General features: G+C 38.1%; 9 protein-coding genes across 16 annotated transcripts; 6 read left to right on the forward strand and 3 right to left on the reverse strand.

Annotated features, from left to right (window-relative positions):
* Positions 1-7,050: 7,050 nt before the first annotated feature.
* Positions 7,051-34,069, forward strand: radil2b (Ras association and DIL domains 2b). The gene is made up of 17 exons (XM_053512354.1): positions 7,051-7,341; positions 8,844-9,161; positions 11,796-12,028; positions 12,994-13,328; positions 15,502-16,218; positions 16,298-16,335; positions 16,684-16,856; positions 16,961-17,073; positions 22,537-22,756; positions 23,064-23,236; positions 28,221-28,365; positions 28,482-28,654; positions 30,881-31,238; positions 31,396-31,493; positions 32,782-32,921; positions 33,009-33,756; positions 33,879-34,069. The coding sequence occupies exons 1-16, from the start codon at positions 7,208-7,210 to the stop codon at positions 33,100-33,102; spliced, it is 3,462 nt and encodes a 1,153-aa protein (XP_053368329.1). The 5' UTR covers positions 7,051-7,207; the 3' UTR covers positions 33,103-33,756; positions 33,879-34,069.
* A 7,580-nt stretch (positions 34,070-41,649) lies between these two features.
* Positions 41,650-57,258, forward strand: LOC128541520 (sulfotransferase 2B1-like). The gene is made up of 6 exons (XM_053511983.1): positions 41,650-41,909; positions 42,383-42,594; positions 54,284-54,410; positions 54,680-54,774; positions 54,883-55,063; positions 55,219-57,258. Exons 1-6 carry the CDS (start codon positions 41,771-41,773, stop codon positions 55,326-55,328), a joined length of 864 nt encoding a protein of 287 aa, XP_053367958.1. The 5' UTR covers positions 41,650-41,770; the 3' UTR covers positions 55,329-57,258.
* A 1,279-nt stretch (positions 57,259-58,537) lies between these two features.
* On the forward strand, positions 58,538-100,983 carry wu:fj29h11 (uncharacterized). Of its 4 annotated transcripts, none has more exons than XM_053511684.1 (47): positions 58,551-58,654; positions 63,854-63,989; positions 66,094-66,372; positions 66,555-67,094; positions 67,336-67,775; positions 67,859-67,987; positions 68,717-68,914; positions 69,047-69,187; positions 69,276-69,536; positions 70,400-70,583; positions 70,907-71,073; positions 71,167-71,295; positions 71,958-72,133; positions 72,783-72,946; positions 73,649-73,873; positions 75,846-75,952; positions 76,240-76,431; positions 77,684-77,789; positions 77,877-78,114; positions 78,862-79,009; positions 80,646-80,823; positions 82,015-82,192; positions 82,514-82,640; positions 82,733-82,852; positions 83,412-83,550; positions 83,982-84,094; positions 84,380-84,530; positions 84,871-85,119; positions 85,225-85,413; positions 86,024-86,202; positions 87,011-87,197; positions 89,486-89,625; positions 91,700-91,884; positions 94,367-94,632; positions 94,765-94,978; positions 95,115-95,292; positions 95,398-95,527; positions 95,634-95,714; positions 95,829-96,014; positions 96,119-96,387; positions 96,549-96,694; positions 96,773-96,857; positions 97,789-97,897; positions 98,399-98,548; positions 98,771-99,001; positions 99,729-99,894; positions 99,992-100,983. In XM_053511684.1, exons 3-47 carry the CDS (start codon positions 66,102-66,104, stop codon positions 100,563-100,565), a joined length of 8,736 nt encoding a protein of 2,911 aa, XP_053367659.1. In that variant the 5' UTR covers positions 58,551-58,654; positions 63,854-63,989; positions 66,094-66,101; the 3' UTR covers positions 100,566-100,983. The 4 variants fall into 4 exon arrangements, with proteins under 4 accessions (XP_053367662.1, XP_053367659.1, XP_053367661.1 ...); XM_053511686.1 differs by having other exon boundaries at positions 95,401-95,527; XM_053511685.1 differs by lacking the exon at positions 58,551-58,654 and having other exon boundaries at positions 63,839-63,989.
* A 217-nt stretch (positions 100,984-101,200) lies between these two features.
* Positions 101,201-114,721, forward strand: bsk146 (brain specific kinase 146). The gene is made up of 4 exons (XM_053511690.1): positions 101,201-102,224; positions 109,889-110,114; positions 110,216-110,418; positions 111,530-114,721. Exons 2-4 carry the CDS (start codon positions 109,943-109,945, stop codon positions 112,334-112,336), a joined length of 1,182 nt encoding a protein of 393 aa, XP_053367665.1. The 5' UTR covers positions 101,201-102,224; positions 109,889-109,942; the 3' UTR covers positions 112,337-114,721.
* Positions 114,722-115,182: 461 nt separating this feature from the next.
* si:dkey-94l16.4 (transcription factor 20) lies at positions 115,183-128,150 on the reverse strand. Its single transcript, XM_053511689.1, has 6 exons — positions 127,966-128,150; positions 122,349-124,891; positions 119,410-119,503; positions 118,883-118,932; positions 117,136-117,208; positions 115,183-117,017 (listed from the first exon to the last, which is right to left on the reverse strand). The coding sequence occupies exons 2-5, from the start codon at positions 124,884-124,886 to the stop codon at positions 117,161-117,163; spliced, it is 2,730 nt and encodes a 909-aa protein (XP_053367664.1). The 5' UTR covers positions 124,887-124,891; positions 127,966-128,150; the 3' UTR covers positions 115,183-117,017; positions 117,136-117,160.
* Positions 128,151-130,551: 2,401 nt separating this feature from the next.
* Positions 130,552-173,505, reverse strand: mprip (myosin phosphatase Rho interacting protein). 4 transcript variants are annotated; one of them, XM_053510938.1, is made up of 25 exons: positions 172,598-173,505; positions 162,426-162,503; positions 162,230-162,295; positions 155,435-155,586; positions 155,250-155,334; positions 154,971-155,145; positions 153,858-154,203; positions 151,562-151,691; positions 150,002-150,109; positions 148,463-148,519; positions 146,618-146,686; positions 146,358-146,447; positions 145,873-145,982; positions 144,853-145,399; positions 143,841-143,978; positions 139,186-141,696; positions 137,125-137,272; positions 136,903-137,020; positions 136,307-136,466; positions 136,054-136,161; positions 135,515-135,601; positions 135,260-135,422; positions 135,016-135,101; positions 133,352-133,372; positions 130,552-131,496 (listed from the first exon to the last, which is right to left on the reverse strand). In XM_053510938.1, exons 1-24 carry the CDS (start codon positions 172,718-172,720, stop codon positions 133,358-133,360), a joined length of 5,670 nt encoding a protein of 1,889 aa, XP_053366913.1. In that variant the 5' UTR covers positions 172,721-173,505; the 3' UTR covers positions 130,552-131,496; positions 133,352-133,357. The 4 variants fall into 4 exon arrangements, with proteins under 4 accessions (XP_053366913.1, XP_053366912.1, XP_053366911.1 ...); XM_053510937.1 differs by lacking the exon at positions 133,352-133,372 and having other exon boundaries at positions 154,971-155,142; XM_053510936.1 differs by lacking the exon at positions 133,352-133,372 and having other exon boundaries at positions 172,598-173,504.
* A 1,539-nt stretch (positions 173,506-175,044) lies between these two features.
* On the forward strand, positions 175,045-183,481 carry dhrs7cb (dehydrogenase/reductase (SDR family) member 7Cb). Its single transcript, XM_053511980.1, has 7 exons — positions 175,045-175,174; positions 176,398-176,551; positions 179,991-180,103; positions 181,125-181,335; positions 181,422-181,514; positions 181,707-181,868; positions 182,978-183,481. Exons 2-7 carry the CDS (start codon positions 176,398-176,400, stop codon positions 183,187-183,189), a joined length of 945 nt encoding a protein of 314 aa, XP_053367955.1. The 5' UTR covers positions 175,045-175,174; the 3' UTR covers positions 183,190-183,481.
* Positions 183,482-210,117: 26,636 nt separating this feature from the next.
* hs3st3l (heparan sulfate (glucosamine) 3-O-sulfotransferase 3-like) lies at positions 210,118-220,329 on the forward strand. Of its 2 annotated transcripts, XR_008365642.1 has the most exons (3): positions 210,118-210,812; positions 217,534-218,217; positions 220,248-220,329. XR_008365642.1 is itself a non-coding variant. In XM_053512155.1 (2 exons), exons 1-2 carry the CDS (start codon positions 210,364-210,366, stop codon positions 218,150-218,152), a joined length of 1,068 nt encoding a protein of 355 aa, XP_053368130.1. In that variant the 5' UTR covers positions 210,118-210,363; the 3' UTR covers positions 218,153-218,989. The 2 variants fall into 2 exon arrangements, 1 of the variants encoding a protein (XP_053368130.1); XM_053512155.1 differs by lacking the exon at positions 220,248-220,329 and having other exon boundaries at positions 217,534-218,989.
* A 4,500-nt stretch (positions 220,330-224,829) lies between these two features.
* gsg1l2b (gsg1-like 2b) lies at positions 224,830-238,906 on the reverse strand. The gene is made up of 5 exons (XM_053511882.1): positions 238,430-238,906; positions 235,120-235,167; positions 233,197-233,349; positions 225,465-225,576; positions 224,830-225,381 (listed from the first exon to the last, which is right to left on the reverse strand). Exons 1-5 carry the CDS (start codon positions 238,728-238,730, stop codon positions 225,102-225,104), a joined length of 894 nt encoding a protein of 297 aa, XP_053367857.1. The 5' UTR covers positions 238,731-238,906; the 3' UTR covers positions 224,830-225,101.
* Between the last annotated feature and the right edge of the window lie 49,452 nt (positions 238,907-288,358).

Below are 288,358 nucleotides of genomic sequence, written 5' to 3' on the forward strand. Positions count from 1 at the left end.
TTACAATAAATGTATTTAATCGTTGAAAATCCTGAATGTTTAAAAGGATTTTAAAAAATTGAAACATTTTGACATTTTGTATAACATAATAAATGTTATATATATATATATATATATTTAGTATGATTAAATATTATATTCCTATTAAATAAGGCTTCGTAAAGATTAATAAAATATATTGCCATTATTGAAATATTGGCACATTAAATGCATTTTTCACACATTAATTTTGATCTGATCTCACTGAACTAAAATGATAATTACATATGTACAGTATGATTTTTTTATTCAGTATGTATTTATGCGATTGTTTTTATATGCAACATTTACATTTTTATATTATTAATTCAATAAGGAAATTTTATGTAAGTTTTTCAAATCAAAAGATGTTAAAACGTTGATTAATTTAAACATTTTGCATTACATGACAAACCCCTGCAAAATAAATGTGTACGAAAAAAGAAATATATATATATAATAGGCTATCTTTTATATTAATGGCCTCAATTGCTGTCACGTGACTATGACTCATCATTCTAGTAATATAATATTAGTTCATAATAAACATTCTTGTTGTTCTATAATAAACATTTATGTTGTTATATAATATTTGATAGTGATATGTAGGGGGCATTTGAGTTGACTTTTATTTTACTTGAATACAACATGACAAGGGATTGTTAACGTTTTATATGAATGAGAAAGCAGAAAGAGAAAGGAGTGCAAGCAAACAGTAAGAGATTCCTCAAGGAAGTGACAAAGTGGCACTAAACATTTTCATTTAACGTATCAAATCAAAGAAAGAAAATAGGCCAGCGATATAAAACGTGATAATGTATTTCGTAATCACTTAACATTAATTTTAAATTCTGGCCTCCCAGGAACTCCTTTAATGTCCTAACATGTGAAAGTGGAGTCATGTCAGGACTGTTCTGGGACGTGGCAATAACTCCCAGACGAGTTCCTGTAATGTGTTGCTGGTGGATACATTACATTTAGGCATTTAGCAGACACTCTTATCCAGAGCGACTTACATTTTTTTTTTTATCTTATTACACATCTGAGCAGTTGAGGGTTAAGGGCCGCGCTCAAGGGCCCAACAGTGGCAACTTGGTGGTTGTGGGGTTTGAACCTGGGATCTTCGGCACCATAGTCCAATGCCTTAACCACTGAGCTACCCCTGGATACTTGTGTGTACAATTCCCACACACAGATGTGTATCTTCAGCACTTCAGTTACATGTTATCAATCGATTTTCAAGGAATAGGCATTCTACCTGCAGTGGGCTCTGAGCCTTTCTCGGCTGGGATTATCATTCACAGACGTACGGCCTTCTTTAAAAAAAAAGTTTGCACTGTTCAGATATTTTACTTATTGGCTATGAATCTTATCACTGTAACATGCTTGAAGTCTTCTGTAATTTTCAATCAGTTTTATCACAAGTGCTGGTTTGAACACCCCAGCACCACACACATACACCCACGCACAGATCCTCACTTGCACAAACTTCCTCATCTTTGTAAACACATAAGCATACACTTACAAGCTAAACTAAAATGATAGTTTTACTATGAACTTTGGTCATACAGTAGATTCGTTTCAGGAATAAGCCAGGTGTCAAAAATAGCATATTGCAATACTTCAAATATTGTAGTATTCACAGCACAATATCCAGATTTAATATTTAAAATTAATAGAATAGTTTGGAAAAAATTAGTGTATACATTTATTTCAATGTTTAGATAAAAAAAATTGGTTTATATTCTATTCTACATTAATATCATACACAGGGACTTGGTGACCACTCTAGATAAACAACTAATGAACAGTTAATTATTTACAGGGTAAAGTTCCTACGTTGAAGGCTGCATTATTGTGGAAACTTTAAAAAATTTTCTATTATAATTTTTTAAATATGCATTAATAAAAGTATATATACATTGGAATAAATTTCATTTTTTGTTCTTTGTGCAGTAGCTTAGTGGTTAGCACTGCCCCTTGCACCTCCAGGGTCTAGGTTCGATTCTCTCCTCGGGTCTGTGTGGATGAAGTTTGCATGCTCTCAAGCATCTCAATCAATTTCTTACTGTAGAAATTAAATGTTTCTACCCATAATGTCTTATGTTACTGTTAAAGTATTCATACTAATAATACAATAAACATATTATTACTATTCAGTAACTACAATAAGCTGTTCAACTAACTACAGTGAAACTGTAAAAAACAGAAAAATAATGTAAAACTGATCGTTGATCCAGACTTACATTTCTTATTCTAATCACTCCTAACCAAACTGTATAGTAGTTACTTAATGATTTCCTTAATGCATGCATATGAATATACAATTGATATGCTTGTAGGACCTTTTATAATAGTTTTTAAAATAAGAGGTCCTGGGACTGAGATGTCAAGTGATAACCCGAGAACATGAAACAAGAAGCGCAGAAGCAAATCTCTAAACAAATCAAAACAGCACTGCTGCCCTCTCCTGGGCCTTCAAGAGAGTGGACTAGATGTTTGAGCCTGTTGAAGAAAATCCTATTACTGTACATGCTGCATACACACCTACAGGAAATGCATCAATTTCCTTACAGTCTTCAAAGATAAACACACACCTCTCTTCATTTTTTCAATCTAAATTCTTGAACATGTCTGAGAGAAGAGTACTTGCTAATTCTTCAGTAAGCACTTTATCCTGGTCAGAGTCACCATGGATTCATAAACTATCCTGGGAACAGCGGGTCAAAGCAGGGTTACATCCTGGCAGGACATCATGGACACATATGAAGCTGCATAACTGTGCTGACCAGTTGGCTTTGCTTTCCTCTGTGAACATGCTCTGTCATCTGTTATTGCATTATCTCTAATCCAATTGGTATGGGAAAACGTTTTGCACAAGGCTCTCATCTCGCTGTAACATGAAAAATAGTCATAGCAAGTTGACTATGTTTGAGTACAGTAATTATGAATTTTTACATCAGTACAAAAGTTCTTTTGTTTAAACGAACGAACCTACTTTTAAAGAACTCATCTATGTTTATAATTAACTTATCTTTGGTAATGTTCAAATTTTATTTTGTATTGAATTACTAAATTGTATTTTTTAACTTTTTGATTTACATTTTGTTTTATTTATTAACACTTCATTACAGTGCCATTATGCTTGAAATGCACAGCTGTGTTGTAATCTGGAACTTTGAGTCCTGGCTGCTGTTTTCATTTCATCTATACTGGATTTAATCATATAAATATTAGGATATAAAATGTTTTTATAAAATTATAACTGAGAAGAAAAAAATAGCTTGTTTTTTTATGAGTTATTAGTGAAATCTGACCCATAACCCTCAACCTTAAGTATGTTCAAAATATTAACTGATATCAAATGCCACTATATTGCTGCTAGTAAAGTCTTACAGTGATGTCAACACAACTGCTAACATGTCTGTAAATAACATGTACATTGTCTGAATGTTGTCACTACAGCTTGAGAGATACAAATTCTGTGTGTGTGTGTGTGTGTGTGTGTGTGTGTGTGTGTGTGTGTGTGTGTGTGTGTGTGTGTATACTTGGCCAATAACTCTGAGTTTTCTTTGTGTAGTGCTGTAATACGCCACAGATCTTTAAACTGTATGTCTTCCCTCAATGAATTAAGACCTGGCAGTAAGATTCCCTCTTCATGTTCTGGCCTCTGGGAAAATTTCTTGATGCACAATGGAAGAAAAGCGTTCAGAAAGAAATTAATACAAAACAGTTGTGTGTGGCTATAAAAAAATTAGTAAGACTAATCAGAAAAAGGCTTTGTTTTGTAAGGGAGCATAAAGTTTGGAATTTGGAGCAATGGAAAAATGTTATGTGATCTGACCCTGATCCAAGGCAATGGACATGTCAGGATAAGACTTTATGTGCATGAAGTGATGCACCCATAATGCATAAAGGCTTATGAAGGCTAAATGTACTGAATGACAATGCTATCACATCCATCAAGTCTTTCTTCTCTGGAAGGTGGCAGTAGAGTTTCTGACAAGTCTGTTTAGCAAGATTTTGGAGAGTAAGAGGATCCCAGAGAAATGGAGGGGAAGTATATTAGTGCCGATCTTTAAGAACAAGGGAGATGTGCAGAGCTGTGGCAACTACAGAGAAATAAAGCTAATGAGGCATACAATGTAACCCTGGGAAAGAGTAGTGGAAGCTAGGTTAAGGGCAGAGGTGAGCATTTCTAAGCAGCAATATGGTTTCATGACTAGAAAGAGTACATCAGATGCAGTATTTGCTTTGAGGATGCTGGTGGAGAAGTACAGAGAAGGTAATAAAGAGTTGCATTGTGTCTTTGTAGATTTAGAGAAGGCATATGACAGGGTGCTGAGAGGAAGCTGTGGTGTTGTATGAGGAAGTCTGGAGTGGCAGAGAAGTATGTTAGAGTGGTGCAGGACATGTATGAGAGCGCTAAGACAGTGGTAAGATGTGCTGTAGGTGTGACATAAGTGTTCAAGGTGGAGATGGGTCTGCATCAAGGATCGGCTCTGAGCCCCTTCTTGTTTGCTTTGGTGATGGACAGGATGACAGATAAGGTTTGATACTGTAGAATTTTCCATGGACTATGATGTTTGCAGATGACATTGTTCTTTGTAGTGAGAGCAGGGAACAGGTGGAATAAAATCTAGAGATTTTCTAGGTCTAGGTGGAGGTACACTCTGGAAAGCAGAGAAATGAAGGTTAGTCGCAGCAAGACAGAATACATGTGTGTGAATGAGAGGGACCCAAGAGGAACGGTGAGGATACAGGAAGCAGAGGTAAAAAAAAAAAGGTGCAGGACTTTAAGTACTTAGGGTCAACGGTCCAGAGCAACAGAGAGTGTGGAAAGGAGGTGAAGAGGCAGGTACGGGCAGGTTGGAATGGGTGGAGAAAAGTGTCAGGTGTGTTGTGCGATAAAGAGTATCAGAGAGAATAAAAGGAAGTGGTGGTGAGTCCAGCGATGCTCTATGGCTTAGAGACAGTGGCACTGAAGAAAAGACAGGAGGCAAAGTTGAAGGTAGCAGGGCTAAAGAGGTTAAGGTTCTCCTTGCGAGTGACAACCCATGTTAGGTGTTTTGGAAATAAAGTCAGAGAGGCCAGATTGAGGTGGTTTGGGCATGTTCTAAGGAGAGATTGTGAGCATATTGGTAGAAGGATGCTGAGGTTGGAACTGCGAGGCAGGAGGTCTAGAGGAAGACCAAAGAGGAGATTTATGGATGCAGTTAAAGAGTATATAAAGTTAGTTGATGTAAGAGAAGAGGATGAAGAAGATAGGGTTAGATGGAGGTACAGTAGATGATTCGCTGTGGGACCCCTGAAAGGGAACAGCCAAAAGACAAAGAAGAAGAAGAAGAACATTCACCAAAAATGCACCGTCATATGTCAGCTTCTGTTTTGCCTTGCAAGTGTTTTTGCGTCACTGATCACCTGACAGAAAGAAGTGATGTGATTGCCTTTTAGGCTACATGCCGTTTTATGTCATGGTTTGCATAAAATGTAGAAGTTCAATGCCTCTAAAAGAAGGATGTCTACTCCCTCACTCACTCACTACGGGCAATATGGGAACACCAATTAGCCTAACCTGCATGTCCTTGGACTTTTTGAGGAAACCCGAGTACCTGAAGGAAACCCACCAATCACAGGGAGAACATGCAAACTCCATGCACACAGACCTCAAGGCAGGAATCAAACCTGGGACCAGGAAGTGCAAGGTGACAGTGCTAACCACTAAGAAGAGGATGTCTAGTGATGTTGTTTTTTTTAATTAAATGTTTTGCTATAGACAATTGTATCCCTGTTCATTTAACTATTTTTAAAAAAAATACGTCTATACATTCCAGAAGGAGTCACACTTTATCAAAAGTGGCCCAAAAATATTTATGGCAGAAGCCTTGAGCACGGATTAACAAACCAAATCCAACGCAATCCAAGTTTCTCAATAAATATAGTGAGCCCTGGAAGGTAACACCAGTAATAAAAAATAATTAATAATAAATCTCAGTCAGTTCTTTCTTACCTCAGTGAAAAAAAAGAAAAGACAATTGTGGCCCCTGTTGCTGCACATCTGACTGTGTACAGCAGAGGGCGTAGTTAAAGATCAGAGTTTGCACAGTCCTCTGGATTGAAAAAAGAAAGGAAAGAATACATTAAAAGCACATTTATCAAGATAAGTCTTTGTTCAATATCACAAAACTGAGTAAAAAAAATGTATGCAAAAATAATGCAACACTTGTAAATCTCACAAAAAAACCACCCTTTACAAGATGGGCCAGATTAAGAATTATATAACTGCTGGACCATTTCGTTAAATTGTGTTAAGAAGTAGATAAACTTTGTTTTTGTTTGTTTGTTTTTTTCTTTGTAAATCACATTATGTCCATGTTTATGCCCCAGTGGCCATTAAAATGATGACTGAAAGCCAAAAACTAATAACTAAAAAAGTTTTTCTAACAGGTCTTATTCAATTATTTATGAATTGAATGACTAAGGCAAGAGTTGAACCCATTTCTGCACCTTTACGTCAGTCAGATGAAGAGGCACGAAGGTAACCATGGACCCTCCCCTTGGCTTCATCGTTCCATTCATCTGGGACACGTTGCCAGATTGCGTCCTTTACCCTCATTTGTAGGGCCTCTGTAGAACACACTAGATTGCAAAATTATACATATGTTTAGGAAATAACCCTTACTTGGAATAAGCTTTTCGAGTTTGTAGAAGAAGCTGGTTCAGGTTAGTAATTTTGGGAGATTTTTTGGGGGGTTTTTCCTTGAGATAGAGACAGAAAATATCAACACAATCTGGCAACCCCGCTGATAACTCCAACCAGCGCAGAGCTTTAAAAGACGCGGGGAAGTCAGAGGCAGAGGTAGAAACATTGTATCTTCTTCAAACACGTTGCTCGCTCTCTTTTGTAACATTAGAATTTTTGTTCAACAGTTCTTTATTTTCAAACGTTTGCACTTTGATAATTATACCAGCGTTAATATTTCACAAAGCTATTATTATTATTATTTTTATTATTAATATTAATAATAATAATAATAATAATAATAATAATAATAAAACGTTTTGATCTTTTTAAGTGAACCTATTCGCTTTGTCTCGTCATGCTCATTGGAGGATCAGTGCTCCAGAGTTCCTGTCTTTCTGTCTGAAGAATGGTTTGGATGCGCCGCCGACTTTAGAGATTTTTCCTATGACGATGACGTGGAGTGAGCGGACCTTAAGGAGAACAGGCACCGCACCTCCGTCACCTGCAGCAGCACCGCTCAGCGCAGCCAAAAGGAGCCTGTCCAAGCTCAGCCGCAAACACAGCAATGGATCTCTCCAGTAAGTGTGTGAGACAGTGAAAGCTCTCCTCTCTTGTACTCTGAACTAAATAACTCTCTGTCCTTGTAGAAAGAGAATGATTGTCATTTTGGATCAAGCATAGATAACCCATTTATTAGAGTGTTCTGTTATAGTCAGCCATGTCTGCACTCCCAGACAGCCAAAGATACCAGGCTGTAGTTTTCCTCGGGTCAGACCATCAATAGTAGATTTCCTGTACGCCTACAGTACCTGTTGTACTTAAATTTCACCTGGAAATGTGAATAGTAAATTGTGGCATGTATAGTATAGTAAGGGACCAGAAGGAGCACTGGGACATTACATGCACCTTAAAAGACACATGGCAACAACTTGTACCACCTCATCGACCAGGAAAAGTGTGACTGAGTCAAATTTAGTAGTACTGTACCTATAGGAGTTGACACATAGAGACTTTACATTTTGCTATGACATATTGGTGACCCCGACATGGGTGGCCTTCTAAATATCAACCGTTCCCAAATGGCCCATAGTGTGTGAATGAGCGTGTGAGTATGTGTATGTGCATGCGTATGCCCTGTGATGGATTGGCACCTCATCTACTGTTGGGTGTACCCCGCCTTGTGCCCTCCATGGGATAGGCTCCAGATCTCCCCACGACCCTGTGTACAGGATAAAGCGATTTATGTGATGAGTGAGAGTAAGTGATTGAATTATACAAAAATAAACTGAATAATTTTGTAACTATTTTTATTTGATTGCTGGTGATTATACCAGTTGAGACAAAGAAAATGAAACAAGCAAGAAGAAGTAAAAAAACTTTGCAGGATGACCTACAGTACATATACAGTACTACTATGTACATATAATGTATGTTTATGCAATGTATGAGTTACACAAAATACAGTTATTTAACTTTCTTTTTATCTTATATAAAAATGTATAAGTACTTTAACAGTGTTTAATATATATATCTGATGCACTTAAAAAATTAACATTATACAATTTATAGTCGTAGTAAAACGATGTAATGGATTTGTAAAATGATCATAAAGATTATAACAGACTTTATTGACTTTGAGGTCAGTACTCACTTAAACTCATCATGATTTTAGGAACTAAATGCTGAACTAAACATTTGTCAGGCTTTTATAACGTAAAGCATTCATTATCCAGTATGTGTGGCACTTAGCTGGAACGCTCTTGAATAGACTAACTTTTCACAGGAAGTATTATTTTTTATATTTTTCAAGAGTGACCTGCAGTTTATATACATAGCTGGTGTACTTCCCTGTGCTGAAAGGGGACTGTTGTTCCTCTGCATGAGCAAGGTACAGGATTTGCATATGTTCTTGGAAGTTGAAGTTCCAGCCTTACTTTACATCAGAGTTTCCTTGATTCTGTCTATTTAAAAAAAGAACATAGTGGAATGTTTTACAGTAGGGTCAGAGTGTTCATTGTTTCTAGTCGATGTGGTTTTGAACACTGTAGTTATTCCAACCCCGTCTTACTGTTTTACTCAGATCCAGCTCATCGGGTGGCACTGCAAAGTCTGTGGAGGGCGTGGGCTTCAGGCAACCAGCCAAGAGCAAAATCCGTCGGCATCAGCACCGCCTTTCCTCTGTATTCAGCCGTGGCGTGCTCTCGGCTCGTGGGGACATAGCTTCCTCTGGAGCAGTACCTTCAGTAACCGACGATCCCTCAGAACTGTCCAGTGACATAACCGTACCGGGAATCCTGAAGATTTTTGGCAACGAGATCTGCGAAGGTGCCAACTATAAGAGTGTCCTGGCTACAACTCATTCCAGTGCCAAAGAGCTGGTGAAAGAAGCACTCGAGCGGTGAGGGCACCAGAGCTTCCTGTGCTTATTTGGGTGGAATCATCATTGTTCTGTTTATTACTCACTTGTGTCAGTTAAAATTTTACACACACACACACACAAGCTCTCTGCTCTGACCCTGCACTTTCCCCATTAAAGGTATTAAGAGATTTCCCAGCATGGTAATAGACTTGGTAATAGTGTTTATTGAAATAATAATAATAATAATAATAATAATAATAATTTTTTAAAATGCACACATAGAGGCTTTATTTATCGAAAATCGCAGCGTGCTAATGTGCATGAGCAGTTTGATCGTGTGCACAATTAGGGGATGTGTTATGGGTAATTTAAAAAGGAATACTGCATGATTGACATACTGTAATATGCAGGTACTGTAGTAGGGGAATGATGTAACTTGTGTGTGAGATTTTTGTTCGTGATTCAGATCTCATTTAAGTCCTGAAGGAAGATTTAGAAAATTAGAAAAACTTAATAATTAGACATTTTAATAAGAAAATTACAGTTCTAACCCAGTCCATTATAAAGCATGAAAATGTACAGTAGACCTACTTGGGACCTACAAACCATTTTTCAGTTTTTTATTCAAATTTGTTCAAAACCCTTAAAACTCAAGCAGCACAATTATATACTATATGTATTATATATGACGATTATAATTATCTTGAAGTGCTTATATAAGTGCCTTGCCGGTGTGTGTTATTTTTATAGCGTGTCAGTTTTACCCCTGCCAGAACACGGGAATGACATTTCAAAAAAGTAGCGCTCTCAAAATTAGCATATTTTTATTAGTAGTAGTAGTATTATTTGGTCACAGAAACAACCAAAAACAACCAGAAAAACACGTGATCAGGTACATCGCTGCCATTTATTTGTCGACTGTATGCTCAGTCATGTTTGTTAAAGTAAAATAAAATCCAGTTCATTATATTGCCTACAGGTTGTGCTGAAAAAAAAAGATATATATTACTCTATACTGCACAATCCCAAACCCCTATATAAAAAAAAACAGCAAAACCAAAAATGGCTAAAATGCTCATGCTTATTAGCAGTTATAATAAGCCATAATTTTGAGAAATATCCTGTTTACTTTGTGAAGGGCCCTTTTTCTAAGCTTATCATTACCATGTAGTAAATGGGTTCATTTTGTGTTCTAAATGACTCCAGTAGTGTTATACCTGACTTGTGGCCATATACTAATGCACTCTCTGATCCTCTACAGAAGGAAAATTAGTGTTCTGCAAGTTTGGATTGAAATGTGTGAAAGACAAACCCACATAACAGACACCTGCTCATTTGAAAGAGCAGTTCCTCTCTAAACCCTGTTAATACATAATTAACATTATGAACATTAACACCTTTAATTAGATTTTTCTACACAGAAGCCTTTAATTAGGCCATAATATCACATAATAAATCATTAATAGGCCCAGTAATAGTTGTGGTTAAACCTTTTTGATAATCGCTTCAGGAACGAGTCCCAGGCCTGCCACTGTTTAGCCTTTGAGAAAAACCATGAACCTTTAATTGCTCATCCAAGCTAGGACTAGATCCTGGTTTCTGTGTACAGGAAGGCAGATCTACCAGCTGAATAAGTTCAGTTATGGGTGCTGGAAAAATCTCTTTTTTCACGGCCTTTTGTCCTGGAAAACTGTGACATTAAACCCTGAGTGTGACGTCATATCAAAACATTCCTGACTCGATCTCGGTCCTCTTTCTCTCAAAAACCTATGTGATAACCATTTTTTGTGTCATTGGATAAAAAGCAGAGATGTGCTAGGCGAGGACAGGGAAAAAAAAGAAGAAGGCACTAAATATACTGTACATTCTGTACGATCAGCCATAATGCTTACACATTAACAATGATGATCAACTTTTGATTATTAACAGCAAACTTGTGGCAGGATCACGAACACTCAAGGATCTACCAATGCCTAGGTGGTTTTAATGTTATGGCTGAGTAGTGTATGTTACATGCTATAAGGCTATGAAGTGTCTGGGTGGGAATAACAAGAATGTCAAATTTAGAGCTGTTAAACTGTGGGTTTATAGCTTAATACTGTTGGACGATGTAAAAGGAAAAGAAAGAAAAGAAGAATAAAACAGCCATTGTGCACATGGGCAGATGTCTGTTTGAGTTAAGTTGAATGTCTGGATGCCAAATGTCCCATTTGTGTTAGAGATGGGGGGAAATCTGAGCAGCAACGAATTCCTTCAATGCAATGCAAACCATGAATGCTAACCACTAGGATGCTGACTCGGGTTTTTAGAAAGTGGGTTTCTTTCGCTTTTTTGCCATTCCACAGCTAGACTCACTGTGCGTATTATATGCGTATGTACTTGAGATCGTGTCTCTACTACTACTATACATATAAAATCAGCAACCAGGCAGAAGCAGGGCAGCATTCTGTACAAAGAGTGAATGTGCGTCTTCCATTATAGCTCAGAAGGTCTGCAGCTCTGCTGTGACGTATCAGTGCACCACCATGTTCTCCCTGTTATATTCATCCACATGCTTATCATTATGTAAAAAAGTCCACTATCAAGTTCTCCACCCTTTTATTTCATCTCCTTGACACCTTGTGCACAAATCATATTTACAGTATGTCTGTGTCTTTTATTGTGTTTTCATAGCTACTCTCTGAACAAGGCGGATGCTGATTCCTATGTGCTTTGCGATGTTATCGGTTGCATCAGAGAACAAGAATGGAGGAGCGAGTGTGTGCGTGTAGTGGGAGATAACGAGCGGCCGCTGCTCCTGCAGTCGCTCTGGAAGCCCAGGGAAGGATACGCTCGGCGCTTCGAAATCCAGAGCAGAGCAAGCGTAGAAGAGAAGATCTCCAGAGACAAGGACACAGTGACTGCAGGTACAGCACGGCTATGTGTCTATGTACAGTAAGACCTCTGTAATATATACAGTAGTAATAGATTTTAAGCCTCTGTTAGAGCATCTTTTATGAAAGACACTTTCATAATATATCATATTATAGGGATGCAATGTGTTGGCTAGTTCACGCATGAAAATGAATTCTTTTGCTCGCCCTTTTACAATTTTAGTTCTGGAATCAGCTGACTTCATTTTATTGCCAAATCACATTGCTGAGCCTAGACCGGTGGAGAGGAAGAACGCATCACTTCATGCACCTCCTGTCTTACCCTGACACGCCCATTGCTATGGAATAGGGTCAATCCGAACAGATCAGACAACATGACCTTTTTCCATTACTCCAAAGTCCAAATGCCTTCTTGCAAATTGAAACTTTAGTTTGATTAGTGCTTTTCTTATGGCTGCACAGCTGTTTAGTCCCAATCCTTACTTTCGCTATGAAACAGAGTGTAGCTGTGATTTCTACTGTTTATTGTTTGTTTTTTTTCATCAACCGTTAAAGTGATCTCTGAACATGGGCAATATTTTTTCTAACAGCCACATTTCCTTAAAGTTGGACAGTTTTAACCCAATTCCAGTCGTTAGAATGTACGAGATTTGAATAGACGTTTACATGAAACGGTGTGGATCAAGTAAGTTGTGCATTCTGGTAGGGGATAAAACCACTGGCATATGGAAATGTTAAAAAATCATGATTTCCTAATACAAATCTGTGTTTACTTAATCACTTATTTATCCCTTCAGCCCTGCCTTGGTTCAGTATCCAGTATTACTTTAATCAGTGTAATATCTCTAAGGACTGTATTAACCTTTATTACTATTTGCGAGGTTACAAATCCATGGTAGGGTTTCTATTAAACACAAATTTAGATACCTAGCCACAAATCACTCATGAATGCTTCAGCATATTCTATGTCATTTTTAAACGTTTTCCTTCCCCCCTAGGGCTTAACGCTCAGGCTCGTAAACTACAGAAGACGCGCTCACGGGGGAGGTCTGTGGTGCTCGGCGAGAGTGGGCGGGGCATCGCCGCAGACATCGGGTCGAGTCTGTGCAGGAGTCTCAGCGAAGCAGATCTCAGGCCCTCCTCACCTGAGCCCCAGCAGAGCCTTAAGAGCCGATCGGGCGGGGACGACTGCGAGGTCTACAAAGAGCCTCCCTGTGCGGCTGGCAGAAGAGAAGAGACGGAGAGCGGCGATGACAACTGCACACAGTATTCCATTCATCCGCCCGTGCACTTCCCTTACTTCCTGCTACTGCAGGGCTTCAGTTACAGACAGGTAGTACAAATCTGCCCCACCTCTACTACGCCCCCTCCCCTCACTTGCTTTTCCTCGCTTCTCTTCCCTCCTCCTTCATCCAACATAAGTCCTACTGTTTTTTTGTGGGGGGGACAGATGGGGGATTCCTGATATGGAGATATTCTATTCCCGCAGGCAGTGCTATACCATTCGCCCGCCTGGTTCCTGTTTGATCATGCCTAAAACATGATTCTCCCACTTCTCTGTCTTTTCAGTGCCTTTTGCTCTTGTATTTATTAACCAGACATGTGTATCGGCTCACACCTATCTACAGTATTTTACTCTCTTGCTTTTGGTCCGTGTGACGCCGGCATGCAATGGAACACGTTTTATTCCATGACCCCTCGATCTCACTGGAAAAGAACACAAAGAGATCCTGAGTGCCAGGCAGAAGGGAAAATCTTCTAAAAAAAAAACTAAACAAAACAAAACAGCTGTATGTGCACAAACCGACTGCGTGTAAAAACACGAGGCAGGAAGCAGTGTGCAGAAAGTTGGGTGTCCAGAGGGTGAACACGTTTCCTGGCAGATTAATTTTGTCTGTTGAGTGATTAGCACACCACAACATTTTTACAAAGGATGATGTTCAGTAAGGAAGTGAAGCAACGGTGGATTTTAAATCTGTGTGCCTGTTTAAAAAGGTTTCCCAGGGAATAAGAATAGGATTTAGTGTTTTACTTATTCATTGTAGCTTAACTGTTATACCGCTAGCTTTTGACATGAAGAATTTTCCTGTATGGAGACTTTTATTTTATTATTATTATTATTATTGCATTTCAATCTTTAAAAGAAGTAACTTTCAATTGTTTAATATACGATGGTTTACTTTAAAGCATGCTGCGTTGTGCAACCTAGGTGCGGTTTATTCCTTTATTTATTTTCCGATCATTAAATATTAACCAAACCCAGGTAACACACAGAACAATAAATGAACTGTTTACTATAACTGGCTTATTCACAATCGGTGTCAGACAAACCAAACCGCCAAGGCAGACTCGAGACAGACTTGTTCAGGGATCTGCTTACATACTTTCACGTCTGATTCTTCACCGCCGTCTGCAACAGTGCCCCTCCTAATCAGTGTCTCATCCGCGTGCACGAGAGAGCCGTTACCGCCCGAAACATTGTACTGGGCTGCACATGTGACATGTCCCAGTTAACACATCTGCGTGATACATAAAGAGCAGTGGGAAAATGAAAAACATCATTCTTCGGTTATAGGTTATAGGCTCTATAAAAATGATGAAATAATTGTGGCAGGGGTTTTCTTTTGATTTGTTTGTGTGTATGATTTATTTGTGTGTTTGACTCTGAAGAAGAAGATGGATAACAGATGTGAAGCTTCCAGCCTGGATCAGTTTTTCTACTGACCAATGAAACATTTATATCATATTAATTTTATCGTCATGAAAAACATGATTTCAGTTGCGGTCACGCTCCCTGTTTCTGAGCCACAACAGCAGGAATACATGTACATCTGGATGGCGTATTATTACATATATTTAAATACTAATATGGTTATAAGGAATGGAAATTTGCTATGCAATTACTATGCATTGTTGAAACATGTTAGGCCATTTTATTGATTTTATTTACAATCATTAATTTCAGCTTAGGCGGCACTGTGGCTTAGTGGTTAGCACTGTCGACCTTGCACCTCCAGGGTTTGATTCCCAGCAAGGTTTAATTCCTGTTTCTGTGTGACTGGAGTTTGCATGTTCTCTCCGTTCCTATTGAGTTTCCTCCGGGTTCTCCTGTTTCCTCCCACAGTGCAAAGAAATGCAGATTAGGCTAATTGGCGTTCCCAAATTGCCTGTAGTGTGTGTGCACTGCGATGGATTGGCACCCCGTCCAGTATGTACTGTACCCCTGCCTTATGCCCTAAATCTTCAGGGATCGGCTCCAGGCCCCCTGTGACTCAGTATACAAAGATGGAGTGGTATAGACCATCAGTGAGTGAGAGTGGGTAATTTCAGCAATAATTATTAAACCTTATCATCACTTTTTTAATAACTGAATTGCTATAAAGGGAAAAGAAGCATCTGGTTCATCATGTTCCTTGTAATTCATATTAAATGATACTTAAATCTAATTTAAATTGTTTTGCATCAATGTTGCTCAGAACTAATGTTCCATCTGTTCTTATTTTCAGGACTTCATCATCTATTCTCTAAACAGCAGCTTCACCATTTTTGGCTGTAATTCTGAGCAATCTGATGAAATAAACAAACAGCCAGCGGTAAGTGTGACTCTTTGGGCTCCTGATATCCAATCCCAGCACTGCTGCATTCAGAGACTCCAGGTCACGACTTTTGACCCTCAGCAAAATGACAGGAAAGGACCAGGAGTCACGATCCTGAAGCCCTTCCAAGGAGCTTTGGTTAAGAAAAACGGAGCTGTTATTAACCAGGAGGTGGAGCTTCATTCTGGAGATGTCATAGGCCTGGGCGAGAATTATCTCTTCATGTTTAAGGATCCCCAAACTGAAATTTTGGAAAACGCTCCCAGTGTAGCTCTTCCATGGCTGCACGACCCACCAGAATCTCATCCTCCCATGTCGTTTCCTGTGCATCAGACATGTGTGTCGTCGACATCAGAGGGCTCGGGAACACCATGTGCTGCACAAATCACCCTGCCCTGCTTGAGGGACACAAACGGACGAGAGCTCGTCCTCTTTTATGACGTAGATCATGAAACATTGGTCCTCGAGGAGATGTTAACAAAAGCAGACCATTATGAAGACCTACCCAAGCTCACTCCAGCTTTCCTGCTGTGTTTATGTCTTCAGCAATCAGCCACGCATTTTCCTATGACTGACCTGCGACGACTTCTTCTGCATATAGCCAATGAGGTTCAAATAGCTGTATTGGTAAGATTTTGATCTTAATAGAGAGTCAATAATATGTCATTCTTTTGTGATCCTGACTATTGTTTTCATTTTTATACAGGAAAGAGCGAAGGAGCTTGCAGCTATTCAATCACAAATGTAGGTATCATCTTTAGAATCGAACTATGAGGAGCTAACATGCCACATCTAGACTACACATCAGAACCATTAATGGCTCCATTTGTTTTAGCTGTATGATGGATGCATTTCCATTTGAGTCAGAGTTGAAGTGCTTAACTGTACACATTAGGCAACAGTGTTTGAGATACATATGCCACACCTCCTCCGAATCTAAAAAGTCATCACAGTAGCTTTGCAAACTGTTTTAACCAGCAATGGTTGGAAAAGAAAACAGGGTGCAACCTCTGGAAGTAGAACATAGTGTACAACATCTAACACATTTTACTGGACCATTATGGACCACAAAGCTGTATATTAACTTCACAGGGAAGCCGTTGACGCAGTGGAGCCACAGCCGGAGAACCTCCTCAGAAGCCTACAACCGCTTGTTCTGTGGATGGCCAACTCCATCGAGCTCCTCCATTTCGTCCATCAAGAAGTGCCCTGCTTGTTGCATGGGATTTCACAAATGGAGGAGGAAGAGGAGGAAGATTGCATGGGTAAATCTTTTACAGAAGAGAACAATCCTTCAATATGAGGGTGATGATGATGATATCCTTCAGTGTTGACCAATAATCTCCCTGTCCGTCTATGTTCCTGAAAGCCGTGTTGGAGTTGCGCTTGTCTACTGTGCGGCCTGCCAGCGAGGAGGCCATGACGGTCCTGGAGGAGGTCATTATGTTCACCTTCCAGCAGTGCGTCTATTACCTCACTAAGGTCAGTGTGCTCCTGCTCCGGTGTGAACTGCCTGTTTAATAACCCCAGCCACTTTAGCTTCTGTGCATAATAGCTGCTTGTTTTATCACACAGGACCTGCTGTTTCTGTAGGCACTGAAACTGTGTAGGACAAATAAGCCTACTCAACTTTAGCACAACATGCCGTGTGGGTTTGTTTTGTATCGCTCTGGCTGGAATGAATGAGAAATTATCACGGAGGCGAAAATCAATTTGGAGAGCAGTGACGTTATAGCAGTAGCATTGTTTATTAGATAAATGTGGAGCATTCATATGGCACTAAGTACTTCATTATTTAGAGATTTTGACTGCTAACAGGTGGCTAATTTAACAAACCACAATGTTTTTTTATTTAAAAAAAAAAGAAATTATTCAGATCTTACAAATATTTGGAAGATTTGGAATATTTGTAATAATTGCTTCTACCAGCCAAATTATGGATATTGCTTTTATCCACCCGTTATCTTATCCTGTGTAGGGTTCTGGGAGGTCTAGAGCCCAGTGTACTTAGGTCACAAGGTATTGTAAACCCTGAATGGGGTGTCCATCTGTAGCAGGGCATGACCACACACCTATTCTCACATACATACCCAATTATCTTACTCACTCATTGTCTATACCGCTTCATCCTGTATCCAGTGTTGCAGAGGACCTGGAGCCTATCCCAGGAGACTTAGAGGTACACACTGGAGGGTCTGCCACATCATCGCAGTGCACACACATACACGCTCAATCAGACACTATGGGCAATTTAGGAATGCCAATTAGAAAAATATGCATGGAGGAAACCCACCAAGCACGAGAAGGAACATGCAAGCTCCATACACATAGACCCAAGGCGGGAATCGAACCCAGACCCTGGAGGTGCAAGGCAACAGTAATAACCACTAAGCCACGGTCCCACCCCCACTCTTTATTCTAGGAAATTTAGAAAGGTCAATCGACATAGCTCTCGTGTGTTTGGATTGTTTGAGGAAGCTGACGGAAACCAACCAATCGTATGCAAAAACATGCAAAAGTAAATGGATAATCTGTTATCATATTACTAAAAAGCCAACACTCTATGGATCTAAATTCCTTATTGCTAAACATTTCCTTTATGCTCTCAGCTGAAAACCAAACACAGATCCTCAAAAGGTCCAGCATTTTGTTCATGTGGGAAGACAAGATCCTTGTAAAGTCAGTATCAGTGTCCGCTGTAATATTGTGCTTATAAGATGAGACGGAATGAAGGAGACGCTGCACAAACATTTCCTGAACAGGAAATAAATCACACATATCCAGAAACTGAGATGCGTGTCCCATTAGGCATTTTTGTCAGTGTCAGTGTTTATAGTGGACAGACTCAGCCGGAGATAGATCTACTGACTGCACATTAAGTTATAATTAGCTTTTATCTCATGATCTGTTTCCTTCTTTATTAGAACTGTAGGGAGATTTGTAACAAAATGTTCCGTATGCTGAGTGATTTGCATGCATCACTAGACCTCGCTGTAGGCATACTTATTAAATTAATATAGAAAGTGTCCCTGACAAAGTAAAAAAAAAGCTTGCTTTTTAATTACTTCAGGATTTCCACTTGAACTGTTCCTTGTGGTCAGTGGAACATGGGCAATCCTCCAGCTTCCCCTCAGCCTTGAAGCATTAGAAAACCTTTTCCTAATGTTCATTCCGTCTCCTGTTTATATTAAATACGGTTACCAAAATCTGACCTATCGAAGCATAAAACAAGTAGGAAATCTAGTTTAACAGAATAACACACTAAGCAGCACAGAAGCGTCTCAAAGCTCACATTCTGAGAAACGCTTTAAAGGGACCGTTTTTCACGTTTGTCTTAAATCAAAATTGAGGTTCATGTACTGTAAGTACATTATAGTAGGTTTTGTTTTTTATAAGATTTCCTGTTTCGCACACTAACCGTGAAGTTTGTCACCTGCGACGTGAGTAGAATGGGAATAATCAGGGCCACAACCCTTGTTCTGTGTAAAAATGCATTCCAGTGCGTCTAGCTGAGACTCATATGAAGCTTCTGCAGTCCAATGGGCTAAACTGTATTGGTGTGCTTTACAGTTACTGTATATTTAGGACGAATTTACCTGTTTCCCACAGAAATAGCAAAAGAAGAAGCAAAACCTGAACTATCCCTTTAAATAATAATTAAAAAAAATAATCTATCAAATGTAATCTGGGGATAAATAGGGATGTTTAAAGGTGCATATCCTTGCTAAAGCAGTTCAATCGGATTTTCCTTCCTTGTCTCCTGATCATTCAGATCAAATTTGCCGTAACCTGCAGTTGGGAACTGCTCCACGTTCTGTTTTGGAAAATTCCTTGTGAGCCATCCCGTCTCTGGGAAAATCTGAATTCATCATTGGTTTCTGGTACATTTCAGTTCTCCTCTGGTCTTGAAAATGATTTGCCATGAGAAGTTTTCCATAGGCGTTGGCTGATTGGAGGGATTTTAGGGTCTGGAGTCTATTGAAGCCTTGGTCTGAGAACTTCATGGAAGATTTGTGATTTAGAACGTTGCATTCATCAGAGAATTCCTTCTACTAAATTCTGAAGTTGGCTGAGCATCAAGCAACAAATGCCCTGCATAATTAATATCACTTGACCATTTCATCTGTCCAAATAACCCAATTTATCCTTTGCTTGTTGCAGGAAGGTTGTAGCCGGATGCAATGTGTGACAAACTGATCATTCTAATCCATCCATATTCCCCTTACATTATCTAATTTATTTTCATCTTTTTTTATTCTATAAAGCTGATAAAGCTCTGTATTAATAAAATTGACTTGTATTGAATTGAAAAAGAAAATAATGTACCTGCTGCATTCAGGAAATACCAGCAACACAAATTTTCATCTAGTCTCTATAACGCCATGGGGAATAGTTAATATTTTTAATAGAAAAATGGAACAAAATACAAACCTGACTATTATGAAAGACAACAGATGGTTTATAGTTTGAATAACATTTGCTGCTCTCTGTTTAATTTGTAGGTCTGCTACGCCTTTCTATCTAGCAGAAAAGGAAGCAGCTGCTGGTTGGCTTAGAAAAATAAAAGCGTGGTGTGTTTGTGGGTTTGCAATTCCCACAGGCAAGGACATACTCATGTGGTGCTTCAGGGAACATAATAAGTAGTATGGTTTAGAAAAACAAAAACATATCATGCATATTACTGTGTGTTTAGAAATATTAAATATACATATGCCTATTGTAGTAAATGGAAGATCATTTTCTTTTTATAATGACACATCTGGAAATAAGGATCCATTGAGGTTTTTATTTTTTTTTTTACTCTTCTGTTAGTTGTTTCTGCGTTTTTGTATTTTGGAGATAAACCATCTCTACATAATCTTTAACGAGGTTGCCAATGCAGCCAGCGATCGCCGAGTGTGTGTCCATGCTCGAGTGATCCAGCTATTTAGGCATGTATATTGCATATATGATGGGTTAAAAGCACTGCCAAGCACAGACTGGATACGACTGTTCATGGATGGAACAAAGGCAGCGTTGTCATGTCTGGGCACAGAGAGAATAAGGGCATGTTGAACTCGAGAAAGTGGGGGCAGCACACTGGCCTGAGTGGAAATCTTTTTTTTTTCTTTTTTTTTTAATAAGGACTTTCTTTCTTAGCTGCTTCTGCTATAAATCCTCCAAAAAATGCCCCCCCCCAAAAAAAAAATTGCTTCTTTAGAGGTTTCCCCTTCAGCAGCCTTGTAGTAGACAATGACAAATAAATGACACGTCAAAAGCCATGTAAGCATGTAAGACATATACCACAATAGGTCCCTGGTGGAATAGTGGCCAGAATGTGGTGCTCTCACCTGTCATGGTCTCGGTTAGATGTGCGGTCAAAGACTAACCAGACCTAAGTTGCACAAGCCAGTGAACCCTCTAGTGCTGGTCCTACGCCCAGATAAACTGGAGAAGGCTGCATCAGAAAGGGCATCCAGTTTAAAAAACCTGATCCACATAAATTAGATCCAGACCCGTTGATCCGCTGTTGCCACCACCAAAAAAAAGAGGGGGGCGCCACTCCCATCGTCTATATCGTCTTTATCCTGTATAGAGGATCACAAGGACCTGGATCCTATCCCAGGAGACCTGGACAGGGTGTCATTGCATCACACACACATACACACTGACATGCTCATTCCCAGACTACAGGCAGTTTGAGAATGCCAATTCACCCAACCTGCATGTCTTTGAATTGTGCCAGGAAATCCACCAAGCACAGGGAGAACATGCAAAATACTGTGGAAATGTGGATGTAATTTCTCCACATTGAAAGCAGCGTTCAAAGAGAACAGGAATGGGTGAAGGAGCAAGGAGCTCATTATTATTCCATGTAAACAGGTAATCATCCCAAAATGAATGTTTTACTGTATGTTAGTACAGTACATTTGTAATATAAAACACACGACAACCATATGTCTACATTTTGACGTGTGTCCCGATGAAGGGAAGAACAAGATAGACAAAAGGGAAGGATGTCGGATGAAAGAGCATTGTTTTGTGGTGTGTTAGAGGTGGCCTGGATAACTTGCTCATACAGAAAGGGTCACTAACCAGAACAAGCTTATCGCACGTTCTTATAATGCTTTAGCTCATGCATGGAAGATCTCCTTATCAACTTGGAGCAAAAAGGAAGTCTTTGTCTCATGTTCTGCAGATTTGCTCCTTTGGTGTATTGATAAGGATTAGACATGGTGCACTTTGCTTTGTGCAATGGCATTTCCTTTGTTCCGTTCTGTTCTTATTGCCTCAGGTGATTATGGATGACTTTGAAATAGTACAACTAAAACATTTCAGTTTTTATTGATATAAATAGTATATTACATCGTAATGCATATGTATTTGATTTCATAATTGGCTGCAATTACAGATCTAGGTGTTCTGGGATATACTAGGGGCAGTCATAAAACTGTTATATTGGTAAGAAAAAATGTGTAATGAATACAAACGTTGGTCATGAGCTTAGTCCTTCTCTACATATCCTCCACCTAAGACGACACACTTCTCCAAATAACGAATGGGCAGGCGGAGACCGTCTTTGAAGAAGCCCTCTTTTTGGGTCTTGAGGAAAAGTTCCAACTTAGTTTCTTTGCATGATTGAAGAGGAAGAAATCATTAGATATTAGGGCAGCATTGTCACTGTATACGGCAACAATGGTCATTGCTAAATCAATCAAAATCCAGAAATGTGTAAGAAAATATGTATAAATCAAAATGAACAGATTGCCACCATTATCACTTATTACTCATTATATCCCAGACATAAGGATCACCTATGTTTAATCATATTCATGGTTTTCTGGCAGGAAGGAGAAAAATATTTGAGCATCTATACCGATGACTTTTCATTAAAATCTTAAACACCTTTTCTTATAAGGACTTCATTTGAAGTTAGCTTGTCCCATGTTATCCTTCCCTATACAGCTCCTGTACCCGGTCCTCCCAGGCCTGTTAGACAGCAATCCTTTCTCAGAGTCTGGGCAATTGCAGATCCCAAATAAAGTTGCCAGTGTGTTGGACATCTTCACAATGACCCTGGATCTTATCAAGGACTTCCAAGTACACCCTGAGATTTCTAAACAGCTCTTCACTTACCTCTTCTTCTTTGTCAATGCCTTCCTCTTCAACCAGCTCATGGAGAGAGGTAAACGTCTCTTAGTGGTGCTTTTGGTTTTTCTCTTTCTGAAATGTGATGTGATGTACTTATTGTGGCCACTAAGGACACACCATCTTTCCATTTGGGACCAATACCAAATTTCGCATGCTTAGAGCTGTCATGTCCTGAGTATTATCTGCCACATAATACTCTTCACAGCCAATGTTTGGTTAATCTTTTTGTTAAATAATTTTCTTTATTTCTATAAGTCTTTATTTCAAACGGTTCCAATTAATTACAAGTATAAACACCAAGCTGGTTTTGTAACACTTGTTTTCATGTTGTTTATATAAAGGATCAGGGGGAAGCTTTTACCACTGGTCCTGTGGGGTTCAGATCCGTGCAAATTTGGATGTGCTGATAGACTGGGCATACACAGCGGGCATCGGAGAACTGGCACAGAACCACCTCCTCCAACTCTCCTCCGCTGTCAATTTGCTAGCCACCACTCGTGAACATCTCCTGCAGGTCAGACATGCTTTCTTTTTCCCTATAGTGTGTGAAGGTAATTTGGGAAGGAAAAGAGACCTCACTGTCTTAATATGAGGACATCAATTTTCCCCCCACTACATTGTGTTAATATCCATGGTAGATCATCATATGAGGATTGTTGGGTTTTTCCTTTCGCCAAAACTCTTCCTGTTTAAAGACAATGATTAAGATCAGTAGGTATCAGGAGCTCATAAACAGAAGCCATGAGGATAAATTACAGTAGATTTTGGTCTGTAGGGGTTACATTTTTCTCATGTAATAATATGCAGTACAATAGTGCCAGAAAACTGGCTGATCAAATGAAACATTTTCAAAATGAATACACAACTTGGGAGGTGAAAAAAACTATGCAAATTAATCTAAATATGTATTAATAGGCATATAGTAGCACCTTTATGGCTATTAAACCATGTTTTCTAAATCTTTGGGATGAGTTACCTGTGAAACTAAATGTACAGTATAAGCAAAATTTATTGCTCATAATGATATATATCAATAAACCAATGAGTGTCACATTGTAGGCTTTTGCATCAGTTCTGTAAATAAAGTAAATGTTTTTAGTGGTAAATATGACCTACTGTAATTATATCCGCAGTGAAAGTAGTTTTAAAGCCTTTCCCATACTATGTAGCCTAAAGGCAAGACGAATAACCATGAAGGTGGTGCACAGTCCCGCAAATCGTTTAATTTCCATATATATATATATTTTTTTTACCTATTCCATTTTTAGAATATCAGCTAAATTTTCTAGGGAAAAAAAATCAGTTCCAGGGTTGAATCTGAGTGTACAATGGAAAGCTAGTGCATTATGTAGGATGTAGAATCACTTATTCAACACAAAGTTGTGCCGTTGATCAGGGATTTAAAATAAATTTAAGTTTGGAACGACCTCAATGGAGACAAAGTGATGTTAAAGCTGGCAGAATGGTACCAGATGTGTTTTCCTGCTGAAAGTGCTTCCGCGACTGGTTTTGAATAGGTCCCACCATTTCTTAGAGTTCGAGGTGGACATGCATCTAGACTGTTTCCTGTCCTGGCCCCTGGGTGGTGGAATGAACTTCCTCTAGATATCCGTACAGCCGAGTGACTGGCAATCTCAAAGCAACAACTAAAGACCTGTTTCCTAAGTATTTGGGTTAACGTGCCCCAGTATTTATCTGCTGTACACAGGTAAAATGTAAATTCCAAGATCTTATTCAGCTTTTATATTTAGCAGTTATTTCATTTATATTTATAATAATGATGGATTTTTTTATAAGCCACAATGCCAAAGCATCGCAGTAAAACCCAAAGTACAAACTGGGAGCATGTTGCAGTTTGCCCATGCATGCATGTGCGTGCAGAGACGCTGAAGTTTAGAATGCATGTACCTTAAAATATATCAAGAAGTATTAAGCATGACCCCATGATGGGACTAAAGTAAGTTTTGATTAATAGTAATTATTATCTTATTTCAATGTAAATATATTTGACTCCAGTTGATGGACATCAGATTTTTTTTTTGGAGTGAGAGAAGTAACACTACTTGGTGCTAAACATGCTAGCTAGCTGATCTAACTGACTTACAGGTCTGGTAAATGTAGTGGATCAGATTCCATTTCAGTTGAGGAAGTAGAACTTTGTAAGTTGAGGTCACGGTCGGCTGACTGACCACTTTGCCAAAATGACTTTTAGATTAAATATATTTACACTTACCGCCCACTTTAATAGGAACACCTGAACACGCGCACAGTCATGCAGTTATCCAATCACCAATCATGTGGCAGCAGCACAATGAATAAAATCATGCAGATATTATACATGTCAAGAGCTTCAGGAAATGTTCATATCAAACATCAAAATGGGAAAAATGGTTGATCTCTATAATTTTAACCAAGTGTTTACAATTTGCTGAAAAATGTAATTTTACAGCAGTTTCAGCAGCATCATTATGGCAAATTCTAATAACAGTCAGCCAAGAAAAGGAAGGCATGATTTTTATACATGCAACAGACATGCAAGCAAAACAAAAAAAAACATATTTATTATTTGCGTGTGGGGAGGACCGTGCTCCAGTAGAGCTTTACGGTATGTCTAGCATCGTCCCTGTTGGCCTACTTTTGTCCATGCTTCTACTTGAAACCTGGTGAACATCAGGAAATATCCGACGCATATACTGTAATGCAAGTGTTATCTGTCTATGGCACTATAAAAGTACAGTCTTCTTATTATTTAAATAAATAATTTTTTTAAAGTGAAATTTTGTAAGTAACTACAATTTTTTTGCAAGTTTAATAGGAATTAGAGAGTAGTAATGGATACTTCCATTCAGTTCTTTTATAACCTCTTGTACATGCTGATGATCATAACTTGAAACACTTCTCACCATCTCTGGCTAAAATGTAAGAAATACAAGGACGACTTTTAGAGTGCACGACCATCCCATAGTGTCGTCACCCGGTTACAAATTCCTATTGACCGTCTTTCAGCGTTATCCATATAGACATCGAGAATTAGTGTAGTCTTCAGAAATAATTAACAGGCAGCATTAACCATTAAAGGATTAAGACTGGTGAACACAAAGGGTCATTCAGTCGGACAGATAAAGATGACATGGTGGATAAGCTTTGCCTTCATGTATCAAGTGTGTTTTTTTTTTTTTTTTTTTATTCTGTAGCATGGTTCATTGTATGCGTGTGAATGTCACCATTCATGCATTACATTTTACATGCTCAAAATTGTGTGGCTTCCATGAATGAGAAAAATGGTCAAACTCTTAAAAACTGAAACGATCTGAGACATTCAATTATACTGAATTCATGATACAAAAGCAGCAGATTATTCTCATCCATTAAATTCGACTCCTAAAGTACACGTTTCCATTACTGGTATATCTTACAATGAATTAATGTAGGTGGTCTGAATGGGTTCAGATTAAGTCAAAATCCAAGGACTTCAACAAAGCCACTTTCAGGCCCGCAATAGTCTTAATCCTCAACAGATAACTTAGTACATGTAGCAGGAATGAATTCTGCCTTAGCTGGAAAATGTTTGGGTAAAGGCGTCATGTCCATTAATATGTACAGCAAAATAACTAAACACTTAGAGTTAAATCTGGACGTTGGTCATGTCAACTGGACGTCTTTCTTGTTAGGTCAAGCTACTGTACAGTAAGTAGCTTCTTCATGCTGGGGGTGTTGGTAGGATTACAGAAATGTGTCTCCTTCAGTATCGAGGACCCTTCCCTGCCTGCCTGAATGGGCTCATTAGGTGAACAGTGAAGACGGTAAGAGTAGAAGAGGGGGATATTAGAGAGTAGGGAAGGGAGAGAGTCGTTAGAAAGAGCCAGCTATAGAGATTAGAGAAAGGCATTAAGATGTAACAATCAGAAAACGAGAGAGTCCTTAAGTCCTTAAGTCGCTTTCCTGTAAAGAGGCCTTGATTCTCCTGGGGATGGATCAAAGAGCAGCAGGAAACATAGGAGACATGTTGTGCCTACGACCTACAGTACATCTCTGTTTAGAGACAGATTTTTGGACTTTCATCTAATCAACAACTTCCTTCACACCTCTCTCAACCCTTCTATTCTGTCTGTCCATTATTGTCTTCAAATATGTGTCTTTTGTCCTTCAGATGAAGGTACGCCACTGCTCTTCTCATTCATGCACATTTACACGTATTTCTGTTTCATTTTTGCTCGTTGCACATAAACACATTCATGCATGCTTGCACACTCCCAGGACATTTCTGTTTAATTCCCATTTTATCTCCACACGAAAGTTTTCTATATATTTCTATATTTGTGTTGAAAAACAAAATTCCTGTATTTGTAGAGCTAGGTTATTCTTTATGTTATATTTTGTATATGTCAAGATCATATCAGCTAGATTTTATTATATTTTATATTTTGTTTTATCTTCTATAGATATACAGTATTTTCCCTAGCTTAAGTTTTTTCTATACTTAATTTCATATTTTATTTCATATTTATTTCCTATTAATAATCTTTTACTTTTAAGGTCACAGGCGGTCGTGTAAGCATTTCACTGCATATCGTACTGTGTATGATTGTGTATGTGACAAAGAAAATTTCAATTTGAATTTGATTCCGTCATACCCATGTTTTTATATTGTTCTTCACATTTCTTGGTTTTAACGATGGGGTTCTGTAACCATTACATAATCAATTATCAGTTTAAGTAAACAATTCAATGATCAATTAATATTCGGTTTAACCACACAGTACAATGCTTCTTGCACTCGTTGTGTTTCCTGAGATCACCTTTTACTATAATTACCCCGTGATTACATTACACATCTGTGCATCAACAAGGATTACTCTCATAAAAATCTATTACTGAATATATTACTGATACAAACATGACATCATGTTTTCTAAAACCAAAGGACAGCCACATATGGGAGCAGCTTTTTTATACACTGTGCACCATTTTACACAATCATGTTGTGAGTATGTGCAGTTACCAGCCATTCATGCATTAGTGTTGCTTGGATTTTATGTGTGTTTGTGCAACACAGCGTTTGCTCGGGTGCACTGAAAAATAAAAAAAGCTTGGAATGCACAGGAAATCGATCCATAATCGTTTCATATATACTTACTTTATGGAGAATAACAGGAATAGGATTACTTCTACAGTATTCTGTTTTTGTCTGAAGCAATAACTTTACTCTTTGAGGCATACGTTTTGGGTCGTTTGGCTTAAACAGAACTGTGCAGTTTATAGTGCTTTTTTTTTTTGCATTTGTTTATAGTTAACTTTTTTTTCAGACTCCAAAATTACCTTTGCTCTCATCTGAAACACATCAGCTCCATCCCTTCACTTTTAAAATCAACTCACAATGCAGATCTAATTTCAGCAGCGAGGGTGGGTCAGTTCTCTTACAGGCAGCAGAGGGTTCAAAGAATTCCAAAGAACTGTTCCTAATTTGCCTAAGTAAATCCATGTGTTCCTCTCTGCAGGCATCATGGAGTTCTTTGAGGACAGAGTTTTCCTCACTTAGCCCTGCTCAGCTTCACCACCTGCTGAGGGAGTACAACCCACGCCGGCCCTGCCCCTCCGCATGGACGCCCTGCAGCGCCGACGCTGACGCAGCGTGCCGGACTGGTGAGACTGTGACATTGATATATGACCAGGAGATCGCTCTGCAGCGGCAGATCTCAGATTCCTTATCAGATTTGAAACTGCAGCAAATACAAAATAGCCCTTTTTCTGTCCTCCAGCTGATATTCTGGAAAGCTTTGATGACCACCCGCCTCTCGTCCTTCCCATCGATGGCTTTCATCTCAACTTAAAAAAGCCCGTTAGTGATAAAAGCCTCATTAAAACGCTGGTGCAGTTTCAGACAGTCGTCAAGACGCTTAATGTTGGAGCATCGGCTGCAAAATGTGCTCAGGTAAGCAGGAGCATTTAATCATGATTACAGTGCACTCATTATCACGTTCAAAAAGATCCTTCCAGGCCCACACTCTAAGCAGCTTGCAGAGGCAATCTTTAAACTAAAATATTCCTGTACTTTTTATGAAGGCAGTAAGATTTTTTCTATAAAAGCAGTTTAAAATTTAGTTTGGATTTGAATAATATTTTACATATTTAAAACATTATTATACAGTATATCATATTTAAGCATGCATTTATTACATGAGAGGGAGTGCTGTTATACTCGATATCAGAAGGGCTGTGATGCGGTAATTCAATTCAATTCAGTTTTATTTGTATAGAGCTTTTAACAATTGACATTGTGTCAAAGCAGCTTTACACAATCAAGAGAATTATTTAAGTTTAAGTTACGAGGGTGCAGCTGCGCTGATATTAAGTACAACAGCATGACCTTGAGCAGGATATTGCTTTTATACCACAGTTCTACAAAGGCCATTTATTATTAACAGACAGTGATTTGTTTGTTTATTTAATCAGTTATTTGGCTCCACCAACACGTATTCTTCCACAGCTGGAGGAACAAGAATTAACGATTAACGATTATTAGAACCAGGAGTATCATGCTTTTTCTTCTTCTTTTTTCTTTAAATGGTGTGCAATTTCATGCAATTTCATCTAAAATTCTGACAAATTTGACAAATAAAGCAAAGAACATTAAAACTTCAACACTAATGTTAAACACTTTAATTAATTAATTAATTAATTAATTAATTAATTAAATTACTGGTGCTAAAAACTTTACAAATATAAATGAAATTAGCTGAAATTAGTTATTCACAAGGCGGTTTAGTTGTTACCACTGTCGCCTTGCACCTCCAGGGTCTGGGTTCGATTCCTGGCCAGGGTCGATTTCCACCTCTGTGAGTTTGCATGTTGCACAGGGTGCTTGGTGGGTTTCCTCCCACAGTCCAAAGACCTGCAGATTAGGCTAATTGGTGTTCCCAAAATTGCCCGTAGTGTGTGAATGAGTGTGTGAGTGTATGTGTGTGTGCCTTGCGATGGATTGGCACCCTGGGTGTACCCTGCCTCGTGCCCATGGAATAGGCTCCAGCCCCTCCCCCTGACCCTAAATACAGGATATAGTGGTATAGACGAGGATTGAGTGAGTGAGTGGGTGAGTTATTTACACCGCACACTGTGGATAACAGGACAGCAGTGATGTATCAGCTCATATAATCTCTGCTTGGCTTCTATAGTGGCGCTAGTGAGCGCTCTACTAACCAATAGTACACGGTGCTCTCCAGTTAAAATGAACCAAATACCCTAAAAAGACAGGGGTGTCTGTGTGGACCATTCACATTTTAAATGAGAATATAATTATATATATAAAAAGCACCTTTGGCTCCAAATTTTTTTTCTCTAAGGCTAATTATAACGCCTAACCCCGAGAAAAGAATTTAACAGTTTGTAAAGTTAAAGAGATGTGATGCCTCTGATTAGAATGTCTGTTAACAGAAGTGATACATATAGTTAAACATCCCAGTGCTGTTATACTCAATATCAGCACCCACGGAATGTCTCTTATTCAATCAAATTGCTCAATCAAAACTAACTGTGTATAATAATAAATAAATAATATGAGTAATTAAAGGATTTTTTTTTATCATTGTGATTGGATAATTGTGTTGGATATTGTCTATTTTATTCTTTTGTTCTTTAAGAGGGCGCCAGTCATATGTTTTTTAATTATTAGTCTAGTCATTTTTATTGTAGCAAATAGTAATTGTATAGATATCACCTGTTCATTAATAAATTATTAATACATTATTATCTGAAAATGATTATCACACTTTTTGAACTAAAGCTGTTTTGCCACAGTGAAGAAATGAGTTCACTTTAATTCTGAAATAAGCGAAAATTTTAAAGCGTGCTGTGAACATCTTGAACAGATGTTGCAGTTGTGCTGCATGAGTGTTTTTAAGTGTTTTAACAAGGCAAGAAACTGACATCCAATAAACAAAATAATGAAAATACTGTGCAGCAATGTTCACTTTTTAAACTAATTACCTGTTTATTTTAATAAACATTTTATTTGCGACAGTGACCATTGTTAAAAGCGCTATATATGTGAATAAAATTGAAAAACAGAATTCTTCAATACTGTGTGTGATATAATAGAGAGAACTGATTACCAAAACAGACATAATAACATGTTTTTAAATATGTGTCACCTGTTGTGTAGCATGAATCTGCCGTACCCCTAGAAGCCAAACGCACCAAAATGGAAGTCCTTCCAAAAGCCCACTTGGAGCAAGGAAACACACCACTGATGCTGCCTAAGAGCTCAAATTCTTCCACCAGTTCTTCAACATCAGGTGACGAGGGCATGTGTGCGGTTCTGCTGACCCAAAAGATAAAGTCTCTGGATCTCCAGGACAACGAAGCGAACGACAACAACAGTACTAAGCACTCAGTACTGGAAACCTCGTGCTTGCTCACCCCACCCAACACCCCACTGAGCTCAGAGCAGACCGAGTCTGAGACCAAATTCCAAGAGATGGAGCCCAACCATCACAGTGATACAGCCATGCAGGAGGAGGGTGAGCGACAAAATATCCATTCAGGATGAACTATGTTGTAGATTAAACAGAATCCATTAATGTGACAGATCTAGTATTATATAGTAGCATATTAATAAAATGTAATAATACAGTAATAATAATAATTGAATGATGTTTAAATTGGTCGAATCTGTAGGTGGATGTGGAAGGCATGAAGTCAGTGATGATGAAGTGTTTGTGGTGGAGCTGCTGAAGGGCCCTGAAGGACTTGGACTGTCGCTAGTAAATGGCGTGGTGAGAACCAGACTAGATCGTTTTAAAAGAAACATCTTTATCTGTTTAAAATTTGGCTAAAATGAAATGTACAAGATTTCCCACGTTCTTTAAATGTTGTCGAACAGCCAAGACATGACTTACTTGGAATTTACTTCTTTATTTTGCACTGATGCTGCAAGGACAGTGGTAAATAATCAACTTCTTCAAAATTCCCTGGCACGTTTAAACAAATAATGTCTTGGCCCATACACTACATTCACATTAATGGATTTAATTTATTAAGTTCCTTTACGTCACCTTTTTTTTTTCTTGCACAGAGTAGTCCAGGGCTTCTATTTGAATTATGGAATTGCTTTAGGAAAAACAAACAATCTGTCTGTGACATTTTGAACATGAATCTGTTATGATATGAACCATTTTACTTTGATTTTATTGCCTTATGGCTTGTAAAATTTTTACACCGACCAGTACATTTTGCCAATACAGACATTTGTCAAACTTTTTGTAAGGCTCTTTCTCTCTTTTCTCTTTCTCTCCCTTACACACACACACACACACACACACACACACACAAAACCAAAAAGTTAACTTCCAAATCATTTGTTATGTAAAGTGTGCCCCCATGTGGTGGTCAAATGATGTACATAAAATCTGAAAACATGTAGAACATTACATAATACAAAATAAATTCTCACAAACACTATATAAAAAAATGTATTCAAATATAAAATAATATGAATAAAAATAAAATAATGAATAAAAAAAGCACTGAATTACAACTAATGAGATAGTTATAGTACTTTAATTCTGAAAATGAGCCAAAATTTTAAAGCGTGCTGTGAACATCTTGAACAGATGTTCCAGTTGTGCTGCATGAGTGTTTTTAAGTGTTTTAACAAGGCAAGAAACAAACATCCAATAAACAAAAATAATGAAAATACTGTGCAGCAATGTTTAGCCACCCCACAGCAATTACTGATCCATGTGATTTTAATAAATACTACGTTTACAGACTTTGGCCACCTATTCAGATCAACTTACATTTTTATCTCACTATACATCTAAGCAGTTGAGGGTTAAGGGCCTTGCTCAAGGGCCCATCGGTGGCAACTTAGTGAATGTGGGGTTTGAACCTGGGACCTTCTGACGTGTAGTTCAATGCCGTAACCACTGAGCTACCCCTATATCCCTGTTACCGTAATGTATATAGCAGTATAGCAGAACAGTATATTGCATTCTGTTTATGATAAGGAACTCTAAGAAGGTCTAAATCTGTGAAATAATATGAAATTTGTTGTGTTATCAGGAAACGCCTATGAAGATGAACGGGATTTATATCAAATCTGTGATCCCAGGGTCTCCTGCAGCTCTGAGTCAGAGATTGAGGCCAGGGGATCGACTCCTGGCAGTGAATGGCCATGGATTGATTGGCTTGGACTATCACACGTGAGTGGACTTAACTTATACAAAGACACGAATCGAGTTAAGAATACCAGAATGGAAATAATAAAATTGCTACTTTTTTACATTTAGTGGCAGAGAGCTCATTCAGAAGGCTGGAGACCAGGCTCAGTTGCTAGTCGCCCGAAATGAAAGAAGCAATGAAGACGCAGTGCCAAGACGCTGACCGTGCCAACCCGTCTCTTTCTGACACACAAGTGCACTTTGAAGCCATTCTGGGAAAATGCCAAGATTTAAGTCTCCTGATTTTTTTTTTTTGTGTGTGTGTGATTTTAAACATAGTTTAAGTTCATTACACTGTTATGATGCTTTATGGAACCATGAGTTAATATTATTTTTACATCCTTTTTTGTAATCTGTTTTAACCATAATTGTAGCAAAAATTATTATTAATTATTAATGTGCCTAAATAATAATGATAATAAAACAATATATTTTATTTGTATTCATTCTGAAAGGTCAATACAGCAAACTGGTTTGAAACAATTTGAACATGATACCTTTTAGAGGTTGTATAAGAGATCTCAATGTGGAGATTCGCTTTTTTTTCTGATTCGGACTAAATGTGCACAGTATTAGAGGGGTGATTTAGAGCGAGCATAGGAAGGAAAAGAAGACAGACAAAGAAAAGCTGGAAATAAAGAAACTGAAAGAGGGAGTGTGTTGGAGAGTGGCTGTGCTTGGGAGAGTGTTCTTGAATGTTATTCACTCACTTGTCTTAAAGCACAAAGTGAATACTGTTCAGTAGTGTCTACTGAGCTCTTCATGAGGCCATCACAAAGGGTTTATATGGCATGACAAGGATATTCAGTAACATGGGGTGCTTGTAAACTTTGGGTGCTTGTAAACTAGGCTTTGGATAATGTTACAAAAAGCAATCATTATATAATGATTTATGAAACTGTTGGAAAGGTTTATTTTACCATGTGAATTGTCTTACAGGAGCTTTTTCCATTTATCATTCACGTCACCAGACATCACCAGTGTAGGAATTTACTCTTCCTTTACACTTATAAATCCTGAAGTTTGTCATCCAGGACTCTCAGTAAATTATTCCTAATGATTAACCTAGCATTACTTTATAAGAGCAAAAAGTGGAAACACCAAGAATTCCTTCTAAGGTAGACGCCCAGAAATGTGAATTTGTGCTTCCATTTCCAACATTAAAAATATTTCATCCTTTTTCTTTAAGGTTAAGCATAGTACTGTACTTTATTTCAGAGTTGGTAGACTCAATAAAAAATATTATTGTTACTGAAGTCATTAAATTATAGCAAAAGTAAAGAAATTTTATTGTACTTATTTCTGCAAGATGAAGAGTGAGTATTAACTGTATTATAGTTCAGTACATTTTGCCAATTTATGGTTGTCTTAAGGTGTACAGTATAATTAATAAGAAAGCATAATTAATATTTATGTAAGATCCTAAAGCTTTTGGCTTAGAAATTGTACAAAGGTTTTCAGACACTTTGTGGCTCATGAGTTGAGGATATTAGACAGCACCCAGGTTTGTCTATGCAGCCTACAATTAGCCAAACACCTACAAATATATATTTGCAGAGAATATGCCCTTTTTTGGCACTAAAATTACCTCTGCCGCCGATGCCCATTTTCCTTGGAAAGCAATTCATTCACAGGACATACAGTACAGCTATATGTATTTTAACAGGGAGGCTAAATGGGAAATGTTCGTAACAGTTAAAACTGCTGGCAGACTGAAATAAATGATTAATCTATAAACATATTTAAGTTTATTTAATATTTAAGGGGAGAATTTCAATAAAATTCTGTAAAATATGCAAGCTGAACAGAAATAAATGATGGTAAATAAGGGTAAAAATTTGTATGTTTAGACACATACATTAAAAACATTACAAACTTTACAAAATTTTGAAAACAAAAAAAACAAAAACAAAACAACAAAACCCAAAACAAAATAACAAATTCAAAACCAAATTAACAAACCCGAAAACAATATAACAAAACCCAAAACTAATTTGCTATTTTGTTTTGAGTTTTGTTGTTTTGTTTTTGTTTTTGTTATTTTGTTTTGGGTTTTGTTGTTTTGTTTTCGATTTTGTTGTTTCGTTTTTGTCATTTTGTTTTCGGATTTGTTAATTTGGTTTTGAATTTGTTATTTTGTTTTGGGTTTTGTTTTTTTGTTTCAGATTTGTTAATTTGTTTTGCACATCAGGGCCACCGTAGGTATACGTACATAGCAGAGCTTGCAAACTGTGTTTTCTTTGTCAACAACACGAACGTTGTCAACATAACTCACTGGAAATCCAAAATACTTCCACACCGGCGACTTCAGTGAATGAGGAGGGGGTTTAAGTTCTGTCGACGGGTCTCCTGCGTCTGCAGTTGCCATGCTATCTTTTGGCTGTTGTAACTGTTAGGTTGACTCGCAGCACTTCAACAAGCATGTTTTTTTTTTTTCGCTTGGCAAGCCAAGCTGACGTGACATGGGGCCGTGGCAGCATCGACGATTCCATTTTTTGATTCGATAATCGAGATTGAGCATGAATTTCGATCAATTTTGATTTTAAATCGAAATCGTGACACCCTTACTATGAATAGCGGTTTAGTCTGGGAAACTGGGTCGAGCATTATAAGTTAAACTACTGTCATTTGTGTGGGCATTTTGTGTTTAGTTCTTTTAGTTTATATTTTGATTTAAGTTCTGTTGACTTGGGCTCTCTTATTGGCAATGTTTCTGTATACTGTATGTTCTGTGTGTCTGTGTTTGTGGAGCTGATGCAGTCATGTCTTGTGTGGTGTGAGTATTGTGGTTATGTCCCCCTTTTTCTTGTGTGTTTAGCTAGAGCCAGGTAAGTAGCTAGGTGTGTGTTTGGCTAGGAGTATGTTTAGCTAAAATCTATGTTAAGCTAACTAGCATGCTTCTAGCCATAGCCCCTTTGTATCTCTAGCTGTGCTGTTTCCTGTCTCCCTAGTGTTCCAGTGAGTCTAGCCTTTAAATGTCCCCTAACCCAGCCTTTGAGTGTCCCCTAACCTAGCCTTTGAGTGTCCCCTAACCTAGCCTTTGAGTGTCCCCTAACCCAGCCTTTGAGTGTCCCCTAACCCAGCCTTTGAGTGTCCCCTAACCTAGCCTTTGAATGTCCCCTAGCCTAGCCTTTGAGTGTCCCCTAGCCTAGCCTTTGAGTGTCCCCTAACCTAGCCTTTGAGTGTCCCCTAACCTAGCCTTTGAGTGTCCCCTAACCTAGCCTTTGAATGTCCCCTAGCCTAGCCTTTGAGTGTCCCCTAGCCTAGCCTTTGAGTGTCCCCTAACCTAGCCTTTGAGTGTCCCCTAACCCAGCCTTTGAGTGTCCCCTAGCCTAGCCTTTGAGTGTCCCCTAACCCAGCCTTTGAGTGTCCCCTAGCGTAGCCACTGGGTATCCTACGTCTGTGTTTCTGTGCCCCGATTCCCTAGTGTGTGTTGAGCTATTAGGTAAGTGTAGCTTAGTGCATGTTGGGCTAACTACTCTCTAGTCCCGTCTCTCTCTTTGTCCCTAGTCTCTACGTGTCGCCCCTAGTCTCGTCGGGCGTCTTGTCCTGTTGTGTCTAGTTTCAGCTCCACGTGAGGTTTGTGTGTCCTGTTAGGTGTTAGTCGTCCTTCTGCCTGTGTCTCGCCACAGGACGTGTGTTAGTCGTTTGTATACCTGTGTCTCGCCACAGGACGTGTTAGGCACCCTTTAGCCTGTGTTTCACTACCAATCTCAAACCTAGTGTAACGGGTATTAGTGCCTGGTAATGTCCCTTTGTCTGTGTCCTGCCAGATAGTCCATGTTTAACCCCATTCTGTTAAGTATTGTTTGAGTTTGTTTGTTCCTTTGTTGGTTTTATGTATTTATTATTTCTGTTTCAACTCTTATTAAAAGACTCTTTTTGTTAAAATACCCCTCTGCCGTTATGCCTGCTTTCTCCGCCCACGGCGATCTACATCCGCCGATAAACCCCAATCGTGACAAAAATCAGTAGCAGGCATAGTTACACATCATACTGCTACTGTACTTCTGTGCTTTATATATATATATATATATATATATATATATATATATATATATATATATATATATATATATGAAATCCATTGCAGTGTTAGTTATCATAAAGCACAGTAGTAGCAGTATTTTATATATATATTTGTTTATATATATATATATATTTATATATATATATATATATATATATATATATATATATATATATATATATGACAGATTTAGGATTAAGCAGCTATATTACTTTTATATAAAAATCTTTTGGTCATATTCAAAAGGAAACAGGTTGCACTATAAAACATCTACAGTATGCATTCACTTAAAGTGTATTTTTCTTGTGCAAAATAAGGAAAACTGATGAAAGTTCCAGGTCATTTTGTGACCTTGTTGGAAGCTTTCGGCATAAAAAAGGTATCTGGCAGTTAGGACTGGTGAACAAGAATTAACTATTTTTCTTGGCTAGGGGGAAGCAAAACGTTGCACAAACAGCTTGCATGTTACCCTACATTGTTTTCACTGAGGCTGAACAGTGATTATCTTTCAGTTATCTGAACTTACAGAGCAAGTTAAACTGGTAGTGATTTGTTTTTGTTTTTGTATGTGTGTGTGAGTGTGTAAAAATGTACTTTGTTATAACATGAAAAAAGCATAATAACTATGATTTTAATCTAGTAAAATAATGGGTAACTTTCCTAATCACGGCCCAATCAACATTATTTTTTAGTACACAAACTATTTATAATTTCTAAGCTCTTTTAACAACTACAGTATTGTGCTATTCCACTTTTGAGAATGGGTAACAGCTCTAAGGTATGTCGACCATAAAAATGCAGTGAAGCATGAAACTGGAATGGACTGGTCAGGACTGAACCATGCTCACACTCTCACAGTCTGTTTCTCAAGTCCTTCTAGACAAAAGGTTGGCAGCTGAGACGAGAATGTGGAATGTAGCTTTAGGCATACGCTTTGCAATGTTGAAAATGCTCATGTGCCATAACTTACGCCAGTGGTTCTCAAACATTTTTCTCAACTGTCATTCCCTACTTAGGGCGGTGGGCGAATTTTTAAACCCCACTTGTGAACAAAATGATAACGAAAAAGGCCAAGTTTACTATTTATTGAACTATTAATTTCTGAACCAATAAGATCAAATAACACCAAGTTCAAAACAGATGAAATACATGTGCAAATGTTATAACAGGCTTACTTCGTCACTTATCTAGAGCTTGTCTTTCAAAGAAGTCGAGTGGCATATTAACGTGACTGGGGTGTGTTGTCGATAAGTGTCTTCCTACTTTGTTGGGTCTTATGCTGTCTGCTGCCAGCGGTTTAAGACACAAAACACACATGGGTCTCTCCTCTGCCCCACCATCCCCACCATGAATCCAAGCGCAACATTGTTATGCTCTAAAAATGCCCCAGCCCACCCGCCACGGATCGCCCCCCCACACACAAATAATCTTTTTCAAATAATATATTAGAACATTAATTCATAGGTTTGTGGTTTACAAATTACAAATTATAACAAACGAATTTAATTATAAAATAAGCAATATAAAAATTATGTTGTATAGGGGAAAAATATATAAATTATATATTTTTTTCATATACAACATGTATATTTTATATATCTTATTTTATAATTAAAATTGTGTCCTGTAATTTTTCACCACAAACAATATTTATTTAGTGTAATTTGTGATAAATAATTTGTTATTTGTACATTTACAAACCCCTGCAAATTAAATGTGCCATAAAAAAATCATTTTGGGGGATTTGTATTAATCGTCTCGACGGCTGTCACGTGCCTAGGGTTAATTATTATAGTAATAATATATTTGATAATAATAATAAACCTTTGAATGCATGTCCTAATATAATATTTGATAGAGATTATGTAGGGGGGGCAATCTGTGGCAGGGGGGCATTTTAGCGCATAACATTAATCTGGTTTTCAGCTGGCCTGTATCATTGGGTTATAATTGGCCTCTGAGTCCTTGGTAGGCACAACATAAATGCCAGGACTGGGTTCCATAGCTGGAAGAGCAAAGGCACTCCCCATGTGTCTTTGCAACCCACTTCTATTGTGGTAAGATGAATGAGTCCTATTTCAAGCCAAACGTATTAGGATACAGTCTTATGGTTTTCCTTCAAGTTATGTTCTGATTAAAATAATTTTGTATTTAATTACGTCCACAATAGAAATACATTGTGTTAACCTGACTAAAACCTTACTGCCTGTAGGTCAGTCAAATTTAAATTTTCAAATTTTATTTGTCACATAAACAGTCATACACAGTACGATATGCAGTGAAACGCTTACACGACTGCCAGTGACCTTAAAAGTAAAAGCTTTTTTTATAAGAAATAAATATAAATAAAAAAAGAAATACAATAGAAAATAAAATTTAGCTAGGTAAAGTAAAGTAAAAATATCTTTGTACAAATAAAAACATTCTGTGCAATAGAAAAATATAGAAAATATGGAAGTTTTTGTGTAAATAAAGAAAAAATGACTGGGGGGGGTTGCAAATATGCATGAAAGTGACTTATTATTAAAGTGACTTGTGAAGTGTGCATGAATGTGTCCATAAGTTTCCATGAGTGTCCAGGATGAGTGCGAGAGCCGATGTTGTGATTGTAGATGTTTTAGAAAATGGTATTAGTCCTGTGTGGTGTTGTGGTTGATAGACCTTATAGCCTGCGGGAAGAAGCTCCTCCTCAGTCTTTGTGTTGGCCTTCAGGGAGCGGAATCGCTTTTCAGACCGCAACAGAGAGAAGAGTCCATTGCTGGGGTGGCTGAGGTCCTTCACGATCATCCTGGCCCTGGTCCAGCACCGCTTGCTGTAGATTGAGTGCAGGTCAGGGAGCTCGAAGCGGATGATGCGCTCAGCTGATCGCACCACCCTCTTACGGGCTTGTCTGTTCTGTCAGGATGCTCTCTAAGGTGCAGGAGTAGAAGTTCCTGAGCACCTTGGAGGGGAGTCTGAAGTCTCTCAAGCGTCTGAGGTGGTACCAGGTGTTGCATGACAGGTCCTGCGTGATGTGAACATCGAGGTATCTGAAGCTGTACACTCTCTCCACTCGGCTCCTGTTAATGAGGTAGTAATGGTGGAGCTGGTAGTTCCTCTCCTGCTTTGTACTTTGTACCAGACCCCCGTCATCAACCAGGTTGCAAATGAGTTACAATTTTCATGAAGATGCAAAGAAGCAAAGCTACTCCCTGCACTATAGTGCTGTCCCAATGAACTGCAATTTGATTAGAATACATCTGAAATGTTTTTCATAATGAATGGACCAAAAACAATTTGAGCAAGTGAGGTTTAGCTATTAATACTTTAAAAATATATATATTTCTTTTCAGCACATTTATGGGTAATAACTTATCTGGGCAATGAAAAGGTTATTCTAAACAGAGCTGCACACAGCATGGAGATGTCTTTCAAAAGACACAGGTCAAACAGGTCACAACTGCATTGATTTCCTACCATTCATCAATCCATTCACCACACCACTTATCCCTTCCAGAGAATAAGGGGATCCCATGGAACTCAGTTATAATTATTAAATGAGTAACACCAATTACGGATTTAAAAGCTTCACATAAAATCACATAAAAATTATGACATTTCTAAACCAATGATGTATGTCAAATGGAAGAGATCCATCTGACATATTGTATCTTTTGCATTCATCCAGTGCTCTTTATCTAGTAACCTCTGACGCAGAAACAACCGATTGCATACTGTAGTTTGGGGTGCCTGATATTTATTTTGTACTATTAATTAGAATCAGTTATTGTTTTATGATTTTTGTGTTTCGCTCATTTGATACAATATTGATGTTATAGTAAATCAGATTTATTTCATGAAAAAGTCTTTAGATGAAAAGTATATGGTCCCACTTTGATGTATGATCAAAGTGACAAGACATTTCCTTGAACTCAGCCTTTAAAAAAAGAAAAACAATGAAATGGCAAAGATTTTTGTGAATTACATAAAAAGTTGTTATTCTTTGGAAAACATTAACACAATTCATTTACAAATTACTTTTTTGTATTTAGTTTTATATGAGTTATTAAAGCTCTGCAGATACTGCATGATCTTGTTTTTTTTTTGATGTGTTCATGTGATGTTGTCATTTCTTTTAAATTTTCATTCTAAATGGAAATATTTTTAGCAGTTTACAAAAAAATGAAACGAAACTGTTCATCTTACCAACACGTGCACCTGTACGACAAGGAAACATAAGAAACTTATAATTATTTTGCTGTTGTCTCTTATTTTTTCAGAGCTGTATGGCATATCATATCATATTATATATATTATAATATTTACTTACTTTTATATTGATTATTAATATAAATAAATTTTGAATGTTATAAAAATCATATTATGTAAATTATGTTCTCAGTATACTATATATTTTATATATAGACACACTATTAATTTTACAACATATCATTATATTGACCTATTTATTTACTTATAATGTATATTCACAATATATACAGTACATTTATTTTTGTAAATAATTTACTTTATATTACATTATATATTTTTTGTTTCACATAAATATATATTACATAACATAACACACTATACAGTTTATGTTTATTATAAACTGGAGTGAGATTACTCTTTGAATAGATTGAAAGGGGAAAGAATCGACTCTTTCGGAAATGAATCAAACGATGTGACTCGGAAAAGAGTCGGAAATTAGGAGCTCCAGGCGGTTTGACGAGCAGCACAGTGAAGCTCAAAGGTCTTCAGGACACGGAGTAGCAGAAGCCGCCAACCTCTCCGGCTTGAATTCACTCAGCGCGGTATTGCAATGACGGAAGCAGATTTATATGATGAGTATAAAGGGGTTTATGTGCCCAAACACTTGCACCCCGCAGACAGTCTGAAGTATTATGAGGAGTTTACATTTCGAGAAGACGACGCCCTTATCGTCACATATCCCAAATCCGGTAGGATCATTTTACACAATTTACTATTCACACATGACTCAGGATTTAGACGTAAAGGTGCTGTGGAAAATGTGCTTTAATTCAATTGCTTAATATATGCAGAGTATAATTGAACATAGCAAAAGCTAACCTAATTTAAATGTAGACTCAGAAAAATCTCAGATACACAGGAATGCAGAAACGAGGTTGAGAACTTGAGGAATGCAGTTTGAGTAAGGGTCAGACCCAGGCTTAGACCTTAGACTGCCCTCTACTGACCAATAGTGTGACTACACTTGAAGGGTTAAATAAAACAGAACCTGCTGACTTGCACTTGAACATCGAACATTACTGGTGTCTGTACAACACTGTGGTTTTTGCCAGTTGTACAGTGCAGTGATAGTCACACAGTTACTCTCACTGGGTTATAGTTGGTCTCAATTATATTAATAATATAATTAAATTATTGTTTTTTTTGTTGTTGTTTTCTGTAGGCACAACATGGATGCAGGAGATTGTACCTCTGATATTCAGTGAGGGAGATCTCTCACCAGTGCACACTATACCAAACTGGGACCGAGTTCCATGGCTGGAAGAGCACCGTGCTAAAATCCTCAATCTGGAGCAAAGGCCCTCTCCACGCGTCTTTGCAACCCACTTCCATCATTACATGATGAACGACTCCTATTTCAACGTCAAGCCCAAAGTATAAGGATTTATTTTTTCAATCATATTCTGCTTGAAATAATTAGGTAGCATGTAGGTACCTGGGATCTAAGCAAGTTCATTCAAAATGGTCATACTGTATTCTGAAGTTTAGTCCCTAATTTTGTTTCATTTAGAAATTCTGATAACAAGCAACTCAAGGTCATGGGAACTTTTTTTTTCCACAATATCACTATTTACTTCGTACTTACTTAACCATTTCTTTTTCAACACCTAGGGATTATAAGGTTTAATGTGACTGTTTTATTTTATTATACAAATTTAATCTGTCCAGGAGGCAAGTTAAAAACTTTTGCAAAATGCATTTTCCCTAGAAAATAATGTAAATGCAAATAATCAGTTTTAGCCACCCCAATTTTTTTAACACTATAATCATGTTTGCATATGAAAACAATAAAAATATCAAATAAATGTAAATTAATTAAAAAATGAAATAAATATAAAGTAATCCTTACTTAACCTTATTTTTTTGATTCCTAATGGCATCGGCTGCTTTAAAAACTTTTTCTTCTTGCTACTATTTTTGCTTTTTACACAAAATGCAAAAGATTACATAATTTTTTGATTATGTTGCTCGTATGCCGAAAATGCTACTGTACAGCCATAAAGGGTACTACTGTACTGTATATGCGTTGAACATTTAGCAAAATCTCTTTTTTAAAGTAAAAAAAATACAAATAGATGGGCTATAACTGTTATACTTATTATATAAACACTAAGTTAAACCGAGTAATCTGATTGAACAAGAGGCATTCCACGAGTCATGATATTGAGCATAACAACACTGAGACGATTATCTACTGTATAACTGTTTGTCGCCAGAATGCTTAAAAGTAGGTGGTAAGGAAGCACTTTTAGCAAGAATACTCGTTTTAGTAATTGCTTCTAAGTCATCCTGTATGAAGGTCTAAACATGACATAATTATAAATAAATAAATGTGTGAATAAATAAGTAAATATAGAAATAAATAAATACAAAAATACAATATAGCCTGGAAAATTGCTAAATGTATTCCTACTTCTGTTTATTAACATATTTCAAGATTTATTTATTTCTGAATTTCCACATTTCTTTCATTATTTATTTTTGTGTTGTCACATTTCTTTATTTATCTATTTAAGATTATCCACTTTTTTTTTTTTTACATATACAGTACAGTATTTATTTCTGCATTTCCACATTTCTACATGTATTTATTTGTCGCTGTATAGGTCCCAGCCTTAGTCGAAACCGCAATTGGGCCGCAGAGACAGAATGCAGACAGAAGCAATCGATCTATTCAGCATGATGCTTCTTAGTTATCTCAGCATCAAGCTGAACTAAATCGTCCATTAATCTTTCGACACGATATAAAACGTAGTTATTTGCTGCGAGATTTTCAATTTCACCTGTTATGCGCTAAAATGCCCCGCTGCCACGGATTGGCCCCCCACATAATCTCTAGGAAATATTATAATTGTAGCGTTTTAACGTTATAATGACAATAAAAAGCTGCCGGCATTCTCCACCATAATACTGTGTATAGGTAGAGTTTTAACATAATAATGACCATGAATAGTTTACGGCATTCTTCATCATTAATACGTAGGGTTTACATAATCAAGACAACGAATGACGGTTGCATTGTCCACCAATAAATATAGACATTTTAATGTGAACACAATGCCAACGCATCCGTCATCATTAACAAGTAATTTTTAGCTCTGGGTCAGAGTTGTATCGAATCTTTAACGATTTGGTTTAATTTGATTAATTGAATCAAAATTTATAACGTACACTATATTGACTACCCGTCCAGCGTTTAGCACAATTTAGTGTATCTTACCAGTTCTGGTTATCACATGGCCAACGGCTATAACACAAAATCTAGTATTTAGCAATTTATGAGCAAGGTAACACGATCTGGGCAAATGTTTAGACTTTAAAATACATGACCAAGACAACAGTACTTTATAAAGAAACGAGAATTTATTTGACTAATCTACGATACATGAAACTACACTACTTTAACGCACGCGCACACACACACACACACACAAACAATTTGGCAAGTGAAAATGAATGAAGTTATTCTAGTACTGGTTACTAGATCAACGAAAGTCACAAGAGCAGAGTCTTGGGTTCAATCTTACGGTTTAGTTATGAAACGAGCACCAACTTCAGCAAGGTATGCAGCATTGTTTGTTTACTTGCGTTACGTTTCGTTCTCATCCTTTGGTTCACCTCCAACGAAGGGAATCACGGCGTTGCTGGTTGGTTGGTGCGCTGTTGTAGAGATGACGTCAGTCAGGAAAGCCCTTCGGTGAGGCGTTGGTTGCCTGGTTACCGATGGCTGCGCTCTGGAACTTCTCCTGAGGTCTCCTTCGTTGCGGGACTTTGGAGTTCTGGCACGAAGTCTCGTTGAGAGTTCTTGAAGAGCGGATGACGCCAGCAGCAGCGGCGCAGCGCCCGCAAGGGCGGAAGCCCGAGCTGCTTGGAAGATGTTGTAGGTTGCAGTTGTGATGATATCTTCTCTTCTTCTCTTTCTTACTGTGGACTTCCTGAGGGTTTTTGTCCCTTGGGGGTCAGTCCGTCCCACAGGTGATTCCTCCAATCGGATGTGATTGCAGGGCTTAGCCACGCCTCACGTGGTTCCTCCTTCTGTGCATAAATTAGCCAGGTGTTTCGGCTGTCACGTGTGACCCATCCGGTTGGAGTTTTTAATACTTTATAAGAAGTAATTTTGCATGAGCTCTGTTCAAGCTACCAATTACCCATGTTTATCAACATTCTTGAAATAAAGCCAGCTTGAGATTGACACCAAACATTACATATCTTACCCACTCATTCCTTCCTTTATCTAATAAAAAGGTTTGTAAATGCTGATTACACCTTTAAAGTTATGCAGATTAATCAAACATATACACAGGAATAAAAGGAACTGAGTAAATATATGTAAATACGTTTTGCCCTACTGGCACACTTTAAAGATGTTTAAAATAGTGTCCATGCCGTATGCCTTTGTTCATGGAAAGGCATGTCTTCCAGAGGTCAAGAGACTGTCCAGGTGTGATGAGGCCTCTTCCTCCCCAGCTTGGGGTGGAGCTGTAAAGCTGTCTTCTTTGTTTACCGGATCGCCGATTTACACCCTCAGTTTTGGGGTCTACTTCAAAGCATCTGGCCTTGTGGAGTTTCTTAGTTTTACAGACGTCCCCCTTAAGATAGCAAACCAGATAAGGTTATCAGGATGGTGCCATGCATGCTGGAAGAGGGTGTTCAGGAATGTGATCCATTGACTGTTCTCTCTATGGGAGCCCTGTTATTCGCTACATATCCCCCTTTTTGCTCGGTGAAGTTCCATTCGTGAACATCAGCGGGCACTGGAAGTAGAAAAATAGAGAGAGAGAACAGGCACACACAAGACACAAACAACACCTCCATAACCAACTGAATCATGGTGCATAACCTAGTTACCTCGTATGGTCTGGTTACGAACACTTAAAACGACATGGGGTGCTTTTGGCTAGGCTTTATCCCAAATTGGGTTGTTTCGATTGGCTGACAACAATTTACTTTCACTTTGGGTGGAAAGAGTCAACCTAATTTTTGGGAGCTGTACTCAAGCTTGGTTAAGATAATTCCCTGATCAAAGAAAGAGAAAACGCAGGGGGAAAAAAAATAGACAAACACAAAGAGAAAGGGCCACAAGGACACAAATAGATTGAGGAAACTAAACTAGTGTCGCATGTGTGGAGCAACTCCTCTCTACCAGAGGTTGGGCCTAGCAGTGCAGACAGAGGAGGGTGATTAGGTGTTTGTTTACAAAAGTGAATAAAATATCTGTATGTACCTTCCTAGAAGGACCAAAGTATGTTACTGTGGTGAAAGGTATACGACAGTTGATCTGTGTCAGTGGTCTGTTCTTCCCCCCTTTTCAGTTTGGAACAACTCTTTAATCATCCTTCTCATCAGTTCTTAAAAGTCTTGACATTGGTGATGTCTTCAGCTCATTTGTGGCTTGGGCTTGAGCTGGATTAGCTTAGACTTTTGACTAGTTTCTTTGTCGAATCATTGTTCTGATTTAAGGTCAGCAAATTCTTTGATGAGAGCTTCCCGGAGCAGATGGTAGTCAGTCTTTGGGTGAGCTGCAAACTTTAGGTAGCTGCACACTTTGGTAGCTGCACCCTTTAGGGCTGGATGTTGTTTGAAGCCAGAGTTTACCTTGGTCAGTGATGTGGAGTCTCTTTCCTAGATGGAGATCACTTTTCATACATAAATATGGAAATCCTGGCTGCCTGGCCGATGTGGCATAAATTTATCAAGGTGCCTGGCGAGTGGTCAAGGTCTGCGCCGTGCGATGCTCTGTGGCTGGAGGGAGCAGGTTCCCGGTGTTCTGCCATGAGGTAGGGTTCTTTGGAGGGAGCTGGGGGATGCGTCGCCCCGCCCGTCACTTCTTCCACTACGTATCGGTCCAAGAACAGGGGACCTGGTCCTGCTCAACAGGGGTAAGATGCGTGCACGCCGTTACCTTGACGGATCGTGGCACCATTCACAGGCGGGCTTGAGTTCCTCAGTGGCGCTGTAGGACTCTTCTTTGCTATGGTCCAGCTGTCGCATGAGGTAGCTGATCTCGTTCCTTGCTTGTCCAGGTGAGTTTTGAGGGCTTTAATTCTGCCATTTTTCTCCCTGGGGTCAGACGTGGCCTTTCCTAGTAGCTTTTCTGCATACTGCAGCCTGTCGGGGAGATCAGCGTGGTTTGCCTTGCCTTGTTCACTTTCATGTGTTGTAGTTGCCAGAATTTCTTGCAGCACGGTGATTTCCACTTTGTCCTGCTCTACCTCGTCACCCCCTTTCCGTCGCTCCTGAGCTTCCAGTTCCAGTTGCTTGATGCGTTGTTGCACACGCCAGCTCCTGCTGTAGATAGGCGGCGTGCCTGTTGCTCAGCTTGAGGGCGACGATGAGTGTGTGACGTAAGGAGCCGGTGATGTTGGACAGTTCATTCGGACTTAGCACTGACTCGGGTCTTGTCTCATACGGCTCGTTAAGTTGTCGTCTAGCTGGTCTGGCGTCTGGTACTTCAGTGTTTCGGCAGCCTTAGTTAGGAAGCTGTCGGTTGCAACACTTGGCCATGTCTTCAGATCTTTTCAGCGACTGACAGGTCTGTGGTGCGAGACATGTTTTGCTGGGGTTCTAGAACCACGACTGACACAGATGTGAGAGAAAGAAACAAAATAGAAAAAACAACAAACACAGCAAACAGATGTGTAAGTTTGGGCTACTGCCGAGTGTGGTTCTCTGTGACTGTGGTCCTCTGGTGGGCGTGCTACTAACTGGGAGTTTCTGTGGGAAGAGCTAGTGAACACACAGTTAGCATGGCTAGAGAACCGATGCAGAAAAGAACAACAACACAGAGCAAGGGATAGAGTAGTAATGGTAATTTTCTACTTTGCTATAAGAGGAGGTTCCTTTTTTTTGTATGGAAAGGTTAGAGCTAATGTTAAGCTGAGGAAAAACAAAGCGCCTTTCTGTGGCAGAATAGGTTTAATGCCAAATTTTGTTTTTCCCTCCCCCTTTTGTTTTTATTAAGTTTGATTTGGAAGGGTGCTCCTAAGTAAAAGGGGTTTCAAGGTGGGGATTTCTCAGTATGTGATTGTTATTTAAGATTTTCTCTAGGCGAAAGAAACAATAACAATGACAGTATTGGTTAACTCAGCATTAGGGTTGACAACCATACACAGATTGAAACACTTTTAAACACGTCTTCAAAATTTTATGGACGGTTTCCTAGTTGACCTGCTTTAACCTTGGCGAGGTAGGATCCCAGCACGAAAAGGGAAGGTACGGTGAGAGTCGGGAGCTTTTAAACTTAAGAATTCACGCTTCAACAATATGTAACGTTTCTACCATTCTCTGCTTTTGTGACTTTCACAGGTACAATCCTAGAATAGCAGTAGTAGTCAAACCAGGAGAAAAACTGAGTTAAAGAGAAAAAGAAAGTGTGGGGTTTCCTACTAATGTGAGGACACTTAACAGGGTTGACCAAGTTAGTTAAAACTGGGTGACAAAAGCCCTGGTGGATAATGCGAGAACTTTCAAATTTGAATTTCAAATTATGAATTATAGCTAATTATTGAGCATTAATTAGCACTAGAATTGGTAGGAGCAATTTGTTATTAACTCCATTGATCATCTATCATTAAATTAGAGACACGACTTCTAATTTATTACTTAATTTTAAAAAATTTCAAACTAATAATGATAGTCGATGATGAATTTTAAAAGATGTTTATCATCAAAATCATATAAGTAGTTACAGTTACAGTGTACGATGAACACCGAATCTGTAATAATTTATGAAATTGAATTTAAGTTTTAGATTAAAACAATTAGACAATGATCAACATTTCATGATGTCATCAAAATCAATGAAAGTAATTTTGCTTAATCCATTACGTATAGGTAAAGTAATAAAGAGGGGGTCAGAAGAGAAAAAGGAAAAAGACCCACTGGTGTGAATTAAAGTTGGGTGTAACGAGGTTAGGTCACTAACAACTTTCGAACAGTGCATTCACAACTGAAAGATGCTATGTGCTAACCGCTAGCCTTAAATGCTACTAGCACAGATGCTACATGCACACAGGCTACCTGGTAAACGCGCTAGGTTTGCTAACTGATGTAGCTCATGCTAGACTTTGTTTACAACTGGTATTAGATAGCGCGGGCGGAATGCGTTACGTCGCTATGGTTACGTACACTTAAACGAGCGTGCTAGTTCAACAGTTATGGGTGATCAGTGACAATGGCAGCGCATTTAACAATGAACAACCCGAACAACACTAGTTAGCTCTTTATAGCTGCACGACCTCGACTCCACTCGTTAGAGTGGGGCACACAACTTAGTTGTTACTACATTTAAGACAACAATGTTGCTGAGATCTCGGCGTATCTCAGCCCTTTGTCAGACAAACATACCGACATTAAACACAAAAACAAACGTGGCTTTTAACCGCACATTTTACTTGAGTGAATTTGCAAGTGGAACATCGCACAGGCAGATTCACCATTGAGACAAATTAGCTGCACAAAGGTGTGTGTGGCAGGGTTTCTTCGCTGCATACACACTAAGAATTACAAACAGGGTTTCTTCGCTGTTTGTTACACACTAATTTGACTTTAGGGTTTGCGCAAATTAGCTGCACAAAGATGCGTGGCAGGGTTTCTTCGCTGCCTACACACTTACAAATAAAAACAGGGTTTCTTCGCTGTTTTTATGATAATATAAGGCCTTTAAAAGATGATAAGAGGAGCATCGCTCAAATCAATCTTTATCGCGGTGAAGGAAGATTTCTTCGTTCCAACAGGCGATTTTGATAATATTAAAATGTAAAGAGATTTCTTCGTCTTTACAGTACAAGTTTAATATTATAAGCTGCAGTTTAATTTAACATATAGCTGAGCTTGAAAATAAAACAAGCATTTTAGCGCTCGCTATGAAGGCCTTTAAAAGATGATAGAAGGAACATCGCTCAAATCAATCTTTATCGCGGTGAAGGAAGATTTCTTCGTTCCAACAGGCGATTTTGATAATATTAAAATGTAAAGAGATTTCTTCGTCTTTACAGTACAAGTTTAATATTATAAGCTGCAGTTTAATTTAACATATAGCTAAGCTTGAAAATGGAACAAGCATCTCGCGCTCGCTATGAAGGCCTTTAAAAGATGATAGGAGGAACATCGCTCCAGTCAATCTCTATCGCGGTGAAGGAAGATTTCTTCGTTCCAACAGGCGATTTTGATAATATTAAAATGTAAAGAGATTTCTTCGTCTTTACAGTACAAGTTTAATATTATAAGCTGCAGTTTACTTTAAAAATATAGCTGAGCTTGAAAATGGAACAAGCATCTCGCGCTCGCTATGAAGGCCTTTTAAAAGATGATAGGAGGAACATCGCTCCAATCAATCTTTATCGCGGTGAAGGAAGATTTCTTCGTTCCAACAGGCGATCTTTATAGTATTAAAATGTAAAGAGATTTCTTCGTCTTTACAAGTTTACTTTAACCATTAACCATGACTAAATGTCGGACAAATAGTGGCTGTTAAAGTACAATACTAAAGGTGGTTTTGAACCATCCAATCACGAAAGTAAGTTCGTGTTGCATTTCATTCATTCACTCAGTGGTGTGCCGCGAGACAAGGACGTATACAGTATCGCAACAATCTGTTTCTCCACCTCTAATCTATTTCTGGACAATAGAAGAGATACAGTGAACGGTCTTGGTTTTATGAATTTTTAAGCCAAACAATGCCCGCTTTTATTCTCCACCATTATATATGTAGCGTTTTAACGTTATAATGACAATAAAAAGCTGCCGGCATTCTCCACCATAATACTGTGTATAGGTAGAGTTTTAACATAATAATGACCATGAATAGTTTACGGCATTCTTCATCATTAATACGTAGGGTTTACATAATCAAGACAACGAATGACGGTTGCATTGTCCACCAATAAATATAGACATTTTAATGTGAACACAATGCCAACGCATCCGTCATCATTAACAAGTAATTTTTAGCTCTGGGTCAGAGTTGTATCGAATCTTTAACGATTTGGTTTAATTTGATTAATTGAATCAAAATTTATAACGTACACTATATTGACTACCCGTCCAGCGTTTAGCACAATTTAGTGTATCTTACCAGTTCTGGTTATCACATGGCCAACGGCTATAACACAAAATCTAGTATTTAGCAATTTATGAGCAAGGTAACACGATCTGGGCAAATGTTTAGACTTTAAAATACATGACCAAGACAACAGTACTTTATAAAGAAACGAGAATTTATTTGACTAATCTACGATACATGAAACTACACTACTTTAACGCACGCGCACACACACACACACACACAAACAATTTGGCAAGTGAAAATGAATGAAGTTATTCTAGTACTGGTTACTAGATCAACGAAAGTCACAAGAGCAGAGTCTTGGGTTCAATCTTACGGTTTAGTTATGAAACGAGCACCAACTTCAGCAAGGTATGCAGCATTGTTTGTTTACTTGCGTTACGTTTCGTTCTCATCCTTTGGTTCACCTCCAACGAAGGGAATCACGGCGTTGCTGGTTGGTTGGTGCGCTGTTGTAGAGATGACGTCAGTCAGGAAAGCCCTTCGGTGAGGCGTTGGTTGCCTGGTTACCGATGGCTGCGCTCTGGAACTTCTCCTGAGGTCTCCTTCGTTGCGGGACTTTGGAGTTCTGGCACGAAGTCTCGTTGAGAGTTCTTGAAGAGCGGATGACGCCAGCAGCAGCGGCGCAGCGCCCGCAAGGGCGGAAGCCCGAGCTGCTTGGAAGATGTTGTAGGTTGCAGTTGTGATGATATCTTCTCTTCTTCTCTTTCTTACTGTGGACTTCCTGAGGGTTTTTGTCCCTTGGGGGTCAGTCCGTCCCACAGGTGATTCCTCCAATCGGATGTGATTGCAGGGCTTAGCCACGCCTCACGTGGTTCCTCCTTCTGTGCATAAATTAGCCAGGTGTTTCGGCTGTCACGTGTGACCCATCCGGTTGGAGTTTTTAATACTTTATAAGAAGTAATTTTGCATGAGCTCTGTTCAAGCTACCAATTACCCATGTTTATCAACATTCTTGAAATAAAGCCAGCTTGAGATTAACACCAAACATTACATATCTTACCCACTCATTCCTTCCTTTATCTAATAAAAAGGTTTGTAAATGCTGATTACACCTTTAAAGTTATGCAGATTAATCAAACATATACACAGGAATAAAAGGAACTGAGTAAATATATGTAAATACGTTTTGCCCTACTGGCACACTTTAAAGATGTTTAAAATAGTGTCCATGCCGTATGCCTTTGTTCATGGAAAGGCATGTCTTCCAGAGGTCAAGAGACTGTCCAGGTGTGATGAGGCCTCTTCCTCCCCAGCTTGGGGTGGAGCTGTAAAGCTGTCTTCTTTGTTTACCGGATCGCCGATTTACACCCTCAGTTTTGGGGTCTACTTCAAAGCATCTGGCCTTGTGGAGTTTCTTAGTTTTACAGACGTCCCCCTTAAGATAGCAAACCAGATAAGGTTATCAGGATGGTGCCATGCATGCTGGAAGAGGGTGTTCAGGAATGTGATCCATTGACTGTTCTCTCTATGGGAGCCCTGTTATTCGCTACATAATAGAACATAAATTCATAGGTTTATTATTATCGCATATGATATTAATATTGTATTTAACCCTAGGCACGTGACAGCCGCCGAGACCATTAATGCAAACTCTTATATAATGTTTATTTTATCCGTGGCAGGGGGGCATTTTAGCGCATAACACACCGGCTAATTATCTTAACTTCTTAGCAGCAACTTATACGCCACTGTTGCCAGACAGCAGTCATTACAAGCCAAGGCATTACTAGTTGAGTCGAAACAATCTCACTTCATTTAACCAATCACGGTTTCGACTCTGCCTGGGACCGCCTACCTTATCAGCATACCGTGCCAGCCAATCCGTGGCAGCGGGGCATTTTAGCGCATAACAGGTGAAATTGAAAATCTCGCAGCAAATAACTACGTTTTATATCGTGTTGAAAGATTAATGGACGATTTAGTTCAGCTTGATGCTGAGATAACTAAGAAGCATCATGCTGATTAGATCGATTGCTTCTGTCTGCATTCTGTCTCTGCGGCCCAATTGCGGTTTCGACTAAGGCTGGGACCTATACAGCGACAAATAAATACATGTAGAAATGTGGAAATGCAGAAAATCTAAAATAGATAAATTAAGAAATGTGACAACACAAAAATAAATAAATGAAGAAATGTGGAAATTCTGAAATAAATACATTTTGAAATATGTTTATAAACAAAAGTAGGAATACATGTAGCAATTTTCCAGGGTGTATTGTATTTATTTATTTATTTATGTATGTATTTATTTATTTATTCACATATTTATTTATTTATAATTATGTCATGTTTAGTCCTCCAGAGTCCTGAATTGTCTCTGAAGCTAAAAATCTAGCAAGCTTTTAATACAAGAATGAATCCCCAAACTCAAATATGGATTGTACAACCTACATACAGTAGCATACTAGCTTTTCATTTAATTCTATTTGGGATTCAGCCCCAGAAACCTGGAAGTTAGATGATATTCTGAAGTGGAATAAGTTGAAATAAAATGTATGTAATAATTTAATAAATCTTATACATTTTGCAGGACTGTTAACCATATTCATGTCTTATTCTCCTCACCTTTTGGTTATAGTCGTGATTAGCTAGTTCCAGCATTTCGAAGGATATGTATTGACAGAGCGAAATAACTGACTAAATAAACAAACTTATCATAATCTGTAAATAATAAACAGTGTTTGTAGAACTGTTGTATAACAGCAATATCACACTCAAGGTTGTGCCGTTGTCCTTGATATCAGCTTGGCTGAAATCCAGCCATGCTGATATTTAGTATAACGTCAATCCCTCTTATGTGATATTGCTTAAATAAATCCTTAGTTTAAATCTTATACTTCCATGGCCCATGGAATGCACTAACTGAGACACAGTCTACCTTTCATTTGGTAACAATTTTTTAGCAGACACATTGGTTAATTTATAACATGTAACAAATTTATATTGGTCAATAAGAAACTGCCAAAAAACAGCACCTCTGTAATTATGTTTCAGGTCATTTATGTAATGCGAAATCCTAAGGACATCTTTACATCCTCCTTCCACTACTATGGAATGGCTTCTTATCTGGTCAATCCCGGCACCGCTGATGAATTTCTGGAAAAGTTTCTGAATGGAAAAAGTAAAAACCTTACATATGTATATATATATATATATATATATATATATATATATATATATATATATATATAAATAATTTTTTTATTATTATTATTATTATTATTATTATTATTAAGAAGCCTTAATGTTATTGCAGTCTATTTGTATTACTGTATATGTAAAAACCCAGCTACAATTGTTTTCATTTCCTATGTATTCCCTATTACTTTTTTGTCATAAAACTACATTTCTCTACCTGTGTTCTTCTCACATTTTTACTGTGATTTACAGTAATGTTTGGCTCTTGGTTTGAGCATGTAAAGGGCTGGCTCAAGGCAAAAGACCAAGAAAACATTTTTTACATTTCATATGAGGAGATGATACAAGTAAGCATTTTAACACTATTTTAACAATTATTTATTTTTTATAATAAGACCTTGTTCATGCATGTTGATTGTTACACAATGAACACTAATCATAAATTAACACTGCAGGATTTAAAAGGCTGTGTCACGAAATTCTCCCAGTTTCTGGGAAAGCCTCTGAGTCCAGAAGTGATTGATAAAATAGCCGAGAATTGTTTGTTCAAGAACATGAAGCAGAACAAGATGTCCAATTATTCCCTGGTTCCAGAAGAGTTCATGGATCAAAAGAAATCTGAGTTTCTCAGGAAAGGTAAGTCCTAACACACTTTGTATTTCACTGGGTAAGAATATCTCTTTATTGACTGAATGTGGGTGTAAATCTCAAATACAGCCTCTTTGTGGAGACTTTAAGCTTGTGGAACAATATGTCCAGTCATTGCGTGATTGTTTTGTCTGTTTCTTTAGGAATAGCTGGTGACTGGAGGAACCTTTTTACTGAGGCCCAGACTGAGAAATTTAATACAGTTTACAAAGAGAAAATGAAAGATGTTGTGTACAAATTTGCATGGGATTGACAGACTCACCATTACAAAGAATTTAGGTAAAAATTATTTTGCTTAATATTATTAAATGTTTATGATAACTCAGTAAAACTAATCACAAATTATGGTTAAGGACAGAGTCACTATTACTACTTTTTATGAGAAGACTTTTGTCCATTTGTGTTAGTGAAAATAACTACTTCTCTTCATATCTATTCATTACACATTTATGTAATTTATATGTTGATTAAACATTTTACTACAAATAAAGAAATCAAGCATATCCTTTTATTTATAGCGTAACATTCTACGCTATACCGGTGAGGCCACTCACGCCATTAGTTTAATAGGGAAAATATAGCAACATTATACTTATATAGTAGTTTGGCTTATTAACTTGGACATAAATAATTTACCTTGTTTATGTGACTTAATGACCATATTAATTTATGGCCATGACGTATTATTATTAAGTCAGTAAGGTATGTCAGTAAACATGATTTTTTTTTTCCCCTAATCATTTGTTTTAGATAAAACCTATAAATTAGACATTTTCTTAAATAAATTAAATCAATATAAAGTCTAAAAACATACTCACATACCAGTCATTCTTGAGAACTGGGACAAAACATGTCCAGCACATAATATTGTGGTATTCTGTAAAATTCTGAAATAATTCATATTTTGAGTATGATCAATTTTATAAGCTGAATTAACTTAGCAAAAAAAAGGTTTTTCTATTCTAATTAAATTTTATTTGATAAAGTGTCCGCACTAGACCTGAGACTGTCTTTTTCCAGAAAAAGGGTTCACATTTTAAATGGCTAAAAGACTAAAATATATATTTTTAAAAATTAAATTTTTTTATTTGTTAAATTTGTGTCCTGAGTTTCTCTTAAGACCATCAGACATTTCTAAAAAATAAATAAAGTCTTTTGGTCAAACGAAACTACAAAGACCCCATTATGACTTTCTGTTTGTTCTATAACCTATTCTGTAGGTATTACCTGTTCTATAACTTATGACGTTCTTGTATGTTTGTTCTTTTTTTTTTTTTTTTTTTACATTTTAAAGATTACTGCTTTGGTCACAACCATAAAATGTCAACAAAGTTAAATTAAGTAAAATTTATAAATTTCAAACACATTAAATATGTATCTAGCAAATTTTGGAAAAACAAACTGGCTCCCAGATACTGTACATAATCAAAAGTTAGCTAGCATGATGTGGAATTGTGGACGTCCGTCAGGAAATTCATCTGACGGTGGTGACTTATTGTGTGACAGTGTTGACAAATACATGAAAATTATGTTTTTTTTTTCACTAAATAAAAATCCTTTTACATTTTCTTAAGCAATGGCAAGACAGCAGTTGTCAGTGAAAGAGCGAAAGAGAAGGAATAAGGAGAAGAGAAGAGAATACTAAAGAAAGAAAAGAGCAAGATTTATAGAGACCCTGAACAGAGGGATGAGGAGGGAAAAGTGGAGGGAAAGATGGAATAACAGGATAAAATAAGGAAAAATACAAAACACAAGTGATCTAAATAGAAGAAAAAAGAGGCATAAAAGAAGGGCTTGGAAATATTCTCAGAGAAAGTTAAGAGAGAACAGAAAAAGGAAGGGCTGCACCAACTCAACACTCCTTACAACACACTACAACTCAACACATTACAACCGCCATTAAAGTTATATTGTGTTAGCCTTTTTTAATTTTAAATAATTATTTTGATTTTTATTGTGACCTGTTTCTCTAGTTAAGACACATTTTCATTCCGTTTTTTTTTCCTGTTCGATGTAAATACGTATACACAACAGGTATACAAGTTGACTGTCTCTTCTTGTCTAAAGCTTTTGATTGTACTGTTGGCACTGGGTTAACATGCATATGACAATACAAATAACCAACTAAAAGTGTTAAATGCTGCATAAATATTTATAATAAAATTTTATAGTTGTGTAACACCTTTGATCTCCTATGACTTACTAGCCCGAGGCTCTGTCTGCATGCAGATCCTGACGCCTGCGTGCTACTATTACTTATGAATGGAGTGTAAGGTCAACTCGCTGCCGCTCCTCACGCTGCCCCAGCCCTCACTTCAGTCTGTCGTACGTACTGTCGATGTAGAGCCTCTGCAGTCTGATCTGGGGTTTTAGTAGCTGTGAGCCCGCCATGACGTGCCCATTTATGCTTCAGAAGACGTGCCTACTGTTACATTCAGTTAGGAACTCCTGTGACATGATCCCAGTATGACAAAAATGCGAATAATGAAAGCCACACAATGAAACATGACACACCCATTGCATGACATTTGCATGTGTAAGCACCACCCGCTGAACAAACAAACTGAATTTCTGTTTTATATATAGATGTCAGCACCGTCAGATGTGTGTCACCACCCTTAAGTGTTTTGTCACCTCCGCCAGGTAGGATTTTTTGGTGGTTATGTGTTTATTTTATTTTTTGTAAATTGTTCCCACAATAGTGTACTTTTAATAAAATATTACATTTCTTAACATTAACAGATATTTTAGCAATACAGTATGTTTACTTTAGATCACTACTTTGCTGTTTTTGGGTAAAAAAGCAAGGATGTTTTTTTTCATTATAACTTTACAAGAAGCCATGTTTTATCCTAATTAAATACTATTAAAATGTGCTGCATTGATTTCTTAAATAATGACATGTCGGTTACAAAAACACCTCCTGGTTACAAAAAATCCTGTAATGCACTGAAAAGGTTGTTTTTTTTGTACAAAAATGTTACAACTGGGATGTAGTTTCATAAAACGGTTTTAAAAGCCATATAAATTGATATTAAATTTTTAGAAATAATATTAAAAATAAGTTCTCCATGTAAAACATGTTTTGTCCCAGTTTTCAGGATTGACTGATAAATAGCTTCCTTGCGCGTCTGCGCCAATACTCTAGGGGGCAGCAGTGAGTCTTCGGTCTGAGACGTGTTCTTCTTTCTTCTCCTGCAGGATAAACAAAAATAAATACAAACGATGTGCGCGAGCACAGTTTATTTAAACCGTTTTAACGGAATTAACGGAAGAAGTTTAACGCCTAGTGTCTGTCTGTGCGTAAGGGAGTTAACGTTAAACGGATGTTTGTTTATTTATTTACTCGAATACCCACAGACCAACTCCCCGAGTATGAGGTCTTCGTAGCACTTGTATCACACACACACACACACACTTGAACTGAACTGAACTGAACTGAACAGTGAGGACTTGGCAAAAGTGTGAGAGAGAGAGAGAGAGAGCTGAGCTGCAGTTCACACTCACACTGGTCAGAAGCATTAGGATACAGACGCTCTTCACATGGACCTGTGACTTCTTACCATGCAACAACACCAGGTAGACTAAAGTCCAGATCCTCCGTCGTCCTGACCAGGGCAGTCATTGTACAACATATCCACTCTATCTCATTCATTTATTTTTATAAGGAAACACTTTGTCCTGGTCAGAGTGTCTGTGAATCTGGAGTCTTTCCCAAATACTAGGTGTGAAGCAGGAATACCCCATGAACACGCACACTCATTCAAACCTTGTGCAATTTACTGTAGTATACAAATCCACCACATGCTTTATTATTGGGTTGTGTAAAGAGTTCACCCACTGGAAAACATGCTACAATCGCACTGGCATTAACCCAAATTCAGGATCAAACCTGGGATCCTGGATCATGCAAAATGTACTGTACCTCCCGCCTCGGGTCTGTGTGTGTGTTTGTGGAGTTTGCATGTTCTCTCCGTGCTTGGGTTTCCTTTCACAGCCCAAGGACATGCAAATTAGACTAATTGGCATTCCTAAATTGCCAGTAGTGTGTGTGAATGAGCATGTGACTTTGTGTTCCCTGTGATGGATTGGCACACTGTATCCCTCCTTGTGCCCTAAGTTTCATTGGATAGGCCTCCTCATGACCCTGTATACAGAATAAAGTGGTATAAACAATTAGTAAGGGAGTAATTACACATAATCAGGGTGTGACAGGGGTTCCTTAGGCTTGTACCTATTGAACAATGACCAAAGGCCAGCCTGTTTGGTACGATCTCACAGAAAAGTCAATGCATCATAAATCACAAAAAAAAAAAAAAATGCTGGTCATTATAGAAAGGCACCAGAACACGTAATGTTTTGTGTTGTAATCTTAGGGCTGATGCAGCACAGTGGCTTAGTGGTTAGCACTGTCGTTTTGCACCTCTAGGTTTCAGGTTTGATTCCCGCCTCGGCATCTGAGTCCATGGGGTTTGCATATTCTCCCCAGGCTAGGTGGGTTTCCTCAGAGATTTCCTCTCACAGCCCAAAAACATGCAAATTAGATAAATTGGCATTCCCAAAATTGCATGTAGTGTGTTAATGTAAGTGTGTGTCTGTGTGTGTGCCCTGTGATTGATTGGCACCTCGTCCAGGGTGTACTCGCGCCTCGCGCCCCAAGATTTCTGGGATACTGTAGGCTCCAGGCCTCCCGTGACCCTGAACACAGGATAAAGCGGTATAGACGATGAGTGAGTGAGTGTTATGGCTGATTTACCACCCCTGGCCTCCACTTCCAAATTCAAAAATATAATTAATATACTTTATAAATTAAAACTTTACACTGGATAAAAAACTAAGACAAAGTAGATTTTTTTGTCCTCCATGAGTACTGATTCATAACTCATCGTGAGGTACTGATTACTGCATGTTAGACGTCCATGTTGTTGTACTTAATTGCGGCTGTTGATTAGACTAATTGCACGAAGAACTGCACTTTTATTGTCTATTATCTCTTTTTCTTAGGCCAGGATTATAAGAGTATTAATAGAGTAATCATTTACATTAGGGCTAGTTAAGAAAATTTAATCAGCATCAATCTGTTAAAGATCACTGTTGTTTTTCAGTAATACCTGCCTAAAGGGAATTTAAGGCTTTACTGTTCAAAAGAAGAAGTCACTATTTTCAGTTTCTTTGTTTAAATATAGTTTAGTGGTTCTTCGGCTGAGAAACAACTGTTTAATAACAGCAAATAAGCAAGAGCTCAAAGATATTTTAAAATATTATAGTTTTAATTGTTGTATCTCATAGAGCAACAACACCTAACTTATGAATGAGGGTTCTTCCCGTTCTCAAGCATGTCTTGTTTTTACTTGACATTCATTTTTTAATGAAGAAATCTAATGATAGGTAGGTACAACTTTATTATCATTGCATAGTCCGTGCAAATATTGGCATTGTACAGATTGGGCATAATGCTAACATTTTTCATGAGTGGCGTGTCTTTTCGTATGCAAGTGTCCTAAAATCCTTTCTAGACAGGGTCATTTTGCAAGCTAATTAAAAATGTCCAAAATATGGAAATCAACACACAGTGCAAATCTCCCTAAACTTTTGGAATCTAATCTTTATCCCTTACCTTTAAACCCTGCTATATCTAAACATTTTAGTAAAATAGAGCTATACAAATGTAATTAATAAAGAATTAAATAATTGTACAAAATGTAAAAGAATTGCAAAAATAGAGATCTATCTATGATCTTAGCAGGAATAATAAAAGATTAAAAGCAATCACAAATACATAGACATAGAACCATGTTCTTAACCTTATTCTTGGAGAATCACATCCATGTGTACAGTATTTTAATGTTTTTCATGCTGTTTCACATCCACTTCAATTTAGAAAAACTTGTTAATTAGATGATTAGTTAAATCAACTGTGACTCTTGGAGATAAGAAAGTATTAGCATGTGCAGGACAGGGTTATGTTTTTTGAGAACACATGACACAGTAAAACATTTTACTGGTGCATTAATTAAAGTCAGGCTGTTGGATGTTGTATTGGATGTTCGGTTTGTTGCGTGTTATGATTAATAACTAATAACCGAATAAATACAGTCTAGTTTTACCTAGTGCTGGGGGGATTTTCTCCTTAATTAAAATCATTTTTATAAAAAAGATTTTTAAAGTGTTTTAATAAAAATTATGCATCTATGTTTACAAAGGTTTTGAGCCACCCCTTCCTCTTTCTTCATATTAACTGTGTGAAACTGTGTTAATATAATTATGTGGCCCATCCATTTTCGTACTATGTGTGGGGGAAAAACTTTAGCATTAAGTATAATCATCTGTCAGGTACAAGAACAGAAATGAATAAAACAAATAAAAGAAAGTCAGCGGCATGGTGGTGTGGTTAGCGCTGTATATATATACAGCTTTCTTTAAACGTCTTAAAAAAAAACACCAGGATAAACAGGCAGCATGTCCCTGAGGACATAAATATTTATATATTACATTAGAGATAAGGATGGGTAAACCTTGGGTGCCCATGGTCTTGTCACCAGTTTACTGATATACAATTGATAATGTTAATGTGTTAATGTTATATGGTGTTATTGTTATGGCTGATGGGTGCATAATTTTCCTTTGGGATTAGTAAAGTACTCTCTCTTGCTCTTTCTCTATCTATCTATCTATCTATCTATCTATCTATCTATCTATCTATCTATCTATCTATCTATCCATCCATCCATCCATCCATCCATCCATCCATCCTTCCTCTTCAATTGTTTGTCCAACCAAAGTTACATACTGTATAACCAGTGTTTTCTTTTTATTGCAATGTATTTCAAGGTATTGCAGGATTAAGATAAGGAATTTACATTCCTATTTACTTTCTCGAGCAAGATAGGTTTTCTGAATTGTGAAAATATAGTTATTGTAGTATGTAGTAACTGTAGCAATTTTCTACAGATATTGCTTATTTTTTATAAGAACCATTGTTTCTACTTAGGTATAGATTTGTTTTTGTGTCTTTATGTGCACTCAAAGTTAAAAAGGACAGATTGTGATGGTTTGGACATGTGCAGAGAAGTGAAGAGGGGTCTATCAGGTGGGAGAAGGTTAGATGGAGTTGCGAGGCAGGAGGAGAGGAGGAAGTTCCAAGAGGAGGTGTATGAATGTGGTGAGGGAGGTGGTAGACAGAGTTAGATGGAGACTAATGGTCTGCTGTGGTGACCTCTAACATCAGCAGCCGAAAGAAGAAGAAGATGTGCATTCAGGAAATTATGGCCACTTTGCTACTTTTTACAAGTTTGTCGGTTTACAAGTTAAATCCATAATAAATTAAAATTACCTTTTTGACTCCATTCTACAGCATAACATGTTGATCTGTGAATTTAAAACCTTAAAATCTTACTTTTTAAATGATCTTCCTTTTCACTTTTAAATAAAAATGTTTTTACGTAAAATACAATTCAATTCTAATGGTGCAGTGTTTTGATTATATTAAAGAACATATTTATTTTTCTGTTTCAATTCATATTATTGATGTGCAAAGATATGACTGTGTGATGTCTACCAATTATTCATAATCAGCAATAACTATGATTTTATCTTTCATGGCAGAATAGTAGTGCATTAAGGCATGGGTTCTGAACATCCTTTAACATTTAGTGAGGCATCACCTTAAGTATCAATTTATTTATATCCAATGATCACAAACACAAACCAAATGATTTACAGATGTATGGTAATCATTTAAAATATTTTGGGGCATTTATGGAAAGATTTTTGATTCCTGCACTTTTCACCATTAGACTAGATTGACATTTTTATAATGTAATTTATGTATAATAAGTAATTAAGCCTTGTTTTTTAACCAGTTCTGAATTCTGTTCATTAATAAATCTACTGCCAATAGGTAGAAGAATTCAATAATAAATACAGTAGCTTTAAATGGTGGTTGTGATTTCTGCTACTGCAAAAATAAATAAATTAAAGCTCAAGCTTTCATTTTAACAAAACAGAAAATGTGCCTTCTTAAAACAAAGTCCAATTCCCTACAATATGAAACTCAAATGGACCAAATCGAGATTATATTTATAGTTTTAAGGAAAAATGCCACACTGTCAACATTACACATAGAACCTTTTATTACATTATTAAAACATAGGACGAATATGAAAAAAAGAATCATAATTTTGTCTAAAAGAGGCATTCACTGAAAGTCTGTAAATAGAGAGAGAGAAGCAAGCAAGAGGCCAAGGGTGAATCCAAGCTGTAATGTTACAAAATGTGGAAAAGTTCAAGGGGTGTAAATACTTATGGAAAGCACTGTATCAGTTGGTTATATAACTAGAAGAAACCACTGACGACATTGAAACACTAAAAAGCAGTGACAGAATGGTGCATACTAAGTTTGAGGAGTGTTTATTAGGACCTTGGAGTGTCTGCGTAATCCAGTTCTGTGAAGGCTAAGTCACGTGACTTCCTCGGCAGCACAGAGAGCAATTAGATCAGCTGAGAGCAAGAACAGGAAAGTGAAACTTACTGTACAGCTCCTGCTTCTTTTCTACATTTTCTGTTCATCGTGGCTGCTAACAACTCTGATATTGCTCAGATCTGATCTTTTGAATAAAATACAGCAGAATCTGACATAAAAAAATTCTTTTTTTCCTTTTTGGATTGTGGATTGTAGGGTTTTGTTTTGCATTCTCCCTCCCTGTTTCTCTGAAAATGAAAGTTAAAGCCTATCTATGATTGGATGCTACTTTAGGTTTCCTTTTTTATAATCCACAGGAAACTTCTGATTGGCTGTCAGCATGCATGACAGTGTATTTGCATGATGAGGAAGGCAGAGCACTATAAAAACAGAACAGGCATATTTATCCTCAGTTGCTAGGCTTCGACTCATTGGAGTGACTTTCCTCCTGTGGTAAGTCTGATGGTATTCTATTTTATAGTTCTTCATCCTTTTGGATTGATTACTTTGTATTTTTTACCCGTAACTAAATGTACTTTTATATTGGTGATTATTTGCAGTTTCATTATTGTTTTTGAGACATGATATCTCCACTATTGTTCAAAAATGAATTTTAAGCAAGGAAATGATTACACAAAACCATTAAATTAGAAGGTGTGTCTAAATTTGTGAATTATGCTGTATATAGGAAGAATGTTGGTTGATACCTTCCTTATAGGAAGCCTGTTTTCATTTATGGACCTAACTCATTGTGCTTTAATCTCTATAATAGATAAATAAGTCTTTAATTAATGTGATTAATAGAAAAGAACAGTTTTATATGACACCTTGGTCTGCGAGCATTTTGCAAGACAAGCAAAATAAATTTAAATCAATTTTAAGTTGATAAATAAGCAAGGTCTTCATATATGAGTACTGTAGTACGTATGCGCTTTGTCCGCCGAGCAGGACATGGTCACAACTGAGCCAATGGTTCTTCTTTCGCTAGCGCAGTGGGATTATGCGTAATCTTCTCCCATGCTCGTTTTCAGTGTGCATGCATCACTTGTAAAGCATAAAACATTTTTTATTATTTTGTGTCCAAGTGTACAGTAGTAACTGTTTGTTAGTAACTGTACTGCAACGATGGGAAGAAAAACAAGTTAAAAGGCTGTGGCAGTGCGTGAGATGAATCTGTTTAATAAGATTGCAGGTCCTGCAAAGTCCTAGTCACAGGTCCTGCGAAATCCTCAAAACGAGTCAAAAGCAAGTGTCATTAAAGAGGTTCTTGGTGTCAGAAAGCAGTGATTCCATTAGTGTGTGTGTGTGTGTGCGAGTGTGCCCGTGTGTGTGTTTGTGTGTGAAACCCTGTGTATGTATATATAAATAACAGCTAGTAGCTTTAGACTACTTTAACTTTAGACTAAAAACTGCGACAAAAAAGGTTCTAGTCGAAATCGTTTTTCAAGTGAGTTTTTCAAGTCAGCCCTCAGTTTTTCCTATTTACCTTAAGGACTATAAAGCGTACCCATGAAATACTTTTGCCCCGGCATAGTGTAATGTAAATCCAAGTAGGATATGAGTCATCGCAAACTTTCATCTTCCACAATACACAGTGGCTGATGATCAAGGCATATGAATTCGATTATTTCGTTTGATATTTCATTATGCTTCTTACTGTCCTTGCAGTTGGGTTTCTGTTTTTAAAACGTCTCTGTCACAGACAGCTGAGTGAGTGGCGCTTAAGCTATGGAACTCTCCCGTGTTCTGTTCAAAGCGCTAACCAACTTTGAAAACTGCTTATATTCCTTTAAGCTTCAAGTGTCTAATGAGGTTTGTGGTATTAAAATGCTTTGGGTGCTTCCCACCTCATGGAATTTGCTTGTTACACAGGTTGCAGATTGCTAATATATTGTCTCTTCACACACCACATAGAATTGCCAAACTGGTGAATCCATTTTAGCAGCACGCAAAAAAATTGTCTCGCAGGTTTTGTGTAATCTGATCTGCTTTTCTAGATCGGACATTATAGAGAACGCCGATCAAACTTCACAAAGCAATTATCGACTGATTATGATGTGTGACCGATCAATCGGAGCACCCCAAATATATACATATATGTTTATAAGTAGATTTGTTCATTTCCATCCTGAGGCATCGCCGTTGTAATTAAGTAGCTTATAAATGAGTGATAATATAATATAATATAATATAATATAATATAATATAATATGTGAGATTGAAAAGTGTCTTTATATCCTGTTTGGGAAATGCAAACCAGGGCCAACTTTGAGTGTCAAGTCAGTGACCTTGCAACTTTATGCTCCATGAAGTTTTTGATAAGGTTGATGCCTGGATGGTTATAACAAGTCACACGATCTGCACACTTGACCCAGCCCCCTCTTTAGACTTTCCTACTAAAATTACGTCAACCTAATTACTGCTGCTCTCCAAAAACTGACAAATGTTTTCTATGTGTACACTTCCATATGAAGCCCTGAACCCTTCTATATTTCCCTGAATCCGGTAAGTTATAGTTCTGTAGTTTCTGCTGCTTATTAATGCTATTCATTTGCAGATAAAAAAATGGGTAAACTCGGTAAGAAAGTCATACGGCTCGTAGAAGGTCACCCTGAAGGAATCCCGGTGTCGAAGCTGGCTGTGTTCTACAATCAAAAGTATCATCATAACTTGACTGTGTCAGATGTTGGCTTCTCAAGCATTGCAGATTTCATTGCTTCTCTGACTGAGCATCTGGTGGTAAAGAATGGGACAGTTTTCCACAGGAAGCACATACAAGGACCTCAGACTCAGACCTCTGGAGAGGAAGTGGAAGTAGCTAAAAGCTACCCAGAAGGTACTTTCTTTCAATCAGTTTTACCCAGACAGCATTAATGTAATTCAAACATTTCTACTTCTCCCTTCTTATGCCCAGTGTTCCTAGATAGGCTCTTTATATACTTGTTCTTTAGTTCATATGTGACCTAAACATGGCATTTTTTTAGTTTTTCCTGCTGTTTTATGTTTTTCAAAATTTAGACAAAGACAAAATATCACAGGAAGTTGTGGAATTGGTTCAGGAGCACCCAGAAGGCATCCCTCTCAAGAAGTTAGCTGTTTTCTACAGTTTTCGCTACAAGCGAAACCTGATTGTTGCAAACCTAGGTTTTGCTTCAGTCGCCAGTTTTGTTGATTCTCTGTCAAAGGATTTGCTGGTGGAAAACGAGAGCATTTTTCACAAGATGCACAGGGTTACTCGTGAACCACCAGCAGCACCACTAAATGAAACCCCTCCTGCAATGATGACCAGCACTGCAACATCCGTTGGTGCTGTGGCAATGCGAAAGGAAGGTGAGATGACGCAAGAAGAGCTGCTTGAGAAGGTTAAAGAGGTTATCAAAGTCTTCCCAGCTTCTGCAACATCCATTGAACAGCTGATGAATGGCTACTTCCTACATTTTGGGTCTATATTGCCTCTGAGGCAGTATATGTCGCTCTATGACAAGCAGACCAACACACAACAGACAACACTTGGCCAAGCACAAGTTACCGCAGAACAGAAGACAGTATCCCCTGCAAGTACGTAATATCCGCATAATTCTGTTTTAAAATGAAACAATGCACAGTGGCTTTATTGCAAATGTGATTGAAATTGCATGCTTCTAATTGACATTACTAAAGTTAATTTACTTTTTTTTTTCTTTTTTATTTAATCCGTATACAGTGGAATTGATTAGTGTGATCTTATTGCAGGACCATGGTGAAAATGTTAAAAATTACTTTGAACTTATATTCTTTACATGTTTCTTTGCTGTTTCAGCATCAGTAAAGGTGCTCGCTACACCTGCCGGAAGCCCTCAGCATGTTCCAGTGAGACACAGGGTGACTGAAAATGAGTTGCGTTCCAAGAGTGGCTCTCCTGTCTGGCAGCTCAGTGCTACTTCACCTGCTGCAGATTCCAATCTCAGCTCATTGATGGACTTCCCACCTCTCAGTACCAGACCTTCCAGAGCTGAAGAGAGAAGAATAAGAGATGGCCAGGAAGGAAGCAGCCTGGTGTTCCGTGAAGCCCACCATGCTCAACTGAGGGAGGTGCATGGCGCTAACGTTCGTGCCACAGAGGCGTTGGTGGTGGCAAGCGAGAAGAAAGAATCTGTGGATAGGTACAAGAAAAGACCGAGTTTAGATGATCTGAACAGCCTCGTTGAAGACGCCATCCGAGACATCTCCACAGAGGGGGAACACGTTACAGTGGAGAGGGTTTGTGTCTTCATAAATCTGGTTTGGAATCATGTTTTTCATTTGTGACAGGGTGTTTTTTTAATAGTGTTTTTGTTTTCTAGGTAATAGGCAAGGTGTGCATGCTTATGCAAGTGCCGTCTTTGAGTGCACTGGGAATCAGATCTTATTGGCAGCTGCCTGCTTTAAAGGAGCTTGAGCGCACCGTTAAAGAGCTCAATCTCTTCATTCAGGTGAGAAGCATAAATAATCTACCTGCAGTGTGTGTTTAGGTCTTTTACACATTAGAGTTTCTTTTATAACAGTACAGGCATGGTGGGACTCCATGGCAAAATGACAGGCCTTTTTTTTATAATTTTTTTTTTAATCTGTTAAATAAATTTCAATAAATGCAATTAGTTTTTGGTGAACAGTGAACGGATCAGTTTGCAATTAAATAAATTGAATGTGAGCGGTGTTAACATGCAGGGCGACGAACGTGGCTGGCAAAGACTTCGTTTATTTGGTTTCTTATATTGCTAGTACAGACGTTACATACATTGATAGCAGCTCCCTGATGCACGCAAATCATATAAAATAATATATATGATACAGATTGATTTTTTTTTAAGCAAGTGTTAAAGAGAGAGCTAATCATATAATATAATATGATATAATAGAATATAATTTAAAGCACGTTTTTCATTTAACATTTTCTGTATAACATTATTATATATTTTTATTTAATTATTTTCTTACTGTTTCCAGATATTTACACTAGCTCTATATACTATTTTCACCTTCTTCATATAGATTAAACCCTTAGTCTTTACCAAAAACCTTGGATATGGATAGCAAACATGGAACAATTCCCATAGGTTTCTAAGAAAAAACTGAATGATAATGTATGTTGGTATTATTTAGTTCTACTAATTGTGGCTTGTTGTGTTTGACCTTATTGTATTTTATCCACACACTGGCAGTCGATAGAGGCGATCTGTTCCATGTGCACCCTCTATGAGCTGGGTCAAGCTTTTGCCAGCATCAAGAACAAGAAGCGATTTGAGGAGCTCCACCTGGGCCCTCTTTGTAAAATCCCACTTATTCATCGGCTCTTTAAAATAGACAGCATCACCAAAGATGATGATATACGCCAGATCGAGACAGTGGATCTTCTCCGGGTCAGAACCTTTATCATATGCATTATATTTGTTTTCATTTATGTGTATATGTGCATACTGCCAGTCTGGAGCAAAAAAAAAAAAAAAGACAATCACATTTGATAATTTTTTTTTTGCTTAATCTTTCTGTAGAACCTTCGTAACTTCAGAAGAAAGCAAAACAAGTCTAAGGTAGACCTCGCCGAGTTTATGCAGTACCTCGCAGACCAGTACAGCTGTGATTCGCCGTATGCACTTGGAATCCGGATCCAGAGTGTTGGGCTGCCCATCTCGGTAAAGCGTTGAGGCAGTGCACAATTAGCACTTAAAATTCCAAATTCTGTGTCCAGTGTCAACATCCTTCATCCTGTTTGTCTTTCAGACATTGTCCAAGGCATACGGGTGTGAGAGTGGTTGCATGGAGAGAGCCAGAGAGACCATTCAGAAGGAGATCGAGGAGGAGGTGGAAAACAGGCTGTGGAAGATTAAAAAGAGTTTACTAGAGCCCGCCCAGGGCATGCCGCTTTACTCTTCCTCTGGCAGCCTGGAGCTCAGGAAGAAATATGCCGGCATGACTGCCGCTGAGGCCGTCCTCGAGATCTTCACCAACTCTTCAGGCGTCTTTAATCCAAGGATGACCAAGGTGAACAGGTTTAGGTTTAGACACACACCCTGTTTTTTTAATCTGTAGTTAATTTTAATATTGACTAAAATGTTATTTCAATGAAGATTTTTCTTTTCTCGATTTTAAGTCAGGGGAACCGCATATGGCGTGTGTTCCTCCACCAGGTCACTCTGAAACATACCCTGATTTCTTAAAGCTCTACAAATGGCAAATTGGTGTGATGTTCCAGTGTCTTCCTGTGGTGTGCTTTATAATGTTTTAATTGCTCTATTTATAAGGACCTGTTTGACCTTTGAATAGTTTTGGCTGATATGAAATGTTTCTGGTCAATACAATAATAAATGAATACAATTATAAATGAGATTTTCAGTTGCCATGGCAAGAAAAACAGTATAGTTGAGGTCAGTATTACAGTGTCACATTGATAATAATTTGATAAGAATGATCCATCACCCAAACAATGTCTTGCCAGTGTCTTTTTGCTACTGATGGCTGAGTTAGATATGAACGACAAATGGCTTGCTGTCTATAATTATATACACTGTGTTGCATAAGGTTTCAGCCCTCTTGAACATAATTGTGCCATATTTGTTCCATTTTAATAATGGATTTAATGGTGTTCTCCAGGATATTTTTATAACCAAATTACAGTTAGACTTTGGCTTGGACTTGGTTTAATATGTCATTGTTTGCTGTCATGCTGTTTGTTTGGGCACGTTGTTGCACCATCACTTTAATATTATAGGGTATTAAAATTCCAGGCTGCAAAAATACAAAGTTTGCAAAGTTCAAGGGAGTGAATATTTATTATATTACAAGGTAGGAATATATGTCAGTTATATCCGAGCAATGAGTGCAATAATCTGTGTGTGCATTTGCAGCGAGTTCAGGACTTCCTCATGTGCGTATCGGGAGACAGGCTGGCTCGGACCTTGTTTCACCTGGCTATATGCGGCGGCTCGCTGGCCATCCCAAACGACCTAGCTCCAAAAGAGAAATCCCAAAAACAAGCCTCGGAACTTAAAGCATTTGGGAAGAAATCTACTGAGATGCCCCCCACTGAAGGTAGCTATCTTTAATTTTAGTTAAGGAAAAGATTTCTATCACTTAGTCATAATCAGTATATAACTTTGTCTCATAATCAGTATATAACTTTGTCTCATAATCAGTATATAACTTTGTCTCATAATCAGTATATAACTTTGTATTTTATTTTAATTCATTATTAAATACATTTTACATTTACATTTAGAAATTTAGCAGATGCTCTTATCCAGAGCGATTTACAAAAGTGCTTTGAAGTTTCCATTATTGGATAGATGTGATATACATATGCATCTAACTTTTAACTAAACAACTAACTTTGCTTTGGAAATATGTTAATGCAGATGCTGTGAAGCAATACTTCAAAGACTGTGTTTCCAGCGTCATGGGCACGGTGACTCTGCCATATCTCGGCCGGCTGGAGAAAAAAATGGCTGACCATTTTAAGTTCAAGGAGTTTGGCCAGCTACATCAGGGCTCCTTCCTTGAATTCCTGGTCAAAAATATGCAGGTCAGTCCAGAGCATTGCTTAAGATACCTGTTAGAGAAACAAGAGGCACTGTGATGTCCGGTAATTATTAACCCAATCTGTGTCTGTGTGCAGATTCTGCAGGACGCTGCAGGAGGCGCTGTGGCTATTGGCAACCACGATACTCAAGCTTCTGGTTTCAGACCCAACAAGCAAGATGTGTACGAGTTTATTAAGCAATGTGGAGAAATAGATCCTTCACGGGTAAGTCCTCGGCTCACGTCTGGTTATGTACTGATTATGCACTACTCAGTACTACAGTAAGTGATGGATTTCCTGTTGACTTTGCATTTGATATCAATACTATGTTGTTTAACACAATATAACTTCATATTCATCCTAATTATTATTAGTAAGAGAATAAAAATAGAACTTAGCAAAAAATTGGAAAATAAATTCATGTAAATATAAGTGTAGAAATCTGAGAAAAATTCTATATTATGAAAAAAGCCCATATTTTAAATTCTTATTTGAATCTGTATTAAAGCTGCCTTAAGTCAATATTCTTTGCTAAAACATTATAGAAATAGAATAAAATACTTGATCCAAGTTCAGAAAGTTTCATACTGTTTCTTTAAGTAAAAAATCCTAATTATTTATACCCCATGCATCCAGCATCATCAGGCTATTATATATTGTTAATTTTTACTGACCACAGTATGACTGAAGAATGAATCGAAATAATCCTCCTCATAGAAAATTAAAGTCAGAGAAAACATGTTTTTGACTGTAAATAAAAGCTTTTGTTTGCCAGTAAATGCACCTTGATCTAATCTTTTTTCAGATATAAAAGTATATATTATGTTTTAAGTTTTGTTTGGTTTAACCTACAGTTGTTAATTCTGTATCATTGTTTTTTTGAGCAGCTGCCATTTATTGAGGCTGCACTCAGGAGTCACTACAGGGTTCAGGACAGTCGAGAGCTGGGCTACGGAAAACTTCACACGCTGGCAGACTTTGCCAAACGCCAGAAGGAGCTGTGTGACGGGGCCTCTTCCAGTGTCATACGCTATGAATGCCCTCTTATCCCTAAAGAGCCAGAGTGAGACTCCATTTTCTCTCTCTATGTTTTTTCTCATGTTCTCTCTCTCTGTCTTTCGCTCTCTTTTGGCCTATCTGAATGGCTAAAAATGACTAAAAAGTGAATTTTGCACAATAAGTGTCTTTTAATATAATTTCAGTAATGCTGTTTTTCTTCATTCATGTATTCTGTAAATTATAGAGACGTAATCAGCTTATTTACATGTAAAGATTTTTATAAAACTTATTAAAAAAAGAAAGCTCAAGCTTCCAATAATGCAGCTCAGCCACTGCAGTGCATTAGATACAAAAGGAGCACACAAACTTTTCCGCATGTTATATAGTTTCATTACTTTTGACTTTATTTCATGGATTGTTTTATTTCTCCTAAGTAATTGATTGCATACTTATAAGTTATGAATAAGAAATTAAAGTTTTACTCTTTTTTGTAATTTTTTCATTTTAAATTTGTGCATGTAATCGATGTGTAATCTGTATATCAAATTGCAGTAACTTAGACCAAAACAGTCAGAACGTCAGGATCGGCCAAACGTCATATAAGTTATGAATTAGTGTGGTAAAAATGCTGATGATAAGTTACGGTGATAGAAATTATTAACCAAGAAAATGTTTGCTAGTCCACAAAAATGTCTAATTTGTGTGTGTCTCAGGGACATGGAGACAGTTGGCTTGCTGGGGCACGTGAGCCAGAAGCAGGCAGTGGCGAGTCTCCTGTCTGCTCCATTGCTGGAAGATTTGGCTGAATGGAGCCAGTGGGAGCTGGTGTTTCAACCCAATCATGGACCTCTCAAACACTTCATTGACAAACATTGCAGTACGTCACCACAGCTACACGAGCGAGAGCCTGCCGATCTGTAACAATACTTTTTATTACATGTGTCTGTTAATTTCTCTTAGTCCTTAGTTCTTAGTTGTAGACATGAGAAACAGAAGTTCTCCACATGACAATGGCAGACAATGATATCACTGCATTTTGTATGGTGATCTGACATAACAGTTTAGATAGATAGATGATAAATAGATAAATTACTTTGCAAAAAAAGCTCAAACTTTCCTCATGCATAATCTCTTTTATTGAAGCCTGTCTTCAGATGACACACCCTTGATTTAATTTAAAAAGGTTCATATGGTTTTGCACAAACTCGTGAAGTCCATGCCAGCTTCAGTGCATACTTTCATTAAAGCAGAAAAAGGGGCGGTAACAAATACTAAAACATATCCAAAGACATCTCCAACACTCTGAGACATTTGTATCCCACTTGAAATCTGGTTTTCCAAAACACCATGGAGATGTTTTTATTTAGTCTGCTATCTAGTCTTGTCAAGGCTGCCTGGCTGCAAATATGCACTCTGGAATCAAGCCATTTTAAAAACACACATCAGTAAAGGATAAAATGAGTTTGTTAGAAAATTGTGATTTCCTGAGGTTTTTGGGTAATAACATTGCATACCAACACAAACAAAAGCCTGATCAAATGGCATGTGTCAGTTCTTCAATAATGACTCTTTAAAACAGGTAACACAGACCTGCTGGCTTTGGAGGTGTCTCCTGGAGTGCTGTTGAGGATCACATCTATCACAGGCGCTCAATTATTCGCTAAAGCCACCCAAGACCTCGACCCTGCAGCATCTGCCGGTCACCTGGTGTCCATTGTGGTAGCTGATGGGATTTTAAACACACCCACAGCACTGCTGGCCAATCACATGCAGAGCACGCTAGCAGCAGAAGCTGCCCAAGAAGGTATTGTAGGCCGTACTGTCTGATACTCTTACTTAGCATTTAATCAACAGTAGGTTTAGTTGATTCAATCAACAACTAAACCTACTGATTATTTACTCAGTCAGAAGATTTATAATTTTTTTAAAGAATAATAGCAAATAAATATGTTATAGGAAATATTCACAATAGGGTAATGGAATACCGCCTCACATTTTATTTTATGACATATCAATAAGACACCTCATCACCATAATCATGTTTTTTCTCTGTCTTGATATTAATAGAAGCCAAGAAGCCTCAATAATTTTGTAAATCTTAAAAAAAAAAAAAAAGTCTAACAGAAAACATGATCATATGAATCAGGATAACACCAAGCTTTAAAAATATGTGTTATATCTGCCACATTGGTTCCTGTGTAAATAGTTAATGTAGAAATGCTAACATTAAAACAAGCATGCTTATATAATAATAAACATAGTTATTATTACCAGCTTAATAATAAGAAAACAACTTAAAGTTTTAGGAATTTTAATTATGATGAATTCTGTGATCTTGTTTGAGAAATGTGCTTACTGAGCATTATATAGGTAACACTACTAATACTAGTTAGGGCCTCCCTTTGTTCTCTAAACCACAAGATGTTGGAAGCATTCCTTTGGGATTTTGGTTCATGTTAATATGACCCCCTCATGCAGTTATTGCAGATTTTTCATGCCCACTTTTATGCTAAGAATATTCCATTTATCCGCATCCCAATACAGTAGTTCATATCTGGTGACTGGGAAGGACACTGAAGAACATGTCTTTTGCTTTGTGACATGGGCCATTGTCATACTGGAAGTAGCCATTGGTAGATGGTAAATTGTGGCCATGAAAGGAAGCACAGGGTCATCAAGAATGCTTGCATAAGCTACGAAGGTCTAAAAATTACTAAAAAGTGAATTTTGTATAATAAGTGTTTTTTAAATAAAATTTCAGTAATGCTATGTTTCTTCATACTTTCATATATCTTGATAAAAGGTAATAGCCTATAAATAATACAAATATAATCAGCTGATTTCTACAAAATTCCTTAAAAGGGAAAGCTTCCAATAAAGCAGTTCAGCCACTGCAGTGCATTAGATACATTAGGATCACACTAACCACTGGACAACATGATTTTTGCTTTGTGACATAGTTACCACTCTAACTAACCATAGTTAGAGTTACCACACCTAAACTGTGCAAAAGAACATTCCCCACACCATTACACCTTCCACATCCCAAACATTCTGGACTGATGACACAAGCTGGTTGGGTCTACGTACTTGGGCTCTTGATGCCAAATTCTGATCCTAACATGTGTGTGCCTCAGGAGAACTCAAGACTCATCAGACCAGAGCTGCATTTTTCAATTCTTTAACTGACCAGTTTTGGTGCACTGCAGCCTCAGCTTTCTGTTCTAGGATGACAGAAGTTGACCCTGTCATGGTCTGCTGTCGTAGCTCATCTGTCTCTGTTGACCTCTCTCATCAACAACATGCTTCCTTCCACAGAACTAAAGCTCTTTTCTCCCTGCACTATTTTGAGTAAACTCTAGAGACAGTTAAGCGTGAAAATCTCAGAATATCAGCAGTTATAAAAATACTCAAACCAGCCTGTCTGGCACCAACAGTCATGCCGAAATCTGAGATCACATTTTTGATGTGAACATTCCCTGAAGCTGCTCGTCCATAGCCGCATTGTTTTATGCTTTGCATTGCTGCCATACGGCGATTGGCTGATTAGACACTTTAATGAATTAGTAGGTGTATGTAAATGTGTGTTCAGTGAGTGTAAAATTCAAAGTATTAATTAGTATTATTTTTTTAAGTAAGCATGAACACACAAAGCTGTTGCTATTCGTCTTTTTCTCCTTGATTTCTTTTTGAATCATTCCCCACTCCCATACACAGTGAAAGGAAGCATCAACTTTAATAGGAAGTAACTTTCGGATCTGCTTACTTTTACTCAGATCCATCCCTCAGCGAAGATGGACGCTCTTTCAACATCGTTGCCAAGTTTGTGCTTGAGTGTGTAATCCGGATGCCTACGAGAATCTGCAGAGAGCTGCTGCAACAGGTGTAGTGCTGAGTTATCATATACTGTTTAAAAGTGTTGAAAGGGTTTCCATAAACATGCCTTGCCAGATCAATTGTAACTCAAATGAATAAATGTTATCCATGATAAACACATATGGGTATGTAAATAAACATTGTTCTCAAAACAACTTTCACCATAAATCAAAGACCGAAGCTTTTTATACCTATTATAAAAGTATGAGGAATCACCATCTTTCCTTGTTGAGACCCTAATTACTATTGTTCGTCTTAAACCGAAATCATTATAATAATTTGATGAATTTGTAGGTGTTTTTGGAGCCTCTCTCGAGAGTGCTTGGCCAGGCCAAGTCTAAATCCGTCCTCCTGGAAGCAGCCAAATCAGAGACAAGATACCTTAACAAGCTCCATCAGTTGGGCATCCTACTGGGCATCACTGAGTGGGTGAAGGACTTCCACACCAAACTCATCTTACCCCCAACACCTGAGCTGGCCTTACAGGTTTGAGGAAATTTATAGGGTGGTATAGTATGATGTTGCTTGATTATTACCAATGGAATTATTTGGAATACTCTAAAAATGTTTTGCCAAAAGTTCTTAAAATTAAGTTAGTGTTTATGTATGTATGGAATTAATCATAATGCATAGTGCTGTTATAGGAAAATAATCAAAACCTCACTGTCTATAGCACAGCAGTTTGTATTTTTTTATTTATAGAAATGTGCAATATTAATGTTTGTTATGCATGAGAGGTGTTCAAGCCAAACCAGGACTTTTGATTATGCAGAATAACAGAACACAGTTATAAGGGGAAAAACAACCTTTATTTCTCTATATAATCTTCTGCTACAGTAATCCCTTAACCTAGAATTTCACTTGTGCTTGGTAGTTTCTACTGTCAAGGTAGAACTTTTTCTCCATTAGCTGGAGCCATGACTGAACTTCCTGCTTCACGTCTGAAACGCTGGCCTCCCAGGAGCTTTTTTAATGGCCCAAACATGTGGAAATGACTTTAGCGAGTTCAGGACTGTATATGGGATGTGGCAATAATTCCCAGCCGAGTTCCTGTAATGTGCAAGTAGTGTTCTTAAATGATTGATCCATCAATTTTCAAGGATCAGGCATTTCGCTTGCTGAATGTTCCTGTGATCCTGGCCGGGAACATCATTCACAGACAAACGGCCTTCTTTAAAACATTCTAAATAAACCATTTCAAAAGTTTTCCTGCAGCTAAAAGTCTCTCACTGCTCACTTTAATTCACGAGAAATGTAATCATAAGTCCCGATTTGATTTGAATACCTGTTTATATTTTGCATATATTTAATATATTTGTAATATAGGATTTATTCCATGTAATATGTTTATGTATTTGTTATATACTTTATCTATATGGGATCATGTTTATAATGTTGCTAAGAAAGTCTTTTAATTTTTGTAATACATGAGAGGTTTCTAAGTTTGAGTTTTGGGAAACTTTAAGGAAGTGCTAGTTTTGAACTAAAATCTTATATTATGTGAGAGTCTGTTGTAAAAGTCAAATTATTAGTTTCTATAATAATGGTAACATATTCAAAAAAGGACATTAATATCAATTTTGTGTCTTACCTGGCACCAGCACTACTCTCGGTGCTGTAATAAATGATTCAACAACATCTTCAGATTTCACCAAGCGTACATTTTAATTTTACAAGCTGTATTCTGTCTATACTATATTATGAGAATGATTTGAGAGTGTTACTTACTTTCCTGCAGGACCTGCCGGCTGACTCCATGAGCGACGTGTCCTCTGTGATAAGTCTGGCTGACGGTGAGGATTTGTTCGAAGAGTCCGTTTCCAGTTCCAAAGCCTCTCAGCAGGGTGAGCTTTGCTCCACGTACATCACATCACATCACATTATTTACATCAGGAAAGTAGTGTTGAAACATTTGCTGTGTGTACTCGCAGATATTAATGACAGCTCTAGGAACGGTGTCGAGAATGATGTTGAGGATGATGGAGATGATGAAGATCTCTTTGAACTGGCATCAGAGAAGAGCGAGGAGGTTAACAGCAGTATTGGCAGTAAAGAGGAGAATGATGAGGATGACAGGATGGAAGAGTCTCCTGAAGCACCACAGGCAGATGAGAACGAGCCCGTTAGTGAGGAGCTTAGCCAGCAGAGGGCCATTGTCGAGGACATCAGGTTGGAACATTTTGATGGATCGCTCAGTTTCCTTACAAACATTGTTACATTTTACATTATTCGTACAAATACAGAAATACAACTGGTTTAAGTTTTTACATGTAGTCATTGCAATTAACATATTAAAAATAAAAATAAAAATTTCAGCATAAAAGAGTCCCCTACTTTTCCATCATGGTCATTTAGAATTTCTGTCTGTTGATGCTGTGTAGAAAGAAATGAAATTTCCTTATCAAATCAAATCAGACACTTTGGAAACTTGTATTAACATATAGAATAATAAAAAAAAATACAAATATGTTTTATATTTAAAAAAAATGCTCTTATTCTCTTATTTTTATAAATCTCTTGTTATTTAAATTGAATCTCAAGCAGCATAAAAACTAATTAAAACCCTTCTCATTTATTAGTTTATACTGTACTGTATATACACATTTCATGTTTAGTATTTTTGCAATAAGGCTTTTCTTTAATAAAAAAATCAGCAAAACTGAAAGAAAAAAAAAATCTTAGTAAGTGCAAATATGTTTTTTACAGAAATTTCCCAAGTTACAAAATCTGTTTTACTTTGTCAGTTTTTCATTTATTAACAAAAAATTTCTCTTGCCGTCTGTGTTTTCAATATTTCATCATCAAAGCTGTTACAGTCAGCAGAGAACAGACAGTAATTTAAGGAAATATCATAATATTTTACCTTCTTCTTAATGAAAGTCTTTGCTGATTCTCTCTGTTTGTTGTTGCCTGTAGGAAAAATGAGTTTGGTATAGGAGTAGAGCTGAACGAAGCGGGTCAGAACCTGATGAAGAAGCAGCAGGCGAGGCTCGGCCGCAGTCTTGAGCGCCTCTCCACTGAACTGTACAGCAAAGACACACACTTTGTCCTGGAGCTCATTCAGGTTTGACTTTTTGAACATCAGTGTTGTGGAAGACTGTGACATGAGAGCAGGATAGAATGTTTTCTCTCACTGGAAATAAGTGAAATCAAATCAAAATTTAAATTAAAATTTTGTCACATACACAGTCATACACAGTACGATATACAGTGAAATGTTTACACGACTACCAGTGACCTTGAAAGTAAAAGCTTATTTATAGGAATTAAATATGAATATAAAAAGCAATACAGTAGAAAGAATTAAATAAAAAATCAAATTTAGCTAGGTAAAAATATAAAAATGTATAAATAAATATTAGAGTGTAAAAATATTTCTGTACAAATAAAAATAAGAATATTTTGTGCAATAGAAATATAGAAACAAATTAAACTTTTTGTGTAAATAAAGAAAAAATGACTGGGGGGTGTGCAAATATGCATGAAAGTGACTTATTATTCCAGTGACTTATTATTCCAGTGACTTGTGTGCATGATCCAAGAATGAAACATAAATATGAAGTGTGCATGAATGTGTCTATAAGTGTCCATGAGTGTCCAGGATGAGTGCGAGAACCAATGTCATGATTGTGGATGTTTTAAAAATTTTATTAGTCCTGTGTGATGTTGTAGCTGAGAGACCTTATAGCCTGCGGGAAGAAGCTCCTCCTCAGTCTCTCTGTGTTGGCCTTTAGTGAGCGGAATCGCTTTCCAGTCCGCAACAGAGAGAACAGTCTATTGCTGGAGTGGCTGAGGTCCTTCGCGATCTTTCTGGCCTTGGTCCAGCACCACTTGCCCGTCAGTATGCTTTCTATGGTACAGGAGTAAAAGTTCCTGAGCACCTTGGAGGGCAGTCTAAAGTCTCTCAAGCACCTGAGGTGGTAGAGACACTGTCGGGCCTTTTTTACTACGGTGTTGATGTGACAGGACCATGACAGATCCTGCGTGATGTGAACACCGAGGTATCTGAAGCTGTTCACTTTCTCCACTGGGCTCTTGTTGATGACGGGGGTTTGGTAGTTCCGCTCCTGCTTTGTACTAAAGTCCACTATCTTGCTGACGTTTAGGAGGAGATTGTTCCTCTGGCACCATTTCTTTAGAGATCCGATCTTCTTCAGGTAGGCCGTCTCATCGTTGTTTGTGATCAGGCCCACCACTACGGTGTCGTCAGCAAACTTGATGACAGTGGTAGAGTTGGTAGTGGACATGCAGTCGTACGTGTACAAAGAGTACAGCAGGGGGCTCAGAGAACAACCCTGGGGGGCTCCAGTGCTGAGAGTGAGGGAGGCTGAGACATGTCCGCCCATCCTTACTGCCTGTGGTCTACCAGTTAGGGAATTGGAGATCCACTGACACGTACTGTAGATGAGCTGAGTACCAAGTGTTCCAAATTGGTGGTGAGTTTGGAGGGAATTATGGTATTAAATACTGATCTGTACTCAATGAAGAGCATTTTAACATAATTCCCCTTCTGAGTAAGGAGATGAGAGATGGCATCATCTGTAGAGCGGTTCGGGCAGTATGCAAACTATAATGGGTCCAGTTATTATTTAGTCATTAAGCTTAAATCTACTTTTGTATGATAATTCAAGGTATCAAATAAATTTGGTGTGATCTGTATGGTAACCAATCCTTTCCTATTGTGTGTTATCTTTGCACAGAATGCTGACGATAACAGCTACCCACCAGATCAAAAGGAGAAGCCTGCTTTGGCCTTTGTAGTCCAGAAAGATTGCATCACTATCCTGAACAACGAGAGCGGCTTTGAGGAGAAGAATGTGCGAGCTATCTGCGACGTGGGAAAGAGCACCAAGGGAAAACACACCTGTGGCTACATAGGTAAGATCCATGCCACTGCCACGTCCGGTGGGTAATTAATATACAATCTTACTAATTCACATCAAACTTCTTCTAGACAGCATACAAAAAGCACTGCCAGGGTTTGTTTTAGCTTTACACATTTCTTGTCATTAAGGTCAAGAGGGTCATCATGGGGTCAGCCTCTTAATACACTTGTAAACATGGCTTAAATGTTATGTTGTATGTAGTAATGTATGTCTACTAGTAAGAATAACAAAAGTCAAGTATTGTTTTTTTTTTCTTGTGTACATTTCATGCCTAAACCACAGTGTTACTATTGCAACTCTAAACTATAATGTTTTGAAGTGTTTATTAGTGGTGCAGTTTATCTATGTTCCTTACATTGCTTCCTATGGTGTTCAGCACACTGTATGAACTATATTTTCACTAACACTTGATTGTTTGCTTTGTGCAGGACAGCCTTGCCATAAAAAAAATCCCTAATACAACTGTGAACACCGGCTCACTTCGATTAAAAAGAAAAAACGGGCATAATAATAATAATAATATAAAATAATAAAAAATAACTGTACTAGAATGCATTCTGTGGCCCAGTAAAATTAGTTCTTTCTTTCATAATTCTTTCATCATTGGTTATTATAAGTAATTATATTTTATCATTATTATTAGTAGTATAATCTTTTATTAATTTAATTGTTTTCAAGGGAAGATGCTTAGTACACAACATTAAATGAAACAATACCATCATCAAATAAAGTAAAAAAAAACATAATTCCAAATACTTTAACGTTTTTTATACCTCATATGGTATTTTAAACTCGTGTGTAAACACTAGACAACTCGATTGTTGTTTTTTATTTAAGATAATAAAGGGTATAAGATTTTCTTGCTTATGAATCTACTCTATATCATGCAAGTAATAAATGGAAAGCAAAATAATTTTTGTCTATTTTTTCTTTTTTTCTGCCAAGCTGAAAAATAATCTGATCCGTGGCCAAACCAATGACACAATCCAATTCGTAAGGTTTATAATCTGTTGCAACGCTAGTGCTTATAGTAAGAAACTATGCATCCTTTGAACTTAAACACAGTGAAGAAAAATGTGGTTTCTATTGCAGTGTTTTCAGCTTTAGTTTGTCTTCAAGATTATCTCATTTTCTTTTTTTGTTCCTCCATTTAATACATTATCTCTTTTTTATATATATACAGGGCAGAAAGGCATTGGCTTTAAATCAGTTTTTAAAGTCACAGACTGTCCTGAAATCCACTCCAACGACTTCCACATCCAATTTGACAAGGCCAGTGGCCCCATGGGATACATCCTGCCTCACTGGGTGGATGAGGAAAGGCCTGTGCCCTCTGTTGCCAAGGAGATAGCAGAGAAAAGGTCCAAAAAAAGATTTATTTCAACTTTAACACAAGATATTGCAGTGTGTACTTTGATTATGTGCTAATACATTTTTTTTATGCTTTGTATATGCTACACACTATACAGAGCATATTGCATGTATGGTGTTCTAGCTTGTCGGTCCCAGTAAGGGAGACATGGCCTCTTACTTTTGCTGTAGAACAAATATTAACAGATGTGTCAAATAATTTATTATAATGTATTACATGTTAGCATTTTCATATTATATACTTAAACATTTAAGTTGAGAATAGCTGTAGACATCCTGATCCTATTCCATCCCTTGCTTTTCCTCTATAGCTGGACAACAAAGATCTTCTTGCCCCTTCGGTCAGAGAGCTACCAGACCAAAAACCTTTTCCATGACGTCCACACATCTCTTCTGCTCTTCCTCCACCGTCTCCGCTCCATCACCATCCACAGTGAGGTAAGCAGGGTTTTGTCATTGTCGCAGTTTGAACATACAAATGCTAAAGTGAACGAGGAAAGCTCATGTGGTGTGTTTGGGTTGCGAGACAGGCTGAGAAAAGAGTGGTGTCCATGACGAGACGAGATCTCAGTCACAACATCCTGGAGGTGGAGCACGCGGATGGTGTGGAGCGCTGGCTGGTCGTCAAGAAGATGCTCCACCCTAAGAAGGTACAGTAAGGGTTGCATACAGAAACACACACACACGCACACACACACGGTACTTACACACTACTACCATGTTTTCTACTCTATTTATAATTGGACCTTGTCCATGTTCCTTCTTGTTTTCATATTCCAAACTTGTTTTCTAACTTTCCTTGGCAGGGATTCATTTAGGTTTTTGAAAATGTTTTAATCGTCTTGAGCTAAGTGTGTGTGTTGTGTAAATGTTACAAAGCCTTCACCTGATTAATTCTTTATTTCCATCTCATTAAAATGGCAATTGGTTTTTAAATAAGTGGAACCGAATTAATTTCCTTTTTCTCAATACCTTTTTGAATGTTGAGTGTTTCTGGACGTCTAGTTTCAGAAGATTCTCTTTGTAAACCCTATTTCACTATTCATTTTTAAAAGGAGATTGGTTGGTGAGGAGGAACAAGGACTTTTTCATTGTAACAGTGGAATCTTGAGTGTTATTACCTCACTGATTACTTCACTTCCTAACTGCACAGTGTTGTTTCAATCATCCTTTTTATTGCAACTTTAAAACTAATTTTCTGTGTTGTAGATTAAGGTGGATGTGGAATCTACAGAGCTAGCACTTGCCTTCCAGCTCAGTGACGGCGAAGTAAAGGTTCAGCCTCGGCAGCAACCTGTTTTCGCCTTCCTGCCCCTACGAAGCTTCGGCTTTCGCTTCATTGTCCAAGGTCTGAATTCTCTCCTGTAATCCTTCACTCAGATTGTATGGACTGTTGTTAACTGTAATATTTAAACAATAAAATTTAAATTAGGCTGTATTTGGAGAAATGTTGCTCTAAAGTGCAGTTCAGGGTTCGAATAAAAAAGATGCTAGAGCTATCTAACTGTGAGTCAGAGTGACACTAGACAGGCTTTGGCATCTATGAGCTCTCGCATGCAGAACATGGCAAGTAGCGTTTGTGTTTGGGTTGCGAGTCAGGGTGAGAAGAGAGTGGTATCCATGTCGAGACGAGTTCCGAGTGACAACATTGTGGAGGTGGATTAAATTGCACAGTAGAAGCTGTGCAATTTAATCGATTTTGCTATTTAATTGATTGTAAACTATGTAATTAACATAGAAACTATGTAAAGTTGTGCCTTTTTTCCCGGGTCCTTGCAGGAGATTTTGACATTCCTTCTTCTAGAGAAGATGTTGATAGAGACAGTTCCTGGAATCAGTGGCTCCGGTCTGAAATTCCCCAACTCTTCCTACAAGCCATGGATGTTTTTATTGTAAGCACAGAGTAACATAGAATGAGATTATGAACTGTAATGTATACCATAATGCTTATACACATACACATTACCTATTGTATATACTATATATAGATATTTATAACAATTTAAAGGAAAAACTGGTTGCCACAATAACTTAATTCTGATTTTTTTATTATGAATTTCTTTTAATTTGTCACTAATCTTATGCATGTGTCTCACATCATGTTAAAATTACATATGCTTGCAAATGTTTAATTAGATTTATATGATTAATACAAAATCATGTAAAAAATGTTACAGAACCATCCTGACTTTAGCGGGCTGGAGGGACTTTGCCACTTCTTGCAATATATCCCCCAGCCTAGTGAAATCCTGGACTTTTTTAGCCCTGTGGCCAAACAGATCATCCAGCTGCTAAAGGGGAAACCTTGCCTTCCAGCCAAGGACAGCAGTAAGTCTGCAGTGCATGCTTTCAGTCCAGTGATGTCTAAGTCTTCCGAGTATGTGTCTGTACTGCATATGTTTAAATCATTTGGGAACAGAGAGTACATTTGAAAATCTCGGCCGTTTTACCATAGCACACCTCAAAGCCTGTCAAGTGGCATAAATGAAGTATAATGGCATCATAAATCCCATAGGTGTGAATCACACAGAAAGGTTCAGAGTTCATTTACTGCTACTAGATGGATAGATTTCATTTCGAAAGAACCTGGCTGACTGAAAACTGATGAAATAGGTGTTATTACTTTTTGGACTTAAAAAAAGCTAAAGAGAAATCTCTGGTGTTGCAGAGGGCAGAGTAGAGTTCAAGCTGCCTTCGCAAGTGGCTGTGTGCCAGGACCCTCTGTTTCAGGACGTGATCGGAGGAGAGGAGCTGTTTAAGCACCTCAACCTGTCATACCTTCACCCTGCACTGCAGTCTTCACTGTCATCTTCTCTGCTCACTGCCCTGGGTGTCCAGCGGCTAAAGGCTTCCAACATCACCACCGTCATCTGTGCAATGGCCAAAAGTCTCGTTCAAGAGGGCGATATCCACTCAGGTATACCAGCTCATCTAATACGCATCTGTTTTGTATCTTTCAGATTAAAAAGGGTGATATATAAAGAAGGTCTATTTTGAGTTGTTTTTTTTTGTTTTTCTCCAGAAGCCAATCTTAAAAAGCTGGCCAAAATGCTGGCGTGTAATTTCCGCGCTCTGGAATCCGAGTACAACGAGGTGGACGGCCTCCTGCAGGCCCTGCGAGATGTTCCCATGGTACCTCTGGCAGACGGCCGTGTGGTGGCTCTCAGAGCAGAGGGTGTTTTCTTTCCTCTCAGCGAGGATACTCACAAAGGTGCGACCAAAATGGGCTCACCACCATATTCTAACCTGTAGTCATTAGCAATTAAAATAATGACATGCTGCTTTGTTTCCTTCCTAGCATCGCTGTTGTTTTTGCAAACAGCCTCATTTTAAGTACCCGCTGGCTTTCAACTCTATTTATGCTGCTTTTTGTTTTTGAAAAGGGATCACAAGGCGGTAGACAAAAGAATATGAATGTGATTTTAAAATACAACAAACGTTTTAGATTGGATCTGCATGAATTTTAAATAAATTGTGTGAATAAATTGCTCCTGAGTCTAATAGTGAGCTAATAGTGAACACTGGACACTATGATGCTTATAGCATGCTACTTCTTTATGAGATAATATTGTGAAGATGCTTATTGGCTCTTGAATAATTCCTGATAGATAGTGAGTCCTATAGAGAAAGCCAGAGAGATTCATAAACAAGAAAGACAACCCCATGTGGCAGATGAGACCGCAAATACCAGATAAATTAAATATTAATGCTTGTGTTCGAGGAAGTCAGGCCAGCACAACAGGAATTGGGTCATGGCCACTAATGTGTAATGAAAGCCACGCCCCCTTAAAAGCAACACTGTTTCATCTCCATTATCGCAGGCCTGAATGCTCTGTACAAGGACCTGAGCATTGTGGAGCCGCGGCTGCTTGAGTGTCTGGATAAGTTGGGGAACTCTCAGGTGCGCGAGCTGCTCTGTAGGCTGCAGGTTCATGAACTGGAGCCCAGAGAGGTGCTGCAGAAGCATGTCTACCCCATACTGAAGAGCGCTGCTTGGAAGGTCAGAACACACACAGTTATAAGAGCATCACATGCTGGTCTGATGTCATTTTGCAAAAGTAAATGATGTCTCATGGTTTAGGAAGTAAAGCTTCTTCGAACATTTAGGTAAGAAATTAACCACAGTAGGGTGTACAGAAAAAAATGGCACCTGTACCATGTTGTTGATTACCTTTCAGTAACCGAACATCATGATGTGTTTCGTTTGTCTTATGGCAGTACAACATTGTCACGAAGGAACTTAGATAAAAAAAATATGAAAACTCTATTTACCTTTTTTTCCATAATGAATAAGCCAAAGGTGATGGTGGCAAGAAGTCACATCCTGAGGCAACAAATGGGAAAAAAAACAACACATCAATTTTTTTTAACCACTTATAATTACGTCTTAAATTATGCAATAGAAAGAAACATCTTAAATTGACTGTTACAAAACACTGACTCTGGATACTCTTTCCAAAAATGCTGAATAAACATCTGTTTACTGACAAATGTTATTACATTAAATCATGTCAGTGCTTTGTCCTCGTGCTTTAGGTTTTCATCAGAGGCTTTGCCGAGTCTTAGTCATATGACAACATAAAACTTGCCTTGCTCCTGTTACAAAAATCCAGTAATTAACAGCGCTGTACTGTAGGCTTTTATAATGAACATAAAAATTTACTGTAAATGTTTATTAATCATCTCTACCTTAAATTCAGCTTCTGAGAATAAAGATGCAAAAACATAAATGTGAAGCAGAACATACAGTAAACTGTATGAACAAGAACATTATTATAATGATGATGCACAATTCTTTTCATCTATAGGAAAAACCAAAGGACATCATTGTCAGCTACCTGGTGTTTATCAAGGAGCATTCTCAGGAGCAAGACTACAGAGTGCTGAGGGAAGCTATCCCCGTACTCACCAACAGGGGCTTCCTCTGCCCCGGCCAGAGCAAAGTCCAGTTCTCTAAAGAGTACGGCAACATCGACCTGCCCACCCAGCTGCCTGGTAAATACCACACTCTGCCTGGCAGCCTGTGTTTGTATGCCAAACAGAAACACTCCTACTTGTGCATATGGCACTATAAATGATGAAACTGTTTGGCATTATAGCAAGACCATCTGTGAGTCATGGTTCACTGTCCTCGTGTGTGAATCATGTTTTTTTTTTGTTTTTTTTAACTCTGGGGACTTGCAAAGAAAGTAACATGAGAATGTGTTGACAATAGAAAAAATTATATGAATGTGTTAACAACAGAAAGATAATGACTCATGAAGACAAGATAATAATAGAAAGACAAATAGAATTTGGTTATGTTTTGGTTATCTTTTTTGGGGAAAATTTTTTATATATACTGTATATGTACAGAACACATTTAAATATTACACAAAGATAACCCAACTAAATACAAAATGCAATTTTAAATGATTATATTTTTTTAAAGGGAAAGACCTAGCCGAACCTGCCTGACCCGATGTAAAAAAGTAATTGCCAACTGCAGTCTAGCATTTGCGATAACCTCCAATGAGTCTTTTTACATCCTTGTGGTGGAATTTTCTCTCTCTCTCTCACACACACACACTACTGTGTATGTGTGTATACACTCAACAAAAATATAAACGCAACACCTTTGTTTCTGCTCCGATTTTTCATGAGATGGACTTAAAGATCTAAAATTCATTCCAGATACACAATATTACCATTTCTCTCAAACATTGTTCACAAATCAGTCTAAATGTGTGATAGTGAGCACTTCTGCTTTGCTGAGATAATCCATCCCACCTCACAGGTGTGCCACATCAAGATGCTGATCTGACATCATGAGTAGTCCACAGGTGTACCTTATACAATAAAAGGCCACCCTGGAATGTGCAGTTTTTTGCTTTATTGGGGGTCTGGGGACTCAGAACCGGTCAGTATCTGGTGTGACCACCATTTGCCTCATGCAGTGCAACACATCTTCTTCGCATAGAGTTTATCAGATTGTCAGTTGTGGCCTGTGGCATGTTGGTCCACTCCTCTTCAATGGCTGTGTGAAGTTGTTGGATATTAGTGGGAACTGGTACACGCTGTCGTATACGCCGGTCAAGCACATCCCAAACATGCTCAACGGGTGACATGTCCGGTGAGTATGCTGGCCATGCAAGAACTGGGACATTTTCAGCTTCCAAGAACTGTGTACAGATCCTTGCAACATGGGGCCGTGCATTATCTTGCTGAAACATGAGGTGATGTTTATGGATGTATGGCACAACAATGGGCCTCAGGATCTCATCACGGTATCTCTGTGCATTCAAAATGCCATCAATAAAATGTACCTGTGTTTTTCGTCCATAACAGATGCCTGCCCATACCATAACCCCACCACCACCATGGGCCACTCGATCCACAACATTGACATCAGCAAAGCGCTCACCCACACGACGCCACACACGCTGTCTGCCATCTGCCCTGAACAATGTAAACCGAGATTCATCCGTGAAGAGAACACCTCTCCAACGTGCCAGACGCCATCGAATGTGAGCATTTGCCCACTCTGGTCTGTTACGGCGACGAGCTGGAGTCAGGTCAAGACCCCGATGAGGACGACGAGCATGCAGTTGAGCTTCCCTGAGACGGTTTCTGACAGTTTGTGCAGAAATTGTTTGGTTATGCAAACCAATTGTTTCAGCAGCTGTCTGAGTGGCTGGTCTCGGACGATCTTGGAGGTGAACCTGCTGGATGTGGAGGTCCTGGGCTGGTGTGGTTACACGTGGTCTGCGGTTGTGAGGCTGGTTGGATGTACTGCCATATTCTCTGAAACGCCTTTGGAGACGGCTTATGGTGGAGAAATGAACATTCAATGCACGAGCAACAGATCTGGTTGACATTCCTGCTATCAGCATGCCAATTGCACGCTCCCTCAATGCTTGTGGCATCTGTGGCATTTTGCTGTGAGACAAAACTGCACATTCCAGGGTGGCCTTTTATTGTGGGCAGTATAAGGTACACCTGTGCACTACTCATGATGTCAGATCAGCATCTTGATGTAGCACACCTGTGAGGTGGGATGGATTATCTCAGCAAAGCAGAAGTGCTCACTATCACACATTTAGACTGATTTGTGAACAATGTTTGAGAGAAATGGTAATATTGTGTATCTGGAATGAATTTTAGATCTTTAAGTCCATCTCATGAAAAATCGGAGCAGAAACAAAGGTGTTGCGTTTATATTTTTGTTGAGTGTATGTATATAAGCTTTGAAAAAAGTTTTTGTATCATCTTTTTTTCTTGTCTTGTCTACCCTTCCCTCTCAGGTGTGGACTGGGTGCTGATAGATGCATGCTACCTGCATGACGGAGATTTACCAGGATGGAGGGATTTCTTGAGTGATCTTGGAGTGAGGGATCTTCTCATTTTCAGGAAGCAGCGGCACACCCTCAAAGATGCAGAGCTGGTAAAAGACCTAAAGCATTAGAGGCAGAGAACCAGTGTGGCATTTTGTGCATCCCAGTTCTGATAATTCTGAGCCAGCCTAATGATGTAGTCAAGCTTTCTAAAGGTTCAGACACATGACAGTCACAGGGGAAAAATGCTTCTTTATAATAAGAAACCTTAACTCTAAACTCAAATCGTATGGTTGAGAGCTCTGCTATTATTCCTGTTCAGTTCAGAATCACTTAATTCATCTTTAAATCTTGATGCTATGCAGCCAACTTCAAGAATTTCAAACTCAAATTGTATCTGTTAAACGCACAGCCATACACAGGACTATGTGCAGTAAAATGCATTTTCATGTCTTTACCCAGTCACAAAAGTACAATACAAGTACATTTAAATAAATCTGCACTAAAATAAAAATGAAACTAAAAAAGGAAATATATCTTAGGGCAGGCTATTCCAAGGCACTCGGGGACTAGATCGAGTACACCCTTGACGGGGTGCCAATATATCACAAGGCCAGAAAAACTTAGGCACATATGTTTTTTGCATGTGTTTTGACTGAGGGAGGAAACCGGAATACCTGGAGGAAACCTACGAAACATGGAAAAAACTATCCCATAGGCAAACAAGCAAATGATAATTAAATTCGGCAGCAGGTTGTTTATAAAAAAACATTTTTCATACTGTACATGAGAATGAGAAAGAGAGATTAGATTTTTTTATTGCTAGTTTTGAAGCTATCATTGGTCTGAAGTAAAAAAAGAAATATATGAAACTTGTAGTTATAGAAGGAAAGATACCTAGATTTTGGATCCAGAATTTTGGACCACATTGTATATTAAATTTAAGTAATTTAAGGGAAATTAATGGAGAATTTAAAGGAAGATGAAATGTATTTTTTTCTCTTTAAAATATGTGGGAAAGTGTAAACATGAGGGTAAACAGCACGGATCAGAGATTAAAAGTAGATCTATCAATTAGCTTAGATGTAATCCATTCATTCCTCCTACTTGGAGTCTCCCTTCATCACGCATTTAAACAACCGAATGTTTCAGTGTTTCCGAGTCCCAGCCGCTGTATTTATTTGCTGCAGTACTGTGTATTTAGCTGGGATGACGCTGGGAGAGGAGAAATGCCAACAGAAATTATAGTATTCTGAGACATGAGGGATTTGTAGCGCTCGTGCGTCTGACCTACATTTCTGCAATTTGCCTCGCTGCTTTGAAAAGAGCTTGAAGTGTGATTCTCTTCTATATGCAAGTCAGTGTGAAATTGCGGCTTGCATTGAGGAACCGTTCAGTGCTGGTTCTGGAGTGAAGGCTTCTTGAATACCTCCAGTTCTTTCCTGTCTTTTCCCCACATATTTTCTTTCCAGGCACATACTCTTGCTTCTTTGTTTAACTGACTGTGACTATAGACACTGTCACACTGAAGTAAAAGTAGATAAATATAAAAGTATGTTAAAGTTCAGGATAAAAAAGGTATAAAATGTATACATAAAAAATATAACAGGCTAAAATATTACATTTAGTAATGGCCAGTGAAAAAACAGATTTGCTTAACACTGTAATAATAATAATAATAATAATAATAATTATTATTATTATTATTAGTAGTAGTAGTAGTATTGTTACCTTTCTAATTTGTTTTCTCTTTTCCTTTATTTATTCATTTTGGAAGTGAATGAAATTCCTGATAATTATTTTTGATCATTCTGCTTTTTATAATTATTATTATTGATCATTATTCTTATTATTAGGGTTACATAATTGTTTTTAATGAATTTCTTATGAGTTTATTTTAGGAAATAATAAATATTCCACATTAATATGTTTTAAATGTTTTTATGTTTATTTTAATTTATTTATTCAGTTATTAGTTGTCCTTTGGGCAGTTGGGCCGTTTTGTCTTTTACTTATTTAGGGTCATCTCTGTTTGTAAAGAGTTTAATTCAGACTAATCAACTAATTTTGATTTATTACAACAACCTGTTGTACAATTTTTTACAAAGTTTCACTAACCCTTTCTTAAATTATTAAATTTATGTAAATTTATTTTTACCTCCTTCCATCTTGTCATCTGTCAAGGCATCAAGCCCATGGGCAGCGGAGTCAGAGCTGTGGCCCGAAACTTCCGATAAACTGTATGTCGTAGAGGATCAGCATTGTGAAGAGCTCCACTCACTGATAACAGCAGATCAACTTCCCGCTAACATCAAAGTGCAGCAAAGAGAAGTTCTAATCAACCTGCTGGAGAACAACTGGGAGACTGGGTATGTCACACACACACACACATACAGTCTCCTAAACATCTTCACAGTATGGGATTACACACTGCTGTTTCTCACTTAAGATTCTCATCACACTTCCTCTGTAAGACCTGTCTGTCAGCCAGCTGCTCTAATCCTCCTAATCTGCGGCTGATTGTACACCAAAGCCTGTAGGTTAGCCATCCATGTCCTGTGTCCAGTCTGTTATTTCAGTCCCATATCTTTTCTCTTTCCCGACTCTTCTCCACTACATATTCCTGAAATCTCATGGCCTACAGTATATTCTGTGTACAATAACCCCGAATTGCAGGTGGCTGGATGTGAATGGGGTCACTGTGACTTTTTATTCCTTTTGATCATGTAAGCTTAGTTACAATACAAACACTAGACACTGTTGTCTGGGTGGGGATGTTAAGCTCGCTGGATTTGTGCAGTTTATTTAACGTATCCTCGTTTTTAGCTTTATCATTTCATAAGTCAAATTTGGCCCATCAGCATTGTGAACAAACTGGAGGTCATATTCAGAGTAACGATCCTTGGGAAGAAAGAACAAAAAAAAAAAAAAACAGCCACAGAGAGGACTGCTTTAAACGAATACCACAAATTCATCCATCTGACAAAAGTGCTATCTCTAAATCAATATTTTCCTTTAATGAGGACTACATGGGCATGTCTTGATTCCCCTTATGCTTTTATTATGAGTGTGTTTCAAATAAACAGATTTTCTATGCTTCATTTAGAAATCCTACTGTGTTCTCAGGTTAAAAAATGCTGGCACATTCCTTTACGGTGGTTTCAAGCCATTTAGGCTTTATAAACTCCTTCAACTCTTCATAACTGCCTTTGTAGGATTGTCGATGCTGCCAGTCATTAAGGCTAATGACCAGACACAACAACAGGTCTGGGATTCGGTATCTCATTGTAGCAGCTCGCGCATCACCTCATGTCCTCTCCGTGCTGCAGGATTTGAGTCATTGAGTCGTCTGAGCAGGACAAAACAGAGCATATATGAGATAATGTTTTCTTATACCTTATAAATCTTCATCAAATAGCTCATCCTGCTTGTAAAGATATCACACAGAAAAGTTTGCCCCTGAGCCCCCCGTACCATGTTGTGCGTCATAGTATATTAGTTTCCTTGAATGACTACATGAGTAAAACACATAAAACACAATGGGGTGTGTGATAACAGGAAAACAATCAGTAGTGGTTTGATGTTACCACCATAATGTCCAACAAACGTACATCTTGAAGTGTGTTAATTAATTAATTAGAAAATTCAATCTCATACTTTTTTTATTTACAAGAGGGATGTACTGAAAGTAATGCAGAAGTAGACATAGATAATTTGTATATTAACTGACATAATTCATTCAGAGTGTTTGTAGAGGAAGTCTTACTTCATACAAAGGTATTTAACTCAACGTACACTCCCAGTCAAAAGTTTAAACACACCTTCTAATTCCCTGGTCTTTCCTGATTTTTCTTTCTTTTTAAACTATGCTGAAGACGCCCGAAATATGGAATAATCTCCTTTGAAGAGTTGATATTAAGATGTGAGCATGTGCTACTTACTGTATGCTCTGTAAAGCCTTTATTACGGCTCTAAACTAAGGTGTTGTTAATTAGTGGTTTTTAAGGCTGGTAACTCTAAATTAACTTCTCCTCTGCAGCAGAGATAAGTTTTGTTCTTACTTACCTGGGATGGTCTTCATGAGATTCATCATTGCTTGATGGGATTTGCACTTGACGATGCTGTTTTTAATAGCAACTGACTCTTGGTGTTCTTACTTAATTACCTAATTCCATATGTGTAATTCCATAGTTTTGAAATCTCCAGTATTATTCTACAATGTACTGTAGAAAATAAATCACTAACCAAAAAACATTGACTTGGAAGGTATCTCCAGATTTTTGACTGGTACTTTAGTCTCTGTCACAAGCAATGCTTTTCCACCATCGTTAAACCTCTTGAATCCTCTTTTGATAGTCTTTGAATGCGTGGGTTGTCTTTCATGCTGGTTTTCTGTTTTTCAACCTTTAACTTTAAACGTCGATCTGTGCACATTGACTGTGACTGTGTCAAGACTAGACAAAACTAGACAAGACTGTGTTGAGTAGTACCTTTGTTTAGAGTAAGGGCTACTTTGCCAACATGTGCAATTTAAACATGTGCAATCAGTCTACATTGACAGATTACCTACATCAGTCATTAAAAAAAAAAAAAACATAACATTATAACAGCTAGAAACTATTTCTTATCCTTTCACTTCTTTTCTTCTTGAAGTTCATTCATTCATTCATCTTGAGTAACAGCTCTGTCCTGGTCTAGTCATGAATAAGACAGATAAACAAAAATGCAGCTTTAAATGTGACTGAGTAAGCACAAGGTGTTCTTGTGTCTAAAAGACCATTGACCAGCCTTATCTTGGCTGTTACAAAGAGCTGACATCACTAAGCAAAGTAAATGTTTTTGGTCTTTCAGAGAGAAGTTTGCCCAGTACCTCAGGTCTCAGGTGCTAGACAGCCAGGGCCACACCCTAAAAGACGCAAAGTCCTCGTTCTACCACCACCTCACCCAACTGGCATGGGTGCCTGCCTACAAGCCCACACAGGATGGGAAAAAACATGTGGAATACTTAATTCCAAACAGGGTGTATCTCTTGTCTGACAAAGTATACAGTCTGTTGGGATCCCACGTCTGTTACGTCACACTGACACAGAGTCCAAGTGAATTCTCCAGAGCTATAGGTAAGCAGGTGTCTACATGTCCTTCTGCTCACAAAATAATATGAGAGTACAGTATGTAAGAGTGTTTGATAAAGGCTTGTCCTTTTTCCATTTGAAAAATTATTGAGGACTGTCCCTTTGGTTAACGTACAGGGATGAGACATACTGTTCTGGTCGATGAGATAGTCAGCTACTTGAAACGCTGGTGTACGAAGGAGTGTGATGGCGGCGAGGCAGAAGGAGCCGATTTTACCACGACCATACAGCATATCCACTCCGTGTACCGCTACTTACAAACAGAGTGCTCTATAGCACAGCTAAGAGATCTTTTCCAGCAATCACCTGCTGTCTACATAGAGTACGACAGGTCAGAGAGCGAGATCTACAGTACACTATCACATACACACTTTGTTTCTTTCGACAAGAATCACAATTATGTTAGAAGTGATACAATGGATAAAGGTAGTGTATGCTAGTCTCTAAAAGCTTGTGTGTGTCTTTAGGAAGGACGATTGGACTTCAGGACACTTCTACCATCTCAAGGACGTGTGCTGGCGAGATCCCACTGAAATGTTTGTCAGGTACAAGGAGCTGATCCGTAAACCAGACAGCGGGGTCCAGGAACCTAAAGTGCTGGCTCCATTTTACAGCAAATTGCTGGAAATGGAAGAACTATTTAAGGTGAGTTTCGGCCAGCTTTTGTGCAATTCTGTTTTGAAAGAACTGAAATTGCATGCATTTTGTTTATTTACATTCCATGTGAAAGTTTTTCGTATTTTGATTTAGCAGACGTTAAACGTGAATCGCAATCCATCCATGAAGCAGTATGTGGATCTTTTGGGAGTTGTGTGTGAATCTTCGCCGATTCCCTCAGCAGAGGTGCTTCAGGATATCTCCATTATTTTTGCCAGACTGGGTGGGTGCTTTTTATTTTTTTTTAATGTAGTACTTACACTTTGCTCTACAGCCCTTACTTAATGCAACACAGTTGATAATTTATGTTTTGTTCTATCGAACAAAAGCCGAAAAATGTAAACAACCTACATACTCAGAGCAAGATCAAGACTTTGAATTGAACCAGGGCTACTGCAACTCGCTGAAAGGTAAGAGCATGCTAATGCTATTTATTTAGGTTTATTGTAGGTGTTTATTAATCTTGTGTCCTCTTAAGCGTCAAACAACTTGGCATGACTTATATAATGTATAATGTTTGCCAGGGATGGTGTCTCGTATGAAGGTGTTTCCTACCAAGACACAGGGTTGGGTCACGCTGGACCGGAAACCTATGATAGCAGACAACCCAAGCCTGGAGAAAATCTTCAAATCTCACGGTGAAGTATGTCTACTCAACCTGCCCTCGGCTCAAAAGAAAACAGCCAACAGACTTAAACCAAACCCAAAAGGTAGTCCGCTGATACAGCACATGTTTATTTGAAAGTGTATTATGGAATTTTCATATTGAAAGTAGAGTATAATAAATGCTGGGTGTGAAATATATTTCTCAAAGGCAAGCTGCACGAGGAGAAGCTGGCTTTCAGCGAGGGAGACCGAGAGCTGTTCCTGGAGATCTGCGGAGTGAAGAAGCTTTCGCAGTGTGTCACCACCGAACCCCAGACAGAGAACTACAGGCCATGTCCAGCTATGCAGAACCTGGTGCGTGACCTCATCCCGTACATCCAGAGATTCATCTACTACCACGACGAGCTCTGCGAAATATACGAAGACCTGACAGAAAGCGGCATAGCCCAGGAGATCAAAGCACTTAGCTTCGGTCAGGTAAGTATGCGCCATTTTCTTGTTCACAACATCCTAGTTACGAAATGTGCAGTTCCCGACTTGGCTGCAGTGCCTGCTGAGTCATTGCTGGCTGTTGCATCATGTCCTTTTAGTGAAGGACTGAAGAGAGATTCTTTTTTTTCTTCTTTTTTTTAATACAGGTGGGAAAGCTTTATATTTATTACCTTCTCGAACAGCCAGATGAGAACCCCATTGTAGAGAGCGAGGACATCATATGTCTTCTTAAAGACAGGAAAGAGTTGTACATTCAGAAAGACCATCTGTCATCTAAAATGGCCATCTGCAGGTATTCCTCGAATAATGCATTTTTTATTTATTTTTTTAATGCAGCTGGTTTGCAGCTAATGTGTTGATCTGATTGCAGAGAGCTGGTGAAATTGTTCACCACCGAGAAGAGCTTTGTGGAGGAATTGAAACACTTTCTCGAGGAACTTGTTATGCGCATCAAAGTAAGCACCTTCACTACACTTACTGTAGGAGTTTGAAGAAATACTAGGGGATTACTAAAGACATCAGATTAATACAGAAATGATCTAATTTCATTTAAACAAGAAATGATTTCTAAAATAGTTTTTGAATCCAGTATCTGTGAAATATGGCTGTTTAGTAAAGTACCTGGCATGTTTTAAGGCTTCTTTAGGCACACTGATTGCTGGGGTTTTTTCTGTCTCCTTTTCCAACATGATTTTTTGCAGGCAAAACAGAGTTAAAAAGTAAATAAATATATTTTCATGTTTTGCTACTTTGCCAGCATAAATGACCTGTTAAAATTCTTGGTGTTCAACAGTCCTGGCTCTTCTTTAGCTTCTTCGTCTCTATTAGTACAACCAGACCTTAATCTTAAAACAACATTCACACTCAAACACAGGCAGTTAAAAATATTCAAACTAACTATAAGCAGAATCTGGCTTCTGGTTAACTCGTGTAGGTAGCAAATGTAGAAGGTCATGTTTGACCCATAATGAAGAGCCTCCGATCCTCCAGTCCTGTAGAAAAGTTTTTCCTTAGCTGGATGTCTGGTACTGTACGTCAGTACACAGGTGAGTCACAGCTCTAGAGATGCTGTGCAACACTGGGTCATGTCTCTCGGGAATGCGTCACAGTCACCTGGCAACTAGAACTGATTGAACACGCCTAAAGACATTCTAATTATCACATCAGGAGGCCAAAGAAGAAAATGTCTGAAGGAGATAATTTGTTTAATTAATGCGACTGGGCGTGAATGATACAGGAGCATGACGGACTTACCACGTCCTCCTTATTCATGGCAAAGGTCTGGCTAATTGTTATCAGATTTAGTCTCGCATTTAAAATCAAACAACAATTTAACCTGGAAAAAGAACTGTAATGCCAGTTTGTTTTATTGTCTCTCTCATTTAGGATGCAGATTCTTTGAAACGATTACTGGATAGTAAAGACATCCAGGAGCTTCCCGAGGACGAAGAGCGATGGGAGATTCCGGCACCTCTGAAGACACCTGAACCCATGAGTAAGCTCCAGACCTGGTTGCGAATAACATCTATAGAGTATCTGTAGGGTATAGTGGCACGGGGTCACACATTCCCCTGATGTTTTTATGTGGTTTTGAAGTCTCAGAGGCGGGGCCACATTTGCAGCTCTGACAAACACCGCTGCTTTAATCTCAGCATCCAGAACACTGTTATTTTCCTTCATCTTCTATTCATGTGTTGCACACACATGGACACACAGGCTGTGTGGCGTGCTCATATGCTAATAGGGATTTGTTCGGTGCAGTGCTCACTGACATGAAAGAGCAGCTGTTACCAGGGTGGAAGGAGTGCAGAGGAAGGAGAGAATCATCCCAGCTCATGCTTTCCTCCTGACAGGAATCAATAACCATCTCACACACACACAGACATACACATGTATTTCATTAATCAAGGACACAGTTTAGATAATAAGCCCTTGTTTTCTTTAACACAAGTATTTATAGCTGCTTGGCCTTTTTCCTTTCCTTTTTTATCATTAGACCATTTTTCAAGAAGCTCATCCGAAACCGCGAGTGAAGTAATGATAAACACAGACAAGGAGGAGGAGGAGGAGAAGGAGGAGGATGATGATAAGCTGCACTGCTGGCCTCCTAAAGCATCGATCAGCAAAACAGGACTCAGAAGCACAGGTGCATGCACAGTCTGTCTGTCTGCAGTAGATACGTAGGGAGTAGTTCCAGTTCCATAAACCCCACATGCTATACCTAATACTGAAGATATTATTTATTCAAACTGCATTCTTAAAGTCAAATGTTATTGTCACCCCAACAATATCCAATATCCAAGGACTACATAAAGTGCAAATAGCGCAACAATTTTTTTTCTTTACCTGTTTACTCGTGTGTACGCAGGAAAAGGAAGCCAGGCAGTGGAGGCAGTAATGAAGATGTGGCCTCCACCAGCACCTCCAAGCTCTTCAGCCCCTCCTGTTTCTCCAGCACCTTCTGCTCATTGGAGCTCTGGAGCTGAGCGGAGCGCTCAGGAAAATACAGCAGGATTCCAGATACACAGAGAGCCAGGCGCTCCAGGTATTCAGGGATTTCAGGGACCCAGGTCAAGCGGAAGCATCTCTCACACAGAAGGTTGGTGCTTGTGTTAGAAGATGACAAGATCAAGAGCAGAATGATTTTTTTCTTCCCAATGTTTTAAGATTAAATAATGATAATTAAGATATTAAATAATGTGTGATACTTTACAGTGGTGGCTTAAAGTTTTAAGCCAATGTAATATAGTTGCATGAAACAGCGGATTTCACTACTTATTTCTATCTGGCTGAAGAGTTGTGCTAATTAACTAAAAATCTAGTGAAAACCCGGCTTTGTGACAATGCAGCCATGATCTGGGTCATCTTTAGACCTAAAGCCAATAGAAAACTTTGGGTGATGGTGGACAAGGCAGTAGCAGACAAGAAACCATCTTCTGTACATGATTTCAGAAAGCAATCAAGCAGTGAGGATTAAGTGAATAACACCAGAGTACTGCAGACGTCTGTTTCACTAAAAAAATAAACTACTTTATACTAAGTATTGATCGTTGTATAGCACTTTCTTTACATAAATAACAAATTATTCTTATTGTGGTTGTCCTTATTTTAGAATTTTGAGAATGTGATTAAAACATTGAATTTACCCTGGGTCTCAATATTTTTGTCCACCACTGTTTGTACATCATTTTCTATGTATGTGTGATAAAAAGATGTGATTCTGTAAAAAAAATTACTAAAAGTGTCTTAGTACAAAACCTAAAATGTAACATGTAAATTAAACAAACAATATTCATGGTGATTACTTTTTCATTATTATTATACAGACCAACCAGCCAAAGCTGCTGTGCTGGTGGTCAACGGTGGTGATGTTCCTAATGAAGCCCAAGCTGGCTCCAGTGTGGCTCCTGAAGAGCAAGCTGAGGTCAGTGTGGACAAGCCCGAGAACACGAGCACTCCATCTTCAGCTGGAGAACAGCAACCTTCAGAACAGTATGTTTTTTTCAGTTTTCGTCTTACTTAACGGAAGATCCATTCTTTGTTTGATGCCTTTGTTATTTTTGCAATTCTTTTGTTTTTCTGTATTTAGGGTTCAAAAACCAGTCCAGCCCCCAGAAGTCATGGCAAGCCAGTTCCAGGGAAGCGTTGTTCACCGTCCACCCATGCCACTGGAGAGTGCAGTATGGACCAAACCGACAGCTGGAGAAGCAGTGCTGGAGGACCTTGCCCTAGACTTCAGTTTGCCCAACTCTCTACAGGTATTAAATGCTTTCGAAGACAACGAGGATATCGGGAGATGGGGAGAGCAGCTGGTCTACTCCTTCCTCAACCGTTGGCGAGAAAGCGGAGAAGGGCCACGAGAGATCGCCTGGTCCAACGAAAAGGGTGAGAGCGGCCAGCCATACGATTTCAAACTGATCTTCCCAAGTGGCAGTAACAGCACGCGAGATGTGTATGTGGAAGTCAAGACAACGATCAAGCAGGAGAAGCACTTTATTCACATGTCAGCCAACGAGATCGACTTTGCACTGAAGGAGAAGGAGAAGTATCACATATACAGAGTGTACGGCGCCGGAAATTCAAATCTCACTCGTCTCTGTCGGATCAAGAACCTGGCCCAGCATCTGCATTCCAAAACACTGGAATTGTTTTTATTTGTGTAAAATTAAAAATAGGGTCGTGAGTAGTTAAGGCATTGGACTATGGTTTGGAAAGTCCCAGGTTTAAACCCCATGACCACCAAGTTGTCCCTGTTTGGCCCTTGAGCAAGGCCCTCAACTGCTCATATGGATAATGAAATAAAAATATAAGTCGCTCTGGATAATGGTGTCTCCTAATTGTGGTTATAAGCTTAATTGCAGTTAAAATTGTTATTAGTTGTCTAATTTTATTTTGCACTACTGACTTGCACTGTCTAGATGATTATTAATATGCCTCTTTTTGTTCTGGTTTTAGTGAGATATTTTATACTTCTCTGACTTGTATTCTTCAAAGTCAAGTCCTTTATACGTTTTCCAATACGAATTGCTAATTTGTTACATGTTTTATTTTAGATGTTTTGAAGTTGAAATGTTAGTTTATGCACATAACTTTTATCTGTATTTAAAAAAAAGAATAAATCAGAAATGACAAATAAAGTATTCACTATTCATTACTCCATGCACACAGACCCCAAGGAAAGACCCCTGGAAATGCAAGGCGACAGAAGGCACATACAGTATAGGAAAAAAGCATAGAAAACAGTGTTGGCTTCCGCTCACTCACTCAATCCCTCATTCATCATCTACCCCCGGTATACAGGGTCACGGGGGGGCCTGGAGCCTATGCCAGGAAACTTAGAGCACAAGGTGGGGTACAACCTGTACAGGGTGCCAATCCATCACCGGATACACATTCACATACACTATGGGCAATTCGGGAACAGCAATTAGCCTATTCGGCATGTCTATGAACTGTGGTAGGAAACCGGAGTACCCAGAGAAAATCCACCAAGCACGGGGAGAACATGCAAACTCGGATGTAGGGCCAGGGGTAGCTCAACTGCTTAGATGTATAATGAGATAAAAATGTAAGTCGCTCTGGATAAGAGTGTCTGCCAAATGCCTAAATGTAAACTGGGAGGAAACCCACTAAGGACGGGGAGAACATGCACACAGAACTGAGGTGGGAATCAAACCCTTCACCCTGGAGGTGCACACTCATTCACTTATGATCTGTACTGCTTTATCCTCCCAGGAGACTTAGGGCACGAGGTGGGATACAATCGCCAGAGAACATGCAAACTCCATGCACACAGAGATGGGAATCGAACCCGGACCCTGGAGGTCAAAACTGTACAGGAAAAAACTGTGAAAAAAGTGTTGCCTTTCTCTGAAGAAAGATATACATTATTTTGACATCAAACAAAGACGAGAAAGCCTAAATGTAAAGACTAACACGCTGAGCTCACGGGCTGCACACACGATGCGTTTAGCTGCTCCCTGCGTGTCTCTTTTATACAACACCTAAACCCTGTACTGTGGGGATGAAGTGGGCGTGGTTGCTACCTGGAAGCCGCGCCGCTATTGGCTGATTAAGAAATAGGCGTGGCTTCTGTGGACATTCGGAATCGGAAGCCTTGATGTTGAGCTCGAGAAGGACAATAGCGGCGAAGAGAGAGAGAGCGCGCGCGAGACTGCACAGGCTGGAGAGAGAGCACTGAAACACCACAAATGCGGATAGAGGAAAAACAAACACACTCCGGTGCTGTGTCTAGGAAAGAAGGGAATGTGAGGTGTTTACTGCATGAACAGGCAGGATAAGAAACACGGACTGATTTAATGGTGAGTGCAAATAATTCTAGATCATGCAAAATAGGACTCACCTAATATAATGGTATTATTATAATTATTATTATTATTTATTTATTTATTTAGAATGACATTATTCATTATTCAGTGCTTTCCTCCAGGAGTGTCAATAGCATGTGTATTTGCTGATGAGAAATAGAAAACCATCCAGTATATATGATGATCTTTGTGCCTGATGTGATGCATGTCCTAATGGTTTTTCTGGAGTGTGTCTCAATGTGAGATCAGACCTATTAATATGAATGTGTGAAGACAGCTGATCAAGGTCGAGAATGATTCACATTAATAATAAAGAGCCTGTGCCATTGATTGAACAGTAGTGCCTGTCTGTGTTCCTGTCTGCTGGGGTATTAGGGCAGGATGAGTCAGACCCCCTGTAGGTCACCTGTTTTATTATAATAATAATAATAATAATAATAATAATAATAATAATCAGAATAATAATCAGAATTAATAGACATTATGTAGATCAGTCTGTTCTTACTGCCAGTATCCCTACAGGCCTGCATCACACTGACACATACACACATACCTATATACATGGCAGTGTGTGTGTGTGTGTGTGTGTGTGTGTGTGTGTGTAGGCATATATATGTGTGTGTGTGTGTGTGTGTGTTTATTGCTTACAGTCCAAACATAACATGGAAATTCTGTTTTCTTCTTGCCTGCTCAAGTCATCCTCTAAATCCTTTGTTTTATTATATTATATCCATATCTTTCCTGTTACTGGAAATCTTTGTTTAATGATGTATTCCAGACACACCTTTTTTTATGACCGATGTTGCATTTACAGACATTAATTTTTTTTAGGGGATGCTTAAAAAAATTATATATATATATATATATTATATTATATATAATTATATTATATATAAATATATATGCTTAGAAAAACTGTAGGAGATATATATAATAACCCAATAAGTCAGATATGATTAGTCAGATATGCTGATTAGTTAAAGGTTACAATGTGTAAAACTGTACCATGCCTCATCACTAGGGTTAAGGTAAATTTTAGGTATCGTTCGTTTCGAATATTATTTACGTGGAACATTCACCTCGAGGTGCAGTTATACCATAGGCCAGGATTATATGGATTTTATAATTAGATTGTTATTACTTGACCATAAATGTGTCCTGTAACACATACATAATGCCTTTTTAAAATTTGCATTGAATCTGCATTTTTATTTAAGGTAATTTATTTTTTTCTTTACAAATTTTTCATTGCATTAGCATTCATAACCTTCCATCCGTCCAATTATTATTTTTTGTAAATAAAAAAAAAATCAGATAGCTATAAAAATATATACATCATGAGCCTATTAGTAGCTGAGTACTGTACAGTATATTGCTCTAGTTTGCCCCCTAGTGGAATAACAAAAACGTTTTTTTTTTTTTCAATTATAGTATAAGATGATTTAAATTCATAACACAGACTCCAAATGTATTTAGTGCGTCAGATTTAAAGCTTACTAAAAGTAAGTTTATCTTCTAGGATCTTTATCCTTGACAGGAGTTTTTAAGTTACAAATATTTAATTCAATTTTGTTTGTAGAGAAATTTTAATAATAGTAATGGCGCAAAGCAGCTTTACAGAGGTAAAAAATTGATTAGAACATGTATTGAAAAAAGTATAAACTATAACTATTAGTTTGTCCCAGGACGAGGACGAGGATGGTGGCAAGAAAAAACTCCCTGAGATAATAATATTACGAAATCTTGATGGGAAACAGTCTCAAAAGGGAATCCATCCTTATTTGGGTGACTGCAGGTAGTATGACTGTAATTAATATGCATTTCATAAGCAAAATATACAAAGAAACAAAAGGTATAAGCTTAAATACAGTTTAGTACCATTTCTCTAATAGTGCAGGGTTTTAATATACCTGATTCAACTCCTCCATCGATCACCGGGTCTGCGAGCATGCTAGAGCAGACAGTAATTAAACCAACCTGAAATGGAGCAAACATGAGCATTGCTCAACTCACGTGTGTGGACTGGTATGGCAGCTAGCAGGAATGATACAGTATGTTCCTAGTCTTCACAGGTGTGTGTCTGCGTGTGCGCATGTTGCTCTGATCCGCTTTTTCACACCCCTGCAGTTTGAACACAAGATGAGAGAGTAACAGCTTTGCATTAATGATTCAGGAGGTGGATGAGCTTCACAGGATCTCTTCCCCTACTGCACCTTGACTAGCTAAAAAAACATTTGTGTACAGTAAATAAAATGTACAGTGATAGTAAATGTGACTGTTGTTGTTTGTGAACAAATCACAAAATGGAAAGACGATTCAGAATATTCTAAAGAAATCAGTTGAATAATAAAAAAATAAATAGAAAATTATTAAATAGAAACATTTTTTATATCTCCCACAGTACTACTAATGCTAATTTGACATTTCTGATAACAAATATTTTTCTTTGTTAATCACATCGCTGCGTACTGTAATCATTCCCTACATTCATAGTGTTCATTTGGAAAGGATTAGTTTCAGCTTATGTAACACTCTGAATCATTGAAAGAATGAAAACTTAGCTCATCAAAAAGCCTCGGGGTTAACAGGTTCGTAATCAATCCTTCGAACATTTCCAGTGTTCAATGATTGAATCAATCTCGTATCATTTGAAACCTGCCTGCACATGTGTATTGGATCTCGGATTCAAAACACTACGTTTCTGTAGATAATCCCCCTTCTAACATCCAGCGTAAGAACGGTTTTTAGTGCTGCCCTTTTGGGAGGATTTAGTTGTGTTAAATGCTCTTTTTGTGGTCTCAAGCAAATTTAATGACTCATTTTGTGTGTCTGAACAGCTGGGAGGCCGGCAATGCCGCTCCTGTGCTCTCAGTAACGTTTCATACCAAGGCAACATGCTGCCTCGGTGACTCTGAGACATAAAGCCAGTGGACATTGTTATCCTTGGCTTCGAAGAGATGCTGGACGGGCAGCACTGCGTGGTAATGTGCAGAGTGGTGTGTTGTTGTCGCCCTTTTACTTACATGGTCATTGGTTCTTTTCACTACGCTGCTTTATATTTTCACAGTGTGCATGAAATTTATTGTCCAGCTTCACCTCACCACGTAGCAATAGTGTGTCCAGCACAACCTCTGACCAATAAGCAGGCAGAACAGAGTCAAAGTTCTGCAACAACCTTATGGAAGGTAGGGTTCCTTTTATTTGAATGAATGAATAAACATCCTATAATGCTCAAAACCCCAAGAAGAACCTTGTACCTCGAGTATTGTTGTAAGGATCTAAAGGTTTTTTTCCTTAATGTTTTTTATTTTCACCTCAGATCAGAAAGGTTAATTTGGGGTGATAAAGACATACAAGTTGCAGAAGAGACGGTAGACAGGAGCTCACTGGACTTTTTAAAGAGATCAATGTGCTAAGCCTGCTTACCTTTCTGATGGCACTGTTGTCTTCCCTAAGCACTATTTTTTAGGGATAGTGTGAGTTTCCTGCCAGGTTGCTTGACTCGCTGAAACTTGTGATGTTGAGCTTTCTTGTAGTAATCTCTACTGTGTGTGTGTGCGTGCTGTTGCACAATGAGCCGTTTTTTTTCCTGTGCTGTCACATATCTTGTATGCTTGATAACCAAACGGTACAGAGTGGGGCATTTGACTGTGAAACATCTCAAGCTGCAGGAACACCGTGAACGCCTCAGGCATTTTCAAGACCGCAAACAGCACATAGCTTGGCGGGTGATCCCACCGTGTGTCCGTGAACATCACCCACTACACCATGTGCTTCTGGCTGGAGCATTCAATCCACACGTCTGCAGGTGGTATACAGCAGCTTGGTAAAAAAACAACAACACACAAGTCTGTTTGCTATCAGCTGGGATAGATGGGATATACGAGGGTAAGTCAAAAATGATGCATGTTCTCGTTGTATCATTTATTTTAATTAACTTTTAAAAAGGACAAACACATAATGTTTGACATAATCTCCTTGCTCTTCAAAACACATTGTCTATCTGTCAACAAGCTGTAGTATTCCCTCATTGAAAAAAAAAAAGTTTTAGGCTGAATGCACCACTGTTTTCACTTCTTCATCAGAAGTGAATCTTCTTCCTCATAAGCTGCTTGTGCCCTATGAAACTCCCTTGAATAGCAGTCCTTTGTGTTTAATCCGAAGTTTAGGCTTCAGCTCCTCAATAAGCGTCTCACTGTAACGAGCACTGTTGATTGTTGAACCTTTTTTCTGATAATATTCCAATACTGGCCCTTGAGAGTCTCAGAAAACTGTATGCATTCATTTTCCAGCTGATGGTTGACTCGGTCCAAATTGTGATCGCAGATATCCAAACGCTTCTGTTCATGATCTTTCGTTGGTTATTTCGGCACCAGGTAATCCCTCAGACCAAAAAAAAACTGCAATCTGTTCTTCCTTTATGAAAATAACAAGTGATCAAATTATCCCAAAAAATATATTTTTGCTCGCACTGCAGTTACATATAAACTAATGTAACACCTTCACACCTTCACACAGTGACTGGGGAGACAGAAGCTCGAGTGGCCAACAGAAGTTTTAATATAACCCTGAGTGCGGATAGTTTGACTCACCCTCAGGTAATGTGGTTATTGAGACCAGCAGCTCTGTGGTGATGTTCTTGGTGATGGCTTTTTTCAGTGTGATTTTGTCTGGATGTCACGTACAATAGTGCAGAACCACCGCAGTCTATTCTTGTCTCTGGGCTTTCAATCACAACTCAGTGATAGAGAGAGACACAAGGGAACCAGCAGTACAGGCTGGTGGGATTTTCAGAGTGGTTGTACTCACTCATCTTGGTGTCCCAGCATTACACTTTTGTAGCAGGCTGTAAGTCTTGCAGTTGCAAAACTGGGGAACAGCAAAGCTCGAGTGACATAAATATTGTAGTAAGAAAGCTGCTCACGGGAGCCGAGAGACTCGAGCCCAGCCAGTGTGTTTCTTGTGTTATTATAACCCAGCCTGGGTTTCCAATTCAGTGACAAGTGCAATGTCAAATAAATAGAGAAGTGCCTGGAACAGGGTCTTATATAAGGGTAGTACAGTCCCACGTTTCGGGATTCTTTTTTTTGTGTGCTTTATTTTTAGCCACCTCATTTTTTTCTCATCTTCCTGTTCTGTTCAACTAATTTGCATCTCAGTGCTACCCAAGAATCTTAATTCTATTTATAGTATACAGTACATCATTTTCATGATTCAGTGATACAGTAATGTGTTGTAGTCATACGGCATTGTATGATGCAACTGCCTTTTCAGGATCTTCAGTGCAAGGAACACTATAATGAATAGACACTATATTGACAAAAGTATTCGCTCGCCTGCTTCACATGAATATGAACTTAAGTAACACCCAATTCTTAATCCATGGGGTTTATTATGATGTTGCAGCTAAAATAGCTTCACCTCTTCTGGAAAGGCTTTAGGTGTATGCTTATGGGACTTTTTGACCATTCCTTCAGCAGTACATTTGTGATGTTGGATGAGAAGGCCCCGCTCACAGTCTCCGTTCTAATTCATCCCGAAGGTCTTCTGTCGGGTTGAGATCAGGACTCTGTGCAGGCCAGTCAAGTTCTTCTACACCAAACTCACTCATCCATGTCTTTATAGACCTTGCTTTGTGCACTGGTGCGCAGTCATGTTGGAACAGAAAGGGTCCATCCCCAAACTGTTCCCACAAAGTCGGGAGCATGAAATTGCTCAAAATGTCTCGGTATGCTGAAGCATTAACAGTTCCTTTCACTGGAAGTAAGGGATCGAGCCTAACTCCTGAGAAACAACCCAACACCAGTTCCAACATGACTGCGCACCAGAGCCAGGCCTTCTCGTCCAACATCAGTGTCTGACCTCACAAATGTCCTTTATTTGACCTTTTGTTGAAGCTGTTATAGCTGCAAATTTCGGGCCGAGATCATATTAAAACCTATGGATTAAGAATTGGATGTTACTTAAGTTCATATGCATATGAAACAGGCGAGCTTCATATTGCAAAAAATACTTTTTGCAATAAAGTGTATATTGATGAAAGCATAAGCAGACAAAGTTTCTATGGAACCCAGTGAGGTTGTATAAACTTGGCCAAAAACCTGCCAGTCAGGTCTGTTTTTTTTTCTTGCTTGCTTTTGGTTGCAGCACATTCTCCACAATTTACACTGAATAGATTAAAAAAAACACCAGCTGGCCAAATTGAAATGATAGTAAAACTGTAACGAAAGCAACTAATACCAATTTAGCTGTCAGTAATTAAGTAAAATAAAAATTTAAAATATATTACATATGTTCTTTCTATCTAAGAAAGTACAGCCAAGATGGATAGAGAGAAGGGACCAAGATCTGTTCTTTACCAAGACTGGTTTCTAGAACTAAAAACATAAGAGATGAGCAGATCAATATTCAAGAATGAAAAGAGGACGAAAAAAAATGAAGTCAACCCGTGAAACAGACTACGCAAACCCCGGCAGTGATACTGATTAAGTGATAATGAAGATTTAGTGCCAGGGACCATGTGGAACCACGTGCACCTGTCAGCTAAGATTGAGACTCAGACTGCAGACATCATCCAAATTATAAAACAAGTACTAAGCCTTTTCTTTTGAACTATTTCAACAGCTTGTAATATAATCCTGTAATGCATAATCTTAAATGAAATAATTTCCCACGGTTGCAGGAGACATGCATCCTGCATCTGTTTAATTTCAAGACACGCGAGCTGACCTTGTGTTTGACCTTTTGAGTCACACTGATCCGGCTTCCGTTTTATTGCGGCGCTCTGAGAGTGCAGAGTGCAGTGTGCCGGCGTGAATATGTCGGATTGCTGCACAGCTCTGAAAGCTGACCTCCTAAATCCTCGTTGTTGGATTGCTCTCCTGACGTAAGAGAAATATTTGAACTGGATTCACAAAGTGGGACAGTGTGCCTGTAATAAGATGACAGGGGAGCGTAATTGGACATGACGCATCACATAAGAGTACAAGGACAGGAGGTGCGGCTCTACACTGTAACCTGCAGTGCAAACTAAGCATTCTCGATCTGCCGGCAGTAACAAATGCTCCTCTGTGTTTACATCCGCCGCAGTGCTATGAAGAGCGAGAGAGAGAGAAAGAGAGAGAGAGAGGTGCTTACCATCACAGCAGTTATAACAGGATTAGGTTACATACTCTGTGAAAAACAGAGGTCAAAAGGATAAGTACAGGGTTTGTGTGTTGTTTCTGTTTACTGAAATTATGTGCAGTTATGTAAAACTCATTAAACTGTAATGGTTTATTCTTACAACCTTTAACAGTGGCAGTCTGCTGTAAAGTGTAATGCAGTTTCCTTTGAAGAATGAAAGACGTTCAGTTGCAGTCTTGCGTGACAAAAACTGCTGCGATTTCGAGCAATGCTGTGTAATAAGGACGAACACTGACGGGTTAGATGAGATTATATGAAGTCCTTATCTTCAGAAACCATCTTGCATATATTCACTCTAATTACTTCGCCTTAGGCAAGTTTCGAGCTGAGAGAATACAAAATGTACAGATAATTAACTGTTCAGTGGACTCTAGGGAATATAAAAAAAGTACATCCCCGGAATTTTAATTCCCTCTCCGAGCGTGTGTATATATATTATATATGTGTGTGTGTGTGTGTGTGTTTGACTGCAGTAACGTTGAGCACTTGCCAGCACTCTTACCATCCACACCTGCTCCTGTGGAAAAATGAGCTCCTCACCTGTCGTGTCTCGAGTGTCTGTCGACATCCTGGAGGAGCTTCAGCTCTTCGCTGCTCAGAACCTGGAGAAGCTCGAGGTTAACAAGTACTATGAGGTTATCCGGGAGCTCGGCAAAGGCACCTACGGCAAGGTGGACCTGGTCATTCATAAGATCAGAGGTAAGCTACGAACATTAACGCCGAATAAAAACCATTTAGAATATTTAAAAATATTCACCTTCTGTTCTTTTTTTTTTTTTTTGTCTCTCTCTTGAACCAAGGTACCAAGATGGCACTAAAATTTCTCAAGAAGAAAACCACTAAGCTAAAGAGTTTTCTGAGAGAGTACAGCATCTCACTATACCTCTCCCCATGTCCCTTTATAATCAACATGTTCGGTATTGCGTTTGAAACAGAGGATTACTACGTGTTTGCACAGGAGTATGCCTTAGCAGGAGATCTCTTTGACATCATTCCTCCACAGGTATTCACAATTCCATCCAAAGAGTGAATCATTCAGTCTCTGGTGTATGGTATAAGCAGACATTTGTTACTTTTGCGGGCTCAAAACTGATCCAATAAATCATTCTTCTTAATTCTTTGATTCTTTGTTACTTGATGCCCACCACCAGTCCATGATGTGGTGTTTAACAGGTTCACCACTATCATATTGTTGGTTTAATGGGAGACTTTATAATTTTCAAATTCCAAGTGATGAGCAAATGTTTTCACATTTCTAAGAGGAATTTAACTGATTAACCAATACTCAATCACTCACCCACTCATCGTCTTTACCGCTTTATCCTGTATTCAGTGTCGCCTGGGGCCTGGAGCCTATCCCAGAAAGCTAAGGGCACAAGGCGGGGTACACCCTGGACAGGGTGTCAATCCATCGCAAGGCACACACATACAAATACACACTCAGACGCTCATTTACACACTACAGGCAATTTGGGAACGCCAATTAGCCTAACCTACATGTCTTTGGACTGTGGGAGGAAACCAGAGTACCCGGAATAAACCTGCATCGTGCAGAACATGCACACAGAGAAAGAACCCGAGTCTGGCCGGGAATCGAACCCTGGCCTGGAGGTGCAAGGGAACAGTGCTAACCACTAATCCACTGTGCAGCCGATTTACCAATACTGTAGATTAATTTTTTTCCCCATTTTGGATTAAGTCCTCACTTTGCTATTATGATAACCTCCACCCTTCTGGGAAGGATTTTCCACAAATTTTGGATTTGTACTCATTTAGTCAAAGGAGCTACAGTGAGGTCAGGTGCTGATGTTAGATAGGGAGACCTGGGAGTTCAGTTAGAACCCCAGTTCATTCTAAAGGTGGTCAGTGAGTTTGAGGACAGGTTTTTGTGCAGATTACTTGAGTTTTTCCACTTTAAACTTGGCAAACTGTGTATTCATGAAGCTTGATTTGTGCACAGGAGCATTGTCTCAGTAAAGTAATTCGCAATGAAGGGAAATTGTTATGCTACAGCATACAGTTGACTGCTTTAGATTATGTGGTAACAGTTTGTTCAAAACCCACATATGGGTGTTATTTTTTAATACTATTTTTATTTCTCTTAATTTATTCAGGTGGGACTTCCGGAGCCTGTGGCCAAGCGTTGTGTCCACCAGGTGGCCCTTGCCTTGGACTACGTGCACTGTAAGAAGCTGGTGCACCGTGACATCAAGCCAGAAAACGTGCTGCTCTTTGACAGGGAGTGCCGCAGGGTGAAGCTCTCTGATTTTGGCATGGCGCGGTGCGCCGGTTCTGTGGTAAAACGTGTCAGCGGCACTATCCCGTACACAGCTCCTGAGCTGAGCGATGCCTCCCAGCGTGATGGCATCTGTGTGGACTACAGCACAGATGTTTGGGCCCTGGGTGTGCTTCTTTTCTGCATGCTTACTGGTAATTTCCCCTGGGAGAAGGCAGTGCCATCGGATACGTTCTATGATGAGTTCGCCCGCTGGCAGCGAAGGCCATCAGGCACGGTCCCTTCGCAGTGGCGCCGCTTCAGTGATGAGGTGTTAATCATGTTTCGCAAACTACTGGCCCTGGAGAGTGAGCGCCGCTGCTCTGTCAAGGAGGTATTCGCCCATTTTGGCCAACGTTGGATGCTGGATGGAGAAGCAGTTCGAGGCGGGGGGGGAGGAGGACATCACCAGGTGGCACACAGCTCCTCTTCTTCGGAGGAAGAGCTGCTGGTGGACCGGATGAAACAGCAGACCCTATCACCGGGCAAGAATGGCCCGGTGGATTCGGGAATGGCTGCACATCAATTCAGTTCAGTGTCGACCAACAGCTCGGTGTCATCCACTACCAGCTATGAGCGAATGCCCAGAGACAACGCCACCAACAGCCGAATCCTCGTCACTACACCAATCGAGATTTGTGTGTAGAGCTCACTGCTGTACATAACCCCAAAAAGGCTTCCTTACTAGATAATACATTTTCTCACACCTTCATAAAAAGATTAATCACATAAATAAACCATCTTTTAACGGTATTATAACACCGCAGAGTGTGAATGAAGCAAAAAATTAGACACACCCTCTAACCTATTAAGCTGTTTTTGTGATTTTTTTTTTTTTCTCCAACAAGGACACATTGCAGTCTTTTGAGAAAGATTGTCCTCGGGGGAATATTTTTAAGAAAGGAAGTGCACAGAAGCTGCGAAATAGACTAATACAATAGGTACACCATGAAAGCAGTTTACCGGTGGAGAAAAAGAAAAAGCTACACAATGTAATTGAGCACTGATACGGCAGATCAAGACTACCGATTAGGGCTAGACCAAAACATATTCCTTAGCAATATATGATGCAAAAAAAAAAAAAGGCAAAATGGATGTGGACTGGAAGAACTGGATCTACATTCCTGAACTGGTGTATTGATCCAGATTTTGATGGAATTGGTAACGTTTAATATTTCTAGAACTTGTATTTGATGTCAAAATGATGTATTTGATGGAAATGTTTTAAAACACACTAGGGAGAAAAAGGAATGTTGCTTAAAGCGTGTGTGCTTCTGAGTGAATGTGTTTGTGTATTTTATAGTGACTTGAGATTTAGTTATTTAATTTTTCTTTCAATTGTTTAAACTTGATATTCAGAAATATATTTTTTTGCAGTTAATTTGTAGGTAATTTAATGGTTTAGATTTAATTTATTTTGGTACTCTGTTGAAGCGCTTGTGCCAAGCCCAGCTGGCATCGTGCAGCCTCACTACAATGTCTACGACTGTTTCTTCCTGACAGCTTTAAAACAGGATAGTGAAGTGGCACTGAGGTTGGCTGCTTATTGTACTTGGCTCAAAGGCGAGACGAGTGGAACAGATCTCATGCCAGTGAGAAAGTGCAGAGCCTAAAGCCAGCTGTCTGTTTTATCAGCCTTTTTCCCCCCAACTCAGTATTTTAGAAGGATGAAACTATTATGGTGCAGTGGTTAATCTTCTGTGTCCTTAAGGTCATGAGATCAAATCCTAAAGGTAGCCAGTACTGCACCGGTAACCCTCAACTCCTAACATATTTGACTAGATTGTGTCTCCTTTGCCACACAAGTAAATGATAAAATAATTAAAACTTTTTTGTTTATATGTACTCTGCACATCTGGTGTCACCTTTCACTCTGAGCAAACCCTTAACAACCTCAGAAAGTGCTGACTTTCATGTTCGATTGATCGTAACCAGGTTTGTGATCCCTTGCCGAACAAGCAAGTTGTCGACCAGGCCTCGATGTCAAACCAACATATCTATTTCAAGACTTACAGGTACAAAAGGAAGTATTTTTGCTGATTCTCTGTTGTTTATTTCTATTGTTTTCTTTATAAAGTTGTTACATCTATTTTTTCGTATATTGATTTGAACTTTTACAAGAAACAAACGACAGTGACGTGTAAGAATCACATTTACCAACTGCATGAAACAAGCACCCTAGCTTGGACAACAACAACAAAAAAACATTTTGTAAATATGTGAGAAATGTTGTAATGTGAGTTTATTTTGCTGTAGCACAATTTCTTGGGGACTGTTCCATCACCAGATCAATGTTACAAGACAATTTAGGGCTAAAAAAAAAACCAAACAAAAAAAAACCTTAAGGCAGATGATAATTGTTAGTTTTCAGTGTTGTATTATTGTGCTGTCATGCTGCTGTTGTTGTTGTTGTGTTTCCGTTTCCTCAAACCATGGATTCAATGGGAAAAATGTTCCGTACGGTTGCGGTTGTGCATTCCATGTACAGAAGTGACATGATTGAGATGAAATTTAATCAGCTTGGGTTTATACCTCACTGAGAATTGAATTTGATTATTCCTCCACCCCTGAGGGTTGTATGGAATTAATTCAGAATTAGATTTTGTGTTTTGTGTGTATTATTTTCCCCCTCTGCATGAATTTAGGACGTGCCGGAGTTGTAAAGAAAAAAAAAAGAGTAAAAAAACACACATACATGGTTTAATGTTGTAGTATTACTCCATAGACATGTAGAAGCTGGATGGGTGTACTGTAGCAATCTTCACACACACACACTAGTTTTTCCAATATTTTCTGTGACTACTGAAACAGTTAGACACTAGCTTTATGATAACTCTCATGTGCTCAGGCACACTGATACCCTTTAGTGTCCCCATAAAACACCCACCCTTTTCACAAGAAGAAGAATTGACACAATCAGTGAGTGTTCACTTTGTTACCTAACCAAACCCTGAACTTCTGTCCACTTCTGTCTTTGCAATACTACTGTCTTCCTGTAAGGTCGGATTTATTAAACGTAAATCGACATGTGCATCTTTCTGCTTGTGTTTTGTGTTTCTGTGATTCGTACCGTTCACATAATCTTGCTGTACTTTTTGTTCCTAGCTATATTTAAGAAAAAAACAAAAACAAATAACACCTGTATTCTCTACCCTACTTGCAGCAGGAGCTCAGTGGTTAACGTTCTGGCTGGAAGGTCGAGCTCAAATCCCTGAACTTCTGCATGTCTGATTGGCCTTTGTGCAAGGCTTCTAACACACAACTGCTCATGTTCTGCCTCACCTGAACAAATGCAAAAAGATTCATGTAACACGATTAAATCAGATTAAACCTACAATTTAGACACAAATAACAGACACACAAACACTCGCCCCTTCAATGTTCCTGTGTGAAATAAATCACATCTCCGCACTAAACTACGTATAATAATTGAATAAAAACATCGTAAATCAAAGTGCCAGAGCAGACATAAGACAGGAGTGCAGCGGTGTGTTAGAGAAAAATAAAAGAAGCCAATTTATTATTTAGCACTGACTGAGTGTTCTTGTAGTCAGTCCTGGATAAATAAATTTCGGGAGTAAAAAACATGACAAACAATGTAAGGCTCAACCCTGAGAATAGGATCTTACAATACACAATACAAGAAATCAATGAGAGAAGAAATTAAAACAACAAATGAGCACATTTTTTTTTGGTACTTTTCAGCACGATTGTGGGATAATATAAAGCTTGTGGAGGACAGAATGTCCTAAATCAACCTTTGTTACAGCAAGACTTGCAGAAATACAACGAAAGGACATAGATAAGAGAGAAACATGGCACACAACGTGGATCGAGATTGAGTCCGATGGTCATAAACAAACACTGCAGGATTTTCTCTTCTGTGGTCAAAGAAAAGTGTTAATAAACACGTTCTTTCACAAGTTTCAACATTCATTCCAGCCCCTTATTTTTCATTTACATAAATTACTCTTGAGATGTGTGGCAGGCAATTCGACATTATGAAAAAAAGAAGGAAGGAAATAAAAAAAAAATTTTACAACGTTGCTGTGTAATTAAGTTTTTACTGTGTAAATGAGTTTTAAATGGTTCCATCGCATCAAATAATAATCTTTAATAAAATGGCAGTGTTCCACATGTATCAGTTTTACCAAAGCTGTACATAGTAATATCGACAGCCATTATAAACAAAACGAAAAGTGCTTCTTTTGTTATTTTGTCGATTACGTTATGGTGAAATAACTGCAATTACATTAACATACAGTCCACGCAGGTTTAATATTCCTGATATGTACCATTCAACCGTACACAGCTCACCGGTTATTATGTGTACGATTGTTGCATAGTACCAAGATAATGAATAGCGTTATTGCTGGTACTATTTTATCAAGTTATTGTTGGGTTTCATTCATTTACTCTGTATTTAATTTCTTTATTTCAAAGACGTGCCGGGTTCAGAAAATTTCGGACAATACTGTCGCCTCAGTCAGAGATACAGGCTCTAACATTGCACTCCCAAGTCCAGTTTGCTCATTCTCCACTGAAATCACAAGCATACAGGCTGTAAGAATGACTTACACAAAGAAATAGTAATAATTTTTAAAAAAGTATATTAAAATGGGTGCAAATAAATGACAATGACAGGACAGTTGACCGCCACACTGATATCCAACAATTGTCACGTTGATGTCTGATCTGCCGACTTGCTGCAATAGTTTTGACATTTTATAGAGAGTCTATTAAAAAAAATCCACTGAGGAGTCAGGTTTTTAAATTAACATACAATTGCAGCTAAAAAAAAAAACAATGAAAGCTTACAATTTAATTTAATCCAAATGTAATAAATAAGTTCAAGTTGATTACACAACAAAGTCCTTGAATTTATTTAACTTTAGTTAGTAGATTGGTTTGTGCTGTGGTTAAATTGAGTAGATACGGCTTATACTTTCAGCCCTATAAATGTGCAATTTATTTATTCCAATGGTTTATGCTCTACATTACTTTTAGAGCAATCCTTCCCGAGAAAGAGAGAAAAAGACAGAGAGAGTCTAGTTCTAAATTATATCCCATAGTGGTCCTTAAGGATACTTCACTGAGGATCTTTTCAGATACTAGGCTTCATCTGTAAACAGCCACAAGCGAGCCAAAGCTGTGCTGATGCGTCTGACGTCAACGCTCGGTACGGCTGTCGTTTGGAAGAGAACTTGGTGACAGTGAAGCGGCAGGAGAAAGCATTAAGGTTTGTGGTTTCTGAGTCCCAGAGCAGCTTTTCTGTCAGTTGCCCTTAGAGGCAGTCTAGTGGCTGAACCGCAGACAGGATCCTGGTTCTGCAGGAAGACATGAGTGATGCATGGTATTAATCATATAACATGCAAACCCCTCCAAAATATATATGATGTTTATTGACATATTGACCCTCTAAAACTCATATGTTGGAAACAGTACCCTTGTGTAGCATCTTCTTCATTTGTCACCTGCTCTTATGTTTGTTAGATGATACACCTTTGATGGATTTGTTCTAGGGAAAAAGAAAATGAGGAAATGCTGAAAATGTGTATAAACACATAAACCTTTCTGTTTCTATGACAACCATGGTAGCCTGGTTAATGGTTTGACTTTAAATCTAAAATGAACAGTGGAATATAGTAACAGATTAAATAATTTTAAAGACAGGTATTTTATTTTTTTTTGTAACTGATTCATACTGGTCTTAATTAAGTAGAGCAATTAAGTAGAGATGGGAAGGGAAGAAAATCGCTTCAGTGATGTATTATGATTATTTTGTGTGACTCCAAAATCAATTTCTTTTTTGTGGATTTTTCCCAGATTTTCTCCCTAATTTAGACGTGTCCAATTCCTCCCCGATACTACGGGGCTCCCACATTAAGCCTACTACTACTACCACGCAGTCGGGAGGGCCGAAGCCTATCACGTTTCCTCCGAACCACGGACTGCTAGCTTCTGCACTGCTCATTCATGCACCGTTGGGGGCGGCGTAACACACTCGGAGGAAAGCGCTATTCGTGCCTTCCGCTTGCATGAGATCACAGACGCCCCTGATTGGCTGTAGAGCACTAAGTACCTCTCATCCCTCTCCCTCTGAGAGTAGGGTAGAGAGTAAAAGAGTAGAGAAGTTTATATGTTGCAATTCTTCTATAATCCCACAGGTGGTGCATGCTAAATTATTTACATATTGGTAGACAACACAGCATCCTGTGTGGTAGAAACAAATCATTTTTTGAGTTTATTTAGTATCTTGTAAAAAAAAAAATCAGTAAATCAGGATATTCAAATCAGTGCCGTGATAATATCATATTGGGTGGGCCCCTAAAGATTCCCATCCCAGGAATTAGCATAACTAATTCCTGACACTAAAGCTGTAACGAGCCAACAAGACCACCACTGCACAGTCCAACACAGTGAGTCTTGTACATCTTTGACAAAAATATACAATGTATGGCATAAAAACATTAAACACACAGGTGTTTTGGTTATTCATTATACTCTCGAGACAGCACCCCCAAATTGCGAGAGAAATCCTGGTGACACAGCAGAGTCAGCTGACCTCATTTAAAGCGAGCCCATAAAGGTGTTGGGAGGAGGACAACTATCACTGCACGCTTGAACAGACAGACGCCCGCTTTGTCTCAGAGCTGTATTGGACTGTGAACGGCTTTACAGGACAGCCATTTTCTGTCATCGTGCTGTCATCCTGGACTGATTTTTTAAAATTGGTAAGGCCGACTCATTTTTCCTGCACCCCCAACACATACAATATACCAGACTTTGGACATTTTAAACATTCACTTACACACTGAAAACATTGTATGTAATTGTAAATATTGGTATTTGGTTCACTGCAGTGTGTATTTTTTGAGCGATTTGTTCGCATCTACAGATGTTTGTAGATCCACGGTCCGTTTGTATCTGCAGAAATTCGTAACTCGGGGACTTACTGTACTTAAAGATAAATTACATGTTCAGTGATTAAAAGCAATGCCATGAAAATTATTTGTTAGGCTGTGCAACCCTGGCACTTTTCTGTAATGTGCAGCCCTGGTGACACACAGCAGTTTCAGCGGGACAAGAGATGTCTGTGTGAGTTAAGTGTAATTCACACTGTATGCAGCAGAGGGCTCTAAAAATTACTCTGGATGTCTAGTCAAAGCTCTAAAAATGAAATGCACTATACCTTGTGCTTTCTGCATTTCATTGAAAAGTTTTCCTCATATAAAACACAACCTGTGGAAAGAAAAGTGAACACCAATGAATACACAAACAGGTTCAAAACTGCCAATAAACATCTCTACACCACTCTAAGGAGTTCCTGGTGGAATCAATGTGGACTTATATGGAGATGTAAAGGTGTCTAAACTTGGTAGCAAACATTCCTTCGATTTATCAGACAGCTTCCATAAACCTTCATCGACCTTCTTTTAATTAATCTGTTCATGCTGAAACACATTCCCTAAGCATTTCAACACCAGCCACCTCCACCCTATCGAACAGATCCTCATTGCTCTGTACCCTCAAGCTTGCACAAGTTTGCTCAGCAAACACAGCGAAAGGTGCAGCTGTTAACAGACACAACACAGCCGTCTCGGCAGGCAGTTGAATCGCTGAGTGGCTTGGCATGTCTTTCAAGAAGACCTGTTAAATTGCACATGGAACAAAAGAGGGGAAACAGCTGTCTGTAATCATCGGTCAAAAGGCACTCACCTGACTGCATTGCACATATGTAGTGATACTTGTTAGGGCAGCCTTTGAAAAAGCAGCCCAATGTTGCTCCCATTTTATGGCAGCAGGAGCAAATCTGCAAAGATGTAAATAATAGGACTTGAACATGAAAACTTAAGCTGCACAAACAGAAGAGATTAAAAGAAACAATGAGGACCATTACTTTAGCTAAATGCTCGAGTTTCCATCTGTTAAGCAAATTTTCAAAAGAACAGCAAGACAAACGGTTAGCAATAGCTTCAAAGTTTACCTAATCAACAGTTCCTGGCTCTGTTCAAAGTCCAATATAATAGTGTGACTTACTCACAGATTGTTATGTATGTGACATATGAAGTAATATTGCAAACTCATTGGACATGAGACCTCAGACTACATTTCCACAGCTATCCAGATGTGTGTTAAAAGTGCAGTCGGTAAATTTTAGCAATGTTTTTAAAATAAACATTTCTGTCACACTTTTGGCAAAAGAATTGATGAGCAATGGAAACACAATGTGGATAACAAACATCCAACCAATTAGGACAAAAAAAAAAAAAAAAACCCACAAAAAAAACCCCACCACATCCTTCACTGGAGCTGTGTCTAAAATCACTCATTCATCGTCCATACTGCCTTATCCTGTATTCAGGGGGGCCTGGAGCCTATCCCAGGAGGCTTAGGGCATGAGGCGAGGTACAAGGGCCAGGGGTAGGTCAGTGGTTAAGGCATTGGACTACGGTTCAGAAGATCCCAGGTTCAAACCCCACAACCACCAAGTTGCCACTGTTGAGCCTTTGAGCAAGGCCCTTAACCCTCAACTGCTTAGATGTATAATGAGATCAAAATGTAAGTCGCTCTGGATAAGAGCGTCTGCCAAATGCCTAAATGTACACGCAATGGACAGGGTGTTTACAAACTACGGGCAATTTGGGAATGCCAATTAGCCTAACCTGCAGACTTTTGGACTTTAGCCCACCAAGCACGGGAAGAACATGCAAACTCCATGCACACATAGATGGGAATCGAGCCTAGCCAGGAATTGAACCCGAACCCTGAAGGTGCAAGACAGCGCTTTTATACTATATAAAAGTCAATAATTAAAGTACCAAGCTGTTTTCTTTTGTTTTTACACTTCATGGCAACATTATGTGGGTTGCTTGTACACTGGATTTACAATGCACTGTGGGTAATGAACTATCCAGTAAATAAATCATGCATTGACAATTCAAACAGAACACAGGATGTAGATGTTGTTCCAGCCTTGGAGGTATGGCTTTGCAGGAAATATAGCTCAAAATTGTCCAACAACCACAAAGGCCAACTATGTGTTTGGCCAACTATTTTTGTTGACATACTATTAATCATGGTAGGATAAGTCACTGAAGGTAATTACTGGCAGTGGTCAGTTTCCATGGTAACTGAGAAAGTCAGGATGTGGGTGTTAAATACTTAAAGTAAGTGGTTCTTAGATTTATTTTCTGTTGTTACTCACACACCCAATTCTTCAGATAAAGCCTGTCAACTCATCTACCTGAGCTAGGGCTGGGCGATAAAACGATAACAATATGTATCGCGATAGACACGTGGTCGATATCAATAAAAAATGTGTTCGATAAAACGTTCAATAATTTTGATTCTTTGTCGGAAGAAAACAGAGGTCGCGAAGCTAGTTTGGTTGCTGTCATGCGCACTCGCTCCGCGACCGGCACTAAGACCCTGAAGTAGTACGGTCACGATTCAGGAAGTATAAAAGGAGACAAGATGGCGCTTCACATTGCTCAGTCATCAAGTCTGCCCATGCCGTTTTCCGATGCTTCGCTGGATCTTATGTGATTTTGGGTCCAATTCCTAATTGAGTGTGTGTTGCTAAAACACGGTGTTAGCTTCTCCGCTTTATTTTGTCGTTCTTGCGGCAGCGCAACAGCCTGTTAATTCATACCCATGCAGTGACGGGAAAGACAAACGAGTCGATGCATGTCCATTCTTTTACTTTCTGTGTTGTCAGGCGATATTACAAACTTTCGGATGGATTCCGTACTTAAATTAAACCAAAAACTACTAAAAGAAAACAGGTTCAGGCTCTATATTCCAGCTCATCTCATATATCCGCGTTCACGCACATTGGACTGCATTACCCACAAAGCACTGCCTGCACTGGACTACACTCTCGTAAACAGCTGCCGTAAAATCAACCTCTCTTCCGCAACAGCGGGTATAATTGTGTAAACTCTTGCTCTCGGCGTGAGAGAGTTCTTACAATAACTCGCGTGGTTATCCTGCCTGTTCGCGCTATTTCCGCGTTTGGATTTACCGTCCACGCTACAAGGGCTAACTGCTAGTCTTCTGGTCTGCTTCCGGTTGCCCGTGACAGTTGCATTAACAAAGGCACTCGCTCTCTGGTAACCTAGCAACGTAGGGAGTGATACACTAACGTAAATCATGTAACAGTATCACATTTGATTGCCCCATGTCGTTGTCTCATGCTGGTCTGCTGGATTCCTCTTCAAAAGCAGAAAATGCACTTATTTTATTACACTTTATTAAGCATTTCTTAAATTTTCTTTCATTTTGCACCGTAAATGTTAAGAGATAATTGTTAAGTGTTCATTGTGACTTTAGACTTATGTTTACATTTCAATTATTTCAGTTTTCCATGGTTATTGACATTTCTGTCTTAATAACTGAGGGGACTATGATCAGAGAAAGGTTAAGTTTAAGTCTAGTCCTTATTTTAAATGGGTCATAAAAATATCAATAATTATCTATATTGACTGATATGAAACACTGATATCTTGATACAGTTTTTAGCCATATCGCCCAGCCCTAACCTGAGCGATGATTTACCACTTTTTTCGTTTCCTTGTTCCTGACAGGTTGCGTAATTAAATGTGTGCAATCCAGGTGGATGGAAACCCTGCTCATCTGGAGTGATATACACGTACCGTCTCCTTTGCCATCTTAACGGCTCGGTCCAGTCCGTAAACCTTCCCTTTCACAAGAAAGACCCCAGCTGACCATATGCCACAGTCCTCGTGAAGCCAATACTCGCTGGCTTCTAAGGGCACTATGGGTGGGGCAAACCAGTCTGTCACAGTGTCCGTTCTGGGTCTCTTAGCTGCGGGGCTGCAGGAAAGCTCACCGTTACGACTCCATCTCTGACAGGGCCCTAGACCAACTGCCTGGAGCTTGTGATGCGGCTTTCGAGTCCGATTGCTCGATGAATCTGAGTCGCTGGAGTCATCCTCCCTCTGTTCCTGCGGATTAGGAGGCAGCCTTGCTTCAGGCCTGAAACCCTCGGGATAGTATGGTCCATGCAAATCACCTAGGTCCATAGCATTAGCAGAGCCTCCGCAAAGGCAGCACACAAGAGAGCCCCTGCGGGTGCCCTCCGTAGACACACGGCCGAACTGCAGACATGGCGTAGTGGGCATTTTCCCTGACGCAACTGGTGCAGGCTGCTTCCCTCGGCTCAGCCAGGGATTCTCATCAGGATAGTTGATTACTGTACAGGTAGTATATGTTTTCAGTTTTACATGAACGAATGGCGAGAAGGTCTCATCTCTCTTTTCCCTTTTCTCTTCTTTATAGCTGACGTATCTTAGCTTTATCTCTGGCTCCTGTGGGGAGAACATGGAAGACTGCCCTGCTTTATGCTTTTTCCTTTTCTTTTTAGGGGTATGAACTTTTTTTGCTCTTGCTGAACTTTTGCTGCGCATAGGTGAAGTTTGTTTCTGTGACTGTTTTTTTGTACGTTTGGATGTAGGCAATGCTGTCCTTTTTCCCACCCTTACAGGCGAACTGTTTGACAAGTTCTGTCGTTTCTTCGATTTTTTGACATGTTTGATGGGCTTGTGTGATATCCCTGGGGATTGGTTAGCTAGTGAATGTTTTGAAACAGTTTCAGAACATGAGGTAGATATTTTGCTTGAATCTGTAACATCTGTTTCTTCGGACTCTTCCTGTAATTGAGCTGTCTTTTCATTAGTCTCAGTTCCCACCTTCTGATGACATTCCTCCTGTAAAACATTGCTGTCGTTGTTGTTCCCAAATGACAAATCTTGGCTGGATCCCAGACGAGTGGTCTGATCCGGCTGGGCGTCAGAACGCCGACATTTTTTTGCAGAAGAGACATGACTGGATTTGTACCTGGAAGGGAAGATATTCTGAACGATAGCCTCTAACCTCATCCCTCTTCTAGTTCTTGGAGGAAGTTCTTTTCTTACTAGTGTTTCCTTTTTGGCAGATGAACTTCTAGGCGAATGGGTTTTCTTACGCGTCACACCATGTACATGAGTCTCCTCTTTCTGTTTAACCTCGAATAACGCCCTGCTCTGTTCGGACTCTTTGGCCCTGGATGTGTCAACAGCATTTTTTGCTAGTTCAGCACTAATGGTGGAACTTAATGCATCAGGGGCAGAAGATGAATCTCTTTCTTCCGCACTCGTTAGAGGATCAGATTCCACATTACTTAATTCATCCTGCCTAGTGTCTGTTTCTTTAGCAAGAAGGTTTTCTTCACTTTGGGATTCTGCAGTCTGTGGCAAAATGGTTGCATCTTTTACCCCAATCAGGGAGGCAAAGGAGGGTGACACAGAACCATCCAGTGCTGTTATAAAATCTTGATTAAGCGAAACAGCAAGACCTGCAGGTTCCTGATTATCTGGTAAAATAACCGGTTCATCAGCTCTAGAGATTAGGAAAAGTACTTCCGGGTTGCCGTTCTTGTGCTGATCCACCAAGTTCTCGACATGACCAGGTGAAAAGCTCCCATCAATAGGTCCTGCGTTCCACAAGCTGCCAACGGCGCCGTTCTGAATTTCGTCCAGGTTGAGTGGAATCTTGCATTCAGCCGGGTTGTTCTGTTGTAAAGTTCTGAGTGTTTCCAGAGCAAGGCTCTCGACATCTTGAATGCCGCCGATGTTGTGTGCCTGCTGAAGATAACCAGTTAACACCTGTGCCGGTGTAACAAAATCGAATGAGCTGGCGCAGGCGGCTAAGCCGACAGGCACAGACACCTGCTGCAGGCAGCGTTGGTCCATTTCCACACAGAGCGGTGCCGCACCTGCGTCGCTGACCAGCTGGCTGGCATCATACGCGGTGGGGTGAAGGGAAAACGCTTTGCTTATCGGTACACTGTAAATCTGCGAATGCTGCGAGAGCGAGTCATTGGCAGAAAAGACATGGGAACTGGTCACATACGAGAGCGTAACCGTTGTGTTGGAAAGCGCGTTGTCAGGTTGGATTTGCTCACTGGGCTGCAGTGACGGATCGCTCTCGTCTTCTGGAATCACTGCACCGTTGCTGGGCCCAGAACTGAGATACCAGCCCGGTGGCTGGACAACATGCAAGGCCTCGATTGAGTTGGTTTTTAAAAGACATTCTTCGCTGTTTTTCGTCAGGTCAAAAACGCGAGGAAGGTTGCAGGTGGAGGAGAGTTCCTGAGGCTGTAAACCATCTGAGCTGTCAGAAGGCTGTTCCATATCAGCTGTAACACAAGCACAATATGTGGAAATGTTTTAATAAAGTGCGGCAATTAACACACCCTCCATACATCCATTCAATGACACCAACAGTCAGACATCCACTCATATTTACGTTTATATTTAGGTATTTGGCAGTGCTTTAAAGTTTCCATCATTAAATACGGTATATTTTTACACTGGGTTTTACACAGGTTATTAAAGAGAAGTAACCTCAGTCAGACACTGTTGGGAAGCCTTTTTTTTTTCCTTGGATGGTTGGGGGAGAGAAGTTAACCCAATTACATAAACAGATAGGTCTTTAATCGTCGCTTAAAGACTTGGTTGTACGAACATCAAGGAAGTTTATTCCACCACCTAGGAGCCAGGACAGAAAAATCTAGATCAGGCTTCATTTAATGGCAGACTGAGTGACAGTTCTATCTGGACCCTGATGCTTCTTATGATAAAGAAGAATAATTAATACACCAATAATCTTACGCTTTTTCCCTATACTCGGTTAAACGCGTCATTTAACAGAGCCAATCTATGTGATAGTATACCGTGTTTGAATGAAGAATGTACAGAAGAAACAGATTGAAAGAGTAAAAAAAAAAAGGGAAGTAGACTTTGTGAAGTACACTTAACAACTCATACACTTCTATTGCAACTCCTTGCACATATTGTACATTTCTCAGCTCAAAGTTTTCTATATTTGTAAAAATTTTCATTATACAGTGTATGGTCGTTTATGTAAGAAATTAAAATTTGAATCTGACTATGAAACCTGGACATTTAAATGTAAATGACCAGACCGATATATGTTTATTCTTCCTGCAGAAGGTTTTAAACCAGTTTGTCTTATCTTTGGGCCAATATATGCACAGCAGTCTGAGGACATGTCAGCCCAATATGACAGAGCAGCCAGTGTCCGTTTACATTTATTTACAAGCCAGCACCATGCAAATGAAGATTCACTAAAGATTGTTTAAAGATTGTTGTTTGTAATACTAGGTAATAAACAAGCCCATAAAAAGTCAAAATGTCTACATGTTTTATCTAGTTATTGAAAACTGACGAAGATTACTGAATTTTAAATTTTTAAAAACTGCTGATTTTTACAGACTTACAATAACTATATATATATATATATATATATATATATATATATATATATAGAGAGAGAGAGAGAGAGAGAGAGAGAGCGAGAGAGACAGATAGATAGATAGATAGATAGATAGATAGATAGAGAGAGAGAGAGAGAGAGAAAGAGAGATCTAAATCCGTACATAAACATGAACTTGGACCTTGCCTCAAAGAAAATTTTAAACGACCTGGCCTTATTAAATTTTAATTTAGGACCCCTGGTCTAAATGCTGTAACAGGCTAATGCTTGCTTTGCTTAGTTTCTGTGTGTAATTAACTTGGTTACCATACAACACTTAACTTCATTAAAGTTTATAACAAGCTCACACATCTGGCTGGTCTTGTGTTTGTTTTTTGTTCCCCCTATGACAGCTCCTACAGTTGTCTGTATTAGATTTGTACTGCTCACCCTAATGTCCATCATTAGTAAGGACACACCAGGTTTTAATTTGTACTGGAAGTATCTCCAATAGATAGATTAATGTATTTTCTGAAGATGAATCAAAAGTTGCTTTGAGTAAACAGCAGTCACAACATCTGGTCAGATCTTTACCAATAGGCATGACTGGAGTTATGTTATTTTAAGACAAGAAGACAAACATGTCAAATATGTCTCTGGTAAAGTTATGTCCAAAAACAAATGTATTAGGTGGAATGTCTGAGTTTGCACTTTTTGAGTTTAGGACATTAGCAAAAAAAAAAAAAAAAAAAAAAAACTCCACACACCACATAAACCAGGTGAGATTTGAACCTTGGAAGTGTGAGGTGACGATGCTAACTATTAAGCCACTATGCTGCAACACAATGATGGACTGCCATCACATTTATTCAGGGTTTATCTCCAAGTCTCACCCAGTGTTTATGAAATCGTTTTAGGATCCGCTATGTCCCTGACCTTGATAAAAAACAATTACTTAAGTTAAGCGAATGGGTAGTATTTAATAGAAAGTGCCTCAAGATTGTGTACAAAACCCTGTATAAGATTAGTACTGCTCTTCATGACGTTTATTATTAGTAAAAAATAACCGGGTTTTAGTGAGTACTGTACGTATCTCTAAAGAACAACATTCCTGATATATATAAATGAATTTTCTGAAGATGCATAAAAGGTCACTTTAAGGGTCTGGCTTTGAGGAAACAGCAGCCACAACATCTGGCCAGCTCTTCACCAAAAGGCATGCCCTGCAGGTATGTTGTTTTAGCCGAGACTAAGACTAGTTTAAACATGCACACACACAACAAGAAGACAAACATGTCAAATATGTCTCAGGTAAAGTTATAACCAGACACATGACAGCTTTATTAAGCTGAATGTCTGATGATGACATCCCCCTCGACTTCCATCACACTGACAAGCTACATGTGCCTTAGTGTTGACATTTGCTTAATTATATATTTTATTATTATATTTTTTTATTATATATATTATCAGTGATATCACTTTTTAAGTTTTGGACATAAGCAGACTAAAGAGCTGACAAAAAAAAACAGTAAACTAGCAGGCTAATACTTGTGAGCTAACTAGCTCTGCTTGGTTTCAGTGTTATTAACACACAGGACTTATTTAATTGAAACTTATAACAAGCTCACACATCTTGGTGCTGTTTGTATATATATATATATATATATATATATATATATATATATAGTTCCCCCTATGACAGCTGACTATCATAGCAACGCATGCTAAGCTAATCCAGTCACTGACGCTAGCTAGCTGGCTATATAAAACCGAGCGCGATTCTAAACACCACAAACCTCCGAGAAATCTAATATTTTCTGTCTTTTATTAAGCTAACTCATACAGTTTGAGCGTATTAATAACGCTAGTGCTGGTAAACGAGGTAGAGATAGTGGACACACTGGTTCTCCTCATGTGCTAGCTGAAGCTAATGTCTGCTTGCATGTTAGCTATAGCTACAACAAAGAAGCGAGTGGCTACGGTGAAACTTACCCACAAAGAGACGTCGGGTTAATACGCGGAATAATGGAATAGTCTAAACCCCATTCCGACACCAATTAACTGATTAGTTTAACAGTAAAAACGTGTATAATAGTGTGCTGATTTTGGGCGAGACAATGGCCAAGTGCTGTGTCCATAGTAAAGCTAAGCTAGCGTTGTCCAAGCTGTGCTAACGTTCAAGCAGTATTGTCAGTCATGAGGCCATTATGGAGCATTATGGGACATGTAGGAAGAGTCCACACTGTACAGACTATATTATTATTATTATTATTATTATTATTATTATTATTATAGTATGAATTGCATTTTCTTCATATTTTATTACACGTGATAAATGTTTTCAGATTTGAGCAGGGTTAATTCATCACAACCAATGATTTCAAATTTCAGTGTCATCAAATCATTTCAGGGGCAAGTATGTTTTTTTTTTTTTTTTTTTAAAAAGTCACCAGAAGATGTCTAATAAATTGCAGTGTTAATATAATTGTCAGGAATATTTGCATATATTTTTTTCTTTTTTTTTTTTTTATTATAAAAAGATATAAACAGTAAAACCTCAGCATATTAATACCCTCCCATACGCATATTCACCTTAAGAATTACAAAATTTACAAGAAATTCGCATCGGCATACAAAGCATTAAAAAAAAATTTAGTCTGCAAAAACTGTTTCGAAAGAGTCAAGCCACGATACCAAATTTGCCTTCGAGAGCTATGTAATTTTCGTCCTTTTTTTTTTTTTGTGAAGCGGTACCTCGGCATATGAATTTAATCTGTTCCAGGGGCAAGTTCTTAAGGCAAAATAATAATTTGAGCCACGCAAAAATATCACCAATATTACCAATTTCAAACACTGTAGTTATATATTTTTTTGCATATAAAAACAACCAAAGCATTTAGAAAAAAACATGTAAAATAAAAAAACTGAAGGCGGCTCCTTTTTCTTTTTGGGACCATCCTTGCTAACATTCTTGGGACCCACGGTGTTATGCTAAATTGTGCTATACTAAATCTTGCACAAAATGCAGAAAAATCCACAAACAAAATATGTAAATCAATTGGCTTTCCACTGATGCAAACAATTTTTGAATGGCTCCCAGAAATACATGCAACTTAGCCGGTGTTCGTATGCCAATTAAAATTTTTGGCAAAATGTGTTTTCATTTAAAAATAAAAACACAAGTCTTATGAGAAAATAGTTAAAATATTCATTCTCTGTACCACTCATTGTGTAAAAGCCTGGAGCCTAGGCACAAGGCAAGGTACATCCTGGACACGGTGCCAATCCATCAACACACATTTACACACTACAGGAAATTTAAAAATGGCAATTAGAATAATCTGCATGTCTTTTGACTGTGAGAGAAAACTGAAGTACCTGGAGGAAACCAATTAAGCATGGGAAGAACATGAAAACTCCATGCACACAGACCTGAAGGCAAGACTCGAACCCAATATCCAGAAGTGGCCACAATGCTAACCAAAAGGCAAAATAGTTTTCAGGCATAAATTGTAATGTTTCAAGGAAAACGTTTAAGATTTTGCGAATAAAATAAAAAGTAACAACAATGAAATAAAAATAAAGAAGGGAAAAAAAATCAATAAGTAATATTAATAAAAATCAATTTATATTACTCAATAAATATAAATTAAAAAATTAATCTGGATAAGAGCGTCTGCCAAATGCCTAAATGTAAAAAAATATCATCCATTTTTAACCATGACCTTAAAGCACCATCATACTGTATATATAACTATGTAAATAATCGAATCCTGGCTAATCATTGGAATGTTTTTTTTTTTTTTGACACCTATTACTTATTAAACTGTGATGCACAACTACTGTATTACATGTACCATTTTTATTCAAACCTAATTATCCAGATTAAAAGCAAATAAAGGCACAAAATTTCATTGAAATTTTTAAGAGGATGTTTAAAAATATTTAATTACCAATCCTAAAGCTTAAAAAAAATACTTATTGACAGTAATAAAAATTATTGACAATTTCTAAATAAATTCCAGACTGTATATATAACCTGTAATAAATTGCAGCCTTTTAAGATTAAATAATTGCATTAAATTAAAATTTTTATGCAATTAATTGTTCAAAACTAATTGTGGCATAAGAAATGATTTTGAATTTACAAATTACAACATTTTTTTTTAAGAACACAGACAAAATAAAGCAGTGCTAGATGGGTGCTTGGGAAATAGAAAAAGAAGCCGGAAAATTCCTGGAACAAATATGACCTACCTTTATTACTCGTAATTGTAGCAATGAAAGTTTAAAAAAAATAAATTAATTTGCAGGTGGGACATACATTAGTGACCACTGGTTCTTGTAACCATGCAAACCTATTAAGGCTTTACACAATTGTGAGGGATAGATCAAACCTCCTCTATGAAGTCAAAACCAGCAAAGAGCCGTATCAAGTGCAGGACGACAGTGACTACTGTCTGATCAAAACCAAGAGATGTGTCTCTAGATCTTTGTTTTCTTGAAAGGTGTCGATAAGGTCTGTAAGTTGAGGACACTGGATCATGTGTAGTGTATTAAAATACGACACAGGCAAAATACAGGGTGCAAAAATATTTATTGCTAATAAACCTGCTGTCAGTCGGTGTACATTTGTGGTATATTTACAATAGCAACGTATAGAGGAATGGAAATGTGAGTCAAAAAAACTAACAAACATGACATTTAAATAAATACAAGAGACTGTGACTGAACATCACTACAGACATTATCAGCTTGAAGGGCAAGACAGGAAAAAGGGGAAAAAAACAACAACTCCCAATCAGTGGATTGACCATCATGTTACATAAAGAAACCCCCTATATAAATTTGTTTATATACTTTACACTAGGAAAAAAGCCCCTCCAGATACAAACGTCATGCCTTTAACTGGTCAACATTCAGTAATCTCCATGTACAAACCAACACTTCCAGGTATCAAGTAGTGGGTTTTTTTTTTTTGTGTGTGTGTGTATGTGTGTTTCACTTTGCCAGCCATCTGATTTCACCAGAATCAACAGGAAGCTGGAGGGAATGTGCATCACATCTAGCATAATAAGCACGTCTGCAGGTATGATTGTTTCTACTCTTTATTAAGTAAGTGTAATTTAAGTCAATTCATATTTATCAATCCTTTGGCTATTCACACATACTAGAGTTAAAACAGTAGCCGACACAGTCATGTTTAATGTATGAATGATAGATGCTTCATTAAAAACAACTATTTACATTAAGACAATAAAACATACAAACAAAAAAGTCACAGTAACTGAAGTGCACAAAATGCAGACTAGAAACATAAAATTCAAACTTCATACCATGTTTATAATATGCTGTGTGCCGTGACCAGTGTGTTTCTAAGTGATTAATTACTGGGATAAAATATGGTGGACCTCTATAACATGCAGCAAAGCCAGACTGAGGCATCAAGTTTCAGAACTCCTTCGTGTCCTTGTTGTCAAACAAGTGGAGTCTTTGCTCAGCGGTCAAGCCTTCCTTAAGACTCTGAGAAGAAAACACAGAAAGGACAAGAAAGGTCATTAAAAAAAAAAAAAAAAAAAAAAAAAAAAAAAATATATATATATATATATATATATATATATATAATGCTGCTTTTTGAACACAGTGATCTCCGTGACATGCTGAACACTTAGTGGCATGCTTCTGTGATTGGTGAACTCTTAACTTTCCAGTTAAAAGCTGCTTCCTGACATATAAACTCCTATACCACAGCTCTGTTAAATCCCTAAACCTAATTAGTCAGAAGACATTGGTTATTTTATTTTAACTAATTTAGGGTTCAATTTCCACCTCGGGTCTGTGCGTGTGTGGAGTTTGCATGGTCTCCTTTTACTTGGTGGGTTTCCTCCCACAGTTCAAAGACATTTAGATTAGGCTACTTGGTGTTTCCAAATTGCCTGTAGAGTGCGAGTGTGCGTGCTTGCTTGTGTCTTGTGATGAATTGGCAACCCATCCAGGGTGTACCTCACTTAGTCCTCCATGTTTCCCGCCATAGGCTTTAAACTCCCTGCCATTCCTAACATCATATAGAGAATGAGTGAGCGAGAAAATAATTGTATAGTGCCCCCCGCCCCCCACTCCAGATTCATCAACAGTCTTCCCCATTATGGTTAAGTTCTTACTTGGCTCAAAAAGTTGTCTCCAAATGTAGGCATCTACAAATAAATGCCATGAGAGCATTTTTTTTTTGCAAATGAACATGCATTACACCAGGATTAGTTGACCATACTACACGCTAATACGTTTACAAAGCACTTTATTAGGTACACCTATTCACTCATGCAACTATCTCATCAGCCAATCATGTGGCAGCTGTGCAATAAATGAAAGCATGCAGCTAACCAGGCCAGCAGCTTCAAATAATGCTCACACAAATCATCAGAGTAAGGGGAAAAATGTGATCGTGGTGATTTTGACCATGGCATGCTTATTGGTGCCAGACAGGCTGGTTCGAACATTTCAGAAACTGCCGATCTTCTGGAATTTGCATGCATAAAAGTTATCTACAGTTCAAACAGAAAAGTGCAGTAAAGAGGGGAACATTCAATTAGCTTCAGTTTGTTCTGTGGAAAGAAAGTCACTGTTGTTGAGAAAGATCAACAGAGACTGGTTAATTTGGTTTGAGCTGAAAGAAAGGCTATAGTAACTACAGAACACCACCTTTTGGACGAGATGAAAAGTTTTCTTTCATCATAAAAGAAAACCTGAAAAATCTGCAGGATTTGCATGATGCAGTCATATAAATATGGACCAGAATCTCATAGCAATGTTTACAATACATGGCGGGGTCCATGCCAAAAAGAACTTAAACTGTTTTGAAGGCTAGGAAGGGCCCTACCCAAGATTAGTATAATGTTTCTTTGTTTTTGTTTGGTGCATGTTTAATTTTATTATGGTAGTACTACCTATCTGCAAAACCAAAAGTCAAACATCTCCAATTACCAAACATTACACAACTGCCAGGATTAAACAAATATTTTTTTAATGAACAAGGGATCAGATGTTATAGAGACATTAGTCTGTATTTTGTATCTTTACATTATATTTTTACCTCAGGTGGAAAAACTAAATAAAAGAGTCAAAGTCTTCTATCAGTTTATTAATCCACGTCTTACAGCACATCAGTCCATCAACTGCATGTCTTCTGTTTCTGTTTGTGTATCCATTAACCCCACATTAGAAGTAAATAGATGCTTAGCTTTAAGACTTCTAACTATTCCACACCAAGGCACATTTCACAAACAGGGTCAGGGGAGGGAGAGAGAAAAAAAAAAAAAAAAAAATAGTTCAGGCACACCACTGTGTTAGAGGAGGGAAAGTTCAAAATCACACTTCTCACCATTACTTACCAGGCTTTCTCCTGTAGGAAGCAACACAGAAATGGAATATTACAAGGTGTATGAAACTGTGCTATAAAAAAACCCACTAATTAAACAATAAAAAGGTTTAAAATTTTCAAAGAAGAGCATGCTTTACTTCGTCAATTTAGACGGCACAATTAGGTTTAGTCTATTCTTAAGCGTTTCCACATAATGCAGATATCTAGGAAAGATTTTAGCATTGCCAGTCCAGCCAAGTACGAGAACATGAATGCGTGCATGCACGGTGTCCTGCTATGAACTGACATCTCATGACCATGTCCATAAAGTGAATGAACCGTTCCTGCTAAAAGATTTGCTCTAATACTGACGCTGACTCAAGTTTTCCATCTTGATCCAAAGTAGAGATCAACTCGGCCTGCTTAGAATGTTTTTTTGTTTTTTTTAATGCCGCCAAGCATGACAGGATTTGAACTGTATTGCTCAGTAACTTCCTCTAAAAGAACCCTATATGGTCAAAGTATATTTTCCCTTTTTTTTGTTTTTGTTCACATTCCACATTTAGTGCTCCTTTGCTGTTATACAAAGCGGTATCAAAAAGTTGAGATTAGCTCTCTTTACAAGCTCAGTTTTTTCACCATATGCCCTCCCTCAGATGCCTTAAAACCTGGTGGTAGAATTCACTACTGACAGTTGGGGATGAATTATTGATGCACAATGCCAAAAATGTCTAAAAAGACAAAGAGCATGCACTTGGTCGAGGTTTTTTTGGAGCCTTTTTTGGTTGTGGAGATGATGGGCTCCTCCACTCTGAAGACTGTTGCTTCGTCTCAGGGTCGTGCCCACACACCAAGTTTCGTCGCCGGTAATGAAGGACGGGACATCAACAACACACTGACGGAGTTCTTGGCAGACTTTGACGTAAAGCTCCTTCTGGGGTCAGCAGCCTGAAAACGACCTTGGCAGCAACATGACGCATGTTTAAATCACATGTGAGGATTGCCCGGACCATTCCGTATGACACACCAACAATGGCAGCAATTTTGTGGAATGCAGAATGTCATATTCATTTCCATGATAAGATAGCAGACGAGGTAAAGCACAATCAGAATGGCACCATCAGTGTCTTGTCCCTGTTACTGTGCGTCTTGTGCTGCCATCTGTTGGCATGTTACAAAACTAGTCTCAAAACTTTTTGATACCACCCTTGTAATAACAATATCCAGTTTCTGTAAAGGCTTTTACTAGATTTCGGAGCGGGATTGTGAGGTTGTGTGTTAACTGGTGATGAGCATTGAGGCTGGAGGTCAGTCGGCAAGGCAGTCCAGTTAATTTTGGATGTTGCCATGGCAAGGCATGTCTTAATAGAACTCATTTTGTGCACAGGGTCATGGTCATGTGGGAACATATTTGAGTCTCCAGTGAAGAAAAATATCAATGCTTCAGGATACAAACACGTTACATAAAATTGTCTTCTAACATCTTTGTGGTAGCGAAGGAGGTCGTGTCCACATACTTTTGGCCATATAGTGCTACTATAGAACACAGCGGATTTTGAAGTGTATTACTCATAATCGGTTTTGGAAGCATCTCTCTCCACTGGTCATGGAGTTAAACTTGGGAATACTAAAATAAAGGAAGAGAGATTTCTACCCAAGAAATATTTCTGTTTCAGGATCCGTACCTTTGATCTCATCGTACGCTCGGAGCGTTTTGCAGCTGCGGCAGCCATCTTCAGAATGTCTGGGTTGCTCTTTGATTTCATGATATCTAAAAAAAGAGGGAAAAAAAAGATTCTCTAACTGATTTAGATGAATTGATCAAACAATCAATTGATAGATATTCCTAATTTCTGGAGTGCTGTATTATGGATCTACTGACTGAGAGAATCATTATTCAGGCCATAGAGTACACTTAGAAGGACTTACCATATCCACCCCGCTGAACCTCCTCCGGCGTGGGCTCTCCCAGTGCTTCATGGGCCAACTGTAACTGCTCCCTTAGCCGTCCCAGGTCTCGCTCGGCCTTGGCCTTCACAATGCTCAGCTCAGTGTAGATGTCCTTGTATTTATCTGTTGCATACTTTTTATCCTAGTGCACAGAAATCAGATCAGTTCAGCATTTCAGTGTTTTCAAGTCTGTGCATTTAATTAAATGTTTTAAGCTGATATTTAAATACATACTCTTTGGGCAGCTTGTAGTTCATCTTTTAATGAGTTGATCTCCTGCTTCAGATACTGTACTTCTGATTCCTTCACCCTCAGCATGACCTACAAGCAGAAAGATACAGTAGCTATTTATCTTGAGTAGCATTCTATTTCACCTTACGTCAAATCAGTGCCTTAAAAGTAAAGCTTATATGCGTTAGAAAGCCCACAAGGTATTTAACGTAAAGTTCACACCCAGCTAGTGGAAATAAAATAGTGTTTGGGTTCATTTAAACATATAACTTCAAATAATCAATCAATTTTACAGTAATTAGGTATAGCAGTATATTTAAAAAAGTCTTCCCTTGCACTGAACATGCTCATTACACATGCTCGGACATGCCGACTGCAACTCAGGAACAGACAGATAATTCGTTTATTATTTTTATACCATGCATGTAAATACGAAATAAATAATTTAAGATCCAGAGTTAGAAAAAGCAAACGAGGTATATAACAGCCTGGATACACGATATTGTGTTTGTGCTAGCATTGATTGGGGAATGAACACGCACCTCTAGTTCATATAGCTCCTTTCCCTGAATGACCGTTCCAGATTCCCCTTCCTCACTGGTCATTGATCTCATTTTTGTTATCTCAGCAGCCAGACGATTGTTCAGTTCCTTTTTAAACCAAACAACACAAAAGGGTCAATGTACAAACTCTAAGGATTAAACATTTAAGGAAAAAAGAGAGAGAGACAGAAAGAGTAAAGTTATGATTTTGTTGTCTTACATTAAACCTCATTATGTGTGTGTTCCTGCTTACCTGGTTGTGTGCATTAAGCTCCTGGTTCTCTCTCTGGCACTGACGTAGGGCCTGTCTCTCAGCCTCCAGCGCCTGGGCCAGGTGAGCATTCTCCAGACATTTCTGCGAGTACTGCTCCGACAGCACTTCGATTTCCCTCTGAAATGACAGCAGCTCCTCCCTACCGAACACACACACACCTCATGTCTATCACTGCTTTTCTATTCATCCCTTTATCCTGTTTTAATCTAAAACACAGATCATGCCAATAAAAGGCCAGTAAACAAATCGTGACTGATCATGACTGAATAAAAAGGCAAGTGAAAGAATAGACGGTGTTAGCTAGTTCACCGCCCTGTTAACCCTAAAACTCTATTATTCATTTGGCAGCCAGGTTGAGTCACACAATTAAGGCTTTTGGGCAATCATCTTAAACACTTTACTCAATTCCTTTGGTACACAAAAGGAAGTAGTACATCACTGTTAATACGGTCTCATTAGAAGAGATAATCCCTGTTCAATTTTGATAGAGATCAGGATAAGGTTGAGAATGAGAATCTGAACAGACAACCATATGACCTCTCACAACTTGAATGACATTTTAGTAAACTACTTACTCATGTTGTCTGCGAATTTCCTCAATGTCTGCGTTTTCGGTGTTACTATGGGATTTACGTGCTTTGTCCAGTTCTTTTTCCAGCTCGGACCGATGCGCGTTTTTCATAGCTTCAATAGCTTAAAAAAACAAACAAAACAGATTGACAGACGCATCCATACAAAGCCACACCAATTTGTAAGTTGTCTAAACTCACTCCTGTGAACAATTTATGACGACTCACCAGCAATGGTGGCTGCGGTCTCCTCAGCCAACAGTCTCTCCTTCTCCTCCTGCAGGTTCTCCAGTTCCCGCTGGTGTTTCCTCTGCAGCTCGTCTATTACCTTCTGATGCGACTCCTCCATGGCAGCAAAGCCTCTTTCACATGTAGCCTGTATAGCAGGCAAAAAAATCAGGTGATAGGGGGCACCATTTAGTCCATCGTTTTTAACAGATTTTGCAGCTAAATGCTGCCTTTCACAAGGACTATGCACGCACACACACATGGCAGAGACAGAGTTTCCATTAAAAGCTAGAAATTAATACTCTACATTAAACACAGACAGCACATAGAAGCCAGAAAGAGACTTGGAATAGGTCGAGTAGTTCTCACTACATTAGCGTAATTATTCCAGACTGCCTTTTGTTCAAGTTGCATCCTATTGCCAATGTTGCTTTCGAAAAATGACTCACATTTCTCTTTGTCTAATAGAGTGATTATAATTTGAGAAGCATTTTTAACGAGCTGTTTTCTTTTAGTTCAACTTTAATGGAAAGCAGGCCACGACTTAAAACAAAATGTAAACAGCAAACCACACTGTGTTTAAATAGCTTTGCTGCCCATCTGGGGGAAAAAAAAAGAACAATGATGAACCATCTGCAAACAATGAAAGGATATCTATAGGAAGATGTGTTTTCATAAGCATGGCTTCAGAGCAAACTGTTATTATTACAGTTACAGTGCAAGTTTCCACACGAGGAGATCTGAAAGCCGTTCTAAACGTGTCGAGCCAAACTCACTTCCGACGCCTACTGAATGGCACTAATGCTGGAAATCAGTCATCGAAGCTGTCCAACTCTCTGCAGGCCCAAACAGATGAGCATACAGGGCATTTGTTTTCATATGGCTACGTCCCAGGGATAGAGCCCTGTCCCATGAACCTCAGCCTTAAAGGCAGCCAGCTCCCACTGTGAACAGAGCAGCTTCCTGTCCCTACATCACAGCCACACCTGCACTTGTTTATTCACCCGTTCCCTTGAAAGTAAAAATCCAATTTCCTCTTTTGGGGTCGAGAGCAATATACTAAAAGAAGGTTTAATATAATGAATTTAATTTGACCTGAGATCACAACCAGAATTTAATATTCTATAATTAGGACTACAAAAATAAATGCTTTACGTGTTACACACTAATGGCATGAAAAACAAAAAACAAAAAAACAAGGCAAATAGACAAGTTTTGGAAAAAAAAAAAGCACAAAAATTTGTCAAGTTTTCATTAATTTGCAAAACAAACAAAAGCACCCAAAGGCCAAGTAATCAAAAAAGAGTAATCAAGTCGATCATTTTTAGCTACCCCAGGCGTCATTCTTGTGTGTTCAAATCTTGTTCAAGTCATCAGGCAGACAAACGGTACGTGAGCCAGGCAAAAAATGCATCTAAACGCATATTTCAAACTGGAGTTCAGTTTTAACATACACACAACTAATAAAATCAATGACAAACATTTCGAGATCGCCTACTACGCGACTTCAGTCGCTAAAAAGACAGGCTGTTGTGTAGGATATTAGAAAGAACAACGGAAATGTTAAATCAAGCATACAAAAGCCATGTGACCTGCATGCAGACTGACATGGATGTTGTGCAAGTTGCACAGCATTCCTATTTAATCTAATCTTTCATCTTATCAAGCCAACAAGTTACTTATATTTTGTCCTCCACTGCAGGTTTTATGTTAATTTAAAAAGTACTAATGAGGCACACGTTTTTTTTTGTGTTGTTGTTTGTCTGTTGTTTTTTTTTTTTTGAGGAACTGTGGTTTTTCCTATTTTCTTAATTTAAACTTTCTATGTGCTATCAAAATGCGTTCCTCTACACACAGCCAACATCAAAAGCTACCTAAAAGCATGCCTAAAGTTAACAACCATGCAAGGCTGGCAATGAATTATAAAGGTAAAGCAGAAAAGGATGACAGGAGTCAGATGAAGTGAGGAAAAAGGGGGAAGAAAAGGGGCAAGTCAGAAGTTGCCACAAGGGTACACAAGCCATCACGGACGGAAAAACAAAGTACAAGGAACACCACGACCTTTAGGTTTTCCAGGTCTTTCTCGTATTTTAGACGAAGCAACACTGTGTCGTCCTCACGATCTCGCCGTTTCATCTCTTCAGTCACTAGCTTCTGGATGCGCTGTTTGAGGAAAGCGGCATTTGGTTGGACATCACCTGGAAGGTCTGCTCCAAGAGACCCCATCACATCATTAAGCTCGGCCAATTCCTGGTTAAAACGCTCCACCAACAGATCGTGCTCCATCTCATGCTTCCTCCTTAGATTCTCCATGCAGATTGTCAAAGAGTCGATCTCTTTCACATTCTCCTCGGATCTCAGTCTTAGGGTTTCCTCACTCTTTAACACTTGCTCTTTCAGGTTAGCCACTTCTCGCTCATAGGCCTCCCTAACTTCTCGAAGCTCCTTCTTGTGTTTCGCTACCATGTCTTGTAACTGAATGGCCTTGTCCAGAGAATCAATGGGTTCACCCTCTATATGGATGCTTGTCACTGTCATTGAGTCATCAGCAAAAGGATTCTGGAGGCCTGACGACTGAGCAGACACTTGGTCAAGTTTTAATTTAAGATCAAGATTTTGCTCCTTTAACGCAGAACAGCAAACGCAAGCAGGTGCACTTACTTTAGTGTCCAAGGGTATTTCATTCTCTGTCTGGAATATCTGCCGTATTAAAAGATATGTGCAAATTACATCCAATATGGCATCTTGAATAAATCGAGACCACCGTGTTTGTGGTACACAGCTGGACATCTTTAAAGCCAAAGACTTGATCTGTTCATTTGCTGGCTCGTTAATGGTTAAAGCAATCTGATTCAACAGCGTTACTTTACTTTTCATAGTTTCAACAAGCTGTTTCATAACATTTTTCATTTTCTTACCTCCTAAATCATCAGTCTGAATTTCTTTATGTTCAGTGTTTGCTGGGCTCTCAGTGTTTCTCATCATAGATAATAGAATTTCATTTTCCACTAGCAATTGTTCTACTGTATTTTTAACAACAAATTCTTGCTCACCTTCTCCTTTACCTAATTGACTCTTCTCAATGGCACTTAAAACTCTACCCAAAATCTCATTCTCAAACAATGCCAACATCTTTCCTGTCACATTGCTTTCCACATTACCGTCCTCAAAAGCAATGCCCGATCCATCACATGCATTCTCACTGGACTCCAACAGGGCTAGTACTTGGTTAAGAACATTAGACCTCCTCTTAAAACCTTCCAATACTTCCTGTATCACACCTTCATCACTCTGCATCATCTCTTGGCACTTACTGTCTACCCTGCATTCATTATCTGACTCCATCTCCTTCACACCTTTCCCTTTCATCATTCTGATGTCCTCCTTGGCCTCAAAAGTCTGTTCAGCTTCTTGCTTTTTCATCCAGAGTTCCATGTTTTGTGCTTGAAGCTCTCTGCACATTTGCTCAACAGATTGGAGTAACTTTTCCTTTTCAGAAAGCTTTGACTCAATGACCTCTACATGATGTCTGAGGTGCTCTTTCTCCAATTCAGACGACTCATCATTCTTTTTGTTTTCCGGCAGCTGAAATCCAAGACCTTGCAGAGTAGCCTCTTTGAGCTGCAGCTTCTTTTCTGTATCTCTCAACTTATTTCCAAGTAGCTCCAATTTGATGAGGGCCTCTTCAAGCTTCTGAGGCTTGTCAAGGAGTTCCTGTTCATGCAAATTCTTAAAAGCTTCCTTGTCTCCTGGCTCAATCACATCTTGATTTACTCTGCTTTGCTGATACTGTTGCCCACTTTGAAGTCTTTGAAGCTCTGCTTTTAGTCTGTCTATTTCTTTGTCTGCCTCTCTTAGCTGGTTGACAATTTCCTGATAACGTTGGTTTAGTGCATCATTCTCACTCGTTAGCAGTTCAACCCTTTGAGATAGACCACGGTTTGTCATTTGTGCCGAGTCATCCTGTTGACAAGGAGCTATAAATGGAGTTTTCTGGACCCTTCCTAACATGTCTTCCATTGTGATAAGCCGAGCCTCGTAATCCCGAATGCTGTCCCCGGCCTTGGCCAAGCTTTTCCTCATTGTCTCGTTCTCCACTTCCTGATGATTTTTTAGACTTTCCAAAAGTTTTTGACATTTCGTTATGTCGCTTGGTCTATCGTGTTCAAGGGTGTCCTGAGGGAAATCAGGCGTTCCTGAATCAGTGCAACACTGCAGCAGTTTGGTCAGTTCCTTAACTGACAATGGTTTACTACAATCTATCAACTCCTCAAGCTCTCTGATTTTGCCCTCATTATCAAAAAGCACAAAGGTGACAGATTTTGCAACAAGACTAGAAGAAAGGATCTCTAAGGTGGATGATTTTTTGGTGTCAGAATGGTAAGGTTCCTTGGTGCATAAGTGTGAAAGTGAAAGGCCAAGCTGTGCCTGCATGTTGCGTTTTTTCAGTTCTTGCAGCTGGAGAAGCTCTTTGGTTTCCTGGTACTTCTTTGTTAAGCTCTGAGCTTGAGAACTAACCAGTTCTGGCTTCTTCATCTGGGGCTTTGTCTCAAGACTCAAAGGTGACTCCAGCTTGGAAAAGGGGACCAGACAGTTGGTTAAAATTTAGCAGAGGTGATTATGGATAATTTAATTTCTTGATCACATCAATAATGTCTCTGAAGTTCTGAAGTATATTAACATAAAAATTACAATACCCATGCCCAGTTATTAAGGTTTAAGTAAGAATGGACATGTCTAGTTTAATTAATTTAATGATGCAAATTAGCGTGCTGGAAAAAGAAGTTTAATGGCTATGGTTAGTAAATCACGACAGGGCATGCACACATGGTTAGAGCTAATTCATGGAGTAAGTACTGCAAAATTAGTGCTAGTGTTTTAATTTGAAACAGACTGCACACCATGACTACAAGCATGTTGTTTTGAACTCCCTGCTGACGATTAGCATAAATACAGTAAAGGATTTTATTTTATAGACCAATTATACAACACTCGGCTAAACAAGCTATGTCTGATCATACTTCCTGTAGATCCAGATGTGAGAAAGTAAAAGGGTCCAAATTCAAATATGCCAAGATTAAATACAAAACAGTCCATCAAATACCATCTCTAACCATCCTGTCAATTCAGTAGCTACAAATCAAAAGTTTCATACATGTTCTTGGAAAAATTAAAAGCTGCATTTAAATTACATAAAACAATCGCCATTTAATTTATTTAATTCTCTACTGATTTAATTACAAGATGAAAGTGAAGCCATAGTAACTATACCATAACTGGTATAGTTACTTTTAAATCTCCTAACAAAACCCAATTTCTTTACTATAATTTACAAAAGAAGCAGCCTTCAAGCTTTGAAAACTGACAAACACAAACACAGACAGACATACAATGCAAATTTTAACTAGAAATCATTTTGAGAAATGTTTTAAATTTATGAAAAAAACATAGCTGCAATGTGTTCCCCCACCCCCCCACAAGCACGTAACATGCTTTTATATAAACGTTGCTGCACTCACTGGCTACTTTAAGTAAAGGAAGACCAATCAGGTCCATCATGCAGCAGCAGCAAAATATGCATTAAATCATACAGATTCGGTTAAATGAATCACTTAATACTAATAATAAATTTCAATTGGAAATTGGTATAAAGTACTCCAAGTGCTCAGATTGGGTGCTGGTGCAGGACAGTCTGGTTTGAGTATTTCAGAAATTTCTGGGATTTTTACCCACACACATTCTCCAAAGCAACCAGTGACGAACAGGGCTATGGTAATTTAAATAACCACTCTTTACAACAGAGGTATGGTTTAAAAAAAAAAGATTTCAGAACACACATGTTAAATCTTGAGGCGATACAACAAGACCACATTGCATCAGGTTTACAATAGAATCTGTGCAGTTGTACACTGAAGAACCGTCACCTGGTCTTTTTCCAATCATTAACTATATCTGGATTCAATCTGCCTGGCCATTCTTTTTTGTTAAAGGCAACATTTTTTAAAAAACTCCAACTGGTCCATCTGGCACCAACCACCACGCCATGGTCACATTAATTTCCCTTGATATTTGATGAGAAAATCATCTAAAGATTTAGATGTGCAATTTCATCATTTTAATGCGTTGCTTTGCTGCCACATGATTGGCTGACAGGATAACTGCATGAACTGGGAAGGGCATTCTAATAAAGTGTCATGAGAATATAGAGCAAAATTTAAATGTAGATTTTTCTTCAATGTCTGAAATTTGACATAACTAAGTAGGAAATATATAAATGTTTAAAAGAACGGTCATTATGAATGGTAAAAATTAACTATTAATAAATATAATTTTTTAGCACTGTTTAGTACAAAAACATCTAAATAATAAATTAAACCCATAATATATAGGGCAGCTTTCTGAAAATGGATTATGTTGCATGCAACCTTACACTGAATGAAAAATTAAAGCCATTATTAACACCTAAAAAGAGAGGAGAAGACAAAGGGAGAGAACTGGTTCATTTACATGCAAAAGGCTCTGAGCATGCAAGGCACTTTTTTGGCAACTTTGGAGCAGATTTATTTTATTATTCTTTTAAAGGGGGTTGAGGTTTTTATTTTGTTCTCAAACCAAGACATGCAAAGTCTGTTTAATGGAAATAAAGTTACTCTTTGCCTGAATAAATCATTATGACTATCCTAAAAAGCACACATGCGGGAGGAATGCGACCTTACCGGTGAGATGTACCCAGCGCGGATCTGATGTTCTCGATCCAGAGCAGCCTTGAGTTGGTTCTCTAGCTCGTGCTTGTGCTGGTTCGAATCCGCCAGCTGCTGGTGGCATGTCACTAACTGTGCTTTCAGATCTTCTACCTGTAAAAGCACAAAAAAATAAATAAAACAGAGTGTCATCTTTTTTTAAATAAGTATTATAGTCTGATGGCCATTGTTTTACTTAATTTCTTGATGTCATAGGTCAGGAATAGTTTATGCTTAGAAATTAAAGGTGCATCTTTTGAACTGGTGAGTTGCATGTTCTCCCCAATGCTTGGCCCATTTCCTCTGTGGACTGTGGTTTCCTCTAACAGGCCAAATTCATGCAATGTATGTTGACTGGGATTTTAAATTCCCCTGTAACCCTACATAGGATAAGCGTTCTAGATAATGCATTGATAGTCTCTAAAACAGTGTTGGACAATAAGACCTCAAATTAATATTATGATTAATTGAGCAATTTTACCTACAATTATTTAGTTAAAAAAAAATTTTTTTACACTCACTGACAAGGTCTGTACTGTAAATATGTTCTACTATTTATAAAGCTGAATTTTTTCCCCCTAATGAAAGTTCTCTTCTCCTCGCAGATTGGACAGGATAAAGTCATGTGACAATAGCACATGCACTAGATTGTTTTTAAGGGCACGGTACATGAACTAAACACATTTGGGTAAGTAGAAGAAAATAATAAAAAAAAAAAATTATTGACACAGGCAAGATTATCTCGATTAGAGATTGTTGGTTTTGATAAATTTTCTATTACTGCCAAGTATTTTTAGACGAAAAAGTTCTGACATCAAAGCTACACCCAAGTATCTTAAAAAAAAAAAAAAACAATGTTTGACAGACTCTTGTTATTACAGTGTCAGATTACTAATAATAAAGGACATAAGAAAACACACCAGAACAAGCTTAAGCATGATCTATTCCTTTTCAGCTTTTCAAAGACCTGTGGAACGTGGAGACATACCCCCTTTTTGTAGCTTTCTAGTAGTTTTTCGAGCTCCGTTGTCTCTCTGGTCCTCAGTGCCGTGGACAGTGGTACTCTCCTCTCATCTCTGATTGGAGTTTTCTCCACCTGCTGCCAGTGCTGCTCGATCTCGTCCTCCACTTTCTGCTGACGCTCCGGCGAGGGCGGACAGACGCTGCCCACGCTTGTTTGCGCACTCTCCGAGTCCGTCCTGCTAGAGTCAGGAGAAGGCTCGAAGAACAAGCTGCCCGTCACACACTCGTACCTCTTACGTCTTTCCTCCCTCCTCTTGCTGCGTTCGCCATCGCCTAGCTGAGCCTGGAGGGCGTCGGTTTCACGGGCCCGCTGCTGGGCCAGAGCTTGGGCGATGGGTCTGAACTCGGCCCAGTCGAATGTTTTGGATCGTCCTTCGCGCCGTCGTTCTCGTGCTCGGCTCTTCCTCGGCTCGCGCTCCACAGACGATGCCTCAGAAGACGGGGAGTCCTGAGTGATGTCGGGTCTTGTGAGACTCTCCAAGGGGACAAAGGAACCATGTTCATCTGTCAAGCTGACAAATATGCACAGATTTCAACACATGGAAATTAATTTGCCTTTACAGCTCCATTAACAAAACAAAGGCAAGAAAGAATCAAAGTCACACATTATACTTAATACTTAAATAATTCTGTCTACTTACAGTACATAAACAACTACATAAGCACTGCTTTAAAAAAAAGAAAAAAGAAAAAAAGGTACCACGCCTTAATCAACATTAGTAATGTCTTGGAAGAACTACAACCTTTATTATGCTTTCTCTCTCTTTCACTCTCAATCTGGCCTTGGAAACATCACTAAATGTACAGGCTTTCAAAATAAAGATTAATTCTAATTTAATTCCAATGTTATCATTGCTACCATTCTTTGTGCTTCTCTGTAAAACTGCAGTACTAACTAGAGGGCAAAAATAATGCCTAATAATAATAATAACAACAACTACAACAAATGGAAGAACTCTGATCATTTATTGTAATAGACCCTGACCTTGCAACATCGGGTGCTGTGGAAGGACGAACATTTTTCATGACCGCCTGGATCCAATTGCGACGTATTCCGGCTGTCATGGCAGAGAGGGTGTGCAGTCCCTCTTGGGTCTGAAACAAGAAACATGACACGATCAGAGGGAGCATGCAGTATATCAGATTGATTACTTGAAAGGTATTTGTTTAAACTCTGTGACCAAAACCATTTTCAAGATTTAATTTAGTTAAAGTGATTAAATTTATACCATTATATTTACTTGAAATTAATTAATTTGCCAGGTTACCTTAAAATAAAAAACACTAAAGGTATTCATAAAGGAGGATTAAAAAAAAAAGTTAAATAAACTTCAAACAAATAATAATCAATTAAATAAACCATGCTTAGCTGATGTCCCTACTTTACAACATATCATAAGTACTTACCTATAAACTATTACAATTATTGTGTTCATTATAACGTGAGTATTTTACAATAGATTTACTTACATGAATTTGGAAGCCATAATTGCGTTGGGCTTGGTACTCTGTAACATTATAGCATGTGCTGAGATCAATTTCTCCATCTAGATCTGATGCCTATTAACAGGATGATTAAAAGAAAATTAATTAAATGAACAGAAACCGAGACACAAGTTAAAAGCCGTGACATGTACACAAAGGCAATCCAGGGAGTGGAGCTAAAAAAAAAAAAAAAAAGGTTTAGTTCATTCTTGTAAAAATAAAGTTGCATGACAGGAAGAAATTACCTCCTCGGCAATTGAATCCTTATAATATCGTAGGCTGTGGTCCGTCAATACAAACCAATACTTCTTCCACTGAAAAGCAGAGAAAAGAGTGCTGGGCTTATTAAACTGGCATGCAGGAAATGAATGGGAAAAAAAAACTCACTTGGATGTTTAGGTTCATAAATGCTCAGGAAGACATTTAGCCTGCTTTTAAAGCCCATTAAAAGAGCAGAGGGATGGTAACCTTTGAACTTTTACCCATTGAAGCAAAACTATCAAAGTCTAGATGTGCCCTTTTCAAGCTCCAGCCAGCTCTTTGAGATGTGACGCAACTGAGGCAACTTTGATAAAGGCACCATAGACAGAAGATGAGTTTTCCAAAGACCTTTATATCTAAAGTACGCCTGTTACAGCAAAACAAATTAGCCTAACTTAACCCAGGATATGCTCACACATGTTTAATGGCCACTGCTTGTTTTACAGGTTTGACAGAATCTAAAAATGTTGCACACATTTAAGCTTCTGATGTGACAGATATAAAAAAGTCCCTAAGTCCAATTTCTAAGCTTTACAGTAAGACGGCAAAAAATTAAAATAAAAAAAAGCATGTATAGCACATGCACACAAAGTACAGGTTATTAGGAACACCTGTACATTCATGCGGTTATTTAAATCAGCCAAACATGTGGCAGCAGCACAGTGCATAAAATAAATTCTGTGGCTGAAGGTCAAGACTCAAATGCTTCAATTAATGTTCACCATGACTGGTGAATATCAGATGGGCTGGTCTGCATATTTCAGAGTACTGGGATTTATACTCTCAAACATTCGTGGAGTTTACATGGAATTATTCTTTGGACAAAAAAAAAAAAAAAAAACATTGCACGGAGGGTTTGCAGGCTGAAACTCATTGTTGACAAGAGAGTGACAGCAAGTCTATATTAATTCAAATAAGCATTCTTTGCAACTGTGGTGACCAGAAAATGCTCTCAACATCCACAAAACTTTAAAATTCGAGAATTTGAGGCATGGATCTTATCGAAGGCTGGGAAAGCAGACCCAATTCTCTTTGAGCAGGTGTAGTTTTGTTATCTTCAACTGTCCTGTTTGGCTGTCCATGGCTGATATGAGTGGAACCCAGTGCAGTCTTCTCATCCACCTTAAAGCGTTCACTTGCCCTGTGGCTTCTAATACAACATGCTTCTCTGCTCAACAAAGTAAAGAGTGATCGAAGAGTGTTACTATATCCTTCTGGTAGCGTCAACTAATTTCCTCTGATCTCTCTTACAAACAAGATGTTTTAGTACCCTGTTTTAGGGTATCTGTGTTCTCACTTCAGAAGTGCTGCTCACTCGCATTTTTTTATATATTGAGTTTAGTGACCGTTCTGTGCGCAATTCCCAGGAGATCACCAGCTTATAGAATACTTAATTGAGCCCATCTGGTACCAAATGCCAAAATTGGACTCAGAGATCAGACTTGTTCTTCAGTCTAATGTTGGATGTGACCGTTAAACAGTTATTTACACACATCTTCATGATTTTATGCATTGCACTGCTGCCAACATGCTTGACGGATTACATACCTGCATGAATGTGGAAGTGTAAAGGTATACTTTAGCTGTAATTTCTATGAGTAGGTTGTAAATAATACGTACAAAACTAAAAACATTAGTTCCAGACACCCTGTACACTGACTTAAACACTTGAATACCAAGTTTCAAACTGGAAAACACAAATTAACTTGGAACTACTTGCTTAATTAAGTAGAACAAAGCAAAATACACTAAACCTCTTTTTTTTGGTGTAGAAACTAAGACTAACACAGGCTTCTGGACTTGGACCATGTACAATACATGTCACCTACCTGCCCTTGCTCATCAAGTTTCACCATCCAGCCTTTCTTGAAATTCAGCAGGTCTGGCTGTAAGCAGAAAAAAGAAAGGATCATGGTTATCAAACGTCTACTGGAGCAATCCAGGCAGTGCAGTGTTTTTTCCTCGGTGACATCACACACAATACTACATGCAGAATAAGTTGAATACACACCAGATGACCTGTTTATATGTTGATTATTATAAAAAACAACATGATATTCAACAAGCACTCAGACTTTCCAACAAAAAGAACCAGAAGAGACACAATGTTTTCTTGTTCTTGGTTCCCTTATGCTTTTGCCCAATAAGTGTGCAATACTCAGGTGACAGATTTGCCAACAGCTTCAAAGATTTTTCTCATGGTGCCGAACAATGCAGGAAAAACACGCCGCATGCGTCTAGTTTTCCGTACCATAAAAGTTTAAGTGGAAATAAATACTCAGACAGTGCATGTAAAAACTCAAATCAGGCATTTGTGCACTGTGGCTGGCAATGCAGGTTGCAAAGAGTGTAAAAGAGTCTACACAGGTACACAAACACTTAAATTACCACTCGTACAACAATAAACAAAACACATGGCCACACACCCTCAAGACTAAAAACATTCATACAGAGTGTCAGACAGGAAAGAAAAAAAGAAAGAAAGAAAAAAAACAAGAGACATGAAGCCGAACAGAAGAGATTGGAATGTGTGGCTGAATGCAGGGAGGATATAGAGATGACCTGAGTATGAGAAGGGAGGATGCTACACCCAGCAGAACACACGGGAGGATTAGGGTATCTGTGTTCTCACAATAACAGAAAAAAGATGCCACAAGGAAACATGTTGGCGATCAGGATTAGTCTAGATCGATATTAAAGACATTTACAAGTGAAAGCTTACAGAACTTACAGAGTAGTACAAAGTGTTGCAATCAATTTCTAATCAAATGAGTTGATTTTACAAAATGTACTGGGTCTCAATACACAGAAGAAGTTAACCTTGGTTTAGCAAAATGTAACTTAATCTGCATTCCTCCTGCTATCACATCTAACAAGTCAGATGTGTTCCTTTAAATGATCTTTGTGCAGCTCCTCCTCCCCCCAACAAAAAAAGAGTAGGCTTAGATTATTTCCAAAAAAAAAGGATAATACATAACCATGCATAGAAAATTCACATATCTTGTTATTCAAAATATTACATATGGAGACCTTTGGAACATCCTGCACGTCAACACTGCTCATCAACACCTGAACACTAATCAGATAAAACAACAGTGCTGAAATATCTCGAACTCGGTCATTCACCCTACACTGACGCACTCACTCCATGTAACTAAAACATTCCAAAGTTTGTTGTTTTGTAGAAAACAGGCCTTGTCTCAGAATTCTCATTGACCTTCAAACTTTGGAGAACAACAAAAGCCTTGTCCCAGCGATCTTTCTGAATCCACTGACTTCACACCCTTTGGTGACAATTTTCCCTCATATCGATGCCCCCCTTTAAAAAACCCATGCTAACAAAGGAGGGGGGGAATATGAGTACTTACTGTCATGACTGATTCTGTTGTCCTGCGGTCCAGTGACTTGGCTCTTCTCAGCGGTGGAAGAGTGGAGTGGTGGAAGTCCTGACCCTGTGCTGGGTCAAGATTCTGCTCCTACAAGACGAAAAAAAAAGTTTCAGCCGTCTTGTCAATAATAACTGAAACACTATGGCTGGTGGATGAAACTGTTTAGAAAGACAGAATATTCAGACTTTGGTCTTTGAAGCTGAAATGACTAAACAGTCTTAATTTTCACCGACAGCTGCTTCCTTTATCAAAATAGCCATCTTTCCTGAGTAAACAGCTTACTTCAAGTGAACTGTGAAGTAAAAGCAATAGCTAGGCATTTTACATGGTATGAAGTGGACCGTATCGAGACTCAGCAAAAATGTATAATAATACAAGTCAAGTTGGCTTTTATTGTCATAAAAAAATTTTTTAAATGGCGTTGGATCCGCCATTTAAAAATGTAATCCGTTTTTCAGACAATTTATGTAAGCCTTTAGCCAGACTGCAATAATTTCATTAGTGTGCGTGTGCGAGAGAAGGACGTCCTACGAGCCCCCCAGATAACCCGCCCCCACTGTAATTCCCTGTGCATAACATATTATGGGCCAAACTTCGCTGAGTGATAATTATAAAGGTCTTGACAAAAACAACATGCATGAGGAATCACAAAGAAGTTTCCATTTCTGCAATGAAAAAGTATTATAACTAGTTACTTTTATCAGAAGGTAATGCTGTAATGTAACTGATTACTTTTTAATGACAGTAATTTTGTAATGTAAATTAGTTACTTTAAAAAGTATCGACCCCCCACACTGAAAACAAAACAACGTTCTTCCAGGACCAAGGTGCTGCATACAGCATAAATTAACAGCATAAATTAACAAAACTAACTAGCTAACTAAGACACCTAATTAGCTGACTAGCTGAAGTTCTATACAAAAGAAACAACAAAGAGCCTCCGAGTGGCGCAGTGGTAAAGTGCTCGCCCTATCATCCGGAGATCGCAGGTTCGATCCCCGGGTGATGCTGTTACCCTACACAGCCGGAGGCCCAGAGAGAGCTGATTGGCCGGGCTCTCTCAGAGGGAAGGGGATGAGAGGTACTTAGTGTTCCCACATTCTACAGCCAATCAGGGGCGCCTGTGAGCTCGCGTACGCGGAAGGAGCGGCTAGCGCTTTCCTCCGAGTGTGTTACTCCGCCCCTAACGGTGGGTCTTCGGCCCTCCAAATGGTCGTAGTAGCGGAGTCCCCTAGTGACGGGGAAGATTGGCCACGACTGGAAAAAAAATGCCCCCCCAAATAAAAGAAACAACAAAGTGCACGTACAAAAGTGACAACGTGACAAGTAAAGTTTTGTGCAACAGATATACTTAACGTTAACATGTTACTTGCATTTTACAAGATACAAATAAGAAGAGCTGTGAATAGACTCTTAAACAAATAATAGGATGCCAAGCCAAGTCAGTATGAAGATCAACAGAATGCAGATAGTAGAAAAAAAAAAAAAAAACAGCCTGTGTCCTGCCCCCGAAGACTCAGGCCCTAGCAAGCTCTGTACCTGTCTGTTGAAGCGTCTCATTTCACTGCGGCCCTGTCTGGCCTCGCTCCGCGCCGTCTCTTCGACCTCCATCCTTTCTGCATTTTCCAGCTCCAAGGCCTCCAACTTCTCGATCACGTTAGAACGGCCACTGACCACAGACAATGAACAGAAGGTTGCTGGTGATATTTTATTTCTGACACAATTTGTTTTAAATGTACTGAAACAATCTGACAGGCGAAAATGATAAAATGACACCACCAAATAAAAGAAAGTTACTATGAATGAACTATAAATAGGTCGAACCACTGAAATTATTTCTTTACGTCAAAATCTTTTTAAAAACGCATACAGCTAAAAATAATAATAATAATAATAATTATTATTATTATTTTGCCTCCTGGCTTTGAAGAGAGGAATTTAGTTTTCCTAGCAGCGGGTGGAAATATTAAATTGCTCATTTTGAATTTTGTCCTTATTTGGGGAATGCACAGCACTGAAGGTCCTCCTTAAAAGGAAGCAAAAGAGCCAGTCAGTGAGGTATTTGTGTCACATGACTGCTTTCAGCTTCACTGGCTACTGGGTATAAAGTGGCACAGTTCCCATAAACCCAAATTAGCCCAAACCCAAATGAAAGCCATATCTCTCTCTCTCTCTCTCTCCATCGGACAGGTTCAGAGTGTTCGAGCTCGCTTGCCACTGTGGATAGTTTTCATGAGAAGAGGGAGAAAAAAACAAAACCAAAAAAAAAAAAAAAAAAAACACACACAGGATGCCTTCTCAACTACAGAGATGCACGTCAGCATCTTTGTTTAAATTGCTTTGCTTTAAGGCTTTTGACCTCTGAGCTGTGGGAGAGGAGAATCCCAGAAACATGATCCCTATTCAAAGCACCAGAGCAGTTTATTGCAAATGTGTTTACACAAAGAAAAACAAATACAAAACAAAACAGAGAACTTAAGATTGGGGAAATTATACACTTTTAAATCAAGCCATTTCAAAAAGCTATGAAACTAGCCTTAATGCAAATAGCCTTTATGAGTTTATATTAAAGACTGTGTGGGTTATCCAGAGATCAGTTTACAAGGTACATCTGCAGTGGATCTAAATTTAACGATCGTTTTATTACGCAGTTCTCCCATATCAGTGCACTTTGTAGGTATTTGCTTACAGTCTGTGGTGTATTTTGTTTTTTGTGCGTCTTTCATACTTTATGAACCTAGTATATAATTTACTAAACAATGTGGTTTAATACACAGAAACAGTCTTACACTACAGTGCTATATGTTATATAGTATGCAGTTGTGTGCCAGAGAAGTAAAAGTGTCCTAGATTTCGCACTGCAATCCAAACTGTGACCACAAACTGTATAAAGCTCAGCATATCTGTACTTTCAATCATTTTATTTAAATGAAAATCACAAATGCAAAAGAATGAGATGCTTAAAGGACAGAATTTTGACTAGCAGCAGGATCGTGCCCTAGCCTCATAGTTGATTCGGATCGTATCTGGTCTTTCTGCAATGTACTGTAACAAACCCATAAACTAAAATACCATATAGAGCTGAAAAATAAATAATTTTGTCGTGTATTACTCTGGAATATTTACCAATAAAATGTCCCTTTTTGTATTCAAGGTCATCCAGGCTAACAACAAATAATTGGAGTAAAAATTTTATTAAGTTCTCGTTAATATTTATCAACTCAAAATAACTAAATAAAATTAACAAATACTGTTACTTTAACTAACAAACTCATATATACGAGTTTACACATAAATTTCCAGCTACGCACATATTACCTGCAAAATTGCAGTCTTTTGTGATTAAATAATTACACAGATCGATACTCCGATTTTGTTTTTTTATGATTCATTTGTGCAGCACCACTTAAGTATTAAAATTATTATTAGGAGGCTACTATTGTCTTAATAGTACTAACCTAAACAAGTACTAGGAAACCTTGTATAGCTATTTGCTGAATAACAAATATAATGAAAAATGTTTTTTTAGATTTTGCTCCCTCCCATTTTTCCCCTCCCAGTGTTGCAGCAGCATAACTTTTAAAAGCTTTACATTTTAATTATTCAATAAAATAATAACTATATAAAAAATAATTTTAAAAAACACTGGTTAAATTGAATTGGATCACTGAACAGAAACAGTTAGTGGCACCGTGTTTCACCTGTAGTATACATATAAAATAGACAGAATGACAAACATCAACAATCTTTTTCATATATCTAAGGGAAAATTATAAAGTAAGCCTTAAAGTAAGAGCGGCAGATGGCGATGGAAGTTTGTGCTACCCTGGCTCACCTCCTCTCTGGGCTGAGTACGGTTTCTCTGTCCTGTCTCTCTCGGCGTTTCTCAGGCTTGTTGCGTCCTCGGAATGGCGCGTGGCTGTCTGTACTGGCGTCTGAGTCCAGAGAGCTTATGGAGCCGCTGATGTGTGAGCCGTTAGACAGCAGACTGCTACCTGAGGGGAAGGGTTCACTGTGTGCGGGTGAAGGACACCGCGGAACACCCCCCAGCAAGCCTGCTGTCGGCGAAACCAGGTCTTGTGGAGGCTGAGACATACAGGGGGAAAAGGAAAACGGACTGTGGTCCACCTCATCTCCGTTTACAGAACCCAGGTCTGAACTACGGCTCACGGATGCTTCCTCTGTAGGAGAAAGAACGTGGGGACAGACTTTAAATTAATAGAAATCTTTATTTTCATGCAAGTCGATGGTATAGTAGACCAGATGAAGAGCGGCCTCATTCCTTACCCACATTGTGACAGACAGGTCATATTCATAAGTAGTCCTGCTCAATTTTTCAACAGATTGATTTTATTTATTTATTTTTGTCTGAATTTATTTCTTTTAAAACTGTTTTAAAACTGTCAAGGTTTGCCTTATTTTCTATGTTCTTTCTAGTCTTAATATGATTTATAACTAGAGTATACAGAGGTTTGTGTGTTTTTAATTGTCTATTTGTTCTTCGTGACGGACACTGCATGAACAAACAACCATATGTATACAGATTAGGCGGGGTGGCAAAACGGCCAAGAACAGGGATGTTCATGCTCCTATCTCTTCCTTCCTGCATTCCTTTCCCACCATGTTTAGGAGTTGCAGATTTTTATTATTTTTTTTTTTACTGTAATGTAAAGCATGACAACATAGAGTTTAAAGTATTATGATTATAACACACATCATGGTAACTATAGGAACCAAGCCTGCTAAAGCCAGCAGCTTATTGAACAGAAAGTGAATTCATACTGTACAATGATCATCATTGCTGATTTCTGTAAGGGATAAATATAGGACTTATTTCTTAAAATATACAAGATGTAGTGTTGTTAATGTCCCTACTGGTTATTAATTATAAATAATAAATATCAGGAACTTGTCCAACAATACTTAGAAGGCCTCAAGTCCCTCGTACCTGCAGGGGTTGGCAGTGAGCCCTGAGGTGTCATGTCTGTTGAGGACCATGCCTGAGACACCTCTGCTTCTCTGCTCTGCAGCTCCTCCCGCCATATGATTGAGCTCGAGTCTGGAACCTTCTCTGCCTCTGGGATGCCTGAGCCAGTCACGGCTACCTTGGCTGGACCAGGCTCCTGAGAGAAAGACAATCTTCCTTAGCGATCTGGAAACCCTCTTTGCTTTAAAGCAAAGTGTTATGTTTAATATTAAGTCTTTCTTGGGCTCTCAAAGGACTCACCTGAGACGTTGTTGGCTCTACCTTACGCTTCTTCTTTTGATTTTGCTTGTTGGTCCTCGGATAAACAACAAGCTGCTCGCTCCACCTGGTAAAAACAAAATAATTGGGTTACCTTCAGACTGCTGCACTGTTAAAAATGAAAATACCATGTGCATGGCATGCATGTGTGTGCGCGCGCAACCTACCCATTGATAATTTCCTTGTTGTCCCCGCGGATGTAGTATTCCTGTTCAGGCGTGACGATACACAGTGTGTTCTTCTGGCCGGTCTTGGGTTCAGCATCTATCACGTCCGTGCACAGGTTCATGTTGACAGTGCCTTGCGGTAGTGTGCTTGGCTGTGAGGGGAAGCAGATGGAAAATGTGATTTTTCCAAGTCTAGTTCACAAAGGAAGCACGTGTCAGTTTTTGGCAACCAAACATTAAGTGGAGAGGGAGGAAAAAAAAGGAAACACAAACAGCCATCAAAATCAGATTTCATGGCTGTAATGATTCACAGCTCTATACAACTGCATAACTTTCCATGTGGCAAAAAGATTTTGTTACATGTGACTTTATCCTTAAGTACCAATATGTCAGAAAATAATTTTGTGGTATTAAACAGACATATTCCACAATCTTACTACTATTTAAACAAATATAAATAAAACAGGGTGAGGTATAATCCAAAACATAATATGTAATTAATGTGATTTGACAGCAGTGTTTCTTTAAAAATTTGGTTCAATTCAATACCTTTAAAAATGTTAAAGTGTTCATTTCTATGACAATTCTGATATTTTATAAGCACACACTGTAAAACAACATTGCTTTTATAAAATGCGATCACATCAGCTTTGCATTTCCATTTCATTTTTAATACATTACTGGTCATACAGTATAGATAACGTGCATCTCAGGACCTTTGGGCAAGGAGGAAGGTGAGAACACACGATCCAGTGATATAGACAAGCTAAGGGCTGCTATTAAAGCAACCTGGTCTTTAACAGGACAACAGGCTAATCACTTCCATGCAATGCCATATTGATGCAGTAATGTGTGCTAAAGGAACCCAGACCAATTACCGAGTGCATACATTTACATACTTTCATATTTACTGTAGTGTAAATCTTTTTGCAATTGATCTTATGAAATATCTAAATATACTGGACTGTTGATTTGCATGAGCTGTAAGCATAGAAATTAAAACAAAACACAGAAAGAGACATATTACACTTGACAAGTGTCAAGTTAATTTCACAGGTTTGCCAAAAGTTAATTTGTGACATTTTTTGTCTTCGTAATGTGCCTTGGACCATCCGCTGTCTTGTGCAGAGGACGAGTGTGTACAGAATCAATAGTCCTACAAACACTTTTAAGTAAAGTGAAAATTAAGTCCAAATTTGAGATTTTTGGTTCCAAGTGTCATGTCTTTGTTAGACACACAGAGGATGAACAGAGAGTTCCTGCATTGAATAGCTGGAACCATGGAGGAGGAGGTGTGAGGATGATTTGCTGGTTTAGCTTTTTTTGTTTTTATTTTAATTGAGGGCACACTTACCAGCACAACTACAACAGTATTTTATCATTTACATTTAGCAGACGCTCTTATCCAGCGTCATGCCATCCCATCTGGTTTGCACTCAGCATTACCATAATTTATTTTCCAACAGGATACTGACTCCCCCTGATATTAATTTCAATCCAGTTAGCTTGGGATGAGTTGGACCAGAGAGTGAAAAGAATGCATCCAACAAAGTACTCAACATTTCTGGCAACTTGTTTAAGAGTGTTAGAAAACCATTTCAGGTGACCACCTAATTAAGCTGACAGAGAATGCAAAGAGTGTGCAAAGCTGTCATCAATGCAAAGGCTGGCTGCTTTGAAGAATCGAAAATATAAAAATAAATAAAAACCACAGAATAAGAAGGTGTGTCCAGACCTTTGATTAGTACTGTATACATAATGAAGAGGAGAAAAAAAATCACCAAAAAAAACCACTGAATTAGAAGGTGTATCCAGAAGGTGTGCCCCAGACATTTATAGACTCAGACACACACACACACACACACACACACACACACACACACACACACACACACACACACACACACACACAGTCAAAAGTCTAAACCAGGAATGTCAAACATACGGCCCACTAAGGCGTCCATTATCCCGGGATGATTTGAACAATAATATTAAATATCAAATCTTTTTATCATCATTATTATTAGTAGTAGTAGTATTAAATAAAGTCTATGTCCGGGTATTCGCTGCAATATTGTGTTTAGTTTTATAATTTTGATTATAAAACTTTGATCATTTAACTGCTCTTTTATTGCGCTTCTGCCAAAACCTCTAACACGCCTGTGCATTCTAAATTGGCGCCCAAATCAAATTTCTTCGGCTATTTGAAGATGTGTGGCAAGCACTCGCGATTTAAAAAAAATGTCCAAAAAAAAATTTTTTATCTTGAAGGGCGGATGTTTCAGGAGAAATGGAAAAAGAAGTATTTCTTCTGTGAGGTCAACAGCAAGCCGGTATGTCTAATCTGCTAACAAGCCGTGGCTGTGCAAAAAGAATACAACATTAAACGGCACTATGACATACACGCAGAGAAATATGATAAATAAACTGGACAGCTCCAAACAGAAAAACTTAATGCTTTAGCATCCGCTTTTAAAAAAAAATTTTATTATTATTTTTTTTTAAATCAATGTTTACAAAAAGAGCAGGGACTGATGAAGCTATAAAGGCCAGCTATTTGATTGCCAATGAAATCGCAGCACTATGATTAAAAAAAAACAAAAAACTAATTCGGCCCGCACATGGTCACATTTCTTCTCATCCGGCCCCACCCTAAAATGAGTTTGACACCCCTGGTCTAAACACATCTTCTAATTCAATGTCTTTTGTTTAGTAATTTATTTTCTATACTGAAGAAGAATACTGGAGATAAAACTACAAAACAACACACACGAAATTAGGTAATTAATAACAATTACAGTCAGTTGTTATTTTAAGGCACAGAGGTCTGCTGTTCTGGAACAGTTCTTTCAAGAACAAATATTTGTCAAGTGCATTTGCAAAACATATTAAGCACCATGATGAATCTCATGAAGATCTTCCCAGGAAAGCAAGACCAAAACTTAACTCTGCTGTGGAGAAGACGTTCATTTAGGATTACCAGCCTCAAAAATCGCCAATTAACAAACAGCACCTCAGATTAGAGCCATTATGAAGGCTTCGCAGAGCATAAAGTAGCAGAAACATCTCAATATCAACTGTTTAAAGAAGATTATTGTATATCTCGGACGTTCACAGTGTAGAAAGAAATAATGAGAAGAGATAACTGAATTAGAAGGTGTGCTCAAACTTTTGACTGGTACTGTATGTGTGTCTGTAAACCAATTAAGAAAATGTATGCAGCCCGGGGTCAGGTGAGCATATACAGAAAATAACTGGCAACCCTAATCTCTCTAAAAAATCTCTGTAATGGAGAAAAAATCCCGAGGAGGAGAATCATCAGAGAAGACGCTTAATCTCGTCTCTACAAATAGCAGGATGCGTGACCCACATGTGTCCGCCCGGGACGTTTAGCTGCTTAAAGGCTCAGATTCACGGTGGCGCATCTCAGCGTTTCTGCCTGAGCTGTTATCAGCCATTTTGCGGCCCCTCGATGTAAACCAGGTGCTGTCTGTTCCTGGCTCCTTTTATGGACATTTTAAGTGGATCTCACTTTATTAAAAGGCCGGCAGCATATGCCGGCGACTGCCAAATATGGCAATTGCAGTGTGTCACAGCTACAAAACTGCAGCACTCTTTCTGCCTCACCAGACAGACTACTTCTGAAAGAAGTCCTGCGTAATGAGACACCAGCAGTTCACAAGAGCCAGAAGTGCACAGTGAATAATAGCACATCACTCAGCACAAAGCTCTAAGAAAACAGAATGGCCAAGTTGACAAGGACTGTAATATCAACTATCAGAAGTTATACAGAGCACCAGCATGCAGGAGGAGCTCACTGCCGACTGGTAAGGTAATGTTTATAAAGACACCTCTGTCTGATCTTTGCACTCAGTGAGGGGCGGAAAACTTAGCGGTTTTTAGACAGGAGATGAGCAACAAATCAGAGTTTGGTCAAGTCAAAAACCCAGAGTCTATTGTGCAGCTATACTGTCAAAGTAACAAATGATGGATTTTGGCAACCACACAAAGAGAGCGACTCTTGCCAAGTCTGCCATTCATACGCTTTACATTAGCTTCCCAAAACGAGGAATCAAATAACATATGATTCTATTGTCTCAGCTTGGTTAACTAGCTGACTATTTTCAGAGACAATATTTAAATAAAAATAAATAAATTAATTAAAAAAACATTCTTACTGACATAGCCATAAAAAAACAACAACTGACCAATCAAGAAAAGTGTCCACCCTAATAACTATTGAAAATTGTATTGCAGGGGAAATAAGATTAACCATATGGCACTGTAGATTCACATTAAACAGCATGAATGTGTCTTGACTTGCAGTGCATTTAATTAAAAGTTCAGTGTTGTAGAATGAGAGAAAATGACTGCAGTAGCTTGGGGACAAATGTCTCCCCTCTCCCCCACCCCCACCAAAAACTTTTCAGGCTATTAAACTAATAATAATCCAGAAGCACTTAATTTGACACATGGCACTCAGCCCTCTCTGCTCCGGTGCTCGCTAAAGCAAATGAACAGATCTGCATGAGTGCTGCATTCAAAGGGACTTTAAGAGTAGATGAGCGATGACCCTCTGCCCCTCTACCCATCTGTCTTCCCCAGATGATTTGATTTAGGCTTTCTAAACACAGGCTCTGGTTACAGAAATAGGTATTGCGGTCGGGCCTTTGGTGGAATGAGAATTTCTGAGCATTTTTTGCATTTCCATGTGGTTTCAGGGGGCTAATGTTCTCAGAGTATGGCAACGTCATGATGGGCCTCTTCGCAGTTTCGCCAAATAAGGGCATATCAGGGGAATGCTCTTCTGAGCACAGGCTTCACAGTCAGAGCATCTCTCTCCTTCTCTCTTTCTCCAGCAGCCACAATAGTTTCAAGGGCTTGGAGTCAAGCCCTTAAATTCATGTAACGTTTATAGTTTTCCATGCTGATCTGGACAGATGAAGGAACGGTCATGGAAACCAAGCGAAAGATAAGTAGGATTAGCAAAATCAACCTCAAAATACTTTATAGCCATATTCAGACACAGCTTCAGCTAATATGCTGTTGTAAAATGCATGGAAATTGAATTCAAGTGGGAAAATCTGGCAATGCACATCTGTCTACATTTAAACTAAAAAAAAAAAATCACAATGTAATCAGATGAGGCTTAGACAATTTACAAATATTGTATTTTAAGTGTTTGATGGCAAAATCAGTTGTTCTACTAGCAAAAAATAAATCCATTAAGCATATTATAGGTTAATAAATCAGTAACCAAAACCAGAACAGACAAGATTGTGTGTCTGAACTATTAATGCCCTTTATTCTTAGTGGCTAAACAAACAGTTACCATGTGATAAAAAAAAAAATGAATGTACACCCGACAAACATACTTGAGACACGAGTCTTAAACATCCCATTTTAGATTTTAGTCTTTCTTTGTGGTCATAACATTCTCCATTCTAAGTAAGCTCAGGTGCCTCTGATGGGTGAGGACACCAGATGAGCAGTTTAAGGTTTTCGGTGACGTTAAGGTCAGGGCTTGAGTTCCTCCAATCCAAACTTGGTTCACCACGTCTTCATGGACCACAAATTATGTACAGAGCATGGGCTGTTTTTTAGTTGTTGTTGTTTTTTTTAATTATTATTACAGTGAAAGGAAATTAAAATGCTTCAAATACAAGAACATTTTTTACAATTGTGTGCTTTAGACTTTTAGACTTTAGACTGCAAAAGTCTGAAGACCAACCACATGGATGTGAAGGTGAAGCGTCCACATACAGTAAGAGTAAAAAAAAAGTTAAATTGTCATTCATGCATGCTGATTAATCCATTAAGCATACTTTTAATAACCAGAAAAAAAAGAAAAAAACCCTACTCCCTGCTGATGTTTGACAAACAAAAGTTTTTATTTGGCATTTTTTATATAAAAAAAAAAAAATCACATACTTAACCATAGTGCGACAAAGGGGCACTGGTAGCCTAGCGAGCTAAATAAACAACTTGCGCTCTTTCTCCCTCACAGCATTTTTGATATTTATATTTGAAGTCCCTTGAGATGACCATAATTTGAGAGTTTTATTATTATAATTTTAGTTCGGCCTCCTCCACCAGAGCTGCATGTCCCTGACCTAATTCTCTGGCTTTTCCTGAGGGGTCTCGGCACAGATGAAAAGCGAGCGCAGACAATAGGACTGACAAAAAGCCTCATTCCTCCACAATTGAAGGAAAAGCTATACTACTATGAACTGATGTCAGACATCCAGGCCAGGTGCTGAGGTTTCTTCTTCTGGACACGTGTCATTTCGCCTTCTTAAGTTTCTTCTGAAATGATCACATGGTGTGAGCCAAGCGACTGTCATTTTCATCTCGATTACTAACACACAGCAAATATTAAACTGGATCAACTATATGCAGGGCTGCATTCGCTGACAGGGTCACAAACTCGAAAAATATTACTGGCTGGGATTTAAACGCTGCTGCTGTGGTGAGTGTGTGAGCCTCACAGATCTTATACAAAAGCAGTAATCTGCAGCCTGATCAGGCAGCTAATTTTTTACTCATGACACACTGCAGTGAATTAAACAAGCTGACATCAGCCCTGTGATTGCCACATCACATCCGCCTCCCACATTGCATCATTCATACACTTTAATGAAGCATCACATGACAGTTTATCTCTATTTAGTGCCTGATCTCAGCATTTTGAATAACCGGGTGACTGCTTTATTCATGGAAGGCGAGTCACCATGCCATGTGGTGTTTGCCACCACGTCAGAACACTTTTATAAATAAGGGTGAATAAGTGCTTACCGATTCGTCCAGAGCGAAGCGCAAGCAGCCATGTTCGTACAGGACAAAGAAGCGCCGCTGCCATTTCTGCAGGAGAAATATAATCATCGTTTATACCAACAACTTTGTTTTATTAGACACAGCAAACTTAACAGAGCACACAAAGGAAAGGAAACAGATCACCATCCAGTATAAATCTCGTGTACAAACGACTTACCCGAGACCTCTGCATCGGATTGTCAAAATCTGTTCCCTCTGGAGCCAAGCACAGCCAGCCTCCATAGATTGGTTTTGCCTGTAAGGACAGGACAAGATATAAAATGTTGAACAAGATCAGACAAGTGGTTTAAATTGTAAAAATATGACTTGAACGCTTAAGCATACGCTAGTGACTGACGTTTATACTGCAGTAACTTTCACTGGTGGATCTGCACCATTTTTAAAATGTAATTTTCACTGTATTGCAACAGTTTTTACAGAATTCATGCGTGGAAAAACAAAAAACAAAAAAAAGTTTCAAATGAACATAGGCATGTGTAGTTGCACAATATTTCTGAAATCACACACTAAACCAATAAGCAGCCCAGGAACGTCTTTGTCTATTGAATTGTTTAGTCTCTTAAATTTCTGTCTAAATACATCAATGGATCTTCTCACATTGAAAAAGCTACTGCAGACAAATTTTAGTAATATTAAAATAGTAGCTGCAGTTTCATGGAATACAATGAAGTTTCCTTAAATACATTATCAAAACCTGGGAGGTTTGATAGTGCTGAACTGTCAACTTTATGGGAAAAATGTGGTCAAAAGAAAATCATAAATGGGGATCACTTTAACACTTGCAAAAAAAATAAATTTATGTTTAATAGTGAAAATTAAGAGCATTACCCCATACAATGCAATGAGAACTCACATAATTGGGACTAAACAACTGTGTGGCCATAAGAAAACCACTTGTTAGTAAGACTCACCAGGGGGGGAAAAGGCTTCAATTAGCAATTGATCATAAAAATTGGACTTTGGAGCAATGAAAAACAGTCATGTGATCCAATGGGTTCAGATTGACCCTATTTTTCAAGAGCAATAAGCCCATCAGGGTAAGAAAGAAAGCGATCATGCATAGTGCCCACTGTACTGTGCCTTCTGGATGTGTTGTGACCTGGAGTATGATCTTTAGTTGGCGACGGTATACGGTAATAAAACGAAGTCAGTTGATGGCCTGAATGTACTAAATGACTGGGTTATCACATCTATGGAGTTTTTCATCCCTGATGGCACAGGAATATTTCCATTTACGCCCTAATTCAGAGCGACTTACACAAATGCTAAATACATCAGTTTATTTTATTTATATGAATGACTGACCAGGTGATCACATCAAAGGAGTTTTTCTACCCTTCTTGCAAAGGCATATTCCAGGACTCAAAAAAAAAAAGAAAACAAAACAAATGGTTCTGGCAATATGAGAAATCATTTTAACACATTAACTGGCCAACGTATTGCGTGTTGTAATAAAAGCTAAGTGACTGAATTAAATCTTAGTCTGTGTGAGGTTTTTTTTTGGATAGACAATATAATTAAGCTATAGTACAGTGGGGCAAAAAAGTATTTAGTCCAACAATTGTGCAAGGTCTCGCACTTAAAAAAGATGAGAGAGGCCTGCAATTTTCATCATAGGTATACGTCAACTATGAAAGACAAAATAAGAATTTTTTTTTTAAGAAAATCACATTGTGGGATTTGTAAAGAATTTATTTGATGTTTTGGGGCTGTCGCTGGGCAACATGGACTTTCAACTCCCTCCAAGATTTTCTATGGGGTTGAGATCTGGAGACTGGCTAGGCCACTCCAGAACCTTGAAATGCTTCTTACGAAGCCACTCCTTCGTTGCCCAGGCGGTGTGTTTGGGATCATTGTCATGCTGAAAGACTCAGCCACATTTCATCTTCAATGCCCTTGCCGATGGATGGAGGTTTTTACTCAAAATCTTACGATACATGGCCCCATTCATTCTTTATTTTACACGGATCAGTCATCCTGGTCCCTTTGCAGAAAAACAGCCCCAAAGCATGATGTTTCCACCCCCATGCTTCACAGTAAGTATGGTGTTCTTTGGATGCAACTCAGCATTCTTCCTCCTCCAAAAACGAAGTTCTATTTTGGTTGTATCTGACCATATGACATTCTCCCAAATCTCTTCTGGATTATCCAAATGCTCTCTAGCAAACTTCAGACGGGCCTGGACATGTACAGTACTGGCTTAAGCAGGGGGACACGTCTGGTACTGAAGGATTTAAGTCCCTGGCGGCATGTGTATCACTGATGGTAGCCTTTGTTACTTTGGTCCCAGGTCATTCACTAGGTCCCCCCGTGTGGTTCTGGGATTTTTGCTCACAGTTCTTGTGATCTTTTTGACCCCACGGGGTGGGATCTTGCGTGGAGCCTCAGATCGAGGGAGATTATCAGAGTATCGGTCTTGGCCTTAGTGGAGTTTGGAGTGTAACTGTTTGAGGTTGTGGACAGGTGGCTTTTATACTGATAACAGATGCCATTAATACAGGTAATGAGTGGAGGACAGAGGAGCCTATTAAAAAAGAAGTTACAGGTCTGTGAGAGCCAGAAATCTTGCTTGTGATTTTCTGGATTTTTTTTCTTATTTTTTCTCTCATAGTTGAGGTATACCTATGATAAAAATTACAGGCCTCTCTTATCTTTTTAAGTGGGAGAACATGCACAATTGGTGGCTGACTAAATACTTTTTTGCCCCACTGTATTTTTTTAGGTGAGTTGATGCTCTGGCAATCCAAAAACATCAAGAACATTCAGTTTATTCCATTGAGCAAACTTTCTAAGATTTTGGTATTTCATTTCTACTTTTCTTTCTAATTAAGCAGCAACCTCGGAAGTAAATACTACAGAAGTGTGCACGAAAACTTGTTAAGCTTGTCAAGAACATTAAACTTTTCATCTTCAAAATCAACGTGGGGCAAACATGAACAAATAAATATTTCAGTAACAAAGGAATGATGAGATTAAGCCCTCACTTGCTTATATTTCCTGTTGAACGGATTATCAAGAAAGATCACATCATCCTTTTTATTTGGAATGAAAAGTCCTTTAGATCTGTCTGGATCTGTTTAGACTGAGGTGGTTCCATGATTAATTTTTATTCTGATTGGGCTATTATTCTGTTTTCTACTGGAATATCAGGATCCATGTAAACAAAGCTAGTGTGTCATGTGAAGCTTGAGGTCAAAATGGTTACATGGCAACTCAAGATCAGAAAATGTGCACTCGTGTGCAGAAACACTGATTAGATTACAGTACAGTCCAAGTTCTGTGGTTTAAATCTATCATTGAACTGTACTAGTACCACAACAAGTCATCAGCTCGCATTTTGCATGCATTTTTCACTTTCACATATTCTGTTTCAAACTCAAATTCCTGGTGGGTTTTCTTCTCACAGCCTGATTCACACAAGCTAGAGAGGGAGCGCAGCAACCGTACTTGGTTTCAGACCGAATTTAAGTGAACTGTGACTTGATTGGAATAAGAAGGTAATTAAATGCTACAGGTAAACCATCTACGGTCATGTTCGAAAGTACCCCCTTTTATAATTCTGTGTTAGACTTTAAAACAGTCTTATGCAATTACAATCTCAGATGAACAACATAACTTTTTCCCCCACATTGACAAACAGACAAACAAACAAAAAACATGTGGCCAATACTAAGTATTCAGATGCAAAATATTATCAGATGCAGTTTTGCAAACATCAGTGGTGCTTCCATGTTCTTTTTAGACAGAAGAGGCTTTCTCCTAGCCACAGTTCCAAGCAAAATGTACTGGTTCAGTCGTCTTCTAATTGTGCTGTCATAAACTAAAACACTTAAATCACTAAGTCCTGTAGGGTATAAAATATAACTCTTGTTTTTTATTATTATTTCTTTTAGTATTGCATGTCCTGGGACATTCACTCCTGGAAAGACTGGCAATCTTTCTCACTGCAGAACAATGCTCCAATGCTCTAAACTGTTTTATAACCCTTTCCCGATTAATGAAAAGCAATAGTTGCTTCTCTATGGCGATTGCTTATGACTTTCCCTCTTGGCATTATATTAACACGCATCTGAATGCTCCAGACTAGCAAACTGCCAGAAACTTCTGCTTTTATAGCGGTCTGCACACCTGATAATGATCGATTAATCAAGGGCTGATGATTAGCAGCACTTGGCTCCAACTTACACTCTCAAATCCTGTGAAAGCAGTAAAGAAGTACTTACTATTGTTTACGTTTTTTTCTTCCTTTTGGTTTAATTGGAGTTAAATAAATAATGGCACAGTGTTTTTTTTGTCAGAGGTTGTGTTTGCCTAATACGAAGACCCACTATGATCAGTTTTTTTTTTTTTTATTATGAAGGTGACACAAAAATGTTTCATACCAGTTATGTATATCAGACTTCCCAAAAACTGCCAGTCAATTCTAGGGTGAGGGGGGAAAGAAAAAAAAAGGAAAAACCTACCCATTACCCCCCACTACTTTGCAACAACAGTACATGCAAAGTGTTTCATTATCTGTTAAAAATGCGTCCTATTTATCGATTTAGCCAATCAGGGCCTGCAGATTATGTTTGTATAAATATACACGTTCTAAAACTGGCAAACTATTTCATATATATATATATATATATATATATATATATATATATATATATATATATACACACACAGTCTATATAATCACATAAAGCCATTGCATGTGTAGTATGCAATTTACAAACATTCCTAACAGTAGTTAATAGCTTACACAACAGCACTGGCATACTGCAACAAACAGACACACAGGAATGTTCAGTCACACAGTTCACTTCACACATGTTCGGTAACCCATTTAATCAACACTGCGTTACACAAAATACATGATTGGTAGGTCCACGAGCAACGTACTAAGCTGAAGCTATACTGCAGGTATTTTAATTTAACTGCAATGAATGCAGATCCTGAAGGTGTATCCTGATGCTGCAGTGCAGTGGGTGAACACTTAAATGTAGGTTTAAATGTTTTTTTTTTTTTATAGTAGGAATATTCCTATCACTTAAACACTTTGCAAGACCCTGAATACTGACTGCTGTATGAGGAAGGCCACAGAGGCACTCTGCAGTGCAGGACCAGACAAGTTCGCGTGGCTGCAACAGCCACGTCAGAAAAGCTGAGTATAATATTAACATTCAGCTAATGGCCGTGAAACTCGAAACGCTCACACAAAAATGGGGCCAAGCGTCTCACCTGCATTTTAATGCGCTTCAACTAACACACATGCACCAAGAGCTGGTGCCATAATACACTGTCTATATATCTACAATACGTTAAGCCTACTTTTAGATTTGTGCAGGTCTTTAAAGCACTCTGGTTTTATTTTTAAGGAAATCTGCTATTTAAACATAAATATTATTCTCTCCTCCGCGATTAAGGTCAGACAAACGCACTTTATTGTAGCCGACAGCATAACGGGCATCATGCCATTTAATACAGCTTATAAACTAACAGAATCTAAAAAAAGAACGGCTTCTTTCCTCTTGAAATGGAGAAGGAGGAGGGTAAAAGCACAACAAAAGCCAGCTGTGAGTGCCGTGTGGAGTGTTGGAGTGTTGGTCTAGTGGTTTGCCCAGGAGAGCAGCGGCACACCCCTGCACTTTTCCTCCACACATTGACGGCTTGCTTCCTCTCCTGAGCTCCTCTCCTAACCCCGCGGCCCTCCCGCCGGCATTGCGCTTAACTTCCAATTTCCTCCCGGCCCCAGGCCGTCCCCAGGAGACCGCTTTTTCTCCCAGCATCCCCCACTTTCACCCCTGGATGCACTCTCCGGGTCCTTGCCGGCGCAGGACCCTCCCCGCTCAACCCGACCAGCTCCCCTTTTTCTGTAGACTCACTCGGTTTCTGCTTCTGAAGTTTGAAGTGACCTTTGGGGGAAATGCTGTTTTCCCAACCCACACTTCCTTTCACAAGCTCTCCTTCCCCCAAAGCCTCCCACAATCCACAAATCCTGCTCCCTCGAGCTGCAAGGATGGCTAGAGATAAACAAATGAGATGTTTACATTGTATTATTTGAGCAGATAGAAAATCAGGCACGAAAGACAACAAAATGTATCTGTTACTACTCTGTTGGTAAGGAGAATAGCTATAATTGTGTTGGCTTTAATTGTGAATTGCATTTCTTTTTTTTTTATTTAACTGTGCGTCTTAGCCCTGACTAATGTTAGATTATCTTGCCTTTAAAAAGCATTTCTGGCTTAGTGCAACAACTTTCGTCAAATCTTCCGCCCCTTCTGCTCATCACAGCAAGAATTTACAGAAAAAGATCTTGCTACGGTCAGATGGGTTTAGTTTTACACTGAACGAAACACTTCCTAGAGGCACTTCCAGGGGTTTTTGACAGTAGGGGTGTTATATCATGCGCGTTCCTACAGTAACGGTCAGCGCATGTTGTCATCCAAGTAAATGCAAGTCCATCTATAATAAGGTGCAACTATTTAGTTTAACTTGAGTTAATATGGTTTTTAAATAGTTTGTACACAAACAGCTTAATACGTTAGGGATTTGTTCAAGGACCCAAAAGTGGCTCTGCTGGCATAGTCGGTCTTTAGATTCAAACCAACGATAAGTCGTGAAGACTAACCTAAGCTAACACAAATATAAGCTTGGCCCTATGTTTCCATTTCAGTGCATGCAATTTGATTTACACAATTTAAAGTTGTTCAAGAAGTCACCAGGAAGGGGAGTTACTAAACATGCGTGAATAAATAAATAAATAAAATATTAGTTTTGTTTTTTTTAAGAAGGCTGAAAGTTTTTTTTATATGTATAAAAAACTGGTTAGAGTCAGTCTTGCTTTTATTATTGCTAGTTAGCTATTAAAGCAAAAATATAATGGTTGCTTCTTTTACCTGAACGACTCTCTGCTAGAAACAAATTAACTAAACTGAAACGGAGAGGAAATTATTTCCTGAAAACATGACGTCCTTGGGTTTCACCGAGACACACATAGGGGACCGGCTTCACTGAGACACACATAAAGGACCGTCTTCCAGCTTCACTGAGACACACATAGGGGACCGTCTTCCGGCTTTACTGAGAGACACATAGGGGACCGTCTTCCGGCTTCACTGATACACACATGGGGGACACTTTTTTTTCCCTTTTAAATATATGCGCACACGCGCTCCTCCCTTCAGGTTTACTGAGATATGTCAATGAAAAACAACATTTAGCCTGGAAAAAAATTTGCTTGTTTTTTATAGACACTTTGGACAGAAATTCAGTGTGCTAGCTTTTTTAACCATTGTCACATGCTGCATTGCTTAGAAATAAATTAATTGGGAACAGATGAGAAGACTATGTTCTACGTAATCCGCAAAAGTCCGTAAATCAAAATAATGCAGTCTCAGCATTATAATTAACTTGGACTTCTCTGGAAGACATGGGCCCAAACTTATTTTGATGCTTTTTTAAAAAATTTTTTATTAGCAGCAGTTTAATTTGAACTCGGTACAGAAGTACAGAAATGTGTAAACATTCCCAGTACAGCCGTTTCAATAATGCACAGAGAAATTACTTTGTCAAACCCGCCCGTCAGGCCCGAGAAAAGGAATAATGAGCAGTCACAGAGAAGGTAAAAAAAACAGACTCTTGCTAGATTTTACTACAATTAAGACCTGACCTTACAAACAATCTTATGTAAGGGAAGACAAAAATTTACTCAGATTTTATTTTGTATTAAAAACCTTGAAACACAAGGCTTGAGACTACAATGTTGGGGGAAGGGACGAGGTTCCCAGAAAGTCGTCAATGTCATTGATCAAAACACCTATGTGACTGTCAAAGGTCCAGATTTCTGCAGTTACACCACATGCTGATTGGTGTAGCTGCTTTATTTTTTTTTAGATTTTACAACACAAAATGTACTAAGGTTGTCAAGTCCGCTTGATAAACCGTTAATATTTGTAACAGTAGCAGCAATTTAATTCACTCACAAAACACCTTTCGCATGATTTCATCACCGCTGACATCATGAGATCAACAAGGTGAGTCAGACGGTGCAAGGGTTAACCACTCATAATCACACCCAGTATTCCTCACATGTGTAATACAAGATGCTGACACTGCTAGACATCTCCAGTTCAGCTGTTTGGGTAGTGTGGGTATGTGTGTGTGTGTGTGTGTGTGTGTCTTGTGAGCGAGAGAGAGTCCAATTAACAGGATGTAACATGCCTTAATTGTCTAAAGCTTCCTCTCATTCATGACTCCCAAGTGTTCAAAGCTTAATGTGTCTTCATGCAGTCCATTTGTTGAAGGCTTAATGTTTCCATACAGGCCACGTCAATGCAAAAGATGACACCAAACCACCTCTTAATGTTCAAGTAAACAGAAACATGAGTAGGATTACCAATTAAGACCTAAGCTTGAAGGGTACAGACAGTAGCTAGACAGGCTGCAACATTTTTAGAGCACCTGAAAGAAGCGTGGAGATGTTCTTTTCAAAGCAGCCCCATCGTTGGAGACCTTGGCAAAAAAAAACGTTTTCCCATTGAAGCGCTAAAGCTGACGAGGCTTTCATTTGGCTTCACAAAATGGATGTGATTTTGGTTGCAGCCTGCTTAAATTACTCCTCTAAAGGAGACAAATTTGTGCGTGGCTGCTGCTTTAATGAAACGCAAACAGCACGGCGTGAGGAATTTCTTGAAAGGAAAGAAAACGAGATGAAAAGCAGAGCAGCAACCTAACCGAATATTGCTTAAAAAGGAAAAGATTCACCAAGGAAAAAAGACTGACAGGATAACTTCAACTGCTTAACTAAACTGCGCACACTACAGCATGCCTTCTTCGCACTTTCAATGCATTCAATTATCATCATAAAAATTAAATCTAAACTACATATAAGATTCAGCTTAGGGTCAGTCCTGTCTCGCTGCAGTGACTTCTAATCAGGCTTTTCTCCCACACAAAGCAAGTATATGCAAACAAATCTGAGTCCTATTCACAAAAAAGATTTAAGTGCTTAAGATGGAGAAACACCACTAATGAAACTGTTGAAGTTGTTACCTGCCCTTTATAAAAAAGTGAAAGTGGATCTCAGGTGTCAACAGTCGAACTCCAACGATCAGAAAATCATAACCAGGATCTTTGTGACCACAAATAACCTTAAACAAAGCTTTAATGTTTGTTATAGACATTTTATAGGTATTAGAGGGTTTGACAGTGCTTTTCAAATAAAATGATTTAATCCCAGATTTATCCAAAAAATAATCCAAAAAGACTTGTGCCTGAGGAACGTTCAGAAATAAAAGTGTCTATTTTGTAATTAATCATTTGAAACAAATGTTTCATGACGATAAGAAGACAATGAGAAAATAAAAGAAATTGGTAACAACAAATGCAAAGAGAGAAAATGCAAAACCGCATCACTAACAAATGCTGCTTGCTAGTTTTGCACTACTAATCTCATAAAAATAAAAATCACATTAATGGATGACTCTCAGTCTGATCTCTGCAATCATTCAATCACAAAAGGCTGCAATTTATTACAGGTAATTTACACATAGACTGTCAATAATTTAGGCATTTGTTTATTCTTCTAAAATAATTGAGTGGATAAATAAATACCAGCCAACATAATTTTAACAAGGTCATTGTATTAGCCTAGATAAACATGTTTGAACACAAAATGGTACATTTAATAACTTAAAAAAAAAAATTTTGAGGCATTAAAAATGTGTTAAGAAAATACCATAATATTCAGGTTATTACAATATTCGTACAATAGCAATAAATCTTGTCGTATCATACAGCCCTACTCTGGACAAGAATAAATTCATTAAAAAGTAAAAGCGTCAGTAAATTTATATAGTGAAAACCGAAAAAGAAATATATATATGGTTTGATCTGAATAACAGGGCAAAGAGAAGGTACTGAATCCTGTTAGACAAATACACATATATATGACAGTTGTTTAAGAATGGTTTATGTTTTCTGATGTCGAGGAAATATCTGCTTGACGTATACAGTATATCAATCAGATATTCAATTGATGTCAGAAAAAATCTTGAACCACTGAGTAAAGGACGTCAACCTTCTAAGATTCGATAAAGCACAACCAATGTCATGTCTCCACCTCCTCGATAAACAATCAAACCTCACGCTCTTACCTTCAGCATTTCATATTGTCAACTATTCAACACCTTGTACAAGATGTATAGGCTACAACACACACACACACACACACACACACACACACACACACCTCTCTTCTATAGGGACACTCAAAACCAGCAGGAATGAGTTATGTTATCAGTAGCACAGGTACAGTATAACCTTGACACAGGGTTTGTTTACCTGGTTCAGGTCTGTGTCGGTCAGCAGATGCAGCTCTCTCGGCTTGAAGCAATTCTGACATTTACTCTTGTTGAAAATATTCGCCTGGAATTTCCTGCAAGGGTTTTCTTTCGCAGTAGACATTATAATTTTTTTTAAGCTTATCTGGTCAATGTCGACAAAAAGTAAAAAAAAGAAGTGTTTTTTTTTTCTTTCTTCTTCACATCCAATTTGGGACCGAGCCGAGCATCCAGAACATGATCCCAGCAGGATGGGTTAGTTTTCCTTGTTCCTTCCAGTCAAAAAAAAAAAAGTAAAACTCTTTTTTTTTTTTTTTTTACACCCAGGGCAAGCCAGCCAGGAAGCTAGCTACCTTCTGGTTGAAGCAGGCTGTTCAGTAGTCCATGGCCTGGAAGCACAAAGCCGACCCCGAGTGATTAACAAGCTGCTCTGATCAATAACACCGCTAGCAAATAAACCAGTTACAAAACACACTGGTGCGTTCAACCATCAGCTGAGAATTATTCGCAACTATTCGACTATAGATAAATAAATCCCACTCTGAACATTAAGACGAGTGTTGAGGTAGACTTGCAAATTCTAACCGCAATTCCTCCTCCTTCTCCTCCTCCTTCTCCTGGCTACGCTCGAAGTTTCGCTAGGCTAGCCGTTTTGTCCGTTAGCTAACAGGCTAACCAAACCTCTCTCTCTCTCTCAGCAGTATAATGGGCGAATCCCAGCTTCCAGTCCCTCTGGATCCCGTTTGAGCCTCCGCCGCAACCGCATCGTTTTTTTTTTTTTAACTAAACGCTACGCTTTCAACATAACGTTACGGCCGCCTAGCTCCGTCGGTTTGTTTCTGTTCCCACGGCTAACACACAGTGTTTCTCCCTCTTCAGGGCTGGAGAGGAGGAGGTCGCTCCCTAAGGAGGGAGAGCGAGAGAGAGAGCGCGAGCGAAAGAAAGGGGAGGGGGCAGTTCACACACTGGAATTTTACTTAGTCTCGCGAGATTTCTCTTTTTCTTTTCCTAACCGTTTTAAACAGCATGTGTCCTGATTAGCTGCACTTAATATTTCCTGCGTTAGGTTTGGATAATACCTGCACACGTGACCAAGTGGAACATGTCAGAATACAGGTGTTGGAAAAAAGAACGCGATTTGGGGAAGTCAAACAGATATACAGGGCTAATCTGTGGCGTGATTAATCGTGTGTGTGTGTGTGTGTGTGTGCGCGCGCGCGCGCTTCTTAGATTCTGACATATTTACAATTGCCACGCTTGCAAAAATAAAGCAATGATTATCTATTTATGCCCCAGACTACGGTATTGTGTTTTATGACACTGTGGAGCTGCAAATAAACACTCCTCATTTAACTAAACTCTGAGTAATGCACAATATTACTCACATTAATAACATCTGTATAATATGGAAATCTTTCCTTACACTCATAAATAATAAGTACCATTGTACATTAAACTTTGTTTTTGAAGATTAAAGTATATGGCGAGGCGGCACCTCCAGGGTCCGGGTTTGATTCCCACCTTGGTTCTCTGTGCATGGAGTTAAAAGTGTATGTGTGCCCTGCGATGGATTGGCACCCTATCCAAGGTGTACCCTGCCTCCTGCCCTAAGTCTCCTGGGATAGGCTCCAGGCCCTCCACGACCCTCTATACAGGATAAAGCGGTATAAACAATGAATGAATGTGTCCGTTAGATTCTGCTATATTCACAATTACCATGCTTACCAAAACAATTATTCTGTATTTATGCCCTAGACTACATTATTTTCTTTTATTACTCTCTTTGGTTGTGGAGCTGCTATTAAACACTCCTCATTTTTACTAAACTCTGAGTAATGCACAATATGAACTCTGTATAATATGGAAATCTTCCCTCTCTGAAATATTAGGTACCATCAATTCTGCACAAAATGGTGAGGCAGCACAGTGGCGTAGTGGTAATCAGTGTCGCATTGCACCTCCAGGGTCTCACCTCGGGTCTGTGTTTTCTCCCCGGTTTCCTCCGACAGTCCAAAGACATTTAAGATAGGCTAATTGGACTTTAGTGTGCCATGCACTGGATGGGAATTGCACCCTCATTCTGTAGTATCCTGGGATAGGCTCCAGGCTCCCTGTGACCCTGTATACAGGATAAAGCGGTATAGACAATGAGTGAGTGAGTGAGTATATGGCAATTAGAAATAGTGGTAGAAAATGGTAGAAATAGTGTACTGTTGGTGATAGCACCAAAGAAGTAGTTGCTTAAATAAAACTATAAATTTTATTATAGGTTTTGTACTATATAAATATAAATTCAGTAAAAGCAAATTTTTATGTAAAATGTGAAACTGTTTGTTGTCTGTGTGGTTGTCATCGACATGCCTAAGCTAGGTTAGTATTTACAGTGCACATGAGATGACCTGACTCAGCCAAATGCTATTAAAAGACCCCAGATCCTAACGGGCTGTCTGTGGTGCTGGACAGAGAGCGAGAGCCTGGGGTCTGTGAATGGACGAGGTGGAATAAAGGTTTTAAAGCTGGTTACCTAACGGGAAAACCTCTGACTTTTCCACTGGGGGCTTAACTCCTGACATGCACTGTAAGTGGGCTAAAAAGAAGATTACAAGTATGTGTGTGTGTGTGTGTGTGTGTTTGTGTGTGTGTGTGTGTGTGTTTTTAGATTGATGTTTGTCCCCATGTGTGCGTTTGTGTGAGTGTGTGTGTGTGCTCTACATTTCTATGTGTTCTGAAAAAAAAACTAAAATAAAAGGTTGATATAATTTTTCAAAAATCCCATGACATATCTAGGGAATGGAGATATGGAAAATCATTTTCCTTGAATATCCAGGATGAGGAGCTGACACACACTGTGGCATTTGTGGCAACAGATTAGTGTAGGGCAAAGTATATTTAGAACCTTTCCTCAGCCACTCTTTACATGGAAATGATGACAGCCGTGCTATCAAGAATAACCTGACCAAACACAGATAAAAGAACAAAAAAGATATAACTAGTGAGAGCGGCCGTTAATTGTATCTTTTCTTGTGACTGGGTAGCTTCACTCTTGTTTCATTAGTCTGCTGATTAGATCACAGATATGGTCACGGAAATAATTTGTTAAAAGTACTGCTTCCAAATCTGTGCTATTGCGTATTATAGTGTTGGTTGTTCCGAAAATTAAAAATGGAATGATCATAAAACTGTTTTTATTTTAAGCACAAAAAAAAAAAAATTTACTGATTGCATTGTTTAAACTGTTGCTTCACACCTTCAGGGTAGAGGGCACAAGTCCTGCCTCTACCTCTGTAAACGTGGAGATTGTATGTTCTCCCCGTGATTGGTGGGTTTCCTCCAGGTACTCCGGTCTCCTCTCACAGTCTGAAGACATGGAAATTAGGCTCACTGGCGTACCTAAATTGCCCATAGTATGTGAGCAAGCTTGTGAGTGTGTGCATGCTTGTGCCCTGCGGTGGATTGGCACCTAATTCAGGGTTTACACCACCTCGTGCCCTGAGTCCCCTGGGATAGTTTCCAGGCTCCCCATGACCCTAAACAGGATAAGCAGTATCAAGAATGAGTGAGAGAAACAAGGGATGTAAACATGAAGTAGAATTTAACACATATACACTATAATCAGAGTGTGGGAAAAACCCTGTACTAAATAACAAGTCTAATCCCATGTATTACTGAATTAATTGTTAATTTATTAATAAACTTGATTAATAATCATTGAACCCATTTTCCGCATGGTTATAATGTTATGTATTACACCAGGAATTTTTACACTGAAGTATTTTTCCACTGTTTTTTCTTTTTCCAAAGATGGCTATCCCATCTGTAATGGTATTGCCCCTGCTGGTGGTGGTATTTGCTGGAATCTACTACTTTTACAATGAGGTCATCCACTTCATGTCCAAGTCCGTAGTGCGGAACAAAGTGGTGGTCATTACAGATGCTGTATCTGCAATGGGAAGTGGTAATGCTCTCACTTGTTTCTTTTTTGATCTAGTCATTGTGTATATATACATTACATTGGTTTGTCTACACGGTACATGTGTCAGTACAGTATATAGTTGGACAGAATTATACTTTTGACATTTACGGTAAAAATAAAATAGAAAGTGAGACAACATTTTTAAAGGAACAGATTAGTTAAAAGCAGCTGATCAGCCAAAATATTTTCCATGTCTGTATTTTCCTTTTAAAGATTTGCCCTATTTTGTTTTTAGCTAGGTAAGTGAAGCCAATAGATACCATTTCAGCATTATACAATCTGTGCATTACAGCATGTATGTATAAGTCTTATGGCCATGGGTGCAAGTAAGCCGGTATGGTACTGAAAGATTCAGTGAAAGTACGCAGCACTTCAAAGGTGGGAGAGCAGCTGCACATACAGTACATCTGATAACATTATGCCATCTTAAACAACACTTAGTAATTGCTTTTAAGTCATAGTCAATTGCCACTGAACTGTCCATGTTGTGGTTCAATCTAATAGTAGTGAGCTTTGTAGCTCACATTACCAAAAGCCATGAGCTAATGAGTAATAGATGCAATTACTAAGTGTTGTTTAAGATGACATAATGTCATTCTTGGCTAATGCTAATGCAAGCTACAAAGCTCACCAGCGTCAAACACAAGGCTGATTCCCAAATCTCTCTCTAACCCCCCAAAAAAGCACACTAACCGTTATGTGGAACAAGGCATCCTACACCTTATCTATCTACCAAAGCTTATCTTCTTGTGCTAATTGGGATTAAACCCTGGAATAGTTAGTTAGCTGAGGCTGTTCTTAAGCAGAATAAGACATAAATAGAAACTTAACACTACTATCTATCACCTCCATGATATATTCTTCTTGTCTTTTGACCACCGGCAATGTCCAAGTAATAGGTTTTTAAGGCTTAATGTAAATGTCTTCACTGAACATGTGAATAATAACTTTTGTTTTGACAGTTGTCCAGTGTCCAAATCTTTATGCCTAATGAAAAATGATGGAAAGACAAATGACAAAAGACAGTTACTTGTATAAAAGTCTAATCTTTAAGATTTGTTAATAATTCACTTTATGAATTTAATAAATACAATTATAAAAATTATGCTGTTGTGAGGAAACACAGTGGCTTAGTGCTTAGCACTGTCGTCCTGCACCTCCAGGGCGGAGAGTTCGATTCCCGCTTAGGTCTGTGTGTATAGAGTTTGTGTGTTTTCCCCATGCTTGGTACTGTAGGTTTCCTCCCAGTCCAAAGACCTATAGATTAGGCTAATTGGCTTTTCCAATTAGTCGGTAGTGTGTACTTCGTGTCTGAAGTCTCCTCAGATGACCTCCATGACCATGAACAGGATAAACAGTATAGAGAATACCTTAAGTAATGACTTTACAACTTATGTCTCCAAATTAGGCTCCAGGCTGAACTTCTTAACTCCAAATTATGTCTACAACTAACTTATTTAATTTGATCTCCATTTGAACAATAATGCCTTTTTTTTCATGCGATGCTTTTTTCAACAATTGCATTCATTAACACAGTAAGCTTTGTTGAAGTGAACACTACCCCGATTATAATAGACAGAAAGCCAATATTTTTGGTGTTCGGGTTTCACTAGCTAGCTAGTTATCTATGTTAATCAAGCCATGTTTTTTTCCTGCATTATATAGATAACTATATATTAGATATATTATATAACACAACTAGCAAATGGTACTAAAAATTGAAGTGATGTAAGTTTGATGCAGAGTTGTAAAAAAGGTAGTAATGCTGCTTTGCGACAATGTCAATTGTTAAACGCGCTATACAAATAAAATTAAATTGAATTGAAATAAATTGATTAGTAAAACATCTAATGATCTGGCTAGCTAGACTAGCTTTCTTAGCTAGCTTATTATTTACATGTACTGTACATGTTTCCATAGATTAAATGTTGAGCTGTGAAACACAAATATCTCTACGGGTTGTTTCCTTTAAACGTGTAAAAATTAAGATACCTCATAAACTGGTCCACCTTTTGTCTCCGCTGCCTCAAACACTGCTACTTAGCAAATAACTAGTATTAGCAAATTGCTTTATTTTTAATGTGGTTTAGCAATTGGCTTCTTTGATATTTGTCCATAATGTCTGTTGGTTGGTTTCTGGGGTTAAATGCATTCTTGTTTATTTTATCACAGTGAATAAATTAAGAATCAAACTCATTTTGGAATATTTTGCTTTTTTTTTTTTTTACTTAAGTAAAAGTACAATAAAATGACATTAAGTGTACTTAAGTGTAATATAAAAGACATCCACACCTGCTCATACACCAATATCTTTTATAGTGTTGCCATGATATTCCATCCAGCCTTCTAGGAACCCCTGTTTTCCACTAAGGAAAGTAGGGACCAGCGGTGATTTCCATTGTATTTATTCTGATTTTACGAGCGTGGTGGGACCTCTGGTCAACATTCAGACACGCATTCACACACTACGGGAAATTTCGGAACGCCCATTAGCCCAGTGTGCATGCCGTTGGACTGTGGGAAGAAACCGGATACCCAAAGGAAACCCACCAAGCACAGGGAAAACATGCAAATTTCATGTACACAGACCCCGAGGCGGGAATCGAACCCTGGAAGTGCGAGACGAGAGTGCTAAACACTACCATTGTCATGATATTTGATCACTTAAAACAATTCCTCAGTCCACAATGTTTTAACCTTCATGGAACTGTCTTCCTAAGATCAACGTACGGTATGTAGGGGTAGTGATGGTATTTCATGCCAAATGTTTACATCTATACACTTCCCAGCAGAGCTTTTTTAGTTTGTCACGACATTGTGGAAACATTACTGTGGCAATGTTATGGACACTCGTATTGGGTTGCTTTCAAAAGATATTATTACTTGCGAAAACATCACTACAAAAATGACACTGTATACGTACTTTAAACAATCTTTTTAGATTACTTGTATTGTTTAGACAAGATTAAAAAAAGGCTTATTGATAACACTCTGTGGAACCCAAGTGTGTGTGGGTGTGGAGAGTAGGCTCAGGTGAAATTTTAACCAAGCTCTGGTTTATTTAGCTGTTCATTCCAACAAAAAAAAACTGAACAAAAACAAAACAACTGAACAGAAAAATGAACTTTTACTTCAAGTTCAAGCCAGCAGTCAACAAGTGTGTGTGTGTGTGTGACAGATGGTTTTGTGTGTAGCAGATGCTTTAGTGTGTAGCAGATGCTTTAGTTAGTAACAGCGTATACATCACATGTCAGTGGATATGTTATAGGCCATAAGTCATTCATTCAGCATACGGTACTATATCACCGTATCATATGACCACATCACACATCTATCTATACTTTATATACAAAGCATATGCTGCATACCGTATGTTATAATATTAAGTCATCTCTCTCTTTCTCTCTCCCTCGTGTTTCAGAATGTGCCAGGCTGCTGCATGAAGGTGGTGCACAGTTGGTGTTGTGTGGAGCCAACTGGGATAAGCTGGAGTCTCTCAGCGAATCACTGTGCAGCGACACAGATCCCAGTAAAGTGAGTAAGGCCTGTATCAGAGAACCGACACGGCCTATCAGTAGGACTTCATACAGCATGTTTACCCACATACCTGTTTCTGATGTTTGAAACCACACATAAGATAAAAAGACCTTTTCCTTTTTCCGTTGCTTTGATGAACAATGGCAGGATATCCTCCTCCATGACAGCTCGCTGTCTCCTGCTATCTAACAAATTCCAGGACACTCCACAGACATTATTGTCATAACCATCATCTCAGGTTCAACAAACTATGACTATTTTGCCGCTGTGATTTTAGTGGATCTTGCTTTTTAGGAACAAAATAATCACAAACCCCCTCAGAATTAATGATTTCTTTTAAATACTTCCTTATAAGATGAAAAAGTATTTGTTTTTGAGAAATCATTTAGTAATAATACTAAAGAGTTTTGTTTGGGCAAAAAGGCATAGTGGCATAGTGGTTAGCACTGTTGCCTCGCACATCCAGGGTCGAGGGTTCAATGCCCGAATCGGGACTGTGTGCATGGAGTTTGCATGTTCCCCCCATGCTTGGGTTTCCTCCCGAAGTACTCTGGTTTTCGCTCACAGTCCAAATTGCTTGTAATGTGTGTGTGCACGTCCTGCGATTGATCGGCACCCTGTCCAAAGTATACCCTGCCTTATCCCTAAAGTCTCCCAGGATAACCCCCTTCCCTATTTTCTGAACAAAAATCCATTTTCTTAAACCTTTTTTGCACTAACACAAATGTTTCTACTGTTCTCTCTTTATGATTAAAAATAAACCTCATTTATCATAGAGAGCCAACTTTTCCGTTTCTGCAATGTTCTATTTCTAATTGTTAGCTGTATTTATCATTTATCTAACATTATTCATTTCCAACCAACCCCATGAAATGCCCTTACTGCACTGCAAGGCCAAAACATTTGCTGAACTTTGACCCCATCAGTCTATTTCCGTCTAACACAGGGCTCATTATGACTTGTTCCAACCCATTATTTCTGGCTTACATCTCTCTGGTGACTGTTTTTCCTGTTGAAGACCTTTCCACCCAAGTTGGTGCTGCTGGACTTCAGCGATACAGACAGCATAGAGGATGTGATCACAGAGATCAGCGAGTGCTATGGATATGTGGATGTGCTCATATGTAACAGCAGTATGAAGGTCAAAGCCCCAGTACAGAACCTTTCACTGGAGATGGACAAAATCATCATGGACGTCAATTATTTTGGGCCCATCACTTTGGCAAAGGGTATAAGTGTTATATTCTTAATCCAATACTTAATAAATATGTCACAGTGTTATACATCTGTTAGAATGGTATTTTCTTGTGAAAAGGAATTCTGCCGTTAATGATTGCCAGAAGAACAGGTCAATTCGTCATCATTAACAGCATCCAAGGGAGACTTGCTGTCCCGTTTCGCACCTCATGTAAGAATACACTATTGTCTATTAACATGCTGTTATTGTAGTGCTGTTATTGTCATATAGCATTAATGTCCAAAAGACAAATTGATACTATTAACAAAACCTTTTCCAAATAGCACCACACCTTAGTATGTTATTATACAATGTCCCACACCTTGATCAAATACAGTTTTACTCAATTTTTGTGCGTTCGAGATGCTGCCTCCAAACATGCAGTGCAGGCTTTCTTCGACTGTCTGAGAGCAGAAGTGGAGGAGTATGGCATCTCTGTCAGTACGATCAACCACACGTTTATCAACGGTACAGCCCAGGAAGTCACTCCTTCCCAGTCTCAGCCCACCAACGCCCTGTGGGCATGTAAGTAATTACACACCACTACACAAAAACATGCAGACGACAAAGCAGACCATCCTGGTTACTTTTTATGCAAGGTCTGAACTGGCATATGCAGGTTTTTCTACATACCTGTAAAAAAAAAAAGGGAGAATAACATGTTTTAATCTGACAGTATTTATCCACTGTGATATACAAGTAGAATGGATTACAATCCAATCACTGAGCTGCTTAGTCATAGCCCTGTTCATGCACTCAGCAGTAAACAGTGATGGGACATAAAAAAAAGAAATCACTGATTTTGTATTTACACCATAAAAAAATATAATCAAAAGTTTTTTTCCATATAAACAAAAATCAGCATAATTCATTAGCATTTAGTATATAAAGAATGAAAATGCTTATTCGACTCTGGTATCATGTTATCCTGTTTAAAATTGAGCTAATACAGTATGTACGGCTTATTGTCTTATAATAAACAGAAAAATAATGCACAGTTGCTACCTTTTAAATAATGGCCAGACTATTAGAAATAAAAATATATGAACTGTTAAAAAATCCTAGATTCAGATATTTTCCTCATCAATGTAAATGCTAGCTATCAAGCTAATACTGAATAAAACTCTTAGCGCTGCATTAGTCCTACACCTTTTATTTAGCACTAAAGTGGTACTATAAATGATATCTCATTCTCATCGTCTCACTTATCATCTATACCGCATTGTCCTGTAGACTGGGATGTGGGAGTCTGGAGCCTCTCCCAGGAGACTTAGGGCACAAGGTGGAGTTCACACTGGACGGGGTCCCAATCCATCGCAAAGCATTAAGGATATCTATTGATCTTTTATCCCTTTGGAATAATTTAAGGCACACAATTGGACCACTGATGTACCTTAACCACTAAAAGCCTATAATAAAAGTTACACCACATGCACCTTATCAGGTGAATGCTGAATATTAAGTTTCAGTTCATGTTTTTTAATAGGATCACACCAGCCAGAAGGAAAACTGTGTTAGTTTAATACCTTTATTTTTGAGTGTATGCCATTTTATGTAAGAAAATGTCTAGTCATTTTTTAGACATTTGATTGTCCATAATTCTATATTTTTACCTCAATGCTCTCCTTTTCCAGACATTTTAAGCAAGCTATCCACTCACGGCATTAGCCCTAAGGCCCTGGCGTGTGAGATTGTGCGCGTGGTGAACCGGAAAAGGAGAGAGGTGCTCCTGGCCCACCCCATCCCCTGGACTGCTCTCTACGTCCGCTCATTCGTGCCCAGCTTCTTCTTTTCTGTGGTAGCAGCAGGGGTGAAGGACGTGGCCATGAATCAGCAGATGAAATAGATCCATACATCACATGCTAGTGAATGACTGAGAAACGTTTGTTCTTTTAACAATGTGTCATTAGAACATGGTTTGAGCTAAAGCTCTCACACTGACCTATGACCTCTGATGTAATACAGAAGCAGAAGTGATTTGGAGAAGCATGATTTTGGACGTAGTTAGAGCGATTTGCTTTAAATATCTTGTTATGTGCTAGAAATTGATTGTGTGACTAACCATAGCCAATTTAAGCGTGGTATGGATATTAAATTTGCATTGTTAGCCATTAAGTAAAATCTAGTGTTCTTGTGCATTTGTTTTGAGCCTTCTAGTTCATTGGTTTTTGGAAAGTTTTATCAGTAACACACACACACACACACACACACACACACACACACACACACACACACACACACACACACACTTGTGTCTAACATTTGCCTTCTTTGTGAGTGCCAAGTTGTGAGTCTGTTGTAGTCCAGCTGTTTCTCCACCAGGCACTAATTGCAGAATCCTGTAGATGGAGCTAGTGGACCTTTCTGCTGCAACACCATGACAAGGAAATTACTGCCACCTACTGATCATTTCTTACTTTTAACCAACCAGTAGTGTACTCTCTGACATATTTTGTGTTAGCATATGATCCTTGTGACATGCACTGAAAAAAAGTTTGGATCTTTAAAGTGATCTTTGAAGTCTTTACATTTATTCATACAGCATACATTTGAACACAAAACAAACATGCACAGTGAGATTTTGTGGTTCAGTAGTAGGTTTCTTAAAGCCCTGGTAAAACCTGTGCCTAGTTGTGTGCGGATCGGATGGACAGGAGCAGAAAGACAACTATAACATGCAAAGTGCCAGAACATCCAATCCAAGAACGAATCTAATGAGCAGAGTTAAAGACTTGGCTTTGGGGTCCAACAGCAGCTCCATGCCAGGCCTGTGATTTCACAATTCACTATTTAACATATCATATTTTCACATATCTATTATACTGTATGGTGTAATCACCTTCCACCTCCAGGGTCCGGGTTTGATTCTCGCCTCGGCGTCTGTGTGCATGGAGTTTGCATGTCCTCTCAGTGCTTGAAGTTTTTTTTTTCCTTATTATGATTTCCTTATTTTCCTTATTATTTTTTTTTGTGTGTGTGTGCAAATGTTGACCATGGTTGTGAAAATGGAAATAAATGTAATGATCACCATTGGCGTCTATGGTCCCAAGTTGGACTACAGAGATTTCTAGATGTATGGATGCAATATATAATATCAGTGACAGCACACTCATACCAGTACTTTCTTCTCATCTCATCGTCTATACTGCGTTAGCCTATCCCAGGATACTTAGGGCACGAGGCGGGTACACCCTTGACGGGGCGCCGATCCATCACAGGGCATAACTACATACAATCACACGCTCATTCACACACTACAGGCCATTTGAGAACAATAATTAGCCTAATCTGGATGTCTATAGGACTGTGGGTGAGAAACGGGACCCGAGGCAGGAATCGAACCCGGATGCTGGAGGTGCCATGCGACAGTGCCAATCACTGTAGTTAAATTTTTTTATTATTATTACCAATCAGTTTTAACTCTGGTGATGGGGAGAACATTGTCTGTCCTTACTGAACCTTTGGATGCAGAAAATGAATAGTTGAGAAGCTGCTTGTGTGATTTACAAAGTGCAATATAAACATGCATAAACGAGGAGGAGCGCTATCAATTAGATCTGATGGGGCTTACCTCGACGCATAGCATCGGCTCTGGATCCATACTCCTGGATAGGGGTTGTTCTTCTCCGGAGTTGCCCAGGGTGTGAAGCACCATGCGGGTGTGGGGATACTCACGAGTCCCCGGCTAAGTGCCACGACGTTGGAGTTTACAAGACACTTCAGTGGATGAGAGGGTCACCTCTCTGCGCCTGTGGACCATGGAGGAAAACTCACTGTGGTCTGTGCTTATGCTCCAAACTGCAGTTCAGAGTATTCTTCCTACAGTACTTGGAGACTCTGAATGGAGTACTGCATCTGGCCCCACTAAGGGATTCCATAGTCTTGCTGGGGGACGCAAATGTTGGCAATGACAGAGATACTTGGTGGGGCATGATTGGGAGGAATGGCCTCTCTAGTCTAAACCCGAGCAGTGTTTTGTTATTGGATTTCTGTGCTAGTCATGGATTGTCGATAACAAATACCATTTTCGAACATAGAGTCAGAGTTAGTTGAGGTGGCTGGGAAAAGGAAAGTTTGGGGTTCCCTGCAGGAACTGCTCCCCCTGCGACCTGGCTTTGGATAAGCGGTTGAAGATGGATGGATGGATGAATGGATGGATGGATGAAGGTTTGTTCCTAATCCAAAATGTCAACGCAATGGCGTTTAACCTGCATAAATATACAGTATAGAGACATTCAAGGAAAAAAAGTGTGATTTGAGTAATAACTCCAGTAAAGTTTTATGTCTTGCAATGCCCATGGTCACCACTGCATTGCATTACATTCTTCCTAATAAATGTTTTTGACGGTATAAAGTAATATGTGCTACTGCAGTGAAGATAAAACTTTCATTTGATAGTATAATATATATTATTTGCAAACCAGTATACCAGTTGTTTGGTTTTCATCAGCTTGTACTAATAATGAGGTGACTGGCCTCTCTACAACAGAACCACTCATCTTAAGTCTTGGGATTTTGCATTAGTCATTGTAGGCAGTATTTTGTTGTCTTGCGGCTTGAATAATTAATGAAATCGAATCACTCACTTGGGTGATTGCACTACCAAACAGATTAGGCACTTATCACACCAGCTATATTAGGTCGATAAGCTGGTTTTAATTCTACCAAGGCTGTCTTAACATCAGTCTGTAGGGCATTCAGCGCCACCGCTGTGCTGTGCAATTCTTCACATTCTAACATTTAGTCTGTATTAAGGGTGGGTGACTATTACTCTCTGCAGTACAAAGTAGGTCCATGTCCAGTAATAGCATATCAGGATAAATGTCTACATGTGAGACCGCTGTATAGACTTTGTCAGGCTCAGTACTTATATGGACTTTTGCGTTCTGTGTGCGGTTTGTGTGGCACCACCGGATCAACGTCACGGCATTCACAGAGTGGCGGTTTCAGTCTAGTAAAGACACACTCTTTCTTTTCTATGGAAATGCTCAGCAGTGTCTTCTGTCTTTTGTTCCTGTCATTACAACACAGGAAAGTAGATTAACGTTTCTCCCGAGAAGCCTTAGAATTACTATCAATTTGATGATGATCATTTAACAATAGCAATCTTAGCAAAAAAAAAAAAAAAAAAAAAAAGCACTATACTCAGCCCATTTAAAATTACTCACCTACTTTATCACTTGTGCACGTCAGTTAAAGGGAAAGTTGGTTTTGGGCGGAAAAGGCGAAACCTTTTATGTTCACCAAGGTGTGTAAAGTGTTAAAATGAAAATGGTTTTAAGAGAAATAGTTGCAGTGTTTCAGGAAATGTTTTTTGAGGTTTAGAAAATGGCAAAACCACAGTGTTATACGCATGATGTTTTTCTAAAAGTGTAGTGTGGGTGGCCTAAATTCCTCTTCGATAAATATAAAGGAAAGAACTTAAACTAGAAGAAAAACTAATTAGTAGTCAAAACCGATCATATCTTTGAAAGTTATGCCTAGCCATAGTGATTACTTCTGGATTTAACCGTATTTTATGTTTATATGCACACCCAAATTTCTGTTTTTTATTGTATACTATGCAAAATAGGAAACCATTTTAGCCGAACAGGTCATGCAATGAGGCTTTGACTCAATCATTTGCGATTCTTGTCACAGTTCTTAATTTTTTTTTTTTACATCACTAACCAGATAAAAAATCATTTGTTAATTTTAAATGCATATTTTGATCACATATCTACTTTAAAAGTTCACGAAAATATGTCCAGGAAGAAAGAATCAGAGCGGCAGCAAACACTCAAAACAAAAAGGATATAGAAAAGAAAGAAGAAGGCAATTTGTATAAAAATAAGGACCATAATCAGTAACACCCTCTCCATTTTATCTTGGCTTGGAACAGGAATTGAGAGTGCACCTACTTAAGCACCCTTGTGGTTGGGGTTGGCCATGAGAGAATCACACCCTGTTTTTGTGCAAGACAGTCAGAGATACTCCCACTGTAATGGGAAACAATGAGTGATACATTAAGGTAGAAAAAGAGCCAAAGAAACAAAAAACAAAGAAGTAATAGGTCTTGGTATTGATTATTTACTGAAAAAATCAATACGATCACAAGTCATTACTTTGTATCCATTACAAACACTTTGATCTTTAGAGGGTGCTCCTATATTGTAAAACTAGCGAAAGTAGCTGTTGTTTTGCTAAAATAGTTAAAGGGTTAAAGCTTAAAATAAGCTGATGAGCTTTAATTTAATCAGTAATATTATTATTATTTTAGGTTTAAGACCACATACAAAGCCCAAAAATCACATACAATGAATGTCGGTTTTGTGTGATGTTGTGACATAATCTGGCACATAACTGCTTATAATGTCCCTTCTACTCCATATTTTGATTTCATTTTTGGTGCAGTTTTAACTTGAGGCAAGTACCTAAGTACTGTGACATACATACATAAATACAGACATACAGAAAATTTGATGAGACTGAGGTTTTGGGTCCTTTAATGTATGAAATGTAAAAATATCATTAAAAGAGAAAATTCTGACCAACATACAGACAAACCTTTCTTTTATTTATATAGAGCGTCAGCCAAAAATATATGCACACTTCAGAAAAAAAAAATCTATTATCATAAAAGTGAGTGGTGTAGTGTTTAGCACTGTCGCCTTGTACCTCCACGGTCTGGGTCCGATTCCCGGCCAGGCTCGAATTCCGTCTCTGTGTGCATGGAGTTTGCATGTTCTCCCCATGCTTGATAGGTTTCCTCTGACAGTCCAAAGACCTGCAGTTTAGGCTAATTGGTTTTCCCAAATTGCTCGTAGTGTGTATGTGTGTGCTCTGCAATGGATTGGCACCCTGTTCAGGGTGTACCCAGCCTCCTGGGATAGGCTCCAGGTCCCTGTGACCCTGAATACAGGATAAAGCGGTACTGTATAGACGATGTGATTTGTTATCCTCATCTGATTACCTCAAATGGTTTACAAATATGTGACTCCTCCTGAATTAGATGGTGTTTACTAACGATGGTATTAGCTCATTTAGGGTTTTTTTCCCCAGGTGAGATGATACTCTAAAATATGCTGTGCCTTACACTAATACTAATATTTTCAAGTCAAGTAGGCTTTTATTGTCATTCCTACCATATACAGTTCAGTACACAGTGAAACGAAACAATGTTCCTCCAGGACCAAGGTGCTACATACATGCAACATAATTAGCTGATTAGCTCAGATATGACAGATATTTTTAACTTTCTAATTAATAGCTAACTAACTCTTTTAGGGTTTAATGTAAAATGGAAAGCTAGTGCACTATGTAAGGTAGAGAACCTCCTGCTCCACACACCAAGTAGTGCCCTTGATCTGGGGTTAGGGAGGGATTTTCTCTAATAGCTAGCATTAGCCATGAAACACAACACAGACAAAAGGAAGGTTTAGATGACATCACTTTGGCTGATGTGTTTTCTTGCTGGAAGTGCTACCGCGACTCGTTTTGTATGTGGGTTTAAAAACTAATAATAAGTAAATGACATCCCTTTGCCATCCAGAAGTGGGCAAGACCATGGTGGACGGACAGGCGATGTCAGGTTTAACTATATTAAAATATAGCCATATTACACTACTGTATATAAAATATTAAAATGCGGTTAGATTCAGTAGGTTTACCAGAAGTGAACACAATTAAGCTTTGGCAGGAGAGTATGTTCATCACCTGGGTCAGATCTATGTGGTCTTCCTTCTCTGATTGATTGTAAAGTAGTGTAAATTACCATAACACACTAGTCTACTCTAGAGATTAAAAGGGACTGTATTCGCTTTAACCTTTCTACTTTGGATTATTCATGATATGTTTCCCTGTTTCCCAAACCAGCCTTTTTTTTTTTTTTTTTAATAAAGAGGTCCAAGGTTTGATCATGAGCTTACATTTACATTTAGGCATTTGGCAGACGCTCTTATCCAGAGCGACTTACAAAAAGTGCTTTAATGTTTACATAATTGGATACATACTTACACTGGGTTAACTAGGTTAATAACTTAGTGCCATTAGTCCAACACAACTAAGAAGAGTTTTTTTTTTTTTTTTTTTTCCCCCGGGCGGGGAGGTTAGTCCAAGTACTGGAGAAACAGATGAGTCTTGAGTCGTTGTTTAAAGATAGTCAAAGTCTCTGATGTACGGACATCTAGAGGAAGTTCATTTCACCACCTAGGTGCCAGAACAGAAAAGAGCCTGGATGAATGCCGCCCTTGATCCCTGAGAGATGGTGGGATGAGGCGAGCAGTGCTGGAGAATCGGAGGGAACGTGGTGCAGTGCATGGTGTAATTAGCGCAGAGAGTTAAGTGGGTGCTGGGCCATTTTTAGCTTTGTAGGCAAGCATCAGTGTTTTGAATTTGATGCGGGCAGCTACAGGAAGCCAGTGCAGGGAGCGGAGGAGTGGGGTGGTGTGGGAGAACTTGGGGAGGTTAAAAACGAGACGTGCTGCTGCATTCTGGATCAGTTGCAGAGGACGAATCGTGGACAGAGGCAGGCCTGCCAGGAGTGAGTTGCAGTAGTCCAGTCTTGAAATAACAAGGGACTGAACAAGCACCTGAGTAGCCTGTGAAGAAAGAAATGGGCGAATTCTTCTGATATTGTAAAGAAGAAATCGACAAGAGCGAGTAAGGTTAGCGATGTATGGGGAAAATGACAAATGATTGTCCACGGTTACCCCAAGATTGCGGGCGGTGGCTGAAGGAGTGATTTGGTTGTTGTCCATGGATATCACAAGGTCTTGACCTGGAGATGAGTCACAAGGGATAAACAACAGTTCGGTTTTACTGAGATTGAGCTTCAGCTGATGAGCAGCCATCCAAAATGCTTGGGTTCCCCTTTTGATGTTCCATGAGTGCCCCCACGTACCAAATGTTATTTCCATGTAAGAGGGACTGGTTATACTAAAAAGTCTCTAGATTAGGGTGAGGGTGTATTGCTGCATCACACCCAGCATAGGCTTATTCCTACTTCCAGTTGGCATTTTTTTTTTTTTTTTTTTTTGCCACACATTGTTTAATGAGTGTTGTGAGATGTAAGGTCTATGTGGGCCTTTTTAATCTGACAGCATGGCAGCAGTGATCATTTTGTGGCACCAGAGTATATTTCTGAGAATTGTGTCTAAGCAATTAGGATAAGCTGTAATTAACTTAATGGGATAACAAAACAAATTTCCCTTAATTACTTAGTATATATAATTGCTATCAACATAATTAAATAAGTAGATACAATACCATTTAAATCTCTCTCTCTCTCTCTCTCTCTCTCTATATATATATATATATATATATATATATATATATATATTATTGAATTATATCAATATAGACATGGGTTGGGTTATATCGACATAGACATGAAGTACTTCACTTGTACACAAAAGAGTTTTTTTTTTTAAGAAAATTATGTAAGATAAAAAAACGTTGTCACCTATACAAGAACAATGATTTATAGAATTAATATTTAAATAATACAAGTGTCATACAAGGATGAAATAAGAAGGATGCTGTCAGGGATCAGACTCTCTCTCTCTCTTTCTCTCTCTGTCTTGCTGAAGTGTAATAAATGAAGTGTGCTATTGTTATGTAAATTCCGAGGAGTAAAGCATGCATGGCTCGACGGTGAGGTCCAGCTGGTCGCCGTGGGGTTTCATCCATCAGGTCAGTCAGCCTTGGCAGATCTGACCCTGCTTTCACAATACCTCCTGACTAAGGGCTGAATGAATTATGCCAATTTACTAATAACTTCTATGGAAGCGTGAACATCTGACGCTTTAGTTTGATGTCTGACGTTTCATACATATACAATGATTCCATATATTGTATATTTTGTCCCATGTTGAACGACAGTATAAAATAAACCTCCCAGATAATTATTTAGTTATTTCTCAATTCGAAACATTTTATTTAGGGGTTTAATTTAACTACTATAGTTGCACATATAGTAAAGTCAATAAAGGCCTATGTGGTTAAATGGGTGTGGTGTGATTTTGCAATTGCAACCTTTACAAATCTTTAATTACTAAATCTAATCTAAAAAAACATGCACAAATATTTCCAACAATCTTAGGCAACAACGTCTTATGTCACACAATATATTTTAGTAAAGAATTTGCAAATGTAGTTTGCAAAATGTAATTAACTAGCATCCATGACAATGGCATGAAGGCATCTAATGACATTCTTATTATTTGCACACTTTTTAAATAATAAAATTCCCCTCAGGGGATATGGTAGCTAGCCCTGTGACTTTGGACCTTCAGGGTTGGGGGTTTGAATCTTGCCTCCGGGCTGTGAGCGTGAAGTTCTCCCCGTGCTTGTTGGTTTTCCACTGGTTCCCCCCACAGTCCAAAGACATGAGCTATAGGGTGATTGGTGTTTCCAAATTGGCCATAGTGAGCAATAGGGTGTGCGATTATGTGTGCCTGTGTCCTGAGACGTGTTGTGACACCATCCAGGCTGTTCCCCGTCTTGTCCCCAGAGTTCCCTGGAATTGCCTCCAGCCTAACCCCCTACCCCCAACACCCCCCCCCCCCCTCCAATATTTCATAAAGTCCTGGAATATAGGTTTTTAGTACAATTGTAAAATATGTGTCATCAGGAAAGAAAAATTGCATTGATGCGATACTTTGATCATTCAGTTCAGGTCATCAACTGACTTCATTTTATCACCACATAACGTTGTTAAGTCTAGACCTGACCAATTTAAGCAACCTTAGATCAGAACACTGCCTCCAGAAGCTTGTACAGTGGGTACTATGTGCCATGAGTGTTTCCCATCTTACCATGACGCACCTATTGCTCTGGCGTCGGGTTAATCTGAACTCACCAGACCACCTGGGCTTTCCCATTGCACCAAAGTCCAATCTTTATGCTCCCTAGCAAATTCACAACTGTTTATTCCCAGTAACACAGTGCTGTGTGTGGACATGCTCTTACTTTCACTATTACACATAGCTCCTTTTTTTTTTTTACTGTTGACTTTTTACCATGCAACTTACCTATAAGGTCGAATGAACAACAACAATGTATTTCATTTTACAACATAAATAAATATCTCCTCTTATTAAAATAGATTGCCCTGCAAATTTATAACCTTAAGCAAGTCATAAAAAATATGTTTTTTTTAAAGCACAGGGCAGATAGAATTTTTTGGTTTGTCAGCAAACGTTAGTCGTCCATATACTCTAATGCACCATTATAGGATATAAGCCTTGATTTGGCCATCTCTCACCTAAAACTACACCAGTATGACCTTTAATAAAGGCTCTCTGATGTAATGCTCCTTACATAATAGAATTCATCTAATCCCTAATACATAAACATTTTCCAACCTCAATCTAGTACAAGTGCTTTTCCTGAACCGTGATTTCAGTATGCAGTATGCATTCAGGGATAAATAGCCTCCTTAAAAAGCGCTGAGTAGATGATTGTATGTGTGCAGAGTGATGGAGCTGGAGGGGTATAAATGACTAATGCAAAAACTACCACCGAGGGATAGATTTTATCACCGGCAGGCGCTCATATGAGAATGTGAGCAGTTTTTTTTTTTTTTTTTTTTTATATGTAAGCGCTATACTTATTGACAGCGCAGTGATTTACAGGAGTGATGCCGCATAAGGCCTAATGGTTCCTTTGCTCTGGGAACGTGAACATCCAATTCCATCCCCTAAATCAAGCGCAGTGGGAGATTACACTGCTTGTGTATGGCACCTTGAAGATGGAATCACTGACAATGCTACAGTACATTGCATCTTTTCTATGCCTTTTTATTGATTGTTATGCAAAGCACATACAGTACATTAGACATGGCATATATTTGTTTTAGATAAATAAAAGTAGACATGTCTTCCATACAAAGGAAATGTTTGTGATGTGTGTTAGGGCAAATGGAACGTCTAACTGTTTTGCAGACCTGCTCCAGCTTCAAATCACAGCTAAGAACTTAATTGTAAGGACAGATTACATTAATCTTTGTGGTTTAAGCACATCTTTTTGAAAATTAAAGGATCATGATTCTAGGTATTTCAAATAACCCTGTCCCTTCAAGTGTTGTTAACACACCGTGTAAAAAGTTGGATATGCAAATTCTTTTGTATCCAGCATGAGAAACACAATGATCCCTTTGAAGAATTCATTTCGATTATGACAGCAGCTGCTGCAATTCGAGTCTTGCATGTGTCATTAGACCTGCGTTAATGATCGTGCACTAATTACCATGATTAATTGCCTTAATGAGCAGACATTATGACAGAGATGACAGGCGGCCTAATCACTCCATTTGGACAGAGACGATGTACCGTGTGTCCTCCCACAGAGCCTCACAAATGGTGATATGTTTTTTCATATATCCTTTCAGTGTCTGCTCAGAGTCAGTTAAACTAGTGAATTAATGTTGAAGATGAAGATTCCGACTTGATGATGTGATTATTAAAAAAAAAATAAAGAAATTATATGTAGATTTCTGCAGCGTAGATAGTATGAACTGAAAAGATTTTAGAATATAAATAAAACTAAATCAATTATTGTAATATAAATAAAGGGAAAATGAGATAAAATAATAAGTAAATTCAATTTAAATACTGAAACTGATAAAAAAAATTTTTTTTTGTGTAAATACTGTCATCCCTTTCCATACACAGGATGCAGTTTCATGTGTAGAAATGTAAGCATCATACTGTAATACACAGGTTATAATTTATTATTAATTAATTATTATTATTATTAATAATTATTATTAATTTAATTTATTGACCTGACTGTGATACAAAGGATTAATAAATAAAAAGACTAATAAAGTATTTCTGTCGAATCCTTTCCTGAATGTGATCACCTTATCTAAAACAGAGGTTTGTCAGAACAGGCCTTGTGTGTTTCCAAGTGCTGAAATCCTGAAAAAGCATGAGTGAAACGTACTAATCTTTACGCACAATTTACTTCAGGAAGAGATCCTACTCTAGGTAAAGCCGTCGATAGCACAATGAGAAGGGGATTTGCTTTTATTTTTCTCTCCATTAATCCAACACAGGACCCGATTATGGTTGTGACAGGTCAGAGGAAGACAGCTGTGTTAGACAGATGTGTGTTTTTTTTCGCTTTTTCCCAGACGGAGAGGATTTTAAGATTTTACTCAGACCTTTTACACATCCCACATAACAAATAATTGATGCCCAAATGTCTATAGTAAATGTCCAGACTCATCCATAGTTTGACCTCAACTCACCTGCTTGCAACACTCAAAAACAAAACAATTTAAGTTATGCAAATATAAGCATGGCATGCTAAAAAAAAGGGTTCATGTATCAACAAATGTATATGAATTGCACGATTTTCACTCCAATAAAACATGTAAAGTCAGGCTAAAAAAAGTTAAATAATGATAGAAATGTGAATGTTAATGTTAAACCAATTAAACAGAATTAAGTTTATGTACAAGCTTAAGACATAATATCAATACATAAGAGATGTAAAAAGCCAAAAAATCTTTGACACAGGGATGCAGAAGTTAACCTCATGCCTTTTTCCCCGATTTATTACTTAAGGAATTTTCGTAACATTTGTTCATTTTTCTCATTTCATACATTTTAGTACCACGCACATACATACAGTAAATAACACCTACAAATCTCAGAAAGGGGATCATCATTTTAACTGACAGATGTTGTTTATAGTCGTGCTATTAAAATCCATATTTAACAAATGACATTTTGTTTGTTTCCAGTTCATTTATTATGAACTCATGAAAGTAGATGGATGAAGACATTTTTTCCATTTGTATTGCTGAATTACTTTAGGGCAAAAATAAACAAAAGTAGAAATGCTGGCACCATTAACATGGTTTGTGAATTTTGGCTCTGACAGTTTCTTAACCTAAGGTAAATCACTCAAGTTTATGATAGTAATCAAAGCAGAACTATTTTTTATCCTGGGTTTTTTTCTCGTTGGTTTTATTGCAATAAGTAATAGACTTTGAATGCTATAATGCTATACTGTATACAGTGCATCTCAAAAGTAAATTTTTTTTCAAAAAGTGAAACTTTCATAAATTCTAGATTCTTTATACATAAAGTGAATTATTTTTTTACTTTTTAATTTTTTTTATTTTCAATAATTATGGATGGGCCATGAAAATCAACAATATATTGGTATCCCAAAATATAACATTTTTATAAGATCAATGAAAAAAGAAATATACATTATCTTCAGCACAAATTACTTCATCAATGTGGCATGGAGATGATCAGTCTGTCGTATCGATGAGGCAGTACTGAAGACCAGGTTGCTTTGATAGCCTCCTTCAGCTTGTCTGTATTGTTGGATCAAGTGTTTCTCATTGATTTCTTGACAATACCCCACAGATTCTCTATCAAGCAAACTGGCTGGGCAATCAAGCACAATAATATTTTTTGCAGTATGGTATCTTTAAGGCGTTAACACACATCTGAACACTCCAGACCAGCAAACTGCCAAAACTTCTGCTCACACCAATTATTCAATTAGTCAACTGTATGTTGAAAAAAGTTATATACTGTATTGTTGTTTGTCTAAGGTTCTATTAGCTTAATATTGAGAACAGCTATGATCAGATGATTTTTAATACAAAAACACAATTAATTAAAAGTGAGGATACTAAACAAAAATATGAACATGACTATATCTAAACAGATTAATGTGCAATGTCAGACACACCTCATTTCTCTTTTTATATTACTTACAAAGAGCCAGACCTTCTTGTATTTTATTTTTATTTTTTTAATTTTAGTTTTTTGACTCTCTTTTGCAGTTCAGACCCTATACCTGACCAGTTTCATAGGAATGTTTTTTCTTTGTCCCACATTGACCTATGAATCATTCAAGCAATAAAAAAACATCTAACTTAAGACATGAACCAGTGACAAACAGGGGCAGAGGATGACAAATGATCTGTGCGGTGATTAAAATACACACACACACACACACACATATATATATATATATATATATATATATATATATATATATATATATATATATATATATATATAAAAGTACAGAAGAGTTTAATAGAATGGAATGGACATAAGTGGAGACAGTGCGAAGATATTCAGCGATTATTTCTTCCTCCAAGGAGAATAAAATGAAAGCTATACTGAGAACTGCTAACAAGAATCATCTCATTTCACTGTGATGATGGCACTTATATGAGGCAATTTTCAGCACATAATAAAGCACAGAACTACACACACATAGACAAAGCAGATCAAGGCATCTTGGAAGTGTGGCGCCTAACCACTGGAGCTCGGCAGCGTTGTCTCAGTGTGTTCAGATCAGGATGAGATTAGAATTCAACAATATTGACTCTGTGTAATTAGAGGGGGTCATTAGGTCTCTCACTATTCAAGGCCATAAAAAAAGATTCTGCTGCTGGAATGCTGGTGTGCTAGCGACTCATTCTCCCCATGCTGAAATTAAATTGGTGCTTTAATGTGAAAAAGGAGGAGTAGCTAATGAAACAGAAGGGGCTTGGGTGCAGCCTGGGACTCTGCGTTAACAAGGCTTATTCTGCCAAAATTAGCCTGCTGGAAGACCTCACTTAAATGTTTCTCAATCTGAAAGTGGATGTTCAGTATGCAGTCCGGTTTCGAAGTATAAGTCATTATATGTCTTTTATGGTGTTGCGTTATGCATATAAACAGCATGAATCATTATATGGCCTTGAGACTGTAGCTTTATTTTGTAAATCCTTATGCATAAAGACTTATATCTGAGTTAGTGCTTAAAGCAATGGAGGATTTACAAGGTTGCAGAAAAACTAGTTTTATGATTTGGTTCTCCAGCCCTCAGGGATATGGTGTGTGTGCTGGATGCTGCTATTGACTTTATGAAGAGTGATTGAGTTGCTGACCTTTTGATGACCCTCTTATCTACAGTGTAATCCGTGCTAGTGAAATTGCTCAAACCTACTAAAAACTGTGAGCTTATTTCAGGAAAGTTAGGTCTGGGCTATTTCGAGATAATACAATTGGCATAACTTCAAAAGGTAGTTATAAGCATGGTGTGCTTCAGTTGAGTGGAATAGCTTGAGTATGAGTGCAAAGTGCAAATAAAACATCTCTACAATCTGATCTAAAACTGTGTCTAATATTATTCTTCATAACAGTATTTGATTAATATCATGGGATAAAAGGGGGTCATTTGTGATTTCTGGTAGTTCTGTAGCGAGGACATCAGCTTTCTCAACTATGATGTAGAATTCAGGGATTTCAAGGTGACGTCATCGAGAAAGTCCATATTTTGGCCATGAAAATAAATTCATTCTGGTGTGATAAAAATGTATAGCTGTCTCTAAAAATGTATGTGAGGTTTCACTGCCTGTCGCTATAAAGTGAACGTTTCATTGGCTTGGATTTACACTCTCAATATCCTGAGAGAAGGCCAAATTAAAGAGAATTAATAAGGCCATGAGATCTTCAGTTTAATGTTTAATGTTTTAAATACATCTATCTCCATGTGTGACATCATATAGGATATTAAAAGCTGTCACAGACAAAACCTATGTTATAACAAAACGCAAAAGGTATCTTAAGACATTAAAGACATTAAAATCTGCAACAAAAAAAATCTGAATGTAAATTTCATGATATACATGCATTTATTTCAATTCATTTGTCATGATATACACTTAAAGGAAAAGCTGCTTTGAGTAAAAATGGTTCCTCGTTTTCTTAGAATCACAATTTCACACTGTGAGTCCTAGAATATGCCTGTACCCTTAGGAAAGAACACTGCACAGGATCGATAACGTGGTCTCTTTAGTACATTCAGGTCATCAGCTGACTTCATTTTATTGCCATAACATTGCTGACCCAAAACCTGACCAACTGAAGCAACCTCAGATTATTCAGACACTGCCTCCAGAGGCTTGTACTCTGGGCATTCTGGGTGGGTCAAAATGACATGATGACAAGATGGGTGAATCGCTTCATGTGCTTCATCAGACCACATGACCTTTTTTCTATTGCATGAAAGTTGAATCTGTATGCTCCCTAGCAAACTGAAACATGTTTTCTTGGTTAGTCTTACAAACAAGTGGTTACCTTATGGCCACACAGCTGTTTAGTCCCAGTCCTGTAAGGTCTTGTCACATTTTGCATGTAGAAATGATCTTATTTTTTACTGTGAAACAGCTGTGATTTTGAATAAATTTTTTGATGCATTTAAGTGATCACAGTTCTAATATATATATAATCAAATTTTTTCTGTGAGGTTCAGTACTATCCTTCATCATCATCATCTGTACAGTAGCACATACATGAGGATGTTGCTTTCATCACAAGATGGTATTTGTATGCTATACTACCACTACTACCTATCACGTGTCTTCTTCGAACCCCGTGCTGCCAGCCGACCGCATATTTTCAAACTGTTGGGGGTAGTTCACATGCTTTTGGGGGCGGCATAACACACTCTGAGGACAGCGCTATCTGCTCCTTCCGCTTGCGTGAGCTCACAGACGCCCCTGATTGGCTGTAGATCCATGATTAATGTGAGAGCACTAAGTACCTCTCATTCCTCCCTTCTGAGAGAGCTCAGAATCAGCCAATCAGCTCTCTCGAACTCGCGATCTCTGAATGATTAGGCTAGCACTTTACGTCTTCCTAATCAGTACTGCTGGATTGGTCTCGCATTGCATCGATTCCAATAACCTGGATATTTGTCTTTGATATCTAAGCCGAGTGGTCGTGTCTCCCCCATTTTAGAAGTAGTGCCACGTCATCAGCCAAGTCTAAATAAGTGAAGGTTTCCTTCTTAAATGTTGTGCCTAGTAGCCCCTGGTGGACTGTTTACATGAGCAGCCAGTCCATTGGCGTCAGAAATAGATCCAAGGCTATCATGCAGCCGTCGCAAACGCCACTTTTGACTAGAAACCAGTACGATTGCTGGCAGTCTATGCAAACGCAGGTAAAAGAACTAACCAATAATAGTCAATATGAGCCCTAGAGCATTGCGATCCAATGAGTTGAATGCTGGCTTGAGATCTACAAAGGCAATCCACAGTGGGCGATTATACTCGCCTCGCTTGAATTAGTTTGAGCAGTGTGGTCATTCTGTCGCCCATTAAGAGTACAGGAGTGTTACCTTTTTAGAAATACCTTCTCAACGTTTTGCCTTAACCAGCTGGTAATTATGTGTTGCACAGTTCCTAAACTAATTCTGGTTTTCTTTACGCATTGCTTGTATATTTTACATACTTTTTTTTAAATTTCTTCTCAATTTTGTCAACTCCCATCACTAGCTACCAGCTAGTTTGCCTCAATTACAGGAACTAAAAACCAGGAAAGCTGGTTGACACAAAGGCTGACACACTCTTTCAAGGTAGCCAAATATTTTTGAACTGCTGTTCATGCTGCATTACAGATCAATGTAATACACACTTACAGAGAATGGCCAATTTGGCTGGCATTGGCTTTGTTAGAGTTCCAACGCTTTCCTGTTTCCTGACAATATTTCCTGATGATGCAGCATTTTCCTGTACGTTTTAAGCAATATTTTGTGGCAAAACTCATTTTAACTGTATATAAACTTATGTTCCCAAGGTTTTGAATTAGTAATAATAATATTTGAGTGGATTACTGGAATACGAAAACGTTTTTTAATACAAAGTAAAATGTACGATGAATAGAAAAGATTCTCTAAATATTGTATGTAGATCATGCATATGTAATTATGTTAAACATTCTAAACGACTTTAGGTGATCTACATATATTTGAAAATGTGCCTTCTATACTAGGCATCTTTGAGTTTAGATCAGAAAAAAAAGGCAAAAATTTATTCTGTATGCAAAGATGACATGTCACAAAGAGCTCTCTGACAACAGAAACACGACACACGGCCTCACATCCTTTTCAGAATCACTGATCCGAAACCTGTTATGGGCTGGAGCATGAAAAAACATGATTCTGAAACAGGACAAAGAACAAAAAGCCTTGGTTGTGTCCCGGCCTGGCTTTATTTAAAGATCTGTGTATACACTCTCACTATTCACCCCATGTGCGGTTGTAAAATGATCTCACATAGATCATAATTTTCAGGAATCATCTGTAATAAATTCATTTAAATAGTGAGAGACTGGATGATCTCTATATTTAAGCCGGAACATAATGACAAACAGAAAACAAAGTAGAGCTCACACTGATAATATGAGCTTTCATTTATGGAATTTACAGGGTTTGGCTCTGATTCCATTAATGTCATTTAGCAAAGTGATAGAAAACATAACACAGAACGGGACAATCAAATAGCCGCCAGACCTTTTATCAATAGTGTTTGGATAATGGGGAGACGTCTGATGTCCATTAGGATCAGACAGCATATGTCACAGCTCAGTCAGATGGTGCTTTTGTCTCAGAGGGAATATACCATCTACATCTGGCCTGCACACACATGCTTATATATAAGGGGTGGAAATGAATGGAGGGGCAATTGGTTGGTGGGGGTGGTGTGTGGGATGGTGAGAATTCCAAGTAGGACTGAGTATAACCCTGGGTAAGATTTGTGACATATATACAAATGAGAAAATACTATAAATGTAAGACATATTAGACAGGCAAATCATCTTCTCTTAATTGGTAATATGAGCCAAGTGAAAAAAATAGTCAAACGTTGATGAAAAGCACTGCTTGAAGATTGCTTGAAGTTATCTTCAGTCTGCCATTTAAAAAAAAAATGTAACCGACAAGACTGCATATAATTTGAACTAATGTTTAATCAGCGTAGGCATAGTGTGAAGCAAAAAAATTAGGTTGGCTTCTGCTCCACATCAATCATTATGGTAAAAGTAAACCCAATGAGACATATTTACTTTCAGCAGGTTGGCCCACTAAGCTTCTGGGTGTTGATGACATCCATTAAAAACAATGACTCCATTGCCCCTGAGACAGTTTCAATGAAAAGGGTCATCGGGCTTCAGTTATCTGGTCAGGGGGCAATGGGATGAAGTCTCACCAATTAAATAACACATTATAAATATTCTAGTTTAACTAAAGCCCGGATATACCTTAACCTGTCAAGTGGATTTTCCTAATCTTTTTTTACTACTTAGATTTTTACAGTAATAATCACTGGTACAGTAAGAAATATTTACAGCTTAGCTAGCTCATCCAACTTCCTAGAAACAAAAGTGCATTAGGGTTGCACTACTTTGCTGTGTGACACTAGAAACAACTTGTACATTAGTGATAAGAAAGCTGGCGTGTCAGTTCCCTGATGGGGCGTCAAGATATTTTGATGCTCTGTTGCATAGCTGCCAATATTCATAATGCAATGGCATCATCTCCATTTTGTGGTCAGGGCTAGTAGGGCATAAATGCACAGACCAAGTGTACATTTGAATTGATTGAAACAAAGACACAATGCGTTTGATTCTGATGAAGCTTGATGTTGATGCATCTTCCTCTGCTCTCAGTAATGCACTGCTGTTACATAGGTTTATTATTTCACCACAAACCAATATTCCCCACTTTCTTTTTCACTAAAAGCTTGCGTGATAGCGTGAGAACTCAATAAGCTTTATACTCACAGGTCAGCGGCTGTGTTAATCCCAGGAAGTAGATTTAATCCTTATTTTTTATCTACACTTGATAATTCACCCGAAAAACAGGCCTGTAAATCATCTCACCTTAAATTTATTATTAAAGAGTGATGCAATAAAACTTCTTTAGGTAAAATGTCTGCCAGGCACATATAGTGTTCTATCTGGAATTCTGTTCGGTATTCAATAAAACACGTTTTAAATGACATTAAAAAAACAAACAGGAGGACAGAGGAAGTGGTTTAGATGAGGATATTAAGAGCCACATGGAAAGTGAAGAGAACAGAGTAACAGACCTTATCTCGAAACTCACTAATCCCAGGAACAAATGTAGGCAGATTTGTCTAGGATTAGCCACATGTTATCATGTTTCACCCCATGGTACCTCTCTGACCCTTGATAAAGTGATCCATAATCCCGACAATTTACAGCAGTCTTATTAAACAATGACACAAGATGCATTCTGGCTTGACAGGAATCAGGTCGGGAGTAATCTCTGTCTCACTCTTGCTGACCACATGAACTTGTTTTTGTGGCTAAACCTTTTTGGAGTGGGGAGATGGGATAAGAAAACACACTAGCACAAGGGGATTATGGTAATTTATAGTTACACATGTCTCTGGACCTGCCTGTGACGCCTCACTTCTCAATTCTCATTACCCCAGTTGCCTTTGAGACAAGGTGTAAGACTAGGCTCTCTAGTTCATTCTAAGCCTCTTCTAATCTGTGTTTTGAGCTTTAACTGGGTGTAAATAACTTAATTACATCTGACTAGAGAATGGAGATGTCATGTCATGTTGGAGGTGCAGCTGATTAGCATCACCCCAAACAATTAGCCCACCGTCTGGCCATCAGACTAGCAGCAGGAGTACAACACAAAGAAGAGGGTCCGAACCGAGGTATAAATGAAAGCCCAAAAATAAATTCTGTGAAGATTATTGATTTACATCATGTTCTCATGACCAACAGCTTTGAGAGTAAATAAACTCTATATAGTATGTTATCTTAAAAAATTGCTTAAAATATGAATTGTGTAAGATTGGATAATGAAATTTCATAAATTATTAGAAACTTGTATATTATTAATTAATATCACCCGCATTAAAACAAAGGAATAAAACACATCAGGACATCCTGTTATAGGTAATTAATTAATGTGGCAGTGTTTCATTATTTGCATACCATGCAGCTTGACAACATATATTTTTCTAATTGATTAAAGAATGCAAACATATCCTCATGGAAAACTGCCATATTAAACTCTAATGTTCTCACACAACACAGGGCACAAGCACCACACCCATTGCAGGGTCCCAATCAAACACTAACACAACAGTGCAACTCCCAAGCCAACCTGGAGCCAATATACTGTATGAATTAAGTATTTGCCAACTTCTAAAACCCCTGTGTGTGTGATTTGTTTTGTTTTGTTTGTTTTAACTCTGAAGGATTATTTATTAATGCAGTAGTACAATAGCTTAATACATATTTTATCTTGTAGATGACTTGATTGATTGTATACTATAAGCGTACCTTCAAAAAATAGATCAATTTATGACTTAAATATATAAAAATAATGACCTAATCTATGTAAGTGAACTTGAATATTTAATTATTTACAGTTTTATTTTCTTCTTATTATTATAAATAGTTTAAAAGTAAAATAATATTGTCCCTGGTATTTAGTACAGTATACTTCTTTGAAAGTGATCTTAGCAATGCAGTCCTGCGCAAAAGACTTCAGCCACCTCCCATTTCTTCATATTTTGCTTACAAAGAAGCAGACTTTCTTGTATTTCCATGTAGGCTTAAGGAATTCTTCTCCAGGACTCCTAAAGGACTTTTTAGGTTCTCATTTTTAGTCCAGTCCCTGTACCTGACCAGTCTTAGACTAAGGTTTTTGTACAGTATGTCAAACCACACAGTGATGTACCAATCATTCAAGCATTAAACAAATCTCACTTAAGGCATGAACCAAAGGGAAAGAGGTGCAGATGTGAAAAGATGATAAGGCCAGTGATTAGTACACTGGTGATGCTGAATGCTAAGTAGTTGGAACAGAGAGCAACATTCTACAGTGAGAAAGATAATTAGCACATTAGCACATTTACACTAGTGCATTCACATCAAGGTCAGTCCGCTCAATGCTCAGATAAGTACAAAAAAACAAAAAAACAAAACAGGAGCCTCATGTCAGACCCTACAGGCCTCCCTATCATGTGAAATGTTGAAGTCCATGACAGCTCAATTACTGTAGATGAAGACTGAACAAGTCTGGTTTACCTGGAAGGGTTGCCTGCAGGAGAAACCTCTTCTGCCTAAAACATTCATGGAAGCATAACTGCATCTGAACAAATCATAAAGGCTACTATAGCAGTGTCCTATGGACACAAGACAACAATGTGGAGTTGTTTGGCTTTAATGCTCAATGGGATGTTTGGCAAAAACCAAACAGCACTTCAGCAGAACACCTCATAACCTCTGATTAGCTTGTTGGTGGAGGAGTAATTATTAAAGCTTGTTTTGCAGCCTCAGGACCTAGGAACCTTCCAACCATTGAGTCAATTATGATCTTCCCTGTATACCAGAGTATTCTAGACGCAAATGTAAAGCAATTTGTCTGGTAGATTGGGTCATGCAACAGGACAATGATTTCTTATCTTATCTTATGAATTCTTATCACACCAGTAAATCTACATTATAATGGCTGAAAAAGAAATAAATCAAGGTTTTGAAATAACCTAATCAAAATCTAGACCTCAAACCAATTGAAATGCTGTGGCAGGACCTTAAGCTGTGCATAAACCAAAGCCCCAAAACCTCAATAAACTGAAGCAATGTTGTAAAGAAGAATGGGCCAGAATTTCTCCACAATGATGTGAGAGACTGATAAAGTCATAAAGGAAAGTATTCCTTTAAGTTATTGTTGCTAAAGGTGGATCTACAAGTTATTGAAACATGGAGGATTCTTATTATTGCTCATGATTTTTTTTCTATTTGGCTTCATCTTTGTTAAATAAATAATGGCAAGGTGAAAAAAAAGCTATATGTTGTTGGTTTAATATTGTGTTTGCCTAATACTAAGAGCCGCTATGATCAGCTGGTTTTATTATGCTTTTACACAAAAATGCATATAATTAAAATTGGGGGGTATGAAACATTAAATTGTTTTCATTCACACAAGTTATTTTACAACATGGTCTCTTCCTTGAAGCCTGTCCCATTAAAAGGTATAGCTACTGTATGTCAAGGCAATCTGCCATAGCATAATGGAGAAATGAGAAAAAATAAGGATGATTTACTGCAGAGACCACACACATTTAAAGAAGGCACTTAATCATGTCTTGCCACATTTCTTTTCAATTCATTAGAATTACAACACTATACAACAACTTATGCACCCTAATTGTCATTCATTCATCTTCAGTAAGAGCTTTATTCCGGTCTGCGCCAAAGTAAACCCAGACCCTGTCATGATTTTGTCTTGGTGCAATAGCCAAAATCTCCTGATGAACTGCTGTAGATCACTAAAATGCTTAAATGCAAAACATAGAAAATATTGATATAGATGTTTTAATTGATATAGTTTATTACTATTTAAACTATATCAATTAAAACATCTATAACAATATTTTTTATGTTTTGCGTATAGAAATGTTTTTTAATGTAGTTAGACTTCTTTTTTTTTTTTTACTTGTCTTCAGACCATTGCTTAGATCTTTCTGTCGCTATGTCCCAGAGATGTAGTTTCCATCTCATTAAGGCTACATAAAAGATCAACTTATGATTAAGCAGTATTACCCCTCTGCATGTGTCCTTGCTTACAGATCTTCCTGCAGCTTACACTGGACTCATCTGGGCTGCCTTGAAGCATTAGCTCAAACTCAGGATGTCAGATCCTCATTAAATACCAGTATCAGACAACACAGAAAAGACAGAAGAAGAAGCTCAGCAAGGTATGCATTTTCTTAATCATTCATGAGAAACAACAAGAAATGTGCTTGACCGCTTTTTGCTAATGTCTCTTATTATATTGCATATTGTCCAATTAGAAAAATTTCTCCTTAGGATCCTTTGCTGGCTACTTTTTATGTATGTATTAAAAAACAAACAAGCAGCACCTTTTTAATAGTTTGCTTAAACTGTGATCCTATTTCCAATTCCACACTGTTTTAATCCTGTCTCAACGACTGAAATAATGCAATGCACGGCACTAAGCACAGTGTTCTTCTTTAATAAGAAGACTGCTCGGAGCAAAATGCGTGGGCGGAGTACAGAAAAAGTTCTAATTGAAATGTAACACTCGCTGCTTCATATATTGTACTGTTGGACAGCCCCATCTTTCACAAGATTAACTGTCTGCATCTGTAATCTTGTTGCCTACTGGCGCATACACCAGCGCTGGAAATGCAACCTGGGAAAAGGAGTGTTACCTTGCATCATGTGTAGCATCCATGAATCCAATGAATTCATCAGCACAAAGGATAACTGCTATCTTAAGACAAAGAGTATAGCAGCACGAACATGGTGTAGCACAAATAAAGCCTTAGTGCTCATTAGGGTTTCATGAAATCATTGCTTTGGCCTGAGTAGGAAATAAATCACCTGTGCTGCACACTGGCCATGACCTCAGGGTCATGCTTTTATAGATGGATACTTCATCATCCAACAATCTGCTCTTGTACTGCACACAAAAGACACCCAACTGCTTACGTGACCTTGTTCCATGATCCTTGGAAACTACTTTCATTGATAAAATAAACAGGAAAATTCATTTTAGCACATAGGTCAGCTGGAGTCTGAGCCGATGTAAGTAGGAATTCTTAAAATGCAATAAAAACAGCTGCTGTTCAATACATATAACAGGTAATTGGTTGCATTCATCCCCAAGCATGTCAGCCTCCTAATCTTCATGCATGGCCTCAATAAAGCCAATGATCTTTCTGACAGCATGCTTATATCCATTCATTCTGTGAATCATATCATACTTAGCTGCTTTTATTACAAATTAATATGTTTTGGGCACCAAACCTTTCCTGTCAAACTATCACCCTGTCATTTAAGCCCAAATCATTATAAAAAGCCACTAGTATGTTTACAATAGTATGAAAAATATATTTATAGAATTCATATTTCGTAAGGGAACTTAAAATGTACAAATAATACATAAAATCATAGAAAACCAATAAAATGCTCCATTTGTGATACTGGGTCTCTAAAGCACATATCATCACTATTAAAAAGTGGATACATGTGACCTTTTGCCTCTTGTCCGGTCACAGCTGGTGCCTGAGAATGGAAACAAAAATAAATCACATCATACAACAGATGTACTCACCACCAGTGGCCATGGAATGTATGAGATTATATGGAATCATAAACATCATATCACTATAGGACACGTCTAAGATACAAAGAGGTATTGGATATTTAGCTTAGAGATAGTAACATTAAGAAATGTGAAGGATAGTTTTATTTATTTCAATTTTTTAACCAACTAGCAGTGGATTACATAAGGTTTTGTCAGAAATACAACACAAAAATCCTGATAAGTCAAGAATGACTGTGTTGAGTAACAATTAAGTGATCCACGAAGCAGGGACTACAAAACATTAATCTGGGCAAAAATCAAACAACCAACCAATCAAACAAACAACTAGCCGCCCAAATAAAAAACAACTATCCAAACAACCATCGATCCTTTCATCCATCCAACCAACCACAAACCATGCAACCAACTAGCAAACTATTTAACCAACCAACCAACCAACCAACCACTCAACTAACTAATCAGACAAGCAAACGATAGATGATTTCTGTTTCTTATATAGCAGAATAAGACATTTTTTCATTAGAACATCCCACATGACTTATTGGTTTATGTTTTGATTGTGCCTTATCAGCCTCACTGGTTATAAAATATGTTGGAATCTCCTGCCTTTGAATTCTGTAAAACATCAGGGTCAGCACTATAGGTGTTAGTGCATTAGTATAAAGTTGAATCATCACTGTTGGTGTTCACCACTGTAATGTTCATTCAGCTCTGTTAGTGTTAGCTCAGCAGTATAATCTTAATGCAACCCTGATGTTAGTTCATCAAATTAATGTAAATAAATAAACTTTTATTAATTTGTTTATTTTTGTTCCAGTAAGTGTTAACCTTTATAACATTTACTGTTTGTTAAGTTATGTTAATTAAACACTGTCATTATCAGTTGTCTATGTTTTTGTTAACTCACTGCTATAGACTTTCAATTCTATTACTGTTCATTATTTTAATATTGCTGGTGCTACTTCAACGCTATAACTAAGTGCTGTTGTTAGTTTAGTACTATAAACACCCACAGTATGCCTAAACATCAAATGCTATACAGTAGATAATCATTTGGAACTATTAGTGTTAAACCATTACTGTATATAATTCAGAAATATTAGTATTAATTTAGCACAGCAGGTGATAAACCAGCACTGTTAATATAAAACTTTTTAATTTAGTACCATCTATCTATCTGTCTATCTGTCTATCTATCTATCTATCTATCTATCTATGTTCAATTAGAACTATTAGTAATAACTCAGCTCTGTAGGTTAATTCAGTACTGTATAGTGTTTATTGAGAACTGTTTTAATTCCGTGTTGTAGGTGTTATTTCAGTGTTATTGGTGCTATACATTTTTATTTAGTACTTTGGGTGTTCATTCAAAATGATTAATGTTTATTCATAGTACATTGTGTTAATTCAGTACTTTCAACTGTGATTTAACAATTACTGTAGATAGAATTCAGTACTATAAGTGTTTGTTCAGAACTATTGGTATAAATTCAGTACTGTAGGTGTTAATTATTGTCAGGTCAGCACTGTACATATTAATTGAGAGCTATTTGTTTAGTAATATGTGTGTGTTTGTTTAGAACCATTAATGGGAATTCAGTACTACTGGCTTTAATCTATTAGCTTTACTCTGGGTGTTAAGTCAGTACTTAGCCGTGCCAGAATCCCTAAATATACATTCACCTTATACACTACTGTTGTAGTGACTGTTAGCATACTTAACTGCTCTCTCACTCTCTCTCCCTTTGCACCTCTGACTCATCCTGGTGCCCTGCTTCTGGTTGGAGGCCTCTGACTTGCTGCACAGGATGGTCTGCTTGGGATGTGTGTGGTGACTGGCTGTGGTTCCACTTGACCCTGAAGATGGTCTTGGACTCTGCTGATGTAGACAAAAGTGATGATTTGTGAATGCAGTCGCTTAATAGTTCAGGTTAAAATTCACACAAACCCTTTGGTACCTGAGCCTTCAATAACAAAAGGGAACTTTAACAATTTTCCAGTTATACTGAACTTCCAGCTTTTTGTTTTTCTTTGCCACGGTCACCCTTAGCTTGTTCATTAAGGACAATCTAATTTACGTAACTCATATTCATATGTTTTTTTTTATTATAAAAAGCTTATCTTCGACAATGATCACTGTTAGAAGCGCTATATAAATAATAATAAAAAATTAATACTTTAGGTATTAAATGAGATCTACTGTATTTGTGCTTATTTAGTACTTTGGCTGTTCATACAGAACCCCCTCACTCACTGATTTTCTATATTGTTTTATTCTGTATACAGGGTCCTGGGGGACCTAGAGCCTATCCCAGAGGAACTGGGTGTCAATCTATCAAGGGGCACACACACATACAGTACACACACTCACATGCTCATCCACATACTGTGGGCAACGTCGTAATTAGCTTACTCTGCATGTTTTTAGACTGTGGGAGGAATCCGGTGTACCTGGAGCAAACCCACCAAGCACACAGAACTCGGAACCTGAAGGTGAAAGGGGACAGTTCTGTACACTAAGCCTCTGTGTCCAACTATTCAGAACTATTAGTGTTGATTCAGTTCTGTCGTCTTACTAGTAATGTATATAAACAATGCTATAAAAATACTGGCAAAAAAACAGAATCTCAAGAGACAGCATTAAAAATTTGAATTGCATATTCATACACTAGCTAAATATCACACTGCACGCACTCCGTGCTTTGTTCCTGAATGTTTAAGTAGGCTTCAGGGGAGATGAAACACGCCTTCAGCTGCGACCCTCCAATCAAAGAAAGCGTTAAGATGCGCGCTCGTCAAAGCAGTGCACCACTCACACACACACACACACAGAGTAATCCCCTGGGGAAAGTCACTGACAGAAAGACAACACAGGAGCACAGATCACTCGGCACGAGCGCGGTACTTTATTTACTGTATCGCCATTCCGTCCGTTATATTACATTCTAATTTACCTCCATTTGGCGCGCCAGCGTTGACGCGCAGAGGTAGCGGCGGACAGGCATGGGCACGGAGACACTCCGGTGGCGTGCACGTTCCCGGCGCTTTAAAGTTAAAGCGGTAACTTTTTGAACACAATGGCGTCCTTCAGTCTGCATCCAGAGCGATGGCGGGTTCTCGCGGAGCCTTGTCTCCAACGGACAGATGGAGGCTCGCGCCCAGACTTGTAGCCATGCTGTGGCTCGGTGTCGCGTGCGCTCTGGTCTTCTCCTTGCTGCGATGCTGCGGGTCCGAAGTGACGCAAAGTTTCATCTTAAGCCGCGACGAGCCGCCGCTCGTGCCAGGACGCTACGGCGAGGCTAACGGGACGGCCGGTGTCAGTAGGAGGCGGTTTAAGCGGAGCAACGCGGGAGACGGCGCGCGGGCGGAGCGCTCGGTGAACGAGACGGACTGGAGGGGCGCGCGCAGGCTGCCGCACGCGCTCATCGTCGGCGTGAAGAAAGGTGGCACGCGCGCGCTGCTCGAGTTCCTCAGGCTGCACCCGGACATCCGCGCGCTCGGCGCCGAGCCGCACTTCTTCGACCGGCACTACGCGCGCGGCCTCACCTGGTACAGGTAAGAGAGAGAAAGAGAGATGGTGCGTGAATGGATATTCAAAATGTTCTAAATTATCACAGGGATACTTATTTAAGATTAAAATAAAGTATGCTTTTAAGATTGAATTTACTTACGAAATGCATGTAAATACATACATTATTGTAGAGGAAAGGATGTGAGGAGTTCTAGACAAAGGCAAAACTTTGTACATGGGTTGGGTAGAAGGTTTTAGGCATGGGCAAAAATGTTTGTATTGTATGGTGGGTAGGAAGATGTTTTTAGACATAGGATAGGTAAAAAAAATTAAGTAATGGGGAGGGTAGAAGTTTTAGTCATGAGAAGGTTTTAGAGATGGTGAGGGTATAAAGTTTTAGACATAGGGTAGATAGATTGTTTCATACATGAGATAGGTATAAAGGTTTAGACATGGAGATGGTAGAAAACCTTAGAACTCAGGTAGGCAGAATATTTTAGACATGGTGTGGATAGATATTGTTGTTCTGGTATCACCAGTGGATGGCTATTCCCGGGCCAACAAATTTTTATAAATTTGTCCCTAAAATGTGTGATTTTTGCTTTTTGTATGTTTCTATGCTTGTATGAACACACTGTTCAATTTGTGCAAAAATACCAATTAAAAATAGCTCTGGCCTAGGTCTTAACAGTCCATTAAACAGGCCTAGATTCTTGCTTTTTGTTTTTCAAACATTTTATCACTTACTGCATGATCTATAAGACAATGAAGAATATGCGAGTTTTTTGGTCGACATTGACATCAGTCACTGTACTGTCTTTATGCATAATAAATGTATTCAGATAAATTTGGATGAATTGCATAGGGCTGTAGAAGTGTCAAAGATGCCTTTTTCTCTTGAATTTTGGGGTAACAAGGCTTCACTTCCGGAGTGTCATATGTGAGTGTTACTGTAACTCTACTGGTGTCTTTTACCGCTTTTTTCATATTTTGTTTTAACAAAAAGTTGAAACACATTTAGCAAACAAGTGCATCAATATGTTTTCAATAAAATTGAAAGGATCTTTACAGTGAACATCATCTACTTTATTTTACCAAGTGTATGGATTAATATAACATGGTTATTTTTCATTCAGCACTCTAAGTGTTAATTAAACACTGTTGGTGTTTCTTCAGCACTGTGGGTTCTGCTGTGCACAGCATGCCTGTAAGCAGGGCCAAATTCTGACCTTGCTTTGGTTAAAATGAGAGACATCACCAGAGACTTAAGCATGTGAGCCAAACTCTGATCCTGTATATCAGAAGTCCAACTGAGATTGGTAATATTCTTGCTCTTACACACCAGATTCAGCTCATTATTTAATTGAGCAGGTTTTGGAGGTGTCTAAGAGCAGAGAAAAAACACTCCACTGTGCTGGACTCCAGAGATATACAGTATGTTTTCTTTGGAAATCTTTTTTTCTCTTCTTACTTTCAGAAAAAATATTGCCAGTAAATGCCAGTATGTGTTTCCATAAACCCCTCCCACTAGCGGAAAAAAATAAAGCACCTGTGTTTTCATATTACAAATAAATAGTGAGGCATTATTTTAATCATATTTTACCTAGCATACAATTCTTAAAGAGCAGGTCTGTGATATATTTTGATACAGAAAGCAGAAGTGGCAAATTTCACACTTCTTCTTTACGGACATGTGCATACGCTGGTTTGTGTTTTGCTCTGTGTTATTGCACCGTTTCTTTAATTGAATCTTTGAGCTCTTCACGTGCAGCATAATCTGAAACCTAAATTTAAGTGTGTTTCCGGAGAAAGGAGATGTGCCGGAACTGAGCGACAAGCTAATGCATGCACTAAATGAAGTAGAGTAACTGATGCAAAAGATTCATTCAAACGAAGTAAAAAGGCCACTGAAGAATCAGGCAATACGTCGTGCCAAATTATTTTATAGCCTTTTTAACACCATAAATCTCTTGTTGTTTAGAGTTGCCAAACCCAATTATTTACCTTTTAGCTGTTTGACTGATTGTTTTGTCAATTTTTACTTGATTATATTTCAGCCTTGGTTGTAACTGACCCCCCATTAGACACACACATGCACAAATCTTTACACATCCAGTTTACACATCTTGTCATGCAGTGCTGCATATTACTTGTCAGTTACTTTGACTAATTGTAGTCAGGTAAAATAAGGCATTCTGATACCACACTAACCAAACTGACTTATAACGGACTGACTGTTTAATACTTTTTGCTCCAATATTCATTATTTTCATAAGTACAAGGGATCGTCTGATGTGGACACAGCCACCCTCAGTGTCATACACTGAAGATCTATGAGCAGAGATGGGGCAAATTGTCATCCCTTCAGGAACAGATGGACCCCACAGCATGACCACACCACTTGACATTATAGAGAGCCCTGTCAATTGATCTTTAACCCAAGTCACTTTTTCCGCTGGCGATAATGATGAGCGCCAGGGACTTCATAAGGTCAGGGGAGCTCGTGGACAAGTCAGCCTGCAATGATCATGCCACAGAGAAGAGCGGTCATTAATCATGGAACCAGGAGGAGATGGAGGTGAGCGATCCAAGAGGGAGAAGGCTCGCTGCAAATCTTTAAAAAATAAACAACGGCAAAGCTCAGATTGGGTCGTAAATGAGACGGCGTGATAGATGAAGTTCAGAACTCGTGGCCTGTTTCCGATCGATCGCCCTGGCACTTGACTTTGGGTTTGATGTGAGCATGAATCCAGTGAGCTTCGGTCAGCGCAGATTCAGTTACAATTAGCAAGAGGCTCCATCCTGCTGAGGCATAAAACCACACACAGGCTACCAGCTCATGTTTCAATGTGGCAACACTGTCACTTTCCTGTAAAGAGGTGATTTGCAATAACGATATCCTTAGAAGCTTATGATATTGGTGCACTATCTGAAAACCTGCAGGGAAATTTAGTTTCTGTTATGTAGGCGTTTAAGTGCATGTGAAAAAGAAAAAGATGGAGCGTGCTTGAGTGTTTTTCTCCTCAAATCAGCAGGGTGTTTATGGAACATACTGAGAGAGCCTTAAAACACCCAGAGGTGTACATTTTCACTTTCTGTCGCATCAATAATATTGATCTTGGACGGTTTAACCTGTAGGACTGAGGCACCTACTGCAGGAAGACCAGGAGCAGATTTATTTATCATCACAGTGTTTTCTTATCCTCATACACATTAAAGTGTTTTCTTATCCTTTTTGCATTGTCTGAGTTCATATGCAATACATACAGAAGAAATGTCATTAAATGTGTGCCCGTTGTTTTTCACAGTGGAATAATAATTGGCTGGTGCTCAATAAATAAGGACGGACTAAATGATATTTTGGCATCCAGGAAGTGAGATTTCTCACACTCTCAACTCAATCTAGTGTAGAGTTTCCTTCATGACTATTTGATAAGTCTGTGCTGGAGGCAAGGCGAGTTGTTTGAGATTGTCATGAATTATTGATATTTACTCTCAGTATTACAGCTACATCTGTTTTCTGCATATTTCCATCCAAATGGCTGCACAACAGTCCTATGATAAATGTAGTGCATTTCATTCGTGGTATGGAAAGTTGTATAGAAACGTGTTTGTTGGGAAAAGGAAACCCATAGCGTCTCCGAAATTAAGTTCAAATGTCATAGTGTGAGCTTGAGATGAAGATTATTCATGACTAAGGGATAGTTTATAACCCAGGTTAATAATTTAACCACAGCTGGACTATTTGCGAATATGACAGGAACGGGTTCGGCTGCTCTATGATTATATGTCAGATGTATTGTTCTAAAACATATCGTTTAATATGATGGAGTGTCTCCTAAAACGTGTCTGTGTCTGTACGAGGGGAGCAGGTGTGATTGAAAGCAGGAATATGCTACAGTTCATGGAATTGCCATAAGGCCGAGACACTTGGTTTATAATTCCGCTCTCATTAGGTTCCTCATGGCTATCGGGGGGAGGGGGGGGGGGGTTGATTGGGGGTTAGGAGGGGTGCAGATTACCCCTCTATGATGATGGATGTCTATGGGAAGCGGACAGGACATAGTTACAATAGACTGGAACATTAATGGCTACCACACAACGAGTCCAAACACACACATGGTCCAAACACACACTTCGTATACTGACTATGGGATTTCAGAGGAATACTATTTAATTACTTTATGACACCTTTCCAAAGCATTTAAAATATTGTATCATTTGCATCATTGTGTACTTGTAAATGATTGTTGGAAAAACCTTGAGACAACTTGACAACGGCATTAAAATGAAATATCAAATGACATCCTAACTTCAGATGTTATAGTAAATACATTATTTCCAAGCAAATAAGTTTTCCCAAAACATGTTAAATTCTTTTCTCATTGCATAAGTTCATGATTAGTTTAGATTATAGTTCAGAAGCTCAGCATTACATCTCCATGTAAACTGATATTCGCATCACCTCCGAGACATTTCTAGGATATAAAAACCTAATCTAGGATATGAAAACGTATAATCCAATCCTCCTGTAGGAAGAAATCCAAAAATCTTGCTGGAGAGATGTAGGAAAATTTCAGAGAAGACAGGCTAATTGGCTCATTTATGTGTGTGTATGTGTGTGTGTGTGGGTGCGGCAGGCAGGCAGGCAGCTGATGAGGCTGTGGAATGGCCCATCTACACACTCCACCTGCCCCCCTCATACCAGCTGAGGCCCACATTACCATAAACCCCCCATCCCGATCAATACCCACGGCACCATTTGGTTTATTCAGAATACCTCGGAGAGACTGGTCCAAAACGCAGCCTCAATTAGGAGCACCCTATCCTCTGGCTCCTCTGGGCTGATGGGATATCAAACAACACAAAGCAGTAACCTGGTAAACAATGCAGAAGCTTTAGAGCTTCTACAGAGAGTACATATTGCTAAAGGTGACGTGAAGAAGTGCCAGAATTGTGTCAATCTGTAATGCCTAACAAACTATGCATTACTAATCCTCTGAGATCGGGCTTGCTTTTGGCAACTCGAGCAACAGTAATTAAATTTCTTCGGCATGTCAGTACACACAGATTAATTTCCAAGGCTTGTTACACGATACAGATCTGACTGCATGCGTATCAAACATGGAGTTTATCCTTTATTTTCAAATTTTCTCCATAAAAATGAAAATAGGCACGTGCACTGTATGAGATCCATCATGCAGGCAAATAGCAAAAGCCCTAGAATCTATTCTGCATCAATGATTTTTTTCCTCGCAGGCTAATGTTCAATGTGATGCTGCTCCTGTACCAGCATTAACCTTTTGATTGACAGCTCGCAGCTTATCGCAGTTTCTCTCTGCCCAGCGTAAACGGATCTCCATGCACTCGAGTGCTCCCGACATGTCTGTTTTTTTTCACATATACACCTTTTATGTATGATCGTTTGTGTTATCTACAGGAATTGTCGATATAAAAGAAGCCGGTGCTAGTTGGTGTGGACCAGGAAGGCTTCTAAGAGTAAGAACAGGTCACTTTAATAGAAGTAAGTGAATAATTAATGGACAGCTCTAATAGACTTGCTGGCTCCATAATAAGCGTAGACAAACCTACGAGTGTTTAGCCTAAGTGCTTTCCTAGATGAAGTCATTGATAATGCAGTGTGGCTAAACAATTGACTCAATGTTGGCGTATCGATAGGAGGTCGTGCTGCAGGGAGCAGGATCGCTCAGAACTTCTTCCTGGCTCGCAGAATTGGGGATTAGACTAACCTTTTGCATGAATCATGTCAGTGACGTTTTTTATATGCATTTGTGAAGATAAGATCTAAAAGTCTAAGTTAGTAGTCCCACTGAGAAGCAGGTGGACTTCAGGAGGATCATTAAGCCCAGAGGGCCTTCAGGGCACTTAAGCCAAATGAGACCCATCTGCTGGTCAAAGTGAAAGAGGACAGTGAGACACAAGCACATGCGTTTCTTTTTTTCTTCTTTTTTTCTGCCTTATCGCTTTGTAAACCCTCAGCTGATCGATGCGTCCTGCACATCTGCACAGCTCGAAGCACTTCTCACGCACTTACAGTAGAGAGCGAGAGTGAGAGCAGCCGAGTCTTCATTCTCGTTTGCAGTCAATAAATGACACAGCCGGCCTGAGAACCTTCATCTGATCAGCTGCAGGACGAAAAGCCTTGTCACCTCATTACCTCTTGTTCTGCCGTTCCGATCTCGCCAACTAATACATATGCTGCAGGCGTGATGTGATTTATTGGATCAATTCCGCATCGGGCAAAGTAACTCCAGTCCTAAGGATAACAGATAGGACAAAAGAAGTGAAAGAATAAGTAGAATTTTCTGCTCATTACATTGCAAAGGATGACCCATTCTTATCTGATGATTGTGAAGCTATGCAAAAGTTTTCAATATGCTGTCACTGGCCACTTCATTAGGTACACCGGTTCAACTGCTTCTTAATGCAAATATCTAATTAGTAACTCAATGCATTCAGGCACGTAAAACATGGTCAGTATGATCTGCTGAAGAGAACATAGCATGGTTGTTGGTGCCAAAACTGGTTTCCAAAACTGTAGATTTTATTCGTTTTGTCAAAACTTGCCAAAATTCCTCGAGACATGTGGCAATAAAATGAAGTCAGCTGATGACCTGAATGTACTGAATGACCAGGTTATCACATCTACTGTATGCATTTTTCTTCCTTCCTTGAGGCAATGTGTTTAACACATAATCATATTTAATAGAGAAATAATAAAGCTCTGTTATTGTTTTTCTTCAGGAGCATGATGCCCAAAGCGCTGGATGGACAGATCGTGATGGAGAAAACACCACGGTACTTCGTGACAGCCGAGACTCCAGCTCGTGTCCATGCCATGTCCCGAGATGTGAAGTTAATCGTCGTTGTCCGTGACCCCGTGACCCGCGCCATCTCCGACTACACACAGATCGCCTCGAAGACGCCGGGCATCGCCAGCTTCGAAAGCCTGGCGTTTAAGAACAGATCATCCGGGCAGGTGGACTCTCTTTGGAGCCCGCTCTACATCGGCTTGTACGCTCAGCACCTGGAGCGCTGGCTCGCTTATTTCCCCCTCTCTCAAATCCACTTTGTCAGCGGCGAGAGGCTGGTCAGTGACCCGGCTCTCGAGCTGGGCCGCGTGCAGGACTTCCTGGGGCTGGAGCGTATTATCACAGACAAGCATTTCTACTTCAACAAGACTAAAGGCTTCCCCTGTTTGAAGAAGGCAGAGGGCAGCGCCGAGCCACACTGCTTGGGCAAAACCAAAGGCAGGACACATGTGCGCGTCGACCCTGAGGTCATTCACAACCTCAGGGATTTTTACCACCCGCACAATCTGAGGTTCTACAAACTGACTGGAATGGATTTTGGATGGAAGTGAGGTTTTCTTTTTTTTTCTTTTTTAAAATCCAGGCACTCATGTGTGCAAAGCGGCACAGGAAACTGGTAAATATTTGATGCAGTTAGTGCTCACATTGGTAGTGGAAACTCTGGGTGAGTTATAGGAAATGCACTCTGATCAAGGGTGAAATATTATATAATCAGATTTGCATTTGATTATGTTTTTATAACGGCGTCCTATGTATCAGGCTTCAGGATGACCGCAAAAAAAAGAGCACAGTGGAAAGTAAAGCGGTGTCTAAACACCAGCTGTAAACAACAGAGTGAGCATCATTTGTAAAACACTGTTAAAGAAGTTGGACTGTACGGAATAGATTTAATGTGATTGACACTGATTCGTCCCATCAAGTGTTATTACTTTCCAGAGTAACTGGATTTGTGTAATCATTTGGGCTGGTCTACTGGCTCACTGATGGAAGCTTTTAAATCAATTGAGCCAAATAGTCATTTTCCTATTATTATGATTATTATAATAATAATAATAATAATAATAATAATTATTATTATGTTGCAGATTTGGTATATGGAATATCATAAAGAACAGGGAAGTACAAGAATACTCATACTTTCAACATTTTTAATAACTTTAAAGTCTTTAATTTGTTAGGACAACAATTGTAAGTAACCTGACATCGTGTTCATAGATGGAGCTAATAAAAAAGAATCATACATTATACATGCATACATTACACATGCGTTCATACATTATGCATAAATCAAGACGTAACGTCACTCCCTTTGAAACATGTGCATATCAAAAGAAGTGGCTGTGACATGCTGATCTGTTCTTGCATAATGCACTCTTTGTGCAGCATAAATTCCAAAATAGTACTGGTTGTTTTTTTTTTGTTTTTTTGATGATACAGTAAACATTTTCAAAGCCAACACGAGTGTTACTTGCATGGATTTGCACTAATGTTATGGAACCCTGTTAAATTATTTTCAAATGGATATGTGCATTTGCTATACATTTTCAGAACCATAAACACATTGGGAAATAAATTTTTTATGAAGAGCGTGTGAGTGTAAGCGCATTAACGTGGTCACATTAAGACAAAACCATTGACACGAGACACTTTCATAATTTATTCCTAGAGATTTTATTCTTATTCTTACTTTTTGCAAAGAACTTTTACTTTTACTTTTTTGGTTCATAGTAAATTTTAAATGTCCCACTGGTCACAGCGTACAATGAGATGTAAATTAAAAAATGGACACTGAGTGATATTGGTGTATACAGCCAATGGCAAAGACGTTATCACAGTGCCTCCTTGTGGCCATTCAAGGACATCACTTATGGTCCCCTTTTATAGTCACCTTACTGCTGAGGAAAACATGTGCAATAAAACCTGTTTCTAATACTCAAGCATTAAAAAAAGACAGCTAACATACCATCACTGGCCACTTTATTAGGAACACATGTGCAGCTACTCATTAAAGATAATTATCAGATACAAGTCAAAAGCAACATCAGAATGAGGAGACTAATTATATTTTCATGCTATTTTCATTTTACACTGAACGGTGAGGAAAAAATTAACCAAGGGGCAACAGTTTTTTGAAATCAGAAAAAAAGTCAAGAGAATGTCTAGACTAGTTCAAGTTGACAGTTTCTCAAAAAAAGATTTACAAACATGATGAAAATCTTGATGCTGATGGGTAACAACAGCCGAAAACAAAAATCGGAGTCTATAGTAGGCACAAACTCTACCAAACTGCAAAGCTGAAGATAGGGAAAAGAAAAAGTGCCTTATCTTAAATGAAAGTGTACAGTAGGTGTATAGGCGTTCCCAGTAAAGTGGAAGGTAAATCGTTTAATGACAATATATTTTAAGACAAAATAAAGCCAGTTTAAGGACAAATAAATGGAAAAATACTTTCTGCTGTAGCCACACTTAACACACATACAGTACATTCTCTGTCTGTCTCTCAGACACACACTAAACTATTCGCAATGACTAAAGGTTTATAAACTTCACATATAAATCAGAAAATGCAAAATTTTTTTGCAAAAGTGATTAAATTTTCATTGCATCATTTCACTCATCGTCTATAATGCTTTATCCTGTATACAGGGTCGCGGGGACCTGGAGCCTATCCCTGGAGACTTAGAGCATAAGGCGGGGTACACCTGTACAGGGTGCCAACACATCGCAGGGCACATACACACGTTATATGCAATTTGGGAATACCAATCATTCTAATCTGCATGTCTTTGCACTGTGGGAGGAAACAAGAGTATCCGGAGGAAACCCACCAAGCACGGGGAGAACATGCACACAGACCATGAGGCGGGAATAAACCACTAAACCACTGTGCTGCCATTGCATTATTTCAATTAATTTTATTTCTGGACTCTGCACATGGTCAGAGAAGCATGATAACATTGATAGTATGGTAAAAAAAAATTCCACGTACAACCAGTCACTTTTGGAAATTTTCTTTACTACTCAAATCCTTATCACAAAAAAGCTGTTGTACTACATTTTCCCTCAGACCTAACTTGTGCATGCTGTGATGTATAGTGAGTGAATGACCTTCTTTGGTTCCAAACAGTTTTAAGACATGTCTTCCTATATGGTACTGTACAATTGTACTGTATATTTTCCAAATCCCAACAAAAACTACTACATGACAACTACCAACTGGAAAAGGTGAAGGATGACAACTGTTGCTCATGTCTACATCACAGTGCAATGTAACCCACTTAAAGGAAAGCACTAACTGCCCTCTTGATTATGCATAAGCTTACAGACATTGATTTGTGATTCGTGTCACTTCAGTTGACAGGATACAGCGCAACACCATCCCTCCCACCAAGAGAGCATGGCTCTACCATATATAATATTTTTATATAAAAGCTTTGCCACATGTTAAACACTTTTTTACATTAAAAATATTACTGCATTCTCGCAAAAGCTTTACTTTTACACAAGGAGTAATATAAAATACAAATAAATATCTACCACCTCAAGTCATTTTGATAAAAAAATAGCCACAACACTGATATACTGCTTGTATTACTGTAAAAGCTGTCACACATCAAAGTTAAAATCCCATAAAATTCACTGTAAATGGATATTAAGCTCTGAACATGCTTTGGTTTAACTGAATTGGGAACAAATACACTCTGTCTCTTTATAGCAATGCATAACAGAGATATTCCAATTAGTTAGAACCAGAAAATCAAAGGCTAGAAAAATAAATAAGTAAATAAATAAACAAAAGCAAAAAACAAAAGCACAACAAATTTTATATTACAAATTTTGTACCTATTTTACACGAGACAATTCTTTCAGTGTCAGTAGGAAAACAAGGGTGAGTCAAAAATGATCCACACCCTGGTTGTAGAATTTATTTTAATTAACTTAACATAAACACAATTTTTCGACATAATCTCCTTGTTTTTCTATACACTTTGGTCCATCTGACAACTCGCTTTTGCATTTCCTCATTAAAATTATTATTTTAAGCTGAGCTGTCAGCCACAAATGCACCGCTGTCTTCATTTCTTCATCAGAAGTGAATCTTCATCCTCGTAGGGCCGCTTTCAGGGGACCAAACACATGAAAGCCCGATGGAGCGAGATCAATACTATAAGGAGGATGCTTTAACACCTCAAAATGAAGCTTTTGCAGAGTGTCATGCATTGTCATGCAAGATCACGACACCCATGGATAGCAGTCCTCTGCGTTCGTAACTATTGAATGTTTTTCCCGATAATGTTCCAAGATTAATGAGGACTCTCAGAACTCCAGAAAACTGTATCAATTTTCCAGCTGATGGGTGACGTTTGAACTTTTTCTTGGTCAGCAAATGAGGATGTTTCTGTTCCATAATTAGCCTTTTACTCTCAGGCTTGTAGTGATAAATCCGTGTCTCGTCACCTTAGAGTATTGTTTAAAATTTTGTTTGCAGGTATCCAAACTCTTCTGTTTATGCATTTCTGTGGGTTGTTTAGGCACCTGGTACACCCTCAGACCACAAAATAAGAATCATGGCACGCTGCTTTTTCTTCTTGCAAATCAAAAGTGAAGCATCCTTTTTTGCTCGCACCGCAGTTACAAATGAACTGATGTAACACATTTATACCTGCACAGCACTGGCTGGGGAGAGAGTAGCCTTGAACGGAAAGCGCTGATAAGTGCGGCCAATAGAAGTTTTAATCTAACTGGAGTGTGGATAATTTTTGACTTACCCTCCTATGTGATAAATACAGTAAACTTAGACAATTGAAGGCAATTTAAAGAAATAACTGGCTCTGTTATACTGTGAGGGAGTACATTTTTGCTGATATTATTTTGCAAGTGGATCCGCATTAATGTCATTTTCAAGTTAATGAAAAGTTCTTCTGAATCCCCTGGACGAGTCTCTCCCTGGATGAGTCTGCCCCATCCCCACTACACAGGGGCTCATTGAAAGATTTTATAAATATTAAAATGATCACATGCTTTTGCCTTCACAGTGACATCTCATTCCATATGAACACCTACCCGCACAAGAACAGTCCCTGAAAACTTTAATGTCCAGGATCTATAAGAAAACAGACAGAGCTTCAGTGATAATCACTAGTCCACCAGGAAACCTAATACCTCCTTTAGTCCCATTTTACAGCATTAAATAAGGATAGATAAGGTCTGGTTAATTTCAACCTTTTTAATCAGGGGAAACTTGTTCTGGACTGCTTTCATCAAAGTCCTATGATAATAACTAAAAAAACATAAACAGCACAGCTTGAAACTAAAGAAATGGCTGTGAAAGAACTCATTTGAGCAAAGAAATGGCCGCATACTTCCGCCAAGTAATCTAAAAATGCCCATGGGCAGATCATCAGGATCGAATGGAGAATTGAAGAGTATCTAATAATCCAGTGATATTAAATTATTGGCAAGAAAAAGACGAGTTCTTGTGTAACTCCTGGATATTTTACAAAAATGTACAGGAGATTCTATATAACTGATGGGATTTCATTTAAAAGAACATATTCTACAAACAAATTAAAAGTTAAACAGAATATAAAGGTCTCTACAAAAAAGTTTTATATAACCACCGCATTTCGGTATTCTGGAATACATCGATTTCTTAACAGACTTTTTATAGAGTTGTATCGCAGATCTGTAGCATTCGATTGAACTGAGATACATTTTAGAAAACGCATCTAAAAGCAACAGCATTATAATTCTATAGTCATATTATGGGTCTAAAGAGTTCTATAGAATAGAGGAAAATATGTGGTGAATAGGTGATATGACCTTAAATCAATATCATGATTAACTTAATAATTTACCTTTGTTATAACTTTGTTACTGAACGATTATTATTATTATTTAAAAAAAAAATCTTTCTTTTTTTTGTCCTCATAGTTCACTGACAAGGTTTGTACTCTAAATATGTAAAAGTATTAAACCTCTGATATTATTTCTAATGAAAGAGTTCTTCATTTTTCTTAAGAATTCTTCTATTTGATGAAAGTATTGTTGCTTTCTTTTTGGGGAAAGTATTAACAGAAAAGTTTGGGCAAGATTACGTTGATCAGAGGTTCTGTATGCTGGTTTTGATTAATTACTTAGCCCTACTATAGAGTTTTATAGAACTGTGTTAATAGTTCTATAGAACATGAATCCCAAAGCAGATCTACAGAATCATAATGAAGGTCTATAGAATTGTATAGAATGAAGTAAGAAATTGTATATAACATGCATATCTAAGCCTAGAGTCCTAATGAAATTCTACAAAGTTTTATAGAAATTCTATAGAACGGTTTTTGCAGGGATGGGAGAATTTGGACCACTGCATTAGACAGCACTCTCTACCATATTCCTCTAACACCAGCTGAGGTACTGTAATATCTAATGTTTCAGAAACCTGTACAATCCATGGCACAGTGCACTGAAGCTGCTCTGGAGGCTCATTTCGTCTAAACACCTATTTGTTCCCCACTTTGTCAGTCCTTTTCAGTTATCTGTATATTATAACATCAATACATACATCTAAAATTAATAACCACAGGATCATTTTCAGCCAACAATACAACACAGTACAACAAAAGCCATTCAGTATATACAGTCATTGATTAAACAATGTAGAGAAGCCAGATAACAGTCTGTCCTGGCTCGAAGCCCTCACTGTAATCTGAGGCCAGATTTAGTTCATTAAGAGCACGTGGCAGTGCCAAGCAGCAGCGGGTCATACAATACGCCAGGGGAGGTTTAGTTAGAAAATCAATGCCTGCATTGGGGCCTCATTTATAAACAGCACAAACACACAAAATCACCAAAAGGCAACAGATTCCTTAGCTGGAGGATATGTTGTATATATGACCAAGGAGTAGCTGTGGGAGAGGAGCACTGTTCACATTTAAGGCCGACTATGATTTGTAGAGGTGAATAGATTTTAAGAATTTTTTGTACTGTTAAATAACTCAGGGGATATTTTTTGCCCTGAACATTATTTAACATTATGCTGTATGTTAAGGCATTGAACCTTGCACATTGCAGACAGAATGTAGCATCCACCTGTCAGGCAGATTTACTGTAGTGCAACTACTAGAGTCATGCTCCAGAATAAAATGCAAGATGCTCTCAGCTTTGGCCGAATTCTTACGCAGAAAGTTAAAAACAAACAAACCAAAAAAAAATATATATATATTTACAGTATGATCGAATATCAGGTTTTGTAGCAGCTTGACGAAATGAAGTGGCAAATAGTTGTCAAGTTTGCAAATACCTCACAATTTAACAGATTTTACAGGAAACAAACAGAATCTTCAGATTTTTGGGGGGAATATGTAATGCTCTAAAGAAGATCATCCCGCCAGCGGGATAGCAGGCTAAAACTGTGACTTTCAATGCCATTTGCAAATGTATCTACCAATATAGCACTTTCACAAGCAGGTAGAATGGAATTTCTGCAGTTTATTGAACAAGGCCTCAGCAGTACTCCTCCCCCTGCTGATCGCCCATGTCATGGTTGGACAGCTTACGGCTCGGACTGGACAACTCCAGCAGTTCCTCGGCTGTGCTCGGCACCGAGCTGATATACATGTCCCACATCTGGTCCGGGCAATCCAGCTCTAAGAGCTGCTGCTTGATTTTCAGGTTCTTCTCCATGTTCCTCCGCTTATGCTTGAACTCCAGGATAGTCTTTGTGTATCTGTTGATGGTGGTCACTGAAGACGCCATGCATGCTGTAAACGAACCCCAGGCCAACCTGCCGAAAGAAGCACACATATGACCACAAACTCCTGTCGCGGGTAAGTCAATAAAAGAGAAAATTGTGAAGTAAATTCTTACATGTAAGACCAGCTGTAATCCCAGCTTTGGGGCTTCCAGTCCTCAGGTCCCAGACTTACAGTGAGTTGAAAGGCTGTTGTGTACATCATGTGTGCAACCATGCCAAGGAGACCTGCAGATTAACACAAAAAAGATGTTATTTGGGACTCTAAATGGAAAATAAAAATTAAAGCAGGTTGTAGATAGCAGACAATCCATACATATAATGAAACAATAAGGTTGACGTGTCTGTACATTGAAGATACAATAATTGATAAATAATTATATATAATTTGGGAGGATGGAAGATGAGTAATAGAACACTTTAAGGTGGTTTTTAGAATTTTTGTCTGTCCGCATCACATAAAAACTCACAGGTGTATTCGGGTGAGCTTGATGTAAGATATAGGCTTTGTTTCTTGTGGGCAATCGGCCCACAAGAGGAAAAAATATGCTACTTTAAAATTTTATCTGTGTGTGTATGTATTTGACAACCATTTATATAAAAAAAAAATAATAAATTGGATTTTTCTAGTTTTTGCTCAGTCATGTGTGTGTAGTTGGCCAAAATAAAATAAAATGTATTTTATCCTGGGTTGGCTGAAAAAAGGATATAATGCATACTATATTGAGCAATCCCTGATATAATCATTAAAACACAGTGATGCAAAAAAAACCTAAAATATATCATAAAAAGAAAATCAACTTCGACTTCTTTTAAGCGAAATATGAAGAAATGAGATGTGGCTCAAGAATGTACACAGTACTGTACACTTGCTAATTATTTAAATTGATCATTTCAGACATACTCATCTAACATTACCATGCCACACTGGTGTATAGCTGGGTCATGTTACCTTTACTGAAAATTCTGGTGACATAAAACCACAATGATATGATATTTTACGGTAAATTAAGGTGTGCCATGATATGTGATGCTTATGCTACATAACTGATCTTTGCTAAGTGTGTTTTAGTTAACATGTTTTGCAATAGAGTTTATGACACATATGTCATGGTGCTTGACAAAGAACATCCCCTGTGGTAGTATTTTATAGTCAAGTCATATAAAATGACAATATGCCAACATGTCGTGCATCTTTTTAGGGTTCTAGCTCCCTGATAAGAATCTAGTTGCAACCTTTTCTAGTAGGAAGACACATTTCTTGTATGGTCTACGTTAAATTTTCAGAGGTTCACCTAGAACTGGGATCTTTAAATCCAGTCCTGGAGGGCCAAAGTCCAACACAGTTTGGTGATTCTGCTTCTTAAACACTGATTTAACTAATCTGTTAATTACTAGGTTCAGTGGGTGTGTTTAGGTGTTGGTGAATTACAAACTGTGCTGGCTACTGGCCCTCCAGGACTGGATTTAAAGACCCCTGACCTAGAACAACAAACAATGCTTAACGGTTCAAAAGGAAATATAAGGGTTCATTAAATATAAGAAATTAATGGAATCAATGGATAATGAAACAAAAGATGAAATCAATTAGAAATGAGCATTAAGATAAAACATAGCTTTAATGTAATATAAAGTATATACAACATCTCATAAATTATGGAATATAAGATCTGTCTTTAAACATACTCTCGTGGCGCTCAAGCATGTAATACATACAATTATATACACACTACACCATAAATATCTATCTACATGGTGATTTCTGAATTGTTGAGTCCCATGCTAAAATGACGGCATCCTGCCACTCGGGGACACTGTTGCACCTCATAAGGAGATGAGACCCATTAGACAATGCACTGAATGTCATGGTCCTTCCAGGTTCGCCTCCTAATGCGACAGCTCTTCTCCCGATTCCAACTACATATTTATACAATCTAAATATCCACTTAAATAAACATCTTGAGTATTTTAATGTTTATGCTTCATCTTGCTGTCTAGATTAAAGGCTCTTCGATTTACACAGCACTAGGGAACTGATGCAAAATTGTTATTATAAAGAGAACTGTTTATCTCAGATGCCTATCACTGATTTCATTTTGTGCCACTGTTTAAGCACAACAGAGCATGAATGTTTTACCTGACACAGTCTGTCCTGATGGACACACAAAGTCAAACATGTTAGGTCATCTGGTGTTCATCTTCTAAATATCTTTCGTCAAGAGCAAACAGATGCAGTGCAATATATCTGCATCAAGCTTTGGACCTAAAAGGATTAGTATTTGGCAGCTGTACTAGACGAACAGATAGATATGTGTAATGTTCTTGATTGATAGACCTGATGGAGTGAGTATACTGAAGATCTAAAGTATACTGCATCTAATCCTGAACACTTGTATAAGGTCCTGCATGGTCAAAAGTTTGTGGACAACTAACCACAACACAGATATGTGGAACTACCATAATCTGTTACCACAAATTTGGAAGCACACAATATAAAAAAGTCTTTCTATGCTGTAGGAATTATGATTTTACTTGACTAAAAAAAGAGGATGAAAAGGTGCATGAAGACATGGTTTGGAGCCATGGTTGGAGTGGAAGACCCCAAGTGATCAGGGCACAAAGCCCTGATCTTAACTCCACTGAACACCTATGGAATGAACTGAAATCCACTCATTTCCACCTACCAGTACCTCACTTATACTGTATTCTGCAGCTTCAATTACCATAGCCATGGTCCAAAATCTAATAATAAGCCATTCCATGTGAGTATAGGTTATTATAACATCAAAAATACAACTAACCCTGGAATAGAATGTTCAAAAACACGTGGGTAAGATGGACTGGTGTCCACGAGTGTTAAGTGCATGAACACTTACCTACTGCTTTATAAAAAGGTGCAAATATATGAACAATTACTTGTCACATCAGAAAATAAGGAAGAAATGACAGTATTAACAACCACCAGAGGCATACATAAATAATCATTAGTAATAAATTAAACATTAATATCTCATTAACTTCCATTCAAGAACATGGCAACAGTTGGGTAGCAAAATGTGATAAATGGCATTTTTAGACTTTTTACTCATTCTGGCAAATGACTTGTTTTGGCATACAAGGTTGTATACAACAAAACATTTCATTTGAAAACCGCTATGTACAGTGGAGGAAATAATTATTTGACCCCTCACTGATTTTGTAAGTTTGTCCAATGACAAAGAAATAAAAAGTCTCAGAGCAGTATAATTTTAATGGTAGGTTTATATTAACAGTGACAGATCAGCTGTCAGACAGACAGCACATCAAAAGGAAAAAAAATAACTTTAAATAAAAGATAGAAACTGATTTGCATTTTATTGAGTGAAATAAGTATTTAAACCTTTACCAACCATTAAGAGTTCTGGCTCCCACAGAGTGGTTAGACACTCCTACTCAATTAGTCACCCTCATTAAAGACACCTGTCTTAACTAGTCACCTGCATAAAAGACACCTGTCCACAGAATCAATCAATCAATTAAGTAGACTCCAAACTCTCCAACATGGGAAAGACCAAAGAGCTGTCCAAGGATGTCAGAGACAAAATTGTAGACCTGCACAAGGCTGGAAATGGCTACAAAACCATTAACAAGAAGCTGGGAGAGAAGGTGAAAAATGGAAGGAGCACAAAATGACCATCAATCAACCTCGGTCTGGGGATCCACGCAAGATCTCACCTCGTGGGGTGTCAATGATTCTGAGAAAGGTGAGAAATAATCCTAGAACTACAAGGGAGGAGTTAGTTAATGATTTCAAAGTAACTGGGAACACAGGCACCAAGAAAACCACTGGAAACACATTACACCGCAATGGATTAAAATCCAAGAAGGCACATGTGCAGGGCCGTCTGAAGTTTGCCAATGGACACCTGAATGATTCGGAGGGTGACTAGGAGAAGGTGCTGTGGTCAGATGAGACCAAAATTTAGCTCTTTGGCATTAACTCAACTCGCCGTGTTTGGAGGAAGAAAAATGCTTCCTATGACCCCCAAAACACTGTCCCCACCGTTAAGCATGAAGGTGGAAACATTTTGCTTTGGGGGTGTTTTTCTGCTAGGGGCACAGAACAACATCACCGCATCAATGGGAAAATAGACGGAGCCATGTATTGTAAAATCCTGAGCGACAACCTCCTTCCCTTTGCCAGGAAACTGAAAATGGGTCGTGGATGGGTGTTCCAGCACGACAATGACCCAAAACATACAGCAAAGGCAACAAAGGAGTGGCTTAAGAAGAAGCACATTAAGGTCATGGAGTGGCCTAGTCAGTCTCCGGACCTTAATTCAATAGAAAACCTACGGAGGGAGCTGAAGCTCAAAGTTGCACAGAGACAGCCTTGACGAAACCTTAGTAATTTAGAGATGATCTGCAAAGAGGAGTGAACCAAAATTCTTCCCAAAAGGTGGGAGCAAACTTGGTCATAAATTACAAGAAACGTTTAACCTCTGTGTTTGCAAACAAGGGTTTTGCCAATAAATATTAAGTCTTTTTTTGTTAGAGGGTTCAACTACTTATTTTACTCAATGAAATGCAAATCAGCTTCTATCTTTTATTTAAAGTTATTTAAAAATTTTCCTTTTGACGTGCTATCTGTCACTGTTAAAGTAAACCTACCATTAAAATGATACTGTTCTGAGACTTTTCATTCTTTGTCATTGAACAAACTTACAAAATCAGCGAGGGGTCAAATAATTATTTTCTCCACTGTATACTTCTTTTAAAAGATTTGAACTTCCACATTTTACGCAAACCATGACGAGGAATGGCCGCATTATATGGGTAAACACGACATGTTCACAGACAGTGAAGTGAGACTAACGGGTGTGGAAAATACCAGCTGCTGTATTAACTAAACGCATTCAATTGATTTTTGGTGACAGTTGAAGCAAAGAAAAAGATGTTTACTCTTCATAACTGATATTACAGTTACCCCAGCATTAATGAACTACAGGTACTGTATGCAATAACATGCACAATACATTCAGTGAAACGGGACATTATGGGATTTTGATTATGTGGAACACCATATTATACAAAAAGTACTTAATACTATTTAATGATGTGATAATGTTTGCCATTACTGTAGTTGCCACATTTTTTTCCCAGTAAATAACATCTTACTTAATTGGAAATTCTGCCCTTAATTTAAATGTTACAACATGAAATTTTTTTTATTGTACGTATATACTTAACAAAGCTATGTGTGACACTATAGTGTAACCACTGTTGTAAATTAGTTTGTAGTGCAGCCTTCTGTTTGACTTTCAAATCATAAAATACTTGTCATTTTTTCCTCTTGCTCCTGCTATCACAAGCAATATTCTTGCTGCTTTGGGGAGCTATAATGCATTTATGGTTATAATGAATATTTTGAATGTATTTTTAAAACAAAATTAAGTAGAAAAATAATAACGAGTCACACAACTCTCTGTAAAAGCAGAATCAAATGTACACAATTTGTGCGCTTTTTAAGTTTGCAATTTTTTTTTTTTACTTAACTCAACTAACATATTATTGATATTAAAAGCATATTTAATTTACCACAAATACAACTTTGTGCTGATGTATCCATTGTGACAAAACTGTGGTAGGTGGAGTTATAGCGCTTTGCACACACAAAAGTTTTGCCATTTGTGCTTCATTGTTCATGTTAAGGTCTGTGGCATTTTATTATAGGAATAATTGTAATATGTAACATGAACAGTAAAATGATACAGTGAACTTTTACTTAAACTGTAATTTTTTAAAAAGTGACCTTATAATATCAGCTCAATCCAGCATTTCAGGCCAATATAAAATTAATTCCTATTTGTACTTGGATTGTAGCCCTACTATAAATGCAAAAATTATGCCTCTTATGTTTTCGTTACTGCAATTTTTTTTCACATTGCAGTTTAGTATCTCCCCGCTATCAACCTTACTATCTCTTGCTGTCTAGCTCTAGCTGTCTAGTTACTCCTACAGCTCAGAGTGTCTTACTGATTAATGAATAAATCTGTCCTTCCAGCAGGGTGTGAAATCTCATCTGTGTGGATTTCATCACACCAGACCAAATAAATAAAAAAAACAACAAAAAAAAACAAAGCGCATTCATCAATCCCGAATCCTTAAGTCCCATAAGAGAAGTCAGAGAAACAGACAACATTCAACAGAGTAATACTAAATCGAGCCTTCTTTATGCTAAATTCAGTTGCAAGTTACAGAGCTATGCAATAACAACTGATACTGCGGCTATCACAAAAACTCATTATGCTGTACCATTTCGAAGGATCTACCGAACCAATATTATGGAGAAAGAGAGAGAGAGAGAGAGAGAGAAAAAAAATTAAATATAATATAGTATTGTCCTCTATACAGTATACAGTATGAGTCTTATACCATTATGAGCATGCGAAAAAAGCTCACCTGGTTTTGGATTAAAGGAAGGAAATACATTATTTTAAGGTATGCTTAATATTCTGGTGTCAGAATATCATTCATTCTGGAGCTGACTTTATATCATAATAATGAACAACAGTCAAGAGACTGTCACAGTCAATATGTAAGGAATAAAATATAGCAGGTTGTGCTGTTAAGGGAAAAGAATGCATGTCAAGCTAGTGTGATGTTATACACACTATAACATGTTATGCCCTGTTTTTGAGACTTGGGGGTTAATATTTTGTTTCTCATTAACACATTTTGAATAGGTAGTTTTTACCTAAATTAGATTTTTACATAAAAGTAATTAAAAAGTTAGTGAAAAGGCATGGTGGCATATTGATTAGCATTGTGGCCTTACACCTCCTGAATCCCGAGTTCGAGTCCTGCCCTTAGGTATGTGTGGGTCGGGTTTGCACATTCTCTGTGTGCTTGTTGGGTGTCCTTTGGTACTCTGGTATCCACCCACAGTCTAGAAAAGTGTGTATGTGTGTGTTTATGTGTGAGTGAGTGCGTGCTTGTGCCCCGCAATGGATTGGTCCCTATCCATGGGGTATTCTGCCTTGTGCCCCAAGTGCCCTAGCTCTGGTATAGATAATGAATTTAGCTACAGTAGTAATTACTTAGGCAATTTATGAACTTGAAAAGATTTTGTTTCCCTCATAAAGCTGGGTCAGAAGATGATGACTTACGAATACTGTAGAAACTTTCTTAAAAATGAAATTTGGATTTGGTTAACATGTTTCTTGCCTATGTGGCATGTGTGTTGTTTTTTAATGCACACATAAAAATATATTTTTTATACTGTAGGTATATTAATCTATATTTTTTAGTTTTTAAAGTTACATAAAGTATGATATAAACATCTTATTAGGTAGCATTAATCTTTCATAAATGGTTTTTGTTCACAATGCATCATACTTTTTAATTTAAAAGTTTTAAATGCATAAAGATGCAACAATTTCACAAGGTTCACAGACTACCTTGACTCTGGTCTTTTATATGCTGTCTGAATGCAGGATCACGATTCAGTTGCCTGGTCTACAGAAAAAAAACCCACAAAGGCCAGACTGCTGGAGCACAAATATCAAAAACTGTCACTCTCCTCACACTACAAACAGCGCCATCCTCTGAGAGACGTCACTGACGTGGCCAAAGCTCTGACACGACATCTGAACGGCGCCCTGCTGCTCACACTCCCGCTTGTTTACACACCGAGTCATCCCTACCGACGACTGTGCGATCACAGAGATATGCAAAATGTGACATTTTCATTTGAATCATGATGAGGCGTTGGCATACCTGTTTCTGAAACTACCCACAAGAGCCAAAGGCACATTTGGCTTTATAATTTCACTAATGAACACAGTTTAAAGAAACCAAAGTGATTACCTGACAAGACGGTGAATATTGCGGCAAAGGCATTGAGTTTGAGTCCGTCGATGACGTTCCCAAAGTGGCAGACCTCAATAGACATCAGGATTCCACCAGTGGCCAGGAGCAGGATGTACAGACATTCTGCAACGATGCACAGCCACAAGACCCCTGGTGGACAGAGGGATACAGGTGTCTGTTTATCCATGTACACACCACACAGCGCTGTGATTTCGGTTGCAGCATGAAAATTTACATGTGAACAGAGGATCAACAGTATTTCTTCGGCTCGCCCAAATACAAACTAAATCTAAACCTGCTTAAGTCTTTATACCCTTTAATTTTTTTTTTTTTACTGATTTATCGATCATTTATTGAAACGATTAATCGGATGACTACTGTCACAATTGTTCAATAGCTCTTAATAAGGTATCAGCTTTTAAATTTAGTTTGTGGTTGTTTTGTGTATGTGGTAACTAACAATGAAGATAACGATAAAAATTTAAAATATAAAAAATATGACTGGGAATTAGAGAGGCACCGACCATTTGGCCCATGACTAGAATCAGTCAGTTTTCAGCCTGATTGGCTCTGACTGGTGATTGGCGGTTTTGCCTCGGATGGAACTGACTCTTTACTGTTTATACACTTGCCTCTGTGTGGTCTGATGGAAACACATTTGCTCTGTTATCTGGCAATTGCAAGTTTAAATCCTGCTGCAGCCATCTGTAGCAGGGAGCTTTCAGGTAGGAGGGATGCACTCTCGCCAATCATGTGTGTCTGTGCTTTACCCCCCGAGCATATGCATGCAGCAGTTCCAAAAACATGTGAGTTGGAGAAAGCATGTTATAGCCTCCACCATGCCTCTTCAATTTAAATTTTTAGTTGAATTTTATTTGTAAAGAAAATAAAGAAAAAAAGCTCTGCTGACAAAGAACCTCAAGAAAGCTTTTTTAGAGAAAATGGAAAAGTTTTTAGTTAGTCTATTATTTACTATATTTAATTATATATACTATATAAATATAATTTATTTTACAAATATTTAAGGTTACAAAAATGTCTTTGCATGCTGTCAATTATAGGCCTTAAAAAAATTAATGTGGAATTGGCCGAAATCAGTTCCGGCAGCTTCTACCATATTAAAGAAAGAAAACGGCATGGGCCAAGAAAATTGCAGTTGGTGCATCTCTACTATACATAATGGCTTCATGTGTTTACCTTCTAACCCTGACTTCATTGCTCTGAAATAGGACGAATCTTGATTTATTGGACCTTTTTCCATTGCTCCAAAGTATTTATGCTGCCTAACAAAATAAAAACTTTTCTGATTAGCTTCACTAACAAGTCTTTTTAGTCTCAATCCTGTGAGTTTTCATCACACTGTGTGTGAAAATGCTCTTAATCTCACTATGAAACATAGCTGTAATTTCTCTTTTTGTATTTTTATGACTCAACCTTACTAAGCATTTAAGAGAGCTCTGATTCGGACATTCATGATTTCAATTTCCCCAGTAATATCAGCAATCACCTCAATTTTTTTTTTGTTGATGCAGGCCAATAATTTTACCTTTTATTTTTTTTAGTTTTTTATTAAATAAGAAAGCTACTCACTGTGTCAGTTAGGGTTAAAAGGATATTTCTTAGCTGAAACATCACTGCAGCAATTATCTAACCAAAAGTTCTTTGTTATTTATAATATAATTTATATTAAGTCTAGGTAACCAAAATGCATAATAACATCTTATGCTAAGCATTAAAAAAACAAAAATCAAAGAGTCAAGTCAAGGATACAGTAACTAGACAGCAGATGTGATCTGCTGAATAACCAATTCATATAGTGTCAAATGTAATTTTCTTTCATGTCATGACGAAGCTGAGATGACGATAGTGAATGAACTATTCTGGACACACTACAGAAACCATCGAACAATCAGGACTTACCTCTCTCGTGTGGAGGGGGAATATTTATGAAACTTCTGCAGTACTCACCTGTAGACAGACAGTGTAGTTTTAATAGACAGTAACCATAAAATATTAAAATTACCAGTGACAACATTTCATTACACTTAAGACTGCATGTGTAGTAATTTTTTAAGTATAAAATAATATATAAAGAGTATAAAATACATTTGACATCAATGATATTCTAGTAGTAACCACGTCCAGAAATAGGGCCCCAATGTTTATTTTTATCTAGCTTTGTAATTGATAACAATGGGTTATTTAGTAATATGCACTGAAAGTAAAGGAGCTACAGATAGTGGTACTGAAACCCCAAATTCAAACACATACAGCCATTCCTTTCACTCCCCTCCCCCAACAGTGTTACCTCTTTTTAGACAACATTAATGTCTTTATTTTAAACAAGAGCCTTGTGACAAAAAGAGCAGATTTCAGTGATAGTCCAACACTTGATCGGGGATTTTAGCTCACATCAGAGCTGCTGGTTTTATGAGCTAAGAGAGTAGATTTACTCGACTTACCAGCAGCCTATAAAGTTCAAGCCTGACTGAGTTACACTTTTGTGAGCCCACTGTTTGCAATGACCACAGAGCATAAATTTTCACTTTTAATAACAACCAATCACTATACACTGTTGTTCCCACCGGCCAATCACTGCTCATCATTATTCTTAAAATCCAAACACTGAACTTTTTCTCTTCCCAATAAATAATCGCTGAACACTATTGTTCCCAACAATCAATCACTGATCACTATTGTTCTCAAGAAAATAACCACTGATCACTCTTGTTCACAAAAAAACAATCACTGATCTCCATTCTCCCAACCAATGTTCACCACTGTTCTAACAACCAATCTCTGATCAGTAATTTTCTTAGCAACCCATAGTTCCATAGTTCCCCGAGTAATCCATTACTCCTAGCAGCCAACGACTGATTTCTATTTTTCCTAACAACCAGTCACTGATCACTACTAGTCCAAACAAGAAATCTCTAAACAACATTTTTTTCCACAATCAATTATTGGTCACTACAGTGTTTAAAAAAACAATCAATGATTACCATTGTTCCTAACAACCCATCATTGATCTCAATTGTTTCCACAAGACCAATCATTAAACACTATTTTTACATACAACAACTTACTGCTCACTACTGGTCCTAACAATTACTGATCTTCATTGCTCGTAACAACCAGTCACTGATCTCTATCGTTCCTAACAACCAATGTCACAATTACCATTGGTTTACCTACAAACCAATCACCGATCACTGTTCTTCCTAGAAACCACTGATCTCCATTGCTCCTGATCTATATTGTCCCCAATATTCACTGATCTCTATTGCTCCCAAGAAAATAATCACTGATCACTACTGTTCCTAACAACCACTGATCTCCATTGTTCCTAAAGTTTTTTGCCCCCACTGTTCACTGACCACCATTGGTCCTAAAAATCAATCACTGATCTACATGATTCCCAATAACCAGCAACTGCTCACTATTGTTCCTAGCAATAACTGATCACCATTGGTTCTGAGAGCTAATCGGCCATTACTATTGTTACTAACAACCAAATGGAAGATTGTATGTTTTATTTAAATATTTATGGCTTTAACTACAGTTAATAATTTGACTTTATGTTTGTGGTGTCATGACCAGACTTTATATAAAAACTAATTTTTATAATAATTTAGATCTATTATATTATAGGAAGATATAACCCTATTCTATTTTCTGTTGTTATAAAATCTTCTTTCTAACAATTCCTTGGAACAATTTTTGATATGCAAAATATCATGTGGCTATACTGAATATACAAATTAATCATCACCACAAAACATGTTCATAATTTATCATATGTATCATAATGCATTATAAATGTTTATAATGTAATTCTACAAATAAAATTGTAATTTTATAGCTGTTGTCTGGAAAAAAAAAAAAATTGCAGTGGCAACTGCTGCCACAATGTTACCTCTTATTGAATATCATTTTCTGTGCAAAGCCTATGACATAACTCATAGTTTAATTAACATTGTGTTAATAAGGGGTGAAGTAAAGGACAAAGAATCCAAATATATACTTATATGGTATCACATCAGTCTGACTGAAGTTGAGTCATGGATTAGAGGAGCTTCCAATGACAGATGGCACACCCTCAGATAAAAAGGGTACTTAACCGTACATGCCCTTGTCAATCTGCTGACAGCCTTATCTTATATACGTTTATGTATCTTTCACCTGGAAACGTGGATTTACACATCCTAAAAGTCTCTGTGGGGGAAAAAATAACATATTTAAGCAAAATGTTATTTTATTTACAAATCATGATTGTGATTTCTTTGTGAGCACACAGAGTCGCCTCTCCTACTCACAATGAACTTGACATATTAGATGTTCTGCATGTAGCTGCACTTTGAATTTATTTCTTTAAACAATCTTGTGCTGTGAATGATGCGCTCACTCGTCCTCTATACTGCTTTATCCTGTGTACAGGGTCACGGGGTGCCTGGAGCCCATCCCAGGAGACTTAGGTCACGAGGCAGGATACACCCTGGATTAGGTGTCAATCCATTGCAGTTTTAATCTGGACTGTGGGATGGGTGGCTTGGGGTATTTGGGTTGCTGAAACCTATTCTGGCAGCACGGTGTGTTGGTGGTAAGCATTGTCGCCTTGCACCTCCAGTGTCCGGGTTCAATTCCCGCCTTGGATCCTGTGTTTGCATATTCTCCCTGTCTTGGTGGGGTTTCCTCCCACAGTCCAAAGACATGCAGATAAGGTGAGCTGGCGTTTCCAAATTGCCCGTACTGTGTGAATGTTGACCGGAGGTCCTACCATGGAACTTAGGAACACCTCCATTGTAGGACACACCTACAAATACACAATCGAGCACTACAGTACAGTATGTGCAGATTGGAGATGCCAATGCATGTCTTTGTTGGTGGAAGATAGAGTACCTGAAGGAAGCCCACAGAGCACAGGGAGAGCCTGCAATCTCCATGCACAAAGATTGGAGGTGAGATTCGAACCCCCAACTTATAAATGAATAGAGCTAATCAACCTAAGAGTAGGGATTTTTACCCCATATGCACCACAGGTGAAAGATATACCCTAAAGTCATAAAAGGTGACTAATATAGTTTAGTACCATTTTTCCTATGAGCATTTTAATATAAGTTACCTAAGATTAAACAAAGAAGCAAAATATTAAGATGATTCAAGAAAAGTCATAAATGCAAACAAACATTGATGTTCCGATGTGGGACGAAGACACTGAAGCTATTCTTACCCTTCAGGTCGATGTTCTGCTCGCAGGACAGCCATATACCGCTGTGGAACTTCCTCAGGACAAACTTGTCCTCTCCGGTTTCCCAGACGTACTGCACCTGGCGGCTGTCGTTGGCGCTCGAGCTGTTGTACCGGATGCAGTGTGAGTGCCGGTGTGTGAGAGGCAGCGGTCCGGTGCAGAACGGCTTCAGTACTTTCCGGCTTCCCGCGCACCAGTGGCTCGTGCCGAGCGCGCACGCGGCCAGCAGCAGCGCCACCAAGTTGAGCGCGAGCGCCAGAGATGCCCTCCGCCGCCGCTCCATAACGCACGCACGCACGCACGGGGCGAATATTTTTCCGCGGTAGCCTCAAAAACCGCCGTAGGAACGACTGGGTGATGATCAGAGCCTATGAAATATTATGTTTTTTGCGCAAGGTGCCCTAAAGGTTACTGTGTGAGACGCCTGTCCTCGTCCTGCCATTCAGGGTCCTGGAGAGATGCTGAGAGAGAGACAGAGAGACAGAGAGAGATGCTGAGAGACAGAGACATGGAGAGAGATGCCGAGAGAGAGAGAGAGAGAGACCTTGCACTTTTTTGCTCCCTCCCATTCCACTCTGAGTCCAATGGCTGCATCCTAAACCGCTCACTACCTCCTCTCCACTCACTGATGGTTTCTAAACACGCCCTATTGGTTTGTTCTGGTGTTGTTTTTCATGGACTCACTTTACGTCATCTAGTAATAGGTTCCACAAGGACACAACAGTAAAAACAACAACAACAAACTAACAAACAAACAGTAGGTTGAGTTTGTTTTTTACTTTACCCAATTATCCAACAGGCACCATTGTGCCAAATAAGAATTTATTTAAAGACCCATTGTGAGGTCCAAGCACTATGACATCATAGTGTGTGAAAGGCCCTCTGTTAACTTTGGGAACATACTCGGTTCCCTGGAGTTCTCTGACATCTTAATGCATCTGAAAACATCACAACAGGCATGTTGTAATCAGCAACGTTAAATTTTGTTTTTTTTAGGATGCAAAAGTGTGAGCATGGATGGTGCAAATCAATGGACTGGTATCCATATATGGTTGTTTCATACCTCCTGCCCAGTGTTTCTGGCATAGGCTCCAAATCCAAGGAGCTCTGATCAGATTAAAGCAAGTTACTGAAACCCCTGGAAATGCTGAGTGGTACTTCAGCCTGTCAGATGTTTCATATTATAAAGTCAGTGAAAGAGAAAATACCACTGTTTTACCCATCAATATGACTTAACACGGAATGAAAGAAGCAGAGAAAACTCAAACAAAACATTATGGATACATCTTGAATAATTTTTTTTTATAAAGGCAAACATACAGTATGTAAATTGAGCATTTAAATTGGCTAAGCCTTTTTAGAAAAAAAATTAACCCATGTTTTAAATCTGATAAAATATTAGTTTGGGTTTCAGTAAGTTATATCCCCTGTGTTGAAAGAACTAAAATAATGCTATATTAAAGCATACTATCCATATCTGGGAGTCCAATGGATCATTATTGGCTTTGCTAAAATCAATATTATTCCCTCCCCATCAAGTGGAGTGAAAACCAACCAAATATGAGCATGTGTGAACTTATGTACGTTGAAGGTTGCAGTTACTGCATTCTTTTGACTGTTCAGAGCTTTGGTTAGATAGCGGTTGTAAATCAGCAAGAAGAAGGAAATTGAGTTAAAATAGAGTTTTTCCACAGTAAATGTAAACTGATAAGAGTTAAGTAAAGGTTCAGTAACCTAGCAACCAGGTGGTAATAGTTATGGTGTAATCTGCTAGGTTTTTAAGTAAAAGACACATTTGTGGTGCATTTCTGTTCATTGACAAAATGTTCTACATAGAAATGCAAGTTTTTTTTTTGTTTTTTTTTTGGGGGGGTGGGAGGGTATTTCCGGTTTTGAGTTTAAGCAGTGTATCAGGAGTATAGGTGTTCTGGTTTGAAAAACAGTATGATAAGCTAGTCTAAACATATCACAGAGGGACTAAGGACACGTACTAAATAATAAAATCTCCACAGGAGCTGTACAATAACATTGATTAGTGCAACAACCTCAAGGATTTGGAGTGGCTGCCAGTCAGTATCAAGAGACATGACGGCTGAAAGCTTTTATTTAGTATTTTAGGCATGGTATTTCATTAATTAATCTGATCAAACTAACAACATTTTTTTTACAATTCTACTGAAATGAATAAACTAACATGCTAGTAACAGAAGAGCAATGATATTATATAAGCAGAATTACAGTATTTTTTCTGTTTGGTCTTCTTACAGTAAAGCAGGAAAAGATGTCTTGAACAATTGTATTGTGCAATTACTAATCAAAAAAAGTATATAATTAGCTGCACTGCACAAACTGTATATTAGTCACTCATGAATAAGTTTTTGAAACTGCTTTTCCATATTCCAATGAGGTTCAAAGCTAAAAACACCTCCCAGCTATACTGCTACATTATTGCTTAATAAGCATTTAATAAGAATTTCTTCAAGTTTTACCCAGAATAAATGAGCAGAAATTATACAATTATTAAACTCAGTCTTCATTGTAATCTTAAATTTTGGATCATATTTAAAAGAAAATTATATTAAAGCAAAGCTCAAAGAAGGTCAAGTTTGTAAGACATGTAATGCCTTTTAATATTGTTAAAGGTAATTTAAAATAAGTGAGTTATTTTTAGACTGCGTATATTTTTAAACCTGCTGTCTCTACTGTCTGAGGTAAACATTTTTTTTGATAATTTGCTGGCGAGAATACAGAAGAAAAAATAAAGGAAAATTAAAGTAGTTTAGTTAATTAAAGTCTATCTAGTCACTTAGTGTTAATATATACAGTAGAAGCATGTTGATGTCTTTACACTAAGAATTATTTTTATCTTAATGTTCCTGTCAGCTATCAACACTGATATACCATTATATGTGGTATAGGTATATATTGTACATTCAAAATCATAAATAGACTGATTTAATGAAAAGTAAAAAAATATATATAATAATAAAACAACATGGAGCTGTTTTTTGTTTATCGTGTTTGAAATCGGTACAGTGAGAAGGCTTCTTTGGTCTCAACCTAGTTTAGACACAGTCACAGCCCTGAATCAATCAAGATGTCCTCAAACTGTAAATCACCCGTGGTGTCAGTGGTATTGGACACCTCTGCTGGCTAATTTATCTCTTGCTCTCACATGTGGGTCAGCCTTGTCAATATCAACGACCCTGTCCTGGTGTACAGGAATTTTAAATGCCTTTGTCCTTGTGAAGGTTCCTCAAAGTCAGTGTTGTGCCTCCTAGGTAGAAATGTGTTCACCTCCACATGCCCTGGGGTAAAAACTTTTACACATATTGATACGTTATAACTGTGCACCAAAGCAATTTCATTAGACACACACAAACGCAAATTATATATACAGAGGCATCTTTTTTTTTTACAGACAAAAATACACTCTCCCTTAGACACAGCCACAAACACTTTCATTAGATTGTCCAAGCATGGCTGTTAATGTCTGTAATGATAGCAAGCCTTCTCCACTTTGCATTTCTGAATTTCTATTAGTGAATTCAACTTTAAATTACATTAAGGCATTGATGTCACTAGACAAATTGTAGGAAATTCTGGTCTTTTTTTAAACCACAAGTTAAGGCAGAATATTTTAATACGAAGAAAGAATTTCAGGGAAGCCAACATTTTCATGATGCGCTGCCCTGATGGTTGCCTCTAGGTTTTTATCTGAGTGATCTGATACCGTTCATTTGTTCTGTACTTGTTCTTTACTAGAATTTACAGAATGTGATGTGAGACTTAGGACAATTTGTGGAAATGCAGGTGAGGTTTAAAGGTCTTTGTTATATCTTGTTACAGCAAGGTACTACTTGTGATTTAAAAAAACAACAATAAATATTTTATAAAAAAAAAAAAAACAATAGGTAGTACATTGCATTTATTTATGCAAATGACATGCAAACATTGATAATGTATTAGAAAAGCCAAAAACCACATCGGGTTGCACTTCAGACACCTAAAAGTTTCGAAGAACATTGACTGGTCTGATGACCTGAGGCACACAGATGGTAGGGTCAGAATTTGGCACCAACAGCATGAATCCATCGACCCAATCTGCATTGTGTCAACAGGTGCTGCAATGATGTGTGGAATATTTTATTTGCACATGTTGTGCCCCTCAACACTATTCATTGTGTGAATGACACAGTCTATCTGAGTATTGTTAGAGCTATGTGCATCCCTTTATGGTCACAATTTAACACTTTTCTAATGATTATTTTGTTATTAGAGTGTAAGTGTTATTCTGGGCCATATACCACAAAGCACAAAGTCATTTAAACCTGGCTTCTTGTACATGATAATGAGTTTAATGTTCTTCAGTGGCCTCCCCAGTAATCAGATATGCATCTAATAGAACACGTTTGGTATGCGGTTGAATGGGAGATTCATAGCAAGAATGTACAGCTGAATCAGCGTGAATTGTATGATGCAATTATATCGACATGGAATGTTTCTAAAACACATGGATAAGAATTGAGGCTGTTCTTTGAGTTTAAAAAGCTTTTATGTGTAAGTAGCAAGTAACTGTACATTGGGAAGCAAGATGGAAGCAAGATATTCAAGAATATATAACATAATTGTGCATAAGATTGTGCATAAGATAAGTTTCTATGTTTATCCAATGGACACGATGTACATAAACAGTACGATAAATATTACTTAGTTTACTCACTCACTCATTCATTGTGTATACCTCTTTATTCTGTAAATAGGGTAAAAGGGAGCCTAGATCCGAGGAGGGCACGAGTCAGGGTACACCCTGGACCATTGCAGAGCACAAAGATGCTTTTCTGCTTATCACAAACGTACAGAGCGTGTATTTGACTTTTTGTACCCTTTCTGTCACCTCGGCCCAGCCTAGCCATTCTCTATTGACCTCTTTCATCAAATACAGTATGTGTTGCTATTGGCTGAACTGATGCTTTAATTTTTTTTCCCCCTGCGTAAACTTGTAAGTATGTTGTGCAGTATTATTTAAATATTCAAACCAGCCTGTCAGGCAGCAACAATTGTGTTGCAATGATCAAAATCACTGAGATCAGACTTTTCTGTTTCTGATAGTTTATGTGAACATTAATGTTCTGCTGCTGGCCTATACCTACATGATTTTATGCATGCACCGGCACATAATGATATTATTGGTTGATTAGACAATGGCATAATTGCATAAATTAATAGGAATACAGGTGTTTGTTTAAAAGTACTTAGTGAGTATATTCTGTTATGTTTCTGTCACATTATAAATGCTGTTATATTATACATTTTAATAAATAAAACAAAAAATTTATATAGAAAGAACAAAAGAATAAGTTTTTACCTGTAGTGTTCTGCCTTAGGAGTAATTACAATGTCATCTTGTCTGTATTATTTACATAATTACATATTGTATGTCTAAAGGTCATTACATTGCCTCTGGTTGTTTGCATGTCTTTTTTTTTTTTTACTTGGTTTGTATTGTACCATTTTGGCCTTGTTTTTTTTCCCCCTAAATGAATCTGTTTCGAAGAAAGGGACCGAACACCAGCAATTTCCTCTTAATATGCTACGTTGCAGCGCCCAGCGTGCATGCTGCTGCAGGTTTAATAAACCAGCTCGAGTTCCTGGCAAAATGACTATACATGTACAAATTTTCGACATTGAGGTTAATGCCCTATGTGCTCTAGGGAAGGTGAGCTAGGTTTGAATGGCTTGCTCCATATCACATATAAGAATGCTGAAGTTTAGATTAGCATTTGTCCTCCAGTTAGCAGAACACAGAGGACAGTTAGAAATGGGTACTAGAAACAGTTGAATAATTCACACACACAAAAGAACTGTTGATAACATTTATCAAAACAATAGACTTCCTGTGCAGACTTTGTAATGTTTTTGTCCCTCAATGCACAATTTAAAAATTCTATTTATGTAGAACTGCTGACATGATGGAAGTACAGTATTAACAGGGTATCAAAGCGTATAATTTAATTGACTTTACACTGAGTTGGGTTATTTATTTATTTATTTATTTATTTATTTATTTATTTATTTGTTCAAATAAGCTATGTTTCTTATAAGTGTCTTGTCACAGACCCTGCCCAGGGAATTGCCAACAGTACTTAACGTTTTTCCTGGCCACGCTGACTGATATTTTCATTCCAGTATTTAACAGTGAATAACTGAATAAAGAGTTGACATAAAGAAGATTGTGCCCGAGATCTTCAACATACATAATTTGTATTGCATTCTCTAATCTACTGAATATGGATAGAAAACCGATACACTAATGAGCTGGATGGTATCTTATTATTTAGGCTTCTTGATCTTTCTCTTTTTCCCCCAAAGCTGGTTTCATGTTATTGCATGTTCACATGAAAGGGAAATAGTTGTGAGCCATGGAAAGTTGACAAAACAAAGAGTGTCAGATCCTACATTTCTGTATTTGATACAGAAATATAATAATAATAATAATAATAATAATAATAATAATAATAGTAATAATAATCAATTATTAAATGATAAAATTAAAAAATATTATAAATAATACATTATCATTATTGAAATAACAAAGCACCAGAGGAGCAAGATATCAAGCAACATCATATGTGTACAATCGTGTACAAGCAAAAAAGAAAAAAAAAATCATTGATAGATCTTTAATAATTTAATGATTGACTGTTATGTGAAAAGAACTTTGTGGGGCAGAATTCAATTTGTTGTTGGAAACAGAAGCTAACTGTTTATCAACCAAAGATTTGCTAACCTAAAATAAAACCCTTTTGGAAACCAAATGTAGCACTTTTAGTGAAAAAAAAAAAAAGATTGTGTAAGAAACAGTGTACAGGTGAATTTGGGACTTCAGGTTGTGCAATACACACAGTATATGTCACTCATATTCCCCATTTCTGTGACCATTTCCCTAAAATGCTGTGGTCTTAGGCACGAGTCTGTGTGGTTTAGTGCTACGAATATTTAAATACTTTTTTCTGTATTTGCAACATCATTTGATCCTCAAGTGGTTGAGGCCTAAACCAGAAAATGTAGTTTTTAAATTATATATGAATCCTACCACTACACCTCTCAAAAACACTGGGAAATACTGGGAAAAAAAAGCCCACTGAGGCTGAAATGCCAGAAATGTCAGCCTGCCATAAATAAATGTTACAAATGCATCTGAAATGTGGCCTTTATTTGTCCCATGAGCTTCATACTGTATCTGTGTACTCACTTTGCACTTGCATAAAAGTAAACACTTTGTAAAATTCTGGAGGATCTCAGTCCCAAAACGGACCACTCTGGCAAGCTAAAAACTTAACAAAACAAAAAAAAAAATCCAAATATTACTATATTTCTATCTGTTTGGAAGAAATGAGCTTTTCAGTCCCAGTAATATTTGGTCATATCCTTAGTAGACATGGTGCCCTGTGATGGATTGGCTTCCCATTCAGGTTGTAAATTCCTAACCCATGCATACAGTAGTGTTCATGGAAAAGTCTGTAATCACGCTGTGACCCTGACGAGGATAAAGATGAATGAATGAACTAGAGTACATCATGACTACATTTATTGTCCAAAATATTATCAGTGTTTCTAATGTGAAAAGCAATGGCAGACAGAATAAACACTACAAATGTTGTGCCTGTGTGGTCTGGTAGTGCTGTGAATTTTATAGACGTGATGACTCCATTAGTTGGGTCACGTCTGCTCTAATGGGGCTCGGCAGCACACCCACACACACACACACACACACACGCACATTACACACTGTCTGCAGAGTTGAGACAGATTCACAGTGCATGTTTAGGAGTCAGGAGGTCTTCTCCCAGAATGCAAAGATGACCCAAAAGCTTCAGGACTTAAAGTTTCTATCTGCAGCGTTTCCTATTTATCCTGACCGGACTGATGAACAGCAAATTAGCAGAGATAATAATCATTTCCTGTTAATGGCCTAAACCCCTGTAATGCCTGCATGCTTGTCAAATGACTTTCAGTTTATTTCACACCAGGGTAAAGTTAATACTTTCTCAAGGGGGATATTTGTTGCATGAAATATCAGAAATCGCTGATAAAGCTCTTTCGGAAAAAATGGCATGTGCTAGCTCTGATTAACCAGCTTCCATAATGGCAGATCCACTCATTAACTTTGACAATATTGGAGAAATTTTGTGCCCTTGTTTTCATCTTCTCTCACAGGGTGGTGGGGAACTCATTATCTTGTACTGTGGGCCATGCTATCACAGCACCTCCTTATTATGAGGCCCATTTATTAGTCTTCAAGGAATGCTTAGTTACCCCTACCTCAAAGCCTTGTGGAATTACACAAAACAGAAACTGCAAGAATGCACTTTTGATGGCTCTCTTATTGCGTTTGAGAAGGGGAGAAATTATTGCCTAATCCAGACTGCTTTGGACATGATTCATGATTCAGTACAGCGTGAAATCATTTTAAAATGTGCCTGGGACTATTTCATCACTCTCAAAGGGGATGTTAAAGAATCGCAAAGCTTTAGTGACGTTTTCAGTGTAAGAGAGGAGGTAGCAGGACACTGGAAGCAGTATGAGAGGTGTTTTTAAATTACTGAGGGCCACAGGTGGCTGAGTGGACTTCTCCATCACTTCACAACACATAATATCCCAGAGGGAATAAAGAATTCTTCAATTTCAGGGTACAACTGAAATGCAATTCATGATAAAAATCACATAAAAGGTGTTAGAATGTGTATGGGTTGAATGCAAAATATGCACGTTAAATATGTGTATGCTTTACTTCAGTCATTGCATTTTATTTAAATGCAATGACTGAAGTAAAGCATACACGTTTAAAAATATTTAAATAAAATGCAATTTGTACAGAAGCGTGATTCTAAGTCTCTATGTTAGAAATAAATAATTTTGTCAAACACATGAATAAAATAGTGTACTTTCATGAATAGGATCACCTAAATACATTAAAAGAAAATGAGATTACTCTTACCAGGGCTGGAGTGCATTTCAAAACCAGCTTTAGCAGCTTAAAAAAAAAAATCTTAATGCAAGATGCAGAAAGTCAGCCTGACACGATTGAGGATTGAAGTTTGTCTTGAAGAATAAAGAATCAGTTTCTCCCTGTACCAGCAATTGATAACTAAAAAAAAAACAGTGTGCAAATGTTTGAAATGTAACTTCATATCTATAGTGTAATTTCTGCAAAGATCATATGGTATTACGACGATCGGATCATTTAAATTGATGCTTTGTTTTTAAAAGCAATTACTGAAATCAATTTAGGCAACGATAAAAAATTTTGTATTTTAAATTAATTGCTATCGTTAGGCTCAACCCAGATTCCGAACGCCCTTTTTTGTTCCACAGTGTTAATTTTTCTTGAGTTGTTTTTGTCTTAAAGAAGGTCTGATGTAATATAGAGGTGATCGAATGTAATGCTTGTTTTAAAGTAAAGTATAATCGTAAAGAAAGGAGTTTCCTGGAAAGCACCATTGTCTTTATATTTCTCTCACTGGGCCTATGATGAAATTCCAATTAAAAAGCGGTGGAATTTTACTTATGTTATGGAGAATTAAAATGAAAAAAGCTGCACTGGGAAATAATTCTCTTTGACTGCTTATTCAATACACAGATGAATGTTGGAATTAGTTTTCAGATAAAAAAATAAATGCTCCTTTGATCAGTTAAGGCCTTGTACATAATGTCATTCGTTAAAAAATATGACAAGGCTGCCTGAACCACTGTGTAAAATATTTAGTGCTTTATTCTGGTCAAGGGATCTGAAGCCTGTTGCAGGAACGCGATGCAGTGCACTATGCAAATGCACCAACCTGCAATGTCTCTTATCCCACATAAAATACACCTTTACAGAATATAAAAGTGTTACCAATAAAACTTCACCAATAGGCTTAACTCATGATTGATTGACACAAGCGCTGCACAAGTTTAGCAGCCAAAGGATTATAGACAAGAGCAAAGAGAACACTTTGTGGGCCAAGTAATCAAACCCAAATCCATGAAATGTTTTTTTACAATTTCAAGCTGCAAATAATAATTGATTTTTCTTGCCTAGATGACCAAGCAGGCTGTCATGAAACCCCCTAAAGTGGATGTGATTGCACCATCTAGAAATTGCATTCATTGATAAATATCTTTTTTTTAAAAAAAGCTTTTGTCTGCCAGACTTATTTTATTCATGTAAGTTTGTAGAAAAAGAGCAGAGACATGGTTTTTACAATCACCAAGCTTGGTTTAATGGCAAAAGATTTATCAATAAAACAATTATGAGAGATACTATCAATATGACCACATCGATAAAAACTGAATAAAATGCAAGACTGCCTAAATTAAACACCACACCAACACCCATGCTTCAATGAAAGTATACAAGGAGAGACAACGCATACTTATTATACCATAAAATAGTTTAAACAAACAACAAATGAAATCTGGTGTCAGCATGACATAATTTGCAAATAATGCCAGATGTAATCAAACATCAAGCTTAATGTATATAAAAACTACTGTAATACTGGGATCAGATTTAAATACGTTAAAACAGATTTAAATAATGGTATAATTATAGTAAAATGTAATTATTGTGGTGTTAGACATGTTTATATACAGTATAGAAGTATACAGTTCAGAACGTGGTTATACTGATAACAGTAATATATCACCTCGTCACTGATTATTTTGCTATACCAGTGCTATACCACCGTTGTATTTTATTTCTTAACTGAGCTGTATGGATTACAGTATTTCTTATTTTCTTGTATTTTATTTTTTCTGCCCCAACAACCATCCCAGTGCCTGGTTTTCCTCCTCTGTTATGTCTTAAGATGCAAAAACATCAAAGCCCAAGATGGTGCCACATGTACAGTACTAAAATTTGCTGATTATATTTTACTTAAAATATTGCATCAACATAAATTACTCAAGTTTAATTAATGATATATGTAAATATGTATGTAAGATTTTCAAGCAGAAGGTCTGTACAGTTGCTGTCACGTTAAGTCTCTTTTTCAATCTTTTTATTTTGCTTGCATTATTATAATTATGACGGGAATAAGCTAGGATCCTAAAAATGGAAAGCCAAACCAAATTGCATTACAGGCTTTTTGAAGCACGTTTTCCTGTCGGAGCCCATTGTAATCAACTTCATAATTCCCATCTGACACTCTTGTGTGAAGATCTCAATGCCTCCCTAACCAATCTGAGGCATTCCTGATAAGTGTTTGCGTGGGCATTTTGGTAATCAACTGCATTTACATGTTCCAGCAAATGCAAATGTTCTTAGTCAAGCTGTAACATCCAGGTTTATACTACCGGATGTACTGTACAATATGGAATGCAAACAACATGGAGCAATATAAAAAAAAAAAAAAAGATTAATCCTTATTGCGCAACATAAGAAAATGATCAATCCTAACAAAAGTAGAGACTGGTATGACCAGTAGCATTGCGTAAGGTCAAAAAGTCTAAATGATTAATAGCTTAAGCAAACTAGTAATGTGAAGAGGTGCTTGATATTGTGGAAAGATAAAGTGAGGGGGTGTAACAGTAATGACCCTAACACAAATCCCTAATAGTATTACAGTGTTCAGGAGAACACCTGACTGGTACTGTGTCAATTAATTGCTTTTATGCAGTTATGTTGCAACCGTGTCCTCATTCAACAGCTGCAGCATTTTATTGTCGTCTTGGAGGAGAGGATTTTTTTTTATTATATGGATCTAGTCAATATGTTAGTTGACTGTGGGGGACAAACCGTGACACAAACAAGAAGAATGGCATAATGATGATTGCTCCTATACTGATCTGGATGAAATTAAGCAGCTTTCACGAACGAGTGATGGGGCAGAGCGTCGTGAACCTTCACCTCAAGGGTGACAACAGGCGACAGTGTGGCGAGTGAAAAATGTTTCATCACACCCATGAATCTGTATAGCTCCTGCTAGGTGCACTCTATCACAGGAATGTAATGGAATCAGGAGGCCGGTGGTGGCGCGTGGAGGCAAGCTGATTGCCTGAGACCTTTAATTTACCGCTCCCCAGCCTCTAACCACGCTGCTGCCAGACCAGACACACTCCCAATCAGGTCCCACTAATATATTCAGTATCGTGTAGCAAATACCTGAGCATAATTAGAAGTCATTTAAAATTTCACTGCGCTAATTAGCACTTAGAACAGCTGCTTCATATCAGTAAGAATACACTACGTGGGTGGATAAAAGTAGGAATCCGCTTTACAGCTTATAAAAGCATAATTTACAAACATACTTTCCCTAACATTGGTTTTTAAATAAAACAACATCTTTTATTACCGTAGGCCCATGCACAAAAAACTTTAACACTCAACATTATTAACTGATTATTTACTTTAACTGATAGGGGAGAGGTTAATACCACCCCTATTAAGACCACCACCAATTCTACTTACTTGGATACCCAGTCACAAATGCCCGTGGTCAAACTCCAAACAATAAGGTTATAAACATTTAGCTCTTGCTAACGTCCACTTACCTTCACTTTGTAAAATTCAAACCCATTTAAGATGCAAAGAAAGATTTTTAAGTCTAGCATGATCAAAGTCTGTCACTGGCTTCTGACTAGACCAGTCATGCAAATATTTATTACACTATAAGATACAAATATCAATCCTAAAGTCAGACATTTGAGACATACTGTATTGGGAAATGTCAATATATATTAGTCTGGGATCAAATTGGAAGGACTAACATTAGCCCATGATTACTTTTTTCACCTAGATCAGGTAAACTCTACTGAATCTGGCTGCAAGAATAAATTCATCATTTCACCTTGATGAGTCTGTATTCTCACACCTGGGTCACTTTTGTCCTATAATTGAAAAGCAGCACAAGCGTTGATTGTTTTTCAGATGGCAATATAAATCATAACTGAAGTCTACAGTGCAATTTACATTTACATAACAGCTTAAACATAGCCATTGTTCCGCTTTGGTCTCAACTTAAGAATTCTGTAAAATCACCAGAAGGGACAATTCCCTAAAAAGCATTGCTTCTTATCTGGCAGTGTGCCCTACATACAGTATACACATACTGTATATCTATTTAAGGTCTTGTTGAAAGGACAATATATAAACAAGAGCAAATCTACAGTTTTAAAATGCACATGTTTGCAAAAACCTGTATAATAAGCTAAATATGCTTTTCAATCTGCAGATTTTGCCACAGGTTTCAAACCTTATCCCCCTCCCGATGAATCGCTACCATTTTTATTCAGTGATGCGCCTGGCCTTAAAGAGGCCCTGTGACACCAGTGGCTGGCTTATACACCTGGTACAGTACATGGAAACCTACATTGAGCTGCTAGTTTAGGCATATAGTACTAGGGTGAGTTATTGGAAGTGCAATTGTACTGACGCACCAAAATGGCCATACTGTAAAACTGTACAGCTTCTACAGTACATTTATGTTTTCTAAAGTCATGGTAATAAAAATTAAATGTTTGTGCAGCATATAAATCTAAGGCAGATGGTGTCCGAAAGTGTGGCTTTATTCTAGCAGCCTGAATCAACTGAGTTTATTGCTGTCATTTCATGGAGGTATGTAGATCAGATTAAAGTATTTAAGAAAGCCTGAAGGGAATTAAGAAATCATTATTTAAATGTATTCCTGCAAGAAATTAACACTAACCATTCATAACACACACACACACACACACACACACACACACACACACATATATATATATATATATATATATATATATATATATACTCAGCGAAAAAAGAAACGTCCCTTTTTCAGGACTGTGTATTTCAACAATAATGTTGTAAAAATCCAAATAACTTTACAGATCTTCATTGTAAAGGGTTTAAACAATGTTTTTCATGCATGTTCAATTAACCATAATCAATTAAATAACATGCACCTGTGGAATGGTCGTTAAGACCATAACAGCTTACAGAAAGTAGGCATTTAAGGTCACAGTTCTAAAAACGCAGGACACTAAAGAGACTTGTCTACCGACTGTGAAAAACACCCAAAGAAAGATGCCCAGGGTCCCTGCTCATCTGCGTGAACGTGCATTAGGCATGCTGCAGGGAGGCATGAGGACTGCTGATGTGGCTAGGGCAATAAATCGCCATGTACGCACTGTGAGACGCCTAAGACAGCGCTACAGGAAGACAGGAAGGACAACTGATCATCCTCGCAGTGGAAGACCACGTGTAACAACACCTGCACAGGATCGGTACATCCGAATATCACACCTGCGTGACAGGTACAGGATGGCCACAACAACTGCCCGAGTCCCACCAGGAACACACAATCCCTCCATCAGTGCTCAGACTGTCCGCAATAGGCAGTCCATGAGGAGGAGATGCACTGCAGTACTTCAAGCAGCTGGTGGCCACACCAGATACTGACTGGTACTTTTGATTTTGAGCCTCCCTTCATTCAGGGACACATTGTCAAACATTTTTAGTTTTCGTCTTATGGTGTTGACTCTTTTAGTTTTCATACAAATATTTACATTATGTAAATGTTTTATTTTACAATAAGTTTACTGAAAGTAAAAACAGTTGAAAGTCAGAGGACGTTTTTTCTTTGCTGAGCATATATATATATATATATATATATATGCAGCACTTAAGTGGTATAAGTGAGTTGTAATGCACCTGGGTTGTTATAAGACAAAACTTTTATCAGATATACTTTTCTCATCTGTAATTCACTCTTCGATTACCGAACAAGGAGTGTACTGTATTTGGCTGAAATACAAAATTGAACTTCTTTGCATAAAGTTAAACAGACAGCCATACAGAAAGTCGGACAGACATGTACGTGGGCTTCAACCTAAAATAATAATATCACTGATTACATGAAAGTTGATTAGATTATAACCTTTTAACTCTTTCTGCAAACTCTTTTCCCCTCAACGATGTGTACTTACGCTAGAATGTAATATATGTGAAATCATGAGGTCAGTATTTTGGACAATAAGACTTGCCAGGCAAATATTGAGAAACTCATACTTTCTGTTTTGTCTATGGAGTTTTCAAACGCAGATGTGGCTTCTTTCGCTCCATCATCACTATTCCAGAAAGATGACCCACATTTATCATCATAAACTCTGAGATGAAATATTGCTGTGAGGCACTGTTTGAGCTAAATCTCCCAGTAGGCATGACAAGGAAAACAAACAGAGCACCCCCCCCCCAAATCCAATTTCCAGAGTTGTTCAACTTTAGGCCTTTTTTTTTTTTTTTGCATCTTAATAAAGGAGATGTGTGATGACCATGTTAAAGTCTATTTACTACAGTCACAAATTGAAGATCACAGATGGTCCTATTTTTAATCAAACTGATAAATGATCTCCCTAATATCAAATGACCTGAGAGAAAGCTGTGATTAGATAAGAAGAGTTATTTGAGCGATTGCAGTATGGAGTAAAATGCAGTGCAACCACACAACAAATTCTGGTGATTATTTTCAGCGTGAGTACTATGAACCATGGGAAATTAAAAAGCAGGTCACCTTGTCTAGGCAGTGAACAACTAACGTTGCGGGTCTTTGAATGAACATACAGTATCAATATTGCAATTTAAAAAAGAGTGCTGACAGTCAGCGGTTTATAGAGAATTATTATTTTTTCACAAATGAGGCCATTTAATAAATCCAGCGTGCGTATCATTCTTATCACTGGTCTCTTTAATAGGAAAACCTGTAAATTTGCTTATTTGTTCAATTACTGATCATTTGTCAGCATGAACAAGCAGTTTAAGCAGAATGCAGGTATACTTATTAAAATGGTCAGAGAGTGTAAAAAAAGAAGGGCATTTCTCTATCAAGTTGAATGTCCTTTTGCATCAAACCTTTATTTATTACCTCTGTCTGATATGGGAAATTACAGTATATAAGAATTCCAACACATTTTTCTTGAATCTCAGTTGTTTTCGGATGAGATAAACATGATACAATATTTTAGCAAACCTCTATCTGTAGTATGCTGGAGGATGCAATTTCATTTACTTACTGTAGGCATTCATAAACGTTTTGTGGTGTCCTTGGAGCCATTGCATCTACATAGTACCTTCCATATGCATAGCCACAAACTCATCCCACTGAAAAAGAAACGTCCTTTCTCTGGAAAGGCTGATTGCACTTTTGATAAAAGGCTTCAAAAATGTTGAACATTTGTTTCTCAACTAAAAACTTCCCTTAGACTAAAGTATAAAACTTGACCCTGTGTGCTGTTACAGGAAAATACAGTGATCAATGATAGCACATCCCAACATGTTTTTTCCCTTGCCAACACTAACATTGCTTTTATTTATTAAAAATGAAACACTACAGTTATTGTTGTAAAACATTTACAGTTACATCATACTGTAGCTGATACAGCTTCTAATTATTTATCTCTTAATGATGACAAAAAAAATGCAGCTTATCATTAATTTTTTTACCGTTTTACTGTTCTGTCAGGTCATATATGCATGATGTCAAGGCGAAATGTTATTTACCTTTTAGACATTTGGTAGATGCCTTTATTTAGAGCGACTTACTATACATTTTTATCTCATTACATACTTGCTCAAGGGCCCAACAGTGGCAACATGGGGTTGAACCTGGGACCTTCCTAACTATAGTCCAATGTCTTAACCAGTGAGCTACTGTACACCTAATTTTACTGTTTAATTAACATTATACATGAATTAGATTACAATAATCTACTTGACATAAATCGACTTTTGTGTTACAAATTGTCAACAACTTAAAACCTTAGATAAACACTTATTAAACATCTTCTCGAAAAACTGTACAATACCAACAACCAACAAATGGTCAATGGCACTAAGCATTATGTCACTCTTCAATAAGAAATACCATCAGTGATTTAAGACCTCACGTTTGATTATACTCCTGTTCCCTTATAGCAAACGTTTCTGTCTTGCTAAACTACTAATAGAAATGACTGCTTTTACTTTTGACAGCAGTGCTCTCATAATCTTTTCAAGGATTGTATGGCACATTTCTTCTTCCATATACAGGACATTAAAATCAATCAATTCCACTTTTCTGTGCACAGAAGAAGAAATGCGCTCTTTTTAATATACTGCACTTAAATAGTCATGTTGGAAAGCACTGCTTGAACAGAAGACTTAGAACTATGTGAAGAATGAAGGTTCCATCCTGAATGAACGACAACCTTGATGGAGCACGTGATTCAAGTATGTGTTCAGTTTGTCCTTGAGACCTTCACTGTGGAAAAGTCTAGACATTTTGCACAGCATTCACATCTGCTTTTTTCTATCATTTTTATATGTAATTTATAAACGAATTATTTTATTTCAACTCTACTTTTTCCAAACTGAAAAAGCTTTTTATTATTATTACTTTTTTTTAATAGTAAGGTTTTTCCTGAAAAACACTTTTCAGGACTTCCACAGTTCCACCTACCCTGGAGAATTAGCACTAAGACTCTGATAAAAATCTTAGAAGATTCCTCATGCAAAACACTTCAAGCCTTTACGTATATATTTTGTTAATGTGTGCATTTAAACTGCCTGCTGTAATCCAGCTCACAAATTTCCAACAGGATTTAAATACATTTTGCTCAAGTCTATGATTTCCCAGAAAACCATTTTGATTCTGGTTTTGGTTCTGCTTTATGGTATTCATAACTGTTTATATGGTTTTTAATATTTAATAAGCAGATATACTAGAAGTACAGTATATCGGTTTATTAAATATTGAAAATCATAAACAGATATAGTAGTAGTTGTAGTCGTATCAGTGGTACAGTGTCAAATGCCATGGTTGAAAAGTTATAAATAATTATTAATTATTATAAGTAATAAACAATTATATTTTGTTTTAGATGGACTTAAATAGTGTTTAAGTGAAAATGTTTTATTATTGTGTATAGTTTTTATTCTGTACATTTTATCATATTTTACCTGTGATTTTAAAGGCCACCAATAATTGTGATAATTAAGTGCAGCATATAAAATGTCCAAGAAGAGTTGCCACAAACACTGGATATATTTGTTAGTACTGCTTGCATTACAAGCAAACTTGTTTAAGTGATTAAATATTAAAGACTAAAGATCTTTTTAATGAAGTACAATTTATACCAGCAGTATCTACTGTCGACTAACCACAAGTAAGCATCAGAGGAAGTATGGACAGAAGAAAACCTAGTTCCTACATCCATGATTTTTGCTACAGATTGCTGCAAATTCACAAACATGATAAGTGTCTTGGGATGTCCTGTTGTGGCATGGCTTTCATATTTTTCGAGCCATGAGATTTTTTTTAGCATGCTCAAATAAAACTAAAACTGCTTTGTATAACTTGCACATAGGTCTGCCATACCTGTAGGTTAACGGTTTTCACCCATAAGATTATTTAGGGTCATTCTTGGCCTTGCATAGTCGATTGTGGGCAGAAATTGCCTTGGCGCAGAATGTTGCTATTTTGTAATGAATGACTTTAGAGCTTGACAGAGGCATGGCAGGTCAAAATAAAAAAATTATAAATTATAATAATTTGTTACACAAACATAAAAGTGGAATCAGGGCTTCTGTGAGAAGTGAGTAACGAGTCTTGCATAAGTATTTGAAATTTCCCACTTGAAATGAATGGATTTAATTAGGATTGTACAGTATGTCCTGAGGTGTCACAGTAGCGTAGTGGTTAGCATTGTAGACTCGCACCTCCAGAGCTGAAGTTTTTATTTCCGCCTTATGTGTGTGTGTTTTTGGGTTGTTTGGGTTCCTCTGGGTACTCAGGTTCCCCCCATGGACATGTAGATTAGGCTAACTGGCTATATGTGTGTCTATAAGAATGTATGTTTGCATGCCTGTGTCCTGCAATGGGTTGGCACCTTGTTCAGGGTGTACAATGTTTGGTGCTCTAAGGGCCCTAGGCTAGACTCCAGGCCTCCTGTGGCCCTTTATAAATGATGAAAATGCATGTGGTGAATTGAAAAACTGATGTAATGAGTATCTTCGTACTTTTTAAACAGCCGCATTCAGAGACAGTAGAACTCTTGGCTATGTTTAATAGAGAAAGCAAGTGCATTTTCAGACACGCTCCAAAGAGAACTCAAGGGACTGGGACTAAACAGCTGTGTGAGACAGTCAGTAAGGTTAATCAGAAAAAATGGTTTTAATTTGCCAGGGAGCATAAAGAATGGGCGAAAGAAGAAGTAATAGGGTAAGAAGAGATGCAGATAAAGTGATGCACCCATAATGCTTACTGTAGTGTCCACTGTACAAGCCTGTGGGAGCAGTGTTATGATCTGGAGTTTCTTCAGTTGGACTAGGTCAGTCTAGGTTCAGCAATGCTATAAACCTGAATACGACCAGGTTTTTTTAGTCACCGAAAATCTTTGGGATATCCTAGAGAATGCTTTACACAGTGGCCCGACTCTTCCATTAGCAATACAAGATCCGACTCTGGACGAAAATAAATGTTGTGACATTGCATAAGCTTATCAAAACGCAATCAAAGCAAAAGGCGGTCCAGAAATATTAGAGTGACTTTTTATTTTGGCCGGGTAATGTACTTGTCGAGTGGGAGGGGTTGAAGATCCTTAATTGCCCAAACTGACATAACATAAATATTCTGCCTTTTGTTAATAAACCTGTGATGAATCATAAAATTATAATGAACGTTTCTGGGTGAGCTAAGGTTTGGTGCCACCCCTTGAATTGATCTCTGACCCCACCCAGTGTGACCTTGCACTCTGGTGATAACTGGCAGTAAAGAATAACGTGGAGAGCAAGACTGTGGAACAATTGGAAGTGACAGCTCATTCATCATTGCCAAGATATCGGTTCCAGTGAATAGCTCACATTTCCCTTCCTGCAACATGCCATGCATTGTTAATTAAAAATCAAAGAGGGGTGCACAAGTTGAACAATATCCCTTTTTTTAATTTTCTGCACTCACATTTCTAGCATTTTAAGATTACTTTAGGCATTGTTTATAAACACAAGAAGAAAGATAGAAATGTACTGTTCACACTCAGTTCACTGGTGCAGTTTGCTAATCTTAATATAGCAAAAGGTTCAGAGTAATGTTAGATGCATTAATCAAATCTTTGGCACCGATCAGACAGTCGTAATAGTCATGCATCACTTATCTGCCACAGTCCTCTGATGAAATACATCACCACTTCTGCCAGTCTCTGTGATTAAATGGTATGTACAATGTGTATAAATTACATCATTAAACTTTGTCATTTACTGCTCCTGTTAATAAGGAAATTTTTGGTCTTGTATATTGCACCCTTTTTATTAGATTACATTATTTAAATGTTATAAAGGCATGCAGTTACGTGACTATACTGTATATTACGCTTAGTCATAAAAAACAATAACTGGAATATTAACAATTATTTAAATGTAAAAAAAACATTTTTATCAAAGAAGATAATGGAAGATTAGTGTTTGCTAATTTATTAAGCCAACAAATGAGGCTGAGCAAATGATTTTATCGAAACTTGTTAGAAAGATACTGAGAATTCAAAATCAATGTAGTCCTTAGTGGCAGGTTGGCCAACCCAAACCGACTGATATAATCTATTGATTTGCACCCCTTCAAAATGTTTGCACACACATGCTGTATTTGTGGTATCAGCGATGCACTGTAATAATTTTCCACACTGGGACCAAAAAAAAATAAATGGATGCCCTCATGAAAGTATGTATTTTCTTTGCTCTGTGATAGTGTTTAAAACTAATCAAAAGCTACATAAACCATACTTCAAGAGCTATAGGCCTAAATGGCTACTGGCCATAGTATAGCAACAAACTAACCAGTTAGAGTAGTATCGCTACTGTTTTAGATTAATTAAGTAATACAATAAGCCAATATCGATATAAGAATGGTGGCCGGTGGCCTAATGGTTAGCACTGTTGTTGTGCACCTCCAGGGTCTGGGTTCAATTCCTGTCTCGGGTCCGTGTGCATGTTCTTCCCTGTGCTTGAAGAGGTTTCCTCTGGGTACTCCAGTTTTCGTCCCACAGTCCAAAGACATGCAGATTAGGGTAATTGGTGTTCCCGTAGTGTGTGTGTTTGTCCTACGATGGATTGGCACCCCGTCCAGAGTGTACCCCGGTTCGTCTCCTGGGATAGAGTCCAGGCCCCCTGTGACCCTGTATACTGTACATAATGAAATTGGGGGTAAATTTCATGTCTGTTCATGATAAGTATGTTTATTCTAAATAATTTCTGTAGAAATATAATATTTTACCTATTTAACTACAGCCATGGCTAAAAGTTTTGAGAATGACACAAATATAAATTTTTCACAAAGTCTACTGCTTCAGTGTTTTTAGATCTTTTTGTCAGATGTAACATTGGTATACCAATATTTAAATATAGAAATGTATTAATATCCACAAATGTTTTGTCAACTAAGTTACAGAACGTATAATTAAACCAACATCAAATTGTCTTGATCTTTTCTGGCATACGTTTTTAAACCAACTGTGGTAAATCTTCAAATTACGGATCAAAATAAGGAAAATGTCAACTATGTTACCTAGTAGGGTAGATAATCATTTACTTATTCATCTTCTATACTGCTTATCCTGTACAGAGTTATGGGGGGCCTGGAGCCTATCCCAGAAGTCTTAGGGCACAATGTGAGGTAGACCCTGAACAGAGTGCCAGTCCATTGCAAAACACAAACCAATTAATCTCATCTACATGTTTTAGGACTGAGGAAAGAAACCCAGTGGAAACCCACCAAGCACAGAAAGAACATGCAAACTCCTGAGTCCAGACGTGAGACAGAAATCTGACCCTGGAGGAGCGAGGCGACGGTGCTAACCATAATGCGACTGTGTCGCCGTGTACGTAGATAATGTTTAAGCTTTGAAATTAGCATCTATGTAACATTTAAGGAATTTACTAACTTCTATCAAAAATGAAATTTTTTTTGGTACTTTTTCACTTATGCAAAATGTAAGCCATATTCTAGAAAGACTTATAACCTAAAGTAATTTGAAAGTAGAGAAGAGGGACTTTACTCCATAAATGGGGCAGCAACTGGTGTTCTGGTGTGTGTTTGGTTGCCTGGTGAGTAGAGAATTATAAGCAACTTCATCTCTCATGTTGTATTACCTTCCGTATGGTTTCTCTTGTAGAATATGTTGTAGACTGGAAGAGAGAAAGGAGGAATTCAGAGTCATGTCTGTGCACCAGAAATGAATGAGGAAACAAGTGTTTCACATAATGAGAAAAAGGAAATACTTTTTCAATACCCTTATTTATTAATTTATTTATTTATTGCAGTGCATATTGATTATATTCAGTGCATATTGATTATATTGCATATTGACAGTGCTTGGAGTAAACCACAAAACATATGTCACTGGATGAAGTGTGTTATTTCATGCAGCTTTAGTAAGAATAGTAAAAATATGCCTAGGTGGCCTATATTTGGTCAGAGACCTAGATCTTATAAGGTACTGAGATTGGAAACACAGTGTGCTGACACAAAATCCGACAGGTAATTCCACATCATAGTGACTGTCTGAAGAAATACCAAAGTCATTTCACTACAAAATAAACAGCTCTGTTGCAGGTTGTATGTGTGTGTGCGTGTGTGTGAATGAGTGAGTAAGAGAGAGAGAGAGAGAGAGAGAGAGAGATTGGCTCGCCCTGCTCATTAGTGGTGTTTTGGCATGTTTGCCTGGTGTCTAATGTGCTCTACTCATGGCACACTGCCTCTTTTATGTGTTCACACTCCTGCGAGGGTTCCAGCATCCAGCCCATTAAAACACAGACTTGACGTACCAGCAATTAACTCCCATCAGACCGTAAACAAACAGGGCCTCATGGTGGAGGGATTTGCACGCCTATCTTCATGCTGTGTGCACACTACACAATTTTCTAGCTGGGATTATCCTGTCGCTGACAATTTTGGAGGGATTTGTGACAGCGGATCTGTGACTAATCACTGCGTGTGTCTGTCACGACTGGGCCAATATGCAAGTAGATGCAGGTATTCTGACATTTTCCAGCATGGTTTAAATGATCAGCGGATGTGCTGTGAGTACACATAGAGAAGCAGTGGGAATGTGTGAGGACACAGTCAGGGGATGATTCAGGAACAAGCAGAACAACACCATCTTGGTAAAGGTTACAGTGTACCTACAGGGTCTGAGACAAATATTTATCTGTTTAAAAATCCAACATTACTCCTTGATATTTAACAGTAGTTTTCTTAGACTTCATTTAATTTTTGTAAGATAGTGGGATTACTACAGTGGCCGTGAAGTGCAAAACAAATCAACAAAACTAAAAACAAAATAACAAAACCCAAAACAAAATACCAAATTCAAAACCAAATTAACAAAACGGAAAACAAAATAAACCCCAAAACAAAACAACAAATTCAAAACCAAATTAACAAAACGGAAAACAAATCAACAAAACTAAAAACAAAATAACAAAACCCTAAACAAAATAACTAATTCAAAACCAAATTAACAAAACGGAAAACAAAATAACTAATCTCTGACTGGCCGAGAAGTGCAATACAAATTAACAAAACGGAAAACAAATTAAAAACCAAATAACAAAACTCAAAACAATTTTTTTTTGGAGGGGGGGAGTTTTGTTGTTTTGTTTTTGGTTTTGTTATTTTGTTTTCGGATTTGTTAATTTGGTTTTGAATTTGTTAATTTGTTTCCCGTTTTGTTAATTTGTATTGCACTTATCGGCCAGTCCGATACAACCGGAAAAGGTAGGTATAGTTTGCGAATGAAATGCTTACCGCTAATTGGGCGAGACATCTGTCACTCAAGATATACAGGAAGTACTGTAGTAGCGGTAGATTTGTGTGTGTATAAATGTGCAAACATTATTGTGATTTTAAATATGGCGTACTTACGGTGGCCCTGAAGTCAGTTTTGTTAATTGTTTTGCACTTCACGGCCATCATAGTTTAAAGTGAAGCAGAACACACAAGAAACAAAGATAAAGAAACAAGTTCCTACTTCCTGTATATCTTGAGTGACAGATGTCTCGTCCAATCAGCGGTAAGTATTTCATTCGCAAACTATACCTACCTTTTCCGGTTTGTATCGGACTGGCCGAGAAGTGCAATACAAATTAACAAAACAACAAAACTCCCCCCTCCAAAAAAAAAATAGTTTTGGGTTTTGTTATTTGGTTTTTAATTTGTTTTCCGTTTTGTTAATTTGTATTGCACTTCTCGGCCAGTCAGATATTAGTTTTTTGTTTTCCGTTTTGTTAATTTGTTTTTTTAAATTTGTTATTTTGTTTTAGGTTTTGTTATTTTGTTTTCAGTTTTGTTAATTTGTTTTGCACTTCAGGGCCACCGTACATTACCATATCAAGCGGCCATTTTTTGGTTACAGGTTCCTCATGATCATCCAGATCCAGTGTAACACATACAAACAGTTTTTTTTTATTTTTTACAGTGCACAGCTTTGAATTTATGTCCTTTTATAAGCTGTAGTACGCTGCAAAATATTCCATCCTATCATTAGTGCAAAGCGGCTGCAGTGGTGGCCTCTTACGCACAGTGATTCATAAAAAGCGTTGTTCCGTGAGTAAAATAAAGAACCCATGTGCTATTTTGCCCTCTCTGATGTATAACAATTAAATTTGATGTGCGAGTTTTTAAGTGTTTCATATGAGAGGTGATGTTGAGCTATTAAAATGGGGTCAAGGGCCAAGCTACGCAGAAGAAAAAAAAAAAAATCAACAGCTAAATATAAAAAAAAAAAAGAAAAGAAAAGAGGGAATTTAGATAGTATGAGTTTTCTCATGTTATAGTTTCCCATGTTATTGGCTTACTGGTTAGCACTGTTGCTTTGCACCCTCAGGGTCCGGGTTTGATTCCCACCTTGGGGTCTGTGTACATGTTTGAATGTTCTCCCTGTGCTTGGTGGGTTTTCTCCCACAGTCTAAACACATGCAGATTGGTGTTCCCAAATTGCCTGTAGCGTGTAAATGTTGACCGAAGGTCCTATGATGGTTGAAAAATGGGAATAAATGCAATGATCCCCACTGGTCCCCACGAACTACAGAGGTTCCTAGATAGATGGATTTTACAATATGCAAAAAAATGTACTTTGTGATTTTGTGTAAAATAAGCCTAATTTGTGACAAAATATAGTTATAATTAAAGGTGGTGGCCCAAACAGTTAAGGCTCTGTCGAACTGATCAGAAGGGTTGGGGGTTCAAGCCCCAGCACTGCTAAGCTGCTCCAGGGGTGCTATATCCTGGCTGCCCTTTGACCCCAGCTTTCTAACCGGGATACACGAAAAAGAAAAAAAAAATCAGTGTGTGTCAGTATTGAATGGATGTAGGCACTGCATATTCACAGATGCAAAGACTAAATAATAACAATAAAAATAATAATAAAACAGAAATACATAAAAAAAATGAAAACTACAATACCCATAACACTAACACAACTGCAAAGACAACAGCAGTAACTACAACAGATGCAAGGTGCTGACTAACTTAAGAATAATGATACCAATCAAGGCAATAAACTACTGTACAGTAAGTTTAGGTAAAAAACAACTGACAAGTGTAACATGGGAAATGAAGTCCAACGTGACTAAGAAATACAAAAAGTCTTTGGGCACAAAGGCTCAAATCCCTGACAATTTGCTGTAAGTAACCTGAGAGTAACAGTACCTGAAAGAGGGGAGAGCAGCTGACTGGCAAAACCTGCATTCGACAATTGTACAATTATACCTTTGGAATTAATAAAGTACTCTTTATCCATCCATCCATCCATCCAAACCAGTCACTACTGCAATTTCAGCAATAATACACAGGCTAACATTATATCACCTTAATCAACACTTTGCCTCTTTAGTAATTCCTTTTTAATAATTTTGAATTGCCTTTTATAATCATTCACATTATTTTGTTCATGGCTAACGCAAGCTACAAAGCTAACTAGCTTCTAACATAAGGCTGAATGCCAAATCCCTCTCTATTTTAGGCTACCTGTATGATGTATCTTTACAGCTGCACAATAACACTGTATGTAAAAACAGTTGGCGCGAGATAAGTACTATCTTACTGTATACAGTATGTCGACATGGAAACTAGCGTAGTATATAGGCATAAATAGGCATATAGGCATTTTATCCCGATTGTAATCCAATACGCTTATTTTTCTCTAGTTTTATTTTTCTTCAAGTTCTTGAAAAGTTTTAATTAAAAACAACAGCAAAAAAAAAAGAAAAACCTTTAAAATGGAATGGAGTGGTTAATCTGGGGTATTGTTAGAATATTCAGTTGCCCTGGTTGTTAACCCTTTTAAGATGATTTCACATCCTGTTTTTAGTGTAAAATAAAATATAGCAACATCATTCAAAGCAGCAAAGTTTTTATTGTGTATTTATGCACATTTTCGTCATATGGTTGTGGATGCATAGTATTTACAATGCTTTCTTTATGGCCAGCACCTGGCAGATCCTATCAAAGACACCTGGTAAGTGTGTGCCAAAGGATGAAATGAATAATTTAACTAAACATCTGGGCTTGTTTCCACACACAAAGCTGTCAGCCCTAACAGTGCTTAATCATGCTGTGCTCCTTCTCACTCCTCCTTCCTTCCTCTCTTCATCTTCAAACATAACAAACCCACTTTAAAAAAAAAAATCTTATGAATAGTCTGGTACAGTCTGACTGCTTAAAACAGTACCACTCAGGAGATTTGCTACCAGAAGGAAAAAAAAAAAACAAACAAGAAAAATATGAAAACGGACATGAGATGAAGGAGAGGATGTTATATTACAGCACTTACAGACTCCATGAGTCATAGCAGATGTATTTTATAACTCAGCTCCAGCTTTCATTAACATGGATTTTAATTTCGCCATTGATCAGTAGCTGCTGTTGCTGTTACTGCATGGGGTGTATAAAAGTGTGTGGGTGACAGCAGGTCACACACAAATTGCTAATGGTGTGTTCAGCCCAAAGGAGAGTCAGGTCAAAACCCAGCCACCTCATTTCCACTTAGTGCCCTGATCACACTGCCAGCTATGTGCAGTAAGCTAACTGAAAGCTTACAACATGCTTATTTCTTAATGCCCAGAGATCTGCTAGAAGCCTGTTTTTCGTTACAGCTCATGGCTCACTAATGAATGTGGACATGGAGGTCCATTAACTCTGTATAGTTGGGAGGTTTTGTTTTGTAGGAAAACTGAGTGTATTCTCTTTCTTTTTTTTTTTCTTTTTATTGCAAGGATAGGCTAATGATAAACAACGTTACACTCCATGACTACAAAACAGAAAGTGAATTCAAGGACCAGTATTTTGGGACATCAGCTATATTGGGACACTTCAACTTTGCAGTATGGCCTGGTAAGTAAAAGTCAACAGCCCTTGCAGTGGAACTGCTTGATAAAAACATGTCACCATTTGTCCCCATATCAGAGTGACCCCAAAAATCATATTAAATTTTTTTTTTCCTGATAAATATATATTACACATATTTCATTTCATTCCCACATACATATTATGTGCTACTGAAATACTGTGCTAAAGATTGTGTGTTTCATCTCTGTGTTTACTGTAAGCTAATAATTGAATATTACTGTCAGTCACCAGCATAGGTGAAAGTAGGTCAGGACAGTCTGCAGTACCGAGGAGAGAGCAGCTACCTGCCAAAAGCCACATTCAAAACCAGTCATGAAAACACATCTAATATGTTATGTCATCTTAAACAAAGCATTTTCTCCTTAGCAATTGCTTCAAAGTCGTTTTAAATTGTCTTTAAACTGTCCATATATATTTTTTTTTGCTTTCGCCTAAGGCGAGCTACAAGGCTTCTAACACAAGGAATCCCAAATTGCTGTCTAACTACTGATCAAGGGCACTTCTTGGTATGTGAGACAATGGATTGTATGCCACAGTGCACTAGCTTTTCATTTAATGGAACTTCGCTGGACCTCGCTGGACTTCGTGCCATCCCTGCAGAGCATTTACCATCACAGAGTTCACAGGAGAACTCCCTCCATCCTAAAGGACCCCACCCATCCCAAGCACAGACTGTTCTCATCTCTTCCCTCAGGCCGAAGATGCACACTTCTTTTTTTGGAAAGAAGTGTAAGATGCAGGACTTCAAGGCTAAAGAACTCATTCTTCCTCACAGCTATCAGACTCCTAAATAGCTGACAGGAGTTTACAATCATGGTCTTTTAACAGTTTCTATTGATATATATTGATATATTTTGATACTCATTTTATATTTTTTCATACTTTAATATTCTGCTTTTATTTTTATGTTTGATATATATACTTCTTTTTTATACCTATTCTTTTTATACCTATATTTATTTTTATTTTATTCTATTTCATGCTAATTCTTTTACTTTTTTAGTGGCATTCAGTGGGGGACAGCAAAGGAAGAATTTCCGTGTATGGGGAGAAACGTTTTTTTATTGTGCATATGCCAATAAAACTTGAAACTGAAATGATATTTGGTATTTAACCCTGGAAACCTCGGAGTTGACATACAGTAGCTGATAGTCTAAAACGGAATAAATGAAAATACAAAAAGAGAAACTTTTGAGATTTACACATTCACACTTCCTTTGTTACTTTTTCTCATTTTTTAGCTACATACTACCAACAAGAATTTGAAACTATTTTAACCCTTGTTAATTAACTGTTAGTCACCAACTCTCATTAAACTGATCAATGATACCATTTTGAAAAATCCTTGTAAAATGAATAAGGCGCATGCTGTATTAGTTAAAAGCGATTGCACATGTTGGTCTCAGTTTCGTGTAATTTGAATTAATAGAATGCTTAACCTTAATAGCAGCAGCTTTGAAACAATAAAGACAAATTACTTGTTTTGTCATAATAATCCTGTACAAAATATATCACTCAAGAATTTAAGAGTTTATCATCTATAAATCTACCAGACTGTGTATTATAAACATGTTTTTGTGTTTTTAAGCTTCAAAAGTATGAATATCTAATATCACAGTACAGCTTAGCATTATTGTTAACCCACATTACTTTTTTTTTCTTTTCCATTTATGGCATTTGGCTGATGCCCTTATTCAGAGTGGCTTAGGTTTATCACATTTATATAGCTGAGCAGTTGAGGATTGCTGAAGAGACCAGCAGTTTCTGTACTGAGATTTGAACTCACAACCTACTGATCCAGGAGTCCAACATCCGAACCACTGACCTCCCACAATTCTGTTCATGCATGTTCCATGAGGAGAGTCTATTGTTTTGTTTCTAGAGATTCGAGCTGCATTGCATGATGGATAATGGCAGAGCCTTAAGCACCACAGACAACTGAAACAAAAAATCAATACCGTGCCATTTTTGAGGCAGCCATGTCAAGGAAATGATCCATGCTGGTTAGCCATCATAAATCATCATCCACTGATAGATTTTCTTTAAAACCATTAGCTTAAGCCAGCCACCCCTGTACTGTACAAGCTTTTATAAAACATAATAAAAAAAAGTGAAGAAAGAAAGGAAAAATAATTTATATTAAGATTTAGTTTAACAAAAAGCAGATTGAATGGAAAGTTTGAGTTTATTTATATGAAATTAAAAATTTTAAAAATCAAAACTTTTTTGTGTTTAATTTGGAATGATTCCATATATGCTGAAGTTGTAAGCATTCCTTCCATACATATATGAAACATTAAGCATGTGTTACCATATAAGAGAATAAATATAATTAAAATGCCAAACATTATCCAGAGCTTTGCCATTCAATCAATCTGTTTGACCAAGAGAGAAAATGAAGCCCCATTATGAAGTACAGTAAATCAATATTTATTCAGGGGGGGTCTTGCTAGCTTCTACCCTAGATGGAAGAATAATACAGTGATTATTGTTGTTTCTGTAAGACATAGGTGTGAGAGCCAGGAAGCAGATTGCAGATTTTTTTAAATTACTGTAGGTTTTCACAAGGTTCAGCCTGGCATGGTTAAAAAAACCACAGGCTGACAGCATTAATATATTGGCTATTAGAAGTGCGGGTCCATTTACACTAGTTGTCATGCCTTTACAACATATCCCAAAGGGATGTTTCTCAGGGAATGTAACACTGTAAATTCCTTCTCTGGCAACCTCATGGCCAGCTAAAGGGGTTTTAAAAAGACCTGATGAATCAAGAAATCACTTAAATAGAACCTGTCTCATAAAGTGAAGCATGCAAAAAGATCTATTAAAAAAATACCACCACCACCATCTAAAGAAATTCAGGACACAAAGTCACTGACTTGTATCAGTCTGCAGAGTTCCCAAGTCATTTTAAAGGCTTTGGGACTCCAGCAAACCATGATGATAGCCATCATCCACAAATGGAGAAAACATAAAACAGTGGTGAACCTTCTCAGGAGTGGACGGCCTACAAAAATTACTCCAAAAGGACAATGGCGACTCAGTCAGGAGCTTTTGGAAGGCGTGTATCATATCATTTCAAAAAAAGAGTTAAACACGGTGGACTACTTTGTAGCCTCAGGACTTGCCATTATTGTAAGTTATTGCAATCATTTGATTGCATTTTTCTTCCAACTGAGTTCTTTAGTCGCCAGCCTGCCTTTGGACACGAAAGCATTGCGTGTATTCTTAAAATAACATGAGCATACGTTACACTACCTCGTCCACCCAAAGGCACACATGCGATTAGGGTTTACCTCTCCGGGATCAATGGGCCTTAATTAGCAACTGTTTGCATCTTGCCCTGAACCCTGTCACAGGATGAGGACTAGAAGTGCAAAATAGAAACATCTGAAACAGTACATCTATTTTAAAATTTATGAAACCATTAGCAAAAAATATGCAAGATATTCGCAGACAATCTAATATTTGCGAATAAAAATGAACGGGATCACCTGCAAATGGTATAAACTGTAATTTTAAGACACAATACTAACAGGTATGACAGCATTTGATCATATACCTTCATGGTGCTTGTAAATACTGCACGACATTAAAACTACTTCCCTCCACACACATTAACAACGCCACATGTTCACAGCACACAACTTTACACAAAGCCTGGAAAATTTCATTATTTCATACTCTACCCAAACAGAGTTTAACATACCAGAGGACAGTTTAAATTGCACTAAATCAATCAGTAATTACAATCCGACAAAGCCTGAGCTAACAACGCACTGTACTCTAGGTTCCCGAGCCTGTGAGTGTGGTAGATTGCTCATGTAAATAATGTAAAAAAAAAAACCAACAAAAAAACATTTTGTCCTTAAGCGGCATGATTTTCACCTCAGCTGCTCCATGAGAGGAACACACAGTGCTGCAGGAAGTGCACATACTTAAAAAAAGGTAGGCTTTCTGCTTTTAGACTCATAATTTAATGCTTTGTAAAAATAACTTACCATTTCCCGTGTCCAGCAGCCATGAAAATAGTTTCAAATTTACAGGGTGTCCTTACTTTGCCTGTGAGAGGTTGAAAAAGTTGAGTCGTGTATTATAAAGTCAAACACTATTGATACACATCATGTGATCGTTAAATTATTTCAACTAATGCAAAATAATTATTGCAAAATATTATAAATTAATAATGAAATATTATTAATAATATTATTTAAAAAGTCACACAGGAGAGACAGTGTTTATACGTATCTCATGAGGGCACAGCTCAAGTGTCGAAGAAATCACAGCCATGCTGATATTTGGCACAACAGACCTTGTACTGTATGTGATATTGCTTTTATACAACAGATCCACAAACACCATTTATTATTAACAGATTTAGTCTAAGATTTTTTTAAAATCAGCTACAACACGCCCTTGTGCGACTAGTTGAACTAAATAACTACAACTAGCAGAGCTGGCGTTCAACAGTGTTATTATCAACACTATGACTAGTTTTAAGTTCTTACTGTGTAGCCAAATGGTGAGGAGAATAAAGCAACGAGAAACCTACAAGATTTATGTATATTTCCACTTACTCCGCTTTATCAGAGTATCAGCTAACCTCTGGGTTTCCGGCATTTTATCCCAAATAATGTAAATGGGAATCTAATCCGCTGTGTAGCATGTGCAATCCCTTATTTCACACACCACACACAAGTAGTGCTCCTGATCAGGAGTTAGAAAGATATTAGAAATTCATTTAGTTTTGTACTTTGCCTTAGCTGAAAACAAAGTGATGAAGTGAGTAATGAATCTGTGAGTGGATTAGCTGTGAACAAAACAAAATCGGATGGCTCGGAGGCAATTCATTCCTGATCCAATTCTTCCTGATCTAATCTAAATGTATAAGAGAACTAAACCAGGTGCTATAAACAGAATAAAATTACATAAATATAAAAATACCTGCAACATACAGTACAACAACGATGTAGATTATCAAAGTGAAATTATCAGCAGGTATAATATGAGACACTTAATGTCCACAAAATATACATTTTTTTGTTTGGATCTATCATGATAATCTTCAGTTTCTGTTGAATTATCCCTAGTTACATGAAGGTAATTCATCATCACCAATCCTGAGAAAACTAAAGATCCTGAATTAAATCTATTTGAATATAAGGGAGACCATGAAAAATGTCACAGCACCATGATCTTTTGCTCAGGTTCAAATCAGGGACCCTGGAGTTGTGATCCTAGCCCTTGAGTTACCATGCCGCCTGAAAATATTAATTACAAATGGGTGTGAAACTAATTTAAAATTCTTGCCATTTATATGTAGCCTGAATATGTAATAAAAGTAAGATTTCACCATGGAGTTTGCATGTTCTCCCCGTGCTTGGTGGATTTCCTCTGGGTACTCCGGTTTCCTCCCACTGTCCAAAGACATGTAGATTAGGCCAACTGGCCTTAGGCTCCATGGCACTCCCCCACCACCCCCGCATCACTGAAATACAAGACAATGAGATGGGTTTCCTGTAAGTCACTACTTAGTTAGTTTTAAAATAGACCAAGCTAAATAACTGTTCTGAAAAACAAAACAACAACAACAACAAACTAAAACCAACCTGCTCGATGCTTGAACCTCAAAAAGTGTCAAATGGAAAACTAGTGTGCTACTATATGTACAGTATGGTGTAGAATCCCTTGTTCCACACATCAAGTAGTGCCCTTGCTGAGGGGTTTAGAGAGTGATTTGGGACTTACTATAGCCTTGTGCTAGAGGCTCCTTAGATTTGTAGCTCACATTAGCCATGAAGAAAGCAGAGAGGAGAGACATGAATCTGTCAGCATATTGTCAGAAGCTCATGCTTACATTAACTAGCAGTAACGAATGATCAAAACACTACACGGACAGTTCAGAGACAATTTGGAACGACTTAGAAGCAATTACTAAGGAGAGAAAGTGTTGTTTAAGATGACATAATGGTATCAGATGGGTTTTCTTCTTAAAAGTATGTCAGTGACTGGTTTTGAATGTGAACTTTTACAGGCAGCTGCTCTCTCCTGTTTCACTGCATCTCTTAGTGTTAGGCAGTAATGGACTGTACCGGACGACACTACTTCCACCCCTGAATGCTAATCTAATGCTAATCTAATAATGTATCCTTTCAGATAATACTGGTTCATAAACACATTTTTGACATATTTTGGCATTGGATTTTGAATTAAATACAGAATGGTGTTTAATGAATCTAATTCTAAAACTATTATGATGATGGATCCATTTTTAAAGGAGAGTTTAGTTTTTGATTATATCACAAAGGAAGGACCAGATAGGACGCCTCCAATTCAGTCGTATCCTGTATTTTACATTCCATTATTTTTTTTCTGCCTATATCTACAGTAGGTCAAACGGAGTAGAATATCAGTGTAGGATTTGACCAAATACATAAATTTTTAAAACAGAGTCTAAAACCAGTGCCAAATCCTGCAGACAGTAGAGCCCAAAATCAAAGAGTGTATCCCTAGAAACACTACTCGTACCCTCAAATGTTCCTTGCACTATAGCTGTAGTTTCCCTGGTACGGATACAGCTCTAGGCAGTCCCTGTTCATGTTTTAGCTGGCTTTCTTTAATTCTGATGCTAATAAATAGATCGAACAGAAGTGGATTTAGGCATTCATGATTGTACAATGTTCCTCTTAGGATTTATTAGAGATGCAGATCAGTATGTGCTTTGCTATGAAATCTAATCTTTATTTAATAGGTTCTTTATGATGCATAATTCAGGATCCTCAGACCAGAAAAACAGAGCAACAAAGTCCCGTTGCTAACAATTATAAAAGCTTGATTAGGTCCATTGTTTTTTTTCTCTTTTCACAGGCGCTTAATACAATATTTTTACCTCAATTGAGTACATTGCTAGCTCTGGTAATGGAGTCGATTTCTTTCCTAAATAAAAAGCGTGCTTGTTAGACACGCACAAGAGACTCTGTTCTTATCAATTCCATGCTGGAAGGTAATTGCAGCTGGTGTACATGCTGAATCGTAAATAAGTAAATAAATAAAAGGATGTAGGTTCGGTGCTTCTCTTCAGTTTTAATTCAACTCAGGGACACTTTTGTGCCAGCGAGCCAGCCACTACACTCGTGCATAATGCATGATCATTCAAACAGCACAGACAAAAGGAGCATACACTGAGGAGACTAATCTCCATGTAGACTCTGAGTTGGTATTCAATAGATGGATTCTTCTGATGTGACTTGTCTATCAGTGAAGGACCAAAGAGACAGGTGGAAAGATGGGGAAGAAAAAAAGCAAAAGAAAACAAGTGCTGTAGTCAATATGGTCTGACAGACTTGTCATTATGTGGACTTTGGCATGCTACATTATAATAAGTCCTTTGAGCTTCATGTAATACAGAAACCATATTGTTACCACTGGGTATTTCGGTGTTGCTTTCCCTCATGAAGCCAAAGCAACTGGCATATTATGCACACATTTACACACGCATACAAGATTCATATGCCAGTTCTCTGGAGAAACACTCGAGCAGTATTTCTGTGCTGTGCATTTATGAATCAGAATGCAAAGAGCCCAAGGTAGACAGGTGTCAATATGTCAGCTGTAACCTCAGGGCAGTGTGTGTAATCATTCATGGATCAGTTACATATTCTCAAAGATGCTGACTGTGTGCAAAACTCTGCAGTGAAAGGAGGAAAAAGGGGGCAAAGGATATCAGGTGAATTTCAAGTGTGCAATTTTGCAGATTTGTCACAGGAGCAAAGAAAGAAGCTTAGCCCTCTGGGCTTTTCCGACTTGTTCAGCTTTGAAGGATAAGTCATGTACCTCACTTGAAATGTCTTTCTCTTGCGTTGTACAGTTTGCTTCAAACTTGTCGTAGGTAACACTCCTCGTATCACAGGTCTAATTGTATTTGACACAATTTGTAGCGTTTACTTAGGATATTGTACAAGGGGCGTTCAAGTCAAACTGGAACTTGTTATTGTCCAAAATAACAGTCATGAAAGTAAAGACTCCCTTTATTTCTCTATATAATCCCTTGCAGTACTAATGTACCTATCCACAGTTTTCTCAGTATAACAGAGCCATTATTGCACTGCCTGCTGCATGGTTGAAATACTGGCCTCCCAGGAACTCCTTTAATGACCGAAACACATAGAAATGGGTCAGGTGTGTGTGTGTCAATACCTTCCAGTCGAAATTCCTGTAATGTGCAAGTGGTAATGATAAATGATTGTGTGTACAGTTCCCACAAACAGATGCATCTCTTGCAGAAATTGTCAACAAATTATCTGTTGTTTTTCCAAGATCAGGCCTTCTTAAACAATTTTAATTTATTTGGGGGCATGTTAGACTTATCATCAGGATCCTCATTATATATAAAGTAGACACACATATACAACATTTGCTTGTCATCTAAGCTATTTGTTAAAAATATACTGTAGTATCATTAGCTCATGAGAACTAATGTCTGTTTACTTATCCGGTCATGGTGTCTTTATTTCCTGATCAGACTGACATATATATTGACTGGCACATAGTTTTCTGTTTCACCAAATTCAGCCCTTTAGTGTTTAATGTCATCACCTACAGTACCAACCATCTGTGTGATATCTTTGTTTACTCTAAGCCCTCTATACTACATTTGTCCTCCCTAGATTTTTTTAATTGCCTTATTTTCTAGAAATGTAACTCTCTTCAGACATCTACACAGTTAGAAGTCAGATGAGCTGCTTTTCTTTTGTCTGAACTCTAAAGCCAATATGATGCTTTAATGTGAAATCCCTCTGTGCGTGCGAATATCGAGTCTCTTGCACAAGTTCAAACGCATATGCTTTAGAAAGTACCGAGATGGTGAACATCCCAAGACAAACAGAATCACTACTTAGCTTTTAATGAGCGCTTTTTCCTTCTGTTTCATCTTTGCTGTAGGCGTCAGGAACTTCCTTTGGAAGAGAATTTTTTTAAAGGAACTATTTCAGAAAGGGGGCGGGGGAGAATGTTTTTTTTTGCGTTTTTAGCCACACAGTGACCGTTGAATCAATTAGGTATAAAAATTATCTAACTTAACTCATGACTGATGATCAGGCTGGTGAACGCTGAGTGGTTGAAACAAACGAGAGGGAAAATGAGGTTGCTGCTGTCATTGTTACATAAACAACTAATTATTAAATTGTATCATTGGGCACTTTGCAGGCTGTCACAGTAAAACACTTGATCTCATTTTTTTATTTAACCTACTTCATTTAATTTAATGCAAATAAATTAGGGTGGTGTAGTGGTTAGCACTGTCGCCTTGCACCTCCAGGATCCGAGTTCGATTCCCAGCTAGGCTCGATTCCCGTCTCTGTGTGCATAGAGTTTGCATGTTCTCCCCGTGCTTGGTGGGTTTCCTTCCTCAGTCCAAAGACATGTAGATTAGGCTAATTGGCATTCCCAAATTGCCCGTAGTGTGTGAATGTGTATGTGTTTGTGCCCTGTGATGGATTGCCACCCTGTCCAGGGTGTACCCCGCCTCATGCCCTAAGCCTCCTGGGATAGGCTTCAGGGCCCCCGCTACCCTGAATAAAAGATAAAGCGGTATAGGAGATGAGTGAGTGAGTGAAATTAGGGGTGGCTCGGGACTTTTGTATAGTAAAGTACTGTTGTTTATTTTTGCCAGGGATAACTCCTGGAGGGCGCTCTACACCCATGGGCTCATTTCCCAGGATACACTGAATCTTGTCAATTGCGTTCACCTGAATCCAGTCTTAGTTGATGAGTTTGTGTATAAATAGTCTAGTCTAGTTTGGTCTTGCATCTGTTGTTCTGTTCTTATTCTGTTCTTGTTGATACCCTCATTATAATGATTTTATTCTTTTGATTTATGTTTTGTTTAATAAAGACTTAACGCCTGCGCTTGCAGCATATACTTTCCTGAAAATAATATAGTATATTTCAGCTGTAAACACTCAAAGGGTTCTGCTAATTTGACCATATAATTTAAAGAAATGTAAATTTCTTTAGGTCTCTTGAGAAGAAAACTAATCTGCATAACTTTTTGGTTATGCAAAAGTAAAGTGTTTATATGAAAAACATTATGAGTAACACTATGCCTTCGAGTTGAGGACTGACATTTTTATAATTATGTGTCAAGTTTTATTTTGGTTATAATTTCTATAAACTAGCTAAAATTAACTAGCTGGCTAACATTATTCGTTCATTTATTCGTTCATTGTCTATACCACTTACCACATGTTCACGGGGAGAACATGGAAACTTGACGCCTGAGGAGGGAGACCCGAGGCAGAAATCGAACCATTGAGCCTGGAGGCATGAGGCTACAGTGCTAACCGCTATACCACCGTGCTGCTGGCTAACATTAGGTATTACAGTTAAAATATGGTTGGGCATTTTATTTTTTACCTCCAGAATTTCATGTTAAAATTTATGACTATTGTTTTATAGCATAACTGCATGATGATTTATTTGGATAATTAGTTTCAATACGTTTTGGTTTCAAACATTTACCAGTTTCTCGTATAAAGAGTGACTTGCAACCAGTGTTTTGTTTTCTTTATCAAGAGCATTTCCACATACTTCTACAAATACTGTAGGATCAGGGTCTTTGTGCTCGCGTGTGTGTGTGTGTGTGTGTGTGTGTGTGTGATTGCTCACACAGACAAACTATTCCTTTTCTTTAGTTTTATCTAGTTCATCTTTATTCCTCCCATTTTTGGTGGCATTTTGCTTTTAGCACTTCTGACCTTTTAACACTGGTCCAATTCTGGTATGTTCGTTCACGTCCCCTGTACCATTGATATAGAAGCTGTTGCAATGCACCTTGTCATTCGTTAGTTATTTTTATTTTCCATCCTTCCATTTTCCGATTGAAATAAATGTTTGCACATTCTGGCCAGCTGTACACCGTACACAGTTGCTGTTAAGCAATCACACATCGATTTTTCTTGCAAAGATGCACCTCTTTTTTCCTTTTTAAGATTTAATGCTGATTTAAGTGTTCAGTAAAGAGGTCGGTCTTCAGTCTCTGCTTGGAAACAGCCAGTGACTCAGCTGTTCTCGGATTGAGAAAAAGTTGCACCACCTGGATGCCAGGACAGAAAAGAGTCCCTGAGGCATAGTGTTCTTGTACCTTGAGGAATGGTGGGTCAAGCTGAGCCATGCTATAGATTTGGGAGTGTGGAGAGTGTGTGATAAGTGCCTTCAAGTTGTTGTTGTTGTCGGTGGTGGCAGTGGTGAGGGGGGGGGGGGGGGTTCTAAGTGAGCACCAGGTTTTTAAATCTGATAGTCAGGGCACAGAGTGCAGAAATGACAACTGAGAGAACTTGTGTATATTAAAACCAAGTCATGCAGCAAATTCCGGATCAGCTGGATGGCTCACAGGGGAAGATCTGCCAGGAGTGATTTGCAGGAGTACAATCTTTAGAAGACTTTAAGGCACTGAACAAGCACCTGAGCAGCCCCTGTGGAAAGAAAGGTTTCCATCCTCCTCTTGTTGGAAATACGAAACCTGTATGAAAGTGTCATGTTAGCAACATGACAAAAGAGGTACTGTAGAGCTGGTGGTCCAGAACTTCACTACACCAAAGATGCTTGTATAAATTTTTGCTCAGCATTCCTGGAGTGGGCCATGTTTAAATCATGGATTGGAAACAACTAACTACAGTATAAACTTTAGGATTGCGTGTGCAATTAGAAATTATTGGCTAATATTTTTTACCATATATCAGCTGAAACAATAGTACTGTATATACTTCTGCTTTTTCCATTATGCTTTTTATTTAATTGTAGATCACGATTCAACCATGAAGCTATGAGGCAGCAACACTAACCACTGCGTCACAGTTTTGCCCCGGGTCATTATCACACATTCCTGAATTCTTTATAGATGTTTATTAAAGACTGTTAATTGAGTGTGACTTTAACCGATTATAACATGCTCCATTATTCTGTGACCATTAGAGTTAGGGAATAGCAATGAAGGCACACAAAATGTAATTGAAAATGTTAACCACCTTTGTGGAAGTTAGTTTACGAAGCTTTTATTTTTTCAGCTAAACTATTTAAAACTTAAAGAAAAAAACAAGACACATGAGAATTAAAATTAAGTCACATGATGACACGGCTAATAGTCACAATATATAGTAGTACACCAAGTACAAATGTCTTAAAAACAAGAAGTGAGTCAGAGCATGAAGTTCCAGCTGATTAGTAAATTGTTCCTTTTGAAAGACCCGACTGGTTGATTAACCTTCTGGAACACACTGTTAAGTGCAGTCATAATGCACTAGATAGAGCTAGATGACTAGATGGCTAAAAGTATTGAGACAAAATTAAAATGTAATGTTTCAAAGACATCCTTGAATTTTTTTATAATAATTACAAGCAAGATAATAATAATAATTAGCTATTTTATGCATTTGAATTGCTATAAAACAAGCAATATTTATTATGAAGTCCTTTTTTATATCTTTGCCAATTATTCTTTGTTTGTTTTTCAGCCGCTCCTGTTAAGGGGTCGCCACGACAGACCATCTGATCCACACAACAATTTGGGTCAGGTTTTATGCCGGATGCTGTGCCTGATGCAACCCTCCTATTTTATTAGGGCTTGGGACCAACACTGCATCCAGTGGCTGGGGTTTGGGTAGTGGCTAGAAATCGAATGCATGGTAGGTAAGAAACCTACCACTGAGCTACCGATGCCCAATTATCTTATGTTCTTTATTGTTATATTTTATCTTCAAAACTTGTTGGATCTTCTTCACCATTGTGCAACAGTTTTCTATTGGGTTTAAGTCTAGAAAGGACACGGGCTATGGCTCTAGAACCTGTATACTTTAATTACATGACCAGGTTTTCACAAATTTTTCAGTTATTTAGCAGAACTCTTCATCCAGTTATACTAGAACTAATTAGTGAAATCATCTGTTTTGTGCACAGAGAGAACTGTAATCCATGGCACATGTTGTCTTAATACTTTTTGCAACCACAATACGTTCAGTTCTTTATGGACTAGCCCTCAGGATTATTTGGCCATGTAAGTGACTTTATCAAGCTTTATGTGGTATTTTGCTGAATAGGTTACTTTCTGCGAGTTTAATGCTGTAAACTCGCATTCAAGATCAATATTTTGTGTTTTTATTGGGTTAAAAAGCTTCTTGTAAGATCTGTTGCAAGAAAATATGCTTTGCTCCTCAGAGAATATGTCATGCTGCCTGTATATCCCTGTTGCCAGATTTTTTTCCAGTTTGTCAGATGCTCTGTGTTCATGTTTGCTCTTTTATTTTATTTTTTATATTTTTCTATGGGCAGCTCTCTATATACAGTATATTCACTTCTTCTTTCCTTTATTATATTCATTCACTGTAAGTTTACATAAAAATGTTTCTTTTTCTTATGGCTATTGACTTTTTGCACCTGATGTATGACATGTTGATAAAGTAAATATACATGTACAACAGTAAACTCTTTTTCTTCTGCATGGAAGCTGAAATTCCCAAGCTGAAAATCAGTTAGCTCTCTGTTATGTCTGAGGCAGTCGATGTGTATTGACTCAAAAGTGTTTGAAGTAATAGTGTTTATTGTGACACATGTGGCACCACTGCATTTTCCTGGGCAAGGTGATTACAAATGATAAAGCATACAGAGCGAGTCCTTTTCTGTCCACTGCCCTCCATATCATGATGCAACTACATCGCAACAGCTGCTCCTGAATCCCTGCTGATTATTAAGTCAATGCATTTAAAGTTTAAGTTCTTGCAGTTTTGCCTTACCTACTGTATAATACATAAAAAAATAAAGAAGTAAAGGATAGATGCCTTTACAGAAAAGTAGCCTTGTGTTTGTCTATGTGATTAATCGCACATGAAGTATTTTTTTTTTTTTTTTGTGCTACCCTTTAGGGGTGTGTGTGTGTGTGTGTGTGTGTGTGTTTAGTCTCACTCTTTTTCTTCTTTCTCACCTGAATTTTTTTTTACACATTATTTATTTACAGTTATATCATTTTTAAATTTGTTTACATATTTTCTTCATCTTTTTCTTTCTACCCATCTTTCTTTTTTGTATTCATTCTTTAATTTTTTTTTTTACAAATTTTTATGAGATTTATTAAACATGATCAATTTATTTTCACATATGACTATTTTACACATGATCATTTTCCCTAATAATAATAGCGATAATAATAATAATAATAATAATACAGTGGAACCTTGGATTACAAGCATAATTTGTTGGTATTCCAAAACACTAGAAATAAAAAAATAAAAAAATCAAAGCAAATTTTCCCATAAGAAATAATGGAAGCTCAACTTATTTGTTCCACAGCCCCCAAAAATACATAAAAGTAATTAATACAAAATATAAAGTAAAAATAAAACAAATTAACCTGCAGTTTACCTTTAAAATAAGTAAAAATAAATCCTGACAGATAAATGTTTCCGTTTATGCGCGCAGACGCTGTGTGTGTGTGTGTGTGTGTGTATGTTTGTGTGTGTGTGTGTGTGTGAAGCTGAGAGGGGTGGGGGGGATCAGAGAGGGAAATAAAAATTGGATCTTTAACCTCTCTAATGAGACTTGCTCTTGCTTTACACGTGCGCACACACGTGCTAAATTGTATAGAAAATGAATGTATAAATAATCTCAATGTGTTTTTATAAAAAAATTGTGCAGCCCTAGTAAGAACCCAAATATATAAGGGAGACAACTGGTAAAGAGATATTAGGCACCATCCATCTGTAGAGTGCTTTTAAACGTCAAGGTCATGGCCAAGTATAAAGATCGTAAAACACTGGGAAATGGGCCATTATTAAATAATAGTTTGATCTTACAATGAATACTGATATATTTTTTTTCTTTACAGAATACGACATGAGCTGAGGGAGAAGGACTGGTGCCTTATCCAGGTTAAAAGCTTGCCTCTTGCCCAATCACTAGATACTGACACTGAACATTATATATCCTTAGCTCATGTTGTATTCTGTAAAGAAATAATCAGTATTCATTGTAAGATCAGACTATATATACTGTATATACATACAGTACACACAAAGGGTAAAATCATTGGCCACCCAACCCTTTAACACAATATAAAACCCAGAAGGATAATGCTGAACCATGAACTCTGTGGAAGAAAAATGAATCATGAATGGAGATCACTTAAAAACTTGGTGATGTACATTGTAAAAAAATAAACAGTAAGATTAATAGTGAAAGAAAAATGGCTTCAATTTGCCACAAAGATTGAATTTTGGAGCGATAGAAAAAGGTCATTGGGTCTGGAGAGTTCAGACTGACGCTATTCACTATTCCAAGGTGATGGACATCTCAGACTAAGACGGGAAGCACATGAAGCTATCTATCTACTGTGTCTATCTCTTTTTCTCTCTCTGTCATATATATAAGCTAATTTGATATTTAATGTTTGATGGTGTTGAGGTCTGAATGACTGACTGGTTAATTTAATCTACAGCCTTGACCTATTAATGATGATATGGTGACATGTCATTTCATTACAGTATTGCCGATGCCTCTGCTATCTATCTAGTTACATAGAGGACAGTTGCTACAGTATGATGAGACATTCAATATATCCCGAGCTGTCTTCAGCAAGTGAGTGAACTTAATTAGCATTAGGTGATTTTTCTGATGGTAACCATCTAATGGATTACTGTCCTTCCATTCTAAAGGTGAAATAAGATTACCAGTTGGATCAAACTGAACACTGTTAAAAGTCCAGCTCCAGAGCATACTGTAGAAACCCGTCCTTCAACATCAGATGTCTGGCACCGCTTAGAGAAGAGAAAACCTGTCCATCTAAAAATAATGCTTTAAAATAAAATTCTATTGATGGAAAAATTATGGAATTAAACATTCACTCCAGCTCCCAACTCATGGATTATGCCTTGAATTCTAAATCACTGAACATTTATTAAAAACATTTTTCTAAACATTTATTAATACATTTTCTCTATCAATAAGAATAATGGAATCATCCTGGAAGATAAATCTGTGTTATGTCAAAAAATAAAATAAAATCTGAATCCGTACCAAGATATTTCTTTAAAGGGTGATATGGCCCAGTGGAGACATGGTACGTGTTTTGGAGGGCAATGTCTCACTCAGCCTCCCATCTCAGCTTGCTTTGGAACACCAAAAAAACTCTGTGTGACAGGGGATCATTTGTACACTCCATCATTTAGTATTCTCATAGCTCAGCTTGGCTTTGTGATATTACCTGAGCAATGGGCCGTGGTGTTAGTGGCTATGATATAACACCAGCACATGGAGCTGCAGAATTTAACTTCACAACCTGTTGGCCCTCGTCGCACCCATTTGTATATCGTATGGATGTATCGGAGTACAAATCATTATTCAGGATGAACAGATAATGTGCTCTAAACAGATACTGTACAAATACAGATAGATGAACAGAGGGTGTCACACATTTTTTTTTAGGAAGTAAGGAAGTTTTTTTTAAGTAAGATTCACATTTTATCTGGTTAAGCCTAGAGATATTATTTGAAAGTAGCAGTTTTTTATTAATCCTTAGTAATTTCTTAGTGATACTGTAGCGAACAGAGTCATTTAAATGTGTAAATATTGTAATATTCTAAATATTGAAAATATTGTAGGAAGATACAACCAAAAATGGTCAAATGTAAAACAACAACAACAAAAAAAACTTCATGCATGAAGTGATGTAGCTGAGATTAAGGAGCTAGAATAAACACAGGATGTAAACAGTGCTGGCATTTTTATTTCTGTTTTTCCCTCCTGTGATTCTGGAAGTGTAGTGATAATGCATGATTTTAATAATGAAAAAAACAACTTTGTTCTAAATACAGATATAATTTTTTTTGCACAGTAAAACAGAGACAGGTAAGGACATTGCATTTCAGCTATACACAGTAAAAGGTCCAGTATTGTTTTATCACGTTCAGAAATCATTCGAGGCAGAACAGACCGATATAATCACAATATAATTCAACACTTGGGTTTTTGCTGTGTAGGACTGAAAAAAATTTAAACTAGTTTGTTTTTTCCGTAATTTTATTTAAGATTACATATTTATTTGTAAACGTTATGATGTGGATGGGATTGTGGTGTCAGCACTGTGGCCTCCAGGTTGAGAGTTTGAGTCCCACCTCTCGTCTGTGTGTGGCGTATACACTACATCACTTCCAGTTACGTACTTTGTTACCAGCTGAAACATCTTAATCATTGCAGTAATTATCCAATTGAAGATTCTTACCTATTTGCTTAATTCAAGTTTTTTTTTGTCTGGGCAGTGTTTAAATGTATAGTTATGTACAGTACTTAAATATTTTCCAGTTGCTTGTTATGTGGCCAATGCCTTTAGAAACACCAAACCTGATTCGTGGCGTTGCACACAAATACTTAATTTTCATTTGTCCATGTTGACTAAAATGCAGGAACAGGATATTAATGCGCTCCAATCCTTTTTGGTTTTTGGCTTTCTGTGCTTTAATACAATCTCAGCTGTCAAGGCTTCTTCACTTTCCCTTTATGTCCATCTCTGCTTGTCCACCTTGAACACTAGTCTCTTTTGTACCATCAAGCACCATCGAGCTTTTATTCTATGTTTAAAAAGCAGTCATTTAGAAAGGATAATAAACAAGGACATTTCACTGATACATCTCTCTCTCTCTCTCTCTCTCTCACTATCTCTAACAGGATTTATGCTGCTCTCATGCCTGAAACCTGTCACAGCATGAGCCTGAGACCAGCTTCCCCAGAGAATATCCTCTGTAAGAAGATAAGCCAGCACGAACACAAATCAGCCTAGTTGCATTTTAAAAGATACCACCATGACCATGCAGACGCCTTTGATTTAAAGCACTTCAGAAAAACTCACTTCCCTTTGATTCATTCTGATCATTATGTGCTACTGCACAGATCTGAATCGGACATGGTTTGAAAATGCCCTTTACAGAATGTTCTAGCAAAGGCAGTTCATCCAATCAGAGGTATTAAGTTAAGTGTCCGGTGTCTAACTGAACCAATGGTGGATTATGGGTTTTAAAAAAAAGATCTCTTTCAGTAATAACTGAATATCTGTAGAAATTTTCCCAATGATTTTTTAAAAACATAATCATAGCAATGTGTCAATCAAATTATTTACTTTCCCTGAATGTTTTCTGTGGTAAAGAATCCCAAAATAAGAGTATATACTTTACACAGTACAGTATATGCAGAAAGGAAAGAGATTTTTATGGGTCTATGCACCAAGAATGTTGCCATTATTATGACTACTATTGATTTCCATGTTTTTCAGACTGGAATGTTCCCATCTTTAAGCATGTTGTGTGAAAAAAAGTGAAAATTACAAAGAAATTTCAGATTGTCTTTGAAAGAATAAAACATCAATAGCATCATGACCTGGTTGATCTGGGCTGCCTGTAAGACGTCTTCATCTTTATGCTATTTGAAGATCTGTTAAGAGCAATCCCCTCATTCTATACCAAAGCAAGCTGTGAATTGTTTGAGGAAAGTCAACCAGTAAATAATGACGGTGAAATAGCTAAATTTTAACATGCTAAAATGTTTTCTTTCATAGGTTTTATCATAAAACTATACTCTAGGTGTTTATTTACGTATATGTATGCCTGTGTACATGGTTAATTATTTGCCAGGTTAAACCTTTCACCAGTGCAACTCTTATATTCACCTGTACCAAAAAAGCTGCTCTTTAAATGATCCATGAGCCATAAATTACAGTTTCAGTTCACTGCCTGTCTCCAGACACCAGATCAGCTAATTACATGCTGAGGCCTTAAGGTTAATTAAAGGAAGCACATTTCACCCAGGCTTTGATTAACTGTTCCCGAGCCTGCTTTTTATCCCATTTATGACAGTATGCTTCTCCAAAAGCTTGTGCAGGCTGATTATGGATGGCCACGGGTATCATCTGTGACGGTTTTTATGATTTCGGTGCTGTCATGGTTTATACAATCTTGTTCTCTGGATTGTGTAAGATTAAGACTGCATGACCTGCATTCTTGTTTCAAGTTCCAAATCTTATGGTAGAATACTAGCATTTCACTTCAGATTTGGGGTTTGTTTTTGGTACTGTACTGCCCTCTAGTGAACAGTATGACACAATACATCTATCTACAGGATGCATTACTATGAGTAGTACAAAAATCCAATAAGAAGTGAATAAAACTGCAAAATACATTGTAAATATAAGGCACCAGCAATTCAAGATTACGATAAAATTTATATCTGATCTCATCTTATCATCTTATCTATATTATTTTATTTGTATTTAGAAGGAATCTTGTTTTCCACCTTAATTTGATTGAGAAAGATCAGTGCCTATACAGTATATCAACTTTGCATGCTTCCTTAGACCCTTAGATGCACTTTATCTCTGAAAACATTTTGTTAAAGTATATACAAAATGTAGAAATGTAGAATATGCATACACCAATCAGCAATAACATTACAATGCAAAACGATATGCCTGATATTTTGTAGGTTTGTAGGCAGCTTTGGCCCCTCAGGGCAGGAATCCACAAAACCTCTGTGGGAGCGCTGTGGTATCTGGCACAGGGACACTGGAAGCAGAACCTTCTATTATCTGTGGATCGGACTTTTTCCTCTGGCACATCCCATGGGTGCTTGTGCTTTTTGCCTGTTGGGTCCGATGTGCAGCTGGCAGTGGTGTACTGAGTGTTTTGCTACCTTTCTAATAGGGCCAGCATTGGCTTTAGTATGGGTTTGGACCAAATGGCCAGGCTTTTGGTTTCTACCAAGTTTGGTTTGGGGGAGTCTTAGGGGCCCATGATCCTGTCACGAGTGTACTGGTATATAATTGATAATCAATGTTAAGATGTTAATATTATGTGGTGTTAATGTTATGGCTGGTCAGTGTATATACTTATGAATGAATTGGCAATCCATTTGAAAAGAAAGAAAGAAAGAAAGAAAGAAAGAAAGAAAAAACGGTTATGGTAATTTCAACTAAAATGCAACTCAGACCAGCAAAACGATTCAGGGCAAAAGTTTCACCAGAAAGAGTGTTGAGAAATGTTATTTAGGGTGTTGCCCTGCATGTGTTAAGCACTTGAGCTAGTCGCTGTCTGGTGCTATTTCAGCATGCTGGGAGGTCTAGTGGACTTGTTGAAGATCGGACAATAAACAGGTAGTATACCAGCTGTTAAAAGGTGATTGATAGTTTTGGTGCATGTTTTGGTAATGTATTTTAATAAATCATTCAAATCATTTACATGCTAGGCTGATGTGTGCACACGCTGGTCAGGAGGTTAATGTGGCCTGCATCTGCACTCCATCAAATCAGAAATATGAATTGCATTTTGCTGGAGTGGCCTTTAACATTCTCTCATGCATCTCGCGTCACATTTGTTCCCTGATCTTTACAGCTTCTTCTGCCATGACATAATCCCAAGGAAGCCTAACTCTCATTTGGTGACCCAAGCGTCACATGTTTATTGCAAGCTTTAGTGAGTTTGTTTGAGCAGAGAAATCCAGCAAACCATTCTGGATGTACAAGAACATAGATATGTGCACACTGTTATTATTCGTTGGCTAACAGATTGTTTACATTGCATGGGCAGGTACTGCTCTACTTCTCATTAGTGCCTCTGGCAGTGAGTTTTATCCAGGTTCCCCTTCCTGTTTGCCAAGTGAAAGAGAACGTGACACATGTGGCCAAATGTGGTCATGGTGGGAGTAACTCAGTGAACTCTGCTAATCTTGTGCTGCTGGATTCAGCCCAATAGACAGAGATGTAATTTATGTTGTTAGCTCACAGGCAAACATTGCCTGCATTTTTGAGGAGATGCAGGTTCTGTGTTGATTTCGTACATCTTGCACTCTTTCGAGTGTTTCATCGATCATCCACAATGTCCAGGAAGAAACACAGGAGAAAGGAGGTGGAAGTTTGTCAGCAGATCTTGCAACAGCGATATGTATTCTGCACTTTAGAATTTCAGAAAAGGAATGCATTAGATATTCATGAGTTCAAAACTTTTCCGAAAGACAACAATTAAATCCACAAATGTTTTGAGAACAGTCGGCTGTGAAGGACTACTGAGAACAATTTCCATGACTGTGTTTAAAAGCAGTCCAAGTTCTGAAATGTTAGATGTACATTACATCACATGGTTTTAGCTTCCATTACTGGGCTGTGCTGATTTAAGAATGCTGTATACATGTTAGTGAGGCCACTTCGGAGCTGTGGATGAGAATGTCTTCTGCTTTCTCTCAGACAACTTAGCGGCTCCTTCCAGGAATTAATCATATGTCATTCAGTCTTACAAACCATTACTTTAAATCGGCCTTTGCAAATCCTTCTCATCATGTCTTTATCTTTTACAGAACACAAAAAATGTTATTTGATGCAAAACATGCCATATTTCCTTTTTACGGTCATGTTCGAAAGTTAGTACCCCCTCGTTTAATTTTACACAGTGTCTTGTAAAAACATAATACAAATAATCTGAATATAGCGTATCTTAGTATTAGTCAAAAGCATTTTCTCACAGTGCCATTTTGTATTTAACAAAAATGAAACAAAATATGCACACACATATTAATTCATATGATTAATTGATCATCAATTCATATGAGTAATTGATTGAACATCAGGTGTGCAGACCTCTATAAAAGCATAGGTTTAGGCAGTTTGCTGATCTGAAACATTCAGGTAAGTGTTAACACAATGCCAAGAGGGAAAGACGATAGCAATGGTTTTAAAGAAGCAATTGTTGCTGCACATCAATCTGGTAAGGGTTCTTAACCACTTTGAAGTTGAACATTGTACAGTGAGGAAGATTATTTACAAGTGGAAAGCATTCAAGACAGTTGACAATCTTCCCCGGAGAAGAAATTTCAGCATTTCTCCCTAAGGTCAGACTGCACAAAGGTCAGAGACAAACAAACAAACAAACAAACAAACAAACAAAACAAGCAAACAAACAAACAAAAAAGCTCAGACCCTACAGGCCTCACAGAGCATGTTAAATGACAGCACAATCAGAAGAAGACTGAACTAGTATGCTTTAGAAGGTATGGAAGGGTTGCCTAGAGGGAAAACCTCTTATGTCCAAAAAGAACATGGAAGACTAATGTTTTCATTACCACATCTGAACAAATCACAAGACTTCCTAAAGACCAACGAGACCAAAGTAGACTTGTTTGTTCTTAATGACCAGAGCCATGATTGGCAAAAACCAAACAGCGTTTCAGCAGAAACACCTCATACCCACCGCCAAGCACAAGGGTGAAGGTATGATGATTACAGCTTGCAGTCATTGAGGCAACCATGAACTCCCCTGTATAGCAAAGTATTGTAGAGGCGATCTGACTGCCAGACAAAGCTTGGCCAAAATTGGACCATGAAAAAAGACAATGAACAAGCAAATGGCCAAAAAAACAAACAAAAAAAAAAACTCATCAATGAACTAAAGTATGCTGAATTTTGTAAAGAAAGATGGGCGAGAATTCCTCCAAAACGATG

This window comes from Clarias gariepinus, chromosome 14 (genome assembly GCF_024256425.1).
Source record: "Clarias gariepinus isolate MV-2021 ecotype Netherlands chromosome 14, CGAR_prim_01v2, whole genome shotgun sequence".
Lineage (NCBI taxonomy): Eukaryota > Metazoa > Chordata > Actinopteri > Siluriformes > Clariidae > Clarias > Clarias gariepinus.

Bases quoted from the DNA above. Each gene is read 5' to 3' on its own strand.
- LOC128541520 (XM_053511983.1), top strand. From the start codon at position 41,771: ATGACGGAAGCAGATTTATATGATGAGTATAAAGGGGTTTATGTGCCC. The intron at 42,595-54,283 runs GTATAAGGATTT...ATTATGTTTCAG, and splicing joins ATTTCAACGTCAAGCCCAAA to GTCATTTATGTAATGCGAAA. The intron at 54,411-54,679 runs GTAAAAACCTTA...TGTGATTTACAG, and splicing joins AAAGTTTCTGAATGGAAAAA to TAATGTTTGGCTCTTGGTTT.
- hs3st3l (XM_053512155.1), top strand. From the start codon at position 210,364: ATGGCGGGTTCTCGCGGAGCCTTGTCTCCAACGGACAGATGGAGGCTC. The intron at 210,813-217,533 runs GTAAGAGAGAGA...GTTTTTCTTCAG, and splicing joins CGCGGCCTCACCTGGTACAG to GAGCATGATGCCCAAAGCGC.
- dhrs7cb (XM_053511980.1), top strand. From the start codon at position 176,398: ATGGCTATCCCATCTGTAATGGTATTGCCCCTGCTGGTGGTGGTATTT. The intron at 176,552-179,990 runs GTAATGCTCTCA...CTCGTGTTTCAG, and splicing joins TGTATCTGCAATGGGAAGTG to AATGTGCCAGGCTGCTGCAT. The intron at 181,515-181,706 runs GTAAGAATACAC...TGTGCGTTCGAG, and splicing joins TGTCCCGTTTCGCACCTCAT to ATGCTGCCTCCAAACATGCA.
- bsk146 (XM_053511690.1), top strand. From the start codon at position 109,943: ATGAGCTCCTCACCTGTCGTGTCTCGAGTGTCTGTCGACATCCTGGAG. The intron at 110,115-110,215 runs GTAAGCTACGAA...TCTTGAACCAAG, and splicing joins GGTCATTCATAAGATCAGAG to GTACCAAGATGGCACTAAAA. The intron at 110,419-111,529 runs GTATTCACAATT...TAATTTATTCAG, and splicing joins TTGACATCATTCCTCCACAG to GTGGGACTTCCGGAGCCTGT.
- gsg1l2b (XM_053511882.1), bottom strand. From the start codon at position 238,730: ATGGAGCGGCGGCGGAGGGCATCTCTGGCGCTCGCGCTCAACTTGGTG. The intron at 233,350-235,119 runs GTAAGTCCTGAT...TCTGTCCACCAG, and splicing joins TCCCCCTCCACACGAGAGAG to GGGTCTTGTGGCTGTGCATC. The intron at 225,577-233,196 runs GTAATCACTTTG...GTTAATCTGCAG, and splicing joins AATATTCACCGTCTTGTCAG to GTCTCCTTGGCATGGTTGCA.
- mprip (XM_053510936.1), bottom strand. From the start codon at position 172,720: ATGTCTACTGCGAAAGAAAACCCTTGCAGGAAATTCCAGGCGAATATT. The intron at 154,204-154,970 runs GTACGAGGGACT...TTTCTCCTACAG, and splicing joins CTCACTGCCAACCCCTGCAG to AGGAAGCATCCGTGAGCCGT. The intron at 136,467-136,902 runs GTAAGTAGTTTA...TGTGTTCGGTAG, and splicing joins GAAATTCGCAGACAACATGA to GGAGGAGCTGCTGTCATTTC.
- radil2b (XM_053512354.1), top strand. From the start codon at position 7,208: ATGACGATGACGTGGAGTGAGCGGACCTTAAGGAGAACAGGCACCGCA. The intron at 31,494-32,781 runs GTGAGAACCAGA...TTGTGTTATCAG, and splicing joins TGTCGCTAGTAAATGGCGTG to GAAACGCCTATGAAGATGAA. The intron at 32,922-33,008 runs GTGAGTGGACTT...TTTTACATTTAG, and splicing joins ATTGGCTTGGACTATCACAC to TGGCAGAGAGCTCATTCAGA.
- si:dkey-94l16.4 (XM_053511689.1), bottom strand. From the start codon at position 124,886: ATGGAACAGCCTTCTGACAGCTCAGATGGTTTACAGCCTCAGGAACTC. The intron at 119,504-122,348 runs GTACGTGTATAT...ACATCTTTGCAG, and splicing joins TTAAGATGGCAAAGGAGACG to ATTTGCTCCTGCTGCCATAA. The intron at 117,209-118,882 runs GTATAGTGCATT...CTTTTTCCCTAG, and splicing joins TGAAATGCAGAAAGCACAAG to AACAAATCCATCAAAGGTGT.
- wu:fj29h11 (XM_053511684.1), top strand. From the start codon at position 66,102: ATGGGTAAACTCGGTAAGAAAGTCATACGGCTCGTAGAAGGTCACCCT. The intron at 68,915-69,046 runs GTCAGAACCTTT...ATCTTTCTGTAG, and splicing joins AGACAGTGGATCTTCTCCGG to AACCTTCGTAACTTCAGAAG. The intron at 96,388-96,548 runs GTAAGTATGCGC...TTTTTAATACAG, and splicing joins AAGCACTTAGCTTCGGTCAG to GTGGGAAAGCTTTATATTTA.